The 209,138-nt window shown below is 42.9% G+C and overlaps 10 protein-coding genes and 1 long non-coding RNA gene across 41 annotated transcripts in view; 6 read left to right on the top strand and 5 right to left on the bottom strand.

Annotated features, from left to right (window-relative positions):
* The window catches only part of osbpl3b (oxysterol binding protein-like 3b), a 41,008-nt gene extending 37,529 nt beyond the window's left edge, over window positions 1-3,479 (top strand). For all 6 annotated transcript variants that reach the window (XM_076970710.1, XM_076970708.1, XM_076970709.1 and 3 more), the window contains 3 exons: window positions 330-456; window positions 2,067-2,189; window positions 2,462-3,479. In XM_076970710.1, the coding sequence (XP_076826825.1) occupies window positions 330-456; window positions 2,067-2,189; window positions 2,462-2,558 (347 nt within the window). In that variant the 3' untranslated portion in view covers window positions 2,559-3,479. The remainder of the gene's footprint in view (window positions 1-329; window positions 457-2,066; window positions 2,190-2,461) is intronic.
* Window positions 3,480-11,134: 7,655 nt separating this feature from the next.
* On the top strand, window positions 11,135-20,476 carry gsdmeb (gasdermin Eb). 2 transcript variants are annotated; one of them, XM_076970703.1, is made up of 11 exons: window positions 11,147-11,296; window positions 12,551-12,654; window positions 15,143-15,385; window positions 15,501-15,693; window positions 17,179-17,353; window positions 17,910-18,027; window positions 18,295-18,408; window positions 18,696-18,823; window positions 19,066-19,270; window positions 19,449-19,522; window positions 19,643-20,476. In XM_076970703.1, exons 2-11 carry the CDS (start codon window positions 12,555-12,557, stop codon window positions 19,871-19,873), a joined length of 1,581 nt encoding a protein of 526 aa, XP_076826818.1. In that variant the 5' UTR covers window positions 11,147-11,296; window positions 12,551-12,554; the 3' UTR covers window positions 19,874-20,476. The 2 variants fall into 2 exon arrangements, with proteins under 2 accessions (XP_076826819.1, XP_076826818.1); XM_076970704.1 differs by lacking the exon at window positions 12,551-12,654 and having other exon boundaries at window positions 11,135-11,296.
* Window positions 20,477-21,492: 1,016 nt separating this feature from the next.
* pals2a (protein associated with LIN7 2, MAGUK p55 family member a) lies at window positions 21,493-36,842 on the bottom strand. 11 transcript variants are annotated; one of them, XM_076970693.1, is made up of 14 exons: window positions 36,714-36,842; window positions 34,618-34,693; window positions 32,701-32,816; window positions 29,765-29,925; window positions 29,162-29,314; window positions 28,421-28,570; window positions 27,255-27,482; window positions 25,449-25,580; window positions 25,138-25,234; window positions 24,938-25,009; window positions 24,646-24,807; window positions 23,550-23,752; window positions 23,284-23,412; window positions 21,493-23,155 (listed from the first exon to the last, which is right to left on the bottom strand). In XM_076970693.1, exons 3-14 carry the CDS (start codon window positions 32,729-32,731, stop codon window positions 22,979-22,981), a joined length of 1,695 nt encoding a protein of 564 aa, XP_076826808.1. In that variant the 5' UTR covers window positions 32,732-32,816; window positions 34,618-34,693; window positions 36,714-36,842; the 3' UTR covers window positions 21,493-22,978. The 11 variants fall into 11 exon arrangements, with proteins under 11 accessions (XP_076826808.1, XP_076826817.1, XP_076826811.1 ...); XM_076970702.1 differs by having other exon boundaries at window positions 29,807-29,925; XM_076970696.1 differs by lacking the exon at window positions 36,714-36,842 and adding an exon at window positions 36,106-36,249.
* Window positions 36,843-36,954: 112 nt separating this feature from the next.
* On the top strand, window positions 36,955-43,481 carry LOC143473628 (uncharacterized). The gene is made up of 3 exons (XR_013120589.1): window positions 36,955-38,240; window positions 42,500-42,740; window positions 42,822-43,481. It is a non-coding gene; the product is annotated as an uncharacterized LOC143473628 (long non-coding RNA).
* On the bottom strand, window positions 40,609-52,802 carry stk31 (serine/threonine kinase 31). The gene is made up of 26 exons (XM_076970691.1): window positions 52,642-52,802; window positions 52,431-52,482; window positions 52,283-52,325; window positions 52,079-52,131; window positions 51,815-51,913; window positions 51,672-51,740; window positions 51,301-51,459; window positions 48,791-49,107; window positions 48,453-48,606; window positions 48,084-48,209; window positions 47,751-47,866; window positions 47,389-47,545; window positions 46,810-46,935; window positions 46,510-46,689; window positions 46,153-46,269; window positions 45,863-45,982; window positions 44,882-45,013; window positions 44,584-44,685; window positions 43,755-43,835; window positions 42,907-43,032; window positions 42,576-42,695; window positions 42,242-42,328; window positions 41,876-42,025; window positions 41,144-41,269; window positions 40,955-41,026; window positions 40,609-40,873 (listed from the first exon to the last, which is right to left on the bottom strand). The coding sequence occupies exons 3-26, from the start codon at window positions 52,314-52,316 to the stop codon at window positions 40,769-40,771; spliced, it is 2,928 nt and encodes a 975-aa protein (XP_076826806.1). The 5' UTR covers window positions 52,317-52,325; window positions 52,431-52,482; window positions 52,642-52,802; the 3' UTR covers window positions 40,609-40,768.
* Window positions 52,803-57,023: 4,221 nt separating this feature from the next.
* On the top strand, window positions 57,024-73,874 carry LOC143473622 (CREB-regulated transcription coactivator 2). 4 transcript variants are annotated; one of them, XM_076970688.1, is made up of 15 exons: window positions 57,024-57,230; window positions 61,485-61,586; window positions 62,510-62,623; window positions 62,918-62,979; window positions 64,657-64,725; window positions 65,349-65,449; window positions 65,590-65,616; window positions 65,716-65,795; window positions 65,926-65,975; window positions 66,248-66,480; window positions 67,227-67,690; window positions 67,877-68,347; window positions 69,528-69,614; window positions 69,869-70,073; window positions 72,946-73,874. In XM_076970688.1, the coding sequence occupies exons 1-15, from the start codon at window positions 57,057-57,059 to the stop codon at window positions 73,089-73,091; spliced, it is 2,385 nt and encodes a 794-aa protein (XP_076826803.1). In that variant the 5' UTR covers window positions 57,024-57,056; the 3' UTR covers window positions 73,092-73,874. The 4 variants fall into 4 exon arrangements, with proteins under 4 accessions (XP_076826803.1, XP_076826802.1, XP_076826804.1 ...); XM_076970687.1 differs by having other exon boundaries at window positions 72,889-73,874; XM_076970689.1 differs by lacking the exon at window positions 64,657-64,725 and having other exon boundaries at window positions 72,889-73,874.
* A 4,032-nt stretch (window positions 73,875-77,906) lies between these two features.
* dennd4b (DENN/MADD domain containing 4B) lies at window positions 77,907-102,546 on the top strand. 3 transcript variants are annotated; one of them, XM_076970684.1, is made up of 29 exons: window positions 77,907-78,234; window positions 86,386-86,700; window positions 86,838-87,090; window positions 87,392-87,461; window positions 87,738-87,907; window positions 88,137-88,378; window positions 88,583-88,649; window positions 89,237-89,295; window positions 89,617-89,761; window positions 90,254-90,429; window positions 90,514-90,614; window positions 90,797-91,012; window positions 91,325-91,470; window positions 91,663-91,796; window positions 91,935-92,049; window positions 93,742-93,948; window positions 94,294-94,422; window positions 94,542-94,686; window positions 94,782-94,922; window positions 95,888-96,107; window positions 96,384-96,660; window positions 96,816-96,920; window positions 97,131-97,306; window positions 97,960-98,119; window positions 98,217-98,456; window positions 98,558-98,657; window positions 98,895-99,060; window positions 99,480-99,538; window positions 99,690-102,546. In XM_076970684.1, the coding sequence occupies exons 2-29, from the start codon at window positions 86,405-86,407 to the stop codon at window positions 99,833-99,835; spliced, it is 4,461 nt and encodes a 1,486-aa protein (XP_076826799.1). In that variant the 5' UTR covers window positions 77,907-78,234; window positions 86,386-86,404; the 3' UTR covers window positions 99,836-102,546. The 3 variants fall into 3 exon arrangements, with proteins under 3 accessions (XP_076826799.1, XP_076826800.1, XP_076826801.1); XM_076970685.1 differs by lacking the exon at window positions 77,907-78,234 and adding an exon at window positions 82,986-83,230; XM_076970686.1 differs by lacking the exon at window positions 77,907-78,234 and adding an exon at window positions 84,134-84,150.
* A 5,064-nt stretch (window positions 102,547-107,610) lies between these two features.
* On the top strand, window positions 107,611-131,195 carry LOC143474158 (immunoglobulin superfamily DCC subclass member 3-like). 3 transcript variants are annotated; one of them, XM_076971510.1, is made up of 15 exons: window positions 107,611-107,885; window positions 114,902-115,068; window positions 115,152-115,457; window positions 115,996-116,140; window positions 116,488-116,618; window positions 116,757-116,894; window positions 117,302-117,460; window positions 124,130-124,295; window positions 124,420-124,670; window positions 124,882-125,046; window positions 125,247-125,435; window positions 125,710-125,826; window positions 126,600-126,729; window positions 126,987-127,122; window positions 127,310-131,195. In XM_076971510.1, the coding sequence occupies exons 3-15, from the start codon at window positions 115,226-115,228 to the stop codon at window positions 127,400-127,402; spliced, it is 2,052 nt and encodes a 683-aa protein (XP_076827625.1). In that variant the 5' UTR covers window positions 107,611-107,885; window positions 114,902-115,068; window positions 115,152-115,225; the 3' UTR covers window positions 127,403-131,195. The 3 variants fall into 3 exon arrangements, with proteins under 3 accessions (XP_076827625.1, XP_076827624.1, XP_076827623.1); XM_076971509.1 differs by lacking the exon at window positions 114,902-115,068 and having other exon boundaries at window positions 127,313-131,195; XM_076971508.1 differs by lacking the exon at window positions 114,902-115,068.
* Window positions 131,196-141,892: 10,697 nt separating this feature from the next.
* Window positions 141,893-147,777, bottom strand: LOC143473554 (uncharacterized). 2 transcript variants are annotated; one of them, XM_076970606.1, is made up of 8 exons: window positions 147,507-147,777; window positions 145,486-145,622; window positions 145,350-145,386; window positions 144,701-144,888; window positions 144,351-144,564; window positions 142,433-144,175; window positions 142,226-142,289; window positions 141,893-142,019 (listed from the first exon to the last, which is right to left on the bottom strand). In XM_076970606.1, the coding sequence occupies exons 1-8, from the start codon at window positions 147,525-147,527 to the stop codon at window positions 141,907-141,909; spliced, it is 2,517 nt and encodes an 838-aa protein (XP_076826721.1). In that variant the 5' UTR covers window positions 147,528-147,777; the 3' UTR covers window positions 141,893-141,906. The 2 variants fall into 2 exon arrangements, with proteins under 2 accessions (XP_076826721.1, XP_076826722.1); XM_076970607.1 differs by having other exon boundaries at window positions 144,351-144,561.
* Window positions 147,778-164,138: 16,361 nt separating this feature from the next.
* Window positions 164,139-177,679, bottom strand: LOC143474115 (cytochrome P450 2M1-like). 2 transcript variants are annotated; one of them, XM_076971410.1, is made up of 9 exons: window positions 177,479-177,679; window positions 173,218-173,380; window positions 172,988-173,137; window positions 172,511-172,671; window positions 171,899-172,078; window positions 171,384-171,525; window positions 167,061-167,248; window positions 166,794-166,935; window positions 164,139-164,574 (listed from the first exon to the last, which is right to left on the bottom strand). In XM_076971410.1, exons 1-9 carry the CDS (start codon window positions 177,677-177,679, stop codon window positions 164,390-164,392), a joined length of 1,512 nt encoding a protein of 503 aa, XP_076827525.1. In that variant the 3' UTR covers window positions 164,139-164,389. The 2 variants fall into 2 exon arrangements, with proteins under 2 accessions (XP_076827525.1, XP_076827526.1); XM_076971411.1 differs by lacking the exon at window positions 177,479-177,679 and adding an exon at window positions 175,063-175,205.
* A 6,988-nt stretch (window positions 177,680-184,667) lies between these two features.
* On the bottom strand, window positions 184,668-190,856 carry LOC143474423 (uncharacterized). Of its 6 annotated transcripts, XM_076971894.1 has the most exons (9): window positions 190,586-190,856; window positions 188,278-188,414; window positions 188,140-188,176; window positions 187,503-187,690; window positions 187,146-187,383; window positions 185,411-186,970; window positions 185,225-185,317; window positions 185,018-185,081; window positions 184,668-184,791 (listed from the first exon to the last, which is right to left on the bottom strand). In XM_076971894.1, the coding sequence occupies exons 1-9, from the start codon at window positions 190,604-190,606 to the stop codon at window positions 184,679-184,681; spliced, it is 2,451 nt and encodes an 816-aa protein (XP_076828009.1). In that variant the 5' UTR covers window positions 190,607-190,856; the 3' UTR covers window positions 184,668-184,678. The 6 variants fall into 6 exon arrangements, with proteins under 6 accessions (XP_076828009.1, XP_076828006.1, XP_076828008.1 ...); XM_076971891.1 differs by having other exon boundaries at window positions 185,225-186,970; XM_076971893.1 differs by having other exon boundaries at window positions 185,225-186,970; window positions 187,146-187,356.
* Window positions 190,857-209,138: the final 18,282 nt, after the last annotated feature.

Raw genomic sequence — 209,138 nt, 5'->3', positions numbered from 1 at the left:
CTTCAGGGGGCAACCATCTCTGTCATAGCCCGTGTGAGCACTCCCACCAGTCCCAGACATCAAAGTCTCCTTTGCCTTGTTCAGTAAACCAGAGTATGTTTGACAACGTACACGGAGCCGGCATACAAACTCTATCACAATTTCACCCATTTCATCCATATATAACCCATTTACCACAATTAATACTATGTCATATGTCGCTAAAAATAACTGCTGTTGCTAGGTAAATCACAATCAGCGTGAAGCTACGTTGAGCAAAGAACGAGGCGGACGTGTGTGAGGTTGTCGTGTTTTGAGAGGGTACGCTGAGCTGTGTGTTGTGTGTGCAGATCCAATGCCCCCGGACCACGAACAGTACTACGGTTTCACCCAGTTTGCTCTCGAGCTGAACGAACTGGACCTGAAGACCAAACCGCTGCTGCCACCCACAGACACCAGATTACGCCTGGATCAGAGGTAAAGCACAGTGGATACGCTGCCCACAACCATATTTACAGTTTTTCTCAGTCGCTTCGGAACATTTAGCACATCAGAATTGAATCCTTCTCCAACCTCCACACCATCTAGCCGCTTGTGCACATCATGTAAGCGACTTCTCATTGATTTTTGAACAAATACAAAATGTTTGGCATAACCAAGCAAATGATTTTGTACAACTGTCTGATGTTTCCTACATTACCAATTACGCCCCCCAAATCAGCATTAGTTCATTGCATAAGTCATTTTATTCAGAAGAGCTGAACCAGTTGTCATAACCTGTAAAGCATACTTTACACATCTCTGATTTATGATAAGTTTCTTCTTAGCTGATGATTAGGTAAAACATGATTTTCACTGATGGGGACTCTGTGAAGCTTTTGATTAACCAGTTCCCTAAAATAGCTCAGAGGTGCACCTTACAGTATGAACCTTCAACTGGCAAGCTCACACAGACAGGTGACATTGCTGACTCCATGGATGCAGCCTGCAGAGAGAGACATACAAAAAGACTCTTTCCACGCTGCATTGCATGAAAACATCAATTGTAATGTGGGTGTCAGGAGGTGTAGAAAGATTGTACTGTAATTTTCTGTAGATTGCTGCATGTACAGTTCTGCCTGTTTCCTCTGTTTACATTTCTAATTCAAATTTGTTCCATTGTGCTACAGAGTCTCATGACAGTCTTGATGACATGGTCTGTCAATACAGTAAAGCATACTGTATAAAAGTATAATTGTGATCCAGTGCCAATCTCTTATAATCATATCATTTGTACTATTGAAACTGATCCGTGCAGCCTTGTGCATATGCAATCACTGTCCTCAAAACCTTAGCCGTCAGAAAACCGTTGCAGAGTACACTGATATATGACAGCATGGCAGGTGACAGTGATATGACAAGTGTTTTGGCTATTTGACCAGGGGCTTGTTATTCTGATGACACTGACATGTTCATTGACATACACTTACTTTAGGGACATGAACATGTGTTGGTCTGAGGTAAAACTATAGGCCCTTGACTTGCATGGTTGCTTGTTTGAAAACCGACCTCTTATCATGGCTTTAATTTAGACGCAAAAATATTACATTACTATATCAAATAAATTCTATATTATATTCATATATTCTATGTCATCTGGTTGAGAAAACCAGAGAAAACTGAGAAAACCAATGCCTTCTCTCAGTCATGTCTGAATGAACTTGACTGAACATGAGAACTTGAGTTTTGACATGTTATGGCTGGATCTCTTAAAGCTGCTGTAAACAGAGGCGCCCTGTGTTGTAGTTGATGGATATGAGATATTACTGGGCCTAATCTTCGTTCTGCACATGCGGACCGGGCCTCTTGTGAGTCAGCATCAGTCTGAACAGCAGCGATGAAACACTAAAGCGGGAGAGCCGCGAGAGCTCGGTTGGAGTTTAGGCCGCCTTCTGCTTCGCGCCAGAAAATCGGAGCCTTTCACCGGCTTCAGACATAACCTACAGGCAGCCGGCAGAGTCCTGGCAACAGCCTGACGTTAGACAGCGTGCAAAGAGCCGATGACTAACACACTTCCTAACTGGGTGCGTGCGAATGTGCGTTTGTAGGTTACTGGAGGAGGGGAACGTGGAGGAAGCTGAACTACAAAAGCAGAGGATCGAGCAGATGCAGAGAGACAGGCGCAAGGTTCTCGAAGAGAACCACATGGGTCACGAGGCACGATTCTTCCAGTACGACCACACCCCACACCCGGAACCGCGGGCCCTCACGGTGGTCCTATCAGGACAAATCACATTTGCTTTCTTTGTTTTTCCACAAAGAGTTTAGGTTTAAATAATATATATACACGGGCAATGTTTACTTAAAGAATTTGTATAATTTTATTTGTTTAAGCTTCGGGGAAACGCTACAAGTGTTACAGAGAATGAAATGTGTAGAGAATGAAAATCTGTTTCTGTTTAGTCATAAATCGTCACTTTTTTTCTCGCCCTGTTGCTAACAGGAAATCAACAGATGACACCTGGGTCAGCAACAACACATACTGGGACTTGCGTAAAGATCCGGGCTTCAGTAATCTGGACTTCCCAGTGCTGTGGTGAGCAGGAGCTGACCATGCTGCTGGGTCTCTTCCGTCTGCTGCTAGTGGGGCGATGACTCACTGTTGCCTGCTCTTCTCTGCCCTGACCCACTTACCGTATGGAGGAAGATCTCGCAGGCTTGAGCACCGACTATGTTGACGAAGGCTATTTTCTGCCTAATAATTACACAGAGACAAAACTTCACTGGAAGTATAAGACTGTTTCCTGTCACATTGCTATATTCAAGTATCTTTCATTGTTTATTATTCCATTGTAAATGCCTTAATATGCTTTTAATATCTTTTTGTAGTGTCTTTATGCAGGCATATCTCTTGATTGTCTAGAAATTATGCAAACATGATCCAGTTTATCATCTCTATCATTACTGTGTGCAACTAGTAGCACAAACATCCTGACAGAAAAACTGTTGCATAGTGTCCTCTTGTGGTGCCATTTGGTACTGCAGACTCTACACGCATATCAGAGAACTTGGGCGTACGCATCTGACATATGCTGTTGTCTGATCAAAGTTACATTGTCTACCTCTTTGAAAGAGATGGTATGAATACGTTCATGCAATTTATGGGGTACATGTTACAGTCTGAATTCCCCAGGTCTTATGCCTTATGGTCACACATATTACATTTCAATCTGTCTTTAAATCTTATGCATCAAAAACATGTCACAGTACTGACTGTATTGAGGGATGCCTCTGAGAACAGATTTGCACTCAGGGCCTTGGTTTGAACATGGCCTGAATACTGATGAATACTGAATACTGAGTCTAGCTGAGTGTTTTCAGCTTTTCACACCGTTTGACCTGCACTCTGTCACAGAAATGTGCCCACACTTCATGTGTGGCAACATAGGTTGGGGGGAGGGGGCTGTCATGTGTAGACTGCTGCTAAGACATCACTCCTCAATAAACCATCATCTCTGTGACTGTTTGGGCTTTTAAATAATTTGTTTATCTACCCATTCGTTAATGTTTTCTTTCAAAGTAGGGCCATTTCAGCCAGTCAACGTTGTTCTCATAACATTACCCTGTTTTTTCAGACAGAACACAGTTTTTTCTTTATTTTTATTTTCAACTTTGTTGATTAATATTGAAGAAATCAAAACTATGAAGGAACTCATTTGGAATTATGTAGTAAACAAAAAGTATTAGACAACCCAGAATATATTGTATACTTTAGATTCTTCAGAATGGCCACATTTTGCTTTAATTAAGCTTTGCACACTCTTGACATTCTCTCAGTCAGATTCAGATGTAAGTAAACAGTCAAATGTATATTTTTTATTTAAATTGTATGTGTATATACACACATGTGCACAATCACTTTATTTATACACCTGCTAATTGCTGACCCCATTTGCTGACCCCTGACCCTGAGCACGGTCTGCAGCATCATTATATCTGGGCTCACTGCTGGGCATGAGCCAGGGTATACATGACCATTGGGATGCTTGAGTCCCAGTTTCAGATGCTTCATCCTGGTGAACATCCTGACCACTGGTGACCCACAGCATGGAGGAGCAGTCAAAGACACAGTATGCTGCCGTCATTTCTGATTAACACGTCACAACCCCAGTGTGGGCACATCCCCATTCTGATATCACATCCCCAGTGTCAAATAAAAACCATATGCCTTTTTCTTTATGACATCTTCTTTTTTCTGAAGTTCAAATGCAGTACAGTGGATAATGTTTCTTATATTTTCAAATAAGTAACATTCAACCCATGTTCCAGCAGGTGTAGCTCTATGTAGGTATCTGTAGCTTTAGGTAACTTGGCTATTTTGAACTGTTGGTGAACATAAGCCAATATCATAATGCTATCTGTCTTTTACTGTTAGTGAATGAACACATGAGCAAATATCGTTATAATGCTGTCTGCTTAGCTAACCATAGTCCTATAACATTAATCCTCTTCACTCTTTCACTCATCTTAAGTAATATTGCTTAATATAATACATTTTTTCTTTTTAAGCCAGTGTTGTACTTAATTGCCACCGATGACGTGTTATTCTCAACTCTAGCTGTTCTAAGAGAAAAACATTTCATGTCTAGTCACAGACAAAAAAAAGAAAAAAGATCTGAACACAATGTTTGTGTATGTGTTCCAGCACAGAAACATAGTCCATCTGACTCAACACATAACATGCCAGAATAACAAGCCATGGCCATGAGGAGAATTCAAGCCAAACCAATGGGTCACGGCACCAACATGACCTCTGTGCTTGTCTTGTTGAGTCAGAAAGGATACTCAATGGAGGATGATGCATGGTTTATTCTCAGTATCAGCAGAGCATAATCTGTGAGTATGGTAACCACAAAATATTGTGTTAACTTGTAGTCTAGTCTGGCTAGCATCTCACCACAAGGAACAGAATAATATTAAATAATATTAGTGAAAACTACCGGTAGTAAAAAAATGTATAATGGAATATATATATATATATATATATATATATATATATATATATTAGTGCTCCTGTCAATTCCAGGTGCCGCGATTAAAAGTCCTCACCAGGATTTTGCTCAAGCTTGCTAGATTTTCTAATTGGCAATCCAGGTAAAATTAGTGGAATCAACACAATCCAGGAAGCCTGAGCAAAATCCTGGTGAGGACTTGTAATTGCGGCACCTGGAATTGACAGCACTAATATATATATATATATATTGGATGTGGATCCATATTTACTAATCAGACTGTTATTTCAGCTCCCTATTGTGTTATTGTTTTATTATTTATGGATCTTGGTGATGGGCAGTACTTACCCACAACAGTGCATAATGTCTTCTAGCTGCAAGTATATCAGACTTACAGTGTTGACTGAGCTGCGTATTGCTAATGCAGATGTGCCAAACGTATTTACTGTAACAAGAATTGTATTACTTGTTCTATCACATTACATATATTACTCATAGCAATCAAAAAGAACAATACAACAGTCTATATCCGAAACAAGGAAGTTTCCAAAGAAGAAAGAAAGAAGAACACATATATGCAACATTTATAACCTGCATGGACATGCATAATAAACCCAAGAACAGGGCCCATTACAGATGAAACACAAGCCTTTATTATGAAGGTTTGATGCACCTCCCAAGCCTAGTGTCACAATCACCTCCTTAACATTGCAGTTCTCAAGGCATCGCCCCTCGTGTCATATTGTGACCCCTAAGACATCCTGTGTGGCTCTGAGTACAACCTATATCATCTGGCCTAGTTCTGACAGCATGTGGACGGATATTACAAGTAAAAGAATGTTTAGAAGGCAGGTGTGCTGTGCTACATACTGGGACACAAACTGTGACAATGTGTCCGCATTTACTATGATTCTGCATGCAAGATGTCTCTGCATTTAAGATGTTTCTTCTTATAGAACCATCAGGGACATTGTTCAGTTCTTTGTCCGGCTGCAGTGCCCTGTGATAACATCAGATGGACCATCACCAACATGTGGATTGTTTTTAAGCGTTCATTTCCAGGTGAATGCATGAATAGGGCTATAGAGCAGGAATGTGGATCTTCCAGTTTAAAATTTATTTGTCATGTGCACAGCAAGTCGGAGGCAGTTGTCCAGTGAAATGCTTGTGTGAGGGTCAGGTGCTCTACAGCTGTGCAAACTAAGTGCAAATATAAAGGGGGGAAAAATGGGTATGCAAATGCACAAGGTCGGGGGTTTTGTAGGATTATCATCAGGTGTATAAACTTATAAACAGGTGTATAAAAGTCTTCCTGCAGTAAATAAGTATTTGAACGCTTGCCAATCAGCAGACATTTTGGAAGACCTGTTAGTCCACCTCTAAAAAGCTTACCTCCACTCCACTTATTATTCTAAATTAGAAGCACCTGTTTGAGGTCGTTAGCTGCATAAATCCACCTGTCCACCCCACACAAGCAGTAAGACTCCAACTACTAACATGGATAAACCCAAAGAGCTGTCCAAAGACAAAATAGTAGACCTCCACAAAGCTGGAAAGGGGTACGAGGCAATTGCCAAGCAGCTTGGTGAAAAAAGATCAAATGTTTGAGCAATTATTAGAAAATGGAAGAAGCTAACTAATCATGACTGTCAATATCCCTCATACTGGGGCTCCATGCAAGATCTCACCTCGTGGCGTAGCAATGATCCTAAGAAAGATGAGGAATCAGCCCAGAACTACATGGGAGGAGCTAGTCAATGACCTGAAGAGAGCTGGCACCACTCTTTCCAATGTTACTGTGGGTAATACACTAAAATGTCATAGTTTTAAAGTCATGCATGGCACATAAGGTTCCCCTGCTTAAATCAGCACATGTCCAGACCCGTCTCCAGTTTCCCCGTTACCATTTGGATGATCCAGAGGAGTCAATAACGTTTTAATTCTTCTAGATCTTTCTGTAGCCTTTGACACAGTCAACCACAACATCCTCCTCTCTGTTCTTTCTAGCCTAGGTGTGACTGGCTCTGCTTGGAAATGGTTCCAGTTATATCTTGAAGACCATTCCTATCAGGTAACATGGAGAGGATCCACATCCAATCCATGTAAACTTTCCACTGGACTCCCGCAAGGCTCAGTCCTAGGCCCTCTTCTCTTCTCTTTATATACTCGTTCATTTGGTGACATTATTTGTCATGATTTCTCTTATCATTGCTATGCTGATGACACCCAGCTAATTCTTTCCTTCCCTGCTCGAAGCCTAGGTGTAATATTGGACAACTAGTTGCCCTTCTCCACACGTTTCAAAGCTGACCAGATCCTGCAGATTTCTCCTCTGCAACATACGGAGAATATGACCCTTCCTTTCACAGGAAGCTACTCAAGTACTTGTGCAGTCTCTAGTCATCTCAAAGCTGGACTACTGCAATTCCCTACTTGCAAGTCTTCCTCTACGGGTCATCAGATCTCTACAACTAATTCAGAGTGCTGCAGCACGGTCTTCAATCTCCCCAAGTTCTCACATGTGACTCCTCTCCAACACTCTTCACTGGCTTCCAGTAGCGGCACGCATCAGATATAAAACCTTGATGCTTCCTTACAAAGCCAAAAATGGACTGGCCCCTCCCTACATGATGTCCATGGTCAAAAGCTGATTCATACAGCAAGCACTCAGAACCTCAAGCTTGGCTCGACTCGAAACTTCATGCTTAAAGTCTCATGAAAGACAAAGCTCCAGACTATTCTCTGTCCTGGCTCCAAGATGGTGGAGCGAGATTTTGAGGAACAACCTCCTTCCCACGAGTTAGAGCATTGATGATGGATAATGGCTGGGTCTTTCAACATGACAGTGACCCAAAGTACACAGCCAGGATAACCAAGGAGCGGCTCCGTAAGAAGAATATCGAGGTTCTGGAGTGGCCTAGTCAGAGCCAGCCCTGGTTGGTGCCCCCTGCATCATCAATCATCGTGTTGATTGTATGAATATTAAAGAAACAAATAAAAAGCAAATTAATTATAAATATTACCATATAACAAGAAATAAATATAAAAATGTTGCACAAAAAATATTTAAACTATGCACTCACTTAACATAGGCCCACTTAATCCTACAATAACATGATATTTACAGTTGGTTTATTAAAAATGCTTTTCAGTAAAAGTCAATAACAAATGATAGGCCAAAAACCAGGACATTTCCTCACTTTAATATATATTTATTTTAAAAACTTGCTGACCTACACTAATAATAGCACCAACTAGGACTGGGCAGTATGATTAACGGCGTGACGTGACGCAACGTGCCAAATCTGTACTTTGAAAAATGGGGCATTTAAGACATTTTGCGCATCCATTCGTTTTTTTCAACTGTTTACACACTAAATCTTTGCTTGTCACACAATTTTCTAAACATGCCCTTCAAACACCATAACCCCACACCAATTCTGCAAAACCATACACTAATTCTCAGTGTCTGACTCAGTTTTCAATTTCCAAACACACATTTTGCAAAACACTACACACAAGTTTCTACCTAACACACAAACATCAAACAGGAAGTTACTCGATTTCATCTTTCAAACACAACCTATCAAAATGCCACACTAAATCACCAGTGCTTCCTGTGCTGCTTTCATGAATGAAAGAAGAGCTTTAGGTTTTGATCAACAGTGTGTACATGATGAATCCAAAATATCATATGACAAAGGTGTTGGCAATGTGAGGTCAGTGCTTGCTCTTGAGATGTGTTTATGACATTTTGAATGTTGTGTGTCATTTTGCTGGAGATTTGAGGCATTTTGCATTTTGTGTGAGCAATTGTGGGTTTTGTGTGTGGAGTTTTGAAAAATAGACACAGAGCTTGGAAAATGTGTGTAAATAGTTGTAAAAAAACTGTGTGGGAGGAGTAAGCAGTTGGTGCTCACTGATTGGTTATGAAGTGGCGGTTTTCACTTAGATCATAGAGAAAAAGCCACAATGACGAGTGGTAGTTGTGAGTCAAGCGAGCTGGTTTCAAAGAAAAACACCACTGCTACAGATTGGCAGCATTTTGGATTTGTTTCAAATAAAAAGGAGAGCCAGCAAACCTATATGATGGGGCCTACTGACCTATAGGTCAGTGTGTAAGATCTGCTTACAAAAATTCTCTGCCAAAGATGGAAACACATCAAACATGCATTCTCATATTTAAACTAAGCACCCTTCAATTACAATTCAGCAGGTGCTATAAAAGTCCCTACTCAGTTACCACTTTAATTGGAGCTTTTCCCAAATACAAAAGAGATGACAGAAGGCAATTACACTAGTGACATCTGAAGTTTCTGCTTATTGTAGAGAGTCTCTAATCAATGAGGTTTAAGACCTGCTTATTTAGTGAAATGGGGGGGGGGGGGGGAGATAGGTGTTGTGATTTATTATAATTATTATTTATTTGACTAATATTATTAAACAATTAAATTATGATTATCTGGATTTTTTAGGCTTTTCTTGTATTACTATCTGGCTTATTTTCACATGTATTAATTGTTCATTGGTAACCCCTCCCCAGACAGACGGCGCCCCTAGCCTTTGCCTATATTGCCTAATGGAAGGGCAGGCCCTTGGCCTAGCCAAACTCCAGACCTAAACCTTATAGAAAATCTTTGGAGGGAGTTCAAACTCCGTGTTTCTCAGTGACAGCCCAGAAATCTGGCTGATCTGGAGAAGATCTGTGTGGAGGAATGGGCCAAAATGTGTGTGCAGTGTGTGCAAACCTGGTGAAAAACTACAGGAAAGGTTTGACTTCTGTAATTGCAAACAAATGTACTGTACCAAATATTAACATTGATTTTCACAGGTGTTCAAATACTTATTTGCAGCAGTAACACACAAATAAATTTTTTAAAAAATCATACATTGTTGTTTTTTTAGATGATGTCTCTCACAGTGGACATGCACCTAAGATGAACATTTCAGACCTCCATGATTTCTAAGTGGGAGAACTTACAAAGTCACAGGTGTTCAAATACTTATTTTCCTCTCTGTGTACCAAACAAAGGATAATGATCATCATTTTGAAGACTGAATATGTTGTTAACTGAAACTGGGTGGGAGATTTAAAACTGTCAAACTCTGCTACAAAGGTGAAGTTGTGGAAGTTTCACGCTACAGGTCATACACCATGGCAAGACTGAGCAACAATACACAAGGCAGTTATATTGTATCAGCAAGATCTTTCCCAAGCAAAGACGTCAAAGCAGACTGGGGTTTCAAGATGCACTGAGTAAGCTCTTTTCGAGAAGCACAAAGAAACAGGCAACATTGAGGACCATAGACACACACAGCCAAGGATACTTAGTGCAGCATATGAAAGACACATCAAGCTTACTTCTCTTCGATATCAGATGTTTCATCAGAACTGGCAGAAACCAGTGGCACCCAGATAAACCCATCTACTGTTCAGATAATTCTAACCTTCATGGAAGAATTGTGGCCAAAAAGCCACAAAGATGTGGAACAAAACCAAGTGACTCAACTACGTACAAAACAGGAACTGGGGTGCAGAAAAATGGCAGCGGGTACCCTGCAGTGATTCATAATAATTTTACATATTTGTATGCAACATAAGGCGGTTTATTGGCCAAAGGAATGAAGATCCGTACAATAATGAGGGACCTGCTGCAATATTCCTTGCAGGTTTGGGACTGCACTGTCGGCAAATGGATTTGGGGATTTGGCAGAGGTGTCAATTCCAGGTTCAGAAAGTAAAAGTCCTCGCCAGGATTTCGCTCAAGCTTCCTAGATTTTCTAATTAGTGCAATCCATGTAAAATTAGTGGAATCGACACAATCCAGGAAGCCTGAGCAAAATCCTGGTGAGGACTTTTACTTTCTGAGCCTGGAATTGACACCTCTGGCTTGTGATTGAGGTTTTACGTTATCACGACAACATAATGATGATCTAAATACCGACCTTCAGCATGCCAGCATTTAAATACGGGTCAGCACCGATCTATTGAAAGAGTCAGGAATATGCAACTATAACAACACGTTTAACACGTTTTTCTTATTACCATTTGGGTTAAATACAATTATTTGTATGTGAAAGTGAAAGTGTTGTTTGTTCAAGGCTGTTGTACTGAAAATGCAATCCTACCCCCTGTTGGCAGCCGAGAAGCCCCTCTACATGAAACAACTTCCGTCGTGGACGATTACGACATGTTTCAAACGCTTAGATTTAAACTGCACACCAGTGTAGGTGTGGTCTCGGGTCTCCCCAGGGTAGGTTCGCCGGAAGGGCAGGACACAGACACACAGTTGTCTCGGTTTGATCTGCAGATCTAAACAACAACGGTAAGAAGTCGCGTGTTTGATGTTTTGCATCGTGTCCAGTTCGAGCCCAGACAACAGTCGGTTCTGGTTCCCCCAAGTTATTGTTTTGTGTAACTCAGCGAGATGTTTTTGTCTGCAGCAGGGAGAGTCTAGCTGAAAATTCTTAACCATTTTATTTGGTGAATGTATAGTTATATACAATACGAATAGCCGTAAACTCGTACTATAAATTAAACTAATTTGTTCAGTTCCGAACTTGGCCAGCTAGCTAGTGAGTTAGCTCTGGTGTAACGTGTTTTCACGTCGTGTGTGCCATGTTAACGCGGTCAATTCACCGTCTTGTCACCCGCAATTACGGTATTGCGCTCCTCACCGCGCTTCCTAAGCAAACGGAGACGTTCGCATTTTTCTGAAATTCTGAAATGTTGATGGTGTATACACGCACTGTTACTAAATGTATAAGTAGTTTTACTTGATTTAACTAGTTTATTTGCATCACAATTAGTACTATATAAAAATATATATATTTAAACTTAATTTGCACTGTACAAAATGTTTTTCCTATATGATGTTTCTCAGAAGTTTATCACAGGGCTTGACACTGCCAGATAAGGGGTTATCAGTAGTGCAATGCTGAAAATGATGTGCATTCCCTGGTCAATTTAACACTAGATCAGGCTTGAAAATTTGAAGCAACTCTGTTGTGCCAAATTTTTGTAAGTTGAAGTCGTTAGTGGAGTTTAAATGTCCATTTCATTAAGATAACATTTTATTAGCTATATCTCTGAATTTTCCCATAATACTAAAACAGTTCCACTACTATCCAAGAGTGGTTACATTTGCCCATCACCATTGCATGTTTTGCAAAAATCCATATTAAGGTTCTAATACTGTTCATGGGGGTTGGAGATAAAAATAATTATGTATCTCAGAAATTTCTCATAATGCCAAAATAATTATTTACAACCCTTGAAATGCCTAGTGCAGGTCTGGATGGATTTTACTGTACAGCTTTAATAATGAATCTATTGAATGTGAGCATTTAAAACAAGAAGCACCTGATTTCTTTGTAGACTCTTACTATAGCCCATTTCAAGAGCTGTACAAATGAGTCATCATAAGATCATAAGCACCGGACGTCACACGCTCGTAGAAACTTCTCAGTAGCAGACCTCTCGTGCCAGAGGATCTCATCCTCTTCAGGAAGTGGTGTTGGCTCTCGCCCTTCTTGTAGAACTTGTGCATTTTGCCTTCTCATTCCAATTTGTTTCACAGATGGATGCGAAGCTACCATCTCGATGTTTCCACTCTCACTGCTGATTGGGATCATTGGAAACCTCATTTTCCAGAAGTCCACCACGGGACCTTTTGTCTTCCTGGTATTTAGTTAGAGATTGCGGTGCTGACACAAGTCCTGAAAGCTCTTGTACTCCCTCCCCTCCCTTATACACCCCACAATAGCAGCAGCATCAGTGAACTTTTGTAGGTGACGCATCTCACAGTCATATGTAAAATCGGAGGTCTAGAAGGTGAAGAGAAATGGAGCAAAGACATTCCCCTGTGGAGCATCTGAGCATCTCAGTTTGTTCCGTCACACAGTTCTCTAACCGCACACACTGGGGCCTGGCAGTCAGGTAATTGGTGCTCCAGGATATCAGGGCAGTGTCTGCCTTTGCAGCACACAACTTGTCCCTCAGCAGGAATGGCTTATGGTGCTGAAGGCTAGAGAAGTCAAAGAACATGACTTTCAAAGTGTTCCCTGCTGCCATCTGGTGTAGTTAGGTTCTGTGTAGCAAGTACATTGTGGTATCCTCAACCTCCATATGAGGCTGATGGGCAAATTATAGGGGGTTCAATGCTGCACCCACATGTTTTCTGAGTGTGAGGTCTGAAATTTTTCAGTCACTAGGGGGTGTCTGGTTTCTAAGATTGTGGAATATGTCTTACAAAGCACTGGGCTCGTCTTGTAATCTCAGGTTCTGGTTGTATATGTACTGCAGGATTCCACACAACTGGTCTGCACAGGTTTTCAGTACATTAACCCTCTCACAGTCAACCCATTGCCTTTCCTGCTTTCTGTATTTTCAGCTCCATTTTCACATGGTCGTCTGTAATGGAGAGGTGTGAAACAGAAGGGGGAGATGATTGTTTGAGGTCCAAGGAGAACACAAAGGAAGGGTGTGTAGGTTCGTAATAGATGATAGGTTGGCGAATGACCCATTATCAAATCTATGGAAGAAAGCTTTCAGCTGTCCTGAGCCTGCTGATTGCAGGGCAGTTTATAGTCTGATGCTTTCATTATTTTCCCCACACCTCATTCTGAAGGTTCATCTCTATTTTCCTCCTGGAGTCCTCCATATTCTCTCTAATTTTCACCTTTGGATGATTCTGAATATTTTTCATACTATCATTTTCTCCAGGCAAAACGTCCTCTTATTGTTCATCAGGGCCTTGAGGTCAATCCAGTGTTGTTAGCAAAATAATGGACAGCTTTTGATGGCACTGCATTGGCCACACAGGAGTATATGTCACCATGTAAATTGGTCACCATGGGTTATCTCATTGCAATAAATTATTCAGAGGTCTCAGAGATACGTGGTTATGGTCTAAATGCTCCAGTTGTGGAAATCCAGTAGCACTATATAGCCTACCTCACTGACACTGATATGACCGCACTGAAATTCAGTGTCCTGTTTTATTTGAAGGGGCAACTGACATTTTGAATGTGGTCAGAATGCAGGAGAGATGCCTGATTCAATTTGAATAATTAATGAGGCATAACGTTAAAGTCCTTAGAGATGATGGTGTTTCCAAACTTGCATTCCTTCTGAAAAATAGCTAACCAAAATCAACATGTATGACATGAGGATATTCATTCACCTAAAGGTAGTACCGGTATGTCGTTGATTTTATCAACAAATGGAAGAGAGGAATTTGCCCAAACATGCCATGGGGATAACATGGCACAGCATGGTGGAATTGTTTTGTCAATGTGGGAAAATTCTGAGAGAAATCTAGCCACGCTGTCTCTAAGCCCCATTAACACAATTAGGACAATTAGGATTTTGCACTGGTGATAGGACTAGCAGTCTTGGGTGGTAGTGGAACTGGTTTTCCTCTGAGAAATACATAACCATACTTTCTCTGTATTAAATGAATACTTAATCCCCATTAAAGGTACAAAGATCTCAGTATGGGGAGAAAAACACTTTCAGACTTGATGTGGTGATGGCTCAGGGCCATCACTCACTTGACAGAGGAAGGGCCCTGTACATATGGAGCCTTGCACTAGTGATGGCCTCTGTTTTTGCTGACATTCAAGCCCTATCCTAAACTTCTGAGAAACATGTTGGAAAACTATTTTGCACTGTGCTTATTTAAGCTATTGAAATACATTTATATACGGTGTTTAATTTAATGACACAATATCCATTCTAATTATATCCTACCTGCCAATAACGTATACTTTTATATAGCATCACATCTTCACACAACATTCACATTTTTAAGCAACCATAATTTACCAGTATGTTTTAGTGCTGTTAGTTTTACTGTATAATTTGCTCATTTTAATCAATTACCATATATTTTGTAATTATAAATGTAGCAAATGCGTGTCCACAGCAAAGATCTTCAAAGAATAAGAGGTATTGCATCTGTCTCTGCCTAAGGAGTTTAGTTTACAGTGAGCAAAGGAATACCGTAATATTGCGTTTATGGGCGCACTCAGATTTGAAGCGCGGACGACGTGACTGTGAACAGCAATGTTTTTGCTGTTGGCTACCCATTTTAGCTAGTTGCTGGCTTTCTGGGTACCGGTAATAAAGTTGTTTGAGACATGCAATAATTTCTTGTCCCATTTTGTAGTTGTCACAGGAACACTGTTACACGAAACAAAGATGTTGGGCAAAGCAACCACTAGATTTGTGACTGAGATTGACTCCGGCGGTTGTCTCCTCCCTGTATTTCGCTTGAATGAGTCGGACAACTTGGAGCTCCTGTCCTTGGTCATCAAGCGCAAGCCCTTCTGGTTTTGGCAACAGCCCAAGTATCTAACAACAGATTTCACACTGAATGACATACTGGTTGGTGATAAGGACATAGACACAGGTACAGAACAGATTTCAGAGCATCCTACTGGTAAATTAACTGCCTACCAATATTCAGCTAGATGTCTTTTAAAGATTCACTGTCATTAAAGTTAAACTGTTACTCCTTTGGACAGCTGTAATGGAGACAGACTTTCTGAAGTACAACAGTACGTTACAAAGTAACACCAGTGGAGGAGCTGAAGCAGACTTTGGCTCGGGAAACATAAATATGGGAGGTAAAGGTTCATCTAAGCTAGCGTCCTCGTTTGGAGAACTCACAAAACAGGAAATGGATCTTAAAAAACTTCTAGATGACTCTAAAGATAGGTAAGTGAATGATGTGCAAACAGTGTTTTGAGAAACATAAACACTGTGATCTTTGCACATCCATAAACACATCCCATCACTTACAAAGGAAGGTGGACACTCACATGTGGAAGTGAACGTGGAAATGAGATTGCATTTATGTGGAAAAAGCCGTGCTATTTTTGTTGTAAGAATGCTTTCATGCAGTTGTGCTTACGCAAAAATGTTGAAAAAGCAAAGTTCCCATTTTCCCATTTTCTGACTTTTGTGACACTTTTTTTCTTTTGTCTAGTTCCCCAGATCTCTAATAGTTCTTTGGTGGGGCTTGTGGCCTTCTGTTGTAAAACAGAACCATAGACCACTACTGTGGCCTTCTGTTGTAAAACAGAACCATAGACCACTACTGTGGCCTTCTGTTGTAAAACAGAACCATAGACCACTACTGTGGCCTTCTGTTGTAAAACAGAACCATAGACCACTACTGTGGCCTTCTGTTGTAAAACAGAACCATAGACCACTACTGTGGCCTTGCTGAGGTTCTGGACAGAGTCAAATAAATGTGCTGAGGGTTTCAGGATGTGAAATGAATTTAGATGAATGAAGTATTACTTTTCGATGAGTATTACTTTCACAGCAGTGTTCTGTCTCTAGAATAGATGGTAATTAGATGGTAATTGGATAGTAATAAGATGGTAATGTAAGCCTGCTGAAAGGCTTTTTCAGAGCATTGGTTAAAATATGGTCCTTGATCTAAGCTTGTCTGAGTAACAAGAAAAGAACTACTACCGCTCCGGTGTGGCAGATGTACACTAATTGCTTATTAGTGTCCTTTTTGGTGTAGACTTAAGTTCAACACAGAAAAGAGCAATTAATGTATATTATATTGAATTCCAAAACAGTTACATTTATATGGTAGTAGGTAAGAAACAAATGCAAATCTTGCTGCGTATGCTTTACATAATGCATGAAAGTAGTCTGTGCAACTGAGTCAATGTTTGATGAACTGAAATGCAAGGTGCAACTACTATCAAGCCTGTGGCTAGTCTGGGCGCTGATTGGTTTCACTTGTGTTGTCCCTACAAAATCACGGTTTATCTGTAGTACATCATGGTGTAAAGTATTGATTTTGCCTAAATGTACAGAATGCATTTTTACTCTATTACAGCTCTAATAGACTGGAATACTTAATAGAATGTGCATTGCAAACACATTTACGTTGCTTAATATGTGTCCCTGCATCATATAGCATACACCATATATGTATTTGAACAGTCCTTTTGTATCTGGGATACTGTAGGTCAGATTATCTGTATATTCCCTAACACAAACTGGCACAGGTTCATGCTATCAAAACCACCGAATACTGAGCAAGAGAGAACTAAATAAACAACATGCAGTTGAATCTAATTATTGTAGTAAGAACATACAGAAATACAATCTGATGAAAGAAACAGAAAGCTTCAAAGGGAACGCTGTTGATTTTGTTGAGTGGCGTCTCCGTCGCAGGGTTCTGGACCTGAATCACACCCTGGTCCAGCAGGCACGGGAGAATCGGCGGGAGGTGCTGGCCGTGGTGAAGGAGCGTGTCATCACCACACAGCCTTGCACCATAAGTGAGGTGGTGCACAACACGGGCTCGTGCGGTGCCTTTCTGGGCTTTACCATCCCCAGAAAGATTCAGGTAGGACGCACTGGGTTTCAGAGTATCGTGCTTATTGACCACACAGGTAGATGGGTTCAAGATGAGCACGAGGCAGTTCTGGCTTTACGTCAGTTTTTCTTCAGAACGTGGACGTTTATAAGGGGGTTACAGTTATTGTCAGACCAGAAAAACTCTCTGAGAGGGCATCATGTGATTTAATAGTGTTTTCTACAAAATTACTGGAACCCATTTAGACCTACAAAAAGGTCTGACTCACATTTTAAGGAACCATGCCCTGCACTGAGTTCCTGTTTCTCACACACACACACACACACACACACACACACACACACACACACACACACAACGGACAACCTTGACAAGCGAATACAAATACAGCAATAATTACAGCGTAAATCCAATAAACTAAATCCATTCAATTCAATGGCTCATAAAAAAATTTGCGAATGCATTTAGCAGCGACAGGCAGCCAGGGTCATGGAGAGTGGCCACAAATGTAACAAGGTGGTTAGAGCTGGATATCTAATGCCTTACTGGAACATCTCTCATGGTGCTTCTCAACTCTCCTTTGTAGGTATCTGTGAAGAATGGAAGTCATCAGTGTGAAAGCAGCGTTTCTGTAGAAATCCCTGCCAATACAGCCCTCGCTTACAGTATCACTGAACTCCGAGTGAAGAGCACGGGTCATTTCGGTGAATGTAGTTTCCCTGTCACATTTTTGAGTCTGGTAAAATGTTTGGTACATTTTAAAAGTGTGTGTTTCAACTCAAATAATATAAACTGTTGAATTGAGCACTGGGAAATATGCTATTATACATTTATTATTATGATGCTTCTGACCACCGGTTCTATAAAGCAGTGTGATGCTGATTCAATATGGACTTGAGTGTAAAGTGACAGTAGCTGTCTGCCTCTACATGGTGTGGCCCGGGCTCACCACTGCAGTCTTGTGTCTCCAGAACTGTGTCTGATGCCACACAACCCTGGAGGGTTTGAGACCGATGGTGTGATGAAGAGCGTGGACGTGGTCTACAGCACTCCACCCGAACCTCCAAACAAGCAGCTACGGGACGGTAAAACCTGGGCGCCAAATGCCTGCTGTGGCATTTCTGTTCTGCCAGTGACAGTAGCCCCTACGCTGCCTCATAAAGCAGACCTTACAGGCCTTCAGGTGTTCTACAGTCACACCTGAGAGAGCGAGTTCTATGTGTCGTGTTGCACTAACAATTACAGTAGTAGCCATAATTTCAATTATTGTTTTTAACATGGAAAATATAATGTAATGCCAGGTTTAGTCCTGACCTCTCAGGGGGCAAAGAGTAATATTTTCTCATCAGCGTGTCTGTCCTTTCTCTCTCAGAGTTGGACAACCTGCAGGCCCAGTTTACGGTGTTGTCCGAGCTGCCTTCCAGCACACGCTCCTGTCTCTTTCAGCAGATCTCCGTCCTCCTGAAGGACGGCTCGGCCATTAGTGCACTGGACCGTGCAGTAAGTCAGAGCAGAGCACTTTGTAGCATTGAAGTGTGTGGCTAATGACCATATGTTTAGTAAGGTGAACAAATGTGGGCGGGACCAGTCAACCACAGGTAAAATTTAATATATAAAAGTATAGGAGGTACATGAGCTGTAGCTTTGCTGTTGCATTGGTATGTACAAGAAAGTGCTGCTTTTGACACCGGAAGCCCTTGATGTATCTTATAGTTTTGAATGGGTTATTGATCGGCTTTCAGCTGGAGGATATGACTTGTGGGAAGGAGCCTGATCTCAGCAGCATTGATGAAGTCCACTCTTGGAGATCCGCATTGGAGACCACGCTAGAGCTGTTGAAGGGGGACAAAGGTGCAGGTGATGTCCAGGCGGACAGGACAACTTCTGGAAAACCGCTCGAGCCCTCTGTCATTACCGCCACCCACATCCTCACCAGTGCTCTAGAGGGTGCGTTAAGAAACGATAAGAAATGCTTTATTCTACCAGCAGATCAGCTGTTGGAAGGTTGTCTTACTCTAACCCAAAACCATTTGAAAACAGAGATGTTATTCCTTGACCAAGAAGTGTCTTGTTAACAAGTTGCACCGTCAGTGTAAAACACCCGCCTCTCCTATGTGTGTTGTAGAGCTGAGTGACTCAGCCTTGTCCGTGCTGGAGTCCTGCTGCTGTTCACCCACCTTACAGGCACTGCACCATCTAGTGAGTCATGTCTCGCCTACACAATCACTGTGGATCGGTATATTCCATAAAACGATGCTCCGAGCTTATTCAGCGATGTGTTTGTGCTGTGGATTCAGTGGTCTGTTCTGCGTGTTGCAGGTGCAGCATGTGGTGGAAAACAGGAAATGTTCTTTGGAAGACACCAGACTTGCTGTTCTGGGAGACGAGGACATGTACCACAAAGTGGTGGAGCTCTTTGGTTGCTCTAATGTGGTGCTCAGTAAAGAGGAAGACTCCATCAGCGCCCGGGTCACCAGCCAGCAGGGACACATGCCACTCATCCTGTGCATTGCCATCAGCGCTCTTGCCTCTTTAGCTCCCCCTGTCTGAAACCATTTCAGGGGGACACCGACATCAGAAAATGTACTTTCAATGGCCATGACCAAGACAATAACCATACCTTTGAAATTGTGTGATGGACTATGAACTTCAGTATTGTCCCACTAACATAATGAGCAAGTGTAAAAGACATTGCAAACACTCCTACCTTTATGACCGAGATCTGGTAAATTTGATGCTTTAAGATCTATTTTATATTTTGTTAGGACTTCATAGTGATATTTTATACTATAAAATACTTCTTTTAAATATATATTTTTAAATAAAGTTCTAAAATGTAATTAGTAAATTGTTAGTTAGTTACCTTTGAATCGATCCCTATCTCTAGTAACGCACAGAAAAAGAATCAGGAAACATTTCAGGTTTCTTCCCGAAGGTTAAAGATTCAACGCACAAAAGCACTGAAAGCTGGACACTGCCATCTGGTGGTTTGCAGAATTTACAGCAGTCATAAGCTCAAAACCGCAAAGTACATTCTGTTCCACTGATTTCGACAAACAAGTCAAGCAGTGGGTTGAGGTGTTGACACTGAATTCCCCTTGTTACCTCCACATTTTACATACTTTTGTTTTCCAATAAAATGATGACCATGGATATTACTGCCTCTTACAGCTCACAAGGTGGTGTCAAACGTTTTGAAACCCCTATTGGACGGGGAGTTTCACCCCCATGCCATATTTTGCTGGTCTCCAAAGCTTCAGCAACATTCATACAAGCTTCCCTATACTATCAGACCAGAGAACTTTGCAAAACTGAACTTGGATATGTCAGTATCCAATGGTCCATCATTACAGATGACTGAACCAGAAACTGCTTTGAACTAATAAAAAAATAAATGTAGGCAGGTGGCAGGTGTCGTTCTGGATTAGATGGCTGACAGGCTGTATGAATACTGAAGATGAGTCAATCGTGCAGTCATACCTTAATACCTATTTTGTGGGGTGTTATAAGAATAATAAACAGTAGTTTTTCATAGTAAGTTTGATTATATAATTAAGAGCATTGAACTGGGTCACTCATTGTAATTGTGTGTGGGGAGGGTGATTTTGTGTCATTCGTTACTGAGTAATTATATGGCTTAAGGGTACTATAAGAATATTGTTCTGGTTAGGCAATTACCACTGGTCCTGGATGACTGCGGGAGAATAGACACTGATCTATGGTCAGTCGAGTGTGTTTATACACCTGAGCAGAACTGCAAATACAGTATAATGATCTCAGGTCAGTCACATCCTAATTCTTTTGCTGTATTATCTTTATTATACTTTATATTTCAGTTTTCAGTTGAGTGATCATTTGACTGTATGACTAAGAAAGGACTAAAGATAGTGATTGAGATCAAACCCTAATGATTATAGTCTCATTATAGGGAGTTGAAGTCAATCAAATCCTAATTATATTCTTATACTGATCTTGTGCCATTGTGTCATTAATATAATTATTATATGTCTGAAGGGCAATATAGGAATACCGAATTTCATAAATACCGTCAGTTCTCTCCCATGTTAGCCAAAATAGCTTAATCTTCAAATATACATTTTCTGGTCTTCCACAGGCATTAATAATATATGCAGTTATAAATCAGTCACAAACCCACACTTACCATGCAGTGGTAGTAAAAGTCAGATTAATTTAATGGGCAATTGTTTAAATGTCAAAAATACAGGTTTCATTATTGTAAAATATATATGTAGCTGTATATAACAGATAAAAACACCACAGAGACTTGGGGGGGGGGACGGTGTGTCTAGGAGTTCTCATCTTCCTGAGGGCCTGCCGCACCACACGCTGTGTTTGCTCCAACATAAGCCCGTTCTGCTTACCTGGTGCTGTGAGGTAAGGGGCTGCGCCGGAGCTGGGGGCACACACGCCTCCGCAGGGCTGTGGACGCTCAGCGTCTGGTTTCAGACACGCGAGCTCGGCAGGGGAAGATCACCCACGTGTGATTGATGGACCGACCGATGCTACGCCGACCCGGTTCTGCCAGAACGGTCCTTACATTGCTAGCTGTTTATCCTGTACGTCTCGGATCACACGGTAGCCGAAGTGACACTTTCCCATGATCACAGTCGGCATCGGCCGATATTTCACAAACGGAAGGGTCACATTTGTTACACAATCTCTTTAAAAAATAAACAAAAACATAAAACAAAAGGCTTTATCCCATTAATCCCAGTACATTAAGATCATTACACGCGCCCTGCTGGGTCATCAGTGTGCGCTTCAGTCTGAAGCCTGAAGAAACGCCTGGTGTGCAGGTGAAACGTGAACAGTCTGAGATTGGCACACAGGCCAGGAGGTGTAGGGTGGCGTGGAGACGCTGCCTCACACGTAGACATCCAAACACAGCAAAGACAAACGAGTTATAGTCGTGGTAAATGTACAGCCTACTAACCCTAGTGATAAACCTGGTCTTTAGATCCACTTACTATGGATGAACAAAGTGACTGTACACAAGGTTACATTCTAACTTAATATTGCATTGCCTTTCCAAAGGCACTGAGATGAATACTGTGCTGCTGCTGTTAATATGGGAACATTCTGACTCCCAAACTCACAGTGCTGAGCTCCCAGTCCACCAGGTTGTGCTACCTCTTTCACCAAAGACTCAGTGTGTAAAATAGCACCCCTCACCCACCCCCTCCCACAAGGGCATTTTTGTGCTTTAGCTGTAATGGGTCTTCACCATGAACACCGCTGCTGACCTTTGCAAGAACGTAGACTACATATCATTACTAGATATCATTACAGGGATGAGTCAGATGGGACCAGCAGTGGAGAATCCATGTGATCTCCAGAATTACAATCAGAAACATTGTATGCTCAAAGGTTTTTAAACCAACCTGGAAATACACAGTTTGTATATATCGTAAGGAAACGTGACGCCTTAAAATGTACTCTGCTGGTAGAAAACAATAAATCCTTGTCAATAAATAAGTACAGTTCCCTCCAGTTTCTCGTAGGTGTAGCTTTGCATAGCAGGGTGGGACCTCTGAGCCAGGAACTGACCCCCTGGTCACTGTCGGTCCTGCCGTGGTCCATGACACCAGCGATGATGACGATGGTGATGAAGGAGCCTGTGGTCCGCTGTACCGTTCAGTAAACCCAGTTAATTGGTACCCATTGAGGCTCGGAGCACAGCTGCTCCACGGCCGCCTGCAGTTTCTCAAAGGCCTTATCCAGATTATCGTTCACTATTGTGAAGTCAAAGTAATGGCTGTACGCCCGCTTGATCCGGGCGCTCTCGTCCACAGTTTTCTTCAAGTCCGTTTCCTGCCAGTGACAAAGACAGCGCCGCAAAATGCCAGTTACATTTGAGTTGTCTAAGAGGCGGTGTCTCAGCAGGCAAACATCTAGCAGGAGGCTGAGGAGCAGGAGGGGGTTGAAGAGTGGAGGCTCACCGTGAGGAGTTTGGTGGTGATCCCTGCATCCACCACAGCCTTGTGCATGGACCTTAGTGTCTCGAGCTCTGGAGCAGCGATGAACACCACGAAGGGCATGAACTCTGCTGTCCGCAGCACCTTCAGTGCCTGGCACACCCATATTCATGAAAAATACAAAGGATAAATAAATACAAAGGATTCCTCATTTTCACTGGAACATTAAGCATCGATGGGGAAAGCAGGGTAGGCACACGCGGCTGTCCCCCCACTGCGGGCGCACGCACCTGCGGGTTCACGTCTAGGATGCACGTGCGGCCCATGTGAACCACCTCGTGGATGGAGTCGATCTTGGTGCCGTACAGGTTGCCGTCGTATTCGCCGTGCTCGAGGTAGCGGCCGGCCTTAACGTCCTTCTCCATCTCGTCTCGAGAGACGAAGCGGTACGATTGGCCGTCCTTCTCCTCTTCACGGGGCCGCCGGGACGTGACTTAGAGAGATACAAAGGGGGGAGACCAGGGGCTGAGTTACTCAACATTACCAAACACTGCAGCGCTCGTGACCGTCCCAGCCACACACGCCAAGGAGACTCATGTGCGAGCTCTCAGATGTGTGGCGGAGTGGGCGGAGTTTGTGGGAGATTGCTGAGATGTGTGTGGTGATGAGGCGTGGGCGGGGCTTATGGGCGAGTGAATAGGTGTGTGTGGTGATGAGGCGTGGGCGGGGCTTATGGGCGAGTGAATAGGTGTGTGTGGTGATGAGGCGTGGGCGGGGCTTATGGGCGAGTGAATAGGTGTGTGTGGTGATAAGGCATGGGCGGGGCTTATGGGCGAGTGAATAGGTGTGTGTGGTGATAAGGCATGGGCGGGGCTTATGGGCGAGTGAATAGGTGTGTGTGGTGATAAGGCATGGGCGGGGCTTATGGGCGAGTGAATAGGTGTGTGTGGTGATGAGGCGTGGGCGGGGCTTATGGGCGAGTGAATAGGTGTGTGTGGCGATGAGGCGTAGGCGGGGCTTATGCGTGAGTGAATAGGTGTGTGTGGTGATGAGGCGTGGGCGGGGCTTATGCGCGACTGCATAGGTGTGTGTGGTGATGAGGCGTGGGCGAGGCTTATGCGCGAGTGAATAGGTGTGTGTGTGGTGATGAGACGTGAGCGGGGCTTATGCGTGACTGCATACGTGGGTGTGGTGATGAGGTGTAGGTGGGTTCGTGGACTCACAGGGTACAGTGGTGTGTGTGGTGATGAGGTGTGGGCGGGGCTTATGGACTCACAGGGTACAGTGGTGTGTGTGTGGTGATGAGGTGTGGGCGGGGCTTATGGACTCACAGGGTACAGTGGTGTGTGTGTGGTGATGAGGTGTGGGCGGGGCTTATGGACTCACAGGGTACAGTGGTGCCAAAGCGCAGAGGGTTGAGCACTATGAGTCTGTTCTTCAGGCTCCGGCGGCCCACGCCCTGAGCACCGATCAGGACCAGCGTCTTCCTCTGGAACGGAGGCATCCGGGTCACCTCCTCGTAGATCTGCAGCTCGTGCCGATCAAATTCTGAGAGCGGGACATCATGGAGAAATAGGTGTTATTAAGAGGAATGGAGAAGGATGACGGCAGAGGAGAAAAGAGGAGAAAAGAGGAGAAAAGAGGAGAAAAGAGGAGAAGGATCTTGAGCCGTGCCAACCTGCATTCTTTGCTGTCAGGTACATCATTTTCTTTTTCTTCCTTTTCCCAGTTATTGGCCCACAGAGGATTCCTGGAATTAAAGAGAGACCCAGATCTAGAGCCGCCTCACGCAGAACGCTGCAGTCCAGCAGAGCAACAGGTGACCACAGGTGATTCCCCCGCGATCACAGATGTGAGGGGCAGATGTTCACACCGTACCTGACCCGTCCCAGTCTCTCCGTACAAACGCTTTCCTCTTCTCCTCCAAATACTGACTTGGAATGAGGCCAGTGCTACCACCAACAACACTGCAGGCCTAAGAGACAAACACCTCTTATCAACCACCAGCACCACATACACTCTTACATGCTGTTTGTATTAGATTCCCCCAATTTCACTTGTTGATCTGAAAATAAATTTGACAATTCTGGAAGTGTCATTAATAATTTTATGTATTTGGTTGATCTATGTCAGCTCATACTATAACAAACTACAACACAAAGCTTCTGAAATGTAGGCGTGCTACACACCTGCCACCAGTTGGGGTCCTCCCTGTTCACTATGTGAAGGATTTCTCCTTTGGAGAAGGCCAGCCCTGCCTCTTTACAGGGGATCAGATTGTCTGCATCAGGGTTGTAGTTAAAATGAGGTCTCAAAAATACCTGAAGAAAGAAACGTTAGAAAGTGAATGTTAAAAAGCCCCTTCTAGAACACAAAATCGTCCTCGACGCAGATAAAAACGTACTTCTTAAGAGTAACAAAATGAGACAAGTGAAAGACGTGATCACAGAAGGGGGCGTGAGAGATGACAGGGGTCTCCAATCCTCAGACTGCACAGACTGTTGGAGAACATCAGCACATGCTGTCTTTGTTTACGGAGCAGATGGGGTGTGTGCGTGTGCATGTGTTTGCGGGGCGGGGGGCGCGGCGAACTGACCTTCAAAGCCTGAATTCACAATCTTTTGTTAATTTCTCGCTAGACAAATTCTATTTGAAGTGAATTTCTTAATGGAGATCCATGTACTATATATGCAAAACAGTTTGCTGTTAATTTAGCAAAATAAAATGATCAAAAATATCGTGTGTTAGTATTTAATGAGTTGTGTCACACTGCTACTATAAAAAGGAATTCATGGAAAATCGAGATACAACACACAGCATTACTGCTCAATTACAACACGCAGATATGCCAAAATGTTCTTTATTGGTATTTATTTTGTGCCTGGTCCTGACAAAATAAACACCACAAACATAAATTCTGACACAAATTCAGCATTTTCTTTTTTTAAATGCAAAACCACAGATTTGTCAGTAAAGAGGTCAAACGGCATGAAAACAACATAACAGGTTTTTCTTTTCAGGCACTTTCTGCACGTGTTGCTACTGGAAAGCAATGGTGTGTGTATTCCACGTTTTCTACGTGATTTCAGGCAGGACTTCTCCAAAGAAGTGGGATACTACACTGAACTGTACTGAGGTTATGCAAACACCGATCGCATACAATGTTTTCACAAGAAATATTTACAGGGCTTTTAATTTCGGAGCGTGGTTTGCTGTGTACTGTCAACACGCTGCTTGTTCTTTGAACTACAGAAATAGTGCAGAGTTCACCAACTGGATTACGGTCCTCTTAGCACCATGAACAGATCGAATGCTTTCATCACTATTTTGTTCCCAGATTACATATCTTGTAGACTACGTGTCATTCTTAGATGCCCCTGCCATAGAAATATCAATGATAATTAATGAATGTGCTTTGTACAATGTATCCGTTAGAATAAATATATCTGAAGCACATCTTTCAGCAAGGAAATGACAGGACACAGTTAGCCTATTTCCATCCTGCCCCAGACCTCCTTAGAGTATGTGTGTGTGTGTGTGTGTGTGTGGTTGTGTTCCTGTCCCCCAGCTCTCTCCTCCCACCTGCCCTACATAGCGTGGAACGTGTTTATTAATAGGAGCAGGACGGCTCGGTTTCAGCCTGGTGGCATTCTGAGTCACCCTGAGCCCAAGACTCTTCCTCCGCAGTGTCAGGTAGGACCCGCCCCCCTGACCCTTAACTACATCCTTAACTACTTACAGCCAACAGCACAGAGAAGCCCCAGCGGAAATCTGGACTGAAGTCAAGAATCTGAGATGTATACCGATGTACCACAGTTTAGATAAGTCTTCCATCCTCGGGTCATCTTCCGTGTCTAATGCCACGAAGGCAAAAGGGTCAAACTCTTCCACCTCGCCCCAAAAGCACGTGGCCTATCAGTAAAGGCTGAAGAACCAGTAAAGAGCGAAGAAGAGAGTGTGGTGCATCTGAACGGCGGCGCCCCTCCCCCACCCACCTGCGCAGGTGTGGGCGTGTCTTTGTAACTGGGCAGGATCTTGAGGGTGATGCTGCCACTGGTGTCCTTCAGCATCTGCTGCAGGGCGGTGGGGTCGCTGCCCACCTCCAGGCCGTTCATCTCCCGGATGACGTCGCCCGCGTGCAGCATGCCCTGCCTGTCGATCATGCTGCCGTGGAGAATGCGGGCGATGACCAGGTCGCCGTTCTCCACTCGGAATGTCACGCCCTGAAGACGACGGCCCGCACAGAATGCGCCTTAAGACACACGCGAACATGCGTGGTGACGTGCGCATGGCCACGTCTCACGCTGTTCCCACAGGCCCTCGTGTCCACACCTCATAAACCCAACACTCTCTACAGAATCTCTTTGGTATGGATGTTAAAGATCAACCAGTGCCTCAACTGAAATGTATTTTAGGACTCTTGGGACAGGCTTTGAATCGTACCAGGCATCTGAATTCCTATGAGGGAGGAGGGCTTTGAATCCTCTTTAAAATCAAACCAAAGCAGACATCATGCAAAAGTACAAATCACACAAATAACTTAAATAACATGCACGCCAAAATAAACAACTCAGTAGGTCTTCCGTAGCAAGGAAAACAATTGCCAACAATCTAATAGACCAACTGACTGGAACAGAGACTATTACAAAGGAATCATTTTCATTGAAAAGAAAAATCTCAATCAATGTTGAATCTAATGCTGAACACTCTCTAGAGGGCTGCCGCAGTTGCTATCAAACCACACACGTGAAAGCGAAACTAAAATTAACAATATCTCAGTGGGTACATCATTAGATGCAAACCACAAGTCTCAGACACCAACAGCCTCCCAGAGAAGCAGGAGATGGTTACAGCACACACCCAGCAGCTTATCACAAGGAAGGCCCTCAGCATCTGTTGGAGTTTGTGTCTCCACAGACTTCAGGACGCTCAATACACGCCAAGGACACCTGAACATATGTCCAGGTTCTTTTAATGCCCTCAAATGAGGTGCTTCCGAGTGCTTCGTAAGATTTAAGCTATAAGTGCTTCGTTTAATAGATCAATATCTGGAATGAACACTGGGTCCCAGCAAAAGGTTTTACCACCCATTATCGTTTGATGATAATCGGAATGGAAGCAGGGCGTGCGGAGGTTCTGGTGAGGACGCGGTTCTGCTCACCAGGGGCTCCCCGGCCTTCTTCTGGATGCTGATCATGCGCACGGTGTCGGCCGGCACGAGGGCAGCGGCGCTGGGGGAGACGGGGTCCGCCGCAGACGGGGGGGTTTCGTAAGATTTAGCAGCCACCTTATCATGAGCCTCTATTAAAGACTGAAGACAATGAGTGAAAATCAGAATAACCCGCAACAACAATCATATGTACAATTATATCATTTATTTAATATAAAATACATTTTATATAATTAATATTTATAATTTAATTAAACGGATCACATAACAATTAATCAGATCGAAGCACAAACAAAAAGTAAATAAATAAAAACTGTCATGCACAAATGTGATTCAATTAATCCAAAGCCCCTGATCACTGGGGAAAAGTCTGAAAACGTGTGCACACTCTACTTTTCTACTTTTGTGGTGCTGTAACCAATGCACAGAAGATCCAGATGTGTCTGCTGTGGAGACTGGGTGTCTGCTGTGGAGACTGGGTGTCTGCTGTGGAGACTGGGTGTCTGCTGTGGAGACTGGGTGTCTGCTGTGGAGACTGGGTGTCTGCTGTGGAGACTGGGTGTCTGCTGTGGAGACTGGGTGTCTGCTGTGGAGACTGGGTGTCTGCTGTGGAGACTGGGTGTCTGCTGTGGAGACTGGATGTCTGCTGTGGAGACTGGATGTCTGCTGTGGAGACTGGATGTCTGCTGTGGAGACTGGATGTCTGCTGTGGAGACTGGATGTCTGCTGTACCTGGAAGTGCGGCTCCTTCAGAATGCTGGAGAGTTCTGCAGCGCTGGCGTCACGCTCGACCAGCCCGCTGATGTCCGACAGGATCTCACCCACCAGCTCTACGTTTCTGTCTCGCACCGCCTCCAGTTTCACATCCTCCAATCGCTCGTGAGCCTGGAGAGGAAGAGAACCGAGGAACTGAGCGCGTTCACTGGTCTTACGGGGAAACACGGGGCCAAAGCCTCGGGTGAGATGTTTCAACTTTCATGATGAACATTCTTTAAAACCATCCACCCAACCTCCCCTTTTTCATGTCTCTTTAACTCACCTCACTTGATATATATTAAAGCGCACGCATGCGCGCGCACACACCCACAAGTGGGCTTTACTGCCTGTCTATTGTCAGGAGTCTGGAGTGTCCTGCCTTAATCAAAATACATTTCTCCATTCACTTCTACACTGCACCTGATTTATAAGCAGAGAAATTCATAATCACACTTGTGAAACTCCACCGCTGTTGAATCAACTCTTCAACAAGAGCCATCGTTGCCTGCTTAATCAATAGCACCAAAGTCTCACTGCCTTTACTGCACAGACATTTTTTTAAATATTACTGACACGTACAAGATTACTATTTGGATGGCAGATAAGCGGTGACTTGGTCACCTTGGCAAGCGAACGGACAATGGGACTCTCCATAATGCCACGCAGGAAGATGAGGTCGATGTCTTTGGCTCCGGTGGATGAGGGCATCTCCTTGAGGTTGTCCAACACTTGCTGCATAGCTGCAGAAAAAAAAAAAGATCACTTTCATTTTTAACAAAAGTAAAAATGTTCTCTACATCAATATTCATATGTTTGTCAAACATGATAATGGCACCTTTGTGCGTGCATCATCATCATACACACATAATTCTTCCCGAGGCCCACTCAGAAACATAAATCACACCTTTATACAGTCATCAACAATCTGCGACTTATTTGAATCATTATTAGTTGCAGTGAGTCTGCATGACAGCAGGGAGCATCTATGCTTCAACCAATGGCGACAGTCACATTTACATTTAGAGTGTTCAGCAGACGATCTCATCCAGAGAGACTTTCAATAATCCTTTGTTGTCTCTATGGAATAAATCATTATCTTACATTATGCAAGTTGAATTAGGCAGTGAATTTTGGGTTCAGCATCAGAACTGAGCTGCAAATTACTAACAGACATTCACCACCAATTCAGCCAAATTAACATGTCATAGAATGTATTGTTTGTAGTTGTTTATGCGTAAATAAAAAAAAAGACTAAAGTTTAAAAACAAACAAACAAAATAGTGAATGAAGTACTATGCTTCTTATCATATAATATGTATGGGCATGTTTCCGCAAAGAATAGTGGCCAAATCTTAGTACTTACATGCACTAAGAGATACACAATCTAGTCCAACGTATGTGGACACCCCTCCTAACTATCTGAGTTCAAGTGTTTTAGCAACACCCATTGCAAACATGAACATGAGGCCATGTTATCTCCATAGACAAACACTGACAGTCAGAAGGGTCATAGCGAAGAGCTCGGTGACTCTAAACGTGAAGCATGCCACCAGTGGACTCTGGAGTAATTCTTGGCATTTTAGGTTTGTTACCCACAAGCCGGCTGAAAATGTTACCTTCCAGAAATGTGTGGTCCCACTACGCATAGTCAGGGGCTGTGCTTTAGGGTTTGGGCTAAGCCCCTTAATTCAGTGAAGGGTGATGTTATTGCTATAGCATTAGAGGCATTTTAGACAATTACACGCTCCCAACATTGTGGCAACAGTTCAGGGAAGGCAAATTCCTGTTCTAACATGACTGAGCCACTGTTCAACAAAGTGAAGTCTATAAGTTTTTATGATTGGTGTGAAGAAACTCCAGTGGCCTGCAAGGACCCCCCATGCTCAGCCCCTCTGAACACATTTGACCTGGAAAGAAAACCAGGCCTTTTTGTCCAACATCAGGGCCTGACTTCATAAGAAGAACATAGATCCCCACACTCCAACATCTAGTAGAAAGCCTTGAAAGAGTGGAGGCTCCTTACTGATCCATATTGATATCCCAGAAGAACATTCAGGGCTGATGGTCAGATGTCCGCATAAGAATATCAATATTTCATACTGCATCTCCAACTCTACTGTTTCCCCACTGTTCGGTTATGATAATGAATCCATGAATGAATACCAACACTGTGAAAATTGCTTATGCCACGTCAAACAAGCCGACTTGTCACGATTTGACCTCATCACATTACTGTTAATAGTAATCATCTCCATGGTGAGAACACCTACACACAGACCTCTCGCGCAGCAGGGTGTCAAACTTTATAGCAACACAACACGCTATTCCAGTTCTGAGAACAGCGTGCACGGTGGAATGCCAATTTCCTTTCATCTGCAGTTTCAAATAAGGGTTGGACCTATTCAAGTGGTTAGTAATCAAAGGTTTTTGCTCCTCGGTCTTCTTGCCAGTGTTACTCATCACCAGTTCCCACCTGTCATCTGCATGTCCACTAGGACATGATTAGTACCAGCACAGGAGCGTAAAGACAAACACGGACTTCCTGTGTCACGCACGCAGCCCATCACACCTCTGCCAAGCTGGTGCTTTTGCAGCATCCCAGAACGGCTCAAGGTGCCCAAGGACGGACCAAGCTGTGCAGTTCTGTATATGTACTTAGTGGCTGATATGCGTGAGTGGCCAGCATTGCTCTGACGTGGACAGATCGCCGTAAACCTCCATCTCTGGAAGTTCAGTGAGATTGTGGTCGACTGATCCTGGGGGTTTCAGGCTGTGGTTTTGTTGGGAATCAAACTACCAGCCTAACCACACAACCTCTTTACCAGAATGATCGTTGCTACATGAATTTCGCTAATGGGACTTGCAATTAATGAAAGGCTTCATGCAAGGACCTCATTTTCATATGAATGTACTGGGGCAAGAATGGACTGAACAAAATGAACAGATATTCTTTTTCCTTCCCTCAAAGCATTTGGCCCATTGTGGTCCTGAACGTATCAATGTTCATGCTGCTACATCTGCTACTTCTAACCCATCAAGGCAATAAGAATTATCCAAGGGCTGAACTTCTCCAGACAGTGTTGATGCAACACAGCCTTGTCAGCATAGAGTTCAGATGGTTTTGAAAGTCTAAACAATCTGAAGCTAGCCAGACAGGACACACGTTAGAAATGTGAAAGACAAGGATTTTTCAGCCAAGCAAAAATGCCATTAGCACAGGTGTTCCATACTGCTTATGATAAGAAGCAAAATTATGATGCAAATCAACCAAAATGGACAGTTCGGCTTACCATCAATATATTAGGGATACATCATCATGACTGAAATTCTCTCACCATGAGACCAATATTCTGCTCACTCTCTTTGGGCTGTTTATACATGTATATATATATTTTAGCTTTAAGTACACTTTAAAGCATTTAAAATTCACTTCACTGGTTTTCCCAATGTTCCCACAGTTCTGATATGTACACATCATATCATGAAGGACTTCTGTTCATTCCTGAGGGGCTTACCTGCACCAGCCTTGACACTGGCAACAGTCATTAATCCTATATCACAGGTCAAGCGCACAGCCTACATAAAACTTGTGCGAGTCTTCAATCAGAGTGAGACCAGTGCACCTAGAGGACTGGAGACACACAAAGCTTCCACATCACAAAGTGTACCGTCACAGGTTCAACAACGTGGATTTCATCACCATACGGTCGAGCAGTCTGCACTGTTTCGCAGTTGGATGGATTGTCCACTGGAGCAAAGAAGACTAAAGTAGACTAAAGACATTAGTTTGGCTTAAGAAGAAATAAAATGTCAGGCTGATTCATGAACACAGTTTGGAGGACGAGAAACCAATATTATGAGGGAAAAGACGAAGGGTGAAGAAAAAGAGACTAACAGTACAGACATTCTTCAAAAACAGGAGACCAACAGTACATACATTCTCTAAAAACAGAGGAGACCAACAGTAGACATTCTCTAAAAACAGAGGAGACCAACAGCACAGACATTCTCTAAAAACAGAGGAGACCAACAGCACAGACATTCTTTAAAAACAGAGGAGACCAACAGCACAGACATTCTTTAAAAACAGAGGAGACCAACAGCACAGACATTCTCTAAAAACAGAGGAGACCAACAGTAGACATTCTCTAAAAACAGAGGAGACCAACAGTAGACATTCTCTAAAAACAGAGGAGACCAACAGCACAGACATTCTCTAAAAACAGAGGAGACCAACAGCACAGACATTCTTTAAAAACAGAGGAGACCAACAGCACAGACATTCTCTAAAAACAGAGGAGACCAACAGCACAGACATTCTCTAAAAACAGAGACCAACAGTACAGACATTCTCTAAAAACAGTCAAAGTACACAGTACCTGCACTGGCAGGTCTTTGGGGCTACATTCTACACTAAATACTGAGCTAAAAGTCTAATTACAGGATATATAACTCATACTTCATTCCGATATGTGCTGGGTTTATCTTTTATGCCCACAAAATGATCCTTAATGCTACACTTTGCTTACTAGAGACACAAACCCTTACATTAAGAACCTGAAACCCCCCCCTCACCACCTACGCTCGCCATTTTTAACATTTAAACTCTCCATGATGAAAGGGCTTTCAAGAGATGTTTAGTAAATAGACAATCTCACTAGTACAGCATGCTTAGACACGGCAGAACACCTCATCACGTGGGGGCTCAATGGTGTTAGCACAGTTATGATAATGAAGTTTAAATTAAATAATAACTTTTTGTTGGTCTTTTTAATTAAAACCATCAGATTTGATATTTCACACAATTCTGAGTTGATAACCTGACTGCCTATGATTTGTCTTAACAAACAAATCAAGAGCTTTGTCTCATGGAAATAAGATAAATAGGAGCCATATCTGGACCCATCTTTGCAACCTTATAATTATGTGAACATATCGGTTAGTAATGCGGCCTGATGGAAAGGAAACTCAACCTGCATTCACAGCCTGTGGAGTCTTGATAAAGAGTCTTCCAGAAAAGTGGCATAAAACATCGAAAGAAAATTTATTTTGGATGACTAAACAACTTCTGTAATAAAATGTGCAGAGTGAATAGCCATACACTATTAATATCCTATATTTATATCTTTACTGAACAATATTATTCCTTGTTCCTTCACATTTCCAGTGGTGTGTTGCATAATAATCTACACAAACATTAATCATACACACTGAGAATGATTATAGCACTTGGAACCTGGAAAATGTAATATCTGGTGATATAGTTGATCAAACTGAAAAGAATAATTGTCAATTTTATATATATATGAGAGAGAGAGAGAGAGAGAGAGAGAGAGAGAGAGAGAGAGAGAGAGAGAGAGAGAGAGAGAGAGAGAGAGAGAGAGAGAGAGGGAGAGGTGTGGGGGAGAGAATATATAATGGGACTAACTCACCTATAAAATGATTCCAATTCAAGTCCCAAAGCCTCGTTATATTATCTGCACCCAGAGTCTTAGACCTCAGCAGAACCTGGAAGAGATTGTACAAAAATAGTAATGCAATAGTATAATAGTAACATAGTGATAGTAACATGTTACAGTTGAATTTTTTCTAGGGTTAGAGCAGAGACCGTATATATATGGTCCAATACCGTATATATACGGTCTCTGGGTTAGAGGAACACAAAAATCAAACAGCTTGTTAAAAAAAACTTAAACATGACCATTTGCCAATATTCTATCACCATCTTGTTACAATGCAGTTTGTGGCATCATTTACAGACGACATTTACCAGTTTAAATCTACATTTTGTAGAAAACATCCAGCTTGGCAATATGCACTGAAATATTACTCTGATAAATCACCTGGTTTATAAGAACAACATTTAAACAGTGATAACAATATCACACTGCCCATCACAGTATTGTTAAACTACTCCATAAGAAAGTAGTTTTACCAAGTTCTTTCTTTATTAAGGAAAGTTATGTTTGTTAATTTATTCTCGACCTCAGATCAAAGAGCATCACACATCCAAGAATGATATTTAAGGTATACATTGGCACCAATAAATGAGACTCAGACTCTGTAACTGTGCATTACAGCTGGGTTATTAAGCATACAAGTGGGCAGCAAAATCCGCCAAATCAGGTTAATAAGCATAATGTGAGTGCACAGATTGGCGTTATAGTCAGATTTCCGTTCCTTGTACGTCAGTTAAATAACTTACATTTTCTCCGTTTTCGTAATATTATGCAATAACTGCCACTCATATCAAATCCCTTACGAGAAAAAAACCTTTTAAATCGAAGGTTACACAAATATAGATTCCAAAATACGAGCAATGTGTAAAATCAGCGCCTCACGTATTTCCCCAATACTGATGTTCGGTACTGTTTCTATCCAGCTTAAGTGACCGTTTCCCCTTCTGGATGTGAGACGCGGCGTGGTGCGCGAGACCAGCCGAGTCGGCGCGAGCGAGAGAACCATCGCGCGCACGAAACTAACAACCCTCCGCCCCAACCGTCACACTGAAATCAGCCGACACGCCGTTACTTTAATCGAAAAGTTCGTTTAAACTTGGCGAACGTGTGAGACCTTACCAGAGCACAGATGTGAAAACCCGCACAAACTGGTGGAGGGAGCGGGGAGTGAGAGACACGGAGGGGGCGCGGTGTACAAGTCCAGACTCATACGGTCTGAGGGGGAAACTAAACTAGACGAGACAGCCAACCGACACCGCGCCTCAGTGTTGAAACAGACCCGGACCAGGTCGACTGACTCGGCGTCATATTTTAGGTTTCGGTGTTTAGGACCCGCTACTACTAACCGTGACACACCGGAGCGTCTCGTCAACTAGGGAGCTAACCTCGCTAACGGGCTAGCTGCCTCAGCGAGTCTCGTCAAGTTCACACAGGAGACCGATAACCTGTAGAAAAACTAACCAATACGTTATCTCCACAGTCAAAACTTTCCCGCCCTGGTTCTTTATTCCTCGCCGTGTCCGTCTTAACGCTACGAGACGGCGCTCAAACGACGGGAACTCGCCGTTAAACGGGCGCGCACGTGCGCCATGTCTCGTTCCCCATTCAACTTTGGGAAGCCGCGTCTCGCCAGCTAGCGCGTTAGCACACGAACGATGTGGAGTCGTGGACCGGGCGAGCTAGCTGCTTAGCTCCAAGTTATGTGTGTGAAGAAAAGAAAAGTTCTTCTGAAGTAGTGTGACCCGAGTTATTACAGGAAAACGGCACCGCCGCGCATTCCTCACTCGTTTGTAGTAGTCGCTGGTTGAAGGTGCTGTTTGCAACTGATTATTAGCCAACAGCCCCATATAGCTAACAAATATCAGCTGGTTATTATTAGCTAGGCAGCTAGCAGGCTAAATAGCGCTAAGTTAGCTGATCGGCGTTGTTATCAAAAGTGGCTAGCTAGCACATCGACACAGTCGAACTGAACAGACAGCCACGTGCTGACCCAAAATACTTTGGTTCCTTTCCTAATAATAATAATACAAGAAGAACACACAGTAAAAAAATACAACAAAAGCACATACCCAATATTCCCGTGTGGTCCTGTCCCACTAAGACTCGACCTCACCCCCCACCCTACCCCCTACAGGTTTCACGGCAGCTCGGAGAAAGCGCTCATCCTGTGTTGTCAGTCAAATCTCTAGACTAGCCCCGCACACTGACGCCTGGGCTCCATGGCCAGCCGATGTCCTGCCCCTTTACGCTGGAGTAATGGCTTTCAGGAGCACTTCGTCCATAACACTCACTTACACGTCTGTGCACAGACATCTACATTTATTAATCTACGGAATTAAAGGGCCTCAAGAATAGCACTTGCTTACATTCTGATTGAAATTTGCAGACGGACTTAATGACATCTCCACATAAGTCCTAATGTATTACATGACCCTCTCCACACAATTTTGAACCTGTCAAAGGCTATTAGAAAAGTAGCTAAGCTATCTATTTATGCATTTATGAGAACGATATGTGAAAATTAATTCAGATTGAGACATTATATGCTATAGCAACCTGGTGTGCTAATAAGATCCTACATCCTAATCGCTTTTCATGCCATGCCAGGCAAAGCATGCAAGATGACATTGTGCATTTTTGTATTTAATACAAAAGTATTTAATATTATACTAGCCGACACTGCCATTCAAGGAGGTTTGCGGCCAGAAGAGGGCAGTATTAATGTAACTACCATATCTACTTTGGTAGTCCTTATAATGCTTATGAAATTTCGTTTGCATATTTACACTGCATTTTACTTGTATATGTAGGTATGTAGATATATGTAGTGTAGTGTATGTTTTGTCCTACAAGCTCGGGTCCTGGAAGCTTGAGGGTCCTGCATAGTATTTTAGCTGTTTCCAGGACTGCACTTTTCTGGGTGCAAATCTCAGAAAAGATCTGCAGGAGCCATCATTCTCCCAGTTTGGGGGTCAAAGCCCGTAGTGTGTGTGTGTGTGTGTGTGTGTGTGTGTGTGTGTGTGGATATTAACATTTTTAGTGAAGTACGTTTCCAGCATATTTAGCATGTTCAGACAAACGTCCTTCATCAGCTGTGCAAGCAAAGTGCTTGCTTTAATGTGTACAAGCCCTTTAATATATGCGTGCGCAGCTAATGAAGGATGAAGGACCTCTGTCCAAAATGTCCTGTTCCTCTGGAAACTTCACTACAATTTTTATATTACTGTGTATCTTACTAAAGTACACTGCAGTTACTTACCTAGAATCTTCTTCAGATTATATGTATATACTACATGTATTGCGCTACTATACAAGCAACCCCACTGTGAGAGGGTATATGCACAAAGGATGTGGGGACTATGGATGCCTATGATTGAAGATCATTGGTAGCAGACTCCCAAGACCAAGTGAAGTACCTGAAAAGCTGCTGGAAGATGTGAATGCAGCACTATGGACGACACTACTGCGACCATCACGCAGACCAACCAACTGAAACAGCAACACAAGAGATCCTTAGCTACAAGATGAGCATCATCAAGGAGCAGTTTCCTCCATGAAGGAGGTTGGAGACCAGGATAATGGCAACACAGAGAGAGGTTAGTCAGCCACCAGAACTGCAGAAAGGTGTGATACCTGTGTACCTGCCTTCCTGAGTAGGTACACTGGAGAATGAACAGGATGTTCTCTGCATGAGCCAATCAAAGTGTAACTCTCTGTGGCAGGGTAACTGCATGAGAACAGACCAAAGCTGGACAATACTGCACAATTACATGGGAGAAGGAGGCATCACACCACTATAAATCCAAAGTGGTTATACAACCTATTAAATGCTGTCTTACATTGTTGAAGAGTTTGCTACCACCCTTCTTCTTTGCTGATAGTTTGTCCATGCTGTTAAGATAATTCAGACATTTTCCCCCTTGATGTATAAAAAATGTTCTCTTTGTGACTGATGCACCTGCATTTCAGGCATTGACAATTTAGCCTCCTTGATTCTCCCCTGCGTCATTATGCTTTGAAAACTAATGAACCAAAGTGCAGATTCAGACCTCGTTTCTAGATGACAAATGTTTCAAATTGGCATTCAAACTAATCCAGCTCATTTGTGCATATACCATTGTACTTCAGGTACTTGGAATATTATTTTTATATAGTTTACGGTTTTTTTTTGTCCGTTCCCCGTATATGCTGCTGTGTTTGAAATATGTAGCACAGTACTGGTAGATTAGCATGATAAAGCGATGTTATACATGAAAAAACATTTCAAGTAGTTTCCTTTTTCTGAGCAAAATGTAGTCTAGTCTTTTCATCACCTTAAAATAGAACGTATCTTATAGAATGAATGCAGGCTATTTTAATTGTAGAGGCACCATTTGATTTGTCATTTGGAAGAGGCATCAGTTACTGATCTTTGTTCCATAGCTGCTAAATGAAAACCATCTATAGATCATTCAGTCTGCCTTCCCTTAAATAATTTTCTACACAGATGTAATTCACTGTTGGTGTTTCTGTTTCTTAAGCTACTTGCAGATAATGAAATATGAAAATTAAAGCAATGGAACTGATTCAAATTTAGCCAGTGCTTTGGCGGTTTTACAGTTTACAGTAGGTATATGAGTACAAAGGAGTTTATACCTGGCATCAGATTCTGGTTATATGACGAACATATAACTTTTCTAAGATACAAAAGCTGCTACAAAATTTGTATAGGACAACCATGAAACATCACACTGTAAATGCATTCATTGGCAGATGTAGCTCATCTATTTGTAACAATGTTACTTTTATAGAAAAATTGTGTATCTCCTTTTTTCATAAAACCTAAAAAAGTGTTTTCTGTCAGCCTTCTCACAGTACATTCATTCGGCCCAGGGACTGAATGCATATATCAAAATTACAGTTACTCCAAACATGTACACAGGCACACACTTCTACCACATCTTAGCAGGATGTCAGGATTATCTGCAAAAGCTTTCATCCAGAACAGATATAATTCCACTAATTATTTGAAGTAGAAGCAGAAAAAAAACAAATCAATATATTATGGAACAGAATATGAATGGTGTTTAAGGCTCGTCAGGACTGGGTTTGCATTTGGTTCAAAGCCAGCTACTGTGTTTTGCTTAGAGAGAATTACTGGAAAATGGCACAAAGTAAACAGTCGACCACATCAGTGAAAGCAGCCTTGACCATTCCACAAATTAGATGTCTAGAAATAAGAAAAAACTAAACTCAAGAACCCAAATACAATACAAATATTTATGCTGTTTTCACATAGTTTATAAAGGAGATCTGAATAATTTGGAATATGCAAGGATTTATGCAAACCAAAAATAAAATATGAACATGTAAACAAACACGTGAACTACTTTCTCAGGAGCAATATTCTTAGAATGTGATGATGACTGCCTCACCCGACGAGTTTATCCAGTGGTAAAAGAACAGAATGAAACCACACCATTCCAACATGAAGGACTGCTCACATCAAGTACACTAGATTGGCAAATGTATGGGGATATCCTGTTCAAAAACCACTGACATTAATGTTTTCCCACCTCTTTTCCAGTTGTAAGAACCTCCGATCTTAGAGTAGGTGTGTGGGTATCTGGGCTATTCAGTATAATGAGAATTTCTGAAGTCTAGCATTAATATGGCATGAGAAGGTCTGCTTTGCAAATGATGTTTCATCCCAAAATGTTTAATGAAGTTTATGGACCTCACTTTGTGCACTGAGCCCCATTCATGATGAAACAGGAATGGGCCTTCCCCAAACTGTTGCCACTAAATTGGGAGAGTAATTGTCTAAAATGCCTGTAATGCCATAGCAATAACATCACCCTTCACTGAACAAAGGGCCCAAACCCTGAAGAACAGGCCCAGACTACAGTGTGTCCTGTTCCAAACTTTACTGTTGGCACTATACATTCTGGTAGCAACCACCCCAAAAAACACATTCGACTTCCATGAGTGTCCTTAATTTGTCTGTTTATTTATTTGAACAAAACAAACTTAGTCGGAACAAAGGGGATGTGCATTTTTGATACACGTTTTTTTCTTGAACAAAACCAAAAACAATTAAAACTGGAACATGGAACCAAAAAACTCTTTCTACCATACTGTATTTTTAGTCCTCAAGTGAAAGGAAATACACATCACCCAGGGCTTCTTGCACGGTTATCCTCCCAGAAGACGCCATTAGCTTTGAAAGGAGGGTCAGGAGTTTGGAATCCTGTCAGAGTCAAATTTGCAAAAAAGTTTTAGGAGCAAATTAAAATGAAGGGGGGTGGGGGGGTGGAAAATGTTTCCCTACCAGTTGCAGTCCAAGTAATTCTGGGGCCTGTCCATCATCCTCCACTCCTCCATTGAGATCTGGAGCACTAAGCTACAAACAGAGATCAGGCACCTTCACCCTCAGGAAAGCAGCAAAAGAGATCACCGTGCTCTGAAAAATGCACTGCATTCTCCAAGAAGAAGCAGTTGTAGTATTGTATAATCCTACCCAGAGCATGAGGCCTCCCATAGCGTACATATCACTAGCCGGGGTGGGCGGCTGGCCCTGTCTCAATTCTGGAGCCACGAGGCTGATAGGGCCAGCCACCATTCCACTGTCCAAAGCCCTCTTCTCCTAGAAAAAGATAAAGAGATTCCCTTAGGTCTTCACAAGCACAGGTAAAAACACATACCAAGGACTATAGTGTCTTAAATTATATTAAGATGATCCAAACTGTTAAGTTTTCAAACTGCTAAATCACGCATTAATACTTACAACTCAATAAATGATCAGACTAACTTTATGATTGGATCATGGCACAAGTTCCCCTATGGAGTATGGAATGCAATCAATACTCCCCTTTTAACTGCAGTGTTTGTGAATGATCCAGGCTGGATCAGCCTCAGTAATAAATCACAAGACTACCATCAATCATAGTAATTGTCACACCTCAAATGACATTTGACTTCTGATCCATAAAGGATCATTACACATTTCCTGCAATACATTTTCCCAAATTGATCACATTGATCATATAACTATGGTGAGAGGCACCAGGATGAAAAAATCCATGTTGTGCAAAACCATGCTATATATTTGCACTAATACACAACATCTTTGCTCTTTATGACAACGCCATCTTAATTAGCGGGCAGCATGACGAACCCAGCTGAGAACCAATAGTCTGCATGCTTCTCCGCATGTCTGTGGTTGTGGGTGAGGTAGAGAGATGGTACTCACTGGTGTCTTGGTGAAATCATAATCCCCTATGATGCCTTGCTCTCGGTTGAGGACAAACACGTTGCTGGGGTTCAGAGAGGCGTGGGTGATGCAGGCCGCATGCAAACTCTGCAGTCCTACAAGTGCTCCTCTCATCACCTTCCCAATCTCCTAAACAACCACATTAGAACCATTACAATCTCACACTTCTCAAATGTTTCTCCAATTCATCAGTACTGGTATTATTACATACAGTGAATAAAAGTTCGACAGGACCAGTTGAATAATGTCGCCTGACTCCGATTCGCTTTCATTCATGTCACTTGTTACATCAGCATTCCTTTTAATCATTCGTCTCTGACGGCCCAATGGCATTAATGAACTTACAGCGGTCATCAGTGGGCGGTTCCTCTGCACAGTCCTCAAACTCCCATTAGAGATATACGGTAGCATGACATAGGCCAGAGGGTCCGACTGAAACGCACATGTTCAGTGTGATTAAAGTTCTGCATATAAACAGTGCTGACCGAGCACCTGTGTAACACTTGCTGTTAAACAGAGAACTTGTGAAAATGATGTACAGGATAACGTGTGAATTTCTGCACGTTTTCAAGGCAGACTGAAACAAGTGACAGCTTGAAGCAGCCCTGTTTTCTCAGAAGCAGTCAGAGGAGAGTGTGTCCGGATGATGGAGCAAGTCTGAGGTGTGAACAACGAGCACCTTGCCGAAGAAGAGGCTCAGCAGAGGCATGACGCCGGAGGTCTTCTGATGCCGAGCTCTGTGGTACTGCACGGCCTGTTCCAGCATCCTCACCTCTGACTCCTCATCCACAGAGTAGCCCTGCAACACACATGAAACCCAGCTCTGAGTCTTCTAAACCCGCAGGTAATTCCAACGTTAGTGTAGGGTCCTACTCAATGAAGTTCCACAAATGAATTAAAAAAAAAATTTCTGATACTGTTCCAGCAACAAAGAATGACCAAAGCAAAAATAAGACTGGTCCAACTTTCTACAGCTGGGGCATGATAAGCTTCACCCAGAGCACCTTTACCTTCAGCACCACCTTGTGACCTTGGAACTCGGTGCACACCAGAGGCCTCCGCCCGCTCAGCTCTTTCATTGGCTCAGCGTCAAATATGTCTCGGTCCAAGCTCTTCATCAACAGCCCCTCAGTGCTCTGTAAACCAGAGAGAATCAGTAGATCTTAATCGATTCAGGTGATCCACTATTGCATTCATTCTGATGTTGAGTCAACAACTAAGTCCAACTGGACTAAAAATCCAATATTAGCAAGTTGGAGTACAGAGAAAGTCAAAGGCAAGTCCATTTTCACTAGGCTGCAGTCAGTATAAAGTGTGGAACTATGCTTAGTCTCCATTCTGTCTTACTATAGATTATTAGACTGTAGAGTTTAAACAAACATCATTTTAACACTGTAAGCCTGAAATGCATGAATGATACAGGGGCAGCGAGAGGAGTCTCAGCATGCTCTGTAGTACATGTGAAAATGTTCATAATAAGTGCTCATAACAAGCGGATCCTGCAAAATCCCAGGCTGACATTATTTTATAACTTCAAAACAGCAGGTTTTCTCTGGAAACCTGGCAATGTTCAGGGACACGTTTAAGCCCTTAAAGATATTAAAGCCCATTTAAAATGTGTTTTTTGTTGTGTTGCATCTAACAATAGAGATTCGTTATACATGATGGCTCACAGAAGTGATTCTAATTTTTACTAACATCACACCTTAATGTAAACCTCAGGATTAGGATAAAGGTTGTTTGACATTGTGTTAGGCTAAAGCATTATTAACTAAAGAAAGTGATGGTGTGTTACTTATTAATAATTTCACCATGATAAAAAAAAAGCAACCAAACCAGAAAACAAAAACAAACTCACCAGGTAACTGCTAATATCTGCCTCTGGATATTGTAGCACAAGCTCAGGAAAGCTTCCTCTCACCAGAGCACACAGCTTCCCCTAGACATTTATACAGCATTAGTATTATACACCCGATACATCTTGCGTCCTGTCAACAACCATAAGGTCTGCCACCCATTGGTTCATTTATTAATTGTGAGGGGGTATTAATTAAAGGTTGGCTGTTCAGTTGTTTCTTGGCATTCTTGAAGTCATTGTATCTTTGGTTCAAGCACAAGAAACATAATGAGGCCTAAGGTTGATTCTAGATATGGCTTTTACACCCAGATTCTCTTGCTGTTCTTTTATGTTGTTTTAAAACAAACATTTATCATAGAAATAAAGTAATAAGTGTATTAGTCAACTGTTGAGTGAATTAAGAATGCACTTTATGTTGTGAGGTGTGAAGAACCCAGAAGCCCAGCATGACGCTCATCATGAGACATTTTGGTTTACAGTTTATAAAAAAGTGCTGAACGTCTGGAGAGTTTTAAAGTTTTAAAGGGCACCATAAAAACAGCTGGTGATGATCCATAGTATGTCACCCCAAATGTGAAACAAGTCCAAAAGGTTTTTGGCTGTCCAAGTCAATCCCCCAACCTGAAACCCACTTGAGGATCACCTTCTCTTAAAAAAGACTAAAGACAAGATGCCCTTAATAGGTCACAGAATTCACAGACTGGTAGAACATTGGGGTCACACACTTCATGCATTAATGACATGCAAACGTCTTAAATTATGTCACTGTCCAGATTGATCTGTTCAGAGCATCTGTAGCAAATATCATACACTCCTCATTCCAGCTTACATATTCCTCCTTCTCGTGTCCAATTTCCTTAAAGAGTACGTTCCTCGTCTCAGCAATCTCCTCTTTCTTCTTCAGAATCTCAGGCAGATCCAACTCGTCAGCCTGTGGAGTGAACAAATCGACGCTGCTCAGACAAACGGGATGAGTTTTAATACTAGTGCCTCTCCATGGGGGTCAGTGCTATTATTGCTCCTCAAATAAAGGCCTTTTTCCTCACAAAATACTCTTCACAGCTGTGCCACGGCATCGAACACGATTGTATACATGGCACTAAGAATGTAGACGGGAACGGAGTTACCTCCTCCAGACAGCCCACTTCCACCATTTTCCAGCGGAGCTGTGAACGCAGGCTTTTGATGCGCTTCTTTATGCACGAGAGCTCGTCTATTTTAGGAGTGCTGTTCTGCCACTGTAGCATCTCCTGCTTGAACTGGAATCGAACATTACAGAAGGTTAGGACTTTCCTCTTTTCAATTATGAGAGTATATCCCCTGTGGTATATTCTCAGTGATGAGTATACGTTGTATTTTTAGATGAAAGCACCTCGTCAAATGAATGATTTTGATGGACAATGTGGGAAAAAAAGAGACGCATAAATGATCTTCTACAGGTGTACTGAATTCAGGCCCTGTAACCCACATCCATGTCCTGGAGAAAGGTGGAGGTCAACTCCAGAAATGCACAGTGGTGAAGTGGGAGAGGGGAGTTTCACATCTACGACGCCGTTTGTCATGAATGTCTGACTTGTATCTCTCTTTCCTCGCCAGTTCATTAGGAACGCCAATCTAGTAGGCCTATTTATTTATATAATGTACCAATACCAATTGCTTCCCATCTGTCTCAATGCACAACTTTTGCAGTTTCTGACTGCAGGATCACTGCTATTTGGGTGGTTAACATTTCTCAACACACCACTGTCGGTATTGGCAGAGACACAGTATGGAACAAAGTTGATAAAAGCTGAAAAAAAAAAAGTGTTGCTAGAGTTTTAGCCATGAATGTCATTGGTTGGGTTGGGACTGCTATGCCCATATAGATCCTGTGTTTAAAAAAAAAAAAGACCACAGATCAAGGTGTAACATGCCAGTATGTGCGTTTCTGGTGTTCTCTCTCTGTTTTTGTCCGATTAAGCCATTATGAAGCCTGTCCTTTATAAAGGCACTGCACTGCTTGTAGGCTGAGAAACAGCTCCCAAATGCATTAATCATCGAGAGAGAGAAAACAGGGTCACAGTAACTTCACTGAAGCTGGTTGCCCAGATCACATGTGATCATCTTACCTTTCTGTTGATTTCACATTTGTCCATGATGCCATGCAGTAGCTGCTGCTCTTTCTGGATATGCTGCATCACTTTATGAAACGCATTAGACATTATCTTCATATCCTGACTGCCTGGCTCCTGTGAGACACCATAAGTATATAATCTGTAGGAGACCTGAAGATCATAAATGCTCCACATACAAATATAACAACACTGCGATACAACAGTCAATACGCAGAATCCCATCAGGAGGGAACTGCCAGAGAACCAGAAACTAGAAAGATGTGTGAAGATATTATGATACTCACAAAGAGTTTAATGTCCAGCTCCTCACTGACACAGGACTCAGCCTGCTGTAGAATCTCATCCACACCCTCAGCAATGTTCTCCAGGGACACACCAGTCTTCCCCGTCAAGCACAAAGACTAAACACATATACAGTTAACATCTGTTAGACTAGAAACATGAAGACAAACAATACTTTCATGATGCGAGTACCAACATCAAAACCCAGTTTACCAATATTCGACTGAATTACTACTGGTAAACACTGGGGTACATTCTCAGGGGAGAATATACAAATGAGGCGACAATGTATAATTTTTTTCTACATTCCCAGGAGGAACCCTATGGCTGTGATGCTGCGGTAAGGTCTTAACAGGTACCTTGCTTATGTTAGCTGCCCAGGCGCTCAGAGCAGTCAACGCCTGGTCTGTTGCTTGGCACAGGTTCCTGGAGTTCTGATGTTCCTGACTCTTCCAATTACAGAACTGCTCAAAAGACTGATCCTCAGTATCTTCTGTCAACACTGAACCACATACTGCCATCAGCTTCAAGTAAATATCCTGTAAGGAGACACCAAAATCAAAATTAGATTAAAATGATAGCCATCTTGTATGAATATGAGCACTCATCTGCATCTACATGTATACCTTATTAAAATAATTGTCCTTCTACCCACACACCTTGAGACTTTCCAGCCTCTCTCTCATTGGCAGAGTGTCCACCTCTCGAAGGAAGTCATCTATCATAGTCAGGAGTGTGCTCCGAAATCGATTCCTGCTGTTCACCAGGTTCTCCAACTCCCCCTTCTGGAAAAATATGGAACATACATGGGCCAACTTGTATTAACCGCATAATACAGCCCATTCTTTTTCAAACAGCAACCAGTGAACCAAGCCTCGATATGTTTAAGGCAGTCCATAATTTTCCAGCACAAACCCATTTTCTGAGTCCTGTCCAGTGTGTCAATAATATTATAAAGTGCACTATTTAATAGTTGGAGATGGAGAGTTTAGCAATACTGCAAAGTTTTAATGGATGTGGGCTTGAACGCTTGAATTCTGACATACAAAATACACAATGTTTATTTTGCTGTGACAAATTTTTTTTTAAGAAAATGAATCGTCTTTAAGTCTGTCAGGCACCGTTCAAACAGGCCACTTCATTACCTTGGAGCATGACTGATCGATCAAGTCTGACTGTTAGGCTGATAACAAAAGCTGTAGATATAACAATATGAACAGGCAATATATATTACTCACATGCTGACACTCCCGAAGAGCCTTTAAAGCCTGTGTATAGTCCTCCCATGCCAGATCAAGTTTTTCTGAAGTGAACGGCTTGAGAATTTGGTTGTTGACTACTACCGTAATGCTTTCTAAAAGGTGATCACCAGCAGTACTGCACAAATTACTCTCTCTGGGTGAAAGGGGGAAAACACAAATCACACCTGTCTCTTGAAGTCTCCTTGAGACTGGCCTGAAAACCCATGTTAAGGATTTATAATATCAGCTGGTTAATTTTCTAACTGCCCCAGTAAGCAAACATATGTACAATATCTACAAGTTCTTATGTATCAGCAGACATTAAGAGAAATCTACAGTTCCAGATCCGAATAACTTACCTATTTTTTTTCACTGCTTCCACATTCTGAACCAGCCGACAAAACCTCTCACCTACTGTTGAGTCCAAGTGGGCTTCCACACACTCGTCTTTTTTCTGACATACCTCACTCACTTCCTATAAGACAAACAAACTACAGATCAACAAACACATATAGCTCAAACCAAAACCACTCCTTTAGCATTATACACATTATCCTGAGTACTGCATAAATCCATAGGTCACATTAAAAATAAAAATGTATAAACTCAAAAACAATGAATGGACAGAAGCTGGTGTTGAACCAGCTCAGTCCATAGGTCCTTCCTTCTAGTCAATTCTAGATGCACCTAACCTGGAGCTCAAGTCTGGCCTCCTTCAGCTGATGCTCTAGATCATCTGCATGTTTCTGGATTGAACTCTTCTGTTCCTCAAGCTTCTCAATCTCTTTGTTTTTTTCCTCCAACTCCTCTCTCACCTTCTACAAAACAAAACGACACAGCATTTATACAGAACCCAAAACACATTTGAGAAATTGGTTGTTATGTGTGCAACTGTCAGGAATCCAGTATCAGGTTAGTAAACATACACCAGTGTAGACAGCACACCAACAGGTCAAGTAACGTGTGTATTCTTGGCAAGAAATGGTAGCAAATATTTTACAGATTTGAACAAAATGGGTTTTAAAAAAGTGATCATGGAAGACAAGTGAGTGTCCAAACACCTGCAGCTCTGACTTGGTTTGAACCAACATATGTTCAGTGCCCTGACTGCATAGGTGCTGGGCGCCCATCTCTGCATCAGAGGGATGGTTCTCCTGGTTCTCCAGCTTCCCATCTGCTCCTGGCATATGTGCAGTCGTATCAGTGCCTTGAGCTCTGAAATAGCAACACAAACCAAGCAGTAACCTTTAACCGTTTCACCTCAATCTCAACAAACCACAGCTTGTGATCAACTGCTATAAATAATACTGCCAGAATGTAGCCTTTACACTGTATACTTTAAATAAAAAATATATAAAAGATGAGTATAAATGATTATGTGAAACCTTTTGCATCTTACATTAAGACTTCAGGCTTATGGTTGGAGAAAACTGGACGCAACTTGGGCATATATCCTAAAGAGCTTGGGTGGTCTCCATCTCCCTCAAGACCTCTAGAAGGCCACAGTCCAGCCTGCATATGGAGAGCCTTAGCAGGAAAGGTGCTCTCCCTGTTCCCTGGTAAACTCAGTCTGGCAAATTTAAACTTCAAAACCTCTTCGCCGATATCAAGGTTGCCCTGAAATGCTTGGACCAGGATCGTTCCATCGAAGCAAACGGACTTCTTATTAATGCGCAACTTCTTTCCGTATATCAGATTCTGGAGGAAGGACTTTCCCTGGCATATAACCACACACACACACACACACACACACACACACACAAAATACATAATACTCACATATAAAATTATCCTTTGCAGTCTGTAAGAATTTGAACAATACCAGAGTATGTGCCATTTTAACTCTGCACACCAGCATCTTGTATTTTAAATGAAACACTGACTATGAGGTGAAAGTGCAAACAGTAACCTTTATTGAGAGGATATACATCATGCCCTAGCCAGTTGCTTCTTGCAAGTTGTGTATCCACAGTAGTATACGAGAGGTAACATCTGAGTTTACTTGATAAAACTTGAGACACAATTGAACTTAGCAATAGCAAAATTCTAGGAAGACCATTGAAGACCACAATAGCAGATTCCCAAAGAATGAACTCAATCATGACTAAGGAATCTGCAGTGCAGATCAACAACACTATCTAGTGATTATTCAAATGCTACAGTAGAGAGTCAATACCAGAGTGACCTCAGAGGGTTCACCACAATATGCAAATCACTGATAAACCCCGAGAATAAAAACACCAGGTTAAAGAGCCTGAAGAAATGAGTCCAAGTCTTATGGATGGATGATTTACCAGAGATGAAAGTGTGGAGGGTAAAAAAAATCATCAGCACATCATTTCATTTATCTAACACTGTATATCTGTTATCAAGACCGGCAGAATACTGAATTCTGACGTGCACACAGACATCTTAATGGCTCTGAAAAAGACTGCAGCAAGACCGTGACCTCAGGAATACAGCCAATCAAACATGGAGTTTTAATGGTAACAAAAGAGGTCAAGACAATTACCTTAGCTGAATCCCCTTGAACATACATTTTACGTAACTGAGTCAAGAATACACTCCTTGTAAATTTCTAATTACTTGTAGTCTTAAGAAATGTGAGGATTGTATATAAAAAGCCATTATTTAAAGCGGACATTTAGCACTTTAACTAAGAGGATTGCTTTCTCAGCGACACCATTACCCAAAGTAACCTGGGCATGCTTTTCCTTACAGAAACTTGGAAGATTCTTATTGACTACTTGTATCTGAATTCACTCAGTCCTAATGGGAAGTCATCTGTCCAAGCCTAGACTCCATCCACCTCTTTTGAAATTATGGCTTTTGAAGTTGCTGACCCAGTCCTACTGCTTGTTCTACATGTTTATTGGTCTCTTAAATCTTAGTCTAATTTTCTGTATTAAGTATCTGCACTTGTGCCTGTGCAATGTGCACATCTTATTTAGCTAAAAGAATTAGATACACATATTGAAACTGTGTTTTGCTCAAATATTTCAGAATATTCATAACAGCAAATATATTTTTCTACACACGCTCATGGGTATACATCTAACCTATTCTACAGGTTTAGACAATATGCGTGTCTTAGATATTCTAATTGGCATTCTAGACCATAAACCTAAAAAAAATTTTTTTTGAAAAACATTCAAATGTTTCTTTTCCTATTAAAATACATGTTCCACAACTCATCATGTCTCATTTGTAGGTACAACATCCTTCTCTCCATGTCCCACTGAGATACTCTCCCTTTATAAGATCATAATGTCCTAAGGCTTTAAACATGCATGCTCTTTTGCATGGTTTAGCCCAGGGGTCGGCAACCTATGGCACGAGGCATAATCACTGGCAGAGGCGTTTATACTTGGCGATTGATCGCGATAGAATACTTAATTTGTGTCCATTTACACCTCCCCTCCGCTAACAATTTTAACTCGTGATAAGATATACCTTTTGCTTAATGTTGCTTTTTGCTGTTTAATATTTAATTTTCCTGCAAACTTCATTCAACTTCACTGTGTGATGAAGGGAGCAAAGTTCCATAGACTATGGTGCTGTACATGTAGTTGGGATTCTGAATAGTCTACCCTTGAACACTGCTCTTGTAAATGGTGTTGTGTACAGTGCTTAAGGAAAAAAAAAACTGTAATTGTATTTTGGCTAATCTCTAGTTATATGTGTTTAACTTAACCTTAAAGCATTTTGCTTTGTATCTGTATTAAACAGTTTTGTGAAGTAACCTTGTAACAGAAAGGCACTAGGTAAATGAAAAAGTATTATTATTATTATTAACACAGCCCATAGTCATTGTTTCATTTAAAATAAATAAAAAAAATCAGCTGGAGGATCAAGGGGGAAAAAGATAAGCAAATTTTTTTAATGCACCAACTGTATGATTACAGTTACCTGTGAGTAATGTGGGGAATCCTGGTCACTTGGCAAATGAAAGGCCCAGAACTTGTATTTTTTGGCAAGCGCAGGTGATTGTAAGTCCTCTGGCAATTCTACTAGGTCAGATCTGTCTACAACCTCAGTATTCCCATAATCAACATATGAAACAAGGAACTAAACAACAAAAAAAATAAATTGTAGTCAATGTGAGAATGACATGTGAATATATTTATAATGTTCAAAACCAGAATAAATAAAAAAAACCCATTAACACTAAAACACTAAATAGAACCTAGAAAACTATATAAATCACAACTCTTCTAGATTAGGGATAAGTAATAAGTAAATAGGGAAAGGTACCGGTATTCACTTTAAGATCTGCTCACCTTGTCATCAAGTTGTTGCACCTTGCACCTGTACCAGCATCTGTCCTCGGAGTAGCATGCACCATATAACTGCAGTGTAGACAAAAGATGGAGATAACCAAGTTTCTCTCTTATTTAGATCATCTGTTTGTGTTTTAACCTACCCTCTGTGGGCTTGGCATTCCTGTCAGTCTAGTTGCAGTGGGGCATTTTTCTGAGAGAATGGCATCCATAATTTCTGTTGCTTTGTCCCCAGTAACATTCTGATATGAAGAAAGAATTGTGAAACATTTCATACACATCCGCACATACCCCCACACCCCGAATGAGCACCCAGTAGCCCCTGGCTAGTAACAACTAGCTAGTAACTTGTCAACGTTAACTTACTTTTGACAACATAGATAGAAATTTGTCTAACTGTTAGTTACCTGAGCCCAAAAAGTGATGGCATCCACAACATGAGTGACAAGGACCAGCTCCACTGAACCATTAAAATGCGAAAGAAACGTATGTTAATGAGAGCATTCATAAACTCGGGTCAACAACGATTTATATAATACACACAAGTTAACTTAGCAACTAAACTAAATATTTGATCGCATCCGTAAGCTCACAAGCTAGTAGCTACTTACTTTTATCAAAGTCAGCATCCCGTGATTGTTCCATGTCTGGTGCCTAAAATCAAAATGGCGTCCGCAATTATCGGGCTAATTGCAGCCAGAAAATCAAACGGCAGTGCTGTTATGAAGGCTGGAGCCAAGGGTCTTTTAGGAAGCTTACCTTACTGTCTCCGGCCAGGCTGGCATGTAACGCGGGGAAGTTTTGGTCGACACTACCAATAACAAGCGAGCAAGTGAGAGTTAGCTATATCACACACTTAGAAGAAAATTTGAACATGTTGCTCGTTAGCTAGCTAGGTAGCATCAGATTAAATGGGCCTAACGGCATTTTAAAACGTTTTATTTAACCTTTGTTATGAATATTTTACTACCTTTTAAATGATTGCGTTTAGTGTTCTAGTTTAGTTTGTCCTTAGGTAACAGAATAAGAATTGCTTGTGGAAAAGGCTAATCGTGTGGACAGCTTGGTGATTTGAGTCTGAGTTCACCCTTTCACCATTGATCATGTTTTTTGCTTAAATTCTGACGACCTGGGGTGTGTTCACAGTAGCCTATGGTGAGCCGTTTTAGCTTTTCCTATTCCTATTTTTTTTATTCAGTTACATGTGTACAAATTTAATTATTACTAGTAAAATACATTTTTTAAATACAAATTCAATTTTTACATGTAAGAATTTAACATGTAAACATGTTTCCCCCATTAAAAATTAATTGAAAATTATGAATTATCACTAGTAAAAATAAGATTCACGAATTTTATGTAATTTATTTAATACATTTTTTACTAGAGAAAAAAAGTAATTCTTAATTTTAAGAAGAATTTAATTTATACCAATAATTAAATTTGTATTAGTGGAAATTGTATTTTCATATGTATAAATTCAATTCCTGATGTCAAGGAAATAAAAGGAGGGGTCTAGGAACGTTACTGCAATTTGCTACACATATGTCAATCTACTAACCTTTTAAAATATCTGTATAAAATAAAGCTCAGGGCAATGTTGAATCTTGGATTTTTTACTTTTTTGATTTTCAAAAAAAAAAACCCACACAAAAGAAATTTTTTAATTTAATTTTGCAAAAATAATAACGAACAATAATGAAGACAATCATTTCAGACTCTGATTTATTGAAGATACACATTCTAAATATTGTTTATTATTTAACCCCTTCATACAGGTTGACAGGAGGGGTCCTTATTGTCAACTTAATCTCAGTACACCTGTCCTTTGTACTTCAGTGATGCAGAGCTCTCACAAGCTACTGTCAACCCCTTGTCCTTGAGGTGGAGTACCATCACAGCTGGGGAAAGGCCCGGGAGGTGGGCATTTTTCTTTATTGGCTCGCCAGTGCCACCACATCCTACCAGGTATTTTCTGAGGCATTTGATGTTCCCCAAACAACAGTGCATGATGCGCCCACTGCACTGCTGAAGGGATTATGGCCATTTTCAAAAGAGTGGTCCACTTTCCTTCTCCTGCTGAACTGGAGGACATCGGTGCAGGCTTCTGCCATCTTGCTGGATCACACGCTTTGACTGCGCCATATTTGGATAGCGCCACCTAAGGGCTTTAAAAAGGACTTATTTAATACAAAACTCACATTCTATTCAACTGCAGGCCATCTGTGACCACAGAGGCCTTTTCCTGAATATTTTCTCAGGCTTACCTGGTTGCTCCTTTATCTGCTCCTGAAGCTGCCATTGCAGCATTAAGATAGCATGGTGAGGAGTGGCCCCATTATCCTTTTACTGTGTTGAACTGGTGAGGACTGACCCCATTATCCTTTTACTGTTTTGAACTGGTGAGGAGTGGCCACATTATCCTTTTACTGTGTTGAACTGGTGAGGACTGACCCCATTATCTTTTTACTGTGTTGAACTGGTGAGGACTGACTCCATTATCCTTTTACTGTGTTGAACTGGTGAGGAGTGGCCACATTATCCTTTTACTGTGTTGAACTGGTGAGGACTGACCCCATTATCTTTTTACTGTGTTGAACTGGTGAGGACTGACTCCATTATCCTTTTACTGTGTTGAACTGGTGAGGAGTGGCCACATTATCCTTTTACTGTGTTGAACTGGTGAGGACTGACCCCATTATCCTTATACTGTGTTGAACTGGTGAGGACTTGCCCCATTATCCTTTTACTGTGTTGAACTGGTGAGGACTGGTCCCATTATCCTTTTACTGTGTTGAACTGGTGGCGACTGGCCCCATTATCCTTTTACTGTGTTGAACTGGTGAGGACTGGCCCCATTATCATTTTACTGTGTTGAACTGGTGAGGACTGGCCCCATTATCCTTTAACTGTGTTAGATCCCTTGTTCAATATGTTCTCTCCTCATGGAGAGACTCAGACTGATTCAAAGTAATACAGGGTTTTTTATTATTAGTCTTGAATAATCTTATCTGTGCTAACCCAAAACAATAATCCAAAATGAAATTAAAAATAATTATGCACATGTAAACACAGATGGATTTTTGCATCTCGTTTTTTTTTTGTTAGTGAGAAATTTGAGCATAATATAGGCAACTATTCTGTAAATATTTACATTTATCCAAAGTGAACACATATCTGTATGTGTTGCTAACTACATGATCAAAAGGCTACATAGAATATAGAATCAGTGGAAAACTTGTTTTTAAACACACTAACCCTAAAATATAAAAAGACATATACTGACAGTAATCTTCCCTTGTATTTTTGCTTTAGATTTTCCTATTTTCAACTTTAATTGGGTGCATTTTGCCATTTAGTTCGTAAATTCTTTACAACTCTGAAAAAAAAGATTAATTGCTTCTGTTTATTGCTTATGTAGTAGCATGTAGGAGGGGCAGTCATGGTCTGGAGGTATGGAGCTGGTCTTGTGACCGGAGGGTCGTGGATTCGATTCCAAGACCTGAGGCCATGACTGAGGTGCCCTTGAGCAAGGCACCTAACCCCAACTGTTCCCCGGGCGCTGGGCTAGGGCTACCCACCGCTCTGGACACGTGCACCATAGCCCCCTAATTAATCACTAATGTATGTGTGTGTGTGTGTGTGTGTGTGTGTGTGTCTGTGTTCTAACTGCACAGATGTGTAAAAAGCGGAGGACAAATTTCGATTACGGTGAAAAAAATCACAATTGACAAAATATGGCACATTTACATTTTTTTTTTTTTTTTAGTTTGCTTCAGTATTGGAAAAATACAAATCAGATGGCCTGTATTTGCAATCGATTCAGAACCTCAAATGCCTTTTGAGCAGTGTTGTGTCTCCCCTTAAACAAAGTTTCAAAAGCAACAATTAAGCTTCAGTAATTCATAGATAATAAAAAAAATAGATATAATTGAGCTATGCAAGGGTAGGTCTCTTCTGCTTGTTCTTCATCTCAAGAAGAACTGGAAAATTACCCTGTCAGTGCAAAACACTTGAATCTTTAACTCGACTGGATAAAGAAAACTATTCTAAAACAGAATAGTTTTAATTCACACAGTTAAATGCACAATTATAAAGATTTCACAGCCAAATGTATGTGTACCTTCTAAAGTGTGAGGGCAATGAGCCCTTTGCATTCCTCACCATATCACCTCTCACAGATGTGCATGAATATAAATAAAATTCACAGATGCCCCTAACATATTTAATTTAAAGGTTGTAATGACAAATAATTGGCAATTGCAATTACTACTGCAACCTTATGTGAGTTTTACAGAGCAGATCATATCTAAAGCTCTCTAAGCCAAAGTTAAAAGCAAACATTTCATGATTTCATGAATTTCTGCTGTTTTCTTGTGAAAGACTCCCAGTAATTAAGACATCCTATACTTGAGGCATCTTTATTGCTGTTTGTTTATTGTCCTTTCTTATTCTGGAGTATGCGGCATAGGACACTGGGCAACCACCTTAATGATGTTTAGTCTAACCTCTATATCACTCTATATCACCTCTATGCATTATCTTATGAGATTGTACGCATAGAATGACACATTTGTATCTGTGAGAATGAGAGAGCATGTTTTTCCTCAAACTTATAACAAGAATGGATATTAAAATCTTGGTGTAGGGAGAAAGCAACAATATGAGCTTAGTATAATTTGACTTGTCATCTTAACACAGACACAGACAGATGATGATAACATCACTAGAAATCAAACCTGACATTTGTATTTGGAAGCACCTCCTTTTTTATCTGAGTCATTTCTCAAGAGATTTGGAAGTGGGAAATAGCATGTGAGGTTTGGGAAAGGGAAGAGCCATTAATTTCCTGAACCTCACATGGAACAGAAAAAGCAATGTTTCCACCCCATATAAGATGTCTCCAGAAATGCTGTGACGATACAGCTCAGAACTGAAGAACAGGCATTAGGGCATGGTGTAATAGTTTGTTTTCATTGTTTCTATCAATAAAATTAGATACATTAATATCATGTCACAAAATTATACTTAAATGAATCAAGAAATCATTGCAGACCTTGTCACTGATCAATCAACACAAGGACACACTTATTAGTTGTGACCGTTGAGGTCATTCTTAGGATTGACTGACTAATCAACCCTTGTGGGAATCACTTTGTACATTGGATGCGTAAATTCCTCTTTGCATGTATTTTCTATTATTTTAGATTGGGATGCAGATAATTTTTTTCTTATGTGCACCGTAGTAGTAGTGAGCATCCTTTACCAAAACATGTTTTACACACACCCCTAGATGGCTCTCGTTAGTTTTCCGCTCCCTTTAAGCCCTCCCTCTGCGAGTCAGATCATTTCGGGTTGTATGTTGAAGTCATTGGGTTGTAGAAGATGTCCGCCGCGGGTGCTGGAGGTTGCGGACCTGGACCAGGACCCAGTACCGGTCCTGGATCCGGGGCCTCCAACCCACGAAAGTTTAGTGAGAAAATAGCCTTGCACACTCAACGTCAGGCTGAAGAGACGGCTGCCTTTCAGGAGGTTATGATGGACATTACCTCGACGAGGGTAGGTCTGGAGGGAAATGGGCAGCAACCAGGTCTCGTAGAAAAGGCCTGTCATTTTTCGAGCTGTAACAGTCAACTGAAGTAAAAAAAAAATATCTATAATACTTAATTCGTTATAAATGAACTGTATAGCTAGATAAGACGATACGTGCTCTCTGTGCAAGTAGAGAGAAACGTTTTATTGTGCTACCCCGGAGAAACTTGTTCTTCAAGTGAGAAATTGGCATGCTAACCAGGTGGCTAACTTTTGTAGCCAGCTAGCTAATAAGAATGTAGTATGACACGGCTAGTTAAAGTGGGTTAGCTGGCTAGCCGGGATAGCTAAGTAGTTAAAGATTTCTCCACCGTTGCTGGTTGACAGGTCAAAACAAGCTTCGTTGCGTTTGTCGTGGAGAACGAAAACGCGTTTATGACTAGTGAATAATGTGAACACAAACCCAAGGAAGTGTATAACTAAGTAGCCACTGCATATAAACATGTAAATAGTTAACTTTGCTAGCTGTATAATAATGCCTAGAAGCAGGAAGGTAATTTAGCGTTAGCAGTCTGACTGTTTACAGCCCTGGCCAACGTAGCTGGTTCAGCTAGCTGGCTGCTTCACTAACTTCACTCTACTCGGTGAAAGTGGTAGGGAGACGTAATTTTGTGGTGACTTTTAATTTTAGCATGTTCTATCTCTAACCAAAACCACATAGTTAGCTAGACTTAGTTGACTGTGTAACGTTAGCTAGATAAAAAAAACATTTACTCCATAAATCTACGGCTGTATTAGTACAATAACTAGCTAGGAGACTACCTAAGAAACACGTTTAAAATTGAAATTTAGTTCGCTAGTAGGCTAACTGGCCGTTCAGCTAAGTCGCTATCTAGCTAGTAAGCTGGCTCGCCAGCCGACCAGTTTCTCGCTCACCGCTTCATACACCGGAAAAGATCAGCAAATCTGACTATCCACACCAGTGTGGTGTGTTGGGGCGATCCGTGGACCTTTAGCCAACACTGCAGGTATAGGTGTGACTTGTTCGCGCTCGTCGGTAAACTCGCCAGCTCGCAAGCTGTCAAAACACGGCGTGTTAACCCCTCAGTTAACGTTACAGTCAGCCAGTCGACCTTCTTGTAAAGGAAGGGAGCATTAATGACCATAGCTTCATATAACTAGCTGTAAGTTACTCACTACCTGGCTACCTTTATGTGGAATCTACAGTGAACCATGTGGCACTGTTTGCATTTTGACATGTAATGATTACAAAAGTTATAATAGCTCGTGTGTGGTATATGGCATTGTGCTCCAAGTTATCGTGGTTTGCAGAGTAGGCTATGCATACTTTATTAGATTCAGGGAAATTATTCTGCGTAAACTTTCATTGAGAGGTCAAACATTAAAGACATTTGTGGGCTTTAAATTCATGTAGAGATCTTGAGTGTTATCCTTTGCTGAAGGTCTCTCCTGTTGTAATGATTAAGACCTACCAAGGAGAAGATGGTTATAGTATAACAGGTTTTTTTTAATGCATGATTTTTAACTGCTTTTTGGAGGCTGCTTATTTGCTTTAATTACTGTAATTATTATCTTGCTGCAGATGTGTAGTCTTGTATTTTTTGTTAATCCAAACAGCAGCATGCCTTTTACGATATTGTACTGGTAAATGGTTATTTAGTGCAGGGCAGTGGCTGCTTAGTGCATTTTGAATGTTCCAATGTTGAATAAATGCAAAATTTTAGAGCACAAAGAGAGTTCCAAGATGACACTCTAGATCCATCATTTTCAATAGTAAACTGTGTTCACATAGGTATGCTAACATCTCTGTAGCCTTTATCAAGTGGCTCACATCATTGTCGTTGTATTAATTAGAATGGTAAATCATTAGATATTGTTATGGTGCACACCTAGTAATGCGTGTTTGTCTTAAATAATAGGACAATAATGAAATGTTGGACAGAAAATAGGTTAAATATTCAGGATTATAAATGCTCACGGAAAAAATCAGACAATTTAAAAAAACGTGTTAAAGCAGTCAGTTGTAGATTACTGATTCAGTATTTATTTAGACTTTTTGGACAAAAACAACTTAACATGTCTTTAAAGCTGTAGTTTGCTATAACCTAAGATACATGTATATGCATTGATCCTATGTTCAAGTGTGATTTCCATTAGTGCTTAAACATTAAGATTTTCTCAAGCTGACTTAAGGAGCAAACTACATCTGGCAAGCTGACTGTAGCCTATTTCTTGTATATTTGTTCACTGTAAAACATGAAACCTGGAACTGCCACTGCTAATTTTCTGCCAGTTTTCCCACTGTGTCGCTACTAGCCAAATGCATCACCGGTAGCTTCTAGCCAGGACGTTTCCTATTGTTCTTTCTGCTTTTGACTCCGTATTCAGCAGCTCTAGTTTAGCACTTTACTGCCCGAGTAGGAGCATTCTTCTGTTCCTGCAATTATACCCAAGTCCAGTGCTTTTTTACAAGTTCTTGCCTTTATGAATAAACACTGATTAAGTTCTAGCAGTTGTCCAGCTTATAGCTGTACATATTGAAATGCTGTGATATTGTGAAATGGGTCTTGTATTACGTGGATTTATTGGCACTGACTGTTGTTGTTTTTATTTTCTTAAAAGGTACTTCATTTTTTTGTGACTTGAATTGGAAATGATTTCCCTGTCATTTGTCCTGGCAATATGTTGTTGTATCTGTTCATTTCCTTGCATGGGATGATGCTATTGTCAAAGACAATTTGTGTGAAAGCGGAGATGTATTCAGTGTAACAGGCAAGGTTTGAAGACATGGTTTGAGATGACTGCTGAAGATTTTATTCTCGTGAGTTTTTTATTCCAGTATATCAGGATCACTTGTTTGAGGATGTGGTTAATGGCATTGGTCTGAGGGTGTAGAATGGTTGAAACCATATTTTTTCCTGCCGCCAATAGTCATTACAAAGTGAATATTTAGAAAGACCGAAGTGATTTTGTTTTGTTTTACATTTGTTGGTGTTACCTATGTTAGCTGAGAGCTATTTTAGTGGCTGAACAGACCATTCAGGAAATTGTTTGTGTATCTTGTACATGTACAAATAATGTACTGAAATCACTCTAGTCAATCAATATGCACCGGTGAAACTGGTATACTGATAAATCTGATAAAAATTGTATCGGCTCCTTGATAAATATAAACTTTTTGTCAGTTTGCACTAGAGCAAATAATTCCAAAATGCTGTCACGTGTGGTCCCAGCTCCTAGTCTGCTGTAAGAAATATGGAAAATACCACTTGCCCTCAGAAAGAACTGCCACTTACAGAAGCAATTTTGTTAACTGTCTCAGTGATTGCTGTGATGTTGCTGTTTTCAGGAGCTAATGCATCATGGCCATTGAAGGACTGCACTGAAATTGTCATACCGATGTACAGAACTGATTGGATGCCACTGCCTCATTGAGCTGTATTGACCAGACCTGTCTCCTGTGGCCTTACAGGGACAGCACTATGTTTTATTCTCATTTCATTTGATTAGTAAACATTGCAGTGTCACATTGGCGCCAGCGCGTAACAGTATTGTCGCTGTCACTTATATTTGCGATTTAAGGCTTTGAAAGCTGTGGAATGTGAATTGCTGTTGGTCTGGCTGTGTAGAAACAAAAGCTTGTTTGTAATGTTTGGAGTGGGTTAGAGGATTGAGGCGGAGATGCGACACTAGTACAATAACGCCCATTACAGCCTACAGGAGATGACAGCAGGAACAGTAGGAATACTGCAATCTGGAACGTTTAAAAGAAACTGGGTGACAGTGCTCCGTATTGGTGTCATTTTTCTAATCATTTTTAGTCTTCTCATGTTCTGCCTGATAAACAAAGGAGGTATTGTTTCTAGAAATCTACCACTCACACCTGCTCCTGCAAGTCAGTCCCTTTTAGTGTCTGAATGTTTCACGCATTCACACGTAAAGGACTCACTAAAACCCTCACACACGTAAAGGACTCACTAAAACCCTCATCATGATATAATCATAACATTGCAGAAAAGCTTTGCTCAAAGCGTGGAAGGAAAGGAAGTCAATGTTCTTACATCTGAATCCGATGCAGATTTGCAGTGAAATAGCAGAAGGGCACTGAGCAAACCAAACAATGACCAGCGCAGCCTCTTATAGTAGAGTGTGTGGAGTGGAGTGGGGGTGTCCTTTGTGATGGAGTGTTTGTTGATTGGAGTCCAGGTATTGGAGGTATATGGTTATGGTTATGTAATGTTTTCTTCTGTTCCTCTTCAGATCCAGGCTCAGAAGCTGCGGCTGGCTAGAACGCAGGGCATGTACTATGGCGGCTCTCTTCCAAATGTCAATCAGATCGGCAGGAACAACCCTGACCTTCAGGTATGTCACTGTGTGCATCTTGCATCAAATTATGAAGCCTGCCCCAGAAGATTTTTTTTTTTTTTTTAGCAAGCTGCTGCTGCCGTTAAATGAAAAAAATGTTAATCTCCTATATGGGATGTGAACTTTTAATGGATTATAAATAAGTAATAAAAAAAAACACACAAAAAAAACAAGGCAATATAAATGTTTAGTAAACCTGAGTAAATGGTTATAGAAAGACCACAGCCACAAGAACTTTTTGTATGTTCAGTTTCTCTTAAGGGTCAAGCCACAACAGAGCATGATGGCAAACTATAAGAGCATGTGAGATTGTTACTTAACATGCCTTAAATTGGCATGATTCTTTTAAAATAGTTGTTTTCATTACCTGTTTTTTTTTTGTTTTGTGTTGGAAAATTAGGCAGGCATCACTTACTGTACTGACAACTAGGTCTTTTCAGAACAGCACTTATTTTGTATGCTTTGGAAGCCATGATTCAGGGAACACACTGATGTCCCTGGTGTTTTCACAGAGATTGTCTAGTATGGTGTTAGTGTTACTTGATGAGTGTTCATTTCAGGCCTTAGTTTTTTGGTCTAGACCGAACCTGTTCCAGCTAATCCAATCTTCAGGGCCTCCTCTGTGTTATTACATTATGATTGGAACTCTCTAGAAGTGTGGTTGTCACCTCGATCACTGGACATTAACAGTGGGGGCAGTTATTGGCAAGCACAATGCGCTCTAACTTGTCTCCTTGGAAATGCGTAGCAGTGTTGGAGGTGCACCCTGTAGAATTACATCATCTGACCGCTCAAGCTCCGTCTGTATAAGCCTCAGTGCATGTGGTGGCAACGTTTTGGTTGATGTTTTTTTGTGCATTTGTTCCCTTGAGGTGAGTTTAGTACTTATTTATGGGGTGTGTGTCTGTTCGTTCCCTCAGGGCCCATTACACTCTAATCTGGACTCTAGTCGCTCCACGCGGCACCACGGGCTGGTGGAGAGAGTCCACAGAGACAGACGCTTCATCTCACCCAGCCGGCCGTACAGGAGACAAGTATCCTCACATCCAGTATTTCTGCACGTGCTCAGAGAGAACAAGGTGGAATCTACAGGGTCCTTTTTACGGGCTCCATGAGATACCTCAGAATTAGAGAATTTAATGTGAGCTCAGTTTTGAAAACTGCATATTCAGCCAAGAAGATTGATTTCTCTCCTGCTATTACTAGACAAAACGTTTACCCTAGATTTGATTGTTGTGTATCATATTTATATGCTATATTTGTGCTTGTATGAGAGAGGCTTGCTTTGCCATAGGCTCTGCAGTTGTGTCTTTAACCTTTGACCTCAGATGGACAGCTCTCATTGCAGCTCTGCTTATCTATCCCCACCGTCTGACCCCAGCTGGAGAAGGTAATGTCTACCGAGGAGGTGTGCGGGAGGTCTGGAGGAGGTCTGGAGGAGGGTCTCAGAACGGCGCATGCCTCTCGTCTACTGTCCGCTTAGCCATCTCGTTGAGTGTGTAATCCCGGTCTGTGTACGTGAAGACTGATCTGTTTGGCTTGTTGCGCACTAAGGCCGGCACTGACAGGACTAACTCACGACGCTGCTTCAGTCTGCTCTCTTCCACGCCTGTGTTCTCAGTCCGCTCTCTTCCACGCCTGTGTTCTCAGTCCGCTCTCTTCCACGCCTGTGTTCTCAGTCCGCTCTCTTCCACGCCTGTGTTCTCAGTCCGCTCTCTTCCACGCCTGTGTTCTCAGCTCTCTTCCACGCCTGTGTTCTCAGCTCTCTTCCACGCCTGTGTTCTCAGCTCTCTTCCACGCCTGTGTTCTCAGCTCTCTTCCACGCCTGTGTTCTCAGCTCTCTTCCACGCCTGTGTTCTCAGCTCTCTTCCACGCCTGTGTTCTCAGCTCTCTTCCACGCCTGTGTTCTCAGCTCTCTTCCACGCCTGTGTTCTCAGCTCTCTTCCACGCCTGTGTTCTCAGCTCTCTTCCACGCCTGTGTTCTCAGCTCTCTTCCACGCCTGTGTTCTCAGCTCTCTCTCTTCCACGCCTGTGTTCTCAGCTCTCTCTCTTCCACGCCTGTGTTCTCAGCTCTCTCTCTTCCACGCCTGTGTTCTCAGCTCTCTCTCTTCCACGCCTGTGTTCTCAGCTCTCTCTCTTCCACGCCTGTGTTCTCAGCTCTCTTCCACGCCTGTGTTCTCGGCTCTCTTCCACGCCTGTGTTCTCGGCTCTCTTCCACGCCTGTGTTCTCGGCTCTCTTCCACGCCTGTGTTCTCGGCTCTCTTCCACGCCTGTGTTCTCGGCTCTCTTCCACGCCTGTGTTCTCGGCTCTCTCTCTTCCACGCCTGTGTTCTCGGCTCTCTCTCTTCCACGCCTGTGTTCTCAGCTCTCTTCCACACCTGTGTTCTCAGTCAGCTCTCCAGGCCCTTCAGGCAGATTTTTCTTCTTGTTCACTTTTTTTTTCCTTTGATCATGACAACTTTCCTAGGCTTTTTTTTTTGGCAGACTTGCGGTATCGTCTTGTTTCTTTTCGTTCTGTTCCATCTTCCTCTTCTGACTCTACTAAGTAGAATGGACTCGCACTCAGTGAGTGGGATACTGACTCAAAAAATGAATCACAGCTAAATCAAGTTAATGCATAATTAGCTGGTTACTGATGCTGTTCTTGGAGCCACAGCCGTTTCAGCTGTTCGTGAAGAGATGCAGTGTATTTTTTAGGAAGTCTTGGCTCCAGTACCAACGTTCCTGCAGTAAGCTGCAGACATGTTTCGTTGTGTCGGCAGAGACGTCGCACTCTGGACAACTATAAATCCACCACCCCCACCACCCATAGACCAGTGATGTAATCACACAGACATGCTGGAGAAATATTTGAGTGACCCTGAATATTCTGCTGCAAATTCTTTGGCAATCAGATCTCTTCCTCGCGCCCTTGGCCACAAGGCTGATTCCTGGTCAGTTTGCCGTCAGTGTCCCTCTTTCTGATTCTCTCTTCTGATTCGCTGCTTTTGGTCCTTTCTCGAGCCTGCTCCGTTTTTTTCCCCTCTTGGTTCTGGAAATAATGGGCGTTTTTCTGTCAATCACGAAGGAACTGGTCCGGTAATTTCTCCATGGACAAGAACACGTTGTTTCGTCTTCCCACCACAGCACTCAACAGGTGAATTCACCTCTCTGGCACTCTCGTCCGTCCTTCTTTTTATCTGTCTATCTCGCTTTAGTTCTGTCCTTCACCTTCCTTCTTTCTTGATCAGTTTTTTGACTTGCTTTCTTTTTCTTTTTCTCCTCTCGTTTTCCCTTTCCTCCCTGCATTTGTTCTGCCGTTTCTTTTTCAGAACTTGTGTGCTGAGGCGAGTTAAGGTCACTGAGAGTAATGTGATTGTGTGGTAGGCCAGTGTTTACAAGCAGCTGGCAGCTGTTTGTAGTGAATGTTTGCAGTTAATCTCGTACTGCACCTTGGGGAAAGCCAGATCTGTACATCTACAAGAAACGTAGGTTTTACTTGAATGTTTTAGTCGATGTCTTATTAATGTAAAGATGTGCGTTCGTTTCTGCGGTGGCGTGTACCAGAATGCGTTCAGTCGCGTCATGATGTCAGTACTGCTTACCTCGCTGTCTTTTCTCAGTTCTCTTCTCCTAACGGACCGGTTCCCCTCAAGAAATGACATGTTGTCTTAACCCCCCTCCCCTGTGTTTCTCTTTTCTCTTCTCCCCCTCTCTTTGTCTCTCTGCTCGTCTCTCACGACACCCTTCCTCTCATCATCTGTTCCCTGCTTTATGTAGGACAAACTCCGACTCTGCCCTCCACACCAGTGTGATGAATCCTCCCCCATCAGATCCGTTTAGCGGTGGACACACCCTAAACCCCCAGGGGCGACGTAGTGGTAGGTATCACATTCACCCCATGGGTAAATACTCCACAGGTTATTTTCATCCAAGAGGATAAGCCACATTGTAGTTTTTACAGGACAGTCCTGGTCCTGCTGATCTTACATGGTTTCCCTTTCTTCTCTTTGTGCTTTAGGTTTGACTGAAGGTGAGGAACGGAGAAGTAAGTCACTGAGCACTTTGCAACCCATAAATCTTAATTTATAGTACAAGTAGAAGGAAAAAAATTGAGATACTGACTCTTATTTCTTGGACTATCTAGTGTTCCCATACCCAGTCCCACCCATAGAGGAAAATGTGTTGGATGAAGGCAAGCTCCTGAAACCATGGGACACCAAGAAGGTAGTCTGGGCCATCTTTATTTTCTTCGTCTTCAAAAGATTGTGTGCTCAGTGGCATTGTCACATAATTTTTTCTGTGTTGTTCCAGTTAAAAAAGTTGTTGCTTGTGGTTTTTTTCTTGTAAACTCTAGTTACCTCTTCTGTCCTCTCGACCAAAGTCTTGTGAAGTCCCTGGAATCACGTAAATATAAAAAATATTTCAACCTCTTTCTTTAGACTAATTATTTTTGTTTTTTTGTTTGATCATTCAGTCAAAGGCCTAACATTTTTCAAGTAGTTTGACAAGCTTGTCTGTCATAATGTCACACCCTCTTTATCTTTCACGTTATGATGCTTCACTGCTTATCTATCTCTCTTATAGCACAGACGAGTGCTTAAACGCTGTATGTCTCCCCATCTCTCTCTCTCTCTCTCTCTCTCTCTCTCTCTCTCTCTCTCTCTCTCTCATATCAGTATATTCCCCTCGCCAGACCAGCAGTCCAGTACTCCTCATGTGCCGTCCGCGTTGAACACGGGGGGTTCGCTGCCGGATCTGTCCAGCCTGCACTTCCCCTCCCCGCTGCCCACCCCACTGGACCCAGACGAGCCGGGCTACCCGTCCCTCAGCGGGGGCAACAGCACGGGCAACCTGGCCTCCACTCTCACTCAGCTCGGCATCAACACCAGCACCGCCTTCCACTCGCCAGGTGGGGCTCACGGTGCACATGCGCGCTTGGGGGGGCTAAACGCAGAAAAGGTTCCTAGTCAGCACTAGATGTTTCGAAGTTGATAGTGAAACAAGGAAATATCGAGCAGTTATAGTGGCGTGTTTCCCCAGCGGACTGTTTGTCTGACATAGATAGACGGTGCGAGGGAGGGACTGTATGTATATATATGTGTGTGTGTGTGTGTGTGTGTGTGTGTGTGTGTGTGTGTGTATATATATATATGTGTGTGTGTGTGTGTATATATATATATAAGTGTGTGTGTGTGTATATATATATATAAGTGTGTGTGTGTGTATATATATATATATATGTGTGTGTGTGTATATATGTGTGTGTGTGTGTGTGTGTGTGTGTGTGTGTGTGTGTGTGTGTGTGTGTAGAAGTGACTCTTGCTCACCACACAGGATGCGGCCTCCTCTCTTCTTTCTTGCCTCCTCTGTCTTTTTCAAGGCGCTGTGGTTCTCACCCAGTCACATTCTGGGGATTCCCTTTAACATTTAACATCTCTTTGGTTTGTTTGTTTTTTTTCTCATAGGTTTATTATAGTTTTAAGTCTTTTTAGCCTTTTTTTCCCCTACCATGTTCATAAATTTGTGAATGTTGTCATGATTTATTTGAAAATGATTAAAGTTTACTCACTGTGTACCAGTTCTGCATAAGTGAATATTATTTTCAAAAGTGATTTTTCTCACATTATCTTGATCTGTTCTCTTTCACGTCTATAGGTCTCTTGGCCTCTCTACAGGGCACGCTCAGTAATCCTTCCCTACAGTCCTCCCTTAGCAACCCCAACATCCAATCATCTTTGAGCAGCCATTCCTTCCCCAACTCCCTAAGCTCCACCTCTCTGCAGTCATCACTTAGCAACCCCTCCATCCTGTCCTCCCTTAGCTCCTCCCCTTCTTTGCAGTCCTCCTTCAGCAACCAGTCCCTGCCCTCCTCCCTTAGTAACTCCTCCCTGAGTGGCCAGTCCCTCCAGTCGGCCCCTAGCGCGGTGGGCGGCCCAGGCCCCTGCTTGAGTTCCTTCCCCCCGCTCTTACCTGGCCAGGTGCAGCAGCCGCTGAGCAGCTCCCCCAGGAAACGAACTCAGCTGTCGCCGCTCAACCTGCCCATGGGTCCAGAGTCCCGCCGGCATCATCCTAAACAGTTCTCGCCCATCTCCTCCCCCACGCTGTCCGCCATCACACAGGTAAACAACCCACCCGCGCTGCCGTCTGACGCCAAGGTGCAGCGTTACGCCACCCGTGTTTTTGCTCGCGAGTCGTACAAGTCGTACAAGCTTGCTTTACGTTTCTTTTCATCAGATGAAAGAATTCGACGAATTCGTTTGAAATCCACGAACGTTTTTTTTTCTTTTTTTCTTCCCATTGTCCAGGGTGTTCCGTTGGACACCAGTAAGCTAACGATGGACCAACGGTTACCGCCATACCCGTACGGCCAGTCCCAGCAGGTCCAGAGTACCGACGCGCAGAAAGGCTGCCCCTCGCCACACTCGGGCCCTCCGACACCCCAGCAGCACCCCCACCAGCAGCACGTCTCCCAGCCTCAGCAGCACCACCAGCACCGCCCGCCGGGCCACCTGCCCTCGCCCGCCATGCAGCTGCACATGCACAACATGCAGAACCTGCGTAAGACCCAGAGCTTTCAGCAGCAGCAGCAGCAGCAGCGGAGGCAGCAGGCCCAGCAGGAGGGGATGGCGGGGGAGGCCCTGGTGCAGGATCCGGCCCCACAGCCGCGGGCCGACAGCCAGGCAGGCGAGCAGCAGCAGCAGCCCATGCAGCAGGAGCATCTCCCTCAGCTTCAGCACATCAGCCAGAGTCTCAGCGGTGACATGGGCCTGTACAACGTGAGTGGCCTCCCTCCCCCCGACACTCCAGAGGCCAGGGTGAAAAGACCTGGTGGGCTGTTGTGTGTTTCTTTGAAATTAAGATGCTTATTTTTGATGATTGTGCCCAGGCTAGTGTAATGCTAGGGATGTTGGATCAGATAAAAGATCGGGTCTTTGTGAAAACACATTGAACTCGACACTTTAATACTCTGGAGGACATAGATCTATGGCATTAGCATGACTGGTTCTGAGTCCAGCTGTTGAGGTCGCCCTTGAATTAGCAGTGTCTCTCCCCATGTGAGTTTTCATTGCTCTCTGCGGGGATGCAAATGTTCCACTTCCATGCAGAGAAGTCTGGTTCATGCTCGAGCTCTTATTATGCAGGACATCGTAGCCTGTCTTTAGAACCACACATCTCTAAGAAGGATATGGCTCTATTAGATGAACGTGAAACATGGCTATGTCTTTACACTCCACTAGTGCGCTAAGCTGAAGTTCGGCTGTGTTTGAAAAGCAGAACACTGTGAGTGTCACCACTTGACCTCTAACCTGGGGCTGTTGAAAACTCAGCTGTAGCTCTGTGGATTAAGGTGATCTTTCAGCCGAGTAGATGATACCACGGCCTCTTCTGTTTCCTCGCCTGTGTCTCTGTGGAATGAATTTGAGAGGAGCACAGAGGAAGAATAACGTAGAACATGAATACTCCACCTTTGTGCGTAGGGGATCTATTTAAAGCTCCTAGCCAGGCGCTGCTCTCTGGCCCTTTGTTCAGAAGGTCTGTAATGCCGTGATCTCTTGTACTACACAGCCTTTGTCTCGCTACCGATTCTAAAGAAATGCCTCGGGGTAACAGACATTAATACTTCTTTGTTTATAACTCTGATGGTGTTTTTACGCGGTGCATTCCTCAGGCGGAGAAACGTGTCCGGGATACCACTCTGCACACTCATACTGATTAACTGTTTGAGGTGCACTGAGTTCTGTAATGTACAGCATGACTGGTCTCGTATAGATTTAAACTGAATTCTTGGGGAGTGGCTGAAGCTAAAGGCATTAGCCGAAATGGCAAATGATTACGCAACTCAAGCCAAGCACTGATTTCCTTACAGTGCACAAAACTTCGGGTAGTTTCAGAAAATGTTATAAGCTTTAATGGTGTGATGTGCGTGCTGAATCCTTTTTCTCCGTGCTGTGGCAGGACTCTTTGTTACTGAACTCTCTGCTGGATGATCCATACCTGGGTTTGCAACTTACTGGCAGGCAAAACCAAACCCTTTCTCAGCAGGTCAGACACATGTATATTCTTCAAGCAGCTTGATGGTGTATTGAAGTATTTGTTGGTGATGGTTACTTTTTTGCAACTGTGGTAATATATATATATATATATATATATATATATATATATATATATATATATATATATCTACAGATATATTTGAATAATGTTTTTAATAACGATGTTATATTTCCAGACGTTCTGCTCTGTTGGTTCTCGTATATTCAGTTTCTGCCTCTCCCATCTGTCTTTTCATACTGCAGTTCAACATTGACTCTCAGGGTGAGGGTTTGTCCTTTAACCACAGTCTGGGCACTGGTACCCACAATAAGGCTCAGGAAAGCTCTTACCCCAGCCACCAGGGGGTGCTGGACCTGCTAGAATCTACAGAGCAGCAGTTCCTGAACCCCAATCAGAATCAGAGCTATGGCAGTGGGCGCCACACTGTACCCAACATCATTCTGACAGGTGAGTGTGATTGGTTTACTGGTTACCATAATATAGAGTCTACCGTCAGTGTTGAAAGGACTGGCTCACCATTTTGTAACGTACACTACTGCATGTGGTTAATACACACACACACACACACACACACACCAGTCTACAGGTTTATTCCTGGGGTCCCAGTTTGGGGGTCACAGCCCATATTGCTTCTATCATCTTGGTGCTTCCACATCTTTTCCACACACATTTCCACATCTTTTTTCTCAGCCCTGTTTGTGTTCTTTGTTCCGGATATTTCTGTCTCTTGGCACTGCGACACCCATCACAGTCACCCTCTTCTGCTCTTTGTCCGCTCAGCCATTATCATTTTGTCAAAATGGAGGTCCCGCAGGATTTGGGCTCACTCACAGACCTCAGAAGTCCCAACCTGTATTCAGCACAGTTGTTTCACTATACTGTTGCAGCTACTTGGTGAGGACAGTCCATGCCTGCTAGCACCTTGCAGTGCACTATTGTGTGCTGGATTGTTTCTGGCACATCTTTGCGCTGGCTGCATCTAGGGTCCTACGTGGTGTAGAAGATCCCAGTGTCTATTGATCCTGTGTTCAGACCTTGTTCCTGTGCTGCCATGATTAGTGCGTCTGTGCCATCTTTCAGTCCAGCCTTTTCCAGACATTGGTAGCATCAGCTACTTGTGTGATTTGCTGATGGTACATACAACGCAGGGATTTAACCTTCCGTTATGGTTCCTCTCCCTCATTTTCATTCCTGGGTCTCTACTGTCTAAGGTTCTTTCTAAACACTTCATCACTTGGGATCATTTTCCTGAGCCTTGGACGTTGTATCATCCTAGACAGTGGCTATGGTACTCACTCATGCTCAACCCCATTGCAAGGACTTTCCTTGAAGAAGAAAACACACACACATTATATGATTTCCAGAAGGTCCCCAAATAGTAGCACTAATGCTGATTGAGTTTGTTATGCATGAAGCCGAAAGGGTTGATGAGTCTTAGGAAAACTTTATCAGTCGTTTGCTGTCTTTTCTGTTGGCATTTCTTAACCTGCACAAACTTAATGAGGAGATTGTTATTGAACAGCAGTTCTGGTTCTGGGGATACTTGTGGCGCATTTCCACTAGGGCCTGCTTGGCGCGGTACGGTTCGATACGGGTTGATTCGCAACGGAACGGTACGGTCGAGTTGTGTTTCCATTACAATGGTGGACCAACACAATGTGGGTGGAGTCGTTGTTGGCGCGCGGGTTGTAGTGTCGTGACATCATTTGTATGCGACCACAACACCGGTCGATGCCCCTTAACACATAGCATTATTGAATCTTATTTATCTTCATTATTGTATGTGGTTGCTCTAATTATTGATAATAATTAGGTATTACTAAAACAGGCTGAACACACCCTGCATAAAAAGCATCAGTCATACAATCAAATGAAATCAAACTTTATTATGAAATAATATATATACGTATAGCTTTATATATATAGCTTTATATACGTATAGCAAATATATACGTATAGCTTTATATGAAATAAATATTTATAGTACTACAAGCAACATTTTGTGTGCTTTTACTGGCGTCTGTCTCGCATGGTGTTCACAAGTTCGCCAAGCACCCCGAGGAAAGCCCGGTTGAAGGAAACATTTTCCGCCAAGTCCGCTCGCCTCGTCAGTGGAAGGGGAATCTTGAACGTAAAAAATAACAAATATTAAACACAAGCATTCCCCTGAAAGCAACAACGATATAGCGTAACTGCACAAACTGTGTAGCACGTCATCGCTGCTCATGCTTTGTTTATGGCTACAGCTAACTAGCAACTCGCAAGGCTAAGAGCTAGCTATTGTACAGTAGTGACTGTGGTGGTAACATTAACTACAAACACAGATCTAAATTCCTGCGTTTACAATAGATGCGTTCATATTACGTTCATATTACATCTTTTACGAGCCTAGTAAAACTGAAATCACAATACACTCACCATTCTCCGTGGCCTCCAGCACCAACATTGCCGTGTCTGTCCAGCTCTTTCTCTTCCGTTACTGGCTGGCCGGTGACCGTATATGACATCCATTTGCTAGAACCATTTCCAGTCTTTGCGGTTTGCTCCGCTGCGTCCGTTATGGTCCTTCACCGCCCGGTAATCGCGTTAAGCTTTTTTAGCTTGGACCGACCGGCACTGCTGAACGGACCGCTGGTAGCCATGAGTGGCCGTTAGCGCGGAAACCTCGCTAAAAAACCTTTACATTTCTAGTGGCCCCGTCCAGTTCGCCCTGGATTTTTTGATCGCTGATTATTAACAGAAAGGTTTGTACCTCGGCGTTTGACCAGGGAACAGACTTCGCTCCTTGGGTTTTAAAAATGGCTGAGGAGTCCATAGCATAGCGGAGGAGTCGCTCTCCTGACGCAACCTGTGACGACACTCCCTGGCCAATCAGTGTCATGCTGTTCCTCCACGTCACAGAACTGTACCGCTTCGGAACGGTTAGAACCTCGAGCGAGTCGGTACGAAAAAAGTACCCAAAGGGGCCGGCTCACAGGGAACTGGTACTAATGGAAACACTCACAAACCGTCGCGAATCGAACCGTACCGCGCCAAGCAGGCCCTAGTGGAAATGCGCCATTGGAGTCTTGCAAGGCTTGCAAAATATTATTTGCAGGTTTATTCAGCATTTCTGATTGTAGCATTTCATTAAAAATACGCAAAATTTTAGGCTTTAACATGTATGCAGTATAGACACAGTTGTGTGTGTTTATCATAGACATATGATATACATACACACAAACTTTATTAATTTGTTAATTCATTGATATGCATTGTGTAGGAGATTCTCCTCCTGGTCTGTCAAAGGAGATCACCAATGCTTTGTCTGGGGTGCCAGGCTTCGAGGTGGACCCCTTCTCTTCAGATGACCCGCTCAGGATGGACCCGCTGGCCCTGGACGGCCTCGGCATGCTTACCGACGGAGAGCTGATGCTGGCCGACCCTGCCGTGGAGGATTCGTTCCGCTCGGACCGCCTCAAGTGAACAAGACGGGGGAAGGAGGGGCGGAGGTGGGAGGGAGAAGGAGGTGGGAGGGAGAAGGAGGTGGTAGGGAGAAGCATTGTCCTTCCCCATAATTGAGACGTCTTCAAGGCATTCCAGCGCAATTTCCCCTCCAGCATCTTCAGGCTTGAAACTGTTGAATAGATTTCCTGAGTGGGACCAAATAAGTTTGTAAAAGTGTTTTGGGGTTTTTTTAATTTTATTTTAATTTTATTATTTTTTATTTTTTTTGCTATCTGCGCCAGGCACTTAATGAGATTCTCTTGTGATGCAAAAGTAAATGTAGGCATTAGCTTGTCTAAGTCCTAACTGCATGTTAACAGAATGCACTTCAGGTTACGTGACTCGCACACGGGCAGCAAGCATGCGATACTGGCTCGCTGGACAGGAGTCTCATTCCACTTGAAAAGACCACTTTAAAATCTGTGAAAGGAGACATTCGTTTCATATCCTCTGTTCCCCAGCTAAGGACTCTGGGAAAACGGGCCAAATTCTATTGTGGTCACAGAAGACGAATCGCCAAATACAAATATGACCAAGTCGACCATGTCACTGTACGCCCCAGAAGGCTTCGACTACACCTGCATCTGCAGCATGAGTGTTATTTTCAAGCTGAAACATGGTTGCTCACAGAGATGCTCCATGTTCATGGCCCCACCACTGACCTAAATTGCCCTTGTAGTTTTATATCAAGTCTGTTCTAAAGTATGAAAAGTAAAAAAGTGACTTAATTTACACACTCAGCACCAAAGTAAAAAAAAACACTGTTTTTGCCTAAAGACAAGCTTTGAAAATTTGAAATTAGATTTATCTGAAAATTTGGACCAAAATCTCTGTCCCCAAAAAGACCAACACCCCCCCCCCCCCCCTTCCTCGGTTTTGTTTATGCTCCAGGTGAAAGTAAACCTGCTCTGTGGATGTGACATGACGGTTGCCTGTACAGTGGCGGTGTGTTGTAGTGCTACTCTCGCTTGTGTCAGAAGCTGGTTCACTGGAGCTCTGTTCATCTCTAGTGCCCCCCCCCACTACCACCCTGAACTGAAAGCCGCAGTCCTGCTAACATAGCATAGCCTATGCCGTTGTATGAACTGAACTATCGGGAAGGTGATTTGCACACAAACGGTGGCACACGGATGCATCTGTGTCCTAATGGCTCTCCGTTGTGTGGTTTGCTGGTCACTGGTGGAACGTGTGTGGAGCTGGAGACTGCGGTCAGATCTTCAGTCACTGTGATATGCACCTCGTACTGCTCCCTCTGCCTTTGCACACGCCCCCCCTGAACATACTGAAAGGACTACGTATTTTCTGTAACAAATAGTGTGTACTATGAAGTTTTATTTTTTAACAGAGTTTGAGTCTAGATGTACATGTATATAAATGTATTCGTATAATAATATAAGTCTATAAATTAAGGAAGAGAAGCCTATTTCTGATAGAGTGCACCAAAGCAGCATCATCATTCAGCAGGTCGAGTTTCGTTTGTCTGTCTGCCTTCTGTCAGTGTTTGCTTTATCTCTGAGCTTTTTATTAGTTTGAGGTTTTTTTTTAACTATCTTTGATCATTTTAGAAAACATGTACAGTTGCAGTGTTTAATGTCCCTTCATGGGTGTTTGCTTGTTAAAAGCCCTCAAGTTGTTAGTTACATGTTTCCCTGTGAAATCGAAGCATATGTGTGACTCAAATGGCAGGAAAGCCTTTTCTTCGACTGTACAGATATGAAAAACAGTTGTACCGTATTTCTGTAGGAAGATGAAAGTAGTTCACACACACACACACACACTTTAAGCTTGCTCTGTACAGTGAAAGTGATCTCTAATGTCAACTCTAGATCTGTTACCTTTTGGGGGGATACAAATATGCAGGCCATTGAGCATAGTCTAAGTGACCGCTGAGTTAGGATCTAGTGTTCTCTGTACGGTTTCCACTATATCACCTGCTTATCTGGCTGTCTCAGTGCACACATGCATCTCAGAGTTTTGTAAAGACAAGATCAAAAAACGCAAGCAGATAAAAATGTTCAGGAAGACAGAAAATATGAAAATGAATGCAATGGTTAAAACTGTGAAGACCCATAAAAAAGTAAACCTGATGGATTGATAAAAACTAAAGCCTTGAGCTGTACAAGGTGCCTGATGTCTAAACAAAATGTTGGGTGTGTAGAGGCAAGATGGTACATTTTCTGAGGCATCATTTGCAGCACAATTTGTTCAAGTATATTCAGAAATTTATAAAAGTGCAAGAGTATTTTGAGTTTCAAGTGACTTCTTTTGCACAAAATTGTTTTGATTGTCATGTAATCTGCAATTAGTAATTCATTTTTAAGTGCATTGTATAATTTTACTGGGGCCACACGGACCAGGAATTCACTGGGCAAACCTCCAGCATATACTTTGCATCTAGAAAAGGGATCTGTATTTGTTCTAATCTGATAGAAGTAAGCCAATCTTTTCGAAGCACTGTGAATGTTTTGTGCAGAAAGAATTGCTTTACAGCAGCAATGGAAGAAATTTGAGTCCAAATTGAAGCATTTAATGAGTGTAATGATGCTAGGATGGGTGGAATGCTTTTGTTATTGTGCTAGTGGCTGCATTTTGAACAAGCTGTAATATGTACAAAATATGTATGTAGTGTCGGTGTCTTCAGGTAATCCTAACCCGGGAAAAACGTCTTTTGCAGTGTTCCTGTGATGAGCGAATACAGTCTTGGTGACATTGTGTGATTGATTTAAAGGTCAAATCAAAGTTAAGGGTAACTCACAGATTTCTCCCTTCAGTCATCATGTTAGTGCCAGGTTCTCTAGTTTTCTTTCAGTTTTTAACACCGGCTGTGTTTGATGTTTAAAGCATAATGGTGTGCCCAAAAGTCCTATACGGGTGATGTGCTGTCTTCTTATATATGCAGTATCTTTATGTGAAGTAGCCTTATGCCTGCACTAATTTAGATTTATACAGGGACTGCTTGAAAACATAGTGGATTGTGGGTACTTAAATTGGTTTTGGATCCGTTCCTTTGGAACTGCCGTATCCTGAATTTGGCCATGTTTAGTTCAAGCCCACTTCATTCACAATTGGTTAATCCACTCGTCATCAAAATGTCACATGGTGTGTGTGTAGTGGAGACTCCCATATGAAATGTACATGGGATGGCACGTTGTCTTTAGAACAGGGCTTAGAAAGTAGATAGTGGAAATGTATGTGGGATGTCAGAAGTTGTACAAAGGGCTCGTCAGCAGAAGCTGACATTTCCTTGCTTGCATCACTTAACCCTTTTGATGTTTACTAATCTGAGTCCAGTTCCCCCTTGCACCACAGAGCATCCCGGACCATCTTATCTTAAAGATCATTTAGATCAGACAATCTTGTTGTGTCTGAGAGGGCACATGGGTGGTCCATCAGCAGATGGATGTGAAAAGACGGCTGAAGCCTTTATGACGTAGGCTTGTTAAATCCAGCGCGGGTCGCTGCTCCAGTGATCAGGGGAAATTTATTTATTTATTTCCTTACTATATTGTTTGTGTACATTTGATATTTGAATTTTGAGAGGTTCTCAAACCACCAAGGCTTCTCATGATGTACATTTAATGAGTAAAGGAACAGTAAATCCTAATGTCAGAAGGATATAGTATGTAGTAGAATAGTAACCTCCAAAGGTGTAATATCCATCCATGCCTGCACACCCCAGGTATCAGTTCCACATCAGACCCTGTGAGCTTGATCCCAGCTAGAAACTTGTATCCAAATTTTGCACGTCTTGCTGCAAGAGTCAGTTGCACTTTGTTTTGATTGCGTGCAAGATCAAGAGGACGGAGTTGGGAGGCACTCAGGCTGTTTAGATATTATGGGATGCTCTGTATTGCCCTTAGTCTTAGCAACCAAGGCTTTGTTACCAAGTTCTATTTTCAGAGTTGAAAAGATTTTGTTTCTACCTAAAACCACAAAATGTTTGGAAAGATTTTAGATCAAGCCTGTGGAAGTTATTTTAATGAAATGTATGAACAGATTTTTAAAAACTATTTTCATATGTTACAAATGCATGCGTAACGGTTTATGCACGCTTTTGACCTCTTATCTGCACTGTAGATTCAGCTCTGGACTTGCCATCAATGTATTAAATGAATACCCGCTGCAACGTTAATTAAAACGCAGTTATATTTTCTGCCAGAAGAGGTAGCTGTTGAACAGCTAAAAAGAGCTAAATAGTGCTCTGAAGACATTGCCATGTTTTTTGACGTGATTAAAAATGTTCTTTATTCCGTTTTCTGTGTCATGTGCTTGAGCCTGTAATTGTTTCGTAGTCCAAGCTTATTTCTAGGTTGACTATGGAAAAAAAACGTAATATTTGCTTTTTAAGTAATATCTTTAAATAGTTACTCTTAATTTTCATTATTTTGATAACCAGGGAATCCACCATTGTTGTAAATAATATACTTAAACCATAGGTGCTTCTAACAGAATATTTTTAAGACTGTATCATGACGATATTTTACAAAAAATAAAGAATTTAATTGAATGTGTGGAAGAGGGTCACTGAAATTATTTCGACCAGTCTACTTTTAGGCTATACTTTGTGGTGTGGGGACCGAGGACCTTTACTAGTCTGGTTAAGCTATACATATATTAATTAACCTTCGAAAGAAATACTACTTTGTGCAGTTCTTATCACTAATGACTTATGATACTGCCGAGACTTGTTCCATTTTAATTGACACTGATAATCCAATTTCTGTGTGTAAATTAATGGCAGGGTCCGCTGCGAGCCGATTCCCATCCGTGCCGACAGTCGTCAGTGTCGCCTTTCTGTGGTACTAGAGGCGCGCCTCCCCTGGCACAAACGGTGGTCCTCCAACTATGGTCTGGCTTTTAATTTTACTTGGCGATGGCTGACGACCCAAGGATCTATACAGGTTGTGCAGTGTCATCGAGAAAATCATCGCCCTTTTCGTCGTCGCTGTGAAGTCCTGACGGAAAAACACCCCCGAACGAGCCCGTAGACCAGCGGTCGCCCTGCGGATCCGTCGCTGGTGTCCCCGCCGCCGGAATGGACGTGCGTGCCTCCGACACGACCTAAACCCACCAGACATGTCGTTTACACTGCGTTGCCAGAGTTGTCAGCACAGGTCAATTGGTAAGTAGCTGTCAAATAATTAAAATATTAATAGTCATAAGGTTTTGGCCCCCGTGTTGTCTGTTGTTGTCTAACCCCGCGGAGCCCCGCACGTCCAGCTTCACGGCGCCCGAGCTGGTGGTGGTGCAGGACGGGTTAGCCTGCGCCGCTAACCCGCTATAACGCACTTGTCCTTTACTGTATTAGCAGTGAATAAACGAGACTGCTGTTAAATGCCGTTAATTACACGACGAGTCTAACGTTTTGAACACTGTTCCGACGTTAAACCGCCGTGTTTGGGCAGTTCGTCAGCTAGCTGTGCAGCGAGTGAACTGGTGTTTACAGTAGGCTAATATTAACGCTGAAGCGGTTTCATGTCCGGTTTAATCGGACTGCGTGTTTCCATTTACCTGATCAAGTGATGCGGGTTTAAAGAGCCATCGTGTGCGTTAGCTGGCTAACTAACTAACTAACTAATGTAGCAGCAAGGTAACTGGTGCAGGTGAATTATACCCAGTGATCCAGAAGTTATTCATGCACCGTTAGTTAACTTTGCGATGCCTCACATGGCCTTCACATCCATATCATCGGTTTTATTTCAGATTATTCCACGTCCAGTTATATTGCCGACTACAAATTGCATAAGATAAATGCTGTAGGTATTCTTAGCGGTCTGGTGTCATTGCCGACAGTCTTCTGTGTTTTATGGGGGACATTGCTGATGGTGTCGCATGCTGCATGATCCATTTCTCCTGTAGGTCTGTATGGAAATAATGGGCAATGTTGTTATCAGATTATGTCTGGTCATACACTCAACTAAAGCATGTTGCTGTTGTTTTCCTAATAAAACACCATTAGCGTTTTACACAATACACCTTTAAGAGTACACCAATCTAGACAACACTAAACACTAGTTGTCATGCACTTGAGCAGTGAGCGGGGCCTGTGGGTGCCAGCTCTGAGATTATCTCACTGACAGCAGGACATGTCATCTCATGTTGGTGTATTTTATAGAGGAATGGAAACCATCCTGTATTCCAAGGGCAGCAAGCGTACCCAAACCAAAAGAGAGAGAGAGAGAGAGAGAGAGAGAGAGAGAGAGAGAGAGAGAGAGAGAGAGAGAGAGAGAGAGAGACTGTGTACATTCCCAGAATCCAAGGGGAGGGTTACTTTACATTTTTATCTTAAAACTATTCCTTTAATGATTTCCTATTAAATGTATCTGTAACCTAATCCAAAGGATTATTTTATTAAAGTATCATATCATGATTACTCCATTACTTTTGGAATACTTTAACGCATTAACTGACACAGAATTGCCGAACACGGGTTCCTACAGTGCCAGCCACTATGGCCGAAAACAAGCTCCAACAAGCACCTGTGTTTTCTCTATACAAACTCATGAACAGCTCAGCAGATGTGTAACAGTTGTCCATGTAAACAAACGTCCTATTCCACATCAACAAAACACAAAATATTTATCCAATCAACCTAATTTAACATGTATAAAGATATAAAACAAACACCACATCCATGAAAAACGGACCTCGTGTTGACGGTGAAAACATTGTCATGATAAATTAAGCTTTTATAACTCAAACTATGTCTTTTGCTATTGAAAACAAAGAAAGGAAAAAGGGTGAGTGATCCTTATAAGTAGTAATGTAATCTTGCTTGTAATCACTGTATTTTTAAATGTACCAGTAATATGATGACTGCTTTTTTCCTGTAGCTGTTACAGAATACAGTTACCTTGTTTTATATCGTGATTACGTAAGGCCGCTTTATGGCTCTTACTACCCTGGTGGTGTTTTAAGGGACAAGTATGTCATCGGTTGCACTCTTTCTTTTTCCATGCAGTTTCCTATGTTGTCAGAGTCTAGATGAGAAGTTTCACAACAACAGCAAACCCTGTTGTGACACCTCATTTATATTGGCCTCTGGCCTATTTACCCAGTAATGCTCAGAAAAGGTATAGCTCCATGGCCAGAGCGGAGCCAATCTTCACTCTGCTGGATTAATGCACGACCCCGCCGTGAGCTGAAGCTGTCATGATAGCTCATCCACACCCCCCCCCCTCCCCCCCTCATGCGGCATGGTCTCAATCGAGCTCTTCACTGGAAATGTTACTTTTACACAAGCGATGGCAGTTTGAGGAACCGACTCTGTGCTCCGGCTGTTGAAACCGCGTAGATGGATATATAAAAAAAGGACGGGGGGGGGGGGGGGGGGGGGGGGGGGGATTGGACTAACCATCAAGGCCCACATTTAACCATGAACCTATAGCAGGAGGAAGTCGAGCATCATAACAAAGGCCTTGAAAACTAAGCTGTGGTGGCCTGTGGTTACAGCACGAAAAGAAAACCATGTCCAGGTGCATACACGTGTCCAGGTGCATACACATGACCTGGGACGTTTCTACTCTACACTCACCATTAGACACTCCCCATATACAATTGATCTCATAATCATGTGTCGATCAATCTGTTATGATTATTCGGCATCAACAGGGCCCTGTGCATTTGTCTGACTTGTTTGAGCCAGTTTTGGTCAGTGTCTGCATATTGTATGTAATATAATATATGTCGGTGATATAACACAGGCTTCAGACAGGTCCAGACAATTCAAAGCTCTCATCTTGAGTCCAGGCCCCTTTGCCAGTACAAGACACTGTTTTCCACCAGCTAAATAAATTGCATTGCTTCCAGGGCAAAGTCTGAAAGGTTCTGTGAAATATTGAAACCCTGTGAAATGAAAGGCTTTCTGTCGAAGGCACTTATATTCATGCGTGATGAAGCATCGGCTGGTTCCTCAGGCCTTGAGCTCGTCCCTGGCCCCCGACGGGCCGGACCTCCTGAAGTGGTTCTCTGCGTTGCCCTGTGGTTTAGCGTTCACGTCCGGGCCCGTTTGGAGGATGGGCACTAAAACATGTCCCCGCTTGGCCTGCGCTGAATCTTCCGAAGGAAAGCTGACTAGTGCGGTGCTAAATCAATCCAGGAGATAGCTTAAAATAAACCCCCCCCCCCCTCTCTCTCTCTCTCTCTCTCTCTCTCTCTCTCTCTCTCTTGCCGGTCCTCTCTCTCCCGCTTTCCTTCCCCTTTTTTCCTCTCGTTTCCCACTCTTTCTCTATCCAGAGTGTTCCCGAGAGCCTCTGTTGACTGTCAACATCCATGCAGCTTAGACTGAAGGAAACACGCGTGTTGGCACGTGACCACGAGGTATCTGCAGCTCGGAGCACTTTAAATGTACGTCGGAGCACTGTAAATGTGCGTCGGAGCACTGTAAATGTACGTCACTGTAAATGTACGTCGGAGCACTGTAAATGTACGTCACTGTAAATGTACGTCGGAGCACTGTAAATGTACGTCACTGTAAATGTGCGTCGGAGCACTGTAAATGTACGTCACTGTAAATGTACGTCGGAGCACTGTAAATGTACGTCACTGTAAATGTGCGTCGGAGCACTGTAAATGTACGTCACTGTAAATGTACGTCGGAGCACTGTAAATGTACGTCGCTGCTGACGTTAGAGCCTAGACACCCAGGGTGGAATGATTAAATGTACAAAAAATGTAATCCATTAATCCATCGTCTTTTATTGGACACTTTAAGCTTTTATGAGGCATTATTGCATTCTGCTTCATGGATTAGTTTATTTGTAATGTATATCAAAGCCTGTATGAGGATGTGTGGAATCAGCATCCACTGTGGCTCCTCTGATGGTGCTATAAAGACCTCGTTGCCAAGTCCAGACACCAGCTTCCTAATGACACTACTCGTTCTGATTTGTTTCTTGACTGGTACGTTTCTGAGCAGGCTTGAAGAAGCTCTCCCTCTGCTGCGGCTTCCTCAGAGATGACGGACCCAGCACGTGGCTAACCACTTACTCACTCTCATAATTAGATCATTAGCTTGTCATTTTCACTGATATACAGAAACGGTGCCTAGTTCTAATCAAAGAGAAATCATTCTGCTTTGGCCTTGAGCCAGTTGTTTCTGACAGAAAAGCTCAGCTCTGAAAGCAGAAAGTGTGGTGTATGCAAAAAAGGCGAAACTGCTTAAAGTCAGTAAATGGGCTTTGTGTGGATGACCTGGGTCTGGTCAGGCCTGGGTGATCTGAGTGAGGTCCAGGACAACAGGTGTAGGCTGTCTGGATCACAGTGTGTGTGTGTGTAGAGGAAGAGCAGTGTTGTGATACAGCACTGCTGACATGGGTACCTAGTACTGGACAGGCCCACACACACAGTCTCTGTCTGTCTCTCTCTTTCTTTCTCTGTCTCTCTCTATTTCTCTCACACACTCTCTGCTTCTCTCTGTCTCTCCTTCTCTCTGTTCTCCGCTTCCTCTCTCACTCGTGCCCACTTGCATGCTGAAACCTCCTGTCCTGCTTAAATGCCCCTTCGTAAATGTCCCAAAGGCTTCACACACACACACGTACGCACACACACACACCACATGCACTTACACACACACACACACACACCATGAATGGCTCCTCTGTCACCTCTGCTGGCTTCTTCACTTCCTCAGGCAGAAAACAGAATCAGCAAACACGTCCAAGCTGCAGAAAGCTCCACTGAGACCCCCACAGAACATATTTATATTCAGCTGCTGTTTTGGGTGAATTTAGCTCGCACGGTAGGGAAACGCAACCTAGCAGGACTGAACCGTGTTCACACTCTGATCTACAAACGTGCTTGTAGTCGCGGGGCGGAAGACGTGCGTTCACCAGGCCTCACGTGGGGAGCCACAGTGAAAACAGTAGTGTCTCAACATGAAGGGGATTTTTTTGGGCTGTCGCTTTAATGAGCTGTTATCGCCATCTCACTCTTTGGTCTCCGAGAGGGGGAAGTTTTTTCTCGCGTGTGCCTATGTCCTCGAAACACCTGCACCTCGGTAGCCAATCGGAGAAGAGGCTGCGATCTGCCCCGAGAGAGAGAACGACAGCCGGATGTACTCTTTGGCTAAGAGATGACCTGTTGCAATAAAGCTTTGCTGTTTACGTGAGAACTAGGAGGTAAGACGCAAACCCCGTCTAGAAACCCGCCTTGCGCTCTCCGTCTGGTGAACCGCGTGCAGGTTTGCATCTGCAGATCTGATTTCCGCTGCTCTGGGTGTGTAACTCCTTCCTGTAGCTTTGATCACGTTCACGCTCTCTCACAGCCTTACCGTTAACGTTGCCTCGGCAACTCCGCTTCGGACTCTAGAATGCTGGCGAGACAGAAAACGTTTGGTTCCTCCAGCTGAAATTATACTCGAATGCTTGACCCCCTGACCTTTGTACAAGGCACTGCTTTCAGCGTGATGCTATTTGCACAAACAGAGTTGTTAAGTAACTGATCTCTATTTCCAAACATTTAAGTTTGGAATCTGTGTCTGGACTGTGATGTGATTTCAGTTGTTTTAGCTCCCACAAATTGGATTTGACATAAAACAGAGAGGGTGCGCTATGGACCAGGAGGGCCTTTATCTTTGCAGTCTGGCTGGCATATCTGATCATGGGCACATCATTTGCCAGGGTAAGAGCGTTGAAGTCTGATCTACTGTCAGCTCTTAGTTGCGAATTGCTTTTTTTCATTATTTTGCCCGGGAAGAAGAGCTCCGTCGGCATACCGTTGTCGTGTGTGGCCACCTCGGTGTAGCCAGAAGCAAGCCGCTCCGATAAGTGAGGACCATCAGAACAAGAAGCGTCACTTTGACCTAACGTGCAGACAGAATGTCTGATTTAATTAGAGGATAATCACGTCTGTATTTTGTGTACAGGACCCCCCCCCCCCCCCCCCCCCCCCCCTATATGGGAGGAAAGTAGTCATGACTTCAGTGTGTTTCCTCTCTGTGAGTGAGGCAGGACGGCGTTTGTCATGTCCGTAACCCTGACGTACCCTGACCAACCCTGACCAGGCCTTGGTCACCACCCTCCTCAGAAGCACCTGGAAGGTGACGAAACACGCTTTCCTCTTTTTTTATTTGACCATGACTGTTGTTGGGGGATGTTGATTCATTATGCTTATATACTGATATATGTTGTAAGCTGTTTGCAGTTAGTGTTAAGTATTTTTGGAATTTTGATGACTGATCTGATTAGAGAAGTTTGGTTTGAAAATGTGTACTTTTTTCAGGACGAGAAAGTGTTTTTTCTGTTTTGATTTTGAGAATCAGAATTTCAAGCATTTGAGAACTACCAAAGTATTAAATATTTTTGCCGATACTTATTCCAAAAAGCCCCCAAATCTTTCAACAGAATATCGTTTTTTTTTTTCTTATCTTTTACCGCTCTCACTCTGAGTCAGGGCTTCTGCACTGTGACTATAGAGTTTAAGGAGTTGTAGAGTTAACAGGAGGAGCAGAGCCCCGGTCTATATCTTCTTGAGTCGTTTTGTTTCCTGTGAACCGATCAAGTCCTGGTGTTCTCCGAAGTTCTCTTTGGTGAATCCTCCCTTTCTCTTTTTCACTACTGGAGTGACACTCGTGCGTCTGCTAATGATGTCATCTCTGTCTGCTGCGGCACTCGTCTCCACGCGTGCACACGCTGGCATGCTCTGGTTCGCCGCTTGTTGCCATGCAACCACTCTTTTGTAACGAGATGGGAAGTTGAGTCGTGTTGAGCAGGTGTTGGGGGTAAATGCGCAATGAAACGTGAATTCTTCAGCGGGTGTTGAAACTGACTGCGTGACCAATTTTACGCTCATCCACTCCACTATCGATGGGTGCTTATTTTAGTGATTTGAGTTTGGGATTAGGAGTTTGAGGATAGGAGCTCAGATTAGGGATTAGTGCAAGGGTTGGTTGTGCCAAAACTGAGGTCTAGTTTATGACGAGCCTAAACTCGGTAATCTGCATTTAGTGGGCACAATAGCACTAGCCTGGGTTGTGTGAGATTCAGAAGGTCTCCAAGGTACCCACTCGAATTCTCTAGATGTTTATGCTGGTTTGAAATCGAGCAGTACAATATTTTCACTAAATCACACTGCAGTAGCAGCTTTGGTTTCTCCAGGCCTGTTGGAAACAATCACGTTACAGATGTGAAGTGTCCAGGTCACACATCACCCAAGTCCACTATTTCACCACACACTAATTGGTGTGAACAAATAATTAATTCTAATAATAGATGGCTAAAGTATGTAATAAACCCTTCACAGTGTTTATTACATCTTAGTTCAGCTGTTTTTTTCAGACTCTAACAATCATCTTTGCTTGTTCTTGGATCCGCTTGTTTCTCTCCACACACTTACAAGCACAGGAACCATGTCCAAAAGTTCATTTTAATCTCTGCAGCCAAGCCTGTAACATTCCAGCCATTCCAAGGCCATTTCATCAGACACTCTATCATTTCATTGCGTTAGGATTCCTGAAAGTCCGAGATTTGTTGTGTTGTCTTTGATGATGATGATGACGATGACGTCACCTGATTCTACAGATGGAAAGTGGTCCAATTGAGAAGTGCGTGCTCATGTTGCGACCTCCGCCCAGGTGTGCTCCGCCCGGGTGTGCTCCGCCCGGGTGTGCTCCGCCCGGGTGTGCTCCGCCCGGGTGTGCTCCGCCTCTGCAGCAGAAGGCTGGACGTGCTTTTCAGAACTGTGTCCATTGCGAGTGTGTTTAGAAAGCCAGGGGTCATGATGCGAACGTGTGGAAGTGGCGATCTGTGTGAGCGTGTAGGAAGAGACTCAGGCGCTAGGATGTTGGTAAGAGCTTTCACTTCCTGTTTGAGCTGACGCATTCGCTCTAACCCTCCCACTGCGTGTAACGGTGCCATGCGCTGCGGTAATCGTGTGTGTGGCGGTGACTTCCGCCTAGCGCACAGATGTCTCGCTCCCCCCCCCCCCCGTTTGCTTGTGCAAACGTCACGACGGTGGACGTGTCCCGCACGGGGGCATAACCGGACAGGCTGGAGGAACCGTACCGGACGAATGAACGCTCAGGACGGCCGGCCGTCAAAACGAGAGCGGAACACGAGCGAGAAAGAGCTGACGTTGGCGTTTTTATACCAGTTCCTACACACACACTCGCACATGCGAGCTGGGGTTCAGGGGCTGGTCACCCTCCACTCCCTCCTGCCCGCAATCAGCTGCCATGTTGTTGTATTTCTCCTGCCCTCAGTTGCCCTTTCCCTCTTTCACTCCCTCCCCCCCCCCCCCCCCCTCTCTCTCTCTCTCTCCCCCCCGGTCCTCTCAGAGGTGGGGAGACAGGAGGCATGACGGAGGAGCGATGTCCTCAGCTGGTCGACTACTTCGTGGTGGCGGGGCTGGCGGCCGACTCGTCCCCGCCCGACGAGGAGGGCCAGCAGAGAGGCGGCCGGGCGGCCGAGCCCGTCACCGACCTGGCCGTCATCGCCCGCGGCCTCGGCGAGGAGGTGCCCGAGGGCTTCACCTGCATCGAGAAGACCCTGGGCGGCCACGCGGCCGAGCTGAGCGCCGGCCTCATCAACAACCCCCACATGTTCCTCTGCTACCGTCGCGGCCATGACAAGCCCCCCATCGTGGAGCTGGGGTAGGGCTCGCCTGGCCGTGCACCGCACACACTCTCTCCACACACACTCCTCTCTCGCATGGCTTAATAATCTTAGTGCTTCTGGTTCATTCTGAGCGAATGTGTCGGATTGACGGTTCTCTCCTCTCCGCGTGCAGCGTCCTGTACGAGGGCAGGGAGACGGTGAAGCAGGGGTGGGTGGTGGTGGAGACCACCCCCTACAGCCGCATGGCCAGCCTGAGCTCCGCGGGGCCCACCACACACAGGACCTTCCTCACGTACCGCCGCGCACCGGACTCCCAGGCCCTCAACACGCTGGGGGTGACGGACATCTCGCTGCTCATGCCCAGCAAGGGGGAGGTGGCCCCGCACACCTTCTGCAGGGTGGACAAGAACCTGAACACCAGCATGGTATGGTCCGCCTGTCTCTCCCCCCCCCCCCCCCCCCCCCCCCCCTTCCCCAGACTGTTGGTTTGACCTGTCTCCCCCCCCCCCCCCCCCCCCCCCCCCCCCCCCCCCCTTCCCCAGACTGTTGGTTTGACCTGGGTTTGTTTGCACCTTCTTCCTGTCGTACGCTCTTCAAGTCCACAGACTTTTTGTTTGTCTTACTGCGTTACAGTTGCTCCTCTGTGGTTTGTTTCCTGGAAAAAATAAAGAAACTAACGCTGTGTGTGTGTGTGTGTGTGTGTGTGTGTGTGCGTGCGCTCTACAGTGGGGCCCTGCACTGTACCTCTGCTACAAGCGGGCTGTTGCCAAGGCCAACGCGCTGGTGTATGAGGCAGGTGAGTGTATCGTCCTCTTCTGCTCCGCCCACTGCGGTCATGGCTGGGCAGGTGGAGCCCACCGGGGAGGAAGTGAGCCTGCACTACAGCCTGAACCAGCAACGGCTACTCCACTCCTAGTTTGCACTTGCTTTGTGTTTGTTTTTCCACCTGTGCTTTGAGGGGAAGTCTCTGAGGTCTCTGAGGGCAGATGACCTCTTTTAGACTGCGAGCACTTCAGTTCACTTCCCTGTCTGCGTGTGCGCCTGTCTGCGTGTGTGCGGGAGGGACTTGCAGGTCTGATCAGCCGATACCCTGAAGAGGATCTGGACTCGTTCCCGCTGCCAGAGTCCGTCCCGATCTTCTGCCTGCCCATGGGTGTGGCCGTGGAGAGCTGGCCGCTCGACACCAAGTACCAACTCCCCGTCTTCTCCACCTTCGTCCTCACCAGTGCATCCGGGGACAAGGTGAGATGCCCCTGCAACTCGCCCTCCCTCTTCCACCTGAAGCCCCTCCCTCGTCCACCTGAAGCCCCTCCCTCTTCCACCTGAAGCCCCTCCCTCTTCCACCATCTTGATCCCAGTACCTTTGGTCACCCCAGCCCCGCCCACTCTCCATTCATCCAACCCTCTTGCTTCGCCCCAGCTCGGTCTCTCCCTTCACAGCCTGGATGCGATCACCTCCCCCTCCCCGCAGGTCTATGGCGCTGCCATCCAGTTCTACGAGCAGTACCCGCGCGAGGCCCTGTCAGACCGGCAGCGGGCGTGTCTGGGTCTGCTCAGCGTGGTGGACCGCCGGCCCGTCCCCGGCCGCAGCGTGCAGGTGAAGAAGAGCGTGTGCGTTCTCTCCCACTGGCCCTTCTTCACCGTCTTCCAGAAGTTCCTCACCTTCATCTACCGCTACTCCATCTCCGGCCCCCACGTCCTGCCTATCGAGAAGTGAGTGGGGGGGGGGGTCTTTGGCCACAGCATGTGAGCGTAATGTAGTGATCCTGTAGAAAGCCAGCACTGAACTTTATTCTTATATCATTATTACTGAAGTGTAAACCAGGCATTGCTCTCTCTCTCTCTCTCTCTCTCTCTCTCTCTCTCTTGTTCTCTCTCTCTCTCTCTCTCTATTGTGTTCTCTCTCTCTATCCGCAGGCATGTCTCCAGCTTCATGCACAACGTACCTTTCCCCTCTCCCCAGCGGCCACGCATTCTGGTCCAGGTGAGACCCGTTGCCCCTTTCACACTGTGTGTGATCCGTGAGGTGTCAAGCATACGTCTCCATGCTAAGAGCCGCTTTGCCCGCGGCACACCTAGAAAAGGTGCTTTAGACGCGTATGAGATGTTGTTAGCAGCAGCGTGCCTCTCTCTTGGCTGTAGATGTACGTTTCCTTGCTGTCCCAGTGACTTGAATGTGTTCCTGCTGAGATGGTGTAGGTGGTGTAGATGGTGTAGGTATATGACTGACCTCCTCACTGCTTCCACAGGAGTTTGATGGGATTACTGCCCTCAGACCACACAGTGGAGTTGCAGGGTAACTCGGGGATCTAGAAGAGCTTCTGTGTGACCTAATCAGTACAACGTTGCCATAATTGCTGTGATCATTACAAATGATCTTAATACATTTGTCCGTAATTGGAATCACATCTTCCTGTTTTGTTATAGCTCAAATTATTCAGTGGGGGGGAGGGTGTAATTGGGGAGTCGATGGTAAATCGTAGCATGGCATTGGCTCTTTGATTGGACGTAGCGTTGTGCTCTTGGCTGGCTTGCGGCGTCTGTGCCTGAACCGTGTGTGACTTTCTGCAGCTGTCGCCGTATGACAACCTCCTGCTGTGCCAGCCAGTGTCGTCGCCATTACCGCTGAGGTAAGCCCACCACGCCCGACATTCTGACTCGAAACCAAGTGAGGTTGACCGTGGGGGTTTCTGTTGACGCTAGGTCTGGGCTGACGTTGACATTCGTTATCGATTTTTCCGTCCTGCTAACGCGATTAACAAATCAATTACGCTTTTAAACCTTTCACGTTAAACCGGCTTTCAAGTCTAATGAACTCTGTAGCAAAATGGCACTCCGGTAATAACCGAAAGAGAGCGCCCTGCGTTGGCGTGAGGCGATGCGTTAGAGACGTGGCCTGTGCTCACGCAGCACGGCCTGGGTGTGAGCGCCGTGTGTCCCGTGTCCCGCAGTGGTGCCAGTTTCGTGAAGCTGCTGCAGAACCTGGGGGCGGAGAGCGCCTGTGCCCTGCTGCTGGCTGTCCTGACTGAGCACAAGCTGCTGCTACACTCCCTCCGTCCCGACGTGCTCACCTCTGTCGGCGAGGCCCTGGTGTCGGTCAGTACAGTCCCCTTCAGTCTCTCTCTCTCTCTCTCTCTCTCTCTCTCTCTCTCTCTCTCTCCTCTCTCTCTCTCTGTCTCACTCTTTCTCTGTCTCACTCTCTATGTCTCTCTCTTTTTACTCATTTCTCTCTTCTCTTTTCCCTTCTATTTATGTTTCCCTCAACCCCCTCTTTCTCTCTCTCTCTTTCTCTCTCTCTCTCTCTCTCTCTCACACACACCCATTTCTTGTGATATGAACTGAACCTAGGTTGTTGTAATGGTTGCTTCTCTGTACAGTAATGACATGGTGTTAGTGGTGAGGGCGTGTGTGTGTAATAAGACTGCTCCTATTTACCTTCGTTGGCCTTGTAGTTTGCTTTTGGCTGGTTCAGTGGTTCCTGCTTAGTCTAGCAGGAGTGCAGGACTGTAAATTGTGTTTTCTCCTCTGCCTGTCCAAACGGTTTCCTCTTCCTGTACGACACCCCCCCCCCCCCCCCCCCCACCCCAGATGACGTTTCCGTTGCGTTGGCACTGCCCGTACATCCCGCTGTGCCCGCTGCGATTGGCAGACGTGCTGTGTGCCCCTATGCCCTTCATTGTGGGCGTTCACTCCAGCTACTTTGACCTGTACGACCCCCCCTCGGACGTTGTGTGCGTGGACCTCGACACCAATACCATTTTCCAGTGAGTCCCGCCGTTGGCACGGAGTGTGGCGCTGTGAAGCTAAATCACAGACACTAACTGGATGCCACAAATCTGTGAAACTAGATCAGAAGACAAGAAGCCCTTGTCATGGAGATCTCTGCCTAGGAAACATGGGAAAGTCCTGCTCAGTGCCCTCACCCACCTGCAGAAGACTTTAGAGAAATGTGAGTGTGAAGTCAAGTCTTCCCCCACACCTACAAATTCACACACTATAGTTTTATAACTCAAATCAGTGTGCATGCCAAGATAGTCCAGGACAGGATGGATAGCAAATTTCCAGTGACTTTAACCTTTTCCTTCCTTCCTTTACTGTCTCACTCTCTCTCCCCTCCTCTCCTCCCTACAGTCTGCACCCCGGGTCAAGAGGAGGCCACTCTGGAGTTCTTGCTGACGGACTACGACCTGATCTACGGCCGTCAGAAACAGCTGGAGCTGGAGATCCAGGAGGCCTTCCTGCGCTTCATGAGCTGCCTGCTGAAAGGCTATCGCTCCTTCCTCCTGCCCATCACGCAGGCGCCGTCCGACAGAACCACCGACTGCAGCTCCCTCTTCAACCTGCAGGGTGCGCTCCTCAACCCGCCACCACGTATCTGCTGTGACCAGGAGTTCAATCTGGGTTCACAGGCAGACAAAGTTTAGTGTTTTTACCATGTTGTTACATGACAAGTTAAACGGACGGGTTTGTAACTGCGCTGACTCGGGTGGGTGGAAATGCAGAACTGGCTGGATGAAAGATACAAACACGTCCTCCGTTCTGCTAATACATTCGCCCATGAGTCAGCAGTCCACCTGTATGTTATTTATCTGAAACGAGGAGCTCAAATGTCGGGTCTCCCACGCTGATGTGCGTTTCCGCGGCATAATCTCCTCGCAGGCTTCCTGAAGTCTCGAGATCGCACGCAGCAGAAGTTTTACTCGCAGCTCACCAAGACCCAGATGTTCACGCAGTTCATAGAGGAGTGTTCGTTCGTCAGCGACAGACATGCCTGCCTCGAGTTCTTCGACGAATGTGTGCAGAAGGTCTGAGTGGTTCTTGGATTTGATTATTAAAATGCTTTTCATTCTCTTCTGATTAGGTGTTCTGTATTTTAAATCTTCTTTTATAATTAATTCTGTCTCTCTCTTTCTCTCTTTCTCTCCTTTACCTTCTCATGGTGTCCCTCTTTTCTTTCGGTCTATTGGTTTGTCCCTTCCCCCCCGTCTCCTTTGTAGGTGGATGTGGAAAAGCCAGAGGAGGTGAAGCTGATCGATCTGGATGAGGCTCACAGCGGGGAGCACACGGTGTTTATAATGCCCCCGGAGGAGCCGCAGGAGGCCGACGGCTCAGAGTGTCCCGCACATTACAGGTGAACCCTGTCTCACACACTCCCCCATACTCACCTGGACCCAGCTGTGCTTTATACACACTTAGGTGAAGGACATCTGTGTCATTAAGTGTGTGTGTGTGTGTGTGTGTGTGTGTGTGTGTGTGTGTGTGTGTGTAGTTATGAGACGTTTCCTATACTGCAGCCTGAGTTGTTTGACCAGCCCCAAGACCAGCTCCGCACACCTGCAAAAGGAAGTGCCCCCAGTAGTCCCGCCCCTCGGCGCACCAAACAGGTACACCGCACAGGCCAATCAAATCTTTTTAAAGCAAATATGTCAGCTTGAGGACTGGCCTGAGCAATGTGAATATTTGGTTTATTTGTTCATTATGTTTTTAATTCTTTGGGTTTGATGAAATGCAGCTCACTTTCCTGAAACATGACCCAAACAACAAAAGGCACAACACTATTCAGGTCTCGCAGTGCCTTCAAAGGCTGTCAAATGGTAAAAGAGACCCATCTTGGCGTTCTTGGTTATTAAACGTTATGGAGAATCAGTAATGTACTCTTTGGTAACAAGGCTAAAAACTAATGGTCCATTTCAAACCAAGGCACTCCTACATACTATATTCCATTTATAATGTCTTTACTTTTATGATAAATCCATATAGAAAATATTTAAAAAATGATAAAAATCAGGGCAGATGAGAGAAAGGTACCCACGCATAACAGCTCTTGGTTTCATCAGGGCTGCCATCTCTCAAACAAGAAAGGTGGGTTTAAGACAATCGTTTGGGCTTCCTGCAAGGGTGCATGACAGACATTCTCACAAAGCAAGAGCATTCATCACCATGATAAAAGACCACACAAGAAAGAAATGCAAAACAAAAAAAAACAGATATCGCACAGAAATAAAATATCATATGCAATGCTGAGCAAAAATATATAAAAGGCATTAGATCTGTGTCCACATTCAGGAGCTCGATACGCCTGAGCTTCCAAACCCAGGAAGTGTGACATTAAGAGCTTCAGTCCGTCACCTTACAGTCTCTACGTATTTGTGATCCAAATATGGTAATGCAGGATGAGAATGGACTCCTGGTACACATAAATGTGGCTCATTCAGCTGTCGGGAAAGGGTCATTCCAAATGAAATATAATTTGAAAACACACAATATAAGTCAAATGGTGTCATGAACTGTCCGTCTGGTGGACGGTGGGGAAAATCAAGGGAGGACTGAAAGATTGTACAAACTGCACATTCAAGCTCTGCAAATCAAATTGGACTGTCTGTTGTGAAACATAAAGTAGGCATCAGAGAAATCCGTCTGCGTCTTCCAGAGCGCCGTGTCAAGATACTCTAAACCATGATCTCTGTGGAGGTGATGGACTAAAGCTTGAAAGAGAAACTTGATGGATTTGGAAGTCAAGAGTTCTTTGAGATGAATTAGAATTTTTTTCTTTGTGAAATCTGGTTGTTTTTTTTCTTTTGTATGGTCTTTATGCTAATGGTAATCATTTTCCAGTACACCGTATGTAAGTGTCTTAGTTTGAAGTGAACTGTAGACTGTAAAATGATACTTGGACCAGCTCTAGTATGAACCACATCAAAAAATTCCTTCATCCTTTCTTCTGGCCTGTGCATCAGATGTGGTGATTTGTATGGTAATACTATACAGCCTCAAAGGTCTGGCGCTATCTGGCTGTTATCGGTTAGTTCATGAAATCCACAATCTTGTCTCCTCTCAAAACTAATACAACTGATGCATTCATTCTTCTCCAGTACTTCACAGCTGTGATTTACAGTCTGTTGGCCAATATGCATCTCAGCAATGTCAGAGATTTTTTAATGTGTGGATTGACATGTATATCTGGGAAACTTCGCCAGAGAACCTTCACACCAGACCTTGCTTAAAATAGTCCTGATCCTCAACCATAGTTGTAGTCATATGCAGTGTGTCTGAGTGTGTCTTTTGCCCAACCACAGGAGATCAAGCTAGCCCAGAAACGGGCACAGAAGTACTCGGCCGTGCCGGACATGTGGTCCAAGTGTCTGCTGGGCCACTGCTACGGCCTGTGGTTCATCTACCTGCCCACCTTCGTGCGAGCCGAGAGCGCCAAAGTCCGAGCTCTGCACTCCGCCTACGAGGTGCTGAAGCACATGGAGACGCGCAAGGTGGTGCTTCCGGACGAGGTGAGACTCCGTGAGACTCTGTGAGGCGCTGGCCTCCAGGTTGACCCCGCTGGCCACCAGGTTGGCTTCCTTATCCAGGCAGGTTGGGCGCGTTCTCACGCTTCCTGGAGAGAGGGGAGAAGATGCCCAGAGTTCAGCCCGTTACCTTTCTGCTTCCTGCAGACATGTCTTCTACAGCGGTCCCCTCATCCCGTCACCGATGCCGGGCCCAGTAGTCCAGCGGCCAGTTTGTGCGCGTGTTTGGGGCTCAGCTCCTTCCTCCTGTGTGTGCTGCTGGGTCTGTGAAGTGAAACCCTCATGTGGGTCGTACTTGGCCTGATGCAGTTCTGGTTCCGTGTGTTCCAGGTGTGTTACCGCATCCTGATGCAGCTCTGTGGGCAGTATGGCCAGCCCGTGCTCGCTGTCCGGGTTCTGTTGGAGATGAAGAAAGCTGGTATCACTCCCAACACCATCACATACGGATACTACAACAAGGTCAGTTCCCCGTACAGAAGGGTCCCCACCGCTGACCCTCTGTGGATCGTCTCTGCACCCCTTGCGTGTTTTTGCGACATCGCATGGCCCCACGTGCTTCTCCGCTGCCTCGTCTGCAGGCTGTGCTGGAGAGCAAGTGGCCGTCCACCAATCAGGGTGGTCGTCTTCGCTGGGCCAAGCTTCGCAACGTTCTCTTGGCGGTGGCGCAGTTCCGACAGCCAATCAAACACCGACAAAAAAGCGACTCCGTTAGCTCTAGAGGAGGTTTGTATGCCCTGGACTCGTAAGCTGTGACTGAGCATCATATGTAGTACATCTGTGGTCCTTGCGTAATAACGTAATAACTGTTTGAATTTTAGGTGACTGCAACTCCAACGTCCGCCCCCTCTGCACTCTGGTTCGTCAGACCAGCTGGAGTGGTTTGAGTGAAAGCTCAAGCCACGAATCACTGACTGGTCCTTTTATTAAGAGCAACAGTCTTAGCAGTATGCGAGTTGACAGTAAGTAGCAGGCAAATAATTATTGCTTTATTGTTATATTCACAGCTTTTCATAAAGTTGAATGATAATTATGAATGTGATGGTGCAAAGTACAGTAGATGCTACTCAAAGGATCTTCCAGACTCTAAAACATTGTCCATAAATCTTAGTCACACTTATTCTTAGCATTCTGTTACGTCCTTACTGACTGACGGAAGTGGTGACAGCACGGTGTGTGACTAATCTAAGAATCTTCGGATGAAGATCTTGGTAGGACTGCTGATCTTGTAGCTTCAGAGCTCCAATTACTTTATAGACTATAAAGAATGCACAAGGCCAGTGTCCTTAGTCCAGTAAGTGTAGGAGACTTGAGTTTGAAATGAGATGAGGGTGAGATGGTGAGTTTGAGTGTGAGAGCGAGTCCAGGGTGAGATCAAGTGAGAGTAAGCGTGAGTGAGTGAGGTGAGTGTGAGAACGAGGTGAGACTGAAAATGAGGTGAGAGTGAGTGAGGTGATTGAGAATGTCCCAGCATAGGTCTAGTGAAGGACATAAGTCTGTATGGTCCAGGGTAGCATATAGGAATTCTTAAGATTCCTAGTGAGACAAGGACCCTGTGCATGATCCAAGTGTGCAAGTGTACCAGCCATTTCCTGGCTCCTTGTGCACCAACATAACCATAATGTTTATGTCTTTGGGGAGATGAGGGGGGGGCATGCACTTAAATTAAAATACACTACACTTAAAATACACTACACTTAAAGTAAATACTCCCAGCTTATGGCCTGCAGCAAGACAGAGGGACAATATAAGCAAGTAATATACGTTCATGTGGAAAACCAATTTCTCCGCTTCCTTACTCTGAGTTCAGGTATATGAAGTGTTTCCACTGTTCTTAGCACCATCTCTTGAGGACATTAAATAAAACTTTAAGTAACAAAATGCTGTGTTTTCTTCCACATTTTTTTCTGCTTGCTGTTTTGTTCAGAGTCCAAGTTATCCAGGCAAGCGATGGTCCACAATGCAGGCAAAAATGACCCTGCATTTCAAAAGCCCCCCATTAGCCCTCGAGATTCTGCCTCCTCTCTACTGCCCCCTACGGACCGTGTCCAGGTGCGGCGCAGTGAGGTTTGCCTGTCCAACTTTTACAAAGAGTTCTCAGAGGAAGAGACCGACTGCAGGTGCCAGCCGGCCGAAAGGGACAGCAGGTACTCGGATCAGTGGATTCTAGGATTTTTGGCAGTGTTGATGTTGAGAAAATGAGAAATTTCAGTTTTATTCTAAAGTCTCTTCTTCAAACCATTATTATAAATTATAATGAATATATTATTTTACACTGATGTAAAAGGTTGTAGTAGTATTACATCAGTGAGTATTGTGTGTACTAACATTCCTGTGCATCCTTCCCTGTGATTGTGTAAGACCTCAACTGTAAACGTTGCCCTCTCTTGCTGCTGGTCCCTAATGTCTCCGTTATCTCCCAGGCCTGTGGAACTGCGAGAGACCCTGAACCGGAAGGTGGTGGACGAGAACTACAACAACGTTTCCTCTCCGACCCGCAGGCTTGCCGGTAAACTGCAGCAGCTCCTCACGCCCACACGTCACCGGACCTCCACGCGGCGAGCGGCCAGCATGGACGACCGGCGGCCTGGCGCCAACGGGCCCTCGCGCAAAACGTCCGAGCAGAGGCTGTCGCGCAAGGGGCAGGTGGCGGAGAGTCTGCTGAAGGCCAAAGAGCGGCTCTACAACGCCACGTCAGAGGTGAGGAGCGGGTAGTGCAGGCACTGGGGGCAAGAAATAAAACGACAACAGAACAACCCAGTCGTGTTTTTTAGACTATTGAAGTTCTTCAGCGGTGTTTAGGGGCATCCCATCAGGTGGGAGTAATGGCCTGGTCACTTTCGCTATGTTTCCAGAGCTCCTTATCAGTAGGGAGTGATGCTGATCTGACAGACCCTCCAAGCTCTGCTTTTACACTGAGGAAGTCATGGGATTCTGCACAGGAAGGGGCGGGACTTGAGGTATTACTTAAAAAAAACCAAAAATGCCTGTGTCTTTATTCAGAACTTCCCCTTTTTCTCTCCCTAGATCTTTTCCTGGCTTGTTTTTTTTTTGTTATGTTGTGAACTCACATAACCTTCATGTCACTAGTGGTGGCGTATTGATATCGCCAGAATGCATCTATGTGTCCGCTTGGTTGTTTTATGATGGTTTCCTTTGTGAACATGCAGGTGTTGATGTCGAGTTGCACTCTGTGTCGGAGCTGTAACTCTCTGGTGTATGACGAGGAGATAATGGCCGGCTGGACGTCCGACGACTCCAACCTCAACTCCACGTGCCCCTTCTGTTCAGCCAGCTTCGTGCCTCTGCTCAACGCTGAGATCTGCGACCTGGGACCTGTGAGCAGGTGGCGTATCCAGTGCACACCAGCACCATTCTGGAACTGGTGTCGCCTTACAATAAAAAAAATGTGATCGTTGGATCGACTGCAGCATTTGTTACACTGACGTCCCAGACACCAGCTAGCAGGAGCGTGTGGTCTTTACATACTACGGGAACAGCGAAACCATGAGAACAGTGCTCCAGTTAGTGTAGACTGGAAGAGCGTTAGCGTCACTAGTTGTAACATGTTAATAAGGTTCGTGTTTGGGTACTGTGTTGCCACATGGTGTTGACACTAAATGGAATATTCCGGTGGTATGAAATGTCCCAACTCTTCGTAAAGCCGTGACTGCTTGACATAATCTTGGTCAAATTATGCAAGCTTGAGTTTGTCATCTCCATTATAGTGAGAAGCTTCTGCACTGTCTTCATCCAAATGAACGCTCCAGTCTTAGGTTCATCATTTGAAAACATCAACCATGCAGAACATTGCACGACATTCAGTATTCAGACCGAGTGACCACGACCCAAACGCCAAACAATTTGAAATAGTTGAGGGACTGAGCAGAAGAAAATTTAAATAGTGTGTATTTGAGCGGTTTTCTAAAACCTCTGCTGAAACCCAGTTCTTTTGAGCTCACTGTATTCCTGTGTTTCATGCACCCTTCCTATAAGCAGCCTTGAACACAGCAACTGGAATGTGGAGGATGAGGTGGAAAGTGCAATGAGGCCCCCTGGTGGACAAGATGGCTTCTCGCAGTACCTGTATAATGGAGTGAATGAGCATGACTCCTGTTCAGAGACCAGCACATACTCCGAGAACAGCAGCAATACCTTAGTAAGATTACTAAGACATATATATATATATGAATGACATACCTTATTTTACCTTTTAATCTGTTATTATTGACCGTGGTGTGTGTGTGTGTGTATAGAGCTCATCATTGGGTGGCACCCCTCAGGTGACGGTGGCCTACCTGAGCCCACTGGTACTGCGGAAGGAGCTGGAGAGTCTGCTGGAGAATGAGGGAGAGGGTGTTCTCTCTCAGGTCCAGTTGGTAGATAGCCACTCCATCCTCTTCTGGAACCTGGTGTGGTATTTCACACGCCTTGGTCTTCCCAGTAACCTGCTGCAACTGGTGCGGGGGTCACCGCTAGCAGCGCAGTTTTCACAGGTACCAGAAACGCACCTACACATAACCATCCGGTTAGACAAATCTTAGCCCACATGAAAATCATGCTGCCATATATTGTGATGTGTGTGTGTGTGTTTCAGGGCTCAGAGAGCACTTCAGTAAGAGTGAGGTTATTGTGGGACACTTTGATGCCTGATACAGACCACTGGCCCCCTCTTTATGTGCTCTGGAGAATCCACAGTAAGAACATTCCCACACATACAGACTCCCTGGTCTTCTACAGTCCACTCTCCATATCTCCCAAGTGTGATTTAATGCCATTTTCTTTAAGAAAGCTAAACAGTTAATTAAAATTTATCACCAAACTTTCAGCTAAGCGTCTAACCAGACTGACTTGCTAAACAGATGTAAGAGTGATGCGTTTTTTTTTTGCCATTGTTGAAATTAATTTCAGCCACTTCCGTGCCCCTCCACTAGGTGGCGTGCAGATGCGTAACTACAGCTGGCGCAGACACAACCACCCCTTCACTCTGAGCTTCCTGGAGGAGGTCCTGCGCTGGGTGGGCATGAACGAGGTGCACAAGGCCGTCACGCTGTTCTTGGACACCGTCGCCAGGCAGGCCGGCACCCCCCGGGTGCAGAGGTGAGGGGCAGGTCTAGTCACGGGCAGCTGTGGAGGTCATGGGGGGGGTCATCTGTTAAACAACCTGGAGTTTAACCCCCCTGTTGTGAGTGCACCAAAGTCACAGAGTGGAGCACGAATGTAACGTTTTAAAGGTTTTAAAGGTTAAAGAGGCATCACAGTACAATGTGTGCACTTTCAGTGCTGTGTAATAATGTGTCAGAATAATAATATTAATACTACATTCAGGACCTTTACATCATAGGGTGTTTTTCCTTGCCACTGTCGCCTCTGGTTTGCTCATTAGGGATCTGGACCCATACGATTGTAAAGCTGCTTTGTGACATGTGTTGTAAAAAGCGCTATATAAATAAATTTGACTTGACTTGACCTGTTCAGACGTTTAACAAGCAGCGTTTGGCTTTGCTTTCTCGTTTTAGGAGTTTGTACAGGGAATTTCTTTTTCTCACTCTTGCTGCTATGGGCAAAGACCACGTCGGTACGTACCAGCACCATAGAAATCAAACTGCACATAGAATCATTTCTGAACGTATTTGTAGCCTATTATTTGTGTATAATGCTTATTGGAGCTTCTGTTTGTGTGTGTGTGTGTGTGTGTGTGTGTGTGTGTGTGTTCCCTTGCACCCTAGCTGCTTTTGATAAGAAGTATAAGGCAGCCTATACGAGGCTGAGTGGCTCTCTGGGCCGTGATGAGTTGAGGAGGCACCGGGCCCAGCCGCCCAGCCCCAAGGCTGTGGACTGCAGACGCTGCTTCCTGCTGCCCCTGGAGTGCTGAGACACATGGGACACCCCGTCTCCTCCTGCAGGACCACTCAGTGACTCAGACTGTGAACATTACCACCCCCACCTGCCTAGCCCCACACACACACACACACACACACACACACACACACACACACACACACACACACACACTCCTAAGTGGTCCTTTACTTCATCGGAAATGGACATCTCGGTCCTGTAGTTGTTCTGAACAGCCGCAGGACCGTTGGACTGCACGGCGGTCCTAAAGGCCCTTTATCTCCTCACCTTCTGCAGCATGGTGGCTTGGTACACACGGTACACCTTGGGAGCTTCTCGACTCGATGCAGGACGCAGCGTTTCCTCCACTGGAGGGAGAGATGCTCTTTAACCCCGATGCATCTCCTGTTCTTGTGTGCTGTTGTATTTATTAACTTGTTTGGTTGTTTTTGCAGTTGAAGCTATGACTAATGTAAAGTGCTTTTAGTTCTCCCGGCCTCGGTCAGCGCACTGATTGGGTCAAGAGGAGTGATGCAGACTTGGATGTGGCTCTTCTGGACTTGCTGGAAGTCTCTGAAAGGAGGGTACAGCATTGCTGGTGCCGTGTGCCCGCCCCTTTTGTCCTCAACCAGCTCGGCGGCGCCCGCATGCCCGCCTCCCCGCGATTCTGGCCGACGCGTTACGCCAACGCGGGCGATGCCCCGTGTACTCACGCCTCCTGCTGAGCTTGCTGGCTTCGTTCCACAGGCAGGGCCTCTTGGCTCCTGCGGCATCCGTGTTTTGTAGATTAGGCCCTCGGAAGCCCCTTTAAGCTCCCCCCCCTCCTGGTACACGTCTGCTCAAGGCCTGGCCCAGTCTGCGCACCCCGGCCGACGACCGTTCCCTGCACGCAGAGATGGGAGGGAGGGCGAAGTGGAGCCAGACGGGGGGAGGAGGAGCATGAGGCCCCCTTGTCAACACCGGCCTGAGCCGCCTGCCACCGGCGAAGACGAGAGGCCGTGTGGATGGTGGCCAGGAAGGCGGTGCGGTGGGGGCAGATGTGGGCGGCAGGCCCCTGTAAAGGGCATCAGGTCCTGGGGATGAGGGCTCAGCCTAGATGCGGCGCGTGGGCACGAGTAGCGTCCTGGTCCTCTTTCACTACAGGAATTGGCCTGCTTTCTGTTTAAATTCTGGGTTTCTTTTGTTGGGTTTGATTGTGTCATTTCCCTTGAGTGGGAAGTCCTTGTGTGCGAGGTTGATGCTTGTTGCTCAGTCAGACACCCGGACGGCAGCTGAGAGAACAAGAAAAAAAAAAAAAGCGCGAAACACTCGTCAGGTGTGTGATCGTCGTTATACTCTTACTGTCGTCTAAAAGCCGATGAAGATGTCGGTGTGGTTTTGTGCGTGTCCTTAGCCTCTTTCACCTGCTGTAGTAAGACGCATTCACACCCAGCTTGGCGACCTGATACTGTGAGCGACTGCGCGTCGTTACTGTGGCCTCGCGCACACAGACACACACACACACGCTTCACCTCCACGCCGTCCACGGTGCCAGACAGTAGCTTTGTGTTCATGAATTCGCACACACACAATGTAATCCATAGTCGAATCCATACAGCACAGCCAGAACCGACTCCAGCTCTGTCCGTATCAGAACCCCTCTTGGCCCCCCGAGTTCTGCTTCTGTCGGTCTGGCCAGTGTTCTCCACCATGAAGGCTTTAGCAGGACACGATGTTCCAGTGTGTAGGCTGGATCTGGGCACCATTGACTGTTCCTCTGTATGAAGGTCACCTCCATGGCTGATGTAAAAGCTGCAATCTAATGTTTCAGACGAGCCTTCGGTACCTGGCTCCGGATCAGCACCAGGGCCTGTCTGACGCGTTGTTCACCGGCGGTACATTTTGATCATTTGGCAGCTCTGCACAAATACGGATGTGCACGGATGGGCTGTTTTGCTAGTGGCACAGGGAGGTTTGTTACACATCTGTGCTGTGAGCTGAAAGCCCCGTGTCCTTGACCAGGCCAGTTCACGCCAATCTAATGTTGTAATGTTCTGTTTATTTAGGCAACCCGCATTGTTTAGGCATCACATTTGGATACTTCTATATATCATATATGCCTATGTATAACGATACTGGGTGTATGGGTATATGCTGTATGTTGAACTGTACAGGGCTGGTGACCTTGCATAACGGAGCGATGATGAGCACCTCGTGTTCAGCTGTTCTGTTTTAGGTTTGTGAAAAACATTTTAGTTGTCTGTTCCTCTGAATGTGGAGAAAGAGAAAAGGGGATGAGGATGATGTATAGAAATATAAACATTTCATCCCGCAAGAACGCGACGGTCATAGTGGCTGCTATGTTGTGTAATGTTTAGTCTTAACTTTTAGGAGAGAAACCTGAAAAGGCACTGATCTGTTTGTTTTTAGTTAGCTGCAAATTAAAAGAAAGAACAAGTGGAAAAAACGAGTAGTTTATTCCTGTTCCAGAACGCACTGAATTTCTTTGGCCTTTGCCCATTTGATCTGCAATGTATCCTGATGACCAGCAAGGGCCAGAATGCCAAAGGGAGTTGTACTGAGGGTCTGGAATGATGGTTTCATTGTATTTTAATGCATCCGAGTTAGGATTTTTATTTTTTAAAGGTTTAAATGGAAAACAAATTACAGAGCTATATTTAAGCTGTATTGTGTTTGCTGTAGTAATTTATATAGATGTGATTATGTTGTGAATGTTGTTTTGTTTTGGTTTTTTTTTTAAATAAAAAACAAAACTGAAATCCAACACCGAGTTCATGGCTCTGTGACCTGATGACAGACCGTTTTGTTCTTGCTTTGTGTGTGGGAGCTCTGTCATCAACCTTAGCTTGAAGCCTTTGGAGTCGTTCAGTATAATCGTGTCCAGTGTTGTTTGTGCGGTTTTGGAGTATCCCCCACCCCCATACCTGTGTATTAATTTTACTATGAATACATCTGCAAAAACAACATTGAAACGTTTTGACAAACAGGCTTTTAATAGTAATTGTATATTTTTCATAACCCACACTGCAACAGCACAGATCAGGAACTGAATAGTTGCCTTTATCAACACGTTTAATGAAATGCATGTGCATCGTAACCCTGAACAAAAGACAGGCAGCCAAAACAAACAGGAGCTCTGCAGAATCTCAACACCTAAAACATCCACGCATGTGCCGTTTCTTCCACTCTTGTTTATCCTGGACTCTGAGCGTTTACCGCCAACTGTCTTTGCGTGCCGATTACGCCTAGCTGACCTTTTCATCCCACGCGCGGAACAATGCACAAGTGGCCTAATTCCCAAGCAACAACTGAGGAACGTTCGGTCCTCATCGACTCCAGTTCCAGCATGGGTTATTATTCTATTCCAACTTCTACACCAAAAAAATAAATTCCAGGGTAGCCACTTAAAGCAATGATTGTGGCCTCTATAAATGCCATTCTGTGAGCATTGTTGGACTCTTGCCAATGTAACCATGTGTCTTCATTGTGGAAAAGTGACATGGAGTGCTAGTAGGTAGAGTTTAATAACGACTCCATGGTCATCTGGGTAATTTATGTCTCACCATTGGACACCTCATTGGGATCAGCCTGGAGTCATCTTTACAACGCTGGAGCAAAACTCAGCCACTCCTTAGGCAGAATTTCTGTGTATAATCATGTGAAACATGTGTTTGTCCTCACAGCAGAATCATCACAGGCATATAATGCTGTATGCAAGTTTCTTCTTTACACTATTCCTCAACATTTGGCAAGATAGGAACTCATCTTAATGTTAACTCAAGTTAAGAACATGTTTCTAAAACTCTGGTGACCCTAAATGATTTTCATTCTATGGTTCTCCACTCCAGCCTCTGACTGCAGGTTCTCACCGCAACCCCCCCCTCCCCCCCCCCCTCCTACTCCAACCACCCCTGGGACATTCAGAGAGGCACAATAGAGTCAACAGTTTGTGTAAGTAGGCGTGTGAGGCCTGCCTGCCGGATCGGTACGGGTGTTTGTAAGTAAGCTGTAAGAAGCATGCGAGGCGGAAGTCAACCTCCATCGGGACCAGATTAAATCCCTGTGATCACCATGTGAAACCAACAGCTCTTTTTGTGACTAACAGGATAAAGTCAGGCTGCTTGTCTGACTGCCGGTTGTTCACGGCAGGTAGTACAGCACAACTTCCTTCAACCATATAACCAGTAAATGGCTTCACTACACAATTACACCCTCAGTAGCTCAGCACTGCTCCTGAGAAACAATTATAAGAGAATGCTTGATCTATGAAGATCATGTTGTGTACATGCTCTTAAATGTCATGAATTATTTATTCATGAAATATTTGCAGATTTAGGTTCCTTTTAACTGTTTTATTAAAGGCAAGGAACGTTTATGCAGCACTTTTCATGCAAGTGACAGATTACACATTCACATTGCAGTTTTTGCAAAAGCAAAATTACTGATCTCTTTATTGAATCAATTACTGATTAATTTTGTCACGTTGTGGGGGGGGGCCCTGCCGGTCGCCCCCGGTTACAGCGGCAGCGGTCCTGTTTTTGGTCACGTGATGTTCGTCCCTCAGGTGGGCGGGACCCGTGATCCGTCTCACCTGAGGGTCGTTTGTTCGTCTATACAGGGCTCTCAAGTTTTGGATTCATGTCAGAGTGTGAGAGTTGTTGACGGGGGGGGGGGGTTGTATATCGCGATCGATCGCCAGTGGAGGGCGACATAGATATGGATCGGAGGTAAATAAACTAGATTTTTTTTCTCGCCGTGTGAAATCGGAAGTGTGGCGTGTGAGCGTGTGAAGACGGTCAAATGCGTGTGTCACACGCTCAATGCGTGAGACTTGAGAGCCCTGGTCTATATATGTCTTGTCTTTGTACCAGTTGACTGCTGGTTATTATTTCCTTAATCTGGATCTATGTCACGGGTATTTGGTTTGCGCACTTTCTATTAAACCATCCTTTTCCCCTGAGACTTGGCGTGATCGCTTCCTTTTAGTTGCTCACCCCTGCCTGTCACAAATTTATTGAATGCTAATGTTCATATTTAGAGATGAGGAGATTGTAATAAAACTGGAAGAGTAAGAACCAGTTAGAAAAAGTATATGTTTAAATCACATATGTATGTATCACATATATATGGTTCTAAAATGAATATAGTCTGATTATATATAAATATAGCTTATTTCATATATTTTATATATTCTAAAACATGGCATAAAAAATTGAATCAAAATTAGAGAACACTTTCAGATACCTGCAAGTTATTGTTGATAATCTGGCACATTGTGCTAAATTTCTTAAGTATCTGACAAACCCGATTTAACTGGCAGCCTGACTTTCCGGTTTTCACTTTGCAAAAATGGTGAGTTGTTTGTAAGTGACTGAAACCCTCAAGAAGCAGGTTGTTCAGATAAAGGTCAAAGGGGTGAAACTATCAGCCATAGCAAGAGATGTTGGTTGTTTCAAGTCTGAGTTCTAGAATTTTGCATCTTTACATTAACAACTCATTCAAGTCCCCCAAGATTGGCTGCTCACTCACGAAAGACACATGCAAGAAAGGGCAGGATAATCCAGAGAATCTCCATGGTAATTAGTTAAACACTGCAGCTGGAATTGCTCACTAGTTCAGCACTGGTGTAAGGATCTGTCTCATCATATAGTGTCTTAACATTTAAGAGCATTTGGACTGAAAGCCCACTCTGCAGTGTCCAAACCTCTCATTAGCAGAAATAATCAAAAGCTAGACTCACCTTTGCTGAGGAGCATTTGTGTGGATAGAAGAGTGGTCCAGAGTTCATTTTAGTGATGAAAGCAAGTTTAATTTACTTGGGTCTGATGTGAAACATTATGTTAGTCGACAAACTGGGGAAAGACTGAACCCAAAGTGTGTAAAGAAGTTAGTGAAAGGTGGAGGAGGAAGTGTCATGTTTGGGGAATGTGGTTTTCGGCAGCAGGAATTGGACCTCTTATACAACTACATGGCAGAGTGAATGTGAGTGTGTCAGAACCAACAACACATGGTTCCTCACTCATCACCAGAGCCGGAGTGGCTAATCGGGAGATTCGGGAGGATTCCCGATGGGCCAGCTCATGTCAATCTCTAGTTTGGGCCGATTGGGAGTGGAAAATAATTTTGGGCCGGATTTGGGCATGAAACTCCCGGGCTGAAAAAGTGTCCCACTCCGGCCCTGCTCATCACTCAATCAGCCAGCAATTTTCATGCAGGATCCACACAGCAAAACAGGTAAAGCAGTTCCTTGAAACTGAAAACATTGAAACAATGAAATAGCCAAACCAGAGTCCAGATCTAAACCCAATGGAAAATCCTTGGTGACAAAGTTATGGCCAAGAAACCCACAACAGTTACGGAACTGTGGAAGAGAAAGGAAGAAGAGCGGACCAAAATCACACCCAAGCAGTGTAAGAGACTCGTGATGTCCTCTGACTGCAGGCATTTAAAGCAAATGCCTGTAAACTTCCTACTGATTACTGACTCTTGAAAACTTCAGAAAATTTTGTTCTAATCTTATTCTGTGCTACAGTCTCCACATTGTTTCGGAAAAAAATACTTCATACATTGTTTTTGATCTCCAGAACATATATGTATGTTTATGTGTGTGTGTGTGTGTGTGTGTGTGTGTGTGTGTGTGTGTGTGTGTGTGTGTGTGTGTATATATATATACACACACACACACACATACTGTAGTGCCCCGCATTCAAGCATTCAAGGTGTTTGTTGAGAGGAATGGTTGAAAATGTTTCACAGACCCCTGAATGAGTGTTTCTATATTGACTAAAGGAGGTGGGTTATTACAGAGAGAGACGGGCAGGGGAGTGTGGGTGGGGTGGGGGGGGGCAATCTCCGACTGCTTCTCCTTGCTGTCGTGTAAAGTATGGGACTGTGTGCCTCCGACCTCATCCTAATTAGATCCCCTTTTGCGCGTCTTTTAGGCGGAACAGAAGAGCACCTAATGAAAAACACACTGCCGGCCTGTTGTTGTGCTTTAAGGGCCCTCGCATTGTGTGTGTAGTGGGCGCCCCGCTGCGTATGTTAATGCCTGTTAATTGGCTGCCCCGTCATGCTGTGCGGCACACAGCGGTCCAACAACATCGCCATTGAGTCAGCAGCCCCCACAGCCTCCGCCCCAGACAGCGTGAGCCTGCACTCGGCCCGGGTTACACACCCAGCATGCTGAAATACAAGCAACATGCTTGACAGAGTGCAATTTTAGTGTGCATCTTAAATATCAATTGAAATTGTTTTAAAGCTTTTTAAAATTATTGCTTCGGTAAAATTGTGATATTTAATTAGAGAACCAATATGGCAGACAGGTGCTCAGAATTATCAATATGACGTTTATCTGAAAATCTAAAATTTAGATGTTTATATTGTACATGCATTAAGCAAATAATTTAAGAAAAATTTACAATATGAGTGCAGATATAAGAAATTCACATTTTCTCTGCGCTCAGTTAAAATGTAAAAAGAAACAGCTATTCCATATGACACCACGTATGATGCATGGATGGTTTCAGCCTACAAAAGCCAATACAACAAGAAAACTACCATTATTTGTGGTTTGACTACAACTTCTTTATGGCAAGTCCACCACGCACTGTTGGGGGAGCGTTTCGCCCGCACCGCCCCTTTACCGTTCCCTATACGTTCATTGGCTCGTTTACACGGAGCGTCCCCTGCGCGTGAGCCCTGCTGTATCGGTGTCCGTTCATTTGGCTCGGTGTCAACGGAGACCACAGCGACGCCGTTAATGAAGTTGGCGGCAGAGCTGCGTCCAGCGGTCAGAGCACTGGGGTCATTCTGAAAGCGGACACGGATGAGTTTGGTTGTGCGCTCTCAGCGGGCACAGGACATTACACTGTAGAAATGTTTTTTTAACTGTTCAGGTTCACTTACCGACAGAAGAAGGATACAAGTGCTGGAATATATACGAGTTTTTTTTTGTTTTCTTTTTCTACATTTTGAACAAATGAATTTCGGGACTTCGTCAATCTGACTGACGCTCGTTACGGAATACTTCCAAACCCTGAACATGACCATTGTTTGCTTGCTGCTTGTTTTGACGACATTGTCAGGTATATTAGCATATTTTTCATATTGTGATATTTCTTTGATTTTAATTAGATTAGTAAGAATGGGCAGTAAATTGTGCGTAATCGAAAAAAGCTTTGTTAAATGATTCGCAATGGACATACATAAAGCAGTCCAACTGTTCTATAATTAGAATGTTTTTGATAATTATTTAGCTACTGTTATGAGTTACTTCTATATCTATCTATCTATCTATCTATCTATCTATCTATCTATCTATCTATCTATCTATCTATCTATCTATCTATCTATCTGCGTTATTGTTGAACTCAAGTTTAAGTTTCATGTAGTCTTTCGTTTGCTTATAAAGTGGTGTTATTTACTCCCATTTCACATTTTATTTAAGTTTCAGGCAGCATTCATTTGATTCGTAGATTTAAAATTCAAAATCACCTTAACTTCAGAAGTAAATGCCAAGGTTAATATTATTAATTTTTGTAATAGTTTATGGGTCCTTTTTTGTGTGTTTTTATTGGCCTGGAGGTTTGCGTCCCAGCTGATGCCAGCGAGTTTATTTGTACGAGTGTGTGGCATTTGTCGTTTTCTCTAGTGTGCTGCTTGTTAATCTCGTTACATTTTGCTGCCACTGATGGGTTTTTGAGAACGTAAGGTTTCTTTATGGTCCCATTATTGAATTTATTTGTACGTTATAGATTCTTGCCAAGACTTTGTCTCCAGAAAGGAGTTCCCAGATACACGATTCAAGTGTGAAATATAATACAAATAAAGGCGGGGATAACTTTTTCTCTAAGGCTTTAAAACCAAGCTCATTATAGAGCATATGCAAATGTACCGTCTCGGAGACCAGAGCAGTAATTAGAGATAAGCTGTGTGCCCAGCAAGGCGTGCGTAATAGCGCACCTTTTTACACCAGTGGATCATTCCTCTATAACTTTTTTCTTGCAGTCTGGACTGTTGGATTGTAGCTAATTAATTCCAAATGCTTAACAATATGGCAGTAATTAAAGTAGATTCTTTTTTTTTAAATTCAGATTGAATTTTTAGGTGTATTCATACTGGATTCTTTAAGTGGAATTTAATTTACCATGGCTTCTCAACCAAATCTAAAAAATCAACTATATACTAAATACTATTGGTATTTAGCTTGACAATCTGATAGTTCTGTAGTTCCTGATAGTTTGCTTTTAAAGACTCCAAAATTACTGCTTTTTTCTTCCAGAACACATAATTGTTTCACGAGTAGTTACACAGTTAAGACACAAAATCTTCAATAAGTATTTACAGGGAGAGGACCAGTATGTGTTAGTTTGGTATTTATCATTTCAAAGCAGGTTTAGCTGCAGACAGAGCAAAAGCATTTCTCTGATAGATGCTTGTTTGTGTTTTGTGAATTCAAAGCACAGTATTCATGCTTTGGGTTTAAAAGACCAAGTTCATGGTCCTGAGTAAGTAGACAGACAGACGTAGGTCAGACAAGCGCCTCTGACCCTTAACCCTGACCCCTGTTCTGGCCCCATCACACCACAGCACCCTCATCTCCATATGACTTGGAAAGAGGGCAGGTAGAGGGATGGATCTGATTGAGATCTTATTAAAAGGGGCCGTAATCCCCACAGCTGCCCTAGACCAAGACACACATACACACGCATGCGCACAAATCTCCACAGAGACTTCCAACAAGACTCGCCTCCCCTGGTTCAAGACGTTAATCCAAAAGATCCACACAGCATGCGTCTTTGGGCTTGTCCAGCAGCATGTGTGCATGCGTGTGTGTGTGTGTGTGTGTGTGTGTGTGTGTGTGTGTGTGTGTGTGTTGAGTGGGGAGGTGGGACACTGCTTCCATTCTCTCTGCCTTGTGGATCACCCACCCTGCTGCAGTACACTCGTGAGATGGGGTTGCACCATGTTTACCAATTAGGGCCAAACTTAATTCAGTGCTGTGGGAACTGATTTGCTGCTGGGAATATGCATTAGGGGCAAATGCTGAATCCTTTATCACAGGGAAGAACAGGAGGACAAGAACCTTCAGATCTGCTTCAATGTTAAGCATCATCAATGTTTAGGTCATGTCACACTTTTTTGCCTGAAGATGTTGGAGAAAAAAGTTAGCCAGAAGTTATAATATAGCTCAGGATTGCTGCAATTACACTACTTAATTTCTGCAACGGTGAATAATGCTTAACTTGGCTGTACTGTAGAGATTTTGCTGGCGTTTGTTGGTGATTGTGGGTATGGTATAGTGGTTTCTAATGCATACATCACATTTGTAAGACAAGTGTCTTGTGTGTTTTGATAGCAGCAACAATAAGAAAGCACTATCAAGAGATCGGGGCAAAGTGTATCTTTCCCAACAGGTCTCTATATATGTTATATTTTATTGCTCACATCAGTCCATAAAAGGTTTATGTCTATGTATGTGTGCAGTGCAGGTTAACAGAGCTAGATCAACTCCCTCAGTGCAGTAATACTGTGGTTACTGAGGATACTGTGAAGGGTGATGGATGAACTTTCAGGGTGGAGATCAGTAATCCTGGTATGATGTTCACAACCTGTTCCTTTTTGTGTGGTTCATATCTAGAAAGTGATATGTAGGATGTTGTATTTGAAAAAGCATGACGGTCATCAAAAGACTTGATGGAAGATTAGATGAGTCCAAACCTATAGATTGGGGTAATTCTTTAAGAAGCTAATACCATTTCAATTACTCAAAGAGCGGTGATGAGCTCTAACCATTCCCTCTAATTGTTGGTTCATTTAATTACCCCTCAATAAGTCCCAGGGGGTAGTAAGGAGGATGTATGTGCATGTTGCCAGAGGTAATTTGGCCAACACCTCAAACGGAAATGCACGTGTGTGTTACGCACACCCATTCCCTCATTTGGCTTGCACCCATTAGTGAGCAGTGGGCCCTAAACAATGGGCATGAGCTGTGAGTTTGGGTGCCTACGCTGGCAGTAAAGGAGCACGGAGTCCGCTCGCCAGAGAGAGGAGTTAACTCCCATTAAGGAGACAATGGGCCCGGCATGGGCTCCCCGGCTCCTGCTGGGTGGAGACACTAAGCTCTTCAGACAGAGTCTCTCTGTCCCCAGCCGTAGAGAGTGCGGTGCTGCGTCTGTCTGCCCCGTGACCGACGGAGGCTGAGGCGGCTCTGTGGCTTGTGAATGTGGCAGCAGGGTGTAATGCCTGTTCTATGCATCGGACTATAAAACATTTACAGCAGGGGCCATAAAGGAAGATTTAATGATCTAGCACAATATACTGTATTTCACACTGTTTTAACTCCCTTGGGTTCACTTCTGGCCTTTGTCCTCAAGTTAGGTTTTATATGTATTACATATAATATCAGTTGGCCTACACTTTTTATTTTGAGGACAGTCACCGTTTTTCAAGGGGAAGCTGCTTTAACTTGACTTTTGTTATAATCCTGCTGTCCTGGGTTATTCTGGGTACTGTTGTAGATCTAATGTCTAGATCTATTTAATAGGAACTGTTTAGCAATGTAAAGAAGTTCATCTGTATGTATAGCATTGAGAAACAAACAAACAAAGCTTCGTGAATCAGACTTTGAATGCTGGTATCTCGGGGGCCCTACACATTGCTTACATCTCTCCTTTACTCAAATGCAGTGATTCCTAGAGCTTTAGAGAGATGCAGAGAAACATTCCAATTTCAGATCCAGTGGGATTTTTTTTTGGGCCCAGCCACCTCAGACATTAAAAAGCCTATCAATGAGGGGATTTGGCCATGTGTGCCTTATCTATGTTACACTGGACCTGTTTTGTGTGTGCATGTGTGTTTGTTGGTGGGGGGGGGGGGGGGTCAGAATGAAACACAACCACAACCACAAAGTGTGAAGTTCATGGCCAACCTTCAGGACAATAAACTAAGGAAAGGGTTCTATACTGAGCTTTGGCTATCGAACACAAGCTGCTCCCTCTTGGCTGCCCCACACCCACTCTCTCATGACCTTTAGGGTTAGGGTCACCGTCTGCCCATGGGGGTGGGGATGGCGGGGATCCCTCTGTTCAGGATGAAACTCCAAAGTCCCCTGCTTGTTAATGACACCCAGATGGGAGGTGAATTTATCCCCAAACTCGCTCTCCCAGTCACACGCGGGGCCAGGAGGTGCAATAGCACTTTACGAGTGGAGATGGGCTCTCTATTGTGGGAGCGACGAATACAGATGGGGCTGTAGGCATAACTAAGTGGCTCTAATTTAACAAAGGAGCCATTGTTGCCAACACGCTCACTGCAGTTGGGAAAAGTTAGATGCAAAACAATTCAGACAAATAGTTTGATTAATAAAATTAATCCAAAATCTCTCACTTCTTTCTCACGCTCTAGCAAGGAATCCTCTGATTTTCAGTCAATACATAAATCAGTAGAGAGATGGTAAATTGGTCAGAGCCATTGTGTTAAAATGGTGATAATTTAAACACCCTTACTGCCACCCTGATTATGTCTCATGCTCGCTCTTTGAACTGCTTTTATCTAAAGAGCTTTACCTCTACCATGAGGTAAAGCTCTTTAGATAAAAGCAGTTCATACAAGTAGCTTACTCTAACAGCCTACAGAGACTCCCTTGGCTAAGGAATCTCTAGCAGTCTTGATGCATATGAGCAATGCTTAACCTCGGATCCTGTGACAGAAACAAAGGCTGTGCAAAGCAGAGAGAACCACGCCTGACTGTGGAACAGTGTCTTATGCTTTCGCTGTTTTTCATAGTCTGTTTTGAGCCCCTTTGACTAAAACCAAGTCCATGGTCTTAGTAGAAACTGTGGTGTTGAAACTGAGACAAGAGAAACTGAGAAGACAAAGCTCAGAAACTCAGAAGACTGAGAATCTGGTGGAGTTCACTAAGGATGAAACTGAGAAGATGAATCTGGTGGTGTTCGTTAAGGATAAAACTGAGAAGATGAAGCTGGTGGAGTTCGTTAAGGATGAAACTGAGAGGATGAAGCTGGGAAGATGAAGCTGGCCATGTTCACTAAGGAGGCCTTAATTTGCAGCACCACTGAGGCTGGAGACATGCCGTGAAGTACAGCCAATTCTCTCCCCAAACTCTTTGTGTCACACACACAGCAGGTGCTGGAGGAGAGCCAAGAACACGAGAGGCACGTTGAGTCCTGTCACCATGGCCACAGCCTGGAGGAACAGTACGATGAAGATGATGATGATGCTAGTAATTTACCTGGTATTGCTAGTTGTAGTGTGAAGTACCTCAGAGGTGGTGATCTGGTCTTTAGACTTTATACATGTGAATGTAGATGGGTGAGGATAGATAACAGAGAAATGGACCAATGAAATCAGAAGTTGGACTGGGACAGGAGCTAGAGGAGTTGGAGTGTGATGATGATGATGATGATGATGAAGAGGATCAGGCAGAGGTCTAATTTGGACGATTGCATTGTTAAAAGGTCAGCTGTCAGATGCGCTGAGGGGTGACAGGCTCTCAATTTTACAACTTGGCCTGTTCGGGTTCAAGTGCATCTGGAGTGTTTTGTTGTGTTTTTTTGCGGACAGCTGGGAGAGGGAGGTTTTTGGGGTGTGAGTTAGTGAAACACCCAGTGGTGGCACCCCAAAAAAGATGGGGGAGAATGGGGGGACGAGCGTGTCGGTGGAGACGCAGCCACAGAGTGAGGTTTGAGTGATCGGGTGGCATGGGAAAGTCACCCCCAAGTTCAAGTGAAAAGGGGAAAACGCGGTGGGGGCAGGGAGAGAGGGCAGATGGTTCCACAGTGAAGGGTGGGGGGGTGTGGCGGGACTAGGGGGGTGGGGGTGGAGGGGCAATTATAAAGTTGTGGGAGCGAAGATGGAGTACTATCAGTGGTCTACCCCCGAACCCCCAAATCATGCGACCCCATCCCCTTCTTTCTCCACCCCTCTCCCCTCCACTTCTGACATTGCTGTGGCTCTCGCTGCTTGAATGGCTCTGTGGCATTCGACAGCATTGTGTGCCTGTTTTGGGGTGATGGAGAGGGTTTGTCGGGGGGGGAGACACTAACAGAGCCATCAATCAGACTGGGGAAAGTCAAGTGCAAGTTCAGCTGAGATGAATAGCCCGGAGCAGTCCCTCTTCAGCCAGCCTTCGGCTCCTCCTGCGCTGTTGTCCCCAACTTTCTCATGTGAACCCCCCCCCCCCCAGCCGCCAGAGGGAATGAAGCTGTCATCAGGGCACCCCCAGACTCATAGATAGGGACAGCAGCGTCCACTGCCTATTGGACAGTAATGGTTTTTGGTATTCCGGGGCTATAGGATATGGAAACTCACCCTGCATCACGTCATCTTGCTCACACACTATTCTAGCGCTAGTCCTGAATTACAACCCTTTGGTTTCCCCTCTTTGCACTTCTTTTACTGGTTTATATACCTTGACTGTAACTTGGCAACCTGTTCAACGATATTCATTGCAAGCGAAGAGTCTTAATGTGCCACTGCATAAATTTTAATCAGTATAGATGGACAAAGTATACTAGAAAAAATTTCCATATCATGTATATGAGCTAGATTCAGTAATGATGCAAATGTACTTCTGTTTAATGTGCACTAAACAAGAAATATTCTGCTCCCACTAAAATGAAACATATGGGATGACTGCATAGTGATTTATTGTATTGTTACTACATATAGAATCTGTCAAACTCCAAATGGTGTTTAAAAAAAATTCCTTCAGCCTGATGCCCCAACAATTTACTGAACGTCTTTAATACAGTCAGTATGTGTCATAGTTGCCCAGTTACCTCCAGGCAGACAAACGAGCAGTGATGTCAGTGCAGGTGTTAAAGACTCTCCAGGCCAAGTGTCCCTCCTCTCTCCTGCCCCTCGTTTTCAGCATGGCCTTTACAGAATTTACAGCTCTATAAAGCCGGGCCTGAGAGAACAGACCCATTCAGAGACAAAGCCTCTAACCTCCACACTGACTGGTTAACTCCTACTGTAATGTGCCTGACTTCCATACTGGAAACATGAACGGGTTTTACACAGCAATATGAAATTACAGATTTCGATTGTTTAACGATGCAGTTTTTTTCCCCATCAGCATCACCATCCTCCATGATGCGCCATTATCATAATCATCGTCCTCATCATCCTCATCATCTGCATCATGATCTTCACCATCACCATTACGCAGCGGCCTTCTCCTTCTCCACCCTCTTCATCTCGACATAGCAGGACATCCTCCTCTCTATCTTCATTTTGTCATTTGTAAGCATCTGTTAGCCATTTCAGATTGACAGGAAAGGTTAGCTTTACACCTTCTGATCATTCAAGTCTGCCTTCTACCTCAGGTTTGGGCGGGGCTTCCGAGTTGGCCTTCATCAAGGAGCCCAGTGATGTCATCGCTGTGCGGGACCGCCCCTTGATGTTGGACTGCGAGGTGGAGGGGGAGGGGCCCATCACGGTCACCTGGCGACGGAACGGCGTGCCCGTCAGTACGGGCACCAGGCTGGCCGTGCTGGACAGCGGCACGCTCCTCATCCGAAACTTTCAGAAGCGCCGCGAGAGCAACGAGACGGACGCGGGAGAGTACGAGTGTGCGGCGCGCAACCGCTACGGCATGCTGGTCAGCCGCAAGGCGCGAGTTCAGCTCGCATGTGAGTAGCGTGTTTTGGCCCAGCAATTACTTCACCTCTTTACTAAATGACATCACCTTTATGGGGTTTCCTGGGATCTGACCATTTGGCTGAATTGACATTTCTGCTTGCCAAATCAGGACGAGGACTTTATACTTTTGGTAATAGAATATATACGATGATTAGCTGAGCTTTGTTCTATTGGTCTTACTGTGATTAATGCTTTTCAACTCCGTAATGCAATAGATTTCACCTAGAGACCCTTTACCTCCTACCTGATAACCCCCGTTTCTGCTCCCCCTCTCCATCTGTTCCTTTCTCTCGGACTGACCTGTGTGGCTCCCATTAGGCCAGAGGTTACCATGGGTACCAGCCTCCCTCTGAAAACTCTACCTCCATTATTGATCCCCAGGTCTCCCGGTGTTAGGTTGCCAGTGGAAGACCTCTCAAAGCAGCTTTTCCTGCATGTTTCTGGGGGGGATACAGAGAGCGTGGAAGGTGGATCCTTAAAGAAACGTCATGTTTGTTTTTGTGCTTTGTTTCATATTGTTTCTCTCAGCTCTTGCCAAGTTTCACACTCATCCTGAGTCCATGGCCGTGGACGAGGGAGGGGTGGCACGTTTGCACTGTGCTGTCAATGGGATCCCCGAGGCCACTATCACCTGGGAGAGGAACAGAACCAGACTTATCACGGATGAGGACAGGTTAACTACGCATGCCTATGCACACTCCCTTTACACATCCTCTATTGTTACTGTAATCTGTTGTGCTATATGTACAGCGCTTTGTGACTATTGTCTGTGAAAATGCTTTATAAATAAAGCTTACTTACTAACTCCTGAATACAGACAATAACGAATACGCTGACCAACCACACACACAAGCTGTACTTACACATCCTCTGTGCCTCCTCCTTATAAACACACACACACACACATACACACACACACACACACACACACACACCAGCATACTGTGGGTAAAACACAGACATGCATGTGAGTATCAGACAACTGTTGGTGATGTTCATGGTGATATTCTCTCTCTTTAGATACACTCTCCTGCCTAATGGTATACTGCAGATCACTGGTGTTCGTCATGGAGACAGTGGACTGTATCGCTGTGTGGCCAAAAACATTGCAAACACACGTTACAGTAATGAGGCCCAACTCACTGTCACTGGTGAGACCAGGAACAATACTGACTTAGACATGTGTCGTCTACACATCACACCATGCCTTAACCATTGGCGCCACCGCTGTTCTCTCTTTCCCTCTCTCCTCTCACTCTTTCCTTCTCTCACCCTCTATCTTTTCACAGTGGCAACTCCTCGTGCCTACAAGGAGCCTGTGATTCTCTCTGGTCCTCAGAATCTCACCATCAACATCCATCAAACCGCCATCTTGGAGTGCATTGCCACGGGCAACCCACGGCCAATTGTCTCCTGGAGCCGTCTAGGTAAGGGTACCATCTTCTTTGGCATCGCCCGTCTGCCTGCCGCACAAATATTTAGACTACCTAGAGATCTCCAAAGCTGGAGGGACCTGCTCTGTTTGTTACAGAGGCATTACACATTACACCAGAGGCATAACACCATCCAGAATCTGTTTTCCATAGACTTGTTCTGCAGTATTTTATTGTGTGGTGGTCCTGTGCAGATATACTGTAGAGTGGACAGCATGGTGGACAGTATGTGGGGACAAATTTGTCACAATATGGAAGAATTCATGATTCTGTTTGCTTTGTCTAATCCAGTCAAGCCATCTATCCTCATTACATTCATGGTCCATACTTAAATAAGTTCCAGTTGGTTTTAAACGAGTCTCCTCTGTCTCTCTTCCTCTCTCTCTCTGTATGTCTTCCAGATGGACGCTCTATTGGAGTAGAGGGTATCCAGGTACTGGGCACGGGTAATTTGATCATCTCTGACGTCTCCCTGCAGCACTCTGGAGTGTACGTGTGTTCAGCCAACAGACCTGGCACCAGGATGAGACGTACAGCACTGGGTCGCCTGGTGGTACAAGGTAGGAATACCCACCACACCCTTCCCCACAGTGTTGTGTAGAGAATACAAAACTTGTACTCAAGTAAAAGTATTGATGCCTTAAAATAATAATTACTCAAGTAAATTACTCATTAGCAATTCACATTATTATTTAAGAAAGTATGTAGTAAAAACACTATCGCGTTATATCATGCCATTTAATAATCAAAATAGAACAACCAAATCACAGTCAGTATTCTGCCAATAGCAAGACTTTGGATCTGTTAGCTAGTTAGCTAATGACGAGTCAACGTTACACGATTTTTGTCCTGGTCGTTCGCCGGTTTGGAGGTTGCAGAGTAAAGCACCAGATCAGAGGCAAATCGGCCTTCACCTGGGCCTCGAAAAATCGGCTCTCGATCGCTATGTGAACTGTCCAAAGACATGATCCGGAGTCCTGAAAAATATCTGGCATGCTAAATACGATGACCTATCGGCAAGTCCATAGGCTATCCTGTGATATCAAAACAGACGATGCAGCTATATCTCTCTATATATATTTACAGAAAGAAAGATTGCTAGATTTATAGATTCTTATATGCTTATAATGTAGCGACATTACTTTACAAAGAAAACAATCTCTCTCGAGCATGAGATTGTGTCGTTCTCCGTGTAATTGCTCGCGTGTGTAATTTCAGTCTTTTCCCATCGCCAATAAGTCATGTAGTGTGCAAACCACAACGGCTTGAAGACCCCCGATTACCAGATAGTCTCTTGCGCGTAGTGTGCTCGTGGCTTAAGTCTACAGCATTAACCTTGGCTATTCTACTGTACTGTTTTCCTCAGATGGAGTCATTTCTCAACATAATGGCATTCATTTGCTTCTTTTATGTAGGAGAACCCAACCACTGAGATGAATGTAGCACTTCTGAGGTTTGATTTGCCCACATTCACCAGTGCACAAATCCCTCAGTTCTATAGGTAGATTTAGTTTTAGGATTGTAATGCTCTGTGGTAGCACAGCAGTGCATTGAAATTAGAATGCAGTAGGCCTATCTAATAGTGCCAAACATTGTATAAAACTAAACAGTGAGAAGAAAGTATAAAGATTTGTCAAAAATTTTACAACAATCGAAAAGTTTTACTTTCTGATTGCAAACATTTCTTGTTCATTGGTTACATATTGCCTGCAGTGAACAGGCAATGTACATATGTATTCTGTATATGCTCTGGTAGCTGGGTTTCCAGTGGCGTGGTGCCTGACAGATATGGATGGTGCTGTCGGTTAGATAGAGGACTTTCATTCAAAGTTCAGTGCTCTGAAGGCACTGGGTTAGAAGCCGTTTAGTAGCCTTGACGTGTGCGTCCTGGTGGACTTGTAACACTTTACAGAAGGTAGTATGTTGAGGAGATGATTGTCTGGGTGGGGTGCGAGGAGATGTTAGTAGCCCAGTGAGGACACTGTATGCTGGAGATGTTGGAGGTCCAGTGAGGACACTGTATGCTGGAGATGTTGGAGGTCCAGTGGGGACACTGTGTGCTGGAGATGTTGGAGGTCCAGTGGGGACACTGTGTGCTGGAGATGTTGGAGGTCCAGTGGAGACACTGTGTGCTGGAGATGTTGGAGGTCCAGTGGAGACACTGTGTGCTGGAGATGTTGGAGGTCCAGTGGGGACACTGTGTGCTGGAGATGTCCTTTAGCTCAGGCAGCTGCATGTTGATGATCCTCACCACTGATCTTATGCATCTCTGGAGCATGGTCTTAATTCCACTTTCAGAATTGTGTCAGTGAACTGCTGTCATATATTCACTTAATGTCCCATTTTCCCCATAGATCGTGGATATGAAACAAAGCTGGCTCATAGCACACCTGATTGGTTGTGTGCACATCTCCAAGCCAAGCCACTGATTCATTCACTAATTCTTTAAACTCCTGAATACACACACACACACACACACACACACACACACACACACACACACACACACACACACACACACACACACACACACACACAAATACTCACAAACTGATGTGTGTGAGGATAAATGAGGGTAGGTTGATGCATTTGGGGCAGGCCAGACTAGATTAACTGGGCCCAGGTTTGGCCATGACCTCCGGGCTCACACCCTTCCCCCTACAAACCCCTGACCCCCTGCACACACACACACACACGGACACACACTCATCTCATAATGAATGAGTGGGGCTCCAGCTGGATTCTGATAATGGGTTATATGCCACTCTCCCTTCCTTCAACACCGGGGACTCTTAAACACTGCAGTCAGACAGCATTAGAATGCTCACAGTCCTCATACAGCGTGGCCACATCTGAATGGCAGTGACTCTATTGAGCTGCTGGACTAAACTAGCAGTTATACTCCAGGGTTACGAGTTAGTGAAGCTATCGATGCTGTTTATAATAAATGTACACTTCTATCAATCCTATATCCTCCAAGGCTAAAGCTGTAAAGGAAAGAAAGTGCAGTCTTTCTGTTAGAAACCTGAACTCAATCAATCTCTCCCTATATCACTGTCTTTCCATCAGATGTGCCTGGAGAAGCTGGTTAATCTATTCATTCATTCATTCATTCATTCATTCATTGATCTGGTAGAAGGACAAAGGAACCTGGCTGTACATGTCACTAGGTTTAAGTCGTGCACACACCTCGTTCTCCTCTCTGCGCTGCCTCTGGCTGCTTTTCGTATTTTTCCTTTTCTTCCGTTTGTGTTTCTAGTTAGACACACGCAACGCAATATGCAGCCAGGCAAACTAGAACAGCTTAGTAGTCAACAACAATTAAAGCATTTTCAAATTCTATGACTGTTTGCGTCTGAAACAGCAGCTCCATTGATCGAGAATGTTGCCTTAAATCAGTGGTTCCCAAAGTGGGGGGCGCGCCCCCTAGGTGGGGCGCGGAGCTATTGCAGGGGGGGCGCGGAGCTTGGAAGTAAAACGGGATGCACCGATTCCGATATTAATATCTGAAACAATTCTAGATCGGGTATCGGTGACAATGTGACCGATCCATAAAAACAGATCTATTCAGTCTAATTCTATGCTTGTATTGCTTGCTTTTCGGAGTTAGTTCAACCTTAAATATCCACTCTGTCCCGGATAGAAGTGAACCTGGACAGTTAACAGTGAACAGTTAACAGTGAAACGCGAAGCACACAGAGGAGAGGTGAATCACTGACTCGTACTCGCGCTGGTGCTATTCCACTTAGTCCGTTTATTTGCTGGTTGACCAAATTAAACCTGGGCTCCAGCACTACTTGACTGTTCATACATGAACTGGTGAGTTGCCCAAAGCTCATTGAATGCGTTACTTACAGAAATGAAATAATGATAAAATAAAGAGCAGTGGTCTGAGTCAACAATATTCCATACGCGCACTCAACTCGCTCCCTTAAAGAGACAGTACACATATTTCTGGCCGTTACATGCTTTGTGCTCTGCGTGATGTCTGCGCTTGCAAACTAGCCGCATATGAATTGCTGTTTCTCTTATTTCATCTCCTTATTTATTTTAAATTATATTTAGAATTCTTGAACCATTTAAAAGGTTTCTTGCAGTTTATTTTTTTTCATGTTTGACCAAAGTTGTGAACCTATTGTTTTTGTAAGTTTCAGGTTCTTTGGTATTATTTATTTTACATTCAATGTTATATTCATAATTGCACTGACTGAACAAATGCAAGTTGTGTTGTTTTTACATGTTTTTGTGTGTGTTTAAGTGTGCTATACTGGTACAGAGTTTTCAATAAACTTCTAATTCAGTATGTCTGTGTTTAAAAAAAAAAATGTTTTAAGTCGATTCAGCACAGTTTTACTCTATCGCCGATACTAAGCCTCAGATATCTGAATCGGTATCGGAAGTGAAAAACGTGAATCGGTACATCCCTAATCAATATGGGGGGGGGGGGGGGGGGCGCAAAAATATTCTCATCTACTAAAGGGGGGCACGGCAGAAAAAGTTTGGGAACCACTGCCTTAAATAGTTGAATATCTTTAAATTACTACCCCACGTTAGGAGTATTTAATTTTAGAGTCACAGACACTCTGACCAACATGACAGTTTGGCACCCGTATTGAGTATTGAGCATAAGCACAATCATCTCTGCTCCCATGTTCATATTAAGTTAAATTGATTAGAATATCTGTTTCCTTTTTAAACTGAATTCATAGATGCGTCTCTTTCATTTGTGTTCATTTCAACCAGGCATGTGAATTGATGCTTGCTTAGGTTTGATGTGTAATATAAAGAGCAGTATTGGTGCTGCAGAGATGGATGCAGGTGTGTGTAAGTGTGCTTTTAATTGGCTGTCTGGTCCTCTCGTCCAACCCCGTCCTGCCATCTGCTTGTGGTTCCCAGGCCGCTGCTCTTGTTCTGACCCGGTACTTGAACTTGAGCAGCTTCTGCGTGTCCCACTGCCTGCGGGCCCATGCAGGTGGAGTTTGCATATGTTGGGAGTATGGAAATGAGAGTTAGTCACAGACTGACCTGGAGCGACCCTGTCTGCCCTCCGCCCCCTGGACTGGGTCGGGCTGACGGCAGCCATGCCGGAGTTGAGCGTATGTGGCCCGTGCTGCCCGAGACAATAGATGGCCGTCTGGAGAGAAAGAAAGAGGGAGACAGACAGAGAAATGTAGTAATCTGTCCGCCTGATTACGACTGCAGAGTGTGTAAAGTTAGATTACAGCACAGATCAGCTTTGTCCTGTTCATTTATATATTTCATTATTTTCTTTCATTTCACAGAGACAAATACAGCGGTGTAAAAATATTCAAATTATATCTATTTTTCATTTATAGATTATTATAAGACATCTTAATTGCTTCAACTAAGAGTTTTCTATGAATTACTTTGGCATATAATAAAAGCTTTATTCTTTTATTTAAAAGTACTTGCTTTCTCAGATTTTTCAGGGCAAGCTGATTTCTAATAATTTTCACTATACTGCTATTTGCAGGATAAGTATCCTTAGGCAGAAATTTAGTTAAGAATATTGGTTGTAGGATTAATGCAGGATTTGGGGGTTTTGCCATTAGAGAGAAGGAGTAAGGGAGAAGGGACGAGGGTTCGAGCAAAAAGGGGGAGAACTGAGACAATGAGAGGGCCAGCAGGGAAGAATAGCAGAGGGGAGGAGGAGGAGGAGGAGAGGGAGGGGGCAGAATAAATGTGTCTCAGTGAAGGATCACCTCTAACCTCTGACCCTTGACCCCATCCCAGCAGGCCCCTAGGAAATGATGTGTGGTAAGGATGGGGGTGGGAGTGTGTGTGGGTGCGGGTGCATACGGTGGGGGGTGGCGGTATGGTGTGAGAGGCAACAGCGCTCTGCTGGGTCATGGGTGGGGGTTCTCGGCTGGGTGGCAGGTGGTGGGGGTGCTGTGTGTTGCGAGGGCGGCTGGTGCTCTCAGTCTTTAGGGACACGCAGGCAGACTACCGGCAGCACACAGACACGGTGTGTATGGGTGGGGGAGGCAGCTCGTTCTCGTGCGGTTCCTGATTCCAGTCAGCGCAGGCTCCCTGGCCGGGGTTTCCTCCGCACGCTGTGGAGCCTCTCCACTCCCTACATCTCGCTCCGCACCGCACTGAGCACCTTTAACAAATCACTCCATTCAGGCTGAGAGAGAGGCTCAATTCATCCACAAAGGCAGACGAGCGAATGGGGTGTCTGTGCGGCTCGGTAACGAGGCTTACACGCCATCCAGAGTGTCTGTTTACTGAGCACTCAGCTCTTCAGAGTTAATGCTTTTTCTTAAATACTACTGTGAAGAGCTCTTTGGACCAGGGACAGGATTGATAGGATGGATTTATTACAAGAACGCCCCCCCCACACACACTTCATACTGCCATTAAAATGAGCTCTGGACACACTGGACTTGGTGTATGCTTTGCTCTTCAGTTGTGGTTGGTGCATGTGTAGATAGTTGAGTGGGTTCCAGTTCACACACACAATAAGCTTTGGGAGGAGAAACAAAAACAGCACATCTTTCTCTCTCTCTCTCTCTCTCTCCCCTTCTCTCTTTCTCTCATCCTCCTTCTCCCACACCCTCAGTCTCTCTCTCCAACTGTCAATCTTTCAGTGTACTGTATAAAAACACATGGGCTCGCTCATGCATTCCTGATCGCTATTGTACACTAAAATGAATGCATGCATGTGTGAATTTACATTTGCCTTTTTCAACAACATTTTGCCAGAATATTCTGCACATGGGTTATTTGACTTCACTAAAACAGATTAGGGTCTCAGGGGCCTGAGGGCTCAGACAGACATGAAGCCCAGTGATGAATGGCTTCTTTTCAGACCCCCTTCAGACCCCACTACCTTTCCCGCTCCCCCACCCACACACTTACAGATGTCCCATCAAGCAGCTTGGTCCTGGTCCACAAGGTTGTGAGAGGATGGAGATAGAGAGGATGGAGCAGCTATGTGTCTCTCTGCTTAGCATAGACATCAGAGTAGCTGTGTTGCCACCATATTTTACTCTAAACTAGTCAAAGAAAACTTTGGTTTGTGTTTGGAAATTTGGAGGTACATTTTAAGGTAATAAATGACCAAACGTGGGGTGTGTATGGGCTGATAGGAGAGTTGTCTGGATAATGCAGTGGCAGTAGCACTGAAAAGGCTGTTCCTACTATGAAAAACAAAACTGTCCTCTCATTCATTAAGAAAAAATATCTCTCTCTCTCTCTCTCTCTAGCTCCCCCAGAGTTCCTGCAGTGGCCGCAGTCTGTATCTAAACCAATAGGGGGCAGTGCAGTGTTTACATGTCAGGCTCAGGGAGTTCCAGAGCCACACCTCATCTGGCTGAAGAATGGCAAGATCCTCACCCCTGGAGACAACGTCAAACTCACCAACAACAACAGGTAGCCTCTCACTTCCATTTACTCCCCCGCCCAATGTTAAGGTCAGCAGCCTTAACGTAAGTCAGACTCAGCTCTCTGTGCTACACCCACCTTGCTCACTTCATGGTTGTCCACCCCTGTGCAGTACTCTGGCTGTGACACGGATCACCGCTGAGGACGAGGCCATCTATCAGTGCATAGCGGAGAACAGTGCCGGCACAAACCAGGCCAGCGCTCGGCTGGCCGTGTCCCAGTCCACGGACCTCCCCGAGGTCCCGCAGGACCTGAGGGCCAAGCCGCTCTCGCCCACCAGCCTGCAGCTGCGCTGGGAGCCACCCCAGGCCAACAGCGCTGACGGCATCATTGGCTACGTGCTGCACATTCGCATGCTTGGAGGTGACAGAGAGGGAGGGAGAGGGAGTTTGGATCAAGCACGTGTAGGCAGTGATTTAGACTGAGATCCCATAATCTGTGAAACTGAAATCTAGAAGTCTGACTAATAGATTCTGGTTATGTTCTGATGTTCACAATCATCTTCTAATTAAATGTCTGAAAAATGAAAAACCACAGTCTGGTCGTTGATCCTTTGGTTTGATTCACCCCCCAGAGCCAGACAGCAAAGAGCTTCAAGAGGCAGTGAGTAAGGACACTTTCCAGCACGACTTTAACAACCTTGAACCAGCAACCACCTACTCCATCTACCTCAAAGCCTATTCTCCACTGGGGGCCAGCCAGAAGTCTAACACTGTCATTGCTACAACACTAGGGGGCGGTAAGTCACCAGAATTCAAAACACTATCACAACTAAATGACCAATATTAATTAATTTAGTACTGCAGCTAAATAAAGATTAGCAGGAAGATATATTTTAGCAAATATTTAGTAAAGTGTATTCAAATTAATCTCTAAATGTACTCTCTCTCTCTCTCTCTCTCTCTCTCTCCCTCTTTCTCTCTCTCTATCTCTCCTTAGTTCCCACCATGCCCAGTTTCTTCACGAAGGTGCTAAACACGACTGCGCTGCAGGTGTACTGGGAGCTGCCCAGTAAACCTGGGAAGGTGGAGGGCTTTAAGCTGTCCTACCACATGGTGCCACACGAGCAGTCCAGCACAGAGGAACAATTCCCCAGCCACATCAACACACACACCATCTCACACCTCGGTTAGAGACGCACACGCATATACACACACTCACACATTGCCTAATACCTTTCATTAAACTTAAAATGTATAGCTAAAATGATTTTCATGGCTGTGAACTACTGTGTAACTATTATATGATTATGACACATAAGAATATTTATTCAACCACAAATCAATGGAATAAGCCCAGATATGCACAATGGTGCATTTATGTGATATTCCGTATCATTGAGCATATTACTTAGTTTATCTCAGCTATGAGTCTTTACTGAAATGTTGGCCCTGTTTCACAGAGCCTGCAGCTGTGTATGAGATCCAGCTGGTAGCGTTTAACGGGAATGGAGACAGCATCACAAACAAGCGCCTCGTCTCACTGGCTGAGAGCGAGACTGGAAGCAAGAACAGTGTTGGTGAGGCACACACACACAACAATCAGGAAATAACAGCAAGCATCGCTATGATAAATGTTTATATAGTATATTTTTACAGACCCATTGCATTTGGGTCTCACTCTGCATATACCTCACTCATTGTAGTGAGTTTTCTTCACCACTAGGTGGAGACAGATTTTTAATTGACATTAGCTCACGTCACCTTGCAGGTGTTGTCTCGTATATTATCCCTATCTATGGTGAGGTTAACGGCACTTCAGTGTGCATTTCTACCATGTCTTTTATTGCTTTAAAGACCCTTAACTGTCTGTCCAGAATGGTCTTGACACACAAACTGTGACACAGTCCCCTTACCATGGATCTTAGATTTACATGAAACGTATGCACCTGAGAGATCCTGAGTTTCAGATGTGGGTGTGCAGGGCGAGTGTTTGAAGCAGCACGGGCTACAGGTCATTACGGAGCCTCCATGTAAATGAGTTTGTTAGATGTGGTCAGGTGGTTACAGAGCCATATTGAAATTTAAGGTGGAGATGAATACCTCTGAGATTGGTGCTGAAGGGAGCGTGTTGGATCAAATGCAATACAGCAACCCTCAAAAACAGGAAAAACAATCTGGAATCTTACGGGTAGAATATTATTCAACTGGGAGGAAAACAAAAAATGCTATTTTGTATATTGGGAGGATTTTGTTTGAGAAATTTGATATGTAATAGTCATGATAAATGTGTGTGTGTGTGTGTGTGTGTGTGTGTGTGTGTGTGTGTGTGTGTGTGTGTGTGTGTGTGTAGGAGGCCAGAGCTTGTGTAACTGCCGGCAGGATGGAGAAGACTCCATGACAGGCATAGTGGTTGGCATCCACATTGGAATGGCCTGCATCATCTTCTGTGTGCTCTTCCTAATGTTTGCGTACCGTCGCAGGTGAGCCTCCCTTTACACCCACACCCACCCGTCCACAGTAAAGCATCACCTCTCTGATCAGTGTCCTCCAACACTGATCTCAGATCAGATTCCCATTTCATTTCTGGTGGTTAATGTGCAGTTTTAGAGCTGGGAAACCTGATAGCAAATTTTCACAAGCTTTTTATAGACTGGTCAATACTGTATGTGGTTATGGTGCCGGACAACACTTTCACACTTGTTTGTGTGTGTGTGTGTGTGTGTGTATGTGTGTGTAGTTCATTCTGTAGAAAGGGTACCCAGGATGAGTGGAATGTACCCCAGAGAGGGGCAGGGCCTCTTAGGGGTCTAAGGGACACTGCAGCTAAAGAGGGAATGATCCGTACCACTGAGGCTATAGAGCTCACACCTCAAGTAAGCACCCCCCCCACACACACACACACAGCCAACCACACATACACACACAACTAACCACACACCTAAGTCAGTTTATATATTAATATATTATTGTTTCTATTACAGTGCTTTTTGCATGACATATTGATTATGAGCTGCCATTAAATGGTAAGACTGAAACATTAATCTCTGTGTCTGTTCCCAGCAGCCTCAGGGTCAGGCACCAGGTGCCCACTGCCAGGTCCTCATTGAGCAGCAGCCGGGCACCACCATGGGCACAGGCACTGGCACAGGTTAAATGTCCTTAACAGACCCGCACTCCCCCTTCCCATCTGCCCCTCTCCCACCCCAAAGGCTGTGCTTGGCTCCTCCACCTCACTGTGCTCACCAAAGCCTTACTCCAGTCTGCCCACTGTTGAGCAGTCAGTTTGACACACACACACACACACACACACACACACGCACACGCACACACACACACACACACAGTACAAGAGAGCGAGGATTATTGTAGTCACATCCTTAACCAGCTTAATTTCTGAATGTAAGTTTGTTAAAGACATTTGTCTACTCTGGTTAATGAATGTAAGAACTACAGACTATTATCTTCGTTAAAAAGACGTGCTGCCTTTCGCTCCTTGGTTTTAAACCAAAGTTTTTTATACAAGTAATAAAATTCAAGTTTATTGTGCTGATTATTAGACTTTTAGTTGTCACACTTCGTATACTAGAGTTTTTTTTTTTGTTGAGATTTCAGAACCTCCTTCATTATATTAATTTCCCCCTTCTCTTTACACAAGACGTTATACAGGGGGAATAAACACATTGAGTGTCCTACTAGACTGCACCATATTTTTCAGGGTAAACCAAAAATTCAGAGGCCTTTGCATGACTGAACAAATTCTGTGAAGGAACACTTATGGTGTTTTAATAGTTGTTATTGTCTGCCATTGTCAGTTTGTGAAGTTCAGCCTTGTGTTTTGGAGTCATCTGGCCCTCTGAAACCTTCCATTGCCATGTAGATGTGATGGTGTCACCATGTTAGCCTGCAAGTGGAGTGAGGAGAAAAGGTCAAGTGCAGCCCCCTGTTCCCTCTCCTCCCCTCTCCCTTACCCTCTCTCCCAACACCAAAACCCATTACCTCCAAAGATAGCTACCTCAGCCTGACAAAAAAGTCAGAGCTATCAAGGTGAACCATTTGCCTGCCTTGCTGCTGGTTAAGCTTACCTACCTCCACCAAAAGCCCCGGGCACCAGACGCCATCCGGAAAACGCCAGTGTCCGCACCACTACCAGAAAGATCCTTCCGCCAGTGTCCGCACCACTACCAGAAAGATCCTTCCGCCAGTGTCCGCACCACTACCAGAAAGATCCTTCCGCCATGCTGCGTGCGTCCGTGGCTTTACCACTAATGCTCTAACGGACCTCTCAGCAGAAGAGCTGGTGCTTCTCCATCTGAGATTTAGCACTACACATCACTGACAGCACGTAAAAACAGTGGTGCCATTCAGCTTTGTTGTTACCAGACCTGCCACCCCTGAGACTCAAAGTCCTCACCTCTCCAGATAGAGCAACTGAGAGAGGCAGTGAGAGACAGTCCCTGCTGACGAACCCACCAGTTCCGACGACGATTCGCCGGAGAGGAGACTGATGACATACAGCTGAATAGGAGTGACAGCAAGCATGTTCCACTTCTGAGGAACAGCTCACATTTCGAAGAAAGCTAGAAGAATTTAGCTTGTAGGAAAGAGTGGACTAACAGGGCACGGTTTCAGTCTGCTTTGACTGACTGAAGTGTTCTAGCACTTTCCTGTCAATGCCTTATACTGAAGGAAGGTCATCAGGGACCAGTGGTTGTCATGGTGATTCACTAGTTCTTTTGTGTATTTACTAATGATTTTCCAGGTTGCTTTGCTGACTAGTTTTGTAGGGAAGGTTGTTATTATTTTTTCTTACAAAGCTAGGCACAAAGTTAGTCTCCGCTTTTTAACTTCTCCAAAAACTCAGTGAAAACCGAGTTGAGTGATATCCAAAGATGTTAAAGTGTCATGGTTTTCACACCTTTCTAAGTCTTTCAGAACATATTTTTTGTTTCTTTCTGTGGTTTAATAGCTGTCGTCTTCCTCTTTTAATGGCAGTCATGATATTAAAATAACCAAACTTCAAAAGATTAGCTTCCCAATAACCAAAGCCAAACCCTCTCAAACCCCAATAGAGTTCCTCACATTTAGTCCAGCCTTTTCAAAGATTTTACCTGTATTTCCATGGTTACCTTTAAGATATGGATTTCTACATTAGAACTAGAACATATAGCTTTTAAAATGATAACTGAATGATAGTGAATATTGGATATATTTTCATATGTTGATACCAGAAACTGACTTTTCTCTTTTTACTGATGGAGTTACAATTGCCAAATAACGGTCTTATAAGTAATAGCGAAGTGTGACCAAATCCCTCATTATGTACTTTACATGTCCTATTAAGTCTTCTCTTTGACTAAAGCACATAAACTTTCGTACATAAGCTTCCTTACATATAGCCGAGCATGTCCCGTGTTGCTATATGTATGAGTGTGCTGAGTTGTTGACAGGTTACAACCTTGAATTCAATTGAAGAAATAAAAATTAAGAACTTAAAAATGAACAAAATGGCCATTTGACAATTTTAGATGTCAATAATTGTATGTGGTACACTCCCTACATTGGTGCTGTGGTCAATTCCCTACGTTAGTGCTATTACAGAACACAAATCAGTTGTCTCAAAGGTTGTGAATTAACTGTTAATTTTTCAGTGTTTTGTATGAAAACCTGTGTCTAATATGAATTGGTTTCACTGTTGTTTTACACATTGAGAATGTTACTAATGAAAAGTAGCAAACATGATACCAAAAGATGAAGACAAAACGGCAAGATAAAATGAAGAAACATGATGTCTGTTTAAAAAAGGACATAAAACAAAAAGTATTTTTGTCTGTTCTTGTGTAGAACATTTTACTTTGCTTTGATGTATATTCCATTTCCCCCTTTGTTTGCTTCCTTTGTAGATGGGAAATACTGCCAAAACTGTCCCTGATTTCTTTTTTTAAAAGTTTATCTTGATTGTTATTAATAATAATAATAATAATAATAGAATAATAATAAGAAAAACAATAATAAGGTAATTTGATTTTTTCTTTTCAGTTTTATTTTGTTTTTCTGTAGAATGAAAGATCATTGGTTAGAAATGTGAGAATTTGAAACAAAATAATGTGTTGATGGCAAAAAGTAGGTTGAGGTACAGCTGTACAACTAACGCCTTGAGATAGACGGAAGGACCCAAACTGTGAGGATAAGACAGCATTGTTCACTACTGTTTTTGTCTTTACTCTTTATTATCAGTCCATAGACGTTATTGGTCACAATGTCCAGTGTGTGTCCATAGACAGACTTTTTGAATAAGCAATGCAGGGGTTAGTTTGATCCAAGTTTTAATGTCAGAATACAGGCTCTGCTTTATCTTCAGGGTTGTACATGCAGTACCTCAGATGTGGTTTAAGTTATATTTATTTGGTTGTCACCAGTTGCTCCTGCCAAAAGTATCCCAGTGTTTATAAGTCCACTTGAATCTTTATTAGAATACCTTGGCCATTGACTGCCCAACATGTCTATAATTTAGGATAAAAGATAGTAGTGAGTTAGTGAATGACTGAATGCTTGTACCAATGAGAAAGTTATGCTTTAATGTTTGTTCTGTATTTCTCTTAAACCCTTCTTGTGTCATTCAAAAGCAGGCCTACTATAGCTTTAAATGTCTATTATTGTGGGCAGTAGGCTAGTCCAAGCCACACCTAGCAAACACAGTGATAGACCCAGAGCCTATAAACAAGCTGTTTCACCAACATAGGTAAAACTCTAATCACAATTGCCCCCAAAAAAGCATTTTTATTTGGAAAGGTTTGCATTTACTGAGTACTGTGGTCATGATAGCAGTGTATATGATTGGAGGTTGCTGTCACTGTAAATGCATCTGAACTGAAAAAAAAAATTACTTTTTCTGTTTTCTTTTGGTGATACCGATGCCTGTGTACCAAATAAAAGAGTGCTAAGTAGATATCCAGATTCCCAGAGTTATAATTTTAACCTATTATTTACAACTGATGTGTGACCAATATGGCATATGTATTAAAACCAACCCTGACTATAAAAGTAGAAATGAACAGAGGCTGGGGTACATACCGATGCACTAGGTGGTGTGTTATGTGTGTATGAAGGTGTTTTTCCGATAGGTGTGTCAGCTCATGCGGCACGGAGATATGTCAAGCTAGCAACCCCGCTGCTGAGTTTAACATGTTTGTTGGATACATTGTCAGCTCTGGCAGAGTAAAGGTGAGAGCCAACATTGGTTAGATCAGGGGTGCCCACAACTATCCAGCTTGCGAGCTACTTATAATATGACCAAGTCAAAATGATCTACTATAATCAGGGTACCCGCGGGTCCTTAAAAAGTCTTAAAATGTCTTAAATTTAATTTTACATATTCAAGGTCTAAAAATGTCTTTAAATGTCTGGAATTTTAGGATGGGAGGCATTAAATAAGTGCTGCTCAGTTTTTCTGTTTTTTTTACCAATTTATATCCCACAATAATGATCATTTCCGCAATGGCCGTATACTCCGCCTGCTAAATGGCAGTAGTACGTCACCTAACAGGTGGAAACAGCAGAACAATCAGGGTTGCCAGGTCCTACAAAAATATCCTGCACAAAATCAGTGTAAAACCAGCCCTTCAGCAGCCTAAACTAGCCCAAAGTTGTTGACAGAGGGGGTGGGGGAGGGGGATGGCGAGTGAAAGTTGTCGACGGGGGGGGGGGGGGGGGTGTTGAGTGTTTAAAATGGAGACAAATTAAGTGTTGACTTGTAACTCCCGCGGTAGCCCAACTTAAAAGTAGCCCAAAAAACCTCACCCCGCGACCCCAGAATTTTTACCCACGGCTGAATTTTCAAACTAGCCCAATTTGGTGTGAAAACTGCGAACCTGGCAACTATGAGACCAATGCTTTAGCTGCCTAGCACGCTGCTTTTCTTATTTGAGGCCTGCCGCGGGAACAACAATACAAGGATCCGATGCAGACATGGGTAAATGTCGATTCAGTGAAGTGGCTGGAGGATGAAAAATATTGTGGCTGGCGGAAACCTTCCAGTGAATCGTATGAGGCGCGATATGAACTTGCCAAAAAACATTCAAAGTTGGTACAATGGGCTGTAAAGCGCTGGATTCTCATATAAAATCTGAAAAACACAAGCGATATGATAGCACTCGTAATAATAATATGCATATCGAGTCATTCGCTGCTAACTGCAGTTTAACTGTAAGTACCAAAAATGATTTGTCTACAGTGTAGTGCGACCAAACTTTCGTATTTCCCGGGATGTATTTCACGTATTTCACCCCCCCCCCCCCCCCCCCCCCCCCGTCAACAACTTACGGCCCCCCCCCAAACAATTTACACTCGCCACCCCCTCCAGGTTAAAATCTCACTCCAAGCGATCTTGAAAAGTTGGCAACCCTGGTATTATTTTTTCTTGTGAGAGGTATTAAAAAGGTCTTAAAAGTCATTGAATTTGAGATTAAAAAATGTGCAGATACCCTGAATAATAATGCAAAACATTGTTGGGGGGGGGGGTGGCATTGTGTGTCGATTGTTGATGGCCCTGTGTAGATTGTTGGGCTTTATGTCCTTTTGGACTTCTTCATATAGTTTAGGTATGCAGCTCTCACTGAAGTGTTGTTGAGAGGGAATGCTGTATTTCGGTTCCAGTGTGTGCAGCAGCTCAAGAAAGCCCTCGTTTTCTACCACGTTGTAGGGTCGCATATCCTTGCAAATAAAATATGAAATAGCAGAGGTAATTTTCACAGCTCTTTTGGAAGTGTGGCTCAATTTTTCAGGAAAAAAGTGGTCAAAGATGATGTGGGAGTGTCTAGGGTGCTGCACACATTTTCTTCAGCAATTCCACGCCGCCTTTTTAGGTGGACAAGTTTGTGGTATTACCAGAGTACCTTAATTCACACTTACAGTCCTTGCAGATGGCAAATGTCTTGTCTGTCTGCCTTTTTTTCTGAAACAGAAGTACTTCCACAACCATGAATTGTATCCAACAGGAGAGTGTATCTCATTTTCTTGATTGCTCGAGCTCGGGCGACTTGCAGAGGGCTCCTGCATTGTATAACACTTAACACAAACATGGACTCGGCAAACAGCAGCGTGCTGCCACCTACAGCTTAGCATAGCACAGAGCAGAACTATGCAAATAATGTTTAAACGCACGTGAAAAACACATGCATCGATGTTTTTGCATCAAATTGATGCATCGTATCATTCATAGTTTGTATCGATACAGATCGATGTATTGTTACAGCACTACACTCCACTGGACTATTGTGGTGGAGAGCTGTGTAACAAACAAGGCTGGGCAGGTAGGACGCAGATGCAGATTTTGAGTATTTAATAATAGGACTAACACAAAAACAACATACTATTACAAAGAACTGAGGCGACAAGAACGGCTGAACATGGAAAGACACAAAGAGCATGTACTACAACAATCACAACCAATAAACCAGAACATACGACTAGCACAGATCTCTCACAAACTAACTACTGATGACATAACTTACAACGTTCAATAACCCACAACCACAGAGACCAAACACAGGACTTAAATACATCAACTAAACAAGGGACACAACAAGACACACCTGAAAGTGATAACGAGGGGCAGAGAACACGGCAGGGGTGTGAAAACAGAGACAACTATGAAATGTCGAAATAAAAGACACTCAAACACTCAGAGAACAAAACAAAAGACAAGACTGACAGGGGGAGGCAGGACCACATGACAGAACCCCCCACCAAGGCGCGCCGCTCCGAGGCGCGCAACGGAAACCAAAATAAAAACCCAACATCAAGCACAGACAGGCGGAACCACACCAAGAACAGGAGACGAAAGACACGCAGGGAACCAGGGCGAAGGCACTGAGGAGAACACACCAGAAACAGAGGACCTAGGGGCAAAAGAAGGCACAGAGGACAAAGGGCCAGGGGACACAAACACAGGAGCGGAAGGCCGAGGGGGACAGGCAAACGGGACCTTGGGAGACACGACAGGGCTAGGGCGAGCAACAGAAACAGGATCGGAATGGGGAACAGGGAACGAGGCAGAGACAGAGGCAAAAATACTCTGGACCACAGACACATGGACAGGAACGAAATGGGTGACAACTCGAGGTACAGACACGGGTACAGGGACGGAAACAACAACACCGGAGACAGAAACGGGCACGGGCACACGAACAACGACAGCATCACGCACAGAGACAGGGAACAAAACAAAACCTGGCACAGAACAGCCGCAAAAACGGGGACACAGGCACAGATGGGGAACCAACACTAGGGGGAGCAAAAATAACGTCTACATCGGGCCCACAGACGGGCGGAACAGTCACTGTGGGCCCTGAGAGGGTACAAGAAACAGAAGTAGGCCCCAGGCGGGCCTCAGGAACGTCGGCAGGCCCCAGGCATGCCACAGGAACGTCGGCAGGCCCCAGGCGGGCCACAGGAACGACAGGCGGCGGTGACCCCTTCCGGGTCGCGGGAACAGGCGGCATGGGTGCAGGCCTCTCCTGGGCCTCCGGCACGGGTGCAGGCCTCTCCTGGGCCTTCGGCTGCGGTTCTGGAGGCGCCGTGGCCTCTGGCTGAGTGTCTGGAGGCGCCGTGGCCGCTGGCTGCGGGTCTGGAGGCGCCGTGGCCGCTGGCTGCGGGTCTGGAGGCGCCGTGGCCGCGAGGCTGCGGGTCTGGGGGAGACAGGATTCCCCCTGTGCCGCCCCTCAGTCCCCTCATCCTCCCCTCATTGCCCATGGGGTCAGACAGAGGAGACGTGAGGACCTGATGCACAGGCTCCCAGCGCCCCCCCAAAAAAGTCTTAGGATGGTCCACCACCGACGCGTTGTAAGGCACGGGGACAACACCGGAGAAACGTGCCTGCAAAAGCCTGAAAAAACCCTCTACCGTCCAGGCTTCCTCAGTTCTGTGGGTAAGGACTATGTTTGCCCAGTCCAGCGCCTTACCCACTAGTCTCGTCCTCAGGAATAGTACGAGGACCATGTCTGGCGGCTGAGGGCACATTAAAAACCGGAAATAAGCCTTGCTCTGTAACACAAAGCCATCGGCTGTATCCTCCTCACCATCGTACATGTCCGGGCAGTGAGTCAGTGAGGGCAGCGCAAGAGGCCTACCCGTAGTGTCCAGGGTGAGACAGGATTGCAAATAGTCCAGTTGCGACACATACTCCTCCACATCCTTAGGAGGGGGTAGGTTAGGCACCGGCCTAACTCCAGTGTCTGCTGCGTCCATGATGACGGTGGGTTATTCTGTAACAAACCTGGCTGAGCAGGTGGGACACATATGCAGCTTTCAAGAGGTTTAATATAAACGACTGACACAAAAACAGCACAACTCATACAAAGACCAATGATAACAAGAACACTAACACAAAAGAAGCAAGACTCACAAAAGTCATAGACACAAACCAATACTCATGACTTACACTGTACAGCTAACAACGTTCAATAACCCACAACCACAAGGACCAAACACAGGACTTAAATACATCAACTAAACAAGGGACACAACAAGACACACCTGAAAGTGATAACGAGAGGCAGAGAACATGGCAGGGGTGTGAAAACAGAGACAACTAGGACATGTCAAAATAAAAGACACTCAAACACACAGAGAATAAAACAAAAGACCAGACTGACAGGGGAAGGCAGGACCACATGACAAGCTGAGCCAAAAGGCAAAGCTCTTGATTTACTGGTCAGTCTACATTCCAACAATCTCTGAGTAGTGACCAAAATAATGACATTGTGAATACAAGTGGATGAAATGATTTTTTTCCGCAGGGTGACCGGGCTCTCCCTTATAGATAGGGTGAGGAGTTTGGTCATCTGGGAGCCGAGCTGCTGCTCCTCTATGTAGACAGGAGCTAATTGAGGTGGTTCGGGCATCTGGTTCGGATGCCCCATGGGTGCCTGCCTGGTGAGGCATTCCAGGCATGTCCAACTGGGAGGAAACCCCGGGGAAGGACCCAGGACACACTGCAGAGATTATATCTCTCGGCTGTCCTGGGAATGTCTCTGAGAAGAGCTGGAAGCAGGGACTGGGCTTCCTTGCTTAGTCCTGTATCCTGGAGCTGGATAAGTGAATGCAAATGGATGGATGGATAGAAATATAATACCAACAAAGTGGTCATTTCATTGACTACTTCATAACCCCTGGATAATTAGAACATAAACTTCCACCGCGCAACAACAGTATATTTAAAATGCCAAGCAACTACTTTTAATGTAGTGTGTGTGTGTGTGTGTGTGCGTGCGCACACCCATGCATCCATGTACTTCACAGGTAAGCGGGCCTGTTTGGGTGAAGCGAATTGGGTGAATTTCGCGATTTGCAACTTCAACGCAAATTCAAGCTAACTCCGCGAATTCAGGGCGGTGTTGCAACTTCATCCAATCACCGCAACTTTCCCACAAATTTGACCAATCACTGATGTCGTCTTGATGTGACGTCAACAAACTCCCGCCTTACTTCCGTGTATACATTCAAGAGGAGCAGACTGAAAGCAGCATGAGCGAGCGAACGGTACGAAGGGTTCATACATGTATTTCCAACAAGTTTAACATTTTTAGTACCAGCCCATCCACTCCAAGTGATTTTTCATTGTCTTTTAAGAGACGGAAAGTCCATTTCTGCCACCGAGCTGTTGCACTTTGAGGGATCATTTCAAGAAAGTGAGAGGGATCATTGTGCATTCTCTGTCCCAAGACCTGTGTTTCAGGGGGTGGGGCATACAAAACTTGAGAGGGATCATTCCTGCCCAAACTATTTCATACCACATAGAGCAGGGATGGGCAACTTCCATGATAAAGAGGGCCAACATTTTTTCAGCACTATTATTGGAGGACCACATGACCACGAACTTCAAATAATTGGATATGAAGGACACTAAAAATTATTCTCAATAAGAACACATTTTAAATGAATTCAGATCTGTATGTTTATTGCACCAACATACATCTATTTTCTGCATATAAATGCATTAACATGTCCTTAATAACATGTCCTCAAAACGGGAGAGCCGTACAAGTGGTCAACAGGACAGGCAGGAGTCGTAACAGGAGAGCCATTCACAACGGAGAAACACAACAGAGACGGAAAATACCAGAACAGTGATGACAGATAATCCACAAAATCGAACAAACCACAAATAACAGACAACGGGCGAAACACAGAGATACAAGTACACAGGACTAAACTAGACACAGCTGAACACAATGACGACACGGGCGTGGCAGACAGAGGGAAACCAGGGCAACAGACACGCAGGGCGGGATAACCGGGCAAGGAACAACACCGACACGGGAGAGGGGGGCGTAGCCCTACGTGACAAGAACAAAAAAGTCCTGCTCTATCGTTTTTTTTTCTTTTAATTATTAAATTTTTATTGATCTATTTGCGGGCTGCACTGAGTGAGGACGCAGGCCATGTGCGGCCCGCAGGCCGCCAGTTGCACATCCCTGGTCTAAACAAACTACGAAACGTAAAGGTGGTGCTGGGGGGTATTCCAGAAAGTGGGTTTAACAAACTCTAAACTTAACCCTGAACTGTGAGTTGTCTTACAGAGTTTTCGTTTCCAAAACGGCTGATCGGAGTTAAAGTAATCAGGGTCGCTCAACTCTGAGGAGGTTGTCCCAGACAGAAGCGCGTTCACGCGTAATTATAAAAGGCATTCTTAATGGAAATCCTGATAAAATAGGATTTATCATGGACTTAAACGCAAAAATCAGCCGAGCATCGTATTTCACACCACTGTAGCTTGAAGAATTAATGACTGCGTATGCAGAATATTTAGATATTATTAAACGTAAATGTAATACTGTGGTAGCTGCTAGAGAAAGGCAGTCAGCATGTCAAAAAAATTGCCAACAGAGGTAATGCATGAGTGAAAATTATATATTTATATTTAGCAGAAGGGTGCGATTATATTATTATTTTCTCCACCTTTATAATACTGTATTGAGTTTTTAAATATTTTTTAATTGAACACTTACTAATTCCAGGTCTAATCTGAGTGGTGTGAAACACACATGGCATCAGATAAAAATGAAGTATAAGAATATTGTACAAAGTGGTATGGCTGTACATAACTATATCTTATTCTTAAAATATATTCTAAAATATATTTATTTACAGGAAAAATGAAATAATGAAACATAACAGTGAATTTGACTGTAATGTATATTAAAAGGTTACAGGGTGGATGGTGGGGTGGGTGGTGGTGCATGATTTAATGTGGAAAGCAGTGATTGCAGATGGAGTCTCTGACAACTCCACCATCTCTGTTGTCACCCACATGCATGTAAGGTTCCTCATCTGTGGGCATGTCTGATATGGTAGGCTGTCGCTCTTCCTGGATGGTTGCAATGTTGTGTAATACCACATATGCCATTATTATGTGGCACACCCTATCAGGGGTAACTCTGAGCCCCTTCAGGCACAGGAACCTGGCCTCGAGGATTCCTAGGGTAATTTCAATTCTTGCCTTGGTTTTGCTGTGGGCCTGATTGTATTGGGACTGTTGTCCAGGTGCAGGATCTGAATAGGGAGTCATGAGGTATAGGGCAGGCAGGGATACCCTCTGTCTCCATGAAGGAGGCCGTCATAGTGTCCTATAATCGCACTAGGGTTTGAAATGATTTAACTATTACACTGTATGTGAAGAACTAGTATAACTACCTCAGGCCTACCCTGTTCAAATTTGTTGTAGTGTGGAATCATGCATGGATCCTGGCCATCTGGTTTCAACATTTGTGATGAGGTGGGAAGCATCACATAGGATCTTGATGGGGAGAACGGTCAGTTACAATAGCTACGTTATTTTTGTTACCATTAAAGATAAGTACATTTTTCATTAAGGGTTATAAAGGTTAGTAGCCTACCTGTACATTAATGCTATATATATATATATATATATATATATATATATATATATATATATATATATATATATATATATATATATATATATCTTTGGCAATTTGTTCAAAAACCTTTCAATTGTACTCTAATAGTGGAAATTACTGGAAAATTACAATTGTTGGAAAGACCGCTGCTCCCCCCGTACATACTACAGCGGAGAGCGCCACTGCTGACACGTCAGAGGCTGGCGACGTGACAGGCGGGAGTTATTGAGCACATGCGAACTTGTACTGATTCTTCACCAACCTGGCGTGTGTGTATTTGTGTGTTTGTATGCGTTCATGACAAAATGTGAGTATTTGTTACGGTCCTGGAATTATTATTAGTTAACTTGATTCATTAAGAGTTTATATTTCCTCCCTGTTGTTAACGGACTAGAGTAATGTTGAAGTACAGCTGCCGCGAACTTACGAGTTTAGCCTGCTAGTTAAATAGCGTGAAGTTACAGCTGATTTCTATGACATTGTCCAGTTTATTATTTGTAGTTGATTCTTGTAAGGTCTAAGGACAATACTGAATTAATTTGAATACTAGGCACGCTGTGAGCGTGTAAAACCACCATGTATGTTTATTACCGTTAACTGTTGTACGGTTATATTAATGCATGTCATCTGCTATTTGTTGCAGACCATACGTTACACACTTCGTTATCTTTACTGCTTACCTGCTATATAAACCCGTGAGCACTGTAATTACCGTGGAACTGATGTGCTGTGCTGAGATTGTGATTAAAGAAGAATATGAGCATCACCCCCGTGCATTCTCCAGTGTTCTGACCGACACTCCGAAGGTGGACGAAATCATATTAAGAACTCGCCTAACGCAGTCCACCAACCTTTCCTCTATCGAACAACAATGACTGCAATTCATATAGGTAATTTTGGAAAATCTGAGAAAATATTACTTGCATATTAATTTGGAACACAGTGTAAAGTGATTTCGTTTCCACTGCTTTCTGATAGTGGTCAATACATATATGAATACTGAATTTGATTACAGAAAGACCGAATATAAATTTTGCCCCGACACTGGAGTTTTAGTGTTGACTGTACAGGTTCAGTTTACCATCTTGATAAATTCAAATGATTTTTAAGTATATAATATTTTTCATTCAGTTCACAGAAGTTTCCTTTTGACGGAAAGAGGTTTCCTTTTTGTGTGAGAGGCGTTAACTGTGCAGCTTCTTGGCTAAATAAAAGCCATTGCTCGCTAGCGTTACAGGCAAATACCTTCCTGAGGTGACTGAGCTCAGGTAGATGTAAGCTTTATTATCCTTTCTTACATCCTTTTTTCTGTAAATCACCATAGACCTTGCTTAACAAACTGCTATACAAATTAGGTTCATTATTTTATTTAGATACGATTGTCTCTATTTCTCTGAGATGATGGGGTCCAACTAGAATATTATTGACGCAATAATACACGAGAGGGAGTGCTATAACGGGTAATATCGGCACTGCTGTGCTGCGGTCGTAGGCACGAGGCCGCAGGCCGAGTGCCGTAGATCAGCACAGCAGTGCCGATATTACCCGTTATAGCACGAACCTCGAGTGTATTATTGCGATTATACCACAGTTCCATTATCGCTGTTTATTGAAAGATTTTGAGTAAAAGAGGATGAGAAAATACGACCTGTTTGGTAAAATACTCCGCCAGTTAAAATAGTTCCATTCAATGGCTCGCTGCTAAACTTACACAACACTGGAATAGCCTTACCCAATAAATATTATAGAGGTAAATATACACAAAAACAACTATTGATAAAGTTGAATTTATTAAAAATAAAGTACAACAATTATTGTCCATCCACGGCTGATCGGATGTTCGTTCAGGTATCTGTTCAGTCCAGCTCTTAAACCAACGAAGCTGCTGATGCTATATAACTCTCCCTTCACGTTTCTGACGGATCCATAAAAACGGCGTAAAAGCTGATTCATTTCATTTTTGTTGATAATACTAAAATCGACTGCAATGTCATTGCTTTTTAACCAGGATGTAAATATATTAAGAGCCCAGGACGTTTGTTTTACGGTATTAACTTCGTTTCTCTGAATTTCCAGCTCATCCAAATCATTGTTTGTAAGCGTGACAAACCTTGGCTCATTGGAGGAATCAGGCTGGTCATTTATAGCTTCATCCTCCAGTTTCAGATCGAAACAAATGCTTTCGAAGCCAATAGATTTAACGAACTCCCTGTAATTCATTTTGATAATGTTGCTGCTTGTTTATAGTTGCGCTGTTTGGCTTGTAAACGCTGCTTCGTTGCTAGGTTACCTGTTTGTGGCGGAGTAATACATGGAGAGCTTCGGTTACAGTGCTATAACATGTAATATCGGCACTCCTAGATCGCCTCTCAGCCAATCACATTGTAGGGTCGGAACTAACTGTGGTATAATGGTAGTTATTATGCTATTTGGGGGTGAGGATGCTGCTGTGCAGTACTGTTATTACTGAATTTTGTCTTTTCAACAGTTGTTGGGCTTGAAATCATCCGTTCAATCTGCCAACAATAGTCATGCATATTGCCTTCTACCAAGTCTGTTTCGTAGAAGCTTCTGTACAAGAAGTTTCTGTACAATAAAAATGGGAATTGTACCATAATGAATAAGAAGTCTAGCCCTTTAATGTCATGTGTAACCATGTAGGTGTCACAAATAAGCAGTCTGTTTCTTTTTTTTTTTTCATTTTATTTGAATAACATTTTTAAATTCCAGCAATATCACCTAAGTAGGTGATTCCCCTGATTTTCTCCAGATCTTGGTAAAAGCTGTTGCCAGTCTGGTACGCAACGACTTTCTCCTGATCTTAGGGATGGTCTTGTCAGAGGTGGATGGTGCTACAAAAGAGGAAAGGAAATAGTTGTCAAAGGAAGTAGACGGTGTGAGAGGGATGTTGTGTGTAGTCTTCCATGCTGTTGTCATTATTGTTGTTCATGCCTTATTAGTTGTGCAGCATGAAAGACTACTAAACCATGGACCCCTCCCTTCTTTATGTATAACTGTCATCAATTCAACTTCACCATAGAAATACTAAAACACGTACCATCTGGAATATGTTTGTCCACCACCTGGTCTTCTGTGTGAAAACGCACTTTCTTTGTCCATTTCTTAACAAAGAGCAGAAAATTTGATAAAAATCATTCAAAATATGATTCTGACAGTAGCATAAATATATGGTTGAAAATCATTCAGAAAAGCAGAGGCTAAAGCTAATGGTGTGACTGGGAATAAAGACATTTTACAAACATACCTTGAATCTCAGCTTCAGAAATCTTGGAAACCTGAACCACCGACAAGAAGATTTCTTCTTCGGCAGAGCAGAGCCTGTATGGTCCTGTTCTGACTGAGAGGTGGTGATGCCAGTGAGGTCACTGATCACAGTGTGGGCGATCACAGCTGACAGCTCAAAGCAGCATCGCTGTTGTGACTGCCTCACCTCCAAGTCAGCCTCCCTCACAGATGGGCTTCCAAAAGAGTAGCGCTCAAAGAAAGATGCAGTGTCAGGCTTGGTGCAGGTTTTCAGACCAAGGCATTGTTGGAGAAGCTTTTCTGTAGCTGTCTTCACAAAGCTCCTCACGATGCCTGACTGGAGTGCCTCATTTGAGAGGTCAGTATCTGACAACACTGACCGAGTCCCCCCGCAGCTCATTTGTGCTTTTTCTTGGTCCAGAGCCGCAATCCTTCCCAGCATCAAGTTCCCCACTATAGGGATGAGCTCCTGGGAGGACTGCCTGAGGGAGTCTATGGAGAGTATGCTTTCCAGTGCTTTCCAGGAACACTCAGACTTCTCATTTTGCTTAAGGGGACCACTGCTGATCAATTTCTCAGCAATTACTTCAAAACTGTCTACAGTTATGAAGTCACTGAGGGCTTCTAAATGAATGTCAGATGAGGTTAACATCGGCCTCATGCATAAAACCTCCAGCCTTTCCTTCAGAGATGTTAAAAAATCCCTTGCTATTAGTTGTCCAGGAATGTGCACTTCAGAGAATGGAAGCACTGACAACATGCATTCAATAATGCTCTTTGCGATGTTTTTCGAGTTCAGTAGTAGGTTGTAGCACTTACTGCCACTGGATTGGGCTGCCATAATTACATCAGCCCTGATGAGGAGGTTTGTCACCAAAGCATCTTTAAGTTTAGCCTGGGTGGACCTCAGGACCTTTTCTGATACCAGCTGCACTTGAGATTTGTACAGTGCTGGGTCAGTGGATGGATGAGCTATCTTTAACAAATCCTCCTCAAAAGAGCTTCTGAGTGCATCGGTAATTCCATTTACAATCGATACTGCTGAAGCAAAGGCATTACTTTTGAGGGAAGCTTCAGAAACTGGAGGTGAGCTCAAATCTGCATTTTTGAAGATTGACACCTGGGATACTTTTGTGAGCTCTGAGGTAACACTCATAATGACATTGCTAACCCTCTTGGAAGCCTCGAGCTGGAAAGTCTCACAGGACATACTGAAGAGCCCATGTGTGTTCACATTATTGAACATGCCCATGTTATGATCTTCATTTGTGCTGCTGAAAATGATACTCTCCAAGATCCTTTCAGAACGGGGTCTCGGCTTGCTGTACTCCAGCAACTGCATAATCCGGTCAATTGAGGATGAGGTTTTGCCACTCAGAGCTGCAGAGCTGATGTGTTTAGACACAGCCTGTAGGAAGTCCCACAGGGGTCTGTCTGAGACATCTCCAGCAACATCATTTGATGTTCCCTCACTGCAGACGCTCAACATGTGCTCAACAGTTGCACCTACTGTTGCCGATGTGACCAAAGGCAGCAACTCATCCAGCTCGTCATGAATGTGTGTGGGGAAACCTCGAATGTCACTTGACCAGCTTGTGATTATGCAGAATTCCAGAAAACCCAGCATTCTGGTCATAACTCCAAGCATCAGATGGTGGGCAACGTACTCAATGTGGCTTACAGACAGTCTAACACTTTCATAGAGGTCAGGAGTGCAATAAATCTCCCGAAGAGATGAGTTCATCTAGAGTAACAACATGTGCAAGAGCAGTAAACAAGATTGTAGTCACTGATCACTCGCCTTGGTCTCACACTGCATATATTGCTAATGGATATATAAACACATCAACTATGGAGGAAAACATGACTAATAATAAAAATAATAGAATAAATGAACTAAAACATTTTTAGCCCTTCACCTGTTTTAGGGAGTCATCCACAATAGCGGACATGACGCTGATGGTCTCTTTCATGTTGAGATAACGTTTTGTCTCAGGTGGCAACATATTCATAATGGCCCTCGTGACCTCTCCGTGGATCAGGCTGAAGATCTTGTCCTTTGAGATGTCAAAGATGACCCCGAGAGGCTCTGGCAGAGATGCTGTGCTGCTTCTTGAGGCCACATCACACCTGCTGAAATTAAAGTTTCCCAATAAACTATAACACTAAAAAAAATACAATTAAGCCAAAACCGTTAAACTCAGTGCTTGTGGACGGAGTTTAACTGAGTAAATAACTCAGCATATTAATACTCCAAATGAATACTCACCACCAACCTTCTGAATCATGTGTCTTTCCATGCTCCACCTCATGAGGGCTGCTGGAGATGCAGATTCCTGCTGAGGACCTCACCCCTAACAGGCCTGACTCAAAACCTGGAGCAACCACCTCCTTCACAGCTACTTTCACCCATGCTGAGATTTTTTCCAGCACGTCAATGAAATCCTCCATTTTCATCTAGTTAGGTTAAAGCCAAGTCTAAAACGTTAATCAGTATCCAAAACCTTTTTTTTTTTCTTTTTTTAACCTTAAGCTGATTATTTCTTTAAATGCCAATGCAAAGAACGTGTACCATTATGAACAGGGCTTAATTTGAGCCAGATCCTGCCGGAACAGGATCCGGGAACTGTTTAATTTTGAAGCGTGCGTTCTGGGAACTCTGCTTCGATCCGGTAAAATATTATACCACCAGTGTAACAATTTACGCTTGCGTTCCGGCAACGTTTGATTTACAAATTAAGCCCTGGTTATGAAGGTCTGACCAGACATGGCCAAAGGCTCATGTTGCTATGGTAACTCCTACCCTGATTTGTACTGTGTTTTGTTCTACCAGTAAACACAGACAGACATACTGACAGACATACTGACAGACAGACACACAGGAAGACAGAGAGACAGATTCGTATTTTCGTACTCACATTGCATGGCAGTGTGTTCCTCAGCTCTTGCCAATGTCTGAAAAAAGAAAAAAAGTGTTACATTGTCACCTAGTTTAATCTTCCAGCACATGTATGTAAAGATTGAGTATGTGATGTGTGGAGAATGAGTACTTACTCTTCAGTTAGAACAGCTGGATTAGTCCCAGAGGTGGATACGAAGTTCCCACATGGAGAAAAGTCTTTCTTTGCCTGCTTGCTTTTCACGCTGGGGGCAGACACATCACGGCCCTCAGCAGGAAGCTCTTCTGCTGTCTGTAGTAGAGAAAATGAAGAAAAAAAGACTTTTAATGAGTCGTTCCTGATCCAATTTAGCATTTCTCAAAATCCTCCACAAGGTGACGTTATTAGAATTGTTGTGTATGCGCTAAAAAGGGAGGAAACTTGTGACGCTTTATGAGAGTGTCCCATAGAAAACGGTAGATTTTCTCATGCAGGCCTATATATAAACGTACTGACATGGGTAAACATAGCATGAAGTAATAATTGACTTATGTAATTCATTGCAGTTATGAATCGGTCTAGACTCCACTAACACGGGGGGGGGGGGGGGGGGGGGGGGGGGCGTACATCATATTTTGAAAGCCAATGTGTTGATTTTGGTTCATGAATAGATTAATTTCTGGGTAACTAACGATCGCGGAATAAAGAAAATGTTGTGCATAAGAATTTTTAAAGTTTTGTAGTGGGCCAGTAGCAGCCTAATGTAAAATGTGTGATACCCTAAAGACCAACAAATAACGTAATTCCATGCCACAATTGAATTTCGAAAACTGCGCTGAATACTTCACAATAATTAATTAGCAATATGTCCATGAGCTAGGCCTATGTATTGTTTTTTAATGTGTATTTCTAAATAAAACCATGCGTGTTATACAGCCCTTCTATCTTAAAGTAGGCTACATTATGCGTTAAGCACGTTGTAGAATGCTACCCTTTTCTGTGAAGATAATACAGGCTGCGCACATCCGCTCAGACAGGATATGGGGAATACGAACATTTTATAATTTTGATTTTTTTTCAACCCCGCTGGACTCTCAAGGAGAGAATATTAATCGATCTTAATAATGACCTCAGATGGTTAATAACCAATATTAATTGGTTACACATCTTCAATTTTCTAAATCTGTATCACTGCGGACGCGTTGTCAAGCAACGGCATATACACACACAAGACATTTTCGTATCTGTGCTTAAACAACCTGCAAAAATTAATCAAATGGATGCCTTTAACATAACGTTTGACCTGCAGCCAGTTTGGACAGACTCAGAAAAGAGTGTGACTCCACACTTGCATCAAATTCTGAACCTACAATTACCACAAAAACGATTAGGTCGACTGTACGGACTGGCTCTTGACTGACTTTTCAAGATCAATTGGAGAGAGATTTGAACCTTGGCGGGGGTGGCGAGCGTAAATTGGACACAAATTAAGTATTATATCGCGATCGATTGCTCGCCAGATATAATGGCGTCAGAGCAAACTAGTAACTCATTGAATCATAGATATGGATCAGAGGTAAATAAACTAGATTTTTTTTTCGGCGTGAGAAATCGGATGTGTGGCGTGAGAGCGTGCAGAAAGTGTTGGTGTACGTCACCTGACGGCATGTGTTTGGACTGTGGTAAGAAATGGGACAGCGCGATCCATCGCTATATTGCTGTTTTAATTAATACATAAGAATATTTCAAGCACTAAATTTAATTAATTCAATTCATATTAGGATTGAGGGCGGGGGCGACAGAAATGTGTATGTAGCGGGCGGGTGCGGGATTAAAACAATCCCGGGTGCGGGATTAAAACAAAAATAAATTTTTTGGCGGGAGCGGGAGGCAATGTATAGTGCAGGAGTGGCCAACCTGCGGCTCTTTGCCTGGTTTCATGCGGCTCCCCAGCCGGTCCGAACTCTCACCGGTTACCTCATCAGCTCTGAGGGCGACACACTGCTACACCTTCGTGGTGCGCGGTTTGTTTACAAGCCTAGCAACTCCCTCTCGTGTACTATTGCTTAAATGCTACAAAGCAACTTTAGAGAACTGTCTCGACGTGGAATGGAATTTTCAATAAATAGACTGAGAAGCTAGTTTACTCGGACTAAAGTGAGATTATGAAACCAGCTCAAAGGAACATTAACTTACCTTCCTCATTTGTTTACTCATGATCACGTAGAATAGGCTCTCCTTTACTCGCACAATGAAACGCTGTAGTCCTTAAACCGCAGTGATGATTAAAGCATCTGTGGTTTAAATGCTGTGTGGCGACTTTTATAGGGTCTCCTGCATTGTGACGTCATATGCCGTGTTGTCATAGTGACGCAGTTAGATAATAACTAAAACCATATATGTAATGCTGCAGGCCGGAACACCGGTGGGCGTGAGTAAAGGGCGGAGCATGTGTCAATCATTTTCGATTGCAGCCAATCACATACTAGACTTTCATTGTCAATCAATTTTTATTAAGCTAATTATCAGCCAGAGTTAGCTGTCAATCATTTTTTACTGTATTAATTTCTTTGAAATATTGACTTGATAAGTAGGTTACCATTCGCGCTTGTAGGCGCTTTGGCACTTCTAGTGTTAAATCTAACAGTGTTAAAATTACTCTTTGGGAGTGAAAATTAACTCGGAAATAGTTAAAGAACTTCACCGTGCAGTTTCCGCCTTCTTTTGGCAGCATTACCCTTCTCACTAAAACTGCTGATTGGCCGAGTCTTCAGGTGCAAATAACATTGGGCTGGCCCATGTTAATCTCAGTAGTTTGGGCCGGGACATGCATCACACCCACTCTGGCCCTGGACATGTGTTATGAAAATCTGTGCTACCCATCGAACGACCTACCTAGGGCTACTGCGCATGCGCATGGTACTTTCACCGTATGGGTTACGTAGCTGTTCGCTATCCGGTGCAAATTTTTAGCTAAATCTTTGGTTGTTATCCAAATTGTTCGCTATCGGAGGCGTTCACTTACCGAGGTTCCACTGTATTTAGCTAAATGCATATTCAACTTGTACTTTACCGGCGTTGCCTTCTGTGAAATTCTTAAATTTTTTGAAAATTGCTGATAAGCAATCCCATGTCTTTGCATGTCTCCTAAAAGATTTTATGGATGTTAGATTTTACATTCACAAATAATATATACAGTATTTGAACATTATAAATAAAAGGAAAATGAAGATTATACGTTAAAATGTTCATTGCTTTATCTATTTTTAGAAGTGAATATATGACATATCCTACCCAGCATTAAACTTGTCCACAGAGCTGCCTGGGGCAAGAAGAAAGTAGCAAAGGAAGGGATGAATGTGTTGGAATAGTACACATTATGAAGGGATGAATGTGTTGGAATAGTACATGTTGTGGACAGGCGTAGACTTGGGTTTAGGCCTTGTGTGCACTTATGTCATGACGTGTACTATTTGGGTCACGTGGTGTCGGTAATGATTTTTAATATCACCTGTGCACTTGCTAGGTGAGAGGGTGTAGTGTGAGTGAGTGGGTGATGGGGGGGAGCGTACTTTTGCTGACCGTTTAAATGCTGTAAGTTGCTAACGTGAACGTTGCCTATGAATTACTGCTTGCATCTGGATTTTATGTCGTTTGTGGATTGTGGGGGTCTGTGGACGCTGATGCTTTAAATACTGGAATACTTGATTTGATACAAAATAAAACAACGCTACCTGAAGCTTGGATTTACGTTCAAATGCTCTAACGCGTCGGGCATCCCCTATTCAAAGTCGTTGAGCGGCTGAAGTTTGTTGGACAGTCGTCAACACTGTCAGCAAAATATCAGCAACGGAGTTGCCCGGCTTCAGCGCACAGCTTGAACGCGACGCGAACCTACACGTCACGGTTGTACGAAAGCGGCCTGCACGACTCAGACGGGGAAGACAACGGTGGTAAGTAACCGGTGCTTGTGCTGTGTTGGCTATTGTTTGCATGAACGCTGTTTGGTTACTTTGACGAGAAAACGTTGTCGTTGCGACAGGCCTGTCGCACTGCGGTCACGCCATCTGCACTTCGCAAAAGCTCGGTCGCGCTATATCTACACTGACAGCTCAGGTATTACGGTAGCGCTTTTGGAAACGACGCAGGAGGTGTGCAGATATTGAAATCCCATGAATTGATGTTCTGAACCTTAATTAAATATATCTGAAATGCTCATAATTTGCCTTTCAGTTATTTTAACTGTTGGGCATTCATATGATACCAAACTCAAATAAGAAGATGGCAAAATCATGTTAAATGGCGATTTGGTTGCTTATTTTCACTATTTGGGGGCTCTGTAAAATACACAAATCAAATTATCAAATTACTCTACTATATTCTTGAAGTACACTTGCTAATATATTATTCATGTGATTTGCCAGTGCATTTTGAAATAATGAGATGGAAAATATATATTACTTTTTTATACATATTGATTTATTAATTCTGATCAATCTTCATTACTATCACTGCTTCCACCACAACCATCATAAACAATTAAATGCACATATTTAAACAGACTTCAGAACATTTCCTGCCATAAACATGGTCGTCATCTTCTTGGTCTTCTGCTACCACTTGTTTAATCTGTGTAGATTTGACAATGCCATTCTTCTGTTGTGGTGTCTAAGGCACTGCTTGGCACAGGCACACAGTTTGGGTGGTACCAGGAGCTGCATCTGCTGCACTGGACCATCACCTCTTTATTATGGGAGGTTCTGCAGACACCGTAAACTTCAACTTTGTCTGTTTCTCCCTTAGGTTGTGGCTGTGTTTTTATGAAGGGAAAGACACTGATGCAAAGATATTTCAGTACTAACTGCACACCTTGTGAATTATATTCCAGTTTTTTACGAATGCTAACATGCGTTTGTCCAATCTGTTGTCACATTTTCAGAACTCTAACATCGGTTTTCAGTGGCTATACAATATACAATTCATGTTTTGGCACAAAATGCAGTCATTTTACATGTTTCTATAATGTTTACATTTTCTATACACACAGTTATCCAATAACAAAATTCTGGATCATTTTTGTCTTATTTACAAATGCTTACACACAGCATATCAAAAATGAACACCTAAGATTCAAAACCTTAAATATTGTATAAAATGCAAAGTTCTGCAAAAACAAACAGGGGCAGTCATGGCCTGGCGGTTAGGGAACTGGTCTTGTGACCGGAGGGTCGTGGGTTAGATTCCCAAACCTAAGGCCATGACTGAGGTGCCCTTGAGCAAGGCACCTAACCCCAACTGCTCGCTGGGCACAGGGCTAGGGCTGCCCACCGCTCTGGGCACGTGTGATCCACAGCGCCCTGGTAATCACTAGTGTGTGTGTGTGTGTGTGTTCTGACTGCACAGATGGGTTAAAAGCGGAGGACAAATTTGGATTGGGGTGTAAAAATCACAATTGACAAAATATTGTACATTTACACATTTACAAAGGCAGCTGAAAATATATTACTGTAATACATATTTTTTGCACATATACGGTAGATCAATTAAATAAAATGAAGTACAGTAATATACCAGGTCAGAGAGGAGCACATTATAATAATTTGTCCTGCAATCTCAAGTGCTGGTTTGGTCCTTCACAAATGCCAGATTGGTCCCTATAACAGTGGCCTCCTTCTTTCGTTTTTGAATGAACTCTACCAATAACTGGTTCCAGAAGCAGAAAGGGAACAGGTGGGAGGAAACACCAGGACATTTGTGATGGGACAATGTAGCATTTTGTCATTCTCATGTCATCACAAACTGGTTTATAGACCATCCAAGAGTGATGTCCCTTTTCCTCCCGCCCTACTCGCCTCAACCCCACTAATGAACTTTTTTCAGTCTGGAGGTGGAAGGTGTATGATCATCGGCCTCGTGACCAAATGTCTTTCCTGGATGCAATAGATTCCGGTTTTAACAAAGAGCGTAAAGGGAACTTTGTGTTGTGAAATGCAGAGTTGGTATTTAGTTAAGAAAATGCGCTTTTGAACAGTATATTAACTATTTGGCTATTTGTATGAGATAAATGTGTTGCTGTGTTTGGAGTTTTGAAAATGTATCTCAAGTATTGGGAAACACATGTTAGCAGTCGTGTAACCCTATAATGTGAATTGACTTATTCCAGTCTCTTTTCTGAGGTGTGGGAAGGAAAAATTGTCGGGTTACAAATAAAGGAATTTCTCTTTATTTCCAGCCGAACAGCTCAGTACTGGGAAAAACTCGTAGCGCAACTACGCACACACTCTCCTCTCGTGCGAGCACAAGGTCAGCCCCTCAGGTGTCCCTTAATTAGTCCCCCCACAGGGAAGTCAGCCCATCGGAACTAAAATGAACCAAACTGCAGTACAGTGCTACGGAACTTGTATAATATAACGTATAACATATTGCATAACCACATTTTACCCATACATTTTAACTATTAATTTTAACTATGAAATTAACTCTGAATAATAAACATATATATCCATCCCCCTCACAGTCGTAAAAAACTGTAAATGTGAGTGAGAGACTGGGTAACTAACAAGCCAGGTCCATGATGTGCTTTGCATTTAAAATGACTTATTATTTGTATAATGTTGCAATAAAAATATATATTATTGGAAATTTTCATTTAGTATGTACCTCAAAGTCTTCAGCGACAGTAGAACTGTCATTGACAGGTGGTTCTCCAATTGCAGTGAGCATGTCCTGTAAGTTGGTGAAGTGCTTCTCAACACTCTCAGAAGCACATGGGCTGGAGAAGAGAACAGTGCAGAGCATCTCATCCAGTTCTGAGCTTGCAGAAGTCAAGAGGCCAAAGATGTGCATGGCCAGCCTGTAGTGCCTGGGCTCACTAGGGGTGACATGGATCGCATAGATTTATCATCGTATACATACTGTATGCCTATTTATGTAATACAGATTAACTTATAAACATTTTACTTACTGTTTTTTGCACAGTGCCTTTGCATTCTTCATTATATGGCTCAGACAACGATGGAGAATAGGATTTTATTTAATTCTTCTGTAGTGCCTTTTCCAGTTACAGTACTGTTGACGTACTTCAGCAGCAAATCATTGAGGCTTGTCTGACAACACTTGTGATATGGCCTGCATGAGGACTATAGAGCCATCACATATAATCGATATTGGTTGTATGTTCCTCTGTCCATAAAGTTTGGCATGATCTGTTTGAAATGATCTGAAAATATAGAACAGATGCAGTGGTGTGATGACACGTCACATGTTGCTACAGGGAATGGAGGAGATTCTTTGCTTTGGTTTCTCACTACCAGCTCATACACCAAAGGGTCCTGAGCTGGATTGGGTATTTTTTACAATACTGCCTGTTGCATCCAGGTACACCATGTCCTCCTTTGTTCGCCTGTGGAAAACATCAATGCTCTTCTTAGACCCCAGAGCATTACACCTTTTGAAACGAGAGACACCTTTTGAAGAACTTCATGAGATGAGTCAGTTTTCATTTCATTTTCTGGAGACTCAGAATTTAATTTTGATGTTTCCTCTCCTTACGTCTTTGTCTCTAATGTCATGACTAACATCTTCCTCTTCTTGCACCTCTTCCTCCTGATAAGATAAGATATACTTTATTGTCCCCAAGGGGAAATTCTTCTTGGACTTCACATGCATCCTGCTGCAACATCTACAATCATTCAAACCATTCTCACATCATTACATACAATTTTAAAAAAGCCATTTTAAAAATTAGCATCTTTGTATTGCACATTCCCTCTAACATAGCACAACAAGTATTGCACATTCTCTCTAGCATAGCACAACAGATATTGCACATTCCCTCTACCATAGCACAAGTATCGCACAGCCCTAGACATTACTATTTAAGAGCTTTATGGAAGCTGGTACAAATGAGTTCTTATATCTATTGAGCCGACACCTTGGCATCATATACCTTCTACCAGAGGGAAGGAGTTGATATTCATGGTGAAGCACATAAGATACATCGGCCACTATCTTCTGAGCTCCTTTGAGCACAGACTGTTCATAGACAGACTGGAGTGTGTTATATTCTTTTTTCCCATAGCAGTTTTGACCAGATAATTGAGCTGAGATTTTAACTTCACTGAGAGATTACCGTACCATGACTGTATCCCGTAGCTGATCAAGCTTTGTAAAACTGCCCGATAAAACAAAAACATTATTTCCTGGCTCAGTCCATACAGATGCACATCAAGAAAAACACACATGTCGAATCATTGCTTGTTTCAATGTTTCTATGTTTTTCTCCACACAGCATTGACATGTACCTTACTGTAGCTGTAGTGTGACCTTCTAAGGTACACGTAGGATTGTGCACAGCTCTACCGAAAAGCCGTTATCTTTCAGTAGATATATTCACATTTTAACAGTTAACACGTAACAATGGAGGTCTGCCTTGACCCACTGACACATCGGCTGCTTATACTGAAACAGGAAAACTACTATTCAGAGAGATGCTCATGTAAGGCCAAAACTGTCTACTGTACATTCTCACCCCTCAGGTTCTCAGTGTGTCCAAACATGCTGGCATATTCCAGGTATTCCTCATAAAACATGTTTGTGACTTGAGGCCATTTGAATTTTTACAAATGTTTTTATACATTTTTTAATAAATTACAGTTTTTGTGTCACTACCCCATTTTTTACATAAGTGGGGTCAAAAATTACCCCAAGCATTTCATACTGAATCTCAATGCTTTGCTTTTGGAACTTTGAGTTTTAACAACTGTGACTGTCAGGATACAATTTCTGTCCCTCTTACACATCTGATGCCTGCATTCTCACCACCAGGAGGTCACAGCAGCATACATGTAAGTATTATCTTCATTTATCAACTCCATGGCTTTTCTGTCATAGAGTAACATGTTGGTCAGCAAAGTAGACAGATATTTAACTAGCTAACTACAAAATAAGGTTAGTAGTAATGTTAGTACTGTGTTAGCTGGATTACTTGGCTAGCTACCATTACAGTAGCTTTTGCGAAACAAAAGGTCAAGAAAAACTAAAATAAAACATTTAAATGGAACAAATACACATGCATACACTCGCTGTTGTAGGTGCAGAGCAAATGAAATCCAAACAGGATCATCATGATAAAGGTGGCCTACTGGCCTTATGCCCTTTACTTCAGGTTGGCATTTAGGAATACCAGCTGGCTGACCTTGGCAGAACTGAGACGATTTCTTTGCTCTTAAATGATCTGGCCCATTTAACTAAACACTCTCTCTGATGGGACAGATGTGGCAACAATGCAGAGTCTCTTCATCATCACCTCATAAAGTCTCGGCTAGACCACCCCTTGACTTTGCCACCAAGTGAGGGAGTTTGAAGACCTCTTCACTAGAGGTTCTTCCACAAAAGCATGGACTTCCAGTACTGAATCAGCCGTTGGATTCTGATTACTGGTCACAAGCCCGGAGACCTGCTGGTCAAAGTCTCTTCTGAGTGGAACTGTCTCCTCCTGCTGCTCCCTGAGCTGCCTCTTCTCCTTCAGCCTGCTGGTTGGGGAGTGTCACCCTTGCTGCAGCACTGCGGAGTTGTTGATAGGCCCTATCAGCATCTACTTTCTTCCCGAAGGCCTTTTTCAGTGCTGCTGCCTCAGAGAGCAAAGCATGGGGCTCAATTTGATCAAAACAGTGTGACATCTGCTGGCAAATGGTTCTTGCAGAATCTATAAGGTTTCCAGCTCATCCGTCGATTGAAGCAATCTTCTGCAGACCTCTTGCAAGAAGTATCACTTTTGAAGCAGTCACATACCTGAGAGAAAGAAAAACAAGGTTGAGGCCTGATAGTAGTAGTAATAATAATGTATATTGTTATCGTGGTTATTATTTATAATACTATTAGTAATAATGGTTTTATAACAAGAACATTCATAACCAATAGACCACACAATATGTTCTATTTATTTTGACTTGGGTCAAGCCCGACAGGCAGGAGCTTGATTGACAGATTTATGACTTTCTTTGGATGTGATTGAACAAATGAAAATTAGGCCTTCATAATCACATTATTCTGACTGTGCAATAATAACAGTAAAACACTTACTCCTCACCACTGATTTCAACAGTGACCTCTTCAAAGGGCTTTAGCACATCACGGGACTGTTTCATTTCCTCCCACTCAACTGGTGTGAGGTCAGCCAGTCTTGGATTAGTCAAGGCCAGGTTTGTCATGATGGCATCTCAATTTTCCAAGGAACCTCAACATCATGTAGTATGTTGATTTCCATCGTGTTGGACAGTCCTGCTTCAGGTGAGATTCTGCCAACCCCAACTGCTTTTGTGTGGCCTTCAGTTTCTCTGTTGCAACGGTACTTCTGTGCACATATTCGACAATCGCCTTCACCTTTTCCACTGTTTGTTTGATGGCAGCAATGCCACTGTGACAATGAGGTTCAGGATGTGGGCAAAGTAGAACAGGCGAGGCCAACCTGTGTTCTGGATTGCTTTCACCACATTTGCAGCATTGTCAGACACACAGGCAGCAACTTTATCCTGAAGTCCCCACTCCCTTGCTGCTACCCTCAGAAGCTGTTCTGACAGATTGTCAGCAGTGTGCCTCTCACTTATCTCACTCAAGCAGGACAGAGACCTTCTTAGTCATCAAAAAATGACATGTCACAGACATAAATGATGATAATGATCTGGATGTCCAGTAGTCTGTGGTCAGGCACACAGCTTTGGCTTTATCCACCTTCACTCTTATTTCTTCATGCGTCTTCCTGTACATGTCTGGAATAATTGTGTTGGACAGTGTTTTCCTGCTGGGTAACACATAGTTGGGGTGTGTCTTCAGTGATGGATTATGGCTGAAAATCCTTTGCAATCATTCTTGCCAGCAAGAAAGCCCTTTGTCTAAGGGAGTTGATGGGCCTTGACACAAAATGGGTCAGTCTGGCTTGTGTTCCTCCTATTACTCGGGGCCTACCTCCTGTTTCCCCTGGTGGTGTGGCAACAGTAGCTGGAGCTGGACCAGTGATGGTGCTACTACTGGTTGGAGGAGCAGTGCTGACGGTGCTGGTTCCTCTTGCTGCTGGTGCAGTGCTGGTGCTGCTAGCACTGATAGTAGGAGCAGGCTCAGGCTGAGGTTCATCCCTGTAGCTGCACACTGGGATGTTTCAACCTTAAATGCCGGTGTAGATTGCCTGTGGAACCTCATTTGGTGGACAGTTTGGCCTTGCAAATTGTGCATGATGCAGTTGTTGCTGAAATGACATGAAATTGTGTCCGTACAACACTTCTGGAATCACTCATCTTGATAACTCGACTTTCTCACTCTCAAACTCTCACTTTTAAGGTAAGGTGTTAGTGGGTTCTAGGAGATGGTTGGACTATACCAATTAACAGGTAAGAAGGGTGAAGGTGATGCTAAAGATTTCAGCACAACTCTAAAATGGCCAAAGGTTTACTATCATAATGTATGTGAGTGTTTGTGTAGGTGTGAGAGGGACATACTATGATTGTTTGCACATATGGACAGCTTTCAATGAAGTGTGTACGTGTGTGTATTCATCCCTCCCTTGTAGACCTGATGGTTCTGCATGTAACTACAATGAAGATAACAACACATGAAAAACAAAGAAGTACACTTTAATTTTAAGTCAAGCATACAGTACACAATAAGTTCTCATTAGTTTATTACAGTGACACCAATCTCTCATTTAGCTAGCAACAGTAAGTTAAAGCCTTAATTGAAGACTCCTCTGAAGTCAAGTTTCCATGGCAACAACCTAGGTCAATCCAGACAACCAGGAGCCAAAGTTTGATTGACAGATTCATGACTTTCTTTGGATGTGACAGTTCAAGTGAAAATTTGCCTTCAAAATCACAGACAGTATTCTCACATGACAATGCAGCTATAATAGTAACAATAAAAATACCCTTTGGAGTAAAAGCTTAATGTTTTATTTTAATTTTATTGTAGTAGGCTATTTATTAGTTTTTGCCATTTTGTGCTCTGCTAATCATATTGTGTTCTTCTATTGATATATTTGTTGCCATAATCTGAATTGTGTAATAAGCTTTCTGTAATTCTCATATTTTAATTCTATTCATAACTTTGACATTTATATATTTGTTCTACCACAATATATGGTATAACTCACTTAGGTTTATTTCTATTGCTACTTGTTTTATACAGTACTTTGTTACATGACACTTTTAGATTGTTTCTAGAAACTAAATTTGTTAAAACAAGGGGGAGGAGTGTGTTTATATTGTAAGACAGTTCACATTTGAGGAATTTGTTCCTCCTCTCTCCTTGCTGATGTGTGCGTGTTGCGCATGAAGGATGCTGATTGGTTAGAAATGGTTGCTATGGTAATGTAAACAGACGGCGCTCACGGCTCATCGCATGGACAGTGCAAACTGCTGTTCTGTGCCCGAGCTAGAGCCCGTACATCTGACAATCTGTTATTGCTGATTATTATTATTATTATTATTATTATTGCTGTAATGCTGAATGTTCTGTACTGACCTGCCGAGGTTTCAGTAAAAACGGTAAACTGAAGATTCCTTGTCGTGCGAAGTTTTTCCACTCACGTCATCCACACAAGTGCCGCAGCTCACCTACGGAGGAGCACAAGCACGACAATATTTATATGGCTTGACTCCATGTGAGTGAGTGGCAGTGCAAACGTGAATCACATTCTCAGCAACAGTCCTCTGGGTGGCAGCGCGAATGTGAATCACAGTGACCGTACGTTCAGTCAACGAATCGGTGAGTGAACGGGAGCCCTTATTTCAGTGAACGAATCATTGCACAAGCACAGTTCCCTCACAATGAGAGTCTCCACCACCAGATTCGCGAGTGATTCACAGACAACACAGCAGTTCCCTTGCTGGCCAACACAGCCAGAGATGGGTAGAGTATTCAACAATTTTACTCAAGTAAAAGTACTGTTACTTGAACCAAATGTTACTCAAGTAAAAGTAAAAGTATGCATCCAAAAATTTACTTGAGTAAAAGTAAAAAAGTTCTTTGATAAAAAGCTACTCAAGTAGTGAGTAAATGCATGAGTACTGTCTCGTGTCAATAAATTACATCATGGGAAATTGAATTACTGGAAACTGACTTTTAATGAAAACAAAAATAATTTATTATAAAAAAATATAATATATAAAATGTATTTATTATAAATAATTTGTATTTTAGTTTGTTCCTAATTATTAGACCTGTGTAACTTTATGTTTAACTTGTGTGTAAACCTGTGTTTAACTTTAATGTGTTCCACAAAGGCACTAACTGATGAGACTGTCAGCCAATACGTGTAGCTACATCTTGACGCCAATTTGTAGCAAACTTTGGTTCAACTAAATCATATATTGCTAGTTTGAATTGGTTTTTAGTATTGCACTGCGTTACTACATTTAATAATTACATCATACAAACGTATACCTCAGAGATAGCATTACACAATACTATACATACGGCAAACTTATTGTATCGTGTTTCCTCAAATTTGATGTTGAGTTCTTGTAGGCTGAAATGTCCACACGTTTTAGCAGACACAACTGACAGCGCATTAACTGTCCTTTTACACGTTTGTAATGTAAACATTGGCTGTATGGCTTTTTCTGTCACTTTCTTGCTACCGGTGGAGAAAGTTTGCTTATGTGATCACGTGACTGACCGGCTTCATTTGATTGGTCACTAACGGTAGCGCGGCGCAAATCCGATTGTAACGGAGTAAAGGTCGCGTTTTTCTCAGCACATATTTACTCAAGTAAAAGTCGTTCATATTAATATTACTCTTACAAGTACATTTTTGTCCAAAAAGCTACTTGAGTAAATGTAACGGAGTAAATGTAACGCGTTCCTACCCACCTCTGAACACAGCTGAGCTGAGAACTGAGAAAGGAACTGAGCAAGGAACTAATCAGCTGAGGAAATGATTTGATTCAGAACGTTTTCTCAAATGATTAATTCATTTGAACTTTTCTTTCAAGTAATAATGATTTCGGGTTCAGGGTCTGGTGACACTGAAAAAGCTCCATACCTCTTCAACTCTTCCATGCACGGTTTTGTCAACCCATGCACTGATTAAGTAATCTTCTAAGAGGGGGTTGTAAGGGAATTTGTGATTTTTCTGTCTGTGACCCTCAGTCAAAACACTATTACATTCAGTTTACTCACTTATCTGTGTGTCTGCTCCTCAGTTAGAACCTCTCTATCCCTCTGTCTGTCTCTACCTCTCTCCCTGTATTTTTCCACTTCCCCTAGATCCTGTTTACTGTGCCTCCTCTCCTGATAAGGAGAACACCAATCACACATGTTTTATTATTCTTACCCAATTGTGTTGCCTAGGGGTGTATTCAACTAAGGATTTTCATAGTCGAATCTGATTCATCAGCTTTTCCCTTTAGTCAACTAATAATCGAATCGGGTTTTTTTTTTATTTTTATTTAGAGCACCTTAAACGGGATCCCGTTCTCATTCAGAACAGACTTTTTCCTCTTCAAAGTAAAAACCTAAAACACTCAGATAAATGAATCAACACGGTAGGTTGGCTTTATTCAGCTTTTATTTACTTATTTATTTTTTAATGAAACGTTAGAGAACATTAACCGTGTCACGTATGGCAATGCCCCCTCTCCTAGCGGTCACTCCGGGTTCCCTTGTGTCCGTGTTCCTTGCCTGTTTATCCCGCCCTGCTCGTTTGTCTCCGTGATTCCTCGTTTGTTACCACGCCCCTGTGTCATTGTTATCACCTGTTCCTTGTTTCAGTTCAGTGTTATAAGTCCCAGTGATTCCCCAGTCTGGTTATCTGTGGTTTTGTTCATTCTGTTCATTCGTGGTCCTGATCTCATGCTTTCGTGTTGCCGTGTTTGTGCATGTTAATCCTGTTTGTAAGTACGTCTTGTTATCGCTGCCCAGTCGCCCTGTGTATTCTGTTTGGTTCAGTTGCTCTGCGTTCTACCTGTGTTTTGTTTCTAGTATTCGTTCTGTCATGTCTCTCCGTGTTTCGTGTTCGGACTCCCTCTCTGATTTGACCTCTGCATTCCTATTTGACCCTGAGTTCGGTATTCCCTTTATTAAATCTCGGTCTCCTCAGCGTTTGTGTCCGCCTCCTCACTCCGCAGCGTGTGCTGCGTTACAAACCGTCAGTGCGCAGTGCGCATATCGAACTGTCAGACAGGCACTGTGCAAAATGTCAAAACATTTAAAATAAAATATGCCTGCCTGAAAATATTAAAAAATTGCCACACAACAGCAAAAAATATAAGGAAAGGTTCAAGTAACGAGGTTTAAAAGGAAACAACAACAAAAAATGTTTATAGGCCCACTTTCCAAGGCATTGCGACGAAACGACACGACCGAAACAACAAACGGCTGAACTGTTTTTTTCGCCTTATGCGTTTGAAATGGTATGCCATTAGTTGTTGTCGTGCGAAATGAATGACGTTGATGACATAACTTGCACTTTACTTTAGCAAACACTAGAACTAAGTGGTCACCTTGGTTAGCTAGCTAGCTAGTTAGGTTTAGAGAGTGTTTGCTTAACATTTGTGATAATGTGACTATGAAGGCATGTGAAAATCATTGTCATTTTTACTTTCCAAAACCCTGACAGCTCCTATATTGGAGTTTTTTAATGTTTTATGTACACCTAACTTGTAAACACATCACTTGGCCTTTGTAAAATCTCCCCCAAGAGGTGATTAAAGTGTTAGACATCAGTGTCTTTGGAAATTTTGAGTAACTGCAGCAGCTCAAATTAATGAATTGTATAGTATATTTGAAGGAGTACAGGTCAGAATTTTATTATCCTGTGCAAACTAGAAGCTGGCAAGAGCCTTCATAGAGTTCTGTACAGTGTATTATGGTCAGGACCCAGGTGGTGCAGAAAATACAGGCCTAGTGTGCTAATTCAATAGTACAAACAGGATTTTTATGCTTTACCATGTTTTAGATTCACAGAGAAGGATGTTGATCATTGCTAAAATGGTTTAGATAATCTGCAGTGTTACTGTTGTGTGCTTTAATTAATATTGTTGTCTGTCTCTCCCTCCACTCTTCTCTCTCTTTACAAGATGTGAAACTATACAACTCAGCAACACACAGTAAAGGATTCTAAAGACTCTTAACATATGTTTTATGGACATTTATGGTTAAAATTGTTAATGAGTTGTCGTTTTCAATAAAACATTTTTATTAGGATTGATCAAGCATTTGTCGTCATTTAAATGTAAGTATTATTATAAACAGCTCATCTCTGATTGAAAATACTTATGGTAATACAGTCTTTAGTGCTGTGCTCTTATACAACAGTTTTGCAAAGTAAGAAAAGCAACTGAATATTGCTTTAGGTATGTTCAGCAGAGACCTTACCTGAAGCCCTCCATGACTCCATAGGGACCCACATTGGATGACACAAGTTAGCATTATAGTAATTGTGCTCCAAATGTGTGATGCAAGCTGACATTCTAGTGAGTGATGGGCTGATATTTGGGCCCCCTTTGCATAACCCATATGGGCCCTATGAAGATTTGCCCATGGGCCCCTAATGGGGCTGAAGCGGGTGTCTGCAGTTAACCATAAGGGCCCTACTTGTTGCCCACACTGGCCCCGTCATTATCCCACACAAACAAGGGGCCCATGTAGGGCCAGTGAATCATTGCTCATACGGGGCCCACCTGAGGCCCACATTGACCCCAATATTGGCCCACATGGGCTAACACACATGGGGCCCATGTGGAGCCGATGGACAAATCTTTGTGGGCTCCAGCTGGGTTGCTCAAAAAGGGCCCATGTGCCAGCCCATTTCAAACCCATGTGGGGCCCGCATGGACATGTTGACTGGGTCAGTCTAGTTTGCGACTGGGAACTCTTTATTATAACCCCAACATACGCAATAACAACTTCCGGTATTTATCGAATCAGAATCAGAAAATGAACGCCCACACATCATCCTTCAAAATAAAAGGACTTCAGAGCGTACATATTAACAAATATTAACAGTGCAACTGCAGGGTGTGATTTATTAATGTGTAGTAAGGAAGATGCCTATTGTTAATGCGCAAGCATCATTTTTTAATATTTATTAACAGAAATTAGGATGATTTTATTTGACAAAAGGTTATATATAACAAAGACATTTCATGTAACAACGAATTCTTAGCAGCATTGGGCACCCCCATGCAGTTAGAATGGTACATTCAACTATGTACGTATGAACTAACGTTCATAGTCGACTATAGTCGAATCAGCGACTGATTGCAGGTCACCGCTAGTGTTGACACATTTTCTATATTCTGTATTTTATTAAATTTATTATTATTAAACTAACTCTTTCCTGACACCCGTGTGTTGTGAATCTGTTCTCCTGGTGGCAGCTACGGTACTCTGAGGGCTAAACAAATTTATAATCCTGATTATGATCCCTGATGGTTTTGATCTACGGTACGTCTAGGTACGATTTAAGAAACCTTAACAGGGACAGGCACAAGATTTTTTTAAGTCAGTGGCAGAGGACAGAGTGCAAATAGCGATTCAAGAATATCGGCTTCTTAATTAACGCGCACTCACACTAGGTCCATTTGAACCAAGCTGTGTCCAGGTCCGATTGTGGAGAGGTCTGAGTCCCCAGCCGGCCCGCGCACTCACCTGCTCTAATGATCTGTGCTGTGGCCCGGCTACCTCATCACTCTGAGGGCGACACCCTGCTACATCTTCATGGTGCATGGTTTGTTTACAACCCTAGCGAGACGCTAACACTTTTAAAACCGGCGTAGTGGAAAACATGAGACTAGCAGCATCAGGGTTGCTTAGAGTGAGATTTTAACCTGGAGGAGGTGGCGAGTGTAAATTGTTGAGTGGGGGGGGGGCGTAAAATGGACACAAATTAAGTGTTATATCGCGATCTTTCGATCGCCGGTGGTTGGTGCCAGAGTGAACTAGTAACTCGTTGAATCATAGATGTGGATCAGAGGTAAATAAACTGAATATTTTTTTTCCTGCGTGAGATATCGGAAGTGTGGCGTGAGAGCGTGTGAAAACGGTCAAATGCGTGTGTCTCACGCTCAATGCATGAGAGTTGGCAACCCTGTGGCATGAAGTATCTGTGCTGTTGTGATTCTGCTTTGAGTCTCGTTGGTGAGACGCGGTTTCCTGTCATACGTTTTGGAATAAATCACATCGCCTTTTCTCTTCTTCTTAAAGGTGAGGTCAGTGGTGTTGCAACGAGTGTTGATAACGGAGTGTATCCACTTTTTACCTAGAAAACAACAGTTCCGTACATAACAGAGCTCGTAGTGTGCGTGCGCGCATATATGAGCAACCTCGCTGTGCCATGGCCCAACTCCTCCAACCGTGCCAAAGTCCTGAAGCATATCACACCTGGGCGCAGTTCGGAACATTTACATTAGCCAACCCTGCCGTGCTTTAGAGGCGTTCCGGATCCTTACGTTTATATAGAAGTTTGTGTTTGTTTTTTTTATGTGCTTTTCGCTTAACTTGAGTTCACCCTGGTATTTTCGTCAATGTGCTACTGTGTATGATGTGGCTCTTTGCTTGTGATAGAAGAAATGATCAGAGTGTGGCATGAGAGCGTGTGAAAACGGTCAAATGCGTGTGTCTCACGCTCAATGCGTGTGAGTTGGCAACCCTGTATTGTTAAGACTGTGCTTGTTTCGACATTTAATAACCTCTGTTATGTAGCATTGTAGCTGTCAGGTTTGATAAACAGGCAGAAGCAGGGATTAGGCAGTATTGTACAAATTATATAAATCTCTTTCATAATTCACTGGCCTTATCACATCCATAAACCCAGTAGTAATCTGTTAAATTTTTTATTAACCAAATTTACAAAGAAAGTAAGGTCCCACAAAATTTTGAGAATGAAAAACTAGATGGAAAACCAGATCTTTAACCTATGTTGTATATTGAAAACTGTTTATTTGTCTACATAAACATAGTGTAGTTTGATCCTAAATATTTCTAGATTAACCAGCAGCATGCTTTCAATTTGGTCTCATTTGAAAGGGAAGTATAATCACAGGTTTTGTTTGTAGCCGATGGTTATTGGTGTTGCTGAGTGCTGTCTATGCCCTGTGCACAGCAAAGCACTCATACGACCGGGGAATACGACCAAAGCTACAGATGAGGGGGGTGGTGTCGATCTCCTCTGATGGCTGGGTGGCCTTGAAGGTGAAGCGCTGGAGAAGGAAGGTGAAGAAGATGAAGAGCTCCACCCGGGCCAGAGCTTCACCCAAACAGGCCCGCTTACCTGTGAAGCACATCGATGCACGGGAGTCAAATTAGGGTCTTTAATGGTGACGAAAAAAATAATATCGCAAATATAAGATTAGCATTTTGCATTTTACATTCCTAATTTGTTTCTGCAATACCTTCCCTCTTTTGCGTTTCTTTCTTTTCTTTGCGTTTCACATTTTATGTTGCTGCTTTTGTTTTGCAATACTTTCTCCCTTTTGCGTTTCTTTCTTTTGTTTGCGCATCACTGCTTTTCTTTGCGTCTCGCATTTTACGTTCATAATTTTTTTTTGCGCTTCTCTCTTTTCTTTGCTCCGGTTTTACCCTCTGTGTGGGGGCCGGGAAAGAGGCGTGGCCAAGAGCGAAAGGCGTGCTGTGAACGTTCAGCGTCAGTTCAGCTTCCTTCCACTCGCTGAACTGAACTGCTGCTGCAGCGCATGGTCGGGTGTGTGCGAGGTGGTGGCACATTTCAGGGCATTGTTTTTATTCGCTCAAGTTTTCAAAAGATCATTTCAAACCGACCTCAGTAAAATGTTAATAATAATAATAATAATATATATTTTTTAGACGAAGTTTTAAAAGGGCACTTTCGTTGATAAAGGGCAGAGTTGGTGGTGCTTTAGCACCTGATGTCTATGTCTGCACGCATATACCTGTGGTCCAGCTGGGCGACCGTCTGCCATGATACCAGTAACCAAATTACCGCGCTGTGTGACGGTTCAACTGATGACGCTGAACGTTCACAGCACGCCTTTCGCTCTTGGCCACGCCTCTTTCCCGGCCACCACACAGAGGGTAAAACCGGAGCAAAGAAAAGAGAGAAGCGCAAAAAAAAAATTATGAACGTAAAATGCGAGACGCAAAGAAAAGCAGTGATGCGCAAAGAAAAGAAAAGAAAGAAACGTAAAAGGGAGAAAGTATTGCAAAAAAAAGCAGCAACATAAAATGTGAAACGCAAAGAAAAGAAGCGCAAAAGAGGGAAAGCATTGCAGAAACAAATTAGGAACGTAAAATGCAAAATGCTAATCTTTGCGATATTATTTATTTTTTCGTCACCATTAAAGACACTAATTTGACTCCATAGCCCTCTGCCTTTCAACATGGGCAATTCCAGGAAGGATTAAAGTCCAGCCTCTCAAGATGATTGATTCCAGAATCCAAACTCTGCATTGAGGTCAGCCCAACTATATCTAGTTGGTATCAGTCAACTTCACCCACCAGCTCAGGCTCCTTTCAAATCAGAGTGGTAACATTCCATGTACCAAGAGCCAGTTTCAGTAACTGAGGATCAGAATGCCGGGGCCCCTGCCTTCGACCACTGTCCGATATACAAAGCACCGGACCTCTAGTACTGCCTCTCCCACAGGCGGTGGGCCCATGAAAATATGGACCCATGTATCTCCTTTGGGCTGAGCTCAGCCGGAACCCATGGGTAAAGACCCAGCCACCAGGTGCTCGCAGAGGAGCCCCTTCCCCAATCCTGACTCCAGGGTGAGGCCCTGGTAACCCTGATCTGAGCAAGGGTAACTGGGTCCTGATATTAATAAATTCATAGGGATTTTTATGGCTCACTCTTTGTCTGGCCTATCACCTAGGACCAATATCCCTTGGGAGACCTTACCAGGCGTGTTGCCCCCGACAACATGCAGCCGTGCAAACCCCTCCATGATAAGATGGATCCACAGAGGAGGTCTCATAATGGGGTATATTTAAGGTTATTCTATTTCAATTTAGAAAATGGAATATAGCAGCTCTAGCAGACCTTGAGCTGACTGTTTCATTTGTTACTAATGTGTGTTATAGCATAGGAAAAAATTTAGTTTATGAAAAAATGGAAGGCAAATAATTGTACAAGCTTGAGATATTGTTCTTTAACAGGTCCAAACTTAACTGTAAATATCCTGACATTCCAACAATGTGTACTGGAAGTAGAGAGGAGTAAAAGAAGTGGACACATTGTCTGTCTATGGTTATTTGTGCTTCTTGGCAAATGTCTAACTTGCAAAACACTAGGTAATGACATTGACTCCTGTAGTTTAGTAGTAGTCTGACTCTTGAAGTCATCTTGAATTCTGGCCTATCCATACTATTACCTAGGATGAATTCTGTAACCAGATGCAAAGCACTTTGTAAGTCGCTCTGGATAAGAGCATCTGCTAAATGCCGTAAATGTAAATGTAAATGTATACATTACAGGAGTTGAGTCAGGGCCACACTTCCTAACTTTAAACTTACCCATTCCAAAGACAACAAATGCATCGTTCTTCTTGAATTGTCCCTTTTCATCAAGGAAGTTGTTTGGATCAAAATGGTCCGAGTTCTTCCATAGTTTAGGGTCAAAGAGCACAGAGGACAGCAATGGAATAATAACTGTTCCCTGCAGAAACAGCACAATATTCTCAGCTAAGAAAATCGAAAAGTGAAAAACTGAGTTTGTCAGGAAATTGCAAAAAAGCGACTTGGCTAAAGCACTGCACATTCCATAAAAAACAAATCAAATACCTTGGGGATGAGATAGTCGTTAAACTCAGTGTCATGGAGCATTTTGTGAGGAACAGCAATAGGAGCGGCATCCAGGTTGCGCTGGATCTCATGGATGACTGCATCTGTGTATGGCATGTTCTGTCTGTCATCCAGGGAGGGACACCGGTCTGGCCCCACAACCTCATCAATCTCCTCCTGAACTCGGGCTATGGAGCATGTTACACAGAAATGCCTTACTTTGAATATTAACGACAGGTAGTCCCTCCCTTCTCGCAATGCCCTTGGATCAATACTAAAACTTAGTAACTTGGTAAGAAAGTTAGTTTAAGTGGCAATTAGGAGTTGGAAAGAAGCCAAAACATCGCTACAAGAATTGTACCTGGATTTCCACAAAAACATAAATCTCAAGGGAATCCAAGAGCTACAACACATCACCGACTACAGGACTACCACCAGCAACATCAGCTCCACATACAGCCTACCCGATGACCTCAACACCGTCTACACCCGCTTCGAAACCTCCAGCACTGGCACCAGGAGGTCCACACAGACACAGCCAGGCAAAGCATTAGGACCAGACATCATTCCTGGGTGGGCCCTCAGAGCATGTGCGAACGAGTTGGCTATTGTATTAACCTCCCTTTTCAATCTCTCTCTCAGCCAGAGCATTGTTCCCACCTGCTACAAAACGACAGCCATTGTCCCCTTCCCCAAGAAGAGCCCTCCACCTGCCTGAACGACTACAGGCCAGTGGCACTAACTCCATTCATTATGAAGTGCTTTGAGAGAGTGGTGCTGGCCCACATCCAAGACAGCATAACGGACCCCCTGCAGTACGCCTACCATCACAACAGGTCCACCTCGGACACAGTCGCTGCTGCCCTTCATTACTCCCTCTCCCCACCTCGAAAATAAGGACTCCTACATCAGGATGCTCTTCAATACGGTCATCCCGCACAGGCTCACCCACAAACTCTCCATACTCTGCCTGCACCCCACCCTCTGTGACTGGCTTTTGGACTTCCTAACGGGCAGGCCCCAGTCTGTCAAGATTAGCAACAGGACTTCAGCCAGCATCAACACCTACACCGGCACTCCACAGGGCTGCGTCCTCAGCCCTATTCTCTACACCCTGTTCACCCATGACTGTGTCGCCTCCCACGAAGACAACATCATCCTGAAATGTTCTGATGACACCGCAGTGATAGAACGTATCACTGGAGGAGATGGAGAAGCTTACAGGAGGGAGGTGACCAGACTGGTGTCATGGTGTGATCAAAATAACCTTACTCTCAACACGGACAAGATGAAGGAGTTGATAGTGGACATGAGGAAAGAGAGGAGACCTCATCAGCCACTTTTCATCCGGGAGCTCGAGGTGGAGAGGGTGGGCAGTACCTGGGGGTCCACATCAGTGAGGACCTCACATGGTCACTGAACACCAGTCAGCTAGTCAGGAAGGCTCAACAGCAGCTGTACTTCCTGAGGAGGCTGAAGAAGGTTGGGATGTCTCCTGTGATCCTCACCAACTTCTACAGTTGCGTCATTGAGAGCCTCCTGACCATCTGTATCACCGTGTGGTACGACAGCCTGACCGAGATGGACCGCAAATGCCTACAGAGAGTGGTGAAGACTGCAGATCATGAAGACTTGCAGATCATGCTCCTGTACCTCAGGCCGGAGGTACAGGAGCATGATGTGCAAGACCTCCAGATTAAAGAACTCCTTCCCCACCGCAATCAGAGTTCTGAATCAGAAATGACTTCACATTTCAGACCGTCCAGACATGGGTACAGAAGTGTGATGTGTAATTCCAATGATAAAGAACTCTTTCCTCAGGAATAACCTGCACCTTACTGCTCCATATTTACACCCCACTGTCACTTTACTGTAGCACATGTCTACAATCGCACTATTGCACTTTACAAAACTATCCATATCACTAATTTATACATTGTACATTTTTTTATTGTAATTTATTCATTGTAACCCCTGGTGTAAATTTAAGATCCTCTACTGTAGTAGCATATATTTATATTGCTCATTAGGGATCTGGACCAGAGGTGGAAAGAGTACTGAAAAATTGTAATTGAGTAAAAGTATCATTACTTTGCCTAAAATCTACTCAGAGTAAAAGTAAAATTACCCATCTCAACATTTACTCGAGTAAAAGTACAAAATTACTTCATTTAAAATGTAATTTGAGTAAAAGTTACTTAGTTACTTTCAGTTATTTAATGCATGGATGAATCATGAACCAAATTCAGCACAAGTTGTTTTAATCGATTTCAAAGTGTATTTAAGTGCACATCCACACTTGCAAAAAGATAAGCTGGGCTCAGGAACATACTTCCTCACAGCACAAGGACAGTCACAACCTGTACCATAAAGTGCAAACAATTTTCAGTCCTATTGTCCAATGGACAACACTATGATAACAATAAAGAAATTTAAATGACAAATTATTCAAAAAACAAAATGCACATAAAATTAAGTGCCCACAAGATGCCACAAATCAAACTAAAATGCAACAGGATTCCACTACTCACAATAAAATGCCCACAGGATCCCACATCAAAAATTAAAAAATGCTCATAGGATCGAGAAGGGTAATGCTGCAGGCCCCCGGTGGGCGTGGGTAAAGGGCGGAGCATGTGTCAATCATTTTCGAATGCAGCCAATCAGATACTAGACTTTCGTTGTCAATCAATTTTTATTAAGCCAATTATCAGCCAGAGTTAGCTGTCAATCATTTTTTACTGCAGCCAATCATCTTAACAGATCTGCCAAATGAAGGCGGAAACTGCACGGAGAAGCTCTTTAAACAGAAGTATATGCCATTCTTGCACAAAAGTAGCTGAATAAAAACATTAGAAGAGCCATGACTTTAGACATTTTTAAATCAAAGTTTAAAATACTTCTCACTTGTTATTCTGGAACAACAGTTTAATGTTTTTTTCCCTTTATTGCACGTATTGCATCATTTACATCATATATATATATATATATATATATATATATATATATATATATATATATATATATATATATATATATATGGCGAGTGTAAATTGTTAGCGGAGGGGAGGTGTAAATGGACACAAATTAAGCATTATATCGCGATCGATCGCCAAGTATAAACGCCTCCGCCGAGCAGAGCGTTGAGTAGTGATTTCGATTGGAGGATCGTGCTCTATTTTTTATTATTAATTTTTTTGCTGATGCTGGTCCAGCGTGTCGCGTGCCACTGATTATGCCTCGGCGTGCCAACGGTGGCCCGCGTGCCATAGGTTTCCGACCCCTGCTGTAGGGCCAACAGAACATGAGAAGAACGAGGAATATAGACAAGCAGATAAACTTACCCAACTAAAATACAAGACACACACAGATACCAATCAGAACATACAACAGAGCGAAAAATCATGTTCATGTCGACCCCCTTGTGTATCCTATGCCCAAGTTTGTTCTTAGTGTCCGATAAGCTGCCCTATGTCAGTTTGGATTCCCTGTTCTGTCATGTACTCATGCTCCATATTCTTGTTTGTTTCTAGTTTATCAGTTATATTCCCCATGCCTGTATTAGTGTCGTGTTTTACGTGTGTTGTTCATTGTTTGTTGACTGAGTTATGTCTACTATTGAGTTGGTTCGTATATGCTTCTCTGGTCATTTGTCAGTTGGTGCATATTGTGCTTACCTTGATTAAACCCCTCTTCTCCTACATTTGTGTCTCGCCTGCTCCTTACAATCATTACACTGACTGATTTTCTATCTGTCTCGACACATTTCAGCCAGGATTTTGACCTACTCACAGTACTGAAACTGCTCTAAGGTAATTAATGACATTCGACTGATTATAGATTCAAGGAAGCCGTCTGTTCTACTAATGCTTGACCTTAGTGTAGCCTTTGATATTGTAGATCATAACATTCTTATAGATAGACTAGAGAAGTGGGTTGGTCTCTAAAGATCAGTCCTAAATGGTTCACTTCTTATCTGCAAGGCAGGAATTATTTTGTTGAAATCAACAAAGTGCCAGTAACTTGTGTTCCACAAGGTTCAATTCTTGAGCCATTCCTATTTAATTTAAACATGCTTCCACTTGGACAGATTATACTAGAGTCTGGGCTGTCGTACCATAGCTATGCACTTTGAATTGCCAGTGTGTATGAAAGGTGCTATATAAATAAAGTTGCATTGCCTGTTCTAAGCCATTGCATGCATATTGGATCACAGGCCCAAAAACAGTATATGTTTCACAGGACAAACTAAGGCAGTTTGGAGGTGCACGGCTTCAGTGTGAGTGGTGAGACATGAATGTTTGAAGTGGTCCGATTGGTCACCTTGGACATCTGGATGCTTCATCATGAGCAGCAGGGCATGTCGGAGTGTACTGGAGGTGGTCTCAGTACCAGCATTGAACAAGTTCCAGGCTGTGCTCAATAAGTTGTCAATATTAAATTCTGTATTGGGATTGTGTTTCTCCTGCAGAAGAAACTTACAGTAATTAGACATTCTCTGAGTCCTTCACTCTGTAGTTATGGCTTTATCAGCTTTGCTAAAATTTGTTTTTTAACGAGGAAAGATCCATTTGAAAAAGATTCTATGCAGTTTAGTAGAAAAAGAAATGTTAATGTTTATTAGATATCTGAAGAGACAAGAACAAATATTATTTATGTTCCTATTTCAGTAGCTATTTTGTAACTCTATATATCAATAATACCACAATTAGGTGTTTTCTGGCAAAACTTGAACAACATCATGAACAATTATTGTTGCAGACCGACATATCGTTACTTGGATAAAAATGCATACCAAAACATGCATGCTATCTTAATGGCACTGATGACAATTTTACCTCTTCAGCTTGTATGAGGAAAGCTTCAAGAAAGTCCTGTGGTGGTGAATTAAGATCTAATGTTTTCATCCTTGACTCAGCTTCAAGTCTTAGAAAACATCTGACTCTTTCAAGCATCTTAAATATTTCATGGTGTCGTCCAGGAAAGAGGCCAACTAATCTAGGGAAAATGTTATAGGCCTGTAAGAGAAAAAAAAGACAGGTGCAGAGAGGGTTATTATTTGCCTGGTCTTAACTGTTGTTTGCATTCAACTGAACATCTCCTGTGATGGGTCGTAATGTTTAGTTACAAAAACCTCAGAGACAAAGTCATTCAGAAATAGCAAATATGTAGATAAATGTGTGTACATAAAACCTAGTCAACTAGACCTTCTCAGATGAAATTCTAGCTATTCTCAGAGATTGGGATTTAAAAGGTTTGGGTGAGATTAAATTGATTGTATTTCTTAATTCCCTTAAAATGTAATAACAAAATTCAGTATGTTGCACTGCCAGAGAGGGAAGTGCAGTAAATCCATGGTGAGTTTAGATTAGTTCTGTTTTTTGTTTCCTCTACTCAAGCCAAAGAAAAGCATTGTGTTGTTTATCTAAAATTCAGACTAGGTACATTACCTGCCCAAGAGGACTCGATAAGAAATCAATGTACTCATCACTGGTTTCAATGATCATCTTGAGCTGTGGGTCCTTAGATTTAAATCTGTGTCCAAAAATAACCGAGCAAATCACATTGCACGTTGCTTCAGATAATGAGTCTCGGGGATTGAAAGCAGAGTCTGTAAGGAAAATAAATGTTTTTACAACATTTTTTGGAGCTAGACGTTTGTCATTCAACTGAATGGTAATAAGGATCCTAAAATACACATTTAAACATAATTCTTTTTTTTTTTACATTTACAAAATAAAATATTTAGATTCAAATGTAATTAATATGAACAGTGACATTAATTACAGCAAGTCATATGAGCACATTCATAAGTGTTGATATTTACTAGAGTACAAGTTTAAATGGTCATATAGCTCACACAGTAGTGTGTCTGGAGAATTGCATTCCAAAAATGACAATGTCATCAGATAGCAAGGGGCCAGTACCTCCAAATGTGTTGAATGTTTGCACCAGACAGCGAGCTTCCTCCTTCACCTTCTCCTCAATGTTCCTACGTCCCATCCCAAAGTTCTTCAGGGTTGTCAGACTGAATCTGCGAAGCTGCTTCCACCTGCTGCCGTTACTCACCAAAACACCTGCAAAAACACAGCCATTCTGACTCCCACCTCTGTGAATAAAACCAGACTCTATAGAACATTATATTTATAAAACTTACCATATCCCTTGGTGGATTTCATCAAGCTGGGGTAGTCCAATCTGCCACTGAACTCTTCCCCCATGCCAATCATGGAGTCTTTCAGAGCTTGATATTCAGCAATCACCACAACAGGAGTGCTGGCAAACCAGATGGTGTAGACAGGGCCATACTTTTTGCTGAGCTGATAAATCATGCAAACAGCATTTTAAAATCTTAATTGGTACAGGTTAGTGAACACAAAACGGATGAATCCCCTTCCCCTGGAGTGTGGAGATTAACTGGTCAATCAGTTACAATTCATTCAATGAACTACTAATGATTATTAAACACAGGACCTGAAATTGAACTTGAGGTCCAGAGTTGAATACTTCTGGTCCAGGAATATCAAACAGCAGATGTTATGATTTTCCTGCTTAAACAGCCCTATTTCAACTCAATTCAAGTGCCAGGTTTAGTACCACGATAGGTATCACAATTAATGCAACGGCTACTTATCTGGTCATCGTTTGTCTCCACAAGTACATAATAAATCTGATAAGTTACCACAGGCATGACATCACCTACATCAACAGTGGTTATAGTCAAGGTTGAACTCGGTACAACTAAAGGGGTCTCTTCTGCTGGCCTTGTTTGATCATCTGGCATGAAGGGAAATGATCATGAAGACCTTTGGAGGAGAGATGAATAAACAATCCTCCTCGCTTATATCTCAGTCATCTTAAAGCTCAGCTCCCTTACAAAAAAAAATAGGAGCTCAAACACTAGACCTCTGCTCCCTTCACCTAAAGCCACAGCCACACTCTCGAACTCTGCATGTTCTGCTATTCAAACACTGTTCCTGTTAATCAAATAACCAAGAAGTCAATTTCTTAGCCCACATTGGCTTTGTCCCGTATGTAGCTACAAAATATACATTTTACAAAATCAATGAAGAATAATCAGTACATGAATCATTTATGATATTAAGCATTACGGTTACACTTTAAAACTGCTTTACTGGTATCCACAACTGGCTATCATGCATCTGTACAGCCCTTTCTAGCATGGACGTAATTTTGATTTCAAAAGTGGGGGGGACATGGATTCGTCGCTATTTAAATATTTGGTTTTAACCGTAAAAACTGGGGGGGACCAAAGCCGGCTTTTGAAAAAGTGGGGGGGACATGTCCCCCCCATCCCCCCCCCCCCCCCCCCCCCCAAAAAAAATTACGTCCATGCTTTCTAGTGAGCCACTCTGGCTGATTAATATTAATGCTATATATATATATATATATATATATATATATATATATATATATATATATATATATATATATATATATATATATCTGTATATATATTTATATATCTGGCTGGGCCATTCCAAAGCCTTAATCTTATTCTGGTGAAGCCATTCTTTTTGTTGGTTTGTATGTGTGCTTTGGGTCATTGTCGTGCTGAAAGATGAAGATCCTCTTTATCTTCAGCTTTCTAACAGAAGGCCGAAGGTTTTGTGCCAACACTGACTGGTATTTGGAACTGTTCATAATTCCATCCACCCTGACTAAGGCCCCATAGCATGATGCTGCCACCACCATGTTTCACTGTAGGCATGGCGTTCTTTTGGTGATGAGCAGGGTTGCTTTTGTGCCACTTACATCTTTTGGAATTATGTCCAAAAAGTTCAACCTTTGTTTCATCAGACCATAATACATTTTCCCACATGCTTTTGGGAGATTTCAGATGTCTTTTTGCAAAGTTAAGCCAGGTTTAGATGTTTTTCTTTGAAAGATAAGGCTTCCGTCTTGCCACCCTACCCCATAGCCCAGACATATGAAGAAGACGGGAGATTGTTGTCTCATGTACTGCACAGCCAGTACTTGCCAGAAATTCTTGCAGCTCCTTCAGTGTTGCTGTTGGCCTCTTGGCAGCCTCCCTGACCAGTTTTCTTCTTGTCTTATCATCAATCTTGGACGGACATCTTGTTTTTGGTAATGTCACTGTTGTGCCATGTTTTCTCCTGATGACAGTCTTCAGTGTTTTTTTTTAGGCTTCACCTGACTGATATCTTTGAATAATGAGATCCCTCCGATGCTCTGTCAGCTCTTTGCGGACCATGGCTTGTACTGGATGATGTGGCTACAAAAATGTCAGGACAAGCCTACTAGAACAGCTGAACTTTATCAGAGGCACTTTAATTGGTTACGCTTGTGTGTTCACTCCAATTTAACATGAGTTTGAATGTAATTGGTTAAATCTGAACACAGCCACACCCCCAGTTCTAAAAGGGTGTGCACACTTATGCAACCACATTATCTTAGTTGTTTATTTTTACTTCACCTCCCTGAAAGATTTCTGTTTGTTTTTCAGTTGCATTGTACAGGTTATAGGTCACATTAAAGGTGGAAACCGTGTGGGTTAATCGAATCTTATCAAATAATGTTTCCATTCTAATGTCAGTGTAGAATTAATGTCAATAATTCTAATGTGGCTGTGATTTCTAGTTTGAAAAGAGTTTGTTAGCATGTTGGGTGGCATGGAGTTGGTGGGCTTTAGCCATACTGCAAAAGGTTGTAGCAAGGTTAGACTACCAAGATGCCACACTGCTAATTTTACTTTGTCTTTGTTTATATTAACTGTAGCATAATGTTGTATTGGATGACTGAATACCTAACTAGCAAAGAGAGAAAACCGTCATTTTATTATTGACTTTTAATATGGTAACATAATTTGCTTAAACAGGTTAGGCTAGGCTAATCAGTGTATTGTGGTTTTAGAAAATGTTTTTGTTCCTTAAACTAAAGTGTAGGTTAAACTTTTCTGCTACCACTACCTGAATGATGTACATCATTGGAATATGCCTTATGGATTATTATCAAAGACTGTATGAATATTATGCCCAAAGAGGATTTGGTAGGATGTATAATACTTTTAAACTATAACTTTTTTACAAATGTGACGGAAGGTGTACTTTAATACTTAAGTATTTTTAAAAGCAAGTACTTCAGTACTTTCACTTAAGTAAGATTTTGAACATGCAACTTTCACTTGTATCGGAGTAGCATTTGACCAGTGGTATCTGTACTTTGACTCAAGTAATGAAATTGAGTACTTCATCCGCCTCTGATTGGGTGCAAGAGGACGATGAACCCAACCATACCAGGTAATCTATAGACCCCCCATACTCAAATAGTACATCTATTTCTGGCCCGCGAGCTGTTTTAAAAAGTGTTTTTTTTTTTTAGGATTTTTTTTTTTCAATCGCGCTATCCGCTCTTATTTTGAAATCGCGCACCGCGATCTCAAGACGATGCTGGGGATTGCCTCTATGGCAACAACAAACGGGTAGCAGACGGCCAAATGCGTTCAATTTAAGCTTTGCAATTTAAGCATGACTACACTAAGTGTGAAAAATATAAAAGTAATATTATCAAAAGATGTTTGCATTGCATGAATTCATAAAGCAGCTTTGTTTGTAGCCAGATGCAAATACATGTTATAGCTGTTTAAAGGAGGGAGCACCTTTAACCTGAAGAATTAGAATTGAGCTGTTGTATCGAAGAAATTCAGAAAATACATATTAGAGATTATTTCAATGAAATCATAAAAGTGATTGTTATATAATAATGCTAAGATTGAATCCAATTACTTTAACCAGTAATTATTTTTTCCACGTCGTACCCCACATACATAAATTACAAGTCGATTTTTTGTCCCAGTCCAGCCCTGTGAATTACCAAAGTGGGACAGAACTCCTGTGAGAGACTGACAGTCATACAGAAAAACTATTACATCAAGTTTTTTGCTACTAAAGGTGATTCTACAAATTATTGAATCATGGGGTGAACTTAATATTTCACACACAGCTTCTCCACCTTGGCTTGAATTTTGTTAAATAATGACATGGTGGAGTCTGTCAATTGTTCATTTACCTCATTTAAACATCTGCTAAAGGTCAGATGAATTATCAAAGATTAAGGACAAGCCATCATTGGGATCTATAGAGCACAATCTAAAATGACTGGATTGAACATCTGTTATATTTCCCTAAGCTGTAGGTGCATGTTAGAAGAACACAAATACATACAATAACAACTGGTGCAGAATATACCTCCCGTTTTCCACCTGCCCCTGGTTACTGCATTGTGTCGTTTTCACATAGATATTTTCTACCAACCCTATTTGAAAGAACTCTCAGAAACAATAGCCAATATGTCTGAGACGTGTACAACCTCTGTGCAGACAACCCTCAGGTATCATAAATAACAGATTTAAGTCACTGGTGTGATAGCTTACTGACCTCAATGTAATACTTATACGGCTCCTTCACGTGCACCTGAAAAAAATTCCCCACCACTGGAGCAGGATTCGGACCCGGAGGGAGTCTTCCATAGAGCCTACTCCGAGAGCCTTTACCGAGACGTTTCCAGATTAGAAATAAAACAACGACAGCCATAACTACAGACAGAAAGTTTGTCTGTAAACTTAGTAAAAGATCCATGTTTGTATTTAAAACAGCGTGTAGCCGAAAATTAAAAGGATGAAAACACGGATTTTGTGGTTATTAAATTTCGAAGTACTCTAAACCAATCCAGGTGTATGTCAGCAGATCGGCTATAAGACACGTATTTATACGCGAACGTTTGATGACGTATACGAGTAGACGGAGGAAAATAAGCCATATTTTTCTCAAGGAACTAATCGTACATCGTACTCGTTTTAATCTTTACTTTAAACAACTTTCAAGTTTCTTTCACTAATTAGTTGCTTTTTTGTAGATAAAATAACTAACGGTATGCACAATAAATAATGTATTTTACTATTTTACATGCAAGTTTTTCCCTAATTAGTTATTTCGTTATCGTGCAGACTTCACGTGTATCCAGAGAGACTTTATATAGATTGTGATGTCCTGACAAATGATGTAGGCTACTGCATCTGTCGGAAATTATAACAATTTATATACTTTGTTCAGGTTTTCTATTTGCATGACAAATTCACTTTCTGAACTTCGTTCAATTATATTTCATTTAATTATGATACTTTTTACAAATAATTATTATATTTTTATAATAATTATTATAGTTTTGGGACCCAAGTTATTTATTTTGTATATTAATGATTTATGTAAAGTATCAGAGTCCTTGAAATGTGTCTTATTTGCTGATGATACAAACCTGTTTTTTTCAGGGAATAATTTGAAATTGTTGGAGCATAGAATAAATACAGAGTTAAAGAAAATAAAAAATTGGTTTGACAATAACAAACTATCACTAAATGTCAGTAAAACAAAGTTCATTGTTTTTGGGCACAGTGGAGATAAACTAGAACTACAAGTTCATTTAGATGGATGTCAAATTGAAAGGGTAACTGAAATAAATTTTCTTGGTGTAATAATTGATGATAAAATAAGCTGGAAATCTCATATTAGACATGTACAAGCTAAAGTATCAAGGGGAATTGCAATATTATATAAAGCAAAACAAGTTTTGAATTACAAATCACTTCATATTTTATACTGTTCCTTAGTTCTCCCATACTTAAATAATTGTGCAAGTATATGGGGCAATAATTATAAAACTGTTATACAACCATTAATTATTTTACAAAAGAAAGCAATAAGGATAATACATGGGGCTGGCTATAGGGATCATACCAATTCACTATTCCTGTCGTCAAAATTACTCAAATTTACAGATCTTGTAGATTTGCAAACAGTAGAAATAGCATTTAAAGCAAAAAACAAATTATTACCAGCAAATATTCAGAAACTATTTATTGAAAGGGAAGAGGGTTATCAATTAAGGGGACAGTTAATTTTTAAAAGAAGAAATGTTCATACAACACGTAAAGGGTTCTGTATTTCTGTGGTTGGAGTAAAATTATGGAACATTCTGAGTATGGAACTAAAGTGTCACGTAGGGCAACGCCCCCTCTCGTAGCTGTCACTCTGGGTTCCCTCATGTCCGTGTTCCCTGCCTGTTTGTCCCGCCCTGCTCGTTGGTTTTGATGGATTCCTTGTTTGTTACCACGCCCCTGTGTCATTGTCATCACCTGTCCCTGGTTTAGTCCTGTGTATATTAGTCCCTGTGTCTCCCAGGTCTGGTTGTCGGTCTTTTTGTTTATGCCTGTGTTGTCAGATCTCGTTCATCGTGAGTACTGCCGTGTTGCGCCTTGTGTTACCCGTCACCCGTGTATTTTGCCTGCCCTTCCGTAGTCAGTCTTCCTTGTTGTTTTCTTTGTCCGTGTTCATGCCTTTGTACATTTCATGTCAGGATTGCCAACCCGTTATGACCCATGCCCGTTACATCGACTCTGCCTATGGAATTTCCTGTAATAAATCTCGCTCTCCTCAGCGCTTGTGTCCGCCTCCCTGTTCTGCCCCGCGCAGAACGTTACATAAAGGAATGTCCAAACATGAAAAAATTTAAAGAAAAGTACAAAAATATTATTTTTAAAAGATATAGGGAGGCTGAGTGTGCCTGATTATTATTTATGTATATACATTGTAATAAATGGGAATTTAGGGGGGTTGTGTATATGTCTGTATGCGCTTGTACTTATGAGTGTATGCATATACACTGTATATTTATGTTTGAAGTTATATGATACAAAATATATTCATAGAGTTAAATGAAATGGTAGTTTCAGTATTTATGAAATGTAATTAAATGAGGGGGGGGGGGAATAATATATATATATATTTTTTTATTTTTTGTAATAAGCTTTGGAGAAGGGTGGGATTAAATAAGTTTTATACTTCTTCCCATTCCTTTTCAAATATGTAAAATTGTTTTGTTATCTGTTTTATCATTTGTTTTGTTTTTAGTTTTCCATATTTGAAATAAACATTGACATTGACATTGATAATTTGTGTATTTACTAAAATAACTGTCCAGTTGTTGGATTGCAAGATGAAGTATGTTAATTTCTTTATGGATCTGGAAAGTCTGAAAGTATTTGAGAGCGCAAAAGGCAGATCATTATATAATCATTATTATAGAGACAAATGAAGTTTGTCCCCATGCAGTATTCCAGTATCTTAAACTGAGACCAGGAGTCCCAGTCCCAAGAGTAAACCTGTATTCAGTCTCGCTCACGTCATCAGGAACAGCTCATACAATAGCCATTATATTTCATATACTGGTTGTGATTATATCCGGTCTTTGAGGCACATTTAGTACAGCCCAAGGTTTGAATTTTAAATCGGCACGCAAGCAAGTAAAATGCATTGTTTTTATTAATAAATGTCTTGTTGTAACCTTTGACGGCTTGAATGTGTCCATGTGGTTCCATGTACTGTACTGTTTCGTTTGGAGATACAAATGTGTAAATTACAAACTTGTTTCGGTCCCTATCGTGTGTGACTTGTATATAAATAATTCTCAAAACTGGGTTTTATTATTCTTTTTTTTGTATGCTGATGTTCATGGAGGACAACATGGGCAGGTTTTTTTTTATTTACGGAAGGAGAAAATGCCCTGAACACCAACGCCGTGCGTGCTCACAGTGACTCTATTGTACCATCTAAAGGCGAGAAATTATCAGCTCTATTACATAAACTAACTGTGTTAATGTCAAGCTTCGGAGAGGTCTAAAATGTCCACCTGTCAATGTTTAGATCACTTCAGCCACCATAAACAATCCCTACTCTGTAAGGTCTGTGTAGAAAGGATAATTGCGTTAAGATTGTCTATGAAGTAATGACATACAGAAGAGAAGTAAAGCAGGACTCTGACTAAAGGACATTCCACACTCCGGTTCGTTGTCAGACATATGGCATTTTATATTTTCCAGTGCTTTGAAAATACCTCCATTTTCTGGAGAGGACACAGCAGGGCTGGACTGGTAATATGGCGTACCGGGCATTTGCCCGGTGGGCCGACAGTCCTCAGGGGCCGATGAATTTTTTTTTTCCTTTTTTTCTAAGAGACCGGTCCACAATTTAGAGGGGGCGGCCCATTGGCACATCTTCAATATAGACAGTGGACTGAACCAATCAGGATATAGGACGAAAGCGGCCCCACCCTTTCTCTGCGTGGTCCGCTGTAACTCCAGCTACGTTCAGTGTTGAGCGCGTTGTTAAAAGTAGAGACAGCGTGGAGCAACGGAAGCGGCAGAAAGGGGGTGCGGAGAAGTTACGCGCGAACAAATTGAAGAGTGTCCATGTAGATGCTACAAATTGTGTAAAAATCACAGACATGTTCGCTGCTGTAGCCTCCGCGTCCTCTGTAGGTGAAGACAGCAGCAGCAGACAGGGAGAGCAGCAGCCAGAGATGCAGGCTTGTGAAAGAGAAACCGAGGGACAGACTGAGAGGGAAAGTGTAGTACATAAGCAGGTAGTAACGTTAGGATAACACAGGGACTTTATTACATGACAATGATGAGCAATGACGATTGATTAGTATCAGTATTAATTAATTATAACAATTAATTAATTCGCATATTTCTCAAAATCTGGCAGCCACGCGCCCTTATTCTGATAAAATAGCAAATGGTCAAGACTGAGAAGTTTTGGATGAGCAGCAAGTGTCCATTTTAGGTTATCATAGCATTTTAGATATTTAGGTTAAACTAGGTGTGTTTAAAAGCTGCATAGTAGTTTGAATTTGTAGCCTCTATGCTCTATGCTAAGATTTAAAAATGTATAAATGATAAATAAAAGCTTTGCAATTTAAGCATGACTACAGTAAGTGTAAAAAAGATATGCCCACACAGAATAAGAGTAAAATGGTGGCAAATGCTTTTAAGACATGTTTGCGTTGCATGAATTCATAAAGCAGCTTTGTTTGTAGCCAGATACAAATATATGTTATAGCTGTTTAAAGGAGGGAGCGCCTTTAACCTGAAGAATTAGAATTGAGCTGTTGTATCTAAGAAATTCAGAAAATACATATTAGAGATGATTTCAATAAAATCATAAAAGTGATTGTGATATAATAATGCTAAGATTGAATACAATTACTTTAACCAGTAATTTTTTAATTATTTTTCTACATCATACCCCACATATTGCAGGGTGAGCGAAATAAAATGGAAGCGATCACGCCAAGTCTCAGGGAAAATGGAAGGTTTAATAGAAAAGTGCGCAAACCAAAAACCCGTGACGTTGATCCAAATAAAGGATATAATGACCAGGGGGGTATTCCAGAAAGCGGCTTTAACAAACTCTAAACTTAACCCTGAACTGTGAGTTGTCTTACAGAGTTTTCGGTTCCAAAACGGCTGATCGGAGTTTAAGTAATCAGGGTCGCTCAACTCTGAGAAGGCTGACCCAGACAGAAGCGCTTTCACGCGTAACTATTAACGGCATTCTTAATTGAGGACCGATAAATAAGATTTATCATGGACTTAAACGCGAAAATCAGCCGAGCATCGTATTTCACACCACTGTAGCTTGAAGTATTAATGACTGCGTATGCAGAATATATAGATATTATTAAACGTAAATGTAATACTGCGGTAGCTGCTAGAGAAAGGCAGTCAGCATGTCAAAAAATTGCCAACAGAGTTAATGCGTGAGTGAAAATGATATTTTTATATTTAGCAGAAGGGCGCGATTATATTATTATATTCTCCACATTTATAATACTGTATTGAGTTTTTAAATATTTTTTTTAATTTAACACTTACTAATTCCAGGTCTAATCTGAGTGGTGTGAAACACACATGGCATCAGATAAAAATGAAGTATAAGAATATTGTACAAAGTGGTATGGCTGTACATAACTATATCTTATTCTTAAAATATATTCTAAAATATATTTATTTACAGGAAAAATGAAATAATGAAACATAACAGTGAATTTGACTGTAATGTATATTAAAAGGTTACAGGGTGGATGGTGGGGTGGGTGGTGGTGCATGATTTAATGTGGAAAGCAGTGATTGCAGATGGAGTCTCTGACAACTCCACCATCTCTGTTGTCACCCACATGCATGTAAGGTTCCTCATCTGTGGGCATGTCTGAGATGGTAGGCTGTCGCTCTTCCTGGATGGTTGCAATGTTGTGTAATACCACATATGCCATTATTATGTGGCACACCCTATCAGGGGTAACTCTGAGCCCCTTCAGGCACTGGAACCTGGCCTCGAGGATTCCTAGGGTAATTTCAATTCTTGCCTTGGTTTTGCTGTGGGCCTGATTGTATTGGGACTGTGGTCCAGGTGCAGGATCTGAATAGGGAGTCATGAGGTATAGGGCAGGCAGGGATACCCTCTGTCTCCATGAAGGAGGCCGTCATAGTGTCCTATAATCGCACTAGGGTGATGAAATGATTTAACTATTACACTGCATGTGAAGAACTAGCATAACTACCTCAGGCCTACCCTGTTCAAATTTGTTGTACAGTGTGGAATCATGCATGGATCCTGGCCATCTGGTTTCAACATTTGTGATGAGGTGGGAAGTATCACATAGGATCTTGATGGGGAGAACGGTCAGTTACAATAGCTACGTTATTTTTGTTACCGTTAAAGATAAGTACATTATTCATTAAGGGTTATAAAGGTTAGTAGCCTACCTGTACATTAATGCTATATATATATTTGGCAATTTGTTCAAAAACCTTTCAATTGTACTCTAATAGTTGATGACTAGAAAATTACAATGACTGCAATTCATATAGGTAATTTAGGAAAATCTGAGAAAATATTACTTGCATATTAATTTGGAACACAGTGTAAAGTGATTTTGTTTCCACTGCTTACTAATAGTGGTCAATACATATATGAATACTGAATATGATTACAGAAAGACCAAATATACATTTTGCCCCGACACTGGAGTTTTAGTGTTGACGGCACAGGTTCAGTTTTACCATCTTGATAAATTCAAATGATTTTTAAGTATATATTTTTCATTCAGTTCACAGAAGTTTCCTTTTGACGGAAAGAGGTTTCCTTTTTGTGTGAGAGGCGTTAACTGTGCAGCTTCTTGGCTAAATAAAAGCCATTGCTCGCCAGCGTTACAGCCAAATACCTTCCTGAGGTGATTGAGCTCAGGGAGATGTAAGCTTTATTATCCTTTCATACATCCTTTTTTCTGTAAATCACCATAGACCTTGCTTAACAAACTGCTATACAAATTAGGTTCATTATTTTATTTATTTGTTTAGATACAATTGTCTCTATTTCTCTATGAGATGATGGGGTCCAACTAGAATATTATTGGTAGTTATTATGCTATTTGGGGGTGAGGATGCTGCTGTGCAGTACTGTTATTACTGAATTTTGTCTTTTCAACAGTTGTTGGGCTTGAAATCATCCGTTCAATCTGCCAACAATAGTCATGCATATTGCCTTCTACCAAGTCTATTTCGTAGAAGCTTCTGTACAAGAAGTTTCTGTACAATAAAAATGGGAATTGTACCATAATGAATAAGAAGTCTAGCCCTTTAATGTCATGTGTAACCATGTAGGTGTCACAAATAAGCAGTCTGTTTTTCTTTTTTTTTTTCATTTTATTTGAATAACATTTTTAAATTCCAGCAATATCACCTAAGTAGGTGATTCCCCTGATTTTCTGCAGATCTTGGTAAAAGCTGTTGCCAGTCTGGTACGCAACGACTTTCTCCTGATCTTAGGGATGGTCTTGTCAGAAGTGGATGGTGCTACAAAAGAGGAAAGGAAATAGTTGTCAAAGGAAGTAGACGGTGTGAGAGGGATGTTGTGTGTAGTCTTCCATGCTGTTGTCATTATTGTTGTTCATGCCTTATTAGTTGTGCAGCATGAAAGACTACTAAACCATGGAACACAACTAAACCATGGACCCCTCACTTCTTTATGTATAATACTGTCATCAATTCAACTTCACCATAGAAATACTAAAACACGTACCATCTGGAATATGTTTGTCCACCACCTGGTCCTCTGTGTGAAAACGCACTTTCTTTGTCCATTTCTTAACAAAGAGCAGAAAATTTGATAAAAATCATTCAAAATATGATTCTGACAGTGGCATAAATATATGGTTGAAAATCATTCAGAAAAGCAGGGTCTAAAGCTAATGGTGTGACTGGGAATAAAGACATTTTAAAAACATACCTTGAATCTCAGCTTCAGAAATCTTGGAAACCTGAACCACCGACAAGAAGATTTCTTCTTCTGCAGAGCAGAGCCTGTATGGTCCTGTTCTGACTGAGAGGTGGTGATGCCAGTGAGGTCACTGATCACAGTGTGGGCAATCACAGCTGACAGCTCAAAGCAGCATCGCTGTTGTGACTGCCTCACCTCCAAGTCAGCCTCCCTCACGGATGGGCTTCCAAAACAGTAGCGCTCAAAGAAAGACGCAGTGTCAGGCTTGGTGCAGGTTTTCAGACCAAGGCATTGTTGGAGAAGCTGTTCTGTAGCTGTCTTCACAAAGCTCCTCACGATGCCTGACTGGAGTGCCTCATTGGAGAGGTCAGTATCTGACAACACTGACCGAGTCCCCCCACAGCTCATTTGTGCTCTTTCTTGGTCCAGAGCCGCAATCCTTCCCAGCATTAAGTTCCCCACTATAGGGATGAGCTCCTGGGAAGACTGCCTGAGGGAGTCTATGGAGAGTATGCTTTCCAGTGCTTTCCAGGAACACTCAGACTTCTCATTTTGCTTAAGGGGACCACTGCTGATCAATTTCTCAGCAATTACTTCAAAACTGTCTACAGTTATGAAGTCACTGAGGGCTTCTAAATGAATGTCAGATGAGGTTAACATCGGCCTCATGCATAAAACCTCCAGCCTTTCCTTCAGAGATGTTAAAAAATCCCTTGCTATTAGTTGTCCAGGAATGTGCACTTCAGAGAATGGAAGCACTGACAACATGCATTCAATAATGCTCTTTGTGATGTTTTTCGAGTTCAGCAGTAGGTTGTAGCACTTACTGCCACTGGATTGGGCTGCCATAATTACATCAGCCCTGATGAGGAGGTTTGTCACGAAAGCATCTTTAAGATTAGCCTGGGTGGACCTCAGGACCTTTTCTGATACCAGCTGCACTTGAGATTTGTACAGTGCTGGGTCAGTGGATGGATGAGCTATCTTTAACAAATCCTCCTCAAAAGAGCTTCTGAGTGCATCGGTAATTCCATTTACAATCGATACTGCTGAAGCAAAGGCATTACTTTTGAGGGAAGCTTCAGAAACTGGAGGTGAGCTCAAATCTGCATTTTTGAAGATTGACACCTGGGATACTTTTGTGAGCTCTGAGGTAACACTCATAATGACATTGCTAACCCTCTTGGAAGCCTCGAGCTGGAAAGTCTCACAGGACATTCTGAAGAGCCCATGTGTGTTCACCTTATTATTGAACATGCCCATGTTATGATCTTCATTTGTGCTGCTGAAAATGATACTCTCCAAGATCCTTTCAGAACGGGGTCTCGGCTTGCTGTACTCCAGCAACTGCATAATCCGGTCAATTGAGGATGAGGTTTTGCCACTCAGAGCTGCAGAGCTGATGTGTTTAGACACAGCCTGTAGGAAGTCCCACAGGGGTCTGTCTGAGACATCTCCAGCAACATCATTTGATGTTCCCTCACTGCAGACGCTCAACATGTGCTCAACAGTTGCACCTACTGTTGCCGATGTGACCAAAGGCAGCAACTCATCCAGCTCGTCATGAATGTGTGTGGGGAAACCTCGAATGTCACTTGACCAGCTTGTGATTATGCAGAATTCCAGAAAACCCAGCATTCTGGTCATAACTCCAAGCATCAGATGGTGGGCAACGTACTCAATGTGGCTTACAGACAGTCTAACACTTTCATAGAGGTCAGGAGTGCAATAAATCTCCCGAAGAGATGAGTTCATCTAGAGTAACAACATGTGCAAGAGCAGTAAACAAGATTGTAGTCACTGATCACTCGCCTTGGTCTCACACTGCATATATTGCTAATGGATATATAAACACATCAACTATGGAGGAAAACATGACTAATAATAAAAATAATAGAATAAATGAACTAAAACATTTTTAGCCCTTCACCTGTTTTAGGGAGTCATCCACAATAGCGGACATGACGCTGATGGTCTCTTTCATGTTGAGATAACGTTTTGTCTCAGGTGGCAACATATTCATAATGGCCCTCGTGACCTCTCCGTGGATCAGGCTGAAGATCTTGTCCTTTGAGATGTCAAAGATGACCCCGAGAGGCTCTGGCAGAGATGCTGTGCTGCTTCTTGAGGCCACATCACACCTGCTGAAATTAAAGTTTCCCAATAAACTATAACACTAAAAAAAAATACAATTAAGCCAAAACCGTTAAACTCAGTGCTTGTGGACTGAGTTTAACTGAGTAAATAACTCAGCATATTAATACTCCATATGAATATGAATACTCACCACCAACCTTCAGAATCATGTGTCTTTCCATGCTCCACCTCATGAGGGCTGCTGGAGATGCAGATTCCTGCTGAGGACCTCACCCCTAACAGGCCTGACTCAAAACCTGGAGCAACCACCTCCTTCACAGCTACTTTCACCCATGCTGAGATTTTTTCCAGCACGTCAATGAAATCCTCCATTTTCATCTAGTTAGGTTAAAGCCAAGTCTAAAACGTTAATCAGTATCCAAAACCTTTTTTTTTTTCTTTTTTTAACCTTAAGCTGATTATTTCTTTAAATGCCAATGCAAAGAACGTGTACCATTATGAACAGGGCTTAATTTGAGCCAGATCCTGCCGGAACAGGATCCGGGAACTGTTTAATTTTGAAGCGTGCGTTCTGGGAACTCTGCTTCGATCCGGTAAAATATTATACCACCAGTGTAACAATTTACGCTTGCGTTCCGGCAACGTTTGATTTACAAATTAAGCCCTGGTTATGAAGGTCTGACCAGACATGGCCAAAGGCTCATGTTGCTATGGTAACTCCTACCCTGATTTGTACTGTGTTTTGTTCTACCAGTAAACACAGACAGACATACTGACAGACAGACACACAGGAAGACAGAGAGACAGATTCGTATTTTCGTACTCACATTGCATGGCAGTGTGTTCCTCAGCTCTTGCCAATGTCTGAAAAAAGAAAAAAAAAGTGTTACATTGTCACCTAGTTTAATCTTCCAGCACATGTATGTAAAGATTGAGTATGTGATGTGTGGAGAATGAGTACTTACTCTTCAGTTAGAACAGCTGGATTAGTCCCAGAGGTGGATACGAAGTTCCCACATGGAGAAAAGTCTTTCTTTGCCTGCTTGCTTTTCACGCTGGGGGCAGACACATCACGGCCCTCAGCAGGAAGCTCTTCTGCTGTCTGTAGTAGAGAAAATGAAGAAAAAAAGACTTTTAATGAGTCGTTCCTGATCCAATTTAGCATTTCTCAAAATCCTCCACAAGGTGACGTTATTAGAATTGTTGTGTATGCGCTAAAAAGGGAGGAAACTTGTGACGCTTTATGAGAGTGTCCCATAGAAAACGGTAGATTTTCTCATGCAGGCCCATATATAAACGTACTGACATGGGTAAACATAGCATGAAGTAATAATTGACTTATGTAATTCATTGCAGTTATGAATCGGTCTAGACTCCACTAACACGGGGGGGGGGGGCGTACATCATATTTTGAAAGCCAATGTGTTGATTTTGGTTCATGAATAGATTAATTTCTGGGTAACTAACGATCGCGGAATAAAGAAAATGTTGTGCATAAGAATTTTTAAAGTTTTGTAGTGGGCCAGTAGCAGCCTAATGTAAAATGTGTGATACCCTAAAGACCAACAAATAACGTAATTCCATGCCACAATTGAATTTCGAAAACTGCGCTGAATACTTCACAATAATTAATTAGCAATATGTCCATGAGCTAGGCCTATGTATTGTTTTTTAATGTGTATTTCTAAATAAAACCATGCGTGTTATACAGCCCTTCTATCTTAAAGTAGGCTACATTATGCGTTAAGCACGTTGTAGAATGCTACCCTTTTCTGTGAAGATAATACAGGCTGCGCACATCCGCTCAGACAGGATATGGGGAATACGAACATTTTATAATTTTGATTTTTTTTCAACCCCGCTGGACTCTCAAGGAGAGAATATTAATCGATCTTAATAATGACCTCAGATGGTTAATAACCAATATTAATTGGTTACACATCTTCAATTTTCTAAATCTGTATCACTGCGGACGCGTTGTCAAGCAACGGCATATACACACACAAGACATTTTCGTATCTGTGCTTAAACAACCTGCAAAAATTAATCAAATGGATGCCTTTAACATAACGTTTGACCTGCAGCCAGTTTGGACAGACTCAGAAAAGAGTGTGACTCCACACTTGCATCAAATTCTGAACCTACAATTACCACAAAAACGATTAGGTCGACTGTACGGACTGGCTCTTGACTGACTTTTCAAGATCACTTGGAGAGAGATTTGAACCTTGGCGGGGGTGGCGAGCGTAAATTGGACACAAATTAAGTATTATATCGCGATCGATTGCTCGCCAGATATAATGGCGTCAGAGCAAACTAGTAACTCATTGAATCATAGATATGGATCAGAGGTAAATAAACTAGATTTTTTTTCGGCGTGAGAAATCGGATGTGTGGCGTGAGAGCGTGCAGAAAGTGTTGGTGTACGTCACCTGACGGCATGTGTTTGGACTGTGGTAAGAAATGGGACAGCGCGATCCATTGCTATATTGCTGTTTTAATTAATACATAAGAATATTTCAAGCACTAAATTTAATTAATTCAATTCATATTAGGATTGAGGGCGGGGGCGACAGAAATGTGTATGTAGCGGGCGGGTGCGGGATTAAAACAATCCCGGGTGCGGGATTAAAACAAAAATAAATTTTTTGGCGGGAGCGGGAGGCAATCTCTAGTGCAGGAGTGGCCAACCTGCGGCTCTTTGCCTGGTTTCATGCGGCTCCCCAGCCGGTCCGAACTCTCACCGGTTACCTCATCAGCTCTGAGGGCGACACACTGCTACACCTTCGTAGTGCGCGGTTTGTTTACAAGCCTAGCAAGCCGCTAATACTTTTAAAACCTGCGTAGTGGAAAACACGCATTTGACTGTCTTCACACGCTCACACGAGTTACTAATTCGCCAACTACTGGCGATCCATCGATCGCGATATAATAGTTATTTTTTGTCCATTACACCCCCCCATCAACAATTTACACTCGCCACCCCGTCAACAAAAAAATATGATGTGGCTCTTTGCCGTAACACAGTAAAAAAAAGTGGCTCTTGGTCTCTGGCGGATTGGCCACCCCTGGTCTAGTGCCTACAACCAAATCACAGCCGTGATGTTATCCGCGATAACAAACTCCCTCTCGTGTACTATTGCTTAAATGCTACAAAGCAACTTTAGAGAACTGTCTCGACGTGGAATGGAATTTTCAATAAATAGACTGAGAAGCTAGTTTACTCGGACTAAAGTGAGATTATGAAACCAGCTCAAAGGAACATTAACTTACCTTCCTCATTTGTTTACTCATGATCACGTAGAATAGGCTCTCCTTTACTCGCACAATGAAACGCTGTAGTCCTTAAACCGCAGTGATGATTAAAGCATCTGTGGTTTAAATGCTGTGTGGCGACTTTTATAGGGTCTCCTGCATTGTGACGTCATATGCCGTGTTGTCATAGTGACGCAGTTAGATAATAACTAAAACCATATATGTAATGCTGCAGGCCGGAACACCGGTGGGCGTGAGTAAAGGGCGGAGCATGTGTCAATCATTTTCGATTGCAGCCAATCACATACTAGACTTTCATTGTCAATCAATTTTTATTAAGCTAATTATCAGCCAGAGTTAGCTGTCAATCATTTTTTACTGTATTAATTTCTTTGAGATATTGACTTGATAAGTAGGTTACCATTCGCGCTTGTAGGCGCTTTGGCACTTCTAGTGTTAAATCTAACAGTGTTAAAATTACTCTTTGGGAGTGAAAATTAACTCGGAAATGTTTAACTCTGAAAATTTAACACTCCAGGTTTTGCTGTGTAGGAGAGGACGTAAACGCCATTGGCTGCAGTAAAAAAATGTCTAAAGTCATGGCTCTTCTAATGTTTTTATTCAGCTACTTTTGTGTAAGAGCGGCATATACTTCTGTTTAAAGAACTTCACCGTGCAGTTTCCGCCTTCTTTTGGCAGCATTACCCTTCTCACTAAAACTGCTGATTGGCCGAGTCTTCAGGTGCAAATAACATTGGGCTGGCCCATGTTAATCTCAGTAGTTTGGGCCGGGACATGCATCACACCCACTCTGGCCCTGGACATGTGTTATGAAAATCTGTGCTACCCATCGAACGACCTACCTAGGGCTACTGCGCATGTGCATGGTACTTTCACCGTATGGGTTACGTAGCTGTTCGCTATCCGGTGCAAATTTTTAGCGAAATCTTTGGTTGTTATCCAAATTGTTCGCTATCGGAGGCGTTCACTTACCGAGGTTCCACTGTATTTAGCTAAATGCATATTCAACTTGTACTTTACCGGCGTTGCCTTCTGTGAAATTCTTAATTTTTTTGAAAATTGCTGATAAGCAATCCCATGTCTTTGCATGTCTCCTAAAAGATTTTATGGATGTTAGATTTTACATTCACAAATAATATATACAGTATTTGAACATTATAAATAAAAGGAAAATGAAGATTATACGTTAAAATGTTCATTGCTTTATCTATTTTTAGAAGTGAATATATGACATATCCTACCCAGCATTAAACTTGTCCACAGAGCTGCCTGGGGCAAGAAGAAAGTAGCAAAGGAAGGGATGAATGTGTTGGAATAGTACACATTATGAAGGGATGAATGTGTTGGAATAGTACATGTTGTGGACAGGCGTAGACTTGGGTTTAGGCCTTGTGTGCACTTATGTCATGACGTGTACTATTTGGGTCACGTGGTGTCGGTAATGATTTTTAATATCACCTGTGCACTTGCTAGGTGAGAGGGTGTAGTGTGAGTGAGTGGGTGATGGGGGGAGCGTACTTTTGCTGACCGTTTAAATGCTGTAAGTTGCTAACGTGAACGTTGCCTATGAATTACTGCTTGCATCTGGATTTTATGTCGTTTGTGGATTGTGGGGGTCTGTGGACGCTGATGCTTTAAATACTGGAATACTTGATTTGATACAAAATAAAACAACGCTACCTGAAGCTTGGATTTACGTTCAAATGCTCTAACGCGTCGGGCATCCCCTATTCAGCCGCTCAACGACTTTGAAGTTTGTTGGACAGTCGTCAACACTGTCAGCAAAATATCAGCAACGGAGTTGCCCGGCTTCAGCGCACAGCTTGAACGCGACGCGAACCCACACGTCACGGTTGTACGAAAGCGGCCTGCACGACTCAGACGGGGAAGACAACGGTGGTATGTAACCGGTGCTTGTGCTGTGTTGGCTATTGTTTGCATGAACGCTGTTTGGTTACTTTCACGAGAAGACGTTGTCGTTGCGACGGGCCTGTCGCACTGCGGTCACGCCATCTGCACTTCGCAAAAGCTCGGTCGCGCTATATCTACACTGACTGCTCAGGTATTACGGTAGCGCTTTTGGAAACGACGCAGGAGGAAATCTAAGTGCAGATATTGAAATCCCATGAATTGATGTTCTGAACCTTAATTAAATATATCTAAAATGCTCATAATTTGCCTTTCAGTTATTTTAACTGTTGGGCATTTTAAGTCATATGATACCAAACTCAAATAAGAAGATGGCAAAATCATGTTAAATGGCGATTTGGTTGCTTATTTTCACTATTTGGGGGCTCTGTAAAATACACAAATCAAATTATCAAATTACTCCACCATATTCGAAATACACTTCCTAATGTATCATTCCTGTGATCTGCAAGTGTTTTTACTGTAGCATTTTGAAATAACATGATGGCAAAATCATGTTAAATGGCGATTTGGTTGCTTATTTTCACTATTTGGAGCTCAATAAATTACACAAATCAAATTATCAAATTACTCTACTATATTCTTGAAGTACACTTGCTAATATATTATTCATGTGATTTGCCAGTGCATTTTGAAATAATGAGATGGAAAATATATTACTTTTTTATACATATTGATTTATTAATTCTGATCAATCTTCATTACTATCACTGCTTCCACCACAACCATCATATAAACAATTAAATGCACATATTTAAACAGACTTCAGAACATTTCCTGCCATAAGCATGGTCGTCATCTTCTTGGTCTTCTGCTACCACTTGTTTAATCTGTGTAGATTTGACAATGCCATTCTTCTGTTGTGGTGTCTAAGGCACTGCTTGGCACAGGCACACAGTTTGGGTGGTACCAGGAGCTGCATCTGCTGCACTGGACCATCACCTCTTTATTATGGGAGGTTCTGCAGACACCGTAAACTTCCACTTTGTCTGTTTCTCCCTTAGGTTGTGGCTGTGTTTTTATGAAGGGAAAGACACTGATGCAAAGATATTTCAGTATTAACTGCACACCTTGTGAATTATATTCCAGTTTTTTACGAATGCTAACATGCGTTTGTCCAATCTGTTGTCACATTTTCAGAACTCGGAACATCGGTTTTCAGTGGCTATACAATATACAATTCATGTTTTGGCACAAAATGCAGTCATTTTACATGTTTCTATAATGTTTACATTTTCTATACATACAAAGTTATCCAATAACAAAATTCTGGATCATTTTTGTCTTATTTACAAATGCTTACACACAGCATATAAAAAATGAAAACCTAAGGTTCAAAACCTTAAATATTGTATAAAATGCAAAGTTCTGCAAAAACAAACAGGGGCAGTCATGGCCCTCAGGGCTATGTCAGGGCGCAGGGCTAGGGCTGCCCACCGCTCTGGGCACGTGTGATCCACAGCCCCCTGGTAATCACTAGTGTGTGTGTGTGTGTGTGTGTGTGTGTGTGTGTTCTGACTGCACAGATGGGTTAAAAGCGGAGGACAAATTTGGATTGGGGTGTAAAAATCACAATTGACAAAATATTGTACATTTACACATTTACATTTACACATTTACAAAGGCAGCTGAAAATATATTACTGTAATACATATTTTTTGCACATATACGGTAGATCAATGAAATAAAATGAAGTACAGTAATATACCAGGTCAGAGAGGAGCACATTATAATAATTTGTCCTGCAATCTCAAGTGCTGGTTTGGTCCTTCACAAATGCCAGATTGGTCCCTATAACAGTGGCCTCCTTTCGTTTTTGAATGAACTCTACCAATAACTGGTTCCAGAAGCAGAAAGGGAACAGGTGGGAGGAAACACGAGGACATTCGTGATGGGACAATGTAGCATTCTGTCATTCTCATGTCATCACAAACTGGTTTATAGACCATCCAAGAGTGATGTCCCTTTTCCTCCCGCCCTACCCGCCTCAACCCCACTAATGAACTTTTTTCAGTCTGGAGGTGGAAGGTGTATGATCATCGGCCTCATGACCAAATGTCCATCCTGGATGCAATAGATTCCGGTTTTAACAAAGAGTGTAAAGGGAACTTTGTGTTGTGAAATGCAGAGTTGGTATTTAGTTAAGAAAATGCGCTTTTGAACAGTATATTAACTATTTGGCTATTTGTATGAGATAAATGTGTTGCTGTGTTTGGAGTTTTGAAAATGTATCTCAAGTATTGGGAAACGCATGTTAGCAGTCGTAAAAAACTGTAAATGTGAGTGAGAGACTGGGTAACTAACAAGCCAGGTCCATGATGTGCTTTGCATTTAAAATGACTTATTAGTTGTATAATGTTGCAATAAAAATATATATTATTGGAAATTTTCATTTAGTATGTACCTCAAAGTCTTCAGCGACAGTAGAACTGTCATTGACAGGTGGTTCTCCAATTGCAGTGAGCATGTTCTGTAAGTTGGTGAAGTGCTTCTCAACACTCTCAGAAGCACATGGGCTGGAGAAGAGAACAGTGCAGAGCATCTCATCCAGTTCTGAGCTTGCAGAAGTCAAGAGGCCAAAGATGTGCATGGCCAGCCTGTAGTGCCTGGGCTCACTAGGGGTGACATGGATCGCATAGATTTATCATCGTATACATACTGTATGCCTATTTATGTAATACAGATTAACTTATAAACATTTTACTTACTGTTTTTTGCACAGTGCCTTTGCATTCTTCATTATATGGCTCAGACAACGATGGAGAATAGGATTTTATTTAATTCTTCTGTAGTGCCTTTTCCAGTTACAGTACTGTTGACGTACTTCAGCAGCAAATCATTGAGGCTTGTCTGACAACACTTGTGATATGGCCTGCATGAGGACTATAGAGCCATCACATATAATCGATATTGGTTGTATGTTCCTCTGTCCATAAAGTTTGGCATGATCTGTTTGAAATGATCTGAAAATATAGAACAGATGCAGTGGTGTGATGACACGTCACATGTTGCTACAGGGAATGGAGGAGATTCTTTGCTTTGGTTTCTCACTACCAGCTCATACACCAAAGGGTCCTGAGCTGGATTGGGTATTTTTTACAATACTGCCTGTTGCATCCAGGTACACCATGTCCTCCTTTGTTCGCCTGTGGAAAACATCAATGCTCTTCTTAGACCCCAGAGCATTACACCTTTTGAAAGGAGAGACACCTTTTGAAGAACTTCATGAGATGAGTCAGTTTTCATTTCATTTTCTGGAGACTCAGAATTTAATTTTGATGTTTCCTCTCCTTACGTCTTTGTCTCTAATGTCATGACTAACATCTTCCTCTTCTTGCACCTCTTCCTCCTGATAAGATAAGATATACTTTATTGTCCCCAAGGGGAAATTCTTCTTGGACTTCACATGCATCCTGCTGCAACATCTACAATCATTCAAACCATTCTCACATCATTACATACAATTTTAAAAAAGCCATTTTAAAAATTAGCATCTTTGTATTGCACATTCCCTCTAACATAGCACAACAAGTATTGCACATTCTCTCTAGCATAGCACAACAGATATTGCACATTCCCTCTACCATAGCACAAGTATCGCACAGCCCTAGACATTACTATTTAAGAGCTTTATGGAAGCTGGTACAAATGAGTTCTTATATCTATTGAGCCGACACCTTGGCATCATATACCTTCTACCAGAGGGAAGGAGTTGATATTCATGGTGAAGCACATAAGATACATCGGCCACTATCTTCTGAGCTCCTTTGAGCACAGACTGTTCATAGACAGACTGGAGTGTGTTATATTCTTTTTTCCCATAGCAGTTTTGACCAGATAATTGAGCTGAGATTTTAACTTCACTGAGAGATTACCGTACCATGACTGTATCCCGTAGCTGATCAAGCTTTGTAAAACTGCCCGATAAAACAAAAACATTATTTCCTGGCTCAGTCCATACAGATGCACATCAAGAAAAACACACATGTCGAATCATTGCTTGTTTCAATGTTTCTATGTTTTTCTCCACACAGCATTGACATGTACCTTACTGTAGCTGTAGTGTGACCTTCTAAGGTACACGTAGGATTGTGCACAGCTCTACCGAAAAGCCGTTATCTTTCAGTAGATATATTCACATTTTAACAGTTAACACGTAACAATGGAGGTCTGCCTTGACCCACTGACACATCGGCTGCTTATACTGAAACAGGAAAACTACTATTCAGAGAGATGCTCATGTAAGGCCAAAACTGTCTACTGTACATTCTCACCCCTCAGGTTCTCAGTGTGTCCAAACATGCTGGCATATTCCAGGTATTCCTCATAAAACATGTTTGTGACTTGAGGCCATTTGAATTTTTACAAATGTTTTTATACATTTTTTAATAAATTACAGTTTTTGTGTCACTACCCCATTTTTTACATAAGTGGGGTCAAAAATTACCCCAAGCATTTCATACTGAATCTCAATGCTTTGCTTTTGGAACTTTGAGTTTTAACAACTGTGACTGTCAGGATACAATTTCTGTCCCTCTTACACATCTGATGCCTGCATTCTCACCACCAGGAGGTCACAGCAGCATACATGTAAGTATTATCTTCATTTATCAACTCCATGGCTTTTCTGTCATAGAGTAACATGTTGGTCAGCAAAGTAGACAGATATTTAACTAGCTAACTACAAAATAAGGTTAGTAGTAATGTTAGTACTGTGTTAGCTGGATTACTTGGCTAGCTACCATTACAGTAGCTTTTGCGAAACAAAAGGTCAAGAAAAACTAAAATAAAACATTTAAATGGAACAAATACACATGCATACACTCGCTGTTGTAGGTGCAGAGCAAATGAAATCCAAACAGGATCATCATGATAAAGGTGGCCTACTGGCCTTATGCCCTTTACTTCAGGTTGGCATTTAGGAATACCAGCTGGCTGACCTTGGCAGAACTGAGACGATTTCTTTGCTCTTAAATGATCTGGCCCATTTAACTAAACACTCTCTCTGATGGGACAGATGTGGCAACAATGCAGAGTCTCTTCATCATCACCTCATAAAGTCTCGGCTAGACCACCCCTTGACTTTGCCACCAAGTGAGGGAGTTTGAAGACCTCTTCACTAGAGGTTCTTCCACAAAAGCATGGACTTCCAGTACTGAATCAGCCGTTGGATTCTGATTACTGGTCACAAGCCCGGAGACCTGCTGGTCAAAGTCTCTTCTGAGTGGAACTGTCTCCTCCTGCTGCTCCCTGAGCTGCCTCTTCTCCTTCAGCCTGCTGGTTGGGGAGTGTCACCCTTGCTGCAGCACTGCGGAGTTGTTGATAGGCCCTATCAGCATCTACTTTCTTCCCGAAGGCCTTTTTCAGTGCTGCTGCCTCAGAGAGCAAAGCATGGGGCTCAATTTGATCAAAACAGTGTGACATCTGCTGGCAAATGGTTCTTGCAGAATCTATAAGGTTTCCAGCTCATCCGTCGATTGAAGCAATCTTCTGCAGACCTCTTGCAAGAAGTATCACTTTTGAAGCAGTCACATACCTGAGAGAAAGAAAAACAAGGTTGAGGCCTGATAGTAGTAGTAATAATAATGTATATTGTTATCGTGGTTATTATTTATAATACTATTAGTAATAATGGTTTTATAACAAGAACATTCATAACCAATAGACCACACAATATGTTCTATTTATTTTGACTTGGGTCAAGCCCGACAGGCAGGAGCTTGATTGACAGATTTATGACTTTCTTTGGATGTGATTGAACAAATGAAAATTAGGCCTTCATAATCACATTATTCTGACTGTGCAATAATAACAGTAAAACACTTACTCCTCACCACTGATTTCAACAGTGACCTCTTCAAAGGGCTTTAGCACATCACGGGACTGTTTCATTTCCTCCCACTCAACTGGTGTGAGGTCAGCCAGTCTTGGATTAGTCAAGGCCAGGTTTGTCATGATGGCATCTCAATTTTCCAAGGAACCTCAACATCATGTAGTATGTTGATTTCCATCGTGTTGGACAGTCCTGCTTCAGGTGAGATTCTGCCAACCCCAACTGCTTTTGTGTGGCCTTCAGTTTCTCTGTTGCAACGGTACTTCTGTGCACATATTCGACAATCTCCTTCACCTTTTCCACTGTTTGTTTGATGGCAGCAATGCCACTGTGACAATGAGGTTCAGGATGTGGGCAAAGTAGAACAGGCGAGGCCAACCTGTGTTCTGGATTGCTTTCACCACATTTGCAGCATTGTCAGACACACAGGCAGCAACTTTATCCTGAAGTCCCCACTCCCTTGCTGCTACCCTCAGAAGCTGTTCTGACAGATTGTCAGCAGTGTGCCTCTCACTTATCTCACTCAAGCAGGACAGAGACCTTCTTAGTCATCAAAAAATGACATGTCACAGACATAAATGATGATAATGATCTGGATGTCCAGTAGTCTGTGGTCAGGCACACAGCTTTGGCTTTATCCACCTTCACTCTTATTTCTTCATGCGTCTTCCTGTACATGTCTGGAATAATTGTGTTGGACAGTGTTTTCCTGCTGGGTAACACATAGTTGGGGTGTGTCTTCAGTGATGGATTATGGCTGAAAATCCTTTGCAATCATTCTTGCCAGCAAGAAAGCCCTTTGTCTAAGGGAGTTGATGGGCCTTGACACAAAATGGGTCAGTCTGGCTTGTGTTCCTCCTATTACTCGGGGCCTACCTCCTGTTTCCCCTGGTGGTGTGGCAACAGTAGCTGGAGCTGGACCAGTGATGGTGCTACTACTGGTTGGAGGAGCAGTGCTGACGGTGCTGGTTCCTCTTGCTGCTGGTGCAGTGCTGGTGCTGCTAGCACTGATAGTAGGAGCAGGCTCAGGCTGAGGTTCATCCCTGTAGCTGCACACTGGGATGTTTCAACCTTAAATGCCGGTGTAGATTGCCTGTGGAACCTCATTTGGTGGACAGTTTGGCCTTGCAAATTGTGCATGATGCAGTTGTTGCTGAAATGACATGAAATTGTGTCCGTACAACACTTCTGGAATCACTCATCTTGATAACTCGACTTTCTCACTCTCAAACTCTCACTTTTAAGGTAAGGTGTTAGTGGGTTCTAGGAGATGGTTGGACTATACCAATTAACAGGTAAGAAGGGTGAAGGTGATGCTAAAGATTTCAGCACAACTCTAAAATGGCCAAAGGTTTACTATCATAATGTATGTGAGTGTTTGTGTAGGTGTGAGAGGGACATACTATGATTGTTTGCACATATGGACAGCTTTCAATGAAGTGTGTACGTGTGTGTATTCATCCCTCCCTTGTAGACCTGATGGTTCTGCATGTAACTACAATGAAGATAACAACACATGAAAAACAAAGAAGTACACTTTAATTTTAAGTCAAGCATACAGTACACAATAAGTTCTCATTAGTTTATTACAGTGACACCAATCTCTCATTTAGCTAGCAACAGTAAGTTAAAGCCTTAATTGAAGACTCCTCTGAAGTCAAGTTTCCATGGCAACAACCTAGGTCAATCCAGACAACCAGGAGCCAAAGTTTGATTGACAGATTCATGACTTTCTTTGGATGTGACAGTTCAAGTGAAAATTTGCCTTCAAAATCACAGACAGTATTCTCACATGACAATGCAGCTATAATAGTAACAATAAAAATACCCTTTGGAGTAAAAGCTTAATGTTTTATTTTAATTTTATTGTAGTAGGCTATTTATTAGTTTTTGCCATTTTGTGCTCTGCTAATCATATTGTGTTCTTCTATTGATATATTTGTTGCCATAATCTGAATTGTGTAATAAGCTTTCTGTAATTCTCATATTTTAATTCTATTCATAACTTTGACATTTATATATTTGTTCTACCACAATATATGGTATAACTCACTTAGGTTTATTTCTATTGCTACTTGTTTTATACAGTACTTTGTTACATGACACTTTTAGATTGTTTCTAGAAACTAAATTTGTTAAAACAAGGGGGAGGAGTGTGTTTATATTGTAAGACAGTTCACATTTGAGGAATTTGTTCCTCCTCTCTCCTTGCTGATGTGTGCGTGTTGCGCATGAAGGATGCTGATTGGTTAGAAATGGTTGCTATGGTAATGTAAACAGACGGCGCTCACGGCTCATCGCATGGACAGTGCAAACTGCTGTTCTGTGCCCGAGCTAGAGCCCGTACATCTGACAATCTGTTATTGCTGATTATTATTATTATTATTATTATTATTATTGCTGTAATGCTGAATGTTCTGTACTGACCTGCCGAGGTTTCAGTAAAAACGGTAAACTGAAGATTCCTTGTCGTGCGAAGTTTTTCCACTCACGTCATCCACACAAGTGCCGCAGCTCACCTACGGAGGAGCACAAGCACGACAATATTTATATGGCTTGACTCCATGTGAGTGAGTGGCAGTGCAAACGTGAATCACATTCTCAGCAACAGTCCTCTGGGTGGCAGCGCGAATGTGAATCACAGTGACCGTACGTTCAGTCAACGAATCGGTGAGTGAACGGGAGCCCTTATTTCAGTGAACGAATCATTGCACAAGCACAGTTCCCTCACAATGAGAGTCTCCACCACCAGATTCGCGAGTGATTCACAGACAACACAGCAGTTCCCTTGCTGGCCAACACAGCCAGAGATGGGTAGAGTATTCAACAATTTTACTCAAGTAAAAGTACTGTTACTTGAACCAAATGTTACTCAAGTAAAAGTAAAAGTATGCATCCAAAAATTTACTTGAGTAAAAGTAAAAAAGTTCTTTGATAAAAAGCTACTCAAGTAGTGAGTAAATGCATGAGTACTGTCTCGTGTCAATAAATTACATCATGGGAAATTGAATTACTGGAAACTGACTTTTAATGAAAACAAAAATAATTTATTATAAAAAAATATAATATATAAAATGTATTTATTATAAATAATTTGTATTTTAGTTTGTTCCTAATTATTAGACCTGTGTAACTTTATGTTTAACTTGTGTGTAAACCTCTGTTTAACTTTAATGTGTTCCACAAAGGCACTAACTGATGAGACTGTCAGCCAATACGTGTAGCTACATCTTGACGCCAATTTGTAGCAAACTTTGGTTCAACTAAATCATATATTGCTAGTTTGAATTGGTTTTTAGTATTGCACTGCGTTACTACATTTAATAATTACATCATACAAACGTATACCTCAGAGATAGCATTACACAATACTATACATACGGCAAACTTATTGTATCGTGTTTCCTCAAATTTGATGTTGAGTTCTTGTAGGCTGAAATGTCCACACGTTTTAGCAGACACAACTGACAGCGCATTAACTGTCCTTTTACACGTTTGTAATGTAAACATTGGCTGTATGGCTTTTTCTGTCACTTTCTTGCTACCGGTGGAGAAAGTTTGCTTATGTGATCACGTGACTGACCGGCTTCATTTGATTGGTCACTAACGGTAGCGCGGCGCAAATCCGATTGTAACGGAGTAAAAGTCGCGTTTTTCTCAGCACATATTTACTCAAGTAAAAGTCGTTCATATTAATATTACTCTTACAAGTACATTTTTGTCCAAAAAGCTACTTGAGTAAATGTAACGGAGTAAATGTAACGCGTTCCTACCCACCTCTGAACACAGCTGAGCTGAGAACTGAGAAAGGAACTGAGCAAGGAACTAATCAGCTGAGGAAATGATTTGATTCAGAACGTTTTCTCAAATGATTAATTCATTTGAACTTTTCTTTCAAGTAATAATGATTTCGGGTTCAGGGTCTGGTGACACTGAAAAAGCTCCATACCTCTTCAACTCTTCCATGCACGGTTTTGTCAACCCATGCACTGATTAAGTAATCTTCTAAGAGGGGGTTGTAAGGGAATTTGTGATTTTTCTGTCTGTGACCCTCAGTCAAAACACTATTACATTCAGTTTACTCACTTATCTGTGTGTCTGCTCCTCAGTTAGAACCTCTCTATCCCTCTGTCTGTCTCTACCTCTCTCCCTGTATTTTTCCACTTCCCCTAGATCCTGTTTACTGTGCCTCCTCTCCTGATAAGGAGAACACCAATCACACATGTTTTATTATTCTTACCCAATTGTGTTGCCTAGGGGTGTATTCAACTAAGGATTTTCATAGTCGAATCTGATTCATCAGCTTTTCCCTTTAGTCAACTAATAATCGAATCGGGTTTTTTTTTTATTTTTATTTAGAGCACCTTAAACGGGATCCCGTTCTCATTCAGAACAGACTTTTTCCTCTTCAAAGTAAAAACCTAAAACACTCAGATAAATGAATAAACACGGTAGGTTGGCTTTATTCAGCTTTTATTTACTTATTTATTTTTTAATGAAACGTTAGAGAACATTAACCGTGTCACGTATGGCAATGCCCCCTCTCCTAGCGGTCACTCCGGGTTCCCTTGTGTCCGTGTTCCTTGCCTGTTTATCCCGCCCTGCTCGTTTGTCTCCGTGATTCCTCGTTTGTTACCACGCCCCTGTGTCATTGTTATCACCTGTTCCTTGTTTCAGTTCAGTGTTATAAGTCCCAGTGATTCCCCAGTCTGGTTATCTGTGGTTTTGTTCATTCTGTTCATTCGTGGTCCTGATCTCATGCTTTCGTGTTGCCGTGTTTGTGCATGTTAATCCTGTTTGTAAGTACGTCTTGTTATCGCTGCCCAGTCGCCCTGTGTATTCTGTTTGGTTCAGTTGCTCTGCGTTCTACCTGTGTTTTGTTTCTAGTATTCGTTCTGTCATGTCTCTCCGTGTTTCGTGTTCGGACTCCCTCTCTGATTTGACCTCTGCATTCCTATTTGACCCTGAGTTCGGTATTCCCTTTATTAAATCTCGGTCTCCTCAGCGTTTGTGTCCGCCTCCTCACTCCGCAGCGTGTGCTGCGTTACAAACCGTCAGTGCGCAGTGCGCATATCGAACTGTCAGACAGGCACTGTGCAAAATGTCAAAACATTTAAAATAAAATATGCCTGCCTGAAAATATTAAAAAATTGCCACACAACAGCAAAAAATATAAGGAAAGGTTCAAGTAACGAGGTTTAAAAGGAAACAACAACAAAAAATGTTTATAGGCCCACTTTCCAAGGCATTGCGACGAAACGACACGACCGAAACAACAAACGGCTGAACTGTTTTTTTCGCCTTATGCGTTTGAAATGGTATGCCATTAGTTGTTGTCGTGCGAAATGAATGACGTTGATGACATAACTTGCACTTTACTTTAGCAAACACTAGAACTAAGTGGTCACCTTGGTTAGCTAGCTAGCTAGTTAGGTTTAGAGAGTGTTTGCTTAACATTTGTGATAATGTGACTATGAAGGCATGTGAAAATCATTGTCATTTTTACTTTCCAAAACCCTGACAGCTCCTATATTGGAGTTTTTTAATGTTTTATGTACACCTAACTTGTAAACACATCACTTGGCCTTTGTAAAATCTCCCCCAAGAGGTGATTAAAGTGTTAGACATCAGTGTCTTTGGAAATTTTGAGTAACTGCAGCAGCTCAAATTAATGAATTGTATAGTATATTTGAAGGAGTACAGGTCAGAATTTTATTATCCTGTGCAAACTAGAAGCTGGCAAGAGCCTTCATAGAGTTCTGTACAGTGTATTATGGTCAGGACCCAGGTGGTGCAGAAAATACAGGCCTAGTGTGCTAATTCAATAGTACAAACAGGATTTTTATGCTTTACCATGTTTTAGATTCACAGAGAAGGATGTTGATCATTGCTAAAATGGTTTAGATAATCTGCAGTGTTACTGTTGTGTGCTTTAATTAATATTGTTGTCTGTCTCTCCCTCCACTCTTCTCTCTCTTTACAAGATGTGAAACTATACAACTCAGCAACACACAGTAAAGGATTCTAAAGACTCTTAACATATGTTTTATGGACATTTATGGTTAAAATTGTTAATGAGTTGTCGTTTTCAATAAAACATTTTTATTAGGATTGATCAAGCATTTGTCGTCATTTAAATGTAAGTATTATTATAAACAGCTCATCTCTGATTGAAAATACTTATGGTAATACAGTCTTTAGTGCTGTGCTCTTATACAACAGTTTTGCAAAGTAAGAAAAGCAACTGAATATTGCTTTAGGTATGTTCAGCAGAGACCTTACCTGAAGCCCTCCATGACTCCATAGGGACCCACATTGGATGACACAAGTTAGCATTATAGTAATTGTGCTCCAAATGTGTGATGCAAGCTGACATTCTAGTGAGTGATGGGCTGATATTTGGGCCCCCTTTGCATAACCCATATGGGCCCTATGAAGATTTGCCCATGGGCCCCTAATGGGGCTGAAGCGGGTGTCTGCAGTTAACCATAAGGGCCCTACTTGTTGCCCACACTGGCCCCGTCATTATCCCACACAAACAAGGGGCCCATGTAGGGCCAGTGAATCATTGCTCATACGGGGCCCACCTGAGGCCCACATTGACCCCAATATTGGCCCACATGGGCTAACACACATGGGGCCCATGTGGAGCCGATGGACAAATCTTTGTGGGCCCCAGCTGGGTTGCTCAAAAAGGGCCCATGTGCCAGCCCATTTCAAACCCATGTGGGGCCCGCATGGACATGTTGACTGGGTCAGTCTAGTTTGCGACTGGGAACTCTTTATTATAACCCCAACATACGCAATAACAACTTCCGGTATTTATCGAATCAGAATCAGAAAATGAACGCCCACACATCATCCTTCAAAATAAAAGGACTTCAGAGCGTACATATTAACAAATATTAACAGTGCAACTGCAGGGTGTGATTTATTAATGTGTAGTAAGGAAGATGCCTATTGTTAATGCGCAAGCATCATTTTTTAATATTTATTAACAGAAATTAGGATGATTTTATTTGACAAAAGGTTATATATAACAAAGACATTTCATGTAACAACGAATTCTTAGCAGCATTGGGCACCCCCATGCAGTTAGAATGGTACATTCAACTATGTACGTATGAACTAACGTTCATAGTCGACTATAGTCGAATCAGCGACTGATTGCAGGTCACCGCTAGTGTTGACACATTTTCTATATTCTGTATTTTATTAAATTTATTATTATTAAACTAACTCTTTCCTGACACCCGTGTGTTGTGAATCTGTTCTCCTGGTGGCAGCTACGGTACTCTGAGGGCTAAACAAATTTATAATCCTGATTATGATCCCTGATGGTTTTGATCTACGGTACGTCTAGGTACGATTTAAGAAACCTTAACAGGGACAGGCACAAGATTTTTTTAAGTCAGTGGCAGAGGACAGAGTGCAAATAGCGATTCAAGAATATCGGCTTCTTAATTAACGCGCACTCACACTAGGTCCATTTGAACCAAGCTGTGTCCAGGTCCGATTGTGGAGAGGTCTGAGTCCCCAGCCGGCCCGCGCACTCACCTGCTCTAATGATCTGTGCTGTGGCCCGGCTACCTCATCACTCTGAGGGCGACACCCTGCTACATCTTCATGGTGCATGGTTTGTTTACAACCCTAGCGAGACGCTAACACTTTTAAAACCGGCGTAGTGGAAAACATGAGACTAGCAGCATCAGGGTTGCTTAGAGTGAGATTTTAACCTGGAGGAGGTGGCGAGTGTAAATTGTTGAGTGGGGGGGGGGGGCGTAAAATGGACACAAATTAAGTGTTATATCGCGATCTTTCGATCGCCGGTGGTTGGTGCCAGAGTGAACTAGTAACTCGTTGAATCATAGATGTGGATCAGAGGTAAATAAACTGAATATTTTTTTTCCTGCGTGAGATATCGGAAGTGTGGCGTGAGAGCGTGTGAAAACGGTCAAATGCGTGTGTCTCACGCTCAATGCATGAGAGTTGGCAACCCTGTGGCATGAAGTATCTGTGCTATTGTGATTCTGCTTTGAGTCTCGTTGGTGAGACGCGGTTTCCTGTCATACGTTTTGGAATAAATCACATCGCCTTTTCTCTTCTTCTTAAAGGTGAGGTCAGTGGTGTTGCAACGAGTGTTGATAACGGAGTGTATCCACTTTTTACCTAGAAAACAACAGTTCCGTACATAACAGAGCTCGTAGTGTGCGTGCGCGCATATATGAGCAACCTCGCTGTGCCATGGCCCAACTCCTCCAACCGTGCCAAAGTCCTGAAGCATATCACACCTGGGCGCAGTTCGGAACATTTACATTAGCCAACCCTGCCGTGCTTTAGAGGCGTTCCGGATCCTTACGTTTATATAGAAGTTTGTGTTTGTTTTTTTTATGTGCTTTTCGCTTAACTTGAGTTCACCCTGGTATTTTCGTCAATGTGCTACTGTGTATGATGTGGCTCTTTGCTTGTGATAGAAGAAATGATCAGAGTGTGGCATGAGAGCGTGTGAAAACGGTCAAATGCGTGTGTCTCGCGCTCAATGCGTGTGAGTTGGCAACCCTGTATTGTTAAGACTGTGCTTGTTTCGACATTTAATAACCTCTGTTATGTAGCATTGTAGCTGTCAGGTTTGATAAACAGGCAGAAGCAGGGATTAGGCAGTATTGTACAAATTATATAAACGGAGTGTCTATTTGCACCCGGGTACAAGTAGCATTTGCCACACAGCGAGGCTATTTTCACCCCTTAATTAAAAAAAAAAAAAAAAGCGAACCCATCTGCGCATGTCTACCAATGAATGCGCGGGAGCGAAAAGGCGCAAATTCAAAGGAACCGAAACGGAGACAGTAGGAAACGGTAAGCAGAATTTGGTTAATAGTTATGTATAAAAGGTCCATCACTCAATTTAACTTTACATTTTAAGATATATATTTAAGAAATAGTGTGAGAATTATTATCCAACGAACACTGATATATTTTTGAGCTAATAGGAGCATAATAGTGGCGAACGTAAAGTGTTACCGGGTGGGGGGTGTAAAATGGACACAGCGAGAAAAAAAAGACAGATTTCAAGTGTGCAGAAACAGTCTAAATAGTCGTTTGAACTAACCTAGTGAAAACCGGGACATTAAATGATTTTTATTTTTTGCCGGGACCGAATATTAAAAAGAAGGAAAACCGGGACAAACCGGGACAGCGACGTGAAAACCGGGACAGGTGGCAACACTAACTGGCGCTACAGAGCTTGGAGGCAGACACAAACGCTGAGGAGAGCGAGATTTATTAAGAGGAATGATCATGATCAAAGTCGTTCAAACAGGCAGGGGTCATAACGGGCGAGCCATCCAGGTTTGACAAATAAACAGGCATGACGATACTAAGAATTAAACCAAGACACCGAACGAACACTTTAAACCAAACACGGGGTAAACGCATACAAACTAGAAAATCAGGCTACAGAAAACACAGACGACTGAGCAACGAAATGAGTAGAACTCACAGACCAGGAAGCGTAGAACACTGAACAAAGAGCATGAATAACAAGAGCACAACACGACCAAAGAGCATGAATAACAAGAGCACAACACGACCAAAGAGCATGAATAACAAGAGCACAACACGACCAAAGAGCATGAATAACAAGAGCACAAACTAACCAAATAGAACAAAACAACCAATAACCGATAAGTGAAACACTGGGACTATAAATACACAGAACTAAACTAGACACACAGGTGAAGACACTGATGACACGGGCGTGTCAGACGAGGGGAAACCATGGAGACAGACACGCAGGGAACAACACAGACACAAGGACAGGAACCCGAAATGACAGAGAGGGGGGTGTAGCCCTACGTGACAGTCGCATTGCTATCTTACAAAAACAATTTTGTCCAGTCTATTTTTTGAGTTTTGTGTAAAATTATATAATTTTGTCTTTTTGTTCTCTATTTTTGTGTTGTTTCAGTACACACAAAGGACATGAATGTGTATAACAAAAGATGTACAGTCCTTTTGAATTAAGGTTTTTGCATGACAGAGTCAATATGCCAGACTTATAATGTAATGACTATTTTATATAAGCTAATATTTGTGTTTTCTCCCAAGAAGGAAGAAAAGCTAAAGAACATTTGTGAAGGATACTCCTTCGACAGTTGTGAGGAATTCCAGAGAGCACTGAGATTATGGAGTGAAGAGGGCTACCATCCAATGCACAAAATTAAAATTTATTTAAACATGATGTAAATAATAAAAACCCCAATTTATTTCTTTAAAAAATGTACAAACCATCCAGAAAAAATGAATTAGTCATAGAATCTGTCTTCTGCATTCTGTGAAATTAAATAAAATTAAAGAGGCTGATAATGTACTGGCAGGAAGAATATTTGTATACATCATACTGTAACGCTGGCGACTGGGTGAAGGACGAGACACAGAATCCTGTTCGCTACAGACGTTACTTTATTTGTCTTTACACATATAGCGCAGACAGCGCACGTTTAACACTCATATAGAGACACGTAGACTCAAACAACGACGAGCACAAGACACTGCGTGAACGCACATTAAATAGACAAACTACATAAACCCCACATGATGACGAGACGAGCCACAGGTAAAACGAATTATCACAGGACGCAACCGCACCCACGGAGATCCACTGACGCAGACGACGTAAACACACGCCCAAAGGGAGGGGTCGGGGACCATAACGTGACACATACAATGTGGTGTACATATCAGGGTGCTACAGACAGATATTAACTTGTGTTACATTTTGTTTTAACA

Source organism: Brachyhypopomus gauderio, chromosome 13 (genome assembly GCF_052324685.1).
Source record: "Brachyhypopomus gauderio isolate BG-103 chromosome 13, BGAUD_0.2, whole genome shotgun sequence".
In the NCBI taxonomy this organism is placed as follows: Eukaryota; Metazoa; Chordata; class Actinopteri; order Gymnotiformes; family Hypopomidae; genus Brachyhypopomus; species Brachyhypopomus gauderio.
The sequence above is the reverse complement of the archived record's forward strand: the minus strand, read 5'-3'. Positions and strand labels throughout refer to the sequence as shown.

Coding starts and splice junctions, on each gene's coding strand:
- gsdmeb (XM_076970703.1), top strand. CDS start 12,555: ATGCGAAGCTACCATCTCGATGTTTCCACTCTCACTGCTGATTGGGAT. Junction 18,409..18,695: donor AAACAAGCAGCTACGGGACG/GTAAAACCTGGG, acceptor TTTCTCTCTCAG/AGTTGGACAACCTGCAGGCC. Junction 18,824..19,065: donor TTAGTGCACTGGACCGTGCA/GTAAGTCAGAGC, acceptor ATCGGCTTTCAG/CTGGAGGATATGACTTGTGG.
- pals2a (XM_076970693.1), bottom strand. CDS start 32,731: ATGACTGTTGCCAGTGTCAAGGCTGGTGCAG. Junction 25,235..25,448: donor AGGACCCCAACTGGTGGCAG/GTGTGTAGCACG, acceptor TTTGTCTCTTAG/GCCTGCAGTGTTGTTGGTGG. Junction 23,413..23,549: donor TCCTAGACGTGAACCCGCAG/GTGCGTGCGCCC, acceptor TGGGTGTGCCAG/GCACTGAAGGTGCTGCGGAC.
- stk31 (XM_076970691.1), bottom strand. CDS start 52,316: ATGGAACAATCACGGGATGCTGACTTTGATAAAA. Junction 44,686..44,881: donor AAGTGGGCTGTCTGGAGGAG/GTAACTCCGTTC, acceptor TTCACTCCACAG/GCTGACGAGTTGGATCTGCC. Junction 43,836..44,583: donor GACACGAGAAGGAGGAATAT/GTAAGCTGGAAT, acceptor ATAAATGTCTAG/GGGAAGCTGTGTGCTCTGGT.
- LOC143473622 (XM_076970687.1), top strand. CDS start 57,057: ATGTCCGCCGCGGGTGCTGGAGGTTGCGGACCTGGACCAGGACCCAGT. Junction 65,976..66,247: donor TGTGAAGTCCCTGGAATCAC/GTAAATATAAAA, acceptor CTCTCATATCAG/TATATTCCCCTCGCCAGACC. Junction 69,615..69,868: donor ACCAAACCCTTTCTCAGCAG/GTCAGACACATG, acceptor TTCATACTGCAG/TTCAACATTGACTCTCAGGG.
- dennd4b (XM_076970684.1), top strand. CDS start 86,405: ATGACGGAGGAGCGATGTCCTCAGCTGGTCGACTACTTCGTGGTGGCG. Junction 86,701..86,837: donor CCCCCCATCGTGGAGCTGGG/GTAGGGCTCGCC, acceptor CTCCGCGTGCAG/CGTCCTGTACGAGGGCAGGG. Junction 87,908..88,136: donor CCAGTGCATCCGGGGACAAG/GTGAGATGCCCC, acceptor CCCTCCCCGCAG/GTCTATGGCGCTGCCATCCA.
- LOC143474158 (XM_076971508.1), top strand. CDS start 107,843: ATGACCATTGTTTGCTTGCTGCTTGTTTTGACGACATTGTCAG. Junction 116,141..116,487: donor CTTATCACGGATGAGGACAG/GTTAACTACGCA, acceptor CTCTCTCTTTAG/ATACACTCTCCTGCCTAATG. Junction 116,895..117,301: donor TGTCTCCTGGAGCCGTCTAG/GTAAGGGTACCA, acceptor TATGTCTTCCAG/ATGGACGCTCTATTGGAGTA.
- LOC143473554 (XM_076970606.1), bottom strand. CDS start 147,527: ATGAGTAAACAAATGAGGAAG. Junction 145,623..147,506: donor TGAGTAAACAAATGAGGAAG/GTAAGTTAATGT, acceptor TCTCTACTACAG/ACAGCAGAAGAGCTTCCTGC. Junction 144,889..145,349: donor GGAACACACTGCCATGCAAT/GTGAGTACGAAA, acceptor TAACCTAACTAG/ATGAAAATGGAGGATTTCAT.
- LOC143474115 (XM_076971410.1), bottom strand. CDS start 177,679: ATGGATCTTTTACTAAGTTTACAGACAAACTTTCTGTCTGTAGTTATG. Junction 172,672..172,987: donor AACATTCAACACATTTGGAG/GTACTGGCCCCT, acceptor TTTTCCTTACAG/ACTCTGCTTTCAATCCCCGA. Junction 172,079..172,510: donor TATCGAGTCCTCTTGGGCAG/GTAATGTACCTA, acceptor TTTCTCTTACAG/GCCTATAACATTTTCCCTAG.
- LOC143474423 (XM_076971891.1), bottom strand. CDS start 190,606: ATGAGTAAACAAATGAGGAAG. Junction 188,177..188,277: donor CCAGCTGTTCTAACTGAAGA/GTAAGTACTCAT, acceptor TTCTTTTTTCAG/ACATTGGCAAGAGCTGAGGA. Junction 185,082..185,224: donor TTCTGAAGCTGAGATTCAAG/GTATGTTTTTAA, acceptor CTCTTTGTTAAG/AAATGGACAAAGAAAGTGCG.